The sequence below is a fragment of the Colias eurytheme genome, chromosome 21 (genome assembly GCF_061535395.1).
Source record: "Colias eurytheme isolate Ceu_HAF_F1 chromosome 21, ilColEury1 Martin Lab GWU primary, whole genome shotgun sequence".
Classification (NCBI taxonomy): Eukaryota; Metazoa; Arthropoda; class Insecta; order Lepidoptera; family Pieridae; genus Colias; species Colias eurytheme.
The window spans coordinates 1351015-1574116 of NC_143000.1; the positions used below are offsets into that span (position 1 = coordinate 1351015).

Below are 223102 nucleotides of genomic sequence, written 5' to 3' on the forward strand. Positions count from 1 at the left end.
CTTTTTGCACGAGAAAGATAAAAAGCAGAACTTAGTAAAATATAATTAGTATTTCAAACAAAATGTTGCCTCCTCCTATACCTCCAATAATTAATTAGTGCTTTTTGTTGTGTTAATTTAACGTAGGTAATTAGTAATTACATACATATACTTAATATAATTAAGAAATAAGTAATAATATTTGATATAATACACGAATGCTAATTCTTGTTTAGCTATGCCAAAATAAAGTCACAAAAGAGAAGAAATGGGGATTATGAGAGCGAAAGCTAGGAATTCTTTATAGATTGATGAACTACAGTCACAATGCATTTGATACCACATACATACAGACAACCAGACAAAACAACAGACAAAGATAAATAGAATTCAAAACATCTTCGTTAGGGGTTAAAATAAGAAGTAAAATCTAAAACTGGAACGTAATCCTTATGGGTGGTGCGACGTTGCCGCACCGCTTTCGCATTCATCGCAGTACGCTGAGCCATTCACCGCACTAATATTTACCCGAGAGCTTGAATCGCCGGGGAAAGCGACATTGTGCGCGACCACTTTTGGATGGGTATGGTTGTGCTTTTCGCATTTTAGAATAATGTGACTAGATAAGCATAATACGAGCTTTGGTACAAGAGACTAGACATTTAGTAATTGAAGACTTAAATCTTAAAAGAATAAAATCGCGTTTAAATCCATTAAATCTTTAATTTCTAAATGTGGGTACCTACTTATAATACTCGCGTAAAATCAAACACGAGAAAATGCTATGATAAGACATTTGATATACTTAATAATTCGAAAAAGTTGCGGGCGAAAGTTAGTCTATCCAAATATAAGAAATGCAGGTGTTTATACGGTGTAAGTATATAATATGGATGTTTGTATGTGTAAAGTCGTAAAGTCGCAAGCAATGCAAGAGCGGAAAACTAGTTCAAAAAACTTTTGGCCCTATATCCATTACTTATGTTTAATGGATTCGTGATGTTTGAAAGAAAGAAAGAAAAAACATTTATATGTTTGGTGATATTTCATGCAAAAACTACTGCACGATTTGTCTCTATATAAATGTAGATAGTCTGGCATATCAAATAGGTCTTTTTCAGTTTTTATCACGTTTCTTTCTGTGCTTTCGATGAAATCATGTGAACGCATATGTACTTATTTTAATTTTTAACAAATACAATTATTACAATGTATTTCAAATTTCATAAATGTTAACATGTAAGTATAGGTATTGTATATTAGTAGAACTTTCAACAATTATTATGAAGTAAAAAAGTAAAGTCTTAAAAAGTTTGTCGAAAGTTGCTACCTTGAGAATTGACATATTGATCTCAGGGTAGCAACAAAGAGCCAAAATAAAATCGTCCAGGCAAAGTAGACGTGCTAGGTACATACTTTAAATTTCTGAACCTGAAACTGAGCTACAGCTAGAGACAATAATATAATCTATCTGGGAATAGTATAGAAAATACTAAATCTAATCTAATATATTATATTATAAAGGCGAAAGTTTGTAAGGATGTATGGATGTATGGATGTTTGTTACTCTTTCACGTAAAAACTACTGAACCGATTACAATGAAATTTAGCACACATATAGAGGGTAACTTGGATTAACACATAGGATAGTTTTTATCCCGGAAATCCCACGGGAACGGGAACTATGCGGGTTTTCCTTTGCAAACGCGGGCGAAGCCGCGGGCGGAAATCTAGTACTAAATACAACAATATTGGCATTATAAAGAGGGAAGGATCTTGTTTGTTACGATTCAACACAAAAACGACTCGATTTTTTATCGATTTTAGAAAGCCACGCTAAGTTATCTATACCAAATAACATAGTTACATAGATTGTTCTGTGAAGCAAAGCTGGGGTAAGCGGCTAGTATAACTCATCCAAAACGATTCAAGCGTGAATGTTTGTCAAATATCCACATACTAGTAAAAGGAAATGCGACTTCTGGAGGTGTGGAAGGAAATAATGAAAGAAAATCGTGGATGAAAAATTAATCCTATTAATATTATAAATGTGAAAGTTTGTATGGATGTATGGACGTATGGATGTATGGATGTATGGATGTATGGATGTTTGTTACTCTTTCAAGTAAAAACTACTGAACCGATTACAATGAAATTTAGCACACATATAGAGGGTAACTTGGATTAACACATAGGATAGGTTTTATCCCGGAAATCCCACGGGAACGGGAACTGTGCGGGTTTATCTTTGAAAATGCGGACGAAGCCGCGGGCGGAAAGCTAGTCTATAAATAGATGAGGAATGTAGTAAGCTAATAGTAGCTTACTTGATTTTATATTTATTCAATTCAATTTACCTACATTCCTAAATACAGATAATTTTTTGAAAAGTGAAAGACAGACGATGAGTGCATCCAGAGAAAGACAACGAAAAACGAATTCAAGATGAGATTAACAGAGTTTGATGTTGTTTTACATCTGTGTAATAAAAAATATTGTTTTGTCTACTTGTGTGCTTGTGTTAGACACTGAACTCCTTTTAAACGACTTTCTATGTGTTAGTTCATAGAAACACACAGAAAATCGTTATAAAATAAATATATCCCTGGGAAAATAAACATACATCGCACTCTTAGTTTTGAAACAAAACAATACTTAAGTACATAAAACATATGAAAATGATACAAAATTTTCTTCATCTAAATAATGGAAAAGAAACGAGCTTTTACTATTTAGAATATTTTACTGACAACGCCTAACTTACAATAAACAAAACACCCCCTAGATGGTCACTAAACAAAAACTAGCTCTAAAAAGCAAGCTAAAAATCCCGAAATGAACAAAAATGCTTTACATCACACGGGAGGGGTCGACCTTCAGGGCTACAGAGGTAATTAGATCGCCCTCTCGCCTCCCGACCCATCCCCAACCACCCTGTATAGTACAGTTTCCTGTAGTATATGACTGGTTAGGTATATACTGGTGTAGTATGTATTTCTGTGGAGAAAAATTCATGTTTTTTTTTTATTTGATATAAAAGTTTCTCTCACGAATTGTGAGTGTTAGTATAGAGTTATGCTAATGCTAGTAGAATTGTCGCCACTAACATTAGCATAACTCTGTTCACGAAATTACTTTTACATTACAAGTGGAAAAATCAAATAAATAAAAATCAAAATCCGCTTAGCCATTCTAGCGTTACAAGTTGTGTGTCTGTCACGCCTGAAACCAGAAATGCGGCTACGCCTATTTCTAGTCGGACTTGACTAGGTACACGGTAGCCATTACATCAATGTAGGTAGGTAACATAACATTATTGTTACAATGTTATAGGTTTAATGATGCCAGTCTACGTTTGTATGCTGTATAGCTTTCAACTACATATAAGTTGTCCTTTACACGTTTTTACGCTGTAAAAAATTACTTTACACGGATAATACTAAACTATTTTGATAAGACGTAGATAATATGGAACTTCTACCTTGTACATAATAATTAATAATATGAAACTACAGATTATGTATATACTACCTATATACCTAACTAGTGTGTAACAGGCCGATTCAATAAAGCCTTCAGAAGCATTTGTTCAGTCGCTTCACTTACAGACATTTACGTAAGAATAATATACCTACTACGTCAATGCTCACAGCATTTAAGCCTTTAAGTCGCAGGCTACAGCTTACAGCATCGATTTTGTTACAGATTTGTTCTTTGAAGATAAAACAATAATTCAACCGAGAGAACAGAACATAGCAATTTAAATCAATAAACACACAAATCTATAAAGACTGTATTTCCAACAATAGTTACAACAATACAATGTAAGTCTAGTATAGACTATATAAAACATAATATGGGCTAGGACTTCGCTAGTAGGATTCGTAACGCGACCGTGCGGTCCGGCAACGCCGCGCGACCGACGACCTCAGCTATCACCCGCCGCGTCTCGAAAGGTCATCTCTATTCCTGCATTACCAAATTGAAAGTGTTTTGTACGTGATTCTGGAATTTAGATTAATTGGATAGTGGATTTGTGGCATATATTTGCTTGCTTGCGTAATTAAATGCTTGATTGAAGACCTGAATGATCAGTTGCCTTTTCAAGTTTATCATGGTTATTTTACTAGTACCGAGTCCTGACTCCTGTTCTATTATATCCTAATCTACAGACTATATCTATACCTACTAATAATAATATAAATCTATAATTGAACCAGCTTATCACTGAAACTTTTTCATACCACGGTAGTTACGTGATTCTTAACTTAAGTTTGATTCATACCACGGGCGAAGCCGGGCGAACCGCTAGACCACAGACGCTAGGTAGTAAATTTATAAACTTGAAAGTTGGTGGTTTTCTATGTATATGTTTATTGTTTGTACTCTTTCTTTCAATTTGAATCAGGGATGAAGACGCAAATACACACCATTAACGTAGTACGAGGGCAGTCCCAAAAGTAGGCGACCTAACCAAGAAAAAACAAAAAATATGGAATAAATTATATTTATTTCTCTACATAGCTTCCTTGTAGCCCTTTACACTTTTCCCAGCGGTGCTCTATAGCTTCAATGCCGCGTCTGTAGTAGGAACCGTCGAGCTCTTCAAAATAGGCATTAACCGTAGACTCAACATCTTCATTGCTTGCAAATCTTTTCCCACCGAGCCATTTTTTTAAGTTTGGGAACAGAAAATAATCAGATGGGGCCAAATCTGGTGAATAAGGTGCATGAGGTAGCAATTCAAACTTTAATTCTTCGATTTTAGCCATCGCAATGCCGGAGGTGTGGACTGGCGCGTTGTCCCGATGAAACAAAACTTTTTTCTTTGCTAGATGAGGCCGTTTTATCTTTATTTCTTCACTTAGACGCTGCAACAAGTTTGCGTAATACTCGCCGTTGATGGTTTTTCCTCTTGGTAGATAATCTATGAAGATTATACCACGAGCGTCCCAGAAAACCGATGCCATGACTTTTCCTGCCGATGGAACCGTTTTTGCCTTCTTTGGGGCCGATTCTCCCCTTGCAGTCCATTGCTTTGACTGTTCTTTCGTCTCCGGTGTGAAATAATGAACCCACGTTTCATCCATGGTAATAAATCGACGCAAAAACTCTGCACTATTGCTTCGAAATTTTGCCAAACACTCGACTGAAACATCCTCACGACGCTGTTTTTGCTCTAGTGTGAGTAATCGCGGCACCCACCTTGCGCACAGCTTCCTCATGTTCAAGTTTTCAGTTAAGATACGATGTACTGCACTTTTTGAAATGCCTACCATATCTGCTAGCTCGCGCACTTTTAGTCGACGATCATCCAATACAATTTTGTGGATTTTTTTTACCATTTCTGGCGAAGTCACCTCATTTGGTCGCCCACTGCGAGGTTCATCTTGGCAGTTCGTTCGGCCACGTTTGAACTCGGCCACCCAATATTTTACCGTTGTAAACGAAGGAGAAGACTCCCCCAATGTAGAATCTAGCTCTTCTTTAATGTTAGTTGGGCTAAGGCCTTTCAAATGAAAGTATTGAATGACGTATCGTAGACCAATTTTTTCCATATTAGAAAATTCTCTGACAGCGTTCACTTTCAACGACTACAAAACAAATGACAAATGACCTAGCGTGTTCGAATTCCAAATTTAAAATCCGCATTGATCAGACTTTTTAAAAAGAGTATTTAATCGAATAAAACTGCCAGTACGTAAGTCAGGTCGGGTAATTTTGGGACCGCCTACGTATATTATTATTATTTATTAGTCTGTGCCATTACATACTATAGCACATTTGAAAAGTACTAGGACAATATATAATACTAGTGGTCCGACCCGGCTTCGCCCGTGGTACATATTTCGCAATAAAAGGTAGCCTATGTCCTTTCTTGGGTATCAAAATATCTCCATACCAAATTTCATGCAAATTGGTTCAGTATTTTAGGCGTGATTGAGTAACAGACAGACAGAGAGAGTTACTTTCGCATTTATAATATTAGTATGGATTATAATACTAAACATATATATGTACTATGTATGCAGCACAAAGATTAAATAAATTAACTTATTGGTACGTGGTTTTAGGATGGAATTATTAAAAACTAGATTTCCACCCGCGGCTTCGCCCGCGTTTTCAAAGGAAAACCCGCATAGTTCCCGTTCCCGTGGGATTTCTGGGATAAAACCTATCCTATGTGTTAATCCAAGTTACCCTCTATATGTGTGCTAAATTTCATTGTAATCGGTTCAGTAGTTTTTACGTGAAAGAGTAACAAACATCCATACATCCATACATCCATACATCCTTACAAACTTTCGCCTTTATAATACATAGTATTGAGATTAAAATGGTACACTTTTCATTGATAATGTACCGTACCTATAGTTAGATTAAATAAACCATGGACTAATAGAATATATTCTATATATATATATATAACTTTAGATTCTATTAGTCCATGAATAAACTAAAGCTAAATTAAATTACTTTATTTAAATTCACCAGAAAATAAATTAGTAACCAAAGATTGTTGGAAATATTCAAATTTCGCATTATAATTTTGTTTATTACGAGAATTCTGAAGGACGCCTAAGTTACCAGACAACCTCTGAAAAATATATTATAAATGTTTTATCTTTGAGTTCTAATTTCATGTAGTCGTCCAATTTGCTTTTTATTTTCATAATTTTTATGCTCATTATTCAAATTATTATTTATGATTTTGCATAAAAGAGATTTCTCCTCTCCACCTACTACCCGTTCGCTTCGAGTTGGCCGTCGGTGACCGTTACAAAATGATGTCACAGGCTCATCGACTGGTACCGTTGACAAAAAAAATAATAACACTCCGAAAAATAAAATAACAAAAACAGTTTGTATAATTACTTACTTCAGCGATTTCCTCGCTAATAGCAGTAAAAAAATATACTTACCTATAAAACTTAACAATAATAAACTTAACAAAACGATGTATTTATTTTTTGGGGAGTGGTTGGTGGTGGTTAATAACAATTAGGTAAGTATATTAATTAAGTACCAACCTATATGTATGTGCCAAACTGAAGCTTAAAATACCTATATTACTTTCAGCAGAGATGACCACTGAATTAAAGGGTCCGTCGCGTTACTCGTAATAAATGCCTATAGCCCATGTACTACTTATAACATACCTACTTATTAAAGGAAATAAATATAGCCATTATATTAATTATCTGTGTTAATTCTAACCGCCTATGTCTTTTCTGGGTCTTCAGCTACCTTCATACCAAATTTCATTGTAATCGGTTCAGACTTCAGTACCTAGTATTTGCGTGAAAGAATAACGAACATCCATCTAACCATCCGTCTATCCAACCTCACAAACTTCTTATCCCGGAAATCCCACAGGAACGGGAACTATGCGGGTTTTTCTTTGAAAATGCGAGCGATGCCGCGGATGGAAACCTTGTATTATAGGTATATTAAATTATCAATAATCATTATCTAATAATTGTCGCCGCCTCTTTGGTACAGAGCGTAGAACGTGGTAGAACTGAGAGGTCCTGGGTTCGGTTCCCGGTGGACACGAAGAAAAAAATGTCTCGTTCTGACAGAAAGCAAAATGCTGTCCTCAAAGAATATCGATCAGTGAAACAGATGTATGAATAATGCATAATGCATCTGCATTCTGCCCCATACTATAGAATATATACTCAAATGCCCATACCCCAATAAAGGGACACGGGATACTAATAAACCCCATTTTAAATTAAATATAATCAATATCATAAGTACCTAACAAAAATGTAATCATAATAAATGTTAAGAGTAAAGACAGTGCTTTGTTTCGTGGTTGTAACTGTTACTTTTTAGTCAGGCGTACAACAATTCCTAGATACCTATAATAAAAGTAAAACTAGAGTATCAGCTATTGAGAAACGGGTATTTTAGTTTCTTGGCAAATTAAATTATTTAAGTAAATATGTACCTATTCTGTAAAATATACTTAATACTTAAATCATTCATGTTTTAACAACATGGATTAATAATGTTGAAAATATAACCTCAATCTTTCTGTATCGTTTACAAAATTACATGCAAGTTATGTAAATTACATTTCCAAAACGTGTCTACAATTTAAGCTTAGGTAAAACACATTTAATCCACCTTTTATCAATACAATCACTACCGAGTACCGACCACGTGCAGGCCTGGCGACTTGGGATTCTCGAGACAAGAGCTCGAGCGGTCTCCATTCTCCGCCGCTCGACCCGTCGAACGCCTTTCGCGCTTTCCCAACTCGGCGGTTGCGGCGTTCATCGATGACACACATTCAAGTGTCGCAGGTCTCCCGGTCCTCAGTCCTTGCCATCTGAACAATTGTTTTCACATAGAAATCCCATAAGTACACCGTGATAAAACATTTCGTACAACGTGGCGTAACATACCAAATACCAATCTATCTGTCTCGCTTGCGCGCCCGCGTCCCTCTCGGCTCCGCCCCCCTCCGACCGGCGCGCCGCCTGGCGGCCGAACCGCGAAACAAACTATACACCGTTGCCACTCCGTACTTATAATTTCGCTAGACGTAAATTTCATCGGAAACAGTTCAATGGACTTTGTAAATCCCGAAACGTATCAAGTAACGTGTAACACGTGGTAATCTAAGAAAGTGGTGTTTCAAAATCTGTTATTTATCAATATATGTGTATTAAAAAGTGATAATATAGCATCCGCGCGTGTGAGAATCGTGACTAAGTCCCGTTGGAAGATTCTGCGTCCGTTTTAGGTTTAAAGGTAAGTGCGATAAGCTTATGACGTTAGGGAAAGTAGGAGAAATCAGAAATGTGTCTAAAAGTGATATACGTGAATAAAAGTGCGTTAGCAAGTCGATGTACTTTTGGTGTTTCGTCATAGTAGCAGAGTAGGTAACTGCGTAAAATGATGTCAGTTGTCTCGAATCAGCTACGATAGAATAGATTTCGTGGTCAGTTTGACTGTTGGCTGCACGTGCAAAGTTATGTAAGACGATAAACTAATCAAGAAGTGTACGCGTTATTTTTGTCCCGATGCTCTTTGGTGGCTAAAATAACTGCAATCGACACCAATGAGATGTGTTTCTGGTGAACGGGCAAGCTGGTCCGCTCACAGAATGGGCCTACAAGGCTACAGCCGCCTCTCACTAACATAAATCAAGTTATAACATATTCACCAGCTATTTGTCGTGAATCTTCAGATTTCTGCTGAAAACTTTATAAAATACCTAATTATTGATGTATGAATTATAAAAATCAAGCAAGACGAAACACCAAAACTCAACTCGAATAAATATATAAAAAAATACGAGGCATGTTATCATAGCAAATCTCCGAATAATGTTTAATTACAAAAATGGGGATTATACCTACATAATTAATAATTATTATCTTAATACCTAGAGAAATGTTAATTTAATCACTAATTAACTTTAAACATTTGCAATAATGACGTAAAGTAAAGTCATTAATTAGTTGAGTATTTTATGTACAAAATTCGAATTTCAAAAAATACATAACTTAATCGCTATTATCAAATTCCGCAGTAGAGTACGCACATATTGTAATCAAGTTGAGAAAGATTAATAAAATCGTACATATTTTTCTTGTCTTTCAAATAGATTCGTCATAATTGTTGCGTCACTTCCTGTTTACAAATTTATTACAAAAAATCTGTGTAAAAAAACAAAATACCTATTTAATCAAGTTCTTTATAACCTAAGAAACATAGTTAGGTATACACCTACTTATACATATGAAACAACTTACTTATATATAAAAAAAACCTACCTATATGCATTGAGATAATATTAATAGGAGACGACACCGCCTACATCACTTATGTTCCACTCAACATACGTCATGTGACGTATGTTGAGCGGTATTTTTTAATGGTTTTAAAGTGAAACGCATCAAACATGCCTTCGTGTATGTTACGATATTGCACAAATAATACAAATAATACGGAAAAGTGTAAAGGAATAACTTTCATCGTTAAGTACCTAACTAAATAATAATTTTTAAAACTTAGTTAGAGCAAAAAAATGGCGCACAGATTTTGTTCGTGGTGTCTCCTCCATACGTAGTAATATTATCTCAATGCCTATATGTTCATTAATTTTACATATCACTTAGTTCGTGGATGTATAGATAATCTTATCAGTCAGTAAAGATCTATCATGAAAAATAAAATAAATGTCCAATAAAAACAAGATTTAGGATGTTTTTTTCGACTTTTGATTTTACACCTCATTTAGAATTGCAAAAATTATCCCACTTGGTCCAGCCGTTTTCATTTTCAATACCTCCAACTATATACCTATTCATATTTTTTATATTTCCAATACTAAAAGATCTTTAAAAAATACGTAACTTGGTACATGGTATGACGAGCACAATACGTATTATTCATCCCACATTGGCGTTGTTCCAAACGAACAGAATATCAACAAAAATCCGAGTAATGCTTTCAATTATTTACTGTGATAAATTTAATGTGTGTGTTGGTGTAAATAAAGCTTAGAAGCTATTTTTGTTGTACTGGATAGTGGATACTAGCACTGCGCTCCGACTTCGTCCGTGTCGCGTATTTTTGGTATCATGCAAATACTGCTACTTATATAAAAATAATGTTCATAATAATAAATCAAGAATATTTCAACTAGGTAGGTATCAAAAAATATTCCAAATTCCATCAATATTGGTTCAATGGTTTAGACATACAGATAGATAGACGGAAAGACAGAGTTATTTCACACAATGTATGTTATACATGGACAATCGTAGTAGGTACTATTTGTGTGAAATAACTCTGTCTTTCCGTCTATCTATCTGTATGTCTAAACCATTGAACCAATATTGATGAAATTCGGAATATTTTTTGTTACCTACCTAGTTGAAATATTCTTAATTTATTTCGAAAGCTACGACCGACTATTTCAACAATTTCTCGAGGAAATTTAAGAAACTTGTTTGCAGATAAAATTATAAATGAAAAAAATGTCACGTCATCATTTTCAACTCCGTTAGTACAATGGTTAGTAAGTGAGCGTTACAACTCAGAGATTTGATACCAGATGAAGGTAAAAATAGTTTCAGTGATATCAAAAATGTTTATCATGTGCTTGTCAATAAATAAATCCTTAGAAAAGATGTAATAATTATTTACGCACAAATTGCATTTTTATTCTACTAGCCCTTCGCCCTGGATCAGTTCGAGCAGAAATACTAAAAATGTAGTCACTTAAAAATAATGTAGATTACAACTGCATCCCTTTTAAAAATTCTGTCACTATTAGAAAAGTACGTTCCTGAGTGAATTAGATTTTTAACCGACTTACAACAAAAAGGAAGTTCTCAAGACTACGAACAAGAATTGTTTAAAGGTCGACGAAGCATTTTTTTTATAATTTTAATTAATACATAGACATATTGTTTAAACTAATAGAAAATATTATAAGGAAGATGATTTTATAACATTAGGAGGCTATATTTTGTTATACTGGATTACTGGATCCTCGCGAGTAAAGCCGGGACAAGAGGCTAGTTATACTAAAAGATACACTGTGCTATAAGAAAAGGGAGGTGCGTTATCTTTTACGTTGTTGCTACATGAGGGTGGTTTGGGGTAGGTATTTACAGCTTACTGCTTATCTTCACAAGAAAAATTGTTCCCTGGTCCTTTTTTTAAGATACATAAATTAAGAATAAAACTAATAAATTGCATTTTTTTCGTAACAAAAGGATAGTAAAATGCTGACCCAAAGTGTTGTATTCCTTGCAATCCTTTCTATCAGATAGAACATTCACAAAACCAAAAACAAGTTTCGAGAACGCATGCAAACCGATGCATATGTATAGAAAATGTAATGCTACAGAAAGAAACACAAATACACATGTTAAACTTATAAGTTATAACATACGGCATACCTTCTTGTACAAGGGTTGAAGGTATCATCTGATCGCAAGCAACGCTGCAGCCAGCGACTAGTATTAGCAACAAGTCTAGAACTAATTGGAAGTAAAATTAGCTTAAAGTCAAAAATAGATCGTGTCATTAGAAAAATACTATACGTAGTGATTCAGAAACACATTTGTTTGTGGCTTCCTCCGCAATGTACTAAGTTGTTATCCAATTAAAGTATTAGCTGGATATAAACAGGTGACGCGGTTTTTTTAATTATACGTGTTAAGTGACGTCACATAGCCTGATTCTTGGGAACGTATTAGCTGAATGGTTATAATTGTTTTATGGGTTAGAAATCATAGTGCTTTGGACTTTGACCTCGTTAGTAATCCCGAGAGGTATTGTTTCTTAATTGACAATACAGTAGAGGGATGTAATTAGTAGTATAGGACTGGGGAATTTACAAAACTTAATCATATTGATAGAAGATTCATCGGGATGTAGAACTACAAACTGTAACTGTTTATACGTAGTTTATTTTTACTGCTCAAGAGCTACAAAATATTAGTGTATATCTCTATCGAAATAAGAAATATAAAAGTCATCCACATCTAAAAAGAGATCAAACAGATGAAAAGCCTACTTTTTAAAACGCATGAACAGAGTATTATTCAAATTAGAAATCGCATTGCTAGTACTGGGCAAAGCTAAAGGTAACAGTTCAATTAGGTGGTCGTCACTATTGAAATTTCTACTAATGGGCTTACATACTACCACTAGTCAAGACATTTTGGTCGTTGGACCATCTGGGTTTTCAGATATTCTTTCAATTGTCAATTTCAAAGACATCACATTAATATCCCCCTTTGTTACAGGTTGCGTGCAGTGTGTTACGGTGCAGTGTTGTGAGTGTGTGTGTGAGGATGGCTAGCTAGCGGCGGTATGCGCGCCCGCTAGCCATGCCGGCGGCGGTGTCATGGCGCAATATTCACGGACACAGCCGATGCACAGGTAATATGGTAGTAGCTGCAGACTTAAATGTTAAGCGAGAAGTCCCCTAGTGTAGGACAGATGCATTATGCAATATGCATACATCTGTTTCAATGATCGATTTTTTCTTTAGGAACAAGGGGAACTTGATAGACATTTTCTTCACCAGGAATCGAACCTAAGATCCACTCGGTTCTACGCTCACGCGTTAATCACTGGACCAAGGAGGCGGTCAATGTCAAATTAAGTCTATAGGACGGTGGAATGGTAGGAATTATGGCTAGTCTGTACAATACGATAGAATCGCAACTCAAGGATAGAATTAAATGGTAGGATTTGTGGTCAATTATCTAGTACATTTGGAAATGTACTTAATGAAGCTATTGTCAAGCTAATATAGTAGTAATGTTTTTCTCGGTGGTGTCGTTTGTCGCCAGTCAGTCGTCAGTAATGACTGAATCGCTTAGACTGTTTTATGGCGTCTTTAGGCAAGGTACATGAGAGTATTAATACTGAATACTTACTAAACTATTGTTTTAAATAGATTATTTACTCCACTTTTCCACTCAATATTCTCTGATGAAAACGTTTTTTTTACTTGGACAAACTGGCAAGTGCAAAGATTTGCCTATGTACAAACATTATGACCTCATAGTATTTAATAATAAAATAGGTGCGCCGGCGTCGCGTGGGTAGCTGGCGATTTATCTGTGTAATATATTATGTATTTCTTTATTATTATCATTACGTTGAGACGACCATGAATTCCTAGTAATTCAAACCTACATGAATTGCTGTGAGCTAATTTTATTTTGGATCTAAAAACTTTATAGACACGTCTTTCAACATGTATTCCACGCTTCCAAACAAACAAGAAATACTCAACAGTCTATTCTAGATCGGATCTTACTAAAGTTTAATGCAAGAACATCTTATATCTACGTCTGTACTTTCTCAGCTCTAGCATTCAGATACATCTCATTCCTATGCTAATAACTTTACAAATATCATCGTTTTTCTCACCTCAAAAAGTTTCCACCAATTCGTAAATAGTGACGTGCAATTTTTAGGTAACTGTTATCATTATCATAATGACATAATATAAAACAAAGTCGCTTTCTCTGTCTGTATCCCAACATCCTTATACAAATCTTTAAAAATACGCAATAGATTTTAATGCGTGATTTTTTAATAGAGTGATTGAAGAGAAAGGTTTATATGTATAGTTTTAGACACAGCGGGTGAAGCCGCAGGCGAAAAGCTACTTTACAATCATATCATTGACTTCGACATTTCCTATTATCCCTTTCTACCATACCTGAGTCATATGCCACGCGAGCGTGTCACTCATTAACAAATAACCCTGATGAAGTCACGCCGTGCTGCGTGACCTTGCTACGTTCCAATAAGTTGTACAAACGAGCGGTCGTCGCTCCTTTTATCTTTCGTAAATAATCCTTTTATGGCACAATAGTCTCGCTGTTTTCTTGTTAATAGTGACATTCGATAACCTCATTATTCGTGGTTGCTGGGGACGGGATTATGTAACATTGTAACATCATCAGTAACTGCTATGTTCAGAAGGTTTTGAAATACAGGAGCTGTGACATTTTTTCACACACGTTCGCTCGGCCAATTTACTTCGCTTAAATAAATTGAATTATTAATTGTATGTGTAAATATTAAAAGGCTTGAGCAAAAATATCATCAATATAATATAGAGTAGGCATGTGCGCCGATCGGCGTGGCGCACGCCGCCGGCCGTTTCAGTCACGCCGACGCCGCCGATTTTTTTTCCGGCGTCATCGGCGTATATAGTTTAAATAAAGCATTAGTATTTTTAAATATATAATAATAAGAAATTAATATATTGCTGCACAATCGTGAGATATGCAAACTCAGAGACTGTTTCCTCGCAATGTTGGTTATGCAATCCATGCTGAAGTCATAGAATGTGACAAAGGACTCACTCCCCTGTCCCTGGCCAAACATTACTGGCAAAAGCCGGCAGTGCTCAGCATTTCCGACAGGGAGGCCATATGGAAAGAGAAAGAGCTACACGGTAGGTTTCACAGGATTCTGCATGAACCTCATGTAGATATCTTGTCCTCTGTTCACTGGCTGCGTTTCGGTGACCTCTTTGGGGAAACCGAGGGTTTTGTCTGTGCGATACAGGATCAGGTGGTTAAAACGAATAATTATCGGAAGTACATCATAAAGGACGGGACCCAGGACTTATGTCGTATGTGTCACCGTCCTGGAGAAACTCTCCGACATGTTACTTCCGGTTGTTCCATGCTCGCCAACACTGAGTACTTGCACAGGCACAACCTAGCAGCTAGGATTATCCACCAAGAGCTCGCTCTGAAGTATGGCCTTCTTGACGGAAAAGTGCCTTATTACAAGTACGCGCCGGAGCCGGTCCTGGAAAATAACCGTGCCAAATGGTACTAGGATCGGACCATCATCACAGACAGGACTATTCTAGCGAATAGACCTGATATTGTGGTGATGGACCGAGCAACTTCCAGGATTTTCTTGGTAGACATCACTATCCCACATGACGACAATCTTGTTAAGGCCGATTCAGATGACATGTGCAAGAAACAAGTACAAAAGGTAAAATAATTTGCATATTATTTGTACTTGTCATTTATATTTTGCTCGTACTTCCCTATTTTATAATTCCTTGTTTTTTTTCTGATTTTGATTGTCGCCAATGGTATAAATAAGAAATTTAATGGAGATTTAGGCGTATTTTACTCATTTTCCCCATCCACGCCGATTACGCCGATGACGCCGCCGCCGCCGGCAAATAAGATGCTAGACGCCGCCGCCGGTCAAAAGAGCATCGGCGCACATGTCTAATATAGAGGCCATTATCATATGGATCAATTCTTATCGATTCATATTATACTATTTCTATGAAATTTTAGCTAGGTAGTAAGGCTTAATGAATAATGATAGTCTAATAAGGTCGTCAACCTGACTGAAACCTACCTATGCTGACGGCACTAATGGACCTGTTCGATTGACAAACTCCATAAAATTTCAGTAAATTGCGGCTAAATTGACCTATATTTGTGCGTCCTCTAATCAATTTGTTACTTATTCGAAATACAAAAAACAACCCGTACTGACACACTCCTCAAAGATTTTGACATGACTTTAAGCCGTTTCCTTTCCAAATATTTAAATGCTCAGAAATCTAAAATTTAAATCGAGTTTAAATTACAATCCAAGAAGATATCAGCTCAACAAGCCTGGCCCACTTTGGGCCACGCATCACCAACCTCATCACGACACCTCGCGCACCGAAACGTGACATATTAAACTGTTTATCTTAATTAAATTTCCATGAGAACTGATTGCGGTAACCAATAATATACAAAGCTGGCTGAGGAGCGTGGGCAGTTGTGATTAGATTGTTCTGGCCAATTACGACTCTAACTTTGATCATATTATTCGTCCAGTGTACATATTAAACTTTGCAGGATTTCGATTTGATAGAAATAAATGGAAAATATAATATATGTATACATACATTGTATTATGCCTGATCGTCTACTTGTAATGAAATCTATCAGTGAAACATGATCTGGTACATGCCCCACAAGTAGAACGTGGTTTTGTATACTTTAACTTCTCATTTCATATTTTAAACTTGAAACTTTGTCAGCGAAACACGCATCTTCACTTACAAAGTTAGATTTCGTTTCGTTGCATTTCAACGTCTGAATAAATTTGGAAGATGTGGTTGGCAAATTTTGCCCTGTAATGACAAAATGGGCTACTTTCATCCGGTTATCATACGTGATTAACTGCAGGCTAAATCTACTATCACTTTAAATGTCAACAGATTTTAGATGAAATTGACCCAGACCGTCTTCTGGATAAACGCAGGATGCGACGTCAGCACAGGGGGGTCACCATGATGTCTTGTAGCAGTAGTATTATATATATAGATCTGTCGTCTTTCCACACTGGAAATAATACTTTAAAACATTATCGTACAGGTACAGGGAGACGTATAGCATATGTGTGTCGAATCAAATGTTCAGAAACGAGGGGTATCTGGTCTCCTTCAAACACCCTTGCAGGGCAGGTGCATTGACCACCTGGCTGATGATGATAATCGATTTAGGTTTAGAACCGTGTCGTAGTATTATGTAGTATTTCGTTTGATACAGATAATGACTTTGTTTAGAATAGTGTAATTCGTGTTTTGTTTTATACTTTTGGAAGTGTTAAGAATTAAGAAATGGGATATTTTTTTGGTTCCTGGCCAACATTTGAAGGAACATAGCAAAAGAAAGCCGCAGACTTTTTATTAGAGAATGCGATTGTTGTGGTCATTGTTTTGAAAACTTATAAATCCGTAATAATAACCTGAAATAATAATTATGCTATCGTAATGATTGTATAATTTCAACTGAAGTATTTCCCTCGGCAACCTCACGCGATGCCGGTTCAATACAACGCAGGTCATAATTATTTTTATTGCTCGACTCGGCTTGACAAAAAGTTAAGATAAAAGATATGAAGTAAAATTTTTTCAAGATTATGCAGCATATCATGAAAAAATATTTGTTTAACAAAACTCGTTTGTATAGAACTAACTAGTTTGCAAGCAGCAAGTTTAGTTTGGAACTACATATATATTAATATTATGTGTAGTAAATAAATATCCTGGAATATTATAATCTAGTTTCACCCCGCAACTTCGCTCGAGTGTTCGCTGATGAATGTACATATGTAGCTTATGTAACCTCACCTAGTACACCTTTTATAGCGTAAATGGGCGTCAAATTTCAATCCTCTCAAAATTTCTCTTTACAATATTAGAAGGATTATAATTTATACCCTAAAAGGTCGCATATTAAAAGGAAAGGTCCCATTTTCATACAAAAACCGATGACGTAACAGCTATGCCATACAAGGCTCGCCTATCAAGGTTTGCTTACCAATTAAAAAGTGGCCGAAATAAACAATTCCTTTTATATTGAATTCGGTCACAATTAACTGGTCAATATAATTGATATTTTGTCGGATTATTAATTACCTGCTCATTTTGGTAACTAGTTTTATTACATGTTTTTATTCGTTCAAGAATTAAGAATTTTTTTTGTTCAATAATTCACTGAACATTCTTTATATTTATTTGTGATATCAACCCGAACTCCCACCATTTATTATACGAGAAAAAGACTCCCCAAAGATTCGAAACTACGTCGAAATCAGAAAATCATTGACATTATAATATTTACTAGGTTATTGTCATTTGTAAAACTTTGCGTGGTGTAGAATTCCAAATCAGTGGCTTCTAAAAATACCCTATTGATTATAAACCTATAATCGTAACTTGGTATTCATTTCGTATATTCTGAAGGTAATACAAGGAAACGTTTTTACCTCAATAAACTAAAATGGACACCGGGACTTCACTTGTATGTGATATGATTACAAATAACCTATTAATAATACATATTTATAGGAATTTTATAGATGAGTTTTCTGCTAAACCCTGTAATGTGACATGGGGCATGGCCCATGGCCCATGGGGCTTCAATTTTCGTTTGTATTAGTCGACTGCACAACTAAAAATAATGATTATTCAGTTATAGAAATAATTACCTATAATTATTTAACATGAATTATATTTACGACAATGTGTGACAATGGCTACGATAAGACCTCTAAACTTTCATCACTAAATCTAATAATATGAATCGAATTTTTGATTCAGGACTCAGGTATGTGTTCACAAGTTGCCTTATAACAAATGAAAGAAAAAATATTTTATAACCTCCTTTCAAACGCACCTGCCCCATCTTGTACATTCTAGTAATAAAACACTGACCTTGGAGACAAACAAATTGCATACAGCAGACATAAACTAGGTAATTTAGTGCTTTCAGACGTATGCCTAGTTATTCCCAGATTCCTGCCGTGATCTGTTGACTGCAAAAATAGATTGCAGAGGGCCTGCTATTTCTAGATTTTATATGAATGCGTTACAGGTTGTAAAAGTTAAACGTTGTTTACACAATTTTTGATTTTATTCTGAACTAGCTTTCCGCCCGCGGCTTCGTCCGCGTTTTCAGAGAAAAACCCGGTCCCGTAGGATTTCCGGGATAAAACCTATCCTATGTCCTTTCTCGAGTATCAAAATATCTCTATACCAAATTTCATGCCAATTGGTTCAGTAGTTAAGGCGTGATTGAGTAACAGACAGACAGAGTTACTTTCGCATTTATAATATTAGTATGGATTGGTAAGCGTGTCATTCCAGAAACTAGATGTTCTCTCATCCGTTTTGTGTTTCCTATTTATTAAGGCAAAACCATTATTAAGTATTAAAATAAGTCGTGGTTAACCGATACGTCATTTTAGGAGTTATCTCCACTAGCTAAAGACCACAGATCACAGAATAGATCTCTATGCTAAAGACTATCTAATTTTCAATTTTAAGTTAATCACTTGCAAACAAAAATTTATCCTACCTCTGTTAAATAAGAGTATTGCAAAGAAACAGGTCAGAACCACTAATAATAACAATAATTTAAACCACCAGTAATAGCTGCTATCATTTCGTTACAAAGTAGAATTTTAACCAGTGTGAACCAGATATAACCGGTCTAGACGGGTCAAAGTATTCTGGAATTAGACCGCGGTTCAGTAAATCGATTGTCTCCAGAATAGCTGATGCACTAATTGTGGTTGCTATGGGAAACCTCATTTCAATCGCTTAATCAAGGATGGTGACAATCGATCTGTCCATTGCGCTTTTCAATGGTAGATGACGATGTTATTGTAGACAGCGTTCAATGGATATGGAATTGATGTAAGGAATTTTATGTTCTGTGCTGGATTATTTTCGGTAAAATCTGAGTGAAACTTATTAACAGCTGTCGATTTTTGCTTCAACTTCTAGAAATCTAATTGGATTAGTTTCATCGACATATTTTTAGCTTATATCTTTGTATTCTGGTAAATCCGTGTGTATTGAATTGATGACGCTTCCTTCTAAAAAATCTGACGCTAATAATTCGTGATTCCGAATGATGGATTATTAGCAAATTCCATGCAGTGCCCGGTATTATCATTCCATTAAAAACGTTTTTTTCCTACAGAGCCCCTCGCTTACGTGCAAATGATAGTGACATGAAAAAAAGCAATTTTACATCGTAATTGCAAGCTCCATAAAAACTATGACACGCTTGCTGGGACACGTAATAATACAAATAATGAGTAAAACGCATTAAGGTTTAGGAAGTTTAAACCCACGAACTTGATAACGAGGCAAGTCCAATCGCCAGTTACGTAATGATTGTATTCACGCCTACACATCAATTGTATAACAAAGGGAACGAACTAAATATATCAAGCATCAAGCAACCTACATACGTATAGCTAGCCGACAGCCGTGAGTCGCGATACAGCTGATCACGAAACTGTATCACGCGAGACGGCGCGCGACGTTGCCGCTCTGCCCTCACGTACACGGCGCGCGGTTGCCGCACCGTCTTTACTCTTGACTTGTTTGCGGTGCGAAATGCGAATGGAAGCAACGAGTGGCGCTAACTTTTTTTTTCGTTCGAATTTGTTCAAAATAACATATTGCTTTCGTACTGATGAGGTTTTTATTTAAGTGCTTTTTAAAATTCGAACTTTGCATAGAAATTATGAATTACTTTTTGTTTTATTGTTTTTATTTATTAAGTGCATGTTCCATTTCGTAATCATTATGACTAACAATAAGTATGCATTGTTAGCGATTTTATAGGTACCAAAGTTACGAAACTACGACATTAACTTTAACTTATATTAAAATTTCAGTTATTTCATACAAATAGGTACTTGGCACAATATAAATAGGTAATTTAGAGGTTTATTAAATTATGTGGGTGTTTTTGTAATTTAAAAAGCTACGAAACAATCGTGCTATTGTTTTTGTCACATTATTACATGTAAATAATAAACATAAAAAAAGCGTACACGTTGTAGGATTTAGGTAACAATTACAATAAATTTTTATTCAAATAATAATTTAGATAACTGTAGGTAAATAATTATACTTAGTCAATAGTTTAATCGTATTCTAATGTCTTATGTACACAATCAAGGACATAGGTACAATACAATGTTTAACAAGAACAACAATATTGTATAAAATTAAACCAGTTATAATATGTATTAGAATACTGTTAAAGTTATAAGTTATAATATAATATTATTGTGAAAAAGGTCATTGGTGAAGTTTTGGTATTGTATCACATAGGCGTAGTATTGTATAGCTGTAGGTAGGTATAACGCGCACCTTATAAAAGAAAGTACTAGAATGCATTGGACGTTATTCACCAATAACGGGCGTATCGAAATTGGCCGAAACGTGTCTTCGTTAAGCCTCAATAACGGTATTTAGCCAATTAAATATGGCGAAACGGGTTCCCGTAATTCTGATTTGCCATTTAATTGGCGGTTACGATGTAGAATATGCGATCTTTAGCCGTTTTTGCGTTTTACTGTAATGTGTGGTGAATTCTGTGAAGTATGGACCTTTTTTTGATAAAGTAACTGTTATTATCCCTTTTTCCTCTATTGTATGTAACCCTCACCTTGTTAGTTTTTACCTGTTCGCGTACAATACCGGCAGGTGAACTATTGCGATTTTATCTCGTCTAGAACAAAATTTATGTAAGGAAGTATTATTGGCAATGTTATTTTGTTAGATGTGTTCGTCTAGTAGTTTAAAAAAACTATTAGCTTTAGAATGCTGCTTTGTGTGATTTAAAATTTAAATAATTTGGAAAATCCAAAAGTGCACGCCTCATAATTTTTTTTTAATAAATATTTATTAATTATTATTTTTGTTTATTTAATAACAATTAAACCACATCGAATCAGACCCTGAAAAATGAAAGGGTTCTATTCCTGAGCATACTCAAGCGTAAGAGAAAAAAAAAGACTCGATTAGTAAAGTATTTCGGTCGCTATCGTGTTAACAAGAAAAAGGATCCGCACATACAGACACACGGACGTCCAAGACAGAACTTTTTTAAACTGTTTTTTAACTAGTTTAAATAACAAAAATGACATCAAAAATATCATGAACGTTAAAAATAGTGTTTTTTCTTAATATGTGTGTGTATGTATTATCTTACAAGTGCAATGTATGATACATAAAGACATTTTAAGTTTGAAAAATCAGATGTTTTGCGCGAAGTGACAGTAGTACCCACCTCAACGCTCCGCTTATGAGGCGTGCAATAGTAGATTACGTCATTTTCCTAAGTATTCATTAATTAATTATGCTAAAATCGCCCCTAAATAACAAACTAGTAAACACACCTTTGCGTTACTACCATGAATTTATTACTTATTTAAAATTATGAGATAACAAAGATCATTTACTTATTTATATTTTGGTCCAGTGCTTTGAAGCATGAAGTTACACATAATTAGAAAACAAATGAATAATTTAATGCCATTCTGGAAATTACTTTGTAGTAAACAATGCATGAGGAAACTAAATAATCTGTTCCAAGAAGTACAAATTCTATATCACAATAACTCAAGTTTGTGTACAAGTAAATAATCTTATATATAAAAAATGAATCGCAAAATGTGTTGGTAAGCGCATAACTCGAGAACGGCTGAACCGATTTCGATAATTCTTTTTTTATTATATTCCTTGAAGTACGAGGATGGTTCTTATGTAGAGAAATCGTAAACATGTACCACGGGCGAAGCCGGGGCGGACCGCTAGTTCCTAATAATAAATCGATTGGCTTATCTACGACGATAATGTAACCACTATAAACATCACACGAAAGCATTCACAACTTAATTGAGCCACCTCCGACCCTATATTTAGTGTTCGCTTGTACGTTTCATAAACAACTTTTCTCAGCTCGAATGATAACCTGTATCGATCCGCGCGTTGCCGGTCCGCTGCGCGAGGTTGCCGCACCGCACGCACCATCCTATTATTTATAAGGCCGCCTGAGGCTGGCTTTACGTTTGACTATATACTATAGAAAATATTTTTACATTGCCTAGGATTTTTTAATAAAGTAACGTGGGTTATGTAAGGGAATATAGCTTATTTGTTTTTACTTTATCAGTAATAAGTAGGTATAAAAATAACAAACATTTGTGTATCTCATAAATATTTAAAGATAGTGAAAATCTCAATGATAATAAATACTACAACTGAATCAACATTCAACACTATTTTATCTCAAACGATCAATATGAGCTTTGCGTAGTTGTACCTAGTTCTATTATTTACTAGCGGTCCGCCCCGGCTTCGCCCGTGGTACATAATATTTACGTTTTCTCTACATAAGAACCATCCTCGTACTTCAAGGAATACAATAAAAAAAGAATTATCGAAATCGGTTCAGCCGTTCTCGAGTTATGCGCTTACCAACACATTTTGCGATTCATTTTTATATATATATAAAGACTAGCGGTCCGCCCCGGCTTCGCCCGTGGTACATGTTTACATTTTCTCTACATAAGAACCATCCTCGTACTTCCAGGAATATAATAAAAAAAAGAATTATCGAAATCGGTTCAGCCGTTCTCGAGTTATGCGCTTAGCAACACATTTTGCGATTCATTTTTATATATAAGATTTACTAAGTTTCTCTTATTATGGGTAGTCATTATAAATAAAATCAACTATTCTAAAATCTTAGTACCACATAAGTACTTTTGTAATTGTTCTTTTGTTGTAGGACCTAGATAATACACCTATTCTCATAGGCGTCTCATCCATACTTAATACTTAATACTTAATACTTAATATTATATAAATGCGAAAGTAACTCTGTCTGTCTGTCTGTCTGTTACTCAATCACGCCTTAACTACTGAACCAATTTGCATGAAATTTGGTATAGAGATATTTTGATACCCGAGAAAGGACATAGGATAGGTTTTATCCCGGAAATCCCACGGGAACGGGAACTATGCGGGTTTTTCTTTGACTGCGCGGGCGATGCCGCGGGTGGAAAGCTAGTATGTATATAATATCTCATACATTAATTTAATAAAGAGTCAATAAACAAACAATTTGATTTATTTATGTTCGAATTATAATAATAATTATTACGTCTGTATACATATTACGTATTGTTGTTTAGTATTTATTACATAAATTAATTTATATGTAATATGTATGTATAAGTTATAATACTCAAATATACATTAAGTATACACCTCATGCTAAATTGCAATATTTTTAGAAGATATCCCAAGACTTGGTATCAAATATCGTATATTTTTGCCTACTACTGTATAATTTTAAACTGAATTCATAAGAAATAGCTAAATTATAGCTTGACCGCAACCGCTGTACCGCGCCTGAGGTATGTGCGCGGCGAGGCGGGGGAGAGTAGAGCGAGAGCCAGTCGGCCGCCAATGCTTACGGCGGTAGGTAGTGTTAATTGTAGCTGACTCTGTGTGCACAACTGTGAGCACAAGAGATCAATATTGCAAAATGGGTCGGCTGTTATCTCGTGATGTGAAGAATATAATTTTTAAGGTAGCCGAGTATTTTAAGAAAAGAAAAGCAGACAAAGAAAGTTATGAATTTAAAAGTGATGCAAATATTGCTAAAATTGTGGCGGATGCTACAGGATATTGCGAAAAAACCGTAAGAAATATAGTAAAAGCGGGTAATTCATCAACTGAAAAGTTGGGCCGATTAAAATTTAATCCTCCAAAAAAACCAAAGTTTATAAAAAAAAAATATGTTGTTGATAATTTTGATTTAGGAGTTATCAGAAGAAAAATTCATCAGTTTTACGAATTCGAAAAACAAGTTCCAAGTATCCGTAAATTACTATCGAGTTTGAGAAAAGATGGCATATTGGATTGTGGACGAGAATATTTTAGAAAGCTTTTACGCACAATGGGTTACAGTTTTAAAAAATGTAAATCAAAGAGACATCTCCTTATAGAGCAGCCTAATATCACAGTGTGGCGGAAAAAATACCTTACCCAAATCCGAAGTTTCAGAATGCAAAACCGCAACATATATTTTCTCGGTGAAACTTATATTAACGACACTCATAATGTGAGTAAATGTTGGAAATCATCGTCTGAACCTGGAAATTCTGGAATTCACGCTGATATTGGAAAAGGACGGCGATTGGTAATTCTTCATGCTGGGTGTCCAAATGGCTTGGTTGATGGTGCATTAACGATATTTAAATCATGTGCTAAGACCGGTGAACATCACGGAGATATGAACGGGTCTACTTTTTACAAGTGGTTGGAAGAAAAATTAAAAGATAAGTTGCTGCCGAATTCTGTTGTGGTAATGGATAACGCGTCACACCACAGCGTTCAGGTCGAGAAGAAGCCAACCATAGCAAGCCTCAAAACTGAAATGCAGGACTGGTTACGGCGCCACAATGTTGAATTTTCAGAAACTATGAGTAAAGCTCAACTGCAACTTCTTATCAAGGATACAAAAAAAGAACCTGTGTACAGAATTGACGAACTGCTGAAAGCCCATGGCCATACTGTTCTCCGTTTACCGCCGTACTATCCCGATTTAAATCCCATTGAGTTGGTTTGGGCTGATATTAAAAACAACATAGCTCAAAACCATATTAATTCTTCACTAGATGAAAAAATAAGCATATTGACCAAATTGTTTTCGGAGTTCACTGCAGAAAAATGGCAGAGATGTGATGATCATGTCCAAAAAATTGAAAATACTTACTGGGATCGTGATAGTAGATTCGATGATATTATCGAACCTTTCATAATATATTTGCAGAACGACTCCGACTCCAGTTCCGATGGCGAAACGGTTGATGAAACAGAATCTATGTCAGAATAACTTTAAATATATACATTTCTTTTTTTTTAATAAAATGTTATTTAAATTATCGGTTTAGTTTTCATTCGCACCCATTGTAAGCACACCGCCAACACCTCAATCGTGTTGTACCCATATCACTGGTCGCCCAGTTCGCTTCAATGTTATTCAATTTCAAAATGTTGTTATACTACTACTGTTATTTATCTATCGTCGTGCACAGGTTTCGTAGTACTATGAAAGAAATTAATTAAATAAAATTATTTACATATAGGTACTTCTATAATATAAAAATGAATCCCAAAATGTGTTGGTAAGCGCATAACTTGAGAACGGCTGAACCGATTTCGTTAATTCTTTTTTTATTATATTCCTTGAAGTACGAGGATGGTTCTTACGTAGAGAAAACGTAAATATGTACCACGGGCGAAGCCGGGGCGGACTGCTAGTATTTAATAAATATCCGATTAAATTTAATACGTACGAGTGGCGTATGAAGCCAAAAATGTTAAGCAGGGATTTTTTATAATTTTAGGCTTTACACAGCAGTTGTACATTAAAACTGTCAAATGTATCGTAAGACCCGTCCAACAATGTGAATCTCGTGTGAACTCGTGCTCTTACCCGGCCCCGCCTCACCGCACATATCTAAGGCGCGGTACAGCGGATGCGGTCGAGCTATAAATAATAATGTTTGTTATCTTATCTGCTATACGAATTAACATTCCATTCAAAGAAATGTGATAAGTTTGGTATTGTGGTATCTGAGCTATACTGTATCTACCGTTAACTAAAACTCATTGTTAAGTAATGCAATTCCAAGTGAAACCCTTTTATGATACTTAGAACAATATCAAGAGCATTATTATTGGCATTTTTATAATATGATACCTGATAACAAAGTTTAGAAAAAATAAGTATCAGGTATGTACGGAGATTTTTTATAGAATTTTTTATCAGAAATCTGAATCCAGATAGTAACTAGTCATAGTGACATAATGTTGTTCTTTTGGGGTTATTGGATACGTATTTTTTTAACGTAATTTCTAAACTTGTTTCTATACATACATACGATAAATAACATGAAGCTGTTTCTTGGTAAAGACATTTTTACAAGTCTGCAAGAACACATATTTCACCAACCGCCATACATTTGTACATTTGATACGTGCTATGCTTAGGTGCTATGGTGCAAACATTATTTTGAAACAGATAAGAATGCAGAATCTAATACACAAATGTAATAATATGGTAACGAAACATCAAGTTTTAAATAAAATAACCCTTTTTATGGGATTATTTTAATCTTATTTATAGTTATAATATACGTTATAATTGTTTAAGTATTAGAGCAATCCATATGTTACAAATTATTCATAACTAGCTTACCGCCCGCGGCTTCGCCCGCTTTGTCTAAAACCCAATAAATTATATACTAAAACAAGACTAAAACCTTCCTCTTAAATCACTCTATCTATTAAAAAAAAAGACGGGTTGCACTCCGCTTGTTTTATAAGTACTATGTCTGCTTACGATTGGCACAACTGAAAGATGTGACACCCGCCCTCTATAGTTTACTACTCTGAGGTTTTGACGGACAGTTTCAATAATTTTTACCGAAAATTCACCTGTATTCTTAAATCAATCCCTATGAAAAGTATTGTAAAAAAATAATTTCTGAGCAGATAAAATATATAAAATGAACCATTGACACGAAAAAGTCAATGAATGAATTGTAATTGTGAATTTATTTATTTTTTAATCAATTTTATTAATATGTAGTTTAGTAAACCACACAATTGAAATAAAAAATGTATTTATTTTCAAACCATAATATATTATAATTATACTTATAATACCTACAGGATAACTATAAATTACTCACACTAAAATATTTATGTCGATATGACTTATCCTTGAAAGATCTTTTATAAATCGTATTGCACGCCTCATAAGCGAAGCGTTGAGGTGGGTACTACTGTCACTTCGCGCAAAACATCTGATTTTTCAAACTTAAAATGTCTTTATGTATCATACATTGCACTTGTAAGATAATACATACACACACATATTAAGAAAAAACACTATTTTTAACGTTCATGATATTTTTGATGTCATTTTTGTTATTTAAACTAGTTAAAAAACAGTTTAAAAAAGTTCTGTCTTGGACGTCCGTGTGTCTGTATGTGCGGATCCTTTTTCTTGTTAACACGATAGCGACCGAAATACTTTACTAATCGAGTCTTTTTTTTTCTCTTACGCTTGAGTATGCTCAGGAATAGAACCCTTTCATTTTTCAGGGTCTGATTCGATGTGGTTTAATTGTTATTAAATAAACAAAAATAATAATTAATAAATATTTATTAAAAAAAAATTATGAGGCGTGCACTTTTGGATTTTCCAAATTATTTAGTATTTACGTATTGTTGACAAAACGAAATCTTTCGTTTTAGTTTGCGTTGCAAACCTAGTAAGTTTATTATGTTACATAAAGGTTACATAATTACTAAATATTTTTTAGTTGCACAAGTTTTACGAGTCGTCATTTTGACCAGAAGTTACACACTCCAACTGATTTTCAAAAACTTTCCGCTTTTTGCATTGTTTTCGTAAGTCTTTTTGTAACTTCATTTTTCGAGAATTTTTGCTAAGTAAATGTTTTTTGTTTGTTTGGGTACTTTTTTCAGCATGTGAAATACGCGAAATTTTCGAATCTGTCTGTGTGGAAGCTTCGTTGGTTTCTTTTTCTTCGGTTTGGATGGATTTTTCTGGATTTTTTGCTCCAGACAAATCTGGCAAATTAAATGATGGGACTGCGCTCCTTTTTAATTTTTTAATATTTAGGTCTGTAGATTTAAAATGCAGATCGCACACATAATAACTTTTGGAAAGTGTTGCGATGGGTTTTTCTGCCAAATCCCAGCGACCAACAACTCGTAGCCACAGCAAACACCTGGAAAATATTTGGCAAATGTAAATTATTGAAGTAGATTACATAAACAGTTCAAATCTATGCTTAATACGTAGATATATTGTACCTTAGAAATTAAGTGAGATATTAAGTAATTGACTTACATTGCCTCGTCACTTGGAAAAGTAAAAAATCTTCTGTTTGCATCATATTTGTCTGCTGTAAAACACCCGTAAACAGCACAAAATCTAACCATTTTCTTGCAATTATTTTTTTTACAAACGAAAATCGATTTTCACTAATCAAAAATAATAAGTATACAATTTGATTAATGTTGTCAAGCGTAAACTTCGCACGTGTCTTCCCTGCGGTAAGAGCAAGCCAACTGACGTGTGATCGTGCGCGGTGCGGGCAGCGGGATGAGGTGTTTACTTTTAGAGGGAGGGGGTGAGTGGCCGTGACGTTAGCACAGAATACATAATACAGTAGCTAAACGCTACAGAACGGATACGCTCCGCCTCCCGCCAAAATTAAACACTTACCTCACCCCACACGATCAGGCTATAAATGGTCCGCATTTTTCTACAAGGACGATACGCAACGAAGATTGACAACATTAATCAAATTGACTTAAAGTAATTTTATTATTTTGGATTTGCGAATATCGTTTTTCGTAGAAAATGGTTAGATATTGTGCTGTTTACGGGTGTATTTCATCAGAAAAACGCGATTTTCTTTACGCTAGTCACAATTATAGTAGAGTCATTTTAATAGGCAACATTTGACAGTTCAACAAAATTCAACAACGTAACTTAGTAACGACAACATAGAATAACATGATATTTCTTTCTGTTAGATCTGCACATTTGCTTAACTTTTTTCAATAACGATTACATATTTATAATAATAATGACCGATACAAGTAATTTTAAGATTTCATTTTACTGATGAACCATTCTAAACATAATAAACAATTTCTGAATTGAAGAACTGACGTCGCTACAATTTTGTGTCAATAAACCTTTTTTCTTTTTAAATACCAGAGATGTTACTCTAAAAATCGAGATCTGACATCTAGAATCAAATGCATTGATTACTTGTGAACAAAAATCATCATAAATTAATAAATTCGATTAACAAATGTTTCAAATCCGTATCGATTAATTCACTTTAATCGATGTTTTTAAGCTGGTTACCTCTCTTCGAAGATAAAATTGATAGACGTCAAATGTTGCCTATTAAATTGGCTCGACTATAATGTGCGAACCCTAAAGCGTTAACACACACATTTGCACACTCTACAGTGTGACTGTCAAAACGATAATTTTGTATGGAGTGTGCGGGGTGTGGCGTTAGTTAATATGTAATATGTATTCAGTCGTCAGTGGTCTAGTAGTATAAACTATAAACATACCTTCTATACATGAAAAATAATTCCATTAATTTACTTAGTTGTATCTAATCTTTTATATATAAAAATGAATCGCAAAATGTGTTGGTAAGCGCATAACTCGAGAACGGCTGAACCAATTTCGATAATTCTTTTTTTATTATATTCCTTGAAGTACGAGGATGGTTCTTATGTAGAGAAAACGTAAACATGTACCACGGGCGAAGCCGGGGCGGACCGCTAGTCTTCTTATATATAAAAATGAATCGCAAAATGTGTTGGTAAGCGCATAACTCGAGAACGGCTGAACCGATTTCGATAATTCTTTTTTTATTATATTCCTTGAAGTACGAGGATGGTTCTTATGTAGAGTAAACGTAAATATTATGTACCACGGGCGAAGCCGGGGCGGACCGTTAGTATTCTAATATATTTAAACAATATGAGTGTAATACTTAGGTATATATAAAACAAAGAAATTGTTGAATATTCGTACAATACATATTATATACTCGCATTTATATGTCACAACACCACGTAGCTCCGGTTCACATCCCCAAGCTATCCATCACAAAAGTTTCGAGCTCGGGAAATTCAAAGTTGAAACTTCAATTTCTTGCTATCGCACCCTTTTTACTGACGGCACTTTCTTTTATGGTCACGAACACTCCAATTTCCCATTTCAGTTCGCAAACGGAGTTTTCTTAAACTTCTTTATATAATTAAAAGTTTATGTTGCCCTTACTCTAATTAACTTACGTGGCGAATCCAATTTTCATGCTGTTGTGTGAACGTTTATGCTTTATAATATTATGAAGGTCAATTTTATATTTATAAAATAACGTCACGTTCGTTTGATGGTAATTTACTATATTTATTTGATGGAATCCAAACACGAACGATAGTTCTGATATATAGTGAACTACAAATTACATAGTACAGGGATTGATCGGAATTTTTTGAACATTTAATATAAAAATTATTTATACTTTATAAATAATATAATAGTCCTACGACCTACATACAATTTCTTTCAAGTTTTTGACTATTGTTTACTTCATATTTAAAAAGTTACGCCGAGTTAGAAAGTTAAAACCGAGTTTAAACCCTATAAATAGTTAACCTAAGTGGAAAATTTTCTTCTTATAGACACAGTTTGATTGATACGCTAAGTGCCTCGCTCCTCCATTTCACATCAACTCGATATTTTACGAGAATCAAGTTTTACTAGAATCATAAAACTCTGTACGGGAGATATAATGTGCTTATAATTATCGTTAGTTACTGCCTGACGATACCTCTATACGGTATTCTTTAGTCTTTTTAACTTTTTCCTTACTGTTTAAATCTCTTCTTATCTGTTTAATTGAAAAAGTGTAATGTAACTAGAGACGATGGGGTAAATGAAGATACTTTATACAAAAACTTAATCTATATCTTTCTCTGTTTTCTTATACTGTGTAAGTAATCTATTTGTAGAATTTAAACACTCATTTTAATTCACAACATCACCTAATTTATAAACCCTTCAACAATCAATATCAAGTAACATGTGCAAATATATTAGCGCGGATTTATTATAAACACAAAAACGTACATTTCTGTTTACATCGTCTATATTAAGTAGGTTTTGACTTTTGATCCACATTCCTAGACTTGCTCTCGGCTGCCGTCCGCGCGGTATCGACCGGCCCACGTGGCACGCCTCAAGGTTACAGATCGCTTTTCGTTATATTTAGTCCATTCATTTAGATTACTTTTAATGCATACGCTATTATTATTCACGATTTATCTGAGCATCATTACCATACCTTTATTATTATTTATTATCATACCTTGCTATCAACTTGCCTATTTCTAATTAATGACCTGTTTTCATATTTCGCAAACAAATATTTATCTTGCTGAAAAGTTATAGCGTAAACATGTCTATTTAAAAATTTATGAAAAATTTATATCTCAGTTTGTTGCTCGATGTTTACGATCACAACTATTAGACATTTCTAATTTCTTTATCGTTAAAGTTGTATTTTCTTTGTAGAAATGTTATTGATGATTAATATTACCTAGTGTTGCTGTTACGAACAAAGCGTAAGCTGTTTTGTGTTGTACTTGTACTTCGTTGTTGTAGAAACTATTGTTTTATTTCATAACGATTGGTATATCAATTCTTATTTTATTTTATTTCACCTTGAAAATTAGTGGACTATTGCTCAGCCGATAATTTTATACATGATATTTTCATTCTCGATTTAATAGTTTCGTAGTGTGATATCGAGTAAATTGCTTTTATAATAATCTTTTTTATGTATGTTAAAGTAATTTACACAATAAAGAAAAAAATATCATATACCTACGTCCAACTCGACAATAGAAAGCATATATATTATATACCCCATACGCTGGCCATACTAAAAGTTATGAGTCCACTATTATCATTAACCGCAAGATCTCGGGACCAGTTCCACAGGTTATACATTCAGGGTTACAGACCGGGCTTTCTAGACTGAAAAACTGTGTAGGTGGCCTGGCTTTCGCAACGTTTTGTAATGGGTTTCTAACAGGTTCTCGATTGTGTTTTTGGTGTTTTTGTATAGTTGGGGACTTTTAATCTATGCGACAGTGTTTTAAAATGATTATAATATAATCATACACTACGAATTATACAATATACATACATGTTCCTATACATAAGTAACAAATCAATGATATTAGGCACGTCAATCTAACCAATTTCATATCATTTCTAGATGGTTCTGAAACTCGTGTTTCTTTCAAGATTAAATGCGTATGTACTGCGTATGATTCATAGAATTTGTCTAACTATATACACGAGGAAAAGCGTGTGTAAATAATATTCATTTCAGTTCAATAGGTACGCTTAATCTACTCGATCTATTGGAAATATTTCAACAATTCTTCCTTTAAACGTGTACAACTATGTCACAAATGGCAGAACATTTCTTTACAGAGCCTGACCTAGAAATAACTCTCCGACAATATATTGCACAATGTCCATTAAAATATTTAACCCACATTCTCGGAATGTCGCGATGCGCCACGTGCGTGGATATAGCACAAAATATAGATATAAAATAATTTGGAAAATCCAAAAGTGCACGCCTCATAATTTTTTTTTAATAAATATTTATTAATTATTATTTTTGTTTATTTAATAACAATTAAACCACATCGAATCAGACCCTGAAAAATGAAAGGGTTCTATTCCTGAGCATACTCAAGCGTAAGAGAAAAAAAAAGACTCGATTAGTAAAGTATTTCGGTCGCTATCGTGTTAACAAGAAAAAGGATCCGCACATACAGACACACGGACGTCCAAGACAGAACTTTTTTAAACTGTTTTTTAACTAGTTTAAATAACAAAAATGACATCAAAAATATCATGAACGTTAAAAATAGTGTTTTTTCTTAATATGTGTGTGTATGTATTATCTTACAAGTGCAATGTATGATACATAAAGACATTTTAAGTTTGAAAGATCAGATGTTTTGCGCGAAGTGACAGTAGTACCCACCTCAACGCTTCGCTTATGAGGCGTGCAATATATCACTACATAGTATAAAACAAAGTCGCTTTCTCTGTCCCTGTGTCCCTATGTATGCTTAAATTTTTAAAACTACGCAACGGATTTTAATGCGATTTTTTTAAAAGATAAGAGTGATTCAAGAGGAAGGTTTTAGTATACGCGGTCGGGTCACTAGTTATACTATATAGCTTAGGTCGCGTCTATCTGGATGGTTTGCGGTCCTATTCACTTTAGTCTATAAACCTTTTAGTTACGAAAATATCGAGGCATTTTGTTTTTGATACGAATCTTTATTGTACTTATATTGAAAGTTTTTAAAAACAATATAATGAAACGGATACATTCTTAATTTCACATATATATAAACTATTGACAATTAGCATTTACTAAAAAAAAACACAAAGACTGTAGTGTTATTTAAACTTATTTTACTCTTTATTACTTTCCCAGGGGAACAAAAACATCATTCTATTCAAGGAAATCTATTCATAAATAAGACGCATTACTTCAATTAAGTATTTGTTTTGCCTTTTCCTAATAATAAATGACTTCATAATTACTGTTATAATTGTCTTATCAGCGCATGTTTCGAGATAATTTATAGATTGTTTTTATTTCAACTGCGTTGTACATACTTTGATTTAGTAGGTATGTCGACGAATGACGATACTTTTTAGTTTTTACTCTAATAAGGAATGCATGAAATGTATACGTACGTTATTATCTTTCAATTTTTAATACTAACTTGCATTTAGTTTTGAATTTTAATGTAAGAAAACATTATCAAATTCCTAAAATAAATATCTTATCAAATATATGACCCAACCGAAAATCAAAGAACGAAATCATTCAAGTGAATTTGTAGGTAAAATGTATAAAATAAATTCTCTGGTATCGGAAGGGTCAGGCGGGCGAGCGACCCAGCTGTATCGATCGCGACGTTGCCGCACCGACTCGACTTTCCCCGCGTTGCCGCACCGCGCTTTATTATGACTTGTTGCTGTCTGTCGTTCTGCGTACAGCGCTGATGTAGGTTGCGAGTTGCGTAGATAATTGAGCGTCAGATGTTTTCGTCGACCTGGTGTTTTTAAGTACATACTGCTACAAATATATCGTATATGGATTGTTAACATTGTCGAACATCTGCCTTGTAATTTAAAACGTGCCATATAGGTTGAACCTTGACTATTTATAGGTTATATGCTAATGAAAAGTATTATCAATGAGTTAGGTGAACTTAAGATTTATTATCATAATAAAAATTAAAAAGCAAATACATATATTCAACAATTATTTAATCAGATATAAAAACAATACTGTTTTTAATAATCACTTGACTTTATCGACGATTACATTTCCATGCGTGTTTATCGACATATCTTTTGCGATATTATTTCGTTGCGTTTTTTGCTTTACATCTATTATTATACCGAATAGGGTTTCACAATGAAAATATTAAAAGTATATTCATCTATTTATTATAATGGATTAGAACGTATTTTTTTTAATAAATGCAAAATTTGCGTGCGAAATTCTAATTTTTGATCTAGATTAAATTCGTGCACTACCGGTAAAAGAGAGTCAAAGAATAATTTGTCCTCATCCGGAACATTGGTTGACGTAACCCGGACTTCCTCTTCTTTCGGTATTTCTAAAAACTCGACGCGATTTTCCTTCACTCTTCTCTTTCGTTTAAAATTTTCAATAATAGATGGATCATCATCTTCACTAGATGATTCCGCTTTAATCATTATAGTATCGGCACCTAGATTGCTTGAACTCGATTCATCAAGTCTGTCTTCAATCGTAGTTGATGGGCCTTGCTCGTCGTTCGACGAAGAATCCTCTTTTACATTAATACGGTTCATTCTGCGTTTCTGAGAACGATTCCTGTCCATGCTTCTCGTTGGTCGGTCCTGGTACACCACGTCGAGGAAGGACATCCTTTCAGTGTGTGCGTATCGTGAGTCTTTTTTTCGCAACGAACGCACATAGTTGTCACGTAGGTTTCTCCATTTGCCTTGTAATTTTCGAACTGAAACAATTTAGTACATTGATATACATACAGTGTCTGGATGACATTATCTTTGAAGATAACATAATAAATAATTAGTAATGTAAAAAGTGTTAAATTGTGATATCCATAAACCGTTCAAACATTATATCAATGTAAACCGTAACAAAAAAAGTACAATATTGTATAATAATGAAAGACAAATATTTATATAACTAAATAATCTTTTTAAATACTTACAAATATCTAACTGCTTAGAATCTGGCAATTCATCAAAGTTAATTATGAATTCTCTTGCGATTTCCGTCCATGCTTTATCCTTGTACCTTCTCAGCTTGTTTTCATCGCTAGTCAAATCCCATATAGCTGGCTGTTTTGATACTTCAGCGATGAATAATTCAGCGTCTATCGAATTTGTCGACATTTCGGAATTAATAATAATAAAGCGCTTGTATTTACGAAGACTTCGTTTGTAAAACGCGCGTCGATCGCACACGAACCGCTGACTTGAAATGAACGCAGCGCGAGCGGTACGACTCCGCATTCCAGTTAGCCGGGCTGGCAACGTCGCTTCAGCGGTCTGCGTTTTGCGGACTGCGTTTCAGTATTCAAATTCAATAGAACAAGTAGTAACATTTACTTAATAATAATTATTAATATTTAGTTTATAACTTTAAGAAATTGCAAATCACAAAGTAATTTAATTCAATATTTTAATTTATGGCAGTAGGCTACTTCTATCTCTTCTATGTAAAATTAAAAGATAAAATTGTAATCTGAATCTCAAAAACGCAAAGTTGCTCCGTTTTAGTGTAAAAGACCGGAATTTAACAAACATTGTTTTACTTTTGTTATTTTTATCCAGATGTTTGATTAAATTATATAAACCTGTGATATAAACACAAAAACAATATCAAGTCTTCACATGTTTTAAACGAAACTCATTTAGAGAATATTCCAAAGTATAAAAATGCACTTAATCCTCGTTCAGGTAGAAGTTTAAAATAATAGAGAAAGTTTATAAAAGGGGTTTATTCCTTGAATAGAATAGGCGTTCAGGCTTTGTTAAGTTTCCAACTATTTTGTATAATTCTATTTTGATGAATGAGTCTTAAATATTATATTATTTAACATTATACATTGTAATATTTTTCTGTTGTTTGTTTTATTATTCTGTGGAAGATTTAAATTAACTATTGTTCGTCGAAATACTTATAAGTACGCCTATAGGTACTAAGTTTACAAAATTTAGTTTTTGTCTGATGTAATAAATAATGTAATATGATTATCCATATTAAATATTTCGTTTGTTTCAGGTATATAAAGGCGACAGGTAAACGAATTAGTTAAATATTTCTCATAATTTCCATTTATATTATAATAGCAAATACTTTAAAGTTTAATCTTTATGAATTCTATGAATTGGACACGAATTTAGTCATAAAAATACGTATACATAATAGGTAGGTACGACATGGGTACGAATGTAAGTAACCATGAGGTTAAGTATATCCTAACTAGGCTTCCGCCCGCGGCTTCGCCCGCGCATTCATAGAAAAACCCGCATAGTTACCGTTCCCGTGGTATTTCCGGGATTGCGTCATTTTCCCGGGATAAAAAGTAGCCTATGTCCTTTCTCGGGTATCAAAATATTTCCATACCAAATTTGATGAAAATTGGTTCAGTAGTTTAGGCGTGATTGAGTAACAGACAGACAGACAGAGTTACTTTCGCATTTATAATATTAGTATGGATTTCACAAACGTAACGAAATAATATTATGTAAGGTAAGTAAAATTTCAAACTAGATCTGTTAAGAACCTAAAATGTAATCTTATATAGGTAAATGATGAATTAATCCACATATTATAAGGATAGTCAAAAATAATACACCAAGTATAAAAAACAACTTTATTAAACCTTACACCCTAATCAACAACTTAGACTAGTCAAAACTATCTCTATTCTGTCTTTTGACCTGGAACCGCCTGTCATGCGAGGTCCCAGCTTCGAGTTTATTAAAATGCGTAGTCACAGCCTCCTGCATAATGTTAGCAATCTGTGCTCTGACCCACATCTTAATGTCTAGAGGGAATTGTTTCATCTCTGGCAAAAACGATAATAAAAATAACCTATCGCTGTCACCGTCTTCTGACATTTCTAGAGGAAATATGGGCATTTCTACTTCTTCTGTAGGCGCGAATTCTGAGCTAGGCTTTTTCACGCGGCGCCGTTTGCGCGTTTTTGGGGTTGGTATCACTACTGGGGTGTCCGCTGGCTCTATTTTGGGCGTGTCTTCGTCTGCGTCGTCCATGATGATTTCTTCTCGTGTTATGTCTTCTGGCTCGCTGTGATAATAATAAGGTATTATTAGTTAAGGTTATGTTACAATTTATAATGGCTGTATAATATAATTTCAGTTTAATTAAGATTCAAGAAAATGATTATTTATTACGAACGATAATTTAATCTAATGAGAAATATTCTGATCCCATCATTTGCGAATAATATTTAATTAAGTAATTAACTAATATATATATTTACCTACTGATATCTCAGAGACTATAATAATTTATCCGCGAATTAAGTAACAACTAAGTTAATTTACTCTCCGCTTAAGTTAGACGTCTAAACACGTTTAGTGTAATTAGCTAGAAATAATGGTACTCATTACTAATTAGTACCTATGCTTTCCCTGTTAACTTAATATACAATCTACTCTGATATGCAGGTAAGTCACGACTATCTGCCCTAGAACGGCTGAATCGATTTCGTTAATTTTTTTATAATACATATTCCTTGAAGTATGAGGATTGTTCTTATTTAGATAAAACGTAATCATGTACCACGGGCGTACATGCATCGCTAGTACATAATAAATAAAAATCCAAGTTAACAATTTATATTTTTCTCTGAAAATATCATCAATGATACTCACTCAGTCTCATCACTCACATCTCCGTCGAAGCCTCCCAGGAAACTCATACGTTTGAAGTACATATACACCCGCCGGTGGATTCGAACCCCCGACCTCCTTGAGCGCAGTTCCCGGTTGTAAGCGTCGCGCAGTGACCTCCATTTCTTTTGTAACTGCAGTACTGTTGGCAATATAAATAACTCAGTGGAATACAATTAATGATGCGTAAAAGTATCGGCTAGGAGATATAAGTGCCTTTAAATTCAATGAAAGGCTATTAAATTATGTTAAAGTTGTTATTATAGTCCGGGATACATCGCCCATTTTTGCAAGTGATTACTATCAAGCTAATTTTTCGTGAGTAGCTTTATTTTGATGAGATGCCCAATAATTTCATGTACAAAACTCTCGATTGTGGTAGCTACCAGAGGAAACAAGGATAAAATATTTTGATTTGATGGTTCTCAAATATTAATTACTAACTGAATGTTTTTTTTTGTTCAATCTCAAGATAATTATCTAAATTCTTCGAAAAAATATTTGTCCTACAAAATCTATGGTTTGATCAAAGAGTCCCCTTTTCTAATGTGTATCGATAACGAAGTCATCATAAATGATTACTAACCAGCTGATTTTTTTATTTTCACTTATTTAATACTTATATAATTCAACAGACATATTGTCCTACAAATTGCGTAATAAATATTTGAGAACCGTCAAATCAAAAATTTTTATCCTTGTTACCTCTGTAAGCTACCACAATCGAGAGTTTCGTACATGAAATTATTGGGCATCTCATCAAAATAAAGCTACTCACGAAAAATTAGCTTGATAGTAATCACTTGCAAAAATGGGCGATGTATCCCGGACTATTACAAGTAATAAGTCTTTTTAATATATTATCTATCAGGTAATATTGAACCTGTTTCAAGTAAAAATGTTTAAAATACCTACTCATATTATTGAAAAAGATACTAATGCAAAGCTAATGCATTACCCAAACAACTTACACAGTATTACAAAATAGCATAGGGTTTATAGGAATTAGGACGCGTTAATCAACAAAACAACACAAGGTGTCGTAATGCGTTCAATCTACGTCATAAAAAACGCACCTCGGTCGTACGCGGTGGCCTTGTCGAAGGAGTCCCAATTGGGGAATAGCGCCGCACCTATCTCCTTCCAAAGCACCAGCTTCTCGTCCCGGTCGAGTGTGTGGTGGCTCTGGTACAACCCCGGCCGCTTCTTCACCTCTTCAATGAGCCGCACCGGGTTGAAAGAGTACTCGCCGTTCATGATATGCGACTCTGCGACGAAAAGACGCGCGCCCAGCGCTACAGTCGCGGTCGGACTGACGCGCGCCCCGTCGCGCGCCTGTCGCTGATTGGCGGGCGCTGCGACTGTCGCGTCGGTATTATGTCAGCTGATTATTATTGAATTGTTTTCACTGTTGCAACGATGTTTCCCTGCTTATTTTACGTCGCGTCGCACTGTCGACACGTATCCGTGATGTTGTCAATTGCAACGTTCCATGTTTGAGTTTTTGTTTTTTATTCCATAGACATTTGTATCGTGTAAAAAGGTTGCATTAATGATTATTTATTTATAAAGCATCATAGTGAATAACACTACAGTTTATCTCATGTAATTAGTCAAGAATATTTTACTGCACTCGTTAGCGTTATCTAAACAAATGTTAGTTATCCATTTTATCTAATAATTATAATACAGGTTTAGGGCTAGACTAGCAGACTACTAATAGCTTAACCGGTTCGGTTACTAAATTGATACCCGCTCGATAAAAGGTCGTCTGTATTCTGATATAATTAGGTAGCCTAGATTTCAAAGTGTCTCAACTCTCGATATTATTTATTTTGGTATTTTCTAATTTATTCGGTTATTTTCGAGTTTATGTCCTATTTTAGGACGCGGATAAAGATATTATATCTCGCGGTAAGGAATGTATTATCGTAGATACTTAACTTAGAGAAATATTTTAAAAGTTAAATATTTGATAAATTTCTTGTTTTTATAATTTATTTATTACCTACTATAAAACTTGGAATAGCCTGAAATTACGTTTAATTAAACAATTTTGGACCTATAGGTATATGTATTTCGATTTTCAAGTATTTATGCTGTATGTACCTATACCTACCAAGAATAATTTTAATTGTAATGTCGCGACTAAGAATCGAATCCGGAACATTGAATTCATCGTTAGCAGACTGATCAAAGCGTTTTGACAGTGGATATCTGGTATACATGGTATATCCTAATTTCTAAACATTTGGCTAGTAATACATGAAAAAATAATTATCGAACGTCGGTACTCGGTACCACGCACACGCGTGATTTGTAGTCGCATAAATCAAAATATTCGTAGACATGTAATTACTTTAATAATTATGGGTTCTAGCATCGAGATATATTACTAGAGGGGTTATTCCAAACAAAAACATTGCGCGCGGCCGATGTGGTGGGGTACGTGTGGAACGAGCGAGGCGTGGCTTCAAGTTCAAAGATTAAGCAATGCGTGCAGATGCGACACATTGTGCAATCTGTTTACTCGGTACTATCTGGTGGTACTGATACTAGGGAATTAATAAAACGAGGATTTTATATTAAACTATGTATTTTAATTTCCTTTAAATAATATCAATTTATTAAGCTTTTGTCGTTTTGTGTAGTAATCAATAGTTTTATCAGTTTTTGCTTCATGATGTAATTTAAATGGATACGATGATTCAATGTTGATGGCGTTTACGTATAAGAAACTCACATTTTGAAAAATCTCACGCGAGATTCGAGGATGGGGGAGGGGTTGAATAAATTCTCACGACTTCTCACCAGGGGGGGAGGGAGGTGCAGAAAATTTTAAAAAACACCTCACGTAATTTATGGACGCCCCCTTACTCGATCACAATTTTTGTAACTTTACTATAAACGGAACTACATTTAAAAATATACTTTATTTATTGAGTTATAAGGTTGCTTCCATTCTGTTTATTTACATTCTCAAAAACATCAATCGCTGCAGAGGTGGCTTGCGACAAAGGCGGCTTGTGTCAAAGGCCTCGGCGATATCATTTAAGAACATAATATTATGTACTTTAGGCAAACTTGTTATAAGATCTATTTTACTTTCTTATTAGTCCATTTGACAAGGATATTGGGTAAGATACCTATTGGAATAATTTTATTATTATGTATGTACTTATTAAATCCGCGAATAAAAAAAATTTTTAGTCGTGAATATAGAAATTGGGTCGCATTTTTTTAATCCGCGAATAGTGAAAACACGAATAAAGGAAGCGCGATTAAGGAACTTTTACTGTATTAGTTTCTGTGAATGTTGTGTTTATTTGTAATTGTTGTGCATAATAATTTATAAATCCTATTGGAACAACTATTGATTAGGCTTTTTTTAATAAATAAAAATAGGTAAATAAATAAATATTACTTAATATAACCTACCGTTTTACTTTGCGTAGTCGGGTAAAAGTATAAATATTTAGGTACTACACCACGGTAATCTTTCCTAGTAGATATTGTATATACATAGTTAAAAAAATCCAGTTACATTTTTTTAACAGACTCATCGATAGTGTCACGTCTGTGCTGTTAGTCTATGAAAAATGGCGCGAAACGCAGAACGCGTGGTGATTTTTCGCAAAATGATAACAATATTAGTAAAATGCATGACTTACTCATAATAAGGAAACTTACTGGTGAAAAGTCACTCCTCGGGCTTTGTTTGTATTATGGGAACTGTTAAAACAATATCTAAGCAAACACGAAGGCATTTTGAACAGAGCAATAACACGTGTTGACGCGGCAAGCGGGGGGCACAGTCCGACACAGACTAAAGAGACTTGTGATTCTTACCTCTAGCTCGTGTTAAAGAGAGTGTAGTAGCGATCGCCTCTCTAGTACGTAGTACATTCTATCTCGATGGGTTCTAGTGTTATTTATTGCGTGTGTGTGCGTGAGATTTCGTCGTGTGGGTGATGAATTGCAGTTAGGTTCAAAAAGGTTGAACATCAATTATTTATACGGGGATATAAGAAGGAAAAATACGATGCACGATGAAATAACAATTTTTTGTGGTACCTCTAAAAACTTTTAAAGATCGATGTAAAACAACTGGCGATTTGAGTTATCAAAAATTGCATGACAACGGATCGCTCGAATATCATTTCTCAAGACCGAAACAATAATTATTTGTTCGGAAAGTTTAGTCTCAAGTCAAAAACATAACTTTTGTATGTATGTAATCATTCCGTGCGGTATGTAATCCCAAAATACATCGCGTGGGTACAAGATATTGATGTGGGGCGGTGCGGCAACGTCGCGTCGCACTTTTGCCACACCGACCGGCCGGTACCGCTATGCGAGGTTGCCGCGCCGCCGGCCGGCACGGTGCGGCAACGTCGCGCCTTCACTTTGCTAAATTGCGCGAGTTTGTTTATTATAGGCTAATTGCGGGCGATTTTTAGATATGAACGGGTCGAGCCGTCCTTCCTGCACGTAATCGCAGCAATCTGTACTACACTCTACAGCTCAATTGCGTTTTTGTTGTTCGTCTGGGGCACGTGTGTCGTGCCCTACTCAACAATCAAGGTTAAATCTATATTCAGAATTGTCTTTTCATATTCGATTCGTTTTTTTGGAGTTCAACTGGCTTATGGGGACTTATGTTTTGTGCTTTGAGATATCCTAGCTATATTGTTTTATACGACTAGAACTTTTTACTTGGGATTTATGATTGTGACAGAGTCGAGATATAAATCTGAACGAATTATTATTTGTTATCGCGAATCGGGGAACTATTTACGTGATAACGATAACTGATAATGGTTTATCGTTGGCCGACCCCAGCGATACGTAATATAACTATTTTTATTTATTTACTAGCCTAGGTACAAAGTTCAGATTTGTTCTAAAATACGAGTAGGAGTATTACTAACTGATAAACAATAGGTATTAATTAATTTTACAGATTTGCTAAAAGAGTTCTAACTTATAAGTTATAAGGTATCTACTAATATCTACATATAGGTATATATATATAAAGTAAAAACTTTAATTCAAAGTAGGTTCACATACCTACGTTATTTAATACTAGCAGTCCGCCCCGGCTTCGCCCGTGGTACGTATTTCGCAATAAAAGGTAGCCTATGTTCTTCCTCAGGGTCTAAAGATTATTTTTGCCAAATTACATCAAAATCGGTCCAGTAGTTTATGCGTGAAAACCATACATACATACATACACACAAACCTTTCCTCTTTATAACTAATATTAGTATAGATTGAGTACGTAATAAATAAACTTTAATTTATTTTACTTTTAAATGTTGATTACACATTAAAGTCATCTTCGAAATCTAAAAGAAAATATTTAGGTGTGGTACCTATAGGGCATGCAGAACCGAGTCCGGTTCCAAGTTTCTGAAACCCGGTTCCAAATCGAGCTCAGAACCGGGTAGAACCGGGTTACCCGGTTCTTTTATAATACCTCGGAAAAAAATACGAAATTAAACAAAAGTAACCGTAAAAGTACCTAATGGGCTTTTTATTTTACGCGGCTTGTGTCTTATTTTATTAAATTAATAAAGAAACAAAATTTCAATACTTCTCTTTATTTATCAGTCTTATAAAAGTACCTTGTTAATTGTTATCATAATATCACATATAAACTTAAACCTTATTCATTAACTGCAAACTGTAAAGCAAAAAACCGGCAAAGTGCGAGTCGGACTCGCGCTCCGAGGGCTCCGAACAAACCTATTTTTTATAATGTTGTAACTTTAAAATTTATGTTTCTAGCAATTTTTCCTTTATCTGTGTTATAAGACGTTACTTTTACCTAATTTAAAGGTTCTGTGTTCATGAAAAGTACCCAGCTGTAGGTTTTGAGACCCATGCGAATGTCGAAATTCGCGAAATTTTTCAGCATTTACGACTGTATCTTTTGATGCGTTGGCTTGTGAGTTTGACTTCTTCACATAAAAGGGACCGAAGACTTGAGTATTCGATATAAATTTCAGCTTGATACCAAAAACAAAAACATTATTTGGTGAGAAAAAAAAAATTGCAGATTTTCGGCGGTATGGCGACAATTTGGAATCGTCCGAAAAGTATGGCATGACGATTTTCGTAAATGGCTGCACGACGATGGTTACCTGTGCAAAAGTTATCCTGGTACAAATGGTTGAATTGTTTTTTTTTTAAATTAACGCATTCACGTCGGTATGCCGGGCTGTAAGTCACAACGGAAAAGTATGGCATGACACTACTGCCTACATCTTTTTTATGGGCTATCGGTAAATTCTAAAATTTTTGTGTTACAAATCGTTTGATTTTCGCTATTTATCCGACGAGTTCTACTAACGCCCACGCGACTAGTCTGCCGGTACCAGCGTTCTGACCATCATTTTTGTTTTTGTCATGGCATACTAAGACCCCTGTAGAACCGCCATTCTGTTACAAATGACCCGAAATTTTGTGTCAGTATCTCCCGGCCTATTAGACCACCAATCAGAGCCACGCTTGAGGCGTGGCACGAAAATTCGCGATGCACGTGAGTCTGACGTTGCCAGATACAATAAATTTGTTAAAATAATGCAGCAAAATATAAATAATACTTAATATTTTAATATTTTTGTGGAACCGGGAGAACCGGGTTTCACACTTTTCAGACCCGGTTCTCAAGATCATCAAAAAACCCGGGTTTACCCGGGTTTTTCGGAACCGGGTAAACCCGGGTGCATGCCCTAGGTACCTATAAGATTGTATAAAAATATTTAAGTATTGTAAGAACCGCGGTAGATACGAAGACATAACACTCGATTTTTCTTTTCATCATTATTTATGGGCATTAAACTATACTCAACTCGCTGGCTATTTCCATTTCATATTTAATGATCTTCATTAAAAATAGCTCAGTAGTTTTTGGGTGACGCAGTACAAAACAAGATATAATAATTACGTTGTAGGTAATAGAATTATAATTGCATTAAAAAAGGTAAGATTAAAATATAGTACATAGATGATATAATATAACGAAAGAACTACAGACTATGCTTACTGCATTTGTATGTTCGTTACTGCTGAACACATTTGGATAATGATTGTCGTTCAAATCAGCCATGAGCATGACTCAGGTATAAAATTCTACGTAGCGCGGTCATGTACAGTTTTTAGAAGTATATTTTTGTTGAAAATAATATTATTGTTTTAAAAACCATTAGAATAAGTAATTATTAACATAATACAGATTAGCCTTTCGAAGTAAATGAGAAAAACGATAAAAATAATGTATTTATGTAGGCAGTAGCATTAATCGTTAGACCGGTTTTAAACCCGAGTGAGATTTTTATTACAGCCATAAAGAGATGCGATTAAATGCTCTTATATTTAAATAAACATATAGTCATATATGGGTATGTTTGAAATTTTCTTTCAATACTCTAAAGAAATTTTATTACTTCGTACGTGTATCCAAATTAGTTGGTTTTGTAAATGCAGTATTTCAATGTAGGTACATAGAAGTTTAGCAGAATGAAACGAAAATATACACACGCTACGAATTGAGAACCTTCTGACGTTTTTAAAGAAAAATGCAGTTAAAACGTACTTATTCTCTGAATAGGAAAAAATATTAGCAGATGTTACTGAATACTAGTTTTTCAGACTAATTTCTACAGATCCGTTTAACCAATCTCATGTCATGATACACAAACTATAAAAGTATGCTTTATATGTTAGACCGCCTCCTCGGTACAGCTGTGGTTGACGCGTGAGCGTAAAACCGAGGGGTCCTGGGTTCGATTCCCGGTGGAGACGAAAAAAAAAATGTCTCGGTCTGGCAGGACACAGAAGGCTGATCACCTACTTGTCCCTAAAGAAAAATCGATCAGTGAAACAGATGTATGAATAATGCATCTGCCCCCTACCCCACTACGGGGACACGGGACTTCACTTTTATGTGTTAGATATCTTCAAAAAAGCTAAGCATTGACGGAGAGAAATGACTCATCATATTCAGGCAACGGAAGTCATTATATAATAGTTTTAACTTTTTATACAGTAATGTAGCTGTCTGTCTTTCTGTCTGCTACCTTTACAACGTAAAAGATAGATCAATGTTAATGATATTTACTTGATGACTAGACTAGATAACTGAAATGACGTGAGGAATCATTATGTAAGTTTTAAAAAGTAAATAATATTTGACGTGTTCAATTTAACTTATTTTAGAACTTGTGTTTTCTGTTCTTTAAAACGTTTTCTGTGTTTACACATTAGGTATTTAAGTTCCAAACTTTAATCTATACTATATAATGGAGTTCGCTCGCGCGCGTCTTACAGCCGAAAGGAGTTCGCTCGCGCGCGTCTTACAGCCCGGTTGTGATCTATGTCACTCCTATAAAATAATTGATTTACAGTTAAAAATAGTGATTTACTGGTGTTGAATGTTCATTATAAGTTTTAATACGGACCACAAAGAATAAAACATTTAACTTTTTAACTCAATAGTGTATAATTAATAATTATAAAATAAAAAACATTTAACTACTAAACTCAAAGTGGTGTTCGTGTGTTAAAGCTCGATGTAGGTGATTTGAACATAAAAGTATTCACTATACCGACAATCATCGCTTCGCAACTAAGTCTCTCCCATCTGTTCGTATAATTCACCTATAAGCGTAAGCTCACAAATAGCGCTTATAGAGTAGTGCGGACTGCAAGTTCGGAGAACCCAAGTTCGATCCGCATCAAGCACAGAGAACATTTTTATTTTTATTTTTTTTTATTTTTATTTTTTGTTTTATTCTGCCAATCATGATGCAATGTGGTGCATGTCTTCAAAGTATGAGAGAGAGTAAAAATAAAATTTTACGTTGCTCCAAATGTCTTGAAACTTTCCACGCTCTTTGTGTAGTTCAAAAAATGGAAGAATTTAACAAATTATCTGCCGAATTTAAATCTAATTGGATATGTACTGGGTGCAACGTCAAGCAAAAGAGGAGTGGGAATAATTCTGAAACTCCTATCCGATCGCCGCTTTCTACACCTACCACAAGCAACGTTACTCAGCGCGCGAAGCCTAGCTCCAACGCGAACCTTTTAGCATCTGCCTCATCGCCAGAATCCGCGAATATATCAACTGATGCTCTCAGGATTCTAATTCGTGAAGAACTTAAGTATGTTCTGCATAATTATATAGAAGAAAAAATAGGTTACCAATTAAGTGAGATCAGAAAGGATATAGAGGAGTTTAGAACCTCACTTTCATTCATAAATCAGCAGTATGAAGATATAAAGACGGAATATCAGACAAAATTTAACACATTAGAAAGTTTGGTTGCAGCTAATACCTCACTTCGCTCCTCTGTCCAAGATTTGAGTTCCCGTCTAAACCAATTTGACCAGCTTAGTCGGGCCAGCAATCTAGAAATTCAATGTGTTCCTGAATATAAAAATGAAAATATTCCAAACATGATTTCGCAACTTGCTCGCACAGTCCAATATTCGTTAGATGATAATGATATCCATTACTGTGCCCGTATTGCTAAGATGCATAAGGAAAGCCAACGCCCTCGATCCATACTTGTTAAACTAAACAGTCCTCGTACGCGCGACAACTTTCTCCGCTCAATCATCAAATACAACAGGGAATCGAAAATAAAACTACAAAGCAGGGACCTTGGCATCGGCAACGACCAATCCTCACCGATATATGTAATGGAGCACCTTTCTCATGAAAATAAACTTCTTCATGCCGAAGCAAGAAAGAAGGCTAAGCAACTAGACTATAAGTACGTTTGGATTAAAGGTGGTAAGATTTTCATGAGAAAGGCCCCTAATTCAAACGCCATATTAGTTAAGGATATTCACGTTCTTAAAAATCTTAACGAATAAATGTTACATAAAAAAGTTCATATTAACCTGGCGTATTGTACAACCCAACCACTTTTCTTTTATTATTACCATTTTTACCATTTTTACCAATTGTTTCCTGTAATCTTGACAAATTGTTGCAAGATCTTACTTTTATTATTATGTAAAACTTCCATATTTATTTGTAATTGTTTATCCATAATAATCACATTCATTTGGTCTGCGTTTTCATTAATTATCTGTGAATCAATTATTTTTAGTGATAGAATTACCTGTGCTTGTGATGTAAATGAAATTGTCAGTCTTCTTACATATTTTATTGTTGAATATATATCTGTATTGATGGCGTTGATTTTGCATTTAATTATTTATTATCTTCAATCGATTACCCTACACACTACACAACTTATACAAAAAACTTTATCATGATTGACATGTCTCTGATTCGTGATATAGATGGTCCAGATTTATCAAGTTGCCACTATACTGACACACCCGAGGAATGCCAAAAACATATCACTAAAGCACACAATATTAAAATTGTTACTTTTAATATTCGCAGTTTACAACGTAATTTTAACAGCTTTTTAATAACCTTATCTCGTTTTAACATAGAATTTGATGTCATTATCCTTACGGAATGTTGGTTGAACGAAAATTCTGTAATTTATCCAATCGATGGGTACGTCTCGTATAATACTACAAAATATGTGTGTGGTGTAGTCCTATATATAAAAAGAACCCTGAATCACGAAGTTTCTGAACCAACACTACACGACGCGAATTGCCTTTTGGCCAAAGTGGACAACTTATTTAATCTCATCGGAATATACCGTTCACCTTCATTTAGAAACTGCACAAATTTTTTGCAATCCTTAGAAAGTCTTCTACAAAATATTAACTTGACTCCTTCTTGTACAATTCTGGCGGGTGATATAAATATTAATACGTTGATGTCTAATATAAACAACGACTGTAACGAATACCTTTGCTTAATCGCAGAGCAAGGACTAAGCCCAGCAATAAATATTCCCACCCGAGAAACAGCGTGTTTAGATCATATTATGGTGTCCGCCAATACTCGCGTGAACACTGTAGTTTGTAGGACTACTATAACTGATCATTACATCGTTATGGCTGGTATAAACACAACAAATAAACCCAATCGCTTAAGGGTTGACAAGTTTATGACCAAGTTGGATTTCCCTGCCATTGTTGAGGATGTTAAAAACACTGATTGGACTAACTTGCTAATGAATGAAGACGTTAATGCAGCAGTTGATGATTTTTCCAATATGCTGTCTAATATTATCACAAACAATTCACAACGCTTAAGACTAAATCGCTCTAAAAACATTCTGAAACCTTGGATGTCCCCTGGTCTCGTTAGATGTTCAATGGTAAGAGATATGCTACATCTAGAAGCTAAACGTAACCCTAATAGCGAAATAGCACAATTTACATTTAAACGCTACAGGAATTTTTATCATAATCTAATTAAGAGATTGCGAGATAGTTACAATGAGAAAATGCTCACAGAAAATCAAAATAACCCAAGTAAGCTTTGGAGTACTATAAAAGATATTGCATATTTACAGTCTCCTAAAGAGAACCCATCCATATCTGCTATTAAAGGTAATATCCAGGATTCTTTGAATTACTTCAATAATCACTTTTGCGCAATAGGTCAAAATTTGGCTAATGATATTCTAACCGGTATTGGAGAAACTCAGGAATCTCTTGCTTCCAACGTTTCCATTGAGAACTTTCCAGACTCATTCTTCATAGTACCTACGGACAAAACTGAAATCGAGAAAATAATCACTGATCTCAAAACAAACAGTGCAACGGGTATAGATGGTATTTCCAACCACCTATTAAAATACATTAAGCCGTACATCTCAGCTCCTCTTGCTTATATTTGTAATTTAAGTATATCACATGGTTTATTTCCGGATAGGTGGAAGGTAGCTGCCGTATCTCCTATACATAAAAGCGGTGATAAAAAAGATTTAAATAATTATAGACCTATCTCTCTTCTCAGTGCAATCTCGAAAGTCTTAGAAAAAATTATGAATAGCAGAATGGTTGATTTCCTGGAAAAAAACAATATCTTATCAAATCGTCAATATGGATTTCGTGCAGGAAGATCTACCGTTGATGCCGTATCTGAACTTATTCATATTGTGTCCTCTTCCCTAGATAAGGGCTTGGCCTGTGTCGGAGTATTTTTGGATTTAGCCAAGGCTTTTGACACAGTGTCAATACCAATTCTTTTGAAGAAATTGGAGAGGTATGGCATTAGAGGTATAGCTTTGGAGTGGTTCAGAAGTTATCTTTCGAACAGAAAGCAATGTACCAAATATCGCGATACTTTTAGCTCTCTTTCACCAGTAATTTTCGGCGTGCCACAGGGGAGTATTTTAGGTCCTACCCTCTTCTTAGTATATCTTAATAATATCGCCAACGTTGGGTTGAGAAATGCTGATATTATCTGCTACGCGGATGATACAGCTATTATTTTTCAAGATACTTCTTGGGATAATGTCTTTGACGTAACAAAAGAGGGAATGTCAAAGATTGCTTACTGGTTAAACAACAATTTACTTACTCTCAATGCCGCTAAAACCAAATATCTTTGTTTTCACAAAACTGCAGCCTCACAACCTTCATCACTTCCGGATCTGTCTTTTCATTCGTGCAATATTTCTTCCTTGTCTCATCCAGTTCCTCCATGCCATTGTAATAACACAATCAGTAACGCGCATTCCATTAAATATCTGGGCGTAATATTGGATGATAAGTTAAACTTTGAAGGCCACATACATGCAACAACTGCAAGAGTTCGTAGACTAATATACCCCATGAAACACCTACGCTCCGTCGCTAAATACGAGTTACTCAGGAGAATATATATAGCTTTATGTGAACCTATAATTAGTTATTGTATCTGTGTTTGGGGTGGTTGTGGATCCTCCAAATTATTGGTACTGGAAAGAGCACAAAGAGCTGTGTTAAAGGTTATGCTGCATCTCCCTATCCGCTACCCAACTGACTTGCTTTACAAGGAGACTGGATTGTTGAGCGTCAGAAAATTATTTATTCTTAATGTAGCATTACTAACCCATAAAAATATTCTCTCTTCAAGTGATCACGCTAACTTACTCAGCAATAGAATTTATAAAATTCCTTTACCTCAGGTTACTACCTCCTTTGCCAAACGATTTAGTCAATTCCTACACCCGCTTATATATAACCGCGTCAACCAGGCATTGCATTCTATTAGGCAGAGTGGTGTCGCAAAGGCCAAGAAAATTATTAAAAAATGGCTACTCTCTTTGTCTTTTCAACAAACGGAAAATTTGATTAGGTCTTTAATCTAACGCTCTTGCTCACAAGTTTTACCCCCAAGCATTTCTTATTCAGCACACATATAAAAAGTATCTATTTATTTATATTTTTTATTTTGATATTTATTTATTTTTTGTTCATTTAAGTTTCATCTAATAGTATAAATCATAAAGAATAATATATCAATGGCAATTTATTCCTAAAACATTAATAAATCGACATTTCATTTACATCCATGTCTAGTTTTGTTTGTTTCTTTATATTTTGTATTGATGCTCACAATACAGGCCACGAGTCTAGTGTGGGCATCTTGGTTCAAATGATGTATAGAGTATACTACATATTTACTGTGCTAACAGCTTTATTGTAATAAGTTCAACGAGATTGTATGCTTGATTTCTGAATAAATATTTTTTACTTTTTTTTTTTATAATATTATAAAGCTGAAGAGTTTGTTTGTTTGAACGCGCTAATCTCAGGAATTACTGGTCCGATTTGACAAATTCTTTCGGTGTTAGATATCCCATTTACCGAGGAAGGCTAGATCATCACGCTAAGACCAACAGGAGCGGAGCAATGCGGGTGAAACCGCGGGAAATAGCTAGTATAACCTAAACTTTAACCTTAAATTATCTTAAGGCGTGGGAATAAAATATACAATCGGTTATTACGCTAATAATCTACAAGGTGTCCATTATGTAATGGCGGTAAATAAGTAGCTAGGCTGCAATTATTTGTAGGTGTTGGATTATAGGTCGAGCTAGGCATAACGTGTTTAATATTAATATCATAATAACCAGTTGGTTCATGAAGTACAGAATGGATACTTATTGTTAACTAGCGGTCCGCCCCGGCTTCGCCCGTGGTACATGTTTACGTTTTCTCTACATAAGAACCATACTCGTACTTCAAGGAATATATATAATAAAAAAAGAATTATCGAAATCGGTTCAGCCGTTCTCGAGTTATGCGCTTACCAACACATTTTGCGATTCATTTTTATATATAAGAGGATATGTGAAATTATTAGGAGTTTAAGTTTGAATAAATGTATGTAAGGTTTTGTATGGTATAACATCACAAGTAGGTAGATATCTCTTGATCAAAATAAATCATTATAATTTACATTTTAATAATTATTCAAGTACTTGCTCATGATTTACGACTTCTATCGAAGAGTTATACGTTCGTATATGAAATAATATTTATCTAGCAAACGAAGCTTCCTAGTCTCGTATCATGATGTCTTACAGTATTATTAAATCCAGTGTGGAAAAGTGACAGCGCTATATAGGTCGTCTAGCGCCATCACTTTCCCACACTGGAAATAAAACTGCTAAGCCATCATGGTAACCGCCCTGGAAGCTATTATTATAATCTGTGGCGATGCCTCATCTCACAGAACAGCACTTGAGACGAGTTTCTCAGAAGAGAGCAGAAATAAATGCGTTTCCAAGAACCGCGGCTGGCAGCATTCCTGCACAGGAAACGATGGACATATCACATACTGGCTTTTATATTGCATTTATGTGTATCGAGTTCTGTCGGTTTGTTTTTCGATTACTCATGAACAAGCTAGCCATCGATTATGAACCTACATTTTGCCCCTTCGTGCTTCTGAATACTGTTTTATAACTTTGACTTAATTACTATGAGGATTGAGTTGTTTTTGAGGATTAGTTATTTGCTGAATATTGCAGAATATATTACAGAATACTGGAATGAATGCATTTATTATCTGCTGCAGAAATGACCGTCCAAGTCCCATCTGGGTCATACAAGTAACAACCATGACGTGCATTATACTACAGAATTGTTCTCAATAATTATATTAATAACAATATTAACAAAGAATACATTGCACTTTTTGCACAATGCACATCCGTTCTATTGTCGGCAGATCTTCATGCTCCCTTGCATGTGCGTTATGCATGCGGAAACCACCTCTATCTACTGTACATTCGGTTCATTTCGGCGTATCGTACTCGCATAATAGACCATACAATGTGCACTGTTAAACTTAACATTATTGTCAATAGTGAACGCCTGCGACTATTTCAAATAATTCTATGGACGTGGGCTGAAGGTACTCTGTTTCAAAGATAACATCCTAATGTAAGTTTTGATAGGATGAAAGTCCTTTTACCTGTTAATGCAAGATAAATAACAGATGTATTGAATCTTCTCTTTAACTTTAATTTATTTCGGTTAATAATATAATTTAAATACTGTTTATCTAACTTAAATGATAAATCATTATTCATTACCTCTGTATTTAATGCCGTTTGTAAAAACTTCGTTTCCTAGTTCCTGTTGAAGAATGTACAAGAGATAAATTATGAGTCTGCCGACATCCGACAACTATATATCAAGAAAATAGCTCCATTATAGTGCTGGTCCAAGCACAGACTGCACACTGCACAGCCCCTCGACTGCTTTGTCCACACCGATGTAGGTTACCTTCAAACGTTCCTAGTTAACTTTAACAGCCGGATACGTCAAGTTACGCTCCTTCAATTAAACTCGCTCCTTACATTAATTTATTCTTGTACAGTGCGCTTTTTATAAGCAAGCCAGTGCCGTTTAGCCCTGTTGAATATGCAATGTAGTCTACAACATTATTGCAGGTTTTTTTCCTTCTGTCAGTGTGTATATTATTTATCAAAGGAAGGATACATAGATGCAAGTAAAGTGAGAGCTTTTTTTGCTCTCTGTACCTGGAAAGGTCATGATATTTTTATGACTTGTGCTTGTTCTTTAAATAGATACAAGTTTCATTTGTCGTGATGTTAAATTATGTCTATGCAGTAAAAATATTAAAGATTTATCTGTCAACGTGTCCAAATAACATCTTCAAGCATAATTGTAGTTGACTCATATATAGAAGTACATAGTAGCATACAGTGAATATTAGATTTTGTAGTACCTACTGTAATTTAAAAACTGATGATTATCAAATTTTGTAGATTGAAATCATGAAAATTGATTAAGATGATCGGATTTTAAACGCGATTTATTCATAAACCAAATAACAAAATCTGTTAAGAAGTCTATAATTTTCCAAATTTAATAGGATAGCATAAATAAAACAATAAAATACCATTGTATTTTTTATTAATTTAACATGTTATTAATAATTAAGTAATACACGGATATAATAATCGCAATTCTAGAGAAGTTTAAGTCGTTTAGGTAGTACAGTTACAAATACGCAGGTAAATAGTTTATTAGAAGTACAAGTATATGTTTTTCTCCAATCTGTCAAAATTCTTCATTAGATTTTAAATTTTTAATAACAATGATAGCTATCTATCTACTATACTCTAATCATATTCGAAAAACAAAAAAACAGTAGCAAATAAAATATCAAATTTATTTGCGCCTTACTCTAAATTCCTTATTATGAAAACTTAAAGTTGAAAAAATTTTGAAATTAACAAATAATTTCAATAAATAATCTTTTGGAAAGCATGGGCATGGAAAATTAAATGGTACCTTATGTAATATTTCGTATAATTTGCTGCCCGGACGTTCCATTTTGGGTTTAAAATGTTCCAAGAAAGCGGCTTCTAAATTCATTACGTAAATATTGAAAGTATCTGGTGGTACTTTTAACGCATCGTAAAAAGAAGCACCTTTGTTGTATTCTTTAAAGTGGATGAACATTGAAGAGGTATTAAGGTCTGGTATTTTTTCCAATTCACTGGCTAGTGTTGGGCAACTGTGTTTTTTCGCACACTTACATAGTAGAAATCCAGAAACATAAGTTAAAGCGCCTTCTTTGGGAACATCAAAACGATAATCAGTATCAATTATTGATACCAAAGATGTTGGAATATCAGTTTCTGTTTGATTCGTTTCTTCATGAAAAGTGTTTCCCTTTTGCAGAAAGTCACATATTATATCCTCTTGACAGGCACGTGAATTCTTAAGCATATCACTAAGAAATAACTTGGAAAAAGATTTCTGGAACTCGATAGGTGTAGGATTTCTACAGGTTTCTCCTTGCCGTCTAATCGCGTTAAAGAATTTTACAAAACAATCTTGATTCAAACGTCTGGTATGTAAACTTTTGAAACCTTCATTTTTTAAGTCAGTTGCTAGCATAAGAATGGATTGAATCGATATTGTCATGTTCTTAAACGTTTCAATTTCACTTGTGTTGTTTCCTGTAGTTTCAATAATTTTATTGAATGTTTTTAGAGCCTCGTTCAATGCGTCTACTTGATAGTTTTTAAAAGAGAAGGAATTTTTATATTTGTATTTTGCTTGTTTTTTACTTGAGTTTAAAACATCAAATACATCGTTCAACTGCTTAATAAAATCAGCTGTAGCTCTCGCACATTCAGGCAAAATTCTGTCCAAAATTAATTTGTTGAAAGCTGCATACACAGATAAGCTAAATATTTGTACAGCGTATTTAACGCGCCTTTTCTCAACGTTACTTGGATGTAAATGTTTTTCCGTTACCTTCGGAATCATTTGCAGTTCCATTTCTTTATCTTGACAATATAGATACTGTACATACTTCCACGAAATTGTTTTGTCATCTACTTTTAAATCGTTGACCAGTAGGTTATTACGAATGCTTTTCATTAAATGAGGAACATCAAAAATACAATATATTTTCTTATCGTTTATGAAGTAATACGGTATTTCCGAGGTAATTTGTTTGATATATTCAGCATATCTATTGAAATTAGAGTCTTTATGAGAGATTATAGCTCTGATATCTATTCCAATGTTGAAAAGTTTTGAAATCACTTGTTCTAACCAAGATTCAAAGTCTTTATAATTGTTTGCACTGGTGACGAAAGAGTAAGCTATAGGTTGATTCCAGTTAACAAAAATTCCACGGAGCATCAAAATACAGGCGTGTGAAGCAACTTCTTCGTTCACTTGTCCATTTATGTTACGCAGGCCAATAATTTCATCTCGTTTTGAATCGTAATGAAGATGACGCTTAAGATCCATTTCATATATAGATAAAGTGCAATATTTAGCAGGTTTCGGTAACGATTTTAATTTAGCCGACAGAAAATTTATAACGCGATCATTAAACTTTGGAGAGATAGTAATTTTAAATCGAGCTAAAGTAGTTTCACTGGGCAGATGTAGGAATGTTTTCAAACATCGATATGTTTGCGGGCTAGCATAATGCAAATTTAGTGCGAATAACTTAAATTCAATGTCAAATCTGTTTCCGTTTGCATGTTTCTTCATTTTATTTTGCCATTCAATCAGTTTACAAAATCTTTTTGTAACTTCATCTTCAGTTTTAATTATAAACCGCTTCTCTTTGTTGGAATCTTTCCTCGGAACTCCTTTTTTGTATTTACTAAAGTCAGACTGAATCTTCAACTTTTTTAAGCGCATTTCTTCTAACTGTTGAGTTAGTTTTCTTTTCGAGGGCGTGTTTAATGTATCAGCAAGAGCCACTGTAGTTTGAGTACTTTTACACAGATCTCCGTAAATCTCTTTTTGTGTAAATTCTCTTTGTATACAGCTGGAATAATAATAATCAGGCTCAACTTTTGGTGTGATCAATGTATGCGTAGAAGGATTTGGAGTTTGTGTATATTGGTCACAAGTTTGGACTCCCTGAGCAGATCTTGATGGGATTGCATCCGCCTTTAGCTTGGGTACGAACACGATTGAAGATGGTTCAAAATGTCTAGAGCAGATTGCGTAACTTCTTGGTTTTATATCTGGTCTGTCAAGGTCGGGTCTGTTGATGATTCCCAACCATAGCTTTCGTCTGAAATATGAAAAGACAGTTTTCTTTAAAAGTATACTTATCTGTATTTAAAAATTAATCAAATTACTATAAAGTGTTCTGCTGCGTAGCTGAACTTCGATTTCATAGTTTCACGTTAAAGTTTAAACAATTTTTATTTTTACTAGTTATTAAAAATCTAAGTAATACCACGTGTTCCACGGGCCAAATGACTAGTAATGTATCTATATACTTATTACATCTACTCCTATGAGTAGGTACTGGTAATTAGTGACCGATATATAAACACGTTGTTGTACACATCGTCACAAAAATTTACCCAATAAACTTTTTAAATGTTTGCATTTATGACCTTTTTTGCAGTAGTTTTACAAAAAACTTCATTGTTTACTAACTTCTAACTAAATTATTATCTTAAAAAATATGGCTTTTCAACACACAGTAGGTATACAATTACTATATTGTACATTATACATAAAATAAACAGATAGCGAAACCAAAACATCTAAAAATCTTAATAACCTATCACCAAGGCCAAATAATATATAAAGGCCAAGGTCGATTTATATAATTAGGGTTCAAGTTGAATGTTCAAATGAGTATGTACAGTACCTTTTCTCATCTACAGGTAATGAAAAGAAAGACAAATTATCCAATCCTTGTTTCGCTAAACATCCGTCATACGCGCAATGCTTCAAACCAGCCATCGTTGCACCATACGAAAGTTATTCAAAATAGTACGTGCGGGCTCTCCACTCGAGCTCTGACCGCCGACTGCCGGAATGGCGACGGCGCCACTGTGTAGGCAATAAGCTATTATCCGTTATCGAATCGCATGGCCGAGCTGAGGCGGGAGGCCTGCCTTCTATTCCCTGCTTGCTCGCTTTGCGCTCAAGATATTGAATTTTACATCTCAATGGAATTTTTTATCATCCCGAAGTGTTGAGGCTAGTTTAATATTTATTATATACGGTTTAAATCAAGGCGAATGTAACAAATTCAATATGAACTTCATAATATTATATCTCCTTTGCATCAGGTAAACCGTAAACGTTTTATATGTAGTTTCAGAGTAGGTACATGTTTGATACGAAACTAACAGAAATTGAAAGCCAGTTTAGAAAGTACCTAACCTACCAGTTTAGAAACCACCTAATTTATTTAAAAATCAGTATGCCTTAAAATTATGTATCTTTATTCTTTAGTAGTAATGGCAATGGCATTAATTTTTGCTTCAATGTTTTAAAATTTAAATGTATGTATTTAAGTTATTACTGACAATCATTAAAAACGTTTATTCAACATTCAATGTATTCGTTACTACGATAAACCATTACGGCCATAAAAATAACAAATAGTAAAAAATATTCGCCATCACGTCCTATGTAATCACGTAACTGCTGAATCAGTTTAGCGACGTTGCCGCGCCGCCTCCTGCACTGACAGTGGCGGCTGGCGCCACGTTGCCGCACCGCTCGGGCGCCACGTTGCCGCACTTCCACGCTGTTGAAAACGATTCATTCAGTATTGGCTTTGTAAAATATGCTTCTGAATTTTACTTTGTTACGTGCGTTGATAAACGTACCGTAATTTTATCAGATAAGAATGCAATGATGATTACAAAGAATTTTAAAACAAAGGCACAACATTATTTTTTGTTTTTGAATTTGATAGCAAGCATAATTATTTAAATATTAATTAGGTACATGGAATTAAAGAGTCGTCGTGGATTAATTCGTTTTAAGAATCTTTAAATTCACTATTGCTAACTTTTAATACTTCTCAATTAAATGTACCTAGTAAATCGTAACCAGGTGTTTTATTAGCCTAATAATATATTATTAGGTACAAGTAAATAAAGCCAGTCCTATCTGACCCATAAGTACCTACGTTAATTAGATTATATTATAGCATTATGATTCCATAGACAAATCCTAAATTGGTATGGTGATTGGTGATTAAATTGTTTAGTACTGTTATTAGTGTGTGACGTCACGCCATTACAAGTAATAATTAAATAAACATAATACCGTAAAAAAGTATCTACTCAATAATTTTCCCAAAAAAGGTTATTTATCACAAAGGTACTTAAAATTAAGATAAGTTTTATCATAAATATTCAGCGACCAAAACGGTCATAGAACTGTTAAATTACCTGAGATATACCTATTCGTATCGCGCAAAATAAATGTAATATGTATGCCGTGGCGCCTTAAAAAGTGGCAATTTTTCCCAGAATTTCTACAACGCGTTGTTATGCTTGTCTTTGTTATTTACGTGAGAAAGATCGAGAAGTTTTATTCGGTCTATTGTCTCGGAAAACTAGTTTCGACACGCGGCGGTGTGTACATCTTCTAGAGACCGGTTTAGGTGTTTTGGTGTTTTTAATAACGGAATCTGATACACATGTGCTGTACATTGCTGGGCATGTTTCAAGATCGGTGAACAGAAGCGATGTTTCTCGTATGTACGAGGCGATGGATTGACATATTGCTATTTTAGATATGGTAGCGTCTTTGAATTCATGAATGCATGAATGATATTATGTATTAGAAATTTTACGATAACCTGCTATGTAAAATGAGTAAAATAATGAACGAAGATTTATATTTTGTCCAAATTAAATTACTTAAATAAATAAGGAACTTCGGTCCAATATTAAATAGTTTAATTTAAAAAAACCAATGACTTTTGCAAACCTTAACTACCTACAAGTTTTAAAATTATGCCATAAAATATAGCTATGCACCATTCAACGGCTCAATAGTAAAATGAGTCATTTTTATACGTCACAACGATCGCATAATACAAGCCATAAGCATTTTGGTATTCGCAGCAACGTAGTCTTGTACGCATTAGGCATTCCTGGCACATGGCCATTCATCGGCTTACTGTCTGTTTTAGCAGGAGACTTCCTTTCGGATTGCACTAGTAAGTATTGTTTTAGATTTACCCCGTTGGGCTTCGGTGCTGGTTTTATCTTTTATCCCGGTGAATCTGCCTATTTCAATTTCATTTGGAGAGGATGATTTTTATGTGCTGGTGATTTGTATTTGAATGAATTGTCCCCGATTTGCTATTTCCATACATCGTAATAAGTAATAACTAATAAGCAATAATTCTTAAAAATATTAGATAAATATTGGATTAGAAATTTGTGGAGCTTCAGCATCTGGCTAAATATTTTGATTACTAGTTAATTATTATTACAAGTACGTCATATATAAATGCAATAACATTTAATTGGCAACCACCAACGTGATCTTCGACCTTAAAGCGGTAGGCAATTCACTAAATAATCCTAAATCATTACCTAATGACCAATCTAATGTTGTTTCATGCAACGTAATAAGCAAATATGCACAGAAGAATCGTCGTCGCCGGGACCTAGGCTCAAAGGTCACGCGTACCCACGACGTTATTTACAACGTCCAAAGAGTTATCGTGGACAACTGTATACGTTGACCCCTAGTGGCTTCCAGTATATGTGAAGCAATTTATCTCGGCTTGCAGTTGCAACAATGTAGTTGTGAAAGTGAATACGTCCGGTGTAAGCTGAGCCGACCACACGAGTGTGTACGGATCGAGGCACTACGGGGCCCTAGATAGGGGTTGCACATAAGTGCTTAATGGCATAGAAAACAGGCCACGTAGAGAGGTGTAGGAGGTTTAAATGTAGAAAATATATACCTACTATACTCAAACTCAACTCAAACTCAAACATTCATTTATTCAATTAGACTACTATTTAGTAGCACTTTCGAATCGTCATTACATAGTATTTTAACATTTACCACCGATTCGGAAAGCAGTATCTATGGAGAAGAATCGGCAAGAAACTCCATAGTTGCTCTTTTAAATAATGTCAATAAATTTACATAATATGTAACTTATATCTACCTAACTACATAATATGCCAAAGAACTGTCCTGTGGTTTTTACGCGACAACCCTCCATGGGTCTTTATCGTCCATATATTCCTGAATACTGTAGTACGCTCTCTGAACTAGTACATTTTTTATGTAAGTTTTAAATTTAGTACTACTAAACTCTTTAATATTATGAGGAATTCTATTGTATAAGCGTATACCTTGACCCATAAATGAATTTTTAACTTTAGCTAATCGGAAAAATGGCATTTCAATTCTATTCTTGTTCCTTGTGCCATAATCGTGTCTATCTCCTACTCTTGTGTGTAAGTCAGAGCTTTTGTGTACATGCAAAATATTATTAAATATATACTGTGATGGTACAGTAAGGATACCAGTATTCTTAAAATGATCTCTTAGTGAGTCCCGAGCACGTAAATTATATATAGAGCGAATGGCTCTTTTCTGTAAGATAAATATAGTTTCTATATCTGCAGCCCTGCCCCACAGTAGAATTCCATAGGACATAATGCTATGAAAGTAGCTGAAATAAACCAATCTGGCCGTATCTTCATCGGTGAGATGCCTTATTTTTCGGACTGCATATGCAGCAGAACTGAGCTTACCTGCAGCGGTGTTGACATGGGCTCCCCACTGTAGTTTCTCGTCCAATGTTAACCCTAGAAATACAGTAGACTCAGTAGGATGCAATACCTCCCCGTTCAAGGTAATATCTCTGTTCAACTTTTTTACATTAGGAAGTAAAAATTCAACACAAGTGGTTTTTTTGGCATTTAATAATAAATGATTGGCAGTAAACCATTCAGATATGTGTAAAAGAGCACTGTTCACTTCGTCAACATTTGGGTCATGCCTATCCACATTAAAAATTAATGAGGTATCATCTGCAAACAGAACTATTTCACACCTATCCTGCAAATAATAGGGAAGATCATTGATATATACCAAGAACAAGAAGGGACCTAAAATTGACCCCTGTGGAACACCAATGTTAATTGACGCACCGCTAGAACGTTCTCCATTAACAACTACAGTCTGTATCCTATCATGCAGGTATGACGCTATGAGGTTCTGGGCTTTTCCTTTAATTCCATAGTGATTAAGTTTACGTAACAAAGTACAATGTTCAACGCAGTCAAATGCCTTGGAGAGGTCACAAAATATCCCTAGAGCATTTTTTGAGTTTTCCCATGCCTTATATATTATATGTGTTAGAAGTGCAACTCCAGCATCTGTGGTTGAGCGCCCCTTTGTGAAACCAAACTGTTTGGTGTGCAGTAAATTATTATTTGCAAAATGACTACTCAATTGGTTTAATATTAACTTCTCGAATACCTTACTTAATGTTGGTAAAATAGAGATAGGTCTATAATTGTTACAGTCTTCTTGATCGCCCTTCTTAAATAAAGGTATAACTTTACTAAGCTTTAGTAAATTAGGAAATGTACCATAGTCACAACACTTATTAAATATGGAAGCTAAATTTTTCGCAATATTTTCTATTATATTATTAACTAAATTTACGGACATTCCCCAAAGATCACAAGTATTTTTAAGATTAAGCGTCTTAAAGGCAGTAACAATATCATTAGCAGTTACGTGTCGTAATTCAAATAATGTACTGCACTCCGCAACATGGTCCCTCAAAAAGGTCTCTGCGAGTGCTGAAGACGAATTTAAACTATTAGTAATAGTAGCAGGGACACTACTGAAGAATTCTTCAAAAGCAAGCGCAACATCAGCACTTTTGTCAATAACCCTGTCATTATTTACAAGTTTTATGGTATTACTTGATTTGCTTTTACCCATTTCACCATTAATAATTGACCAAACTGTTTTAACTTTATTATCAGAGTCGCGTATTTTTTCTTTGATATACAAACGCTTTGCAGTGAAACAAACTTTTTTAAAAATTTTTGAGTAATTTCTAACATAACTAAGAAAAGATGGGTCTTTATTATATTGCTTCATACCATATAATTCATAAAGAATGTTCCTGCACCTATGTATACTAGCTGTCGCCCATTTACTAAATGGTAAATCCTTGGTAATATTTAAAGATTTAACTTTAAATATTTTTTCAAATTCTTTATGTACTAAATTAAAAAGATTTTTAAACATTTCACAAGGACTATTAGGATAGGATTGATCATTTAGTACGGGCAGGTTTTATTAATATTATTCCTAAATTTATTAATGCCTTTTTTAGTTATAGGCCTAACATTAATCCTTTTAAATGTAGGTATGCAATCCCATTCAAAAACTACTTTCTGGCCACAGTATACATAGGATATGTTTGTTTGAAGCTTCAAGCATTTAATTCGACGTTTTATTGTTACCTACTAAAATATATCTGTAAATTCAAATTATTCTTATTAAAATATAAGTTTGGTTCAAATTTCAGATTTCATTATCCTACAGTACTGAATTGCTCGTAGATAATTCACTCAATATAAAAACACATAAGTAAGTACATTTTCCTATCCATTTAAAATTCCTGCAACTAAAATTGTCTAAGGAAAAACTGTGGGTAAAACCAATTAGGAATACTTAACTCTATTCTTAAATGGTATGCCATAATAATGCTGGGTTGTTTTATAGTGTTTTGCCTGGCTCTAACTTATATATCAGTATACCACCTAGTTCTATCTTTTTTTCGATTCCATTACAAGTTTATGGTTTCACATTTGCCTACAGAGTATATTCCTTATTCATGTACCTTGGAATGTGGCTCTTGCATGATTAAAATCACGCTCGCACCATAAAATTGACGACAGCGAGTTAGAATATTGTATCTCAGTTTTTTTTTAATCTTATCATTAAAATTTAAAACATATTTGACCTTGGTGAAATAATTTTTAATGGACTTGAAATAGGTTACGGAAATAAGTGTAGTGCACAAATTCACATGAGGAAATCTAGAAAATTATAAGCGTCCTATAATCTTAGTTAGGCTTCTATTAAAGATAGTAACAAATAATATGTTTATGGACATGATGAAATGCCCGTATTCTGGGGCCTCTAATTACTGAAATCCCTGCAAAGAATTCTGCAAAGTATATTTTTACTGCACTCTCATAATCTGTGGGTGCAGCTACCGGACGCAGTGTGCGTTTATTTATATATTATACGTATGTATATAGAGACATCTGCATAGCGGTTTTTTATTCTTTGCGAAATGCGGCAAAAATATTTTATTTTATACTTGTATCTTGTTTAATAAATTATGCCTTAGCAGATTTAGTCGTTAATCGAATTAAAAATATCTGAAAATTTAGTGTAAATCTTCAGCTTTATGTTTTAGAATAGGGTATAGGAAAACTAGACTTTATTATGGCTATAACTGTCTATTGAAAACTGAAAACTGATTTTCTACACATATTGCCATATTGCCATTGCAATCGATATACAGCTTCGAATGAGGCAAATGAAAATATTGCCACCGATTTCATATAATGATAAATATATTCTAAATACGCCGTCAAACCAGTTTTGAACAAAAAAACTAACGTTATGACTCAATCGAGATAGGTGTTTTTCTTAGAAAGCAACTGGAATTTTATTTAATCAACTCAGAATCTCATTTATGATTCATGCATATAAAATCGTCGCGCAATAACTTTCACGCGAAAGTGGGGTATTAATTTATATAGGTACATATTTTATATTTAGAGCTACTATTTCGCTTTGTATTAAAAAATGCGAAATTATGGGAAACCTACGTGCAAACACGTCAACAAATCTGCCTTTTTAGAAAATAGTGCACATGAATCATGATTAAACACAATATAAATTCAAAGAAGTAGTAAGAAATAAAAATTTCAACTTTTAAGCGCGTCACACACGGTGAAGATACTATAATATTTTATCTTAAGATACTGTAATATTTTATATTATAGTATCTTAAGGTATCCGGTATTAGCGTTCTGACCATCATTTTTCTTTTTGCCATTGCGTACTAAGACCCCTGTAAAACCGCCATCCTGTTACAAATGACCCACAAAATTTCGGGTCATTTGTAACAGGATATTGGATTAATGATATTAAGTGTGAATAAACTATACATAGTTTCATTTCAGTATGTATAATTTACATATCCATATTTTAATTCTTCACCAGAGACCTTAATTCAAAATTAAAACACTCAATGGGTTCGTTGAAATGCGTTCATATATTTATTGTTATCTACACGGACTATATTTTATGAAGGAAAACTCGTCTAGCATAAATTACCAAGAAATGAATGAAAATACTCATGAGTCCTCGTTCAAATACACATAGTAATAATTCTTATTGTTTTAGACGTTAATTAGTTCATATCAAATGTAAACGTCCTTACAAGTTCGTGTGTACAAAACGCATTGAGGTATGACCGATTATATTAGCAACACTTATTATCAGCTCGCAATTTATAAGTAAAAACATTGTTTTTATTTTGAGACCGTGTGGCGTAACCGCGCGCCGACAGAATTTGTAATGGCGGTCAGAGGACTGGCAACGTCGCTCGGCGCACCGAGCCACGTTGCATGCGTAATTTTATCAGTCTTGAATCTGTTGAATTTATCTTTTTATCAACGTCCCGCTCCGCTGGTGTCTGTTTTCTTGGCTAGGTTAGAATGTTTTCAGTGAACAGCGTAGGGGCGGGATTTGGCAATGTAAGGGTTGGATTGCGTACGTCGTTATTCAGGGTAAATAGAATTTAGGCAGCGAAATTTTGGATTTAGAAATGTAAAATATCTCGTGAGCTGTGTTCTATTATTTAATTTGTAATTTATACCTAGTGTACAAAACTTTTGCCAGCTTTTTATTAAACAGTCTAAATACCTGAGATATATGTATAACTGTGACCTACATTCGGTAATCTAGCTATGATTCAATTTTATCTAATCTCGTATTGATAACGAACGAGAGTTGCGATTTGTTTTTCGTTACACAATAACTGTGCCAGAAAATAAACGTTGCTAGTTTCTAGTTGAATTTTAAGAGAAAACAAGCGACTCATACCATGTCTCTGATACTATTGTTTTTATTTATTTCAATGGCTTAAAATAGTGACTAAAAATCGATACTGGCTGGCTCACACAGAGTATGATTTGCTCCGACAAATGAATAAAACATATTTGCAAATTTAAAATATCTTTCACCCTTTGTTCATTTTTCGAAATAACGCAGTATCGACCCTAAAGTTTCGGGGAGGCGAGGGGCGCAGGGATGGGCGGGGGGTTGGGACCTTGAGCCTGGGAATGTGGGATCAGCTGTTCTGGAATATTCTAGAATATTGCTGATAAGCCGTTGTTCGACGTGATGGATGCGTTAATGTAAGATAAAGTTTTGCGTATATAAAAGTTTATGGCCTACTATTTGGTACGGAAAAGTAGCATAAAATAACGTTTTTGTGTCCAGATATACTGTTTTGCTGTAATAAATGTTAAGATACCTAGAATAAAATTAACAGTTTTGATTTTTAGGTTGGTTTATCGACAACACAACCACTGCGGTTCTGTTGTCGGTGGGTTCGTTAATGTAATTTTATTTTTGCGTGAAAGAAACAACCAGAGATTTTTTTCGAAGTAAGGACGTTTTGAATCGTCACATAAAAGCGTTGAGGTGTAAATAATTGTTATTTCGGTAATATCGTGGCTTATACAATAACAAAACTTCACCTTATTTGTATTGTTTATATTTGTTTGGAGACTTCATATATTTTTAATTTTATAAGATAAAATTAGTTTACGGAGTGTGCTGTGTGTAAGAACGTTATCAGCTGCTGTACATTAGTCGGTCATTTTATGATTTATTAGCCTTTTATATATGTAAAATACGTAGATATATAATTATAGCACACTTAATGTTACATTGTGTTTTCAATCGACTTTCGTCTTTATTAATGCGTACCAAAGTGCCTTTTTAGAGGACAAATTTAATCGATAATTTGGTCCAGTCACCTTTTATGCGGACGGATCATATCAATATTTATTTTGGGCTGAATTTCGTTCTGGTTGACCTGTACTGAATCGGTTCTGTTGCTTAGCAACCAGTGACCTCCGTCTGACCTCTGCGATTGATTTCGGATAAATTGATTTTAAATAATAGATAGGTACATTTATATCGTGTTAGCTTCACTTATTTACACATAATTACAGTTACAATTTATGTCTACGAAAATTAAGAAATTTTTAAATAAGATCGACAAAATCAAACGTTTTTAATTTCTGAATAAAATGTTATGCGATATGAACAGATTTTCATATTTTTCTCTTTCAGGGCTTTAAACAATTTAAATGTATAAAATAGCAGTATATTTCATATTATTGCACATACACTTTCCCGTGTAGTTGATAAAATTAAATATGAAATGATAAAATATTACATTGTTCTTATCATAATATCCTATTGGTGATATCAAGTAATGTAATGTACTGCTACGTGAATGATATCGATCGAGGAATATGGGGCATTATTCATTTCACATCTGTTTTACTTAGTAAAAGTACGAAAAAACTACTACCTTCTTCTTCTACTAGAAAATTAACCTTTTATAACTTACTATTACTTTTTATAATTCGCTTCCGTGCTCCACCTAGGAGCCCTGTGTGCCTGTAGTGGAAATAAAATACATAAGGTAGTTATAGTTATAGGAGCGCTGAAGTTGATGATTTTCCAAATTTTATTGATAAATTCGATCATTTCCATAACCATGTCGGCTTAGTATCGATCGGGACCTTATTATTGGATAGACTTATTAATAAATTGACCTCTTTTTTCGAAATAGAGCGACGAGGGCGTGGCGCTACTGTCCTATTCATGAATCACTTTGACTATTTCTACAATATAGTTTCCACGAAGCAAATATACCATTATTTAAGCATTATACGTCTAAAAGCGGAATTAGTCATAGTCGTATACGCCACGCGATTTATTCGCAAATCTCGACTGTCATGTAAATTAAGATGAATGATGGGCTGTTTAAATGGAAATCTTGGACACATACTATGTTTTATTGTTGAGATATACTATTATATATATTCCCCTTCCCCTTGGATATTCATTCGAAGTGGACGTCTTTTTTGTTTAGATTTAAATTTAAAAATAATTTATATCAAAGTAATTCAGTGTGAAATAATAGGAGTGCATAAAATAAAAGCAGTGTTGCTCAAGTGACGCGTGATCAACTCGCATAAGTAAGTTAATCTAGCAGAGGTCTCGCTTAACTGGACGGAATGGTTATTTGTATGAAATCACCGATCGACGACCATTATACAAGACCTCTCCGCTTGTAATGCATAAACGATAACTGTTCGATACTTCTGCTTTCCTAGTACATTTGTTTCCTACTTGGAGTGTTATTTTAAATGAAGATAAGTTTGGAACTAAATAAATTTGTAATTAAAAACACCACCTACTATTTTATGATATCCTGGTATATGAGTGCATATATTTTTATAAAATAAAAATGCCGCTTAAACGAACTCCTCCAAAAACTAAACAAATGATTAATATTACTTCCGAGAACATTTCATCTGCTGCGACAGATACCGAGACGGAGGGCGCCACTTGTATTATGAAGCAAAGAACCCGTACACGGAAAAGACAGCATGATGACGAATTGTCCTTATTTATGACAGAAATGAAGAAAACTTTTGATGAATTTAAAGAAACTGTTATGTCGGATCTCCATCGGTGCCTGAATGAATTCAAAGAAGAACAAGAAAAAAAGTTTTCTGAACTAAATAGCACTGTGTGTGAAATTAAATGTCAAAATAGTTCTATTATGGAGACTGTCGCTTTCATTTCTAAGCAATATGATGATATGAAAATAAAATTGGATTTATTTGACAAGGAAAAGAAAGAATACCAACACCGTATTAACTTACTAGAAAGTAAAATTGAACATTTGGAAAGAAATCAATTTTTATCAACTATAGAAATTAGAAATATACCTCCACAAAAAAAGGAGAATACGCATGATCTCTTAGGAATTGTATCAAAAGCCACGAAACTAATTGGTGTTCCGCTTAATCCGAATGATATTTCTAACATCTTTCGCATAGGTTCGAAACCAGAATCAAAACCAATAGTGGTTAAGTTCTCAAACGTTTTTATAAAGGAAAAGGTTTTGTCAGGTTTCAAGAAGTATAACAAAGATCAACAGGAAAACAAACTATGCACAGCCGATCTAGATATTGTTGGTAATAGCAATAAAATATATATGTCGGAATATCTCACTCCTAAAACAAAAAGACTATTTTTTCTTGCTAGAGATTTTGCTAACACATCTGGCTATAAATTCTGCTGGACTGCGAGTGGAAAAGTGTTTCTACGCAGGAAAGAAGGTTTACCACCAATTAGAATCGAAAGAGAGGAGGTTTTGGATCAACTTAAAGCCCATCATAAACAGGATTAATATATACATTTTAGACATAACTTCTCTTCATTCTGTAATTTATGTTATATTAGTAATTTTTTTCTATTATTGTTTAATTAACTGCAAAATCTACTTGAGCATGTATAACGCTAATATATATTTAATACACTCATATTACAACACAAAAAACACACCTAAAGACTCACACAAACACGTTAACATATCATCTGTTTTACGTATAATCTCATCATGTATCGTAATATTTATATCGGGTTTTATAGTATGGCATTTATTTTTCAACTCTTTATGTGGTCTAATCATGAACTCTTTCAGACTATCTATTTACAATAGTTGCTTTATTACTGTTCTTTATATTATAAAACTTAAAAATGGCTTCGTTAAATGATATTCAAGTAGATCTTGATATGGTGACGATAGCTGACTCAAGGGTTTGCGATCCTGACCAGTGTATCACTTTTATGGACTGTGTAAATGATAAACTAAAAATAATGACGCATAATATTCGTAGTATATACAAAAACATGGATCAATTGGAGCTCCTATTAGACAGTATGGGGTTAGATTTAGATGTACTGGTCCTTACGGAATGTTGGTTGTCCGAGGAAAAAGATCCTCCGAATCTTAAAGGCTATAATCATCATTTCTCATCCCATAATATTAACCAAAATGACGGTCTTACTTTATATATCAAAAGCGATCTTAAATATCATGTAAGGGAACCGAAATTTGATGAAGCGAATTGTCTAATTCTAACTGTTAATGACTGCGCTATTATTGCTGTCTATAGGCCTCCATCATTTCGTTCCACTGACACATTTTTAAACGGCTTGGAAACTGTTGTGAAGAGTGTGAAACATGTTAAAAATATAGTTTTAATCGGTGATATGAATATAGACATCAAAACAGATTCTAGAGACAAAAATTCGGGTTCCTATCTAACACTAACCTCTCAGCTAGGTTTATTGCCAGCTCATACCATACCTACAAGAGAATTAAATTGTTTGGATCATGTTCTTTTAGGCTCTCATTGTAATGCTCAAGTATTTATTATAAATTCTTTCATAACTGATCATAAACCGATTGTGCTCACAATGGACACCGATGCACGTGCTGTCAAACCTATGATCTCTGAAAATTCTGTAAATAGGACTGATTGGGAAGAGGTTTCTCGTGATCTAGATAAAATCGATTATACTACTGTCTTACAGGCTACGAACGCAAACACTGCTGCAAACATATTAGTTGACACCATTAAGGAAATTATCCAAGCTCACACTAAAAAAATTATTAGATCTAAGCGCAAAAAAATTCTTAAGCCCTGGATAACCCCGGGTATACTAAAATGTATCAAAAACCGCGATAAATTGCACATTAAATCTAAAAAACAGCCTAACAACGAAATTTTAAAGTTAACTTATACTAGATACAGATCATTTTGTAATAAATTGCTGAAAAATGTCAAAAAAACTTATGAGAAGTCTAAATTGCAAACATCCCTTCATAATCCAAAACTTTTGTGGCGGTCCATAAAAGAAATCGCTCAAATGAATATTAATAAAAATTCCCCAACACCTTTAATAAGCGGTAAAGATTCTCCAATAAATACATTAAATAATATTAATAGGTATTTTTCAAACATAGGCCGGAAATTAGCTGAAAAAATTACTGATTGCTCTAGTTCCCAGTCACAACATAAAAACGTAAATTTTCATCCACCCTGTAATTCATTTGTACTGCTACCTACTAGTGAATCCGAAATTTTATCAATAATAAATAATTTAAAAAATGATTCTGCTACTGGCTGGGATGGTATACCTACCCATTTAATCAAAATGAACAAAAATATTTTGGCTAAGCCACTAACTAAAATTTTCAACCTATCCATTGAAACTGGTAGTTTCCCTAACTATTTTAAGAAATCTCTCATAACCCCGGTATTTAAGGGCGGTGACAGGAACAGTGTCGAAAACTATAGACCTATATCAGTTTTACCAGTTTTCAGTAAAATTTTCGAGAAAATTATAAATAAGAGATTAATGAACTTTTTTACTATTAACAAGCTTATAGCTCAAAATCAATTTGGTTTTCAGGCGGATAAATCTACAGAGGGAGCAGTATTGGACTTAACTAATTATATAACCAATAGGCTAGATAAAAGAGAAAAATGTATAGGCATTTTCCTCGACTTAACCAAGGCTTTCGACACTGTTTCTGTTCCCATCCTTTTGTCTAAATTGGAAAGTTTTGGAATACGCGGGGTTGCACTTAATCTTTTTACTGATTATTTAACTGCCAGAACTCAAAGAATTAAAATAAATAATCTTGTGAGCACCGATATGCCTGTATTTTATGGCGTTCCGCAAGGCAGTGTGCTCGGACCTAGTCTATTCTTAGCCTACATCAACGATCTGTGTCTTCTAAATTTAGACTGTTGTAAAATAATTACATTCGCGGATGACACAGTCCTGCTTTTTAATGGTACAAGTTGGAGGCATGTTTTTCACAACGCGCAAAGTGGTTTTCAAATCATACTGGACTGGCTTCGTTGTAATAAGCTCACAATAAACCTTAAAAAAACTAAGTGTATTAACTTCAGTTTAAAAAATGATGTTTTGCCAATCGACCTCTCAATCAAAGCTCATACTTGTAATTATAACAACATAAGTTTGTGTTCTTGTCATACAATTGAGATTGCTAATAATATTAAGTACCTAGGGGTTATTCTAGACTCCCGTCTGACGTGGCAATTGCATATCAATAATTTGTGTTCTCGTACTCGTAAACTGATCTGGACCTTTAAAAAACTACGACAGGTAGCTGAACTTAACCTACTTAAAACTGTTTATCTTTCTCTCTGTCAGAGTATACTTAGGTATTGTATTGTAGCTTGGGGTGGCACTCATAAAACTATTCTTCTACCTTTAGAGAGATGCCAGAGGTCAATACTTAAGGTGTCAGCTTTTAAGCCAGTTCGTTTTCCCACAAAGGATATATATAATTTATTCAATGTATTATCTATAAGACAACTCTATATATTAGACACTGTCCTTAAATTCCATAATCTAATAAACATTAATGTAAGTTTCTCTAACATAAACTTAACTCAGCGTTCAACTAGAGATGTAGTAAAACATCAAACTTTCAATACGACCTTTTTCCGTAGGCAATTTCTATATTTGGGACCACACTTATATAATGTAATAAATAAAGAGTTGAAAATATTTAATTTATCACGATATAAAAGTAAAAAAACTATAACTAAATGGCTGCTCTCAAAGGATTACTACTACACAGAAAATGTAATTATCTCTAAAACCCGCTGTTAACGTGAGAGTCTATATAAGTTATTCAAACGTAAACACATTCTACTCATGCTCTTCTACCATTACATGAACCCACACTCCTCCAATCATGCACACACGTAAGACATGTCACACACACACACACTCACACTCACACACTCATACACTCACAAACACACCCACAGACACAACTTTTACATTATATACTTATATATATATTTTTTTTTTCTCTTCATTCTCTGTTTAAATTACGTCAATATATTTCTCAACTGTAACATGGAAGGACATCGGTACCCGTAATACAGACTATAGTCTAGTACGGGACCATCGTTTTTGTATATTTTGTAATTGTGGTTGTGAAATAAAGATATTTTTATTTATTTATTTTTTTATTATTATGGTATTTTGTATGAGATATATGAACGTATAGACTTAGGTACTACTTGAGTATTAAATTTATGAATTGGCTCTTGAAATGATAGTTTTACTGTACAATGATATAAAAATATGTAAAATGAAAATATGAAGGATCGATTAGTAAAAATTTTCGTTCAATTTTATCCATGTAATTTCATCGTCAAATAAAATACCTACCCACAGCAGCCTTTAGCAGATCTTAAAAATATCTAACTACTGAAAAAAATATGTATGGTACGCAATACGAATAGTTTTCTACACGTGTTCTTTATTTAGGACGAGGTAGTGTTGTGTTATGTGTAGTGATGTTCCAGATTATTAATAAAATACGTTTTTTAGTTTCTATTAAAATGTGAATTCGTAGCATAAAACATCATAAAAATTTAATCGTGTTTTCTAATACATATTTCGCTCATTATCCCATTTCTTAAGACTGAATATCGAATTGAATAATCAATAAAGATGTTTCACAGTGCGCATAATAACTCAAACAAACGAACTCATATAATTAACTGAATGAAGTGCTTTGCGTTTATTTATAAAGGTCAAACATTTGAAGGTCACTGTATCTGAACCGGATCTCTAGGCCTTATACATTTCCTCTGTAATCATCTTCATGCAATGGTATTACTCATTCAAGAACAACGTATTATAATTTGTTATCTTAATGTCCTTTTTTAAAGAAATAACAATAATTAATTGGTACGTCGCTGACAGAACATGCGCCGGCGCATTACCATGACGCATGCTAAAGCGCTGGCTGCTGACGCCTACACTCGTGGCGTTCGGTGCTCGTGGGCGAACTGCTTTTAAATTTTTTATCTATGGTTTTGATCGTATGTTATAGCAGCAGTTCATAATTATGATATGTATTAAAATTAAAAAGGTGTTTTAAAAGTTATGGATGAATGCGTGCTTCATAAAATAGGTAAAGAATTTTCTGTAACATATAAACAAATTAAAATAGCGTAGTAGTAGTCCATATTTTATGATTCAGATTTAGAGCCTTTAAATCGAGTTCTAGTAATATGTCATTATATCAAATGAAAAATAGGTAATATTTAATAACAATTTAAATTAAATAATGAAGATTTACGATAACATCAAATGACGTAAATTTCAGATTTCACTTGTGTAAATAATATTGTGTCTGTGTGTGATAGAACGAGTATAAAATATGTACATATTTCTATATTTACGATACTTTAATATATTTTGGCAGTTATTTATTTTGAAGATGAAATTTCATCAACTAACTTCCGACTAAAAGGTTTCAAGAGACACGTCCATTTTTAAGGTCGCGCTATTTTCGATCACTTTAGAGTTTAGAAAGTAAACAAAATCTTGGCAGACTGAAGTCGTTCGGAAATAAGCTATTAATTATTTATAATATGGCGTCTGATTTCTAGTCGTTCGTTTTTGTGCATATCATTCATGTCATGTAATTTTTTGTCGCCTTTGTATTTTTAAATGTCGTTCCCACACGACGACTGAAGTTCTCATTTTTGCACGCCTCATAAGCGAAGCGTTGAGGTGGGTACTACTGTCACTTCGCGCAAAACATCTGATTTTTATTATTACACAGAAAGACATTATTTCACTGCAGAAAATAATCACAATTTTGTAGATATACAAGATAATTTAATGGAAAGGAAGCGATAGTACAACGATATAATATTAGATAACAGACATTAAAAAATATTATATTAAATACCTAGTTACTTTTATTTCTCAGAGTTAAAAGTTAAAGAATTGACCACTACTTAGTGAAGAAATATCACTATTTTTTTCACATTTCCGAATTATTTCGTGTTTTGATAGTAATGGAAGGAAATTGAAAACAAAATATCACACTGATTACTAAAAACATTTTTTTATTATGAGAACTTCTGGAAATTCTATGCTTATAGGTATTTTCGGGAAGTGGTTTAATTATATTTTTTATCTTTACAGGTAAACAATTTGGACAAAGAAGAGTTAAATAACGACAATACGAGTTTAAAGGCACGTACACGAAATTCCATCTTCACTTACTTTCACTTCCCTAAGTCGTGATTTTATACAAACTTGTTAATTTTTTTATATTTTAATCCTATATTTTTTATACTTATCACAGTTGGTCGCGGTTGTTTACGAAAAAGCAGTGGTTTAGAACACAACACTGCCTGTTAGCATTCTTGTTTGCATTATTGTAAGTCGGTATAATACGTGTTACTCGCTGAACGTCGGCGACACGACTGGCACACGGTTCATTCAACAGGCGGAAATTGAGTGGGCGGGGCGTGCGGGGAGCAACGTCATTGGGCAAGCGGGTGGCGCGCAGCGATGGCCGCCGTCACACTTGGCCAATGAGCTGTACGCGGACTGAACGCGCGTCCGTCCGGCTTCGATGCGACGTTGCCAGCTTTCCAGAAAAAAATACCAGATTCGACCTTCTTAGGACCCCCGGTTTTTTTTTGTTTGGCCGCGTTATCATTCGGGAACGCGGTACGTTATCCATGTGATGGTGCTGCCCAGGTGGATTGGGTGTTGTGTAGTGATTTAGTGTATTATGGTGTGGTCGGCGCCATCGGGGGAGGTCTTGATAGACATCATTTCAAGGTACCTAATCTGGATCTTTGCTTGTGGGCCTATTGACGTGGCCAACATGGACAAACGCTGAATTGCCACACTTTAATCTAACTTCCTGTATGGTGCTCTCGTTTGTTGAGAACTGAGATACACTGTCATCTGAGTAAAACTCATTACAATATATCGGTAAGTCTTGGAGGACATTTGAGCACATTTCATTCGTGTAAAATGTTGCAACGTTGCACCTTAATCGTGTTGGAATGTCGAGGCTAAGTTACAAAGTGCAGCAAAGTGTCACATTCAGTTCTCTGTACCATTTGTTTCGTACTTTACTAAGTATTTCATTATATTTTAGTATTAATTTAGATCGCTTTTATGTCAGGCTTATCCACATTCATCACATGACACACATAACAGTATCAAAATATATTTTTCACTATGACGTTCGTTTATTATGTTGTTACGTCATATGATAATAATCACGATCATTACATAGTATAAAACAAAGTCTATATCTTTGTCCCAATATCCCTATAAAAATTAAATCTTAATTAATTAATTAAATCTTTAAAACGCAACGGATTTTGATGCGGTTGTTTTTATTAGGTAGTGTCTAGTGATATCATTGTAATTTGTAATAGGTTTGATGTCGTTGCCAAGCGAATGTAAAACTTAGTAGGAGTTTTGATTTCTTAATGCCCGGTTTACACTGGCTTAGTACTAACACTAAGTACTTAGTGCTTGGCACCGTCCTCAAACCTATTTGGTAAATAGCACATCTAAATAATATTATGCTTAATACTTATACTTATACTTTATTTTGAAGTCGGTTTAATACTTTTTAGTGTTTTTTTAACACGAATCAAACGAGCCTCGAGAACTCGATAAAGTTGAGTCAATTAATTACCGAGTTCCTATGACCACCTTTCGATTCCACCATCAAATCAGCTCGTCATTATAATTTTTCATCGCTATCAAGTCGCTATCCAATTTACATGTACGTATACAAAATTTCAGCTCAATCGGTAACCAGCAAGTGAATCAAAGTTACTTGCTAGATTTCCATGCTCATAAAATAAAAACTATTGGGACTATCCGAATCAAATTTTTATGGTACCAATACGAAACTACTCTGCACTGATTAAAAAATCTAAAATGAAACATTACATCTTGTAACGACAATTTCTCCTAGGTACACATATGTACTTAAGTTTTACTTACACCCAAATTAACAATAAACATTGAATTGTACTTCTGCACTTTATATAATTTTCATTCATTCAACAACACTCACAACTTGTTTTAGAACGTTAATTTTCCTACTTCAATATCAATCTACGCGGTTTTTTACCCTCGGCCTCGTTACCATAGCGACCGGGATTATCGAACATTAGATATAGCTATTTTCGCCAAGGTCAAATATTGAAAGATAATAATTTTAATCTGGCAAGATACGGCAGACCTTGACCGAAAGTTACACAGGTTGGTTTTATGTCTATCCTATTCATTAATCATTATAAATTAATTGATTTAATACCTTTTTGAAGCGAATTTTATATACCTATTTGAGCGAAAAAGTTACGTGTTAAATTTATAATTTATATACTTAATATCTACATTGACCGTTTTTACCCGCTGTGCTCCGCTCCTTTTCGTCTTAGCGTAAAATAAAAACTATTGGGGATTGGGCCTATCCGAATCAAATTTTTATGGTACCAATACGAAACTACTCTGCATCAATCACGTAAATTGGTTCAGAAACCTCGGCGTAATCGATGTACATAAAGAAAAAAAATATACCAGCCGAATTGATAACATCCTTTTTTTTGAAGTCGGTTAAAAAATAAAAAGAGTGAAGTATCTTCCAACAAAGGTACATCGCGCCGCGCCGTTGCGTTTGTATGTACGCGGAGCGCTTGGCCTCGTCCTGCGTTCATGTACCTACGTACGCACGCACACTACGCTCCACTGTGTTTCATTAGATCAAAAAAATTTCCCTGTGCTGTTTATTGTATTTATCGATCAAGGGATGTATTTATAATGTAAGAGTAGAACACCCACGTGTCAATTTCTTATACTTTATTTAAAAAAAAATGACAAACTTTAGGTGAATTTATCATGAAAAATATTGAAATGTATTCTGAAATCGTAACTGTCTAAGATATTTATTTTAAGTAAATATAGACTTATAAAGCATCTTTGGGCGCATATTATCCAGTTTTTATTTTTTTGAAAACTACCTCGAGATTACTAGAATTATTGCTCGTAATAAGACCTATCACTCATAAAAAAAACCACGCCGCTTCTATGCTAGTGACAAGCCGCACTTTTGCGTTTTTAGGGAGAAAAAACGAAAATCTGAAAAAAATATATTTCTCGGTATTCGGAGGTAGTTTTCAAAAAATAAAAACTGGATAATATGCGCCCAAAGATGCTTTATAAGTCTATATTTATTTAAAATAAATATCTTAGACAGTTACGATTTCAGAATACATTTCAATATTTTTCATGAAAAATTCACCTAAAGTTTGTCATTTTTTTTTAAATAAACTATAAGAAATTGACACGTGGGTGTTCTACTCTTACATTATAAATACATCCCTTGATCGATAAATACAATAAACAGCACAGGGAATTTTTTTTTTGATTTAATGAAACACAGTGCGCTCGGGTATCCACTCGATTGCCAGTCAGTGGGGCAGTGCGGGCCGCGCCATTGCTACGAGCGGTCGGTGTTTGTTTACACGATTAGGTAGGGTTAAGGGCTGCACTGCAAAATGTCTAAGCGAACCAGAAGAATTTATTGTCAAGTTAACGGTTGTTCAAACGACTCTGTTTCAAAACCAGAAATGTCGTTCTTTACGATACCCTCTGACCCGGAAAGGTGAGTGAATAAAATACTGTGACGCAAATGAATGTGTGTTGTGTTACTCAATGCTTTTTTCTTTTCTAGACGTTTAAAATGGCTTCATCTCATCGACCGCAAGGAATTGATAGGAAAAAATATACAATGTCATCGTCTATGTGAAGTTCATTTTAGCAAAGATGTGATAAAAACTTATCCATTTCGCAAATTATTGGCGAAAGATAGTTTACCAAGTTTGTTCCTACCTGTAACAAAAAGGGACAACCAAACACAAACTAGTGAAACTTATTCATCTATCTCAAAATTAGCAATTCCCAAAATAGAAAAAATTGATTTACCTGCGAATTCTTCAGAGGAGACTTTAACAGAAAATAATAAGGCAAAACGAAGAAAATATTGTACTGTCACTAAATTGTAATTATTGTAAAAATTAATGTTATGTTATGAAATATTATACTTATTTTTCTGAAATAAATGATTTGGTTTAAAAAAAATGCGTTTGTTTAATTTGATTTTATAAATTGTATTCTAAACGTGCTCTAACCGGGAGTTGGCCTACTCTCTTTTACAATGGAGGTTATATCACTATATTATATACTACGTATAAAACAAAGTCACTTTCTCTGTCCCTATATCCCTATGTATGCTTAAATCTTTAGAACTACGCAACGGATTTTGATGCGGTTTTTTATTAGATAGATTGATTAGAAGTTTTATACAAAGCGGGGGGAAACCTAGTAGGTATAACTATAAGATTCAGTTCATAATAACACATACGTAAGGAAATCTACATATCTATGGATAGAATATGTCTAACTTTGTCGTTCTTCATACCTAACTAGTCTGTGGTGCAATGGTAGTACCTTAGTATTCTCCAACATTTTAATTTAATTACACAGTCAATTAAAATTGTGTTAGCAATGTTATTGAACACGTAATTAGTAGTCCTAAAAATTTAAAAATCTAAAACGAAACATTACATCTTGTAACGACAATTTCTCCTTTCAGAAGTAGGGTGAAAATTAAAACTAGGTATACACTATACATACTTAAGTTTTACTTACACCCAAATCTTATATATAAAAATGAATCGCAAAATGTGTTGGTAAGCGCATAACTCGAGAACGGCTGAACCGATTTCGATAATTCTTTTTTGATTATATTCCTTGAAGTACGAGGATGGTTTTTATGTAGAGAAAACGTAAATATGTACCACGAGCGAAGCCGGGGCGGACCGCTAGTCTATACATCTATACATCTATACAAATATTATAAAGAGGAAAGGTTTGATTTTTTGTTTGTTTGTTTGTTTGTATGAATTGAATAGGCTCCGAAACTACTTGGCAGATTTGAAAAATTCTTTCACTGTTGGAAAGCTACATCATTTCTGAGTGACATAGGCTAGGTTTTATCCCGGAAATCCCACGGGAACGGGAACTATGCGGGTTCTTTTTTGAAAACGCGGGCGAAGCCGCAGGCGGAAAGCTAGTTAACAATAATTTAGTTTGTATTTTCAGTTTAAAAATTAGATAACCACATGTATGTACAATATAAATCCATACTAATATTATAAATGCGAAAGTAACTCTGTCTGTCTGTCTGTTACTCAATCACGCCTAAACTACTGAACCAATTTGCATGAAATTTGGTATGGAGATATTTTGATACCCGAGAAAGGACATAGGCTACTTTTTATTGCGAAATATGTACCACGGGCGAAGCCGGGGCGGATCGCTAGTTATTGATAAGATTGATTTTGTAGAATTTTCAAACATTTGACACTGAGTTGTACTTCTGGACTTTATGTGATTTTCATTCATTCAACAACACTCAGAACTTGTTTTAGAAGTTAGAACGTTAATTTTCCTACTTCAATATCAATCTACGCGGTTTTTTACCCGCGTTACCATAGCGACCGGGATTATCGAACATTAGATATAGCTATTTTCGCCAAGGTCAAATATTGAAAGATAATTTTAATCTGGCAAGATACGGCAGACCGCAGACCTTGACCGAAAGTAACACAGGTTGTTGGTTTTATGTTTATATCTTATTCACTATAAATTAATTGATTTAATACATTTTTGGTGGTAAATGTTAAAAATATGTACCTAATGACGTTTCAAAAGTGCTTCTAGAAGAAGTCTAATTGAATAAATAAATGTTTGAGTTTGAGTTTGAGTGAAAAAGTTACATTTTTAATTAATATATTGTTATTAATGACATATTAAGATATCTATACTTGTTTGTTTGAACGAGCTAACTTCAGGAACTACTGGGCCGATTTGAAAAATTATTTCGGTTTTGATAGCCCATTTATCTATGAATATATAGGCTATATATCATCACGTGAAGACCAACAGAAGCCGAGCCACGCGGGTAAAACCACGGGGAACAGCTAGTATAGAAATATAGGCAATTCCGGAAATCCTCGATGTATGTTTAAATCTTGGTGTTATAAACATCAGGTTATACCTACTGTCCAAAACTAGTTTTATCGGATGTATCCGACAAATGCTTATTTACTACTTACTACCTGTTTTCATCCGGTCCATCGGGATAGAAAGTATGTAATTGATTTATTAATTCAGTAGTTTTTATCAGCGTCAAATTTAATCAAGATTTTGATCTTTTTTATGCGGGACACTAAAATACAACTTTCATATCTGAATGTAATGATGAGGGATTATTCTTTAAATTTCTCTGTAGAATTCGTATGGGCAGGTGCTTAAAAAAGTATATAAGTTTATGAATTAACTAGATTTCCGCCCGCGGCTTCGCCCGCGTTTTCAAAGGAAAACCCGCATAGTTCCCGTTCCCGTGGGAATTGGGATTTCCGGGATAAAACCTATCCTATGTGTTAATCCAAGTTACCCTCTATATGTGTGCTAAATTTCATTGTAATCGGTTCAGTAGTTTTTACGTGAAAGAGTAACAAACATCCATACATCCATACATCCATACAAACTTTCGCCTTTATAATAGTAATTAAGATTATTTTCAATTACAAATCTTTGTTCTATCATACCAACATTATTACCTAAGTTACGTCATCATTTAAAATATGTACATAGGTAGTACCTAGCTTGTATCCAATATAGCCTGGGCAAAGCCGGGACAAACCATTATATTCAATAAACATTTTTACAATCAGTTATATTAGCGTGATGCATTACTTACTCATATATCGTGACAAACAGACAGTAATAACTAACAATATTGTTTACCAATTACACACGAACAATCAAGCTGATTATATTTTTATCTAATGACGTAGCATATTTGTATTTTATCTGTTACTTTCATATTTCACAATAAAAATAAAAATATTAAATAATGTAGTGTAGAAATTTACTGCATCGTTATGTTAAACATACAAACCACGTGTTTTAAATACTAAAAAAAATTCGTAAAGATTTTAAGAAGACCTATGTATTGGAAGAGGTCTTCGAAAAAATACCCTCACGTGATCTTGTTTAAACTTTTAGTATCGATATATAACAGACAACATCACTTAAAATTTTCGTAGTAAACAATTATTTGTCTTATGTATTATTTTATGGACATATTTGATTTTAACTGCGGATAAAGTTGTTCTATAATAATCCAAAATATATCTGTATCAGTTAGAAATTGTGCTAAAATAAATATCAATGCTGCTAATACTGCAATTTAAACTGGAGACATCACGTAAACATCACGTGAAGCCGTTCAAAGTTAGTGAGTCAGTGCGATCTAAGTTCGCGTAAACACGATCGATTTAAAGAAATCCAAGTAAATAGCACAAATAATTGCACAATTGGTATTTGTGAGTTGTGACCTGTAAGTCATCGGGGTCAGTGACCCTCGCGTGCACGGCTGTCGATTCTCGATGCATTTTATATTTTTATTTTTTAAATTATAGGTCAATAGGTGTTATTTTTTTTTAATAGAAGCATCGTAAGACTCATTTGTTTAAAATTTCACATGGATCGATATATGATAATTTATGTAGGTATGTATTGGACTTCCAAAATCATAAATTGCAATCAAGTTGTCGTCTAGCAGAACTAATTTTCGACAGGGATGTTATTACAGTTACATAAAATTATAGGTCTGAATGTATTATGTACTAGCGGTCCGCCCCGGCTTCGCCCGTGGTATATATTTACGTTTTCTCTACATAAAAACCATCCTCGTACTTCAAGGAATATAATAAAAAAAAGAATTATCGAAATCGGTTCAGCCGTTCTCGAGTTATGCGCTTACTGGCAACACATTTTGCGATTCATTTTTATATATAAAGAAGATATCTACACAGTTCGGTGATTTTTGAAGAAATTAGACGAATATATCTTCCATATCTTCGATTCAATTAGTCTTTATAACGGTTCTTCACGGACGTTTATACATTCATGTAATCCTACGTGTCCAACTTTTACTTTGCTCCATTTCATTATTATGTTCACTGATTACAAGTTTCCCATACAAGGCTGACAGTTAAATCCCCATAGCAACAAAGCGTGGGTGGTAGAACCTGTTTACGTAGCGATCCACGGTCAAAATGAATTGAGCTTACAAGTAAATTACAATTAAATTGTTTAAATTGTTTAAAGCTAAAAGGGGTGGTATGTTAGTCATAAAATAATCATCGATCGATTTTGTTGTGATTTAAGAAATAATTATTAAACATTAAAATCAGTCGTTGATCATGATAATATATTTAAATAATTTGGAAAATCCAAAAGTGCACGCCTCATAATTTTTTTTTAATAAATATTTATTAATTATTATTTTTGTATATTTAATAACAATTAAACCACATCGAATCAGACCCTGAAAAATGAAAGGGTTCTATTCCTGAGCATACTCAAGCGTAAGAGAAAAAAAAAGACTCGATTAGTAAAGTATTTCGGTCGCTATCGTGTTAACAAGAATAACCGGCCAAGTGCGAGTCGGGCTCGCGCACAAAGGGTTCCGTAGCAGCAAATATAATAAATTACAGTTAAATCAACCTATCTCAAAAACTATAAGAGATACTTTGATCAAACCAAAAATCGTTGAAAGAGTTAATTAGCATGCATCACCTCTATTTTTTTTAGAATTTTATACCCCGTAGTTATAAAAATAGAGGGGGGGGGACATACTTTTTACGACTTTGAGAGCTGATATCTCAAAAACCGTTCACTTTAAGAAAAATGTTTTTTAGAAAACTTTATATCATTTTAAAAGACCTTTCCATTGATACCCCACACGGGTATGTACATCGAAAAAAAAAATTTCATCCCTCAGTTACATGTATGGGGGGCCCCACCCCCAATTCTTTTTTTTACTATTTAGTGTCATATTTTTGTAGCGGTTCATACAACACATATTCCCATCAAATTTCATCACTGTAGTACTTATAGTTTCCGAGTAAATCGGCTGTGACAGACGGACAGACGGACAGACGGACAGACGGACATGACGAAACTATAAGGGTTCCGTTTTTGCCATTTTGGCTACGGAACCCTAAAAAGGATCCGCACATACAGACACACGGACGTCCAAGACAGAACTTTTTTAAACTGTTTTTTAACTAGTTTAAATAACAAAAATGACATCAAAAATATCATGAACGTTAAAAATAGTGTTTTTTCTTAATATGTGTGTGTATGTATTATCTTACAAGTGCAATGTATGATACATAAAGACATTTTAAGTTTGAAAAATCAGATGTTTTGCGCAAAGTGACAGTGGTGACAGTAGTACCCACCTCAACGCTTCGCTTATGAGGCGTGCAATAAAGTGAAGAATATTAATAAATTAGGACAGTCTTCAATTAGCCACAAAATACAATTACGTAACGAAGTTGAAATAGAGCGAAATTATAAAATTTATTGTCGTTTCATTAATTTAAGCTTATATAAAAATGGATATTACAATAAGGAAAAATGAGTCATTAAGGTTTCGTAGTTCAATGATGCCTCCAACAAACAATGGCCGGTTGGTTGGGAAATATTAAATTTCGCCGTTCGCGTTATGCCGTCTGAACACCCACAAGTGCAAGGAATTCTTTGGTACTTATACATATAAAGGAATAGCTATAGGCTGTGCTATAAGTATACGAAGGCTGAGATGCGGTAAATGTGGATGTGGTATTAATATTTTTGAATTTTTACGTTGTTTCAATATTGAGACCTTGAATATTGGTTCAATATTAGTTCAGATAAGATTTTATTTTTGTATTCATTAAAGTCCACTATCACAATGATGTTTCAGAGTAATTTCTATTAATGCTGTTTGTTGTTGTATGAGTTTACGACATCAAAAAGCAGATAAGGGATACATCAAAATATTTATAACAGTCCATTTAGATGTCAATGATGATTACAAACGACATAATATCAATGTAGATTTTATCAACACAGCTTCGTTTATAGGCGCAGTAAGACCTGAAGTATCATAACAGTGCGTTGAATAACACATTACCTACAAGATATATAGATAATATCTCCCAGCGCTATGCCATCTGTAACTTAGGAGCCATTAAACCGGGATTTATTACCACTGGCGGGGGTCCAAAGAAAACACGGCGATAATTCTTTTTTCACTCATTTCCTATCTAATGTCTATGACCTAATTCTCGATGGTTAGACGTGACAATGTGACCATAAACAAAATTACCATGCGTTTAGTTAAGCTTCGTTGACACTGTTAATGTCTTAATGTTGGTGTGAAACACGTTAGATCTCAATTCAGAATAATTATATAGGTATTTATTCTTATTGTAATAGGAGGATAACATATACGTTAAGTCTGTCAATTGAGGTGCAGATACTAGAAAGTAGAAACTATTCCACTAGTTATATTAGTAAAATTTTAAACGAAATAACATACAAAGTCCAATCGATTATTTAGTCTGTGTAACACGTAGCAAGGTTAACGAACTATACTTCTGATATATATTTAATGACATGGTTAATCTATAATTATCCAATCGGTGCCTTTTAATAATTTTCTAATCACTTGATAATAGCACTTACAATTAAAAGTAATTCTATGTACTATGAGAGATCTTTTAATTATTAGATACTAGGTTTCCGCCCGCGGCTTCGCCCGCGCTGTCAAAGAAAAACCCGCATAGTTCCCGTTCCCGTGGGATTTCCAGGATTGGGTCATTTTCCCGGGATAAAAAGTAGCCTATGTCCTTTCTCGGGTATCAAAATATCTCCATACCAAATTTCATGTAAATTGGTTCAGTAGTTTAGGACGAAGTAACTATTCTCTAATCTGTGGTTTAGGCGTGATTGAGTAACAGACAGACAGACAGAGTAACTTTCGCATTTATAATATTAGTATGGATTTCCTTTTGTGACGTAGGCTTGTATTATTATCATTGTATCACGCTTGAGATTTACCTGTGTGTTTGTATGTAACCGATTCCTTCAGACTCGATTTTGATCCACTTTGAACGGACAGATAATTCTTATGTGTTTAATCGCGTTTTCATTATTTGTATACCTCATCTTTATTATTTATCACTAGTTCTGCCCTATTAAGCCCCATTTACGTTTTTTTTCTCCATAAAACCATCTTTGTGCCAACACAAACGTAAAAAAAGAATGAGCCGAATTGGTCGAGTCGTTCTCGAGTTTTGCGCTAAGCAACACATTTGGTGACTAAGTTATTTATATTTATATAGATTCTCCTCATCTAGTCGTTAGGTGTGTTACAAGACACCTGTTGTTGTGAATAGCTCAGGGTTCAATGACTAAGACTCGGCTGACATTTCAACATACAAGTGTTGTAATGGTTACAAGTATTTAAAATGCATTTAGACTGTATCGATCTAATAAAACGAAACGAAATTTAGAAGATAACGAAAGAAAACGAAACGAAAAAAAAACAAAACGATAAATAATCTGGATGTTATTCTTTTTGCGTACGACATCTTTATTGTTATTTGCTTACAAAAAAGGAGGAGGTCTGATAGCCAAATTTGACTGAATCCTAATTTTAAAACTTTTTATATTTTTACGCGAATTATAGTTTAATGATAGTTTCATGCGTCACTTCTGCCTATGTAGATAAACACATTAGTCTCATGTCCAAAATAAACAGACTAAATCTCATCTAATGGTATCTGATGAATCTAAATATTTATCAGATTTAGTAGGTATGTATATACGCTTCAAAGCGATAAGGCTGCCAATTTGTACGGTGAAGATTCATTTTGTATATTATTGTATTTTATATCTGTGCATTGTACAATAAAGTGTTTTTTATTATTATTTATTTATATACGTATATAGAAATACAACGGAAATAGTAGTAAAATATCTTAAAAGTAATAAATAACGTAGGTTATGTATTTCTTTATATTCTTGTTGAATACAAGTAATTTATTATTAAGAAACATCCTCAATAAATCACACGAAACAAATCTCTCACTCACTTAGTTTTAAGTATGGTTTTAACTGATAAATCAGCAATAGAAAGCTTCATTTCGGCTCGATGCAAGAATAATTCCCACAGGAGGCAGATCTCAAAATAAAAGAGAACAAGTGACAGATCGAGCCAAGGTCGCTATGTGTGGGTGCAGCCACGTGCTTGTATTTGCTCACGTAGTTTTTTGTCATTCGAAATACCCATGATGGGATTTTTAGACATAAATAAAGTTTATTTAGCACCACAGTACAGTAAAATCAAAATATCTAATACTGATATTAATCGAAAATTTGAATAGACATACTGATAATATAGAAATAAACTGACACATGTCGAATAAACTTTTTTAAGTTTAACAAATACAATTCTACAATAATTATAGCTGCATAATATGTATTAGCCTCCTCATGAAAATATTTGTTGTACTGAGTACTGACAGATATTAGTATTTACTGGATAATGGACAAAAATTAGGCACGCTAAATGTATTTAAGCTTAAGGTAATGTCCAAGAATGTCATGTAAGTAATTAGAAGTTTTCATACTACTTAAATGCATAATACTATAATGTATTTACGAGACATACTTTCGAATCATCAAAAATGTATTAGGAAAAATATTCAATATTTTTTGTTTGTTATTGTTTTCCTCCAGCACCAATTTGGAATATACACTACACATTATACTTCATAATTGTATAATGCATCCACTAATTTACTTAATTACGAATTGATTACTACTTAATAACCGTTCATATCCGTGACGCCTACTATTTATTCACATCAATGAAGTTAATATACCTACAAAAATAATATAGAAAATGACGAATGTCACGTCGTACCTTTCGTAAAATATTTGAGCACGTTATTATGAAAGTGGTGCGTCACTGTATGTGTGTGTGATGATAAGATACGCCCACACACACTACGACACTCGCTTGTTTGGTCAATAAATACGGTAGGAGCACGTAGGAGATTGTGTGTTTGTAAGGGGAATGGTTTGATTTTTTAATGTTAATATCGTAGGAATAGTGTTAGATAGACAGGTAATTTGATCGTAGTTTAACAATATTGCTTGAGTAAATATTCACGATGAAAATCTTATTAAGTTTTAAAAACTCGTCTAAAGAGTAATTTATAAAATACGTACCTAATACATAATAATGAATAATTACGTTAATATATGTATAATAATGTTTATCAATAACGCTCCTTTTAACTTCCACGCATACCTAAACGAACTTGACGTTAACAAATTTTCCTGTTTACATGCAACATTGAAATGGGGCATAAAATTGCTTCATTGATTCCCATATCTGACTAGAAGTCTTTATTCCTTCATAGATTAATGTTCAAAATGAAAATAAAAAAAACAAATGCTATTAAAACTTGTTTTGCAATGAATAAAGATGTATCGATCAAGTTTTCTGTTAAGGTTGGTATAATTAATTACGAATTTGCACTTAATTTATAGCGTGCATAAACGGCACGTGTAAAACAATGTAATGTTATCAATGTCGAGTCAATGAAATAAGATAGATACCTACATCTATACACTACTACGTATTATATATTTTATTTTGTATTATATCTACTACTAGCGGTCCGCCCCGGCTTCGCCCGTGGTACATATTTACGTTTTCTCTACATAAGAACCATCCTCGTACTTCAAGGAATATAATAAAAAAAGAATTATAGAAATCGGTTCAGCCGTTCTCGAGTTATGCGCTTACCAACCTACATCTATACACTACTACGTATTATATATTTTATTTTGTATTATATCTACTACTAGCGGTCCGCCCCGGCTTCGCCCGTGGTACATATTTACGTTTTCTCTACATAAGAAGTAAGAACCATCCTCGTACTTCAAGGAATATAATAAAAAAAGAATTATCGAAATCGGTTCAGCCGTTCTCAAGTTATGCGCTTACCAACACATTTTGGGATTCATTTTTATATTATAGATTACGAATATATAGGAATTATTGTAGTAAATGGTATCTTTAACGAATATTTCTGGGATCACGAAGTAATTCTGAATCTTTGTGGCGTATAACAAATATTAAATCTGAAAGTAGCAGTAGATAATCTTCCATAATTTTTCTATTTGTAGAGTAGAAAATAAATATTTATTCCATACATTTGTAATGGAAAGGAATAATTGAAGTACTTTGTTGAGTATTGGCCCTAAAATTAGTAAAAATCCAGTATATGTAGAGCCTGGCCACTTGCCAACTGCTGCTGTGGTCTTGTAATGCCTTTTTCTACTTTTCTATTACGAATTAGCAGAACAAAACTTAGCACATTTGAGCCGATTTTCTATTCTTAAATTATGATTGTAATTAATTAGGATTATACATTTCATATTTTGCTTTATATTTTGCTTGATAACGAGAAACGTAATAAAGATATTGGAAGACATTATTTGTCACCACTGAGGATTACTGGTGACTCACCAGTCACCAGTAATCATTTTCGAAGCTTTTTATTACATTCATTTTAAACTAACGAATTTTAGTTAGTGGCGCTTTTTTATTATTTATTCCTTTTCTTAACAGCTTCGTAAACAAAGACCAAGTCTGGCACCGAAAAACGCAAGCTGTAATTTGTTGTATATGTGGGTACTTTGAGATACCTCTAGATAATAGACGACCTATGGACTAACACGTATCCTATGTCTATCGTAATTGGAGACTGCGAGGTTTCCTCTTGAACTAAACTATGGTTGTTTCATATTGTATGTATTTTATTATCTAGTCGAACGCCTGGGAACTAGAAAACATTCTGACAATATAATTTTAAACTTTATTTGGTAGTATATAATGTATTAGCACAGACTAATAATAATATACTACGTATAGTATTAGTTAATTGTAACTGTCGAAAGAATTTTCAAAATCATCTAAGTTATTTTTTTTGAACTCGAAAACTTTACGAACCAAATATGCAAATATCAAATCTTTCCTTTTTAACATAAGTGTAGATTAAAATTAATATATTTTATGACTAAGCATTTTTATACCATGTCGTTTTACTGCACAAAAATAGAATATACATCCCGATTCACATAGTCTACATATGAATTCTTACATTTCATATTTTCATGTGACAATAGAAAACAGTTAAATTATACCCGGATATACGTCATGTTTATGCCAAAAGCTGCCTATTTTCTCCGCAGTAAACAGCAATTGACCCGTTTTGCGGAACATTTAAAACTATCCTATTCAAGTTTTGTTCGCGTTAACCCAGATTTAGGGATGCTGTGTGTCTGCCAAATTGACGGAATATGAGGAAATTTAAACGCCTCTTTTATTGTTTGGCAGGTCATTGTTCTCTATATGACTAAAATATTTAATACTGCCATCTAAGCTCATTTTAAAATTTATGACAATTATTACCCTAGTGCATCGGAGATAAAACCAGCTTACCAAAAATTATTATAAGTACTCAGTTTAGCCATTATTGACACAACTTATCTTAATCTTGTAATTCTTAATCTGGTATTAACTAAAATAAGATAATTATAGTAGTCATAAAACCTCATCCAAAAACAGAATAGTTCGTAATATAAAACGAAGTTTAGCAAAATTGTTTATCTTCAATGATGAGCCAAGGTTACATTCGTATTATGTAAAGTTTTTAAGACTAATTCTTTAGTGTGATAATTCGTGTTATTGCGCAGCAGGATGCAATCAAGTACCTTATAGATGCCAAGAACTCTAGGTCATGTACCATTAGAAGAAATCTAACAAAAATTATTTCAATAAAAGGTTTCATGTGGCCTAAAACAATGTTAATATTAACTATTTGGGATAAAAATTTTATTGTTGCTAATAAAAGCAGACTCCATGACTCATTCGTTTCTATATCAAGTTCATCAAAGGCCAAGCATAAAACCTTCATTGTGAAATCAGTCATAAAAATATAAAATAGCCACAGAATAGCTATGTTCTAGACGTAAAAGCCAAAACACTAGAAAGCGTATCCAATCGATAACACGGGCCTCGCTAGTAACTCTCCAAGTATGTACTATATTACTAACTTCTTATTCTTGTTTCTTTACTATTTTCTTTCGGTTTCCTCGATATAGCCAGTTCGTGTTCTCGGTTTTTATAGAGTTGCTTTTTAATGTTTCCTGCACGTTTCCTGTTAAACTGTTAATACATTTTCGTTTAAAAGGTACTTTCTAAAATTTAACTCGCAGCCTGCACATTTGCTTCTTTTTATTGAAATTGCATCTTGGTTGCATAAAATATGATATGAATAATGAACTAACAAAGATTTGAATAATCTAAGTATATCATTATAAGTCTAAACAGACATTACGTTTTAAACACCCCAACAAGTAACACTGACATAAATAGAAGCGAACGAAATCCAAGGAAAGATCGAATAAACCACATAAAAAGAAGTAGAACGCAAAATAAACACCCTAACATAAATATTGTACAAATCGAGAAACACATCGTCGCGAGAATTACGAAATTAAACCAGACTTCAACAACGCTCCTCAAATATGTATATGTATAGCTATCTATCGCGTAGAGTGAGTGACCTTCGACGCGCTGGCAACAGAGTAAAAACATCTACATACATACCGCGTATAGACGGGATCAACAAAGTCGCTATACTATGCGACGTAGCTTAGCACGATGACCTGTTCCGCCATTCTGTGACGCATCGCGCGCGATTACAAAATGGCGTAACTTTAATAGCCCGCGTTCGAACTTCGCCTCTATGCCATTAGAATACAACTCGCTTTCTAATGAACTCGCGATTCGAGCCGGGTGTACTCAAAGTATGGGAAAGTGTTGATTGTATTTATTTTGCTGCGCAGTCGGACACAAGTGCACTGTTCCGAGAAGTAACGAGCAGATGTATTATGGTCTCTGCACATATGCTAGGTGTATTCACTCTTCATTGTGGACGAAATATTAAAATTGATAGTGCTTTTATTGATTCATGTATAACAAAAATTGGCAAGGGCATTAGGGGACATCGGACGTTTAAATTACAAGTGTCAAAATGCTTTAACCGATGTAGGTATAATGTTAAAGATGTCAGACGAGTGTTATTGTGGTTATTTGAGACTTTGAAAGCGTATTATATTGCAGTAGAGAGACGTCGTGATTGGTCGAACAAAAGCTGATCCAGACCAAAATATTATGTATCATATCGATGTTATTAACGGAACTTGACACAAGGTTTTAAAATTTATAAGTATTTTATCCGAGCAGAAGTCTTTTATGGATACGTAAGTCAATTAATTATGAAGTTAATTCATATTATGTTTTAAAAAATATTTAATTATTCTGATAAGTACAACACAAAACAAACGAAATACAGTAGGTTATGCTTGTTATGCATTCATTGCATATTTACCACACGAATTTAATTTTTGTAAGCGGTTCATGATAATAATTTTGAACTTTGAAGCGTTTGTTTATTCGATGCTTGGTTTCCTGTACAGTTAGCGGTTCATAAATTTGTATAGATTAAAGAATTTGGAACAAAACGCCGTTTTGGCGAGCTCATTTGCGTGTTTACTGTACATCCTGAAAATGACGCCGTTTCAAATTAAATAGTTTTTCGTTTTGGGGTCGGTAACGGTATTGCTCGTGCAGGCGAGAAACATTTTATTTACATGCGTTTAAAAGTAAAATATACGATTGTTTAGAGACTGTCCTCGGGTCGGATAGCAACAGACTTCGAAAACAAACGTTTCATTTTCATTTATACGACGATAAAAGCCCAGAATTGTATAGGTAAATAATTGTGGTACACTCAATAGAAATAAATAATATATTTTTCAAGGATCATAAATAAAATGTTCCAACTGCTGACGAGTCAAGATGATCGATCACTCCGGCGTCAGCGCACAATCGTTTGCATCATTATTATGTATATTTTAATTAATATGCACATAGTTGCTAGGTGTCGTCGACCGCACGCTTACTCATGCAATGATGTTAATGTGATCTGTTCGCTTTCCATGTATAATTGGAAATTTCGTTTCCTGAACTCTTCTACCAAGTTTAAGATTATTTCATCTTGGATATTATTCGTTGGAAACAATTGAAGACTGTTCTCTTCCTTAAACTGCGTTTGCTTGAAAGTGTCGTGTTTTACAATGACCATTAAAATGCCTTGGATGATGTCAATTTGAGCGGTTTCTGCGTGAAAGTCGGAAGTGGCAGGTGTGGGTGTTGAAGAAATTGTTGTAGTTGCATCATGGTTATTTGCTGCTTGATGAGATTTTGAGATAATGGAGTAATTTATTCCTAAAAGATGCCAGCGTGATGATTTTTTTCTAGACCCTGCCAGATGAACTTCTGGTACCCAGTAAATGAAAATATACATGCTTTTAAATAAATAGATACATTTATAAGCTTCGAAATAACTTGGAAATGCACAGACAACAGTTCCAGTGTGACACTAATTGAAACGCCTGTCAGTCGGACTTCACGGGCTTCAGGGGATAAAAGTAATCAGTGTAAAAATAATACGAGGTTGCAACTCGTACACTTTCTAGCGAACGTTTATTTTTTCACAAGTAATACTTGTAAAGATTAATGTCATAAATGCTGACGAGGGATAAATGAAATCGCAGGTGTAATGGTAAACTGTGTTCGCCTATGTCTATGTTTGCGATTGTATTTTCCTAGAATATCCATTTAAATTCCTACCTTTTGCGGATGCGTGGCTTGACAACAATCTCTTGATATACAACGGCGCACTGTATAGTTATGAGAGGTTCGAATGAATTATTGATGACGGAGTCTAATACCGTGATCGCCAATTTAGTTTTTGCGTTGAGTGAAATTATTCGACGCACGTGTACGCGTTTATAATTCTCTTCCGATCGAATCTACGAAGGTGATTCGTTTTATTTGACACACGTAGATATAGAAATAAACAGAAGTTACTGTGAGCGATGAATGTATCTTAATTGCACAGTCTAGTTGTATCAAGGTTTAATATTAGATTTACAACAAAAAAACCATTGAATCAAGTGCAAATGATTACAAATCGCCTCTATCCGGCGAGGGCGCTGAAAGTCATCTGATAAGAGCATAGTAGAAACAAGAACGTATTTATATATGTACAGTAGATATATGTAAGTATGTATATGTTACGATGTATTTATACATTGGAGGTCGGGCAGGTCGATTACTCACTGGATATGATCGATAAACTTCATTTCAATGTCAGAGGGACCTCGTCCGATGTAATTGCGTTTCATAAAAAGATAACGATTCGTTCATGTTTTTGGCATGTTTTGCAGGTTTTTCGTAACAGAATAACTAACTTGTTGTTTCATAAAATTTCTGATAGATATCGTAAATTTTAATTTACGACTACGTACATCATATTAGTAAACTCTCGCAAATTTACGATCTTTGTAAACTCAGGTTCAACATAACATTTCTTTTTCCTGTAATAAGATCGTATTTTCGACATAACTGCAAGTAGCAGAAGTATGTATATTCGAACAACATTATACAGTGTAATATGAGAGTTGTTTATTGCAATAGTATCGAGTGGCTGGGAACGACGCAGGCGGCTCTGATTCTTGCAATTAGTACTGTTACCACCTGCGATTCTCGGTGTATAATTTATGTTACGGGGTTGGCAAGTTTTCTCAAGAGAATCTGACTTATGTTTGAGAACGAAAAACATATGTTATCCGCCACCAAATGGTTTACACCTTCAGTTGATAGTCTTCTTTTTGTTCATTCTTCAGCTTCAATTTTAGAATTTAATGTCTTCAGAATAATTATAAATACGTATTTTCTGTTCTTCTTCATACAAACCTTATGTATATGTTGGTTTAATGCTCTAAGTATATTTTTATTGGACGAATCTTTACTTTTTCTTTTTATAAGCTCGCTCTGAATAGTCATTTGTCACTTCAATTTATTATCGACTCGAGATTCTTGGAATTTCCATTAGGAAATGTGGAAGCTTTGGTTCTGAATACCATTGTACGGTTTTTATTAATGATAGATAAGAATAAAATTGTCAATAGGATTTGGGAAATTATTCCTGGAAAACCATCGATGCGTACAAATAGGACAAATGATAAATTAGTACCTTCAAATTTGAAGCCAATATTTGGCATCAATATTCTAATAACGTAACAAAGCCAAATTGGGGACACACAAGGCGACGATTGTTACTGTAACAATGATTTATTACCAAAGGCAGCAGCCCTAGTCAGTAGCTGACGCGAAGAAAGTGGGACACATGCTTGTAAAAATAGATACCGGTTATCGATAGTTTAAAATACTGGGAAATATTTATAATTCAAGCATTCAACTGCAGCTGTAGTTTTAATTTCCATTGCGTTGTCTGTCTGTGACAATTTCCTATATAAATAGGACGAGGAAAACTCATTACGACATGTGTCATCGTAAATTCAGGACAAACAGACGTGAGCAATGCGTGTACGATATAATTGATTGTAAAATAAATCGTAATAAACGTCTGCAGAGCGTCTGTTGTTATCTTTCATATCTTATCAAGTTTCATTTTGAAGCATGTGAACTTTATTCGGATATTTTTAGTGGAGTCATTGCTTTTCTCTCCTGCCATCTGTTCTTGATCGTGTGATTATATAAATCAGATCAGAAACTGGTTAAGCCAATCGTAGTAAGGTCTTGAATTACTTCTGCTTGATTTGACAACGCAAGTTTAGTCGAATAGGTAGATAACGTAGTTTGAAATACATGTTTATGAAATATATTGAGATCTAGGTTCCAAAGTCAACCATTTCATTACTTTATTTCTAATTATCTTCATATTCATTAAGAATGCAATTTTAAACAGATATTATCTTTTAATAAACTTAATAATAAAGATATCACAAAAAGCAAAATAGCTGTGTCATCTCGTGTTGGTTTCTTTTTGCTAAAAGGCATTTGTTATTGTGCATGTGAACGTACATATTCCAAAGAATTCTAATTGGCACTGGAGAATTTCTAAATTAAGCTGTGTTAATTATAAAGTGGAAACAATGCGAAGCTTGTAAGGATAATTTGTAGAATTATCTCCTTGATCTCAGAGTGCAGATCCCGTTGGTAGATTTATTTATATCCAATGGATTCAGCGCACAAGATCAAACGCTCGAATCCATCAGATCTTTAGGTATATCGTGTATGGTATTACTGGCGTCGAAAGATGCTATGTTTGTCTTGTTATTTGTAGTTCAAGCTGGTTAGGATTCCTTTTGAATACGATTGGAGACAGGCATTCGAGATGGCGCCTAGATATTTTAGGAGCTATTGTGAATTTTGTGTTTTTAACTCTTTTGGAACATGAAAGCTAAACTTTTGAGTATGATAAATTGTCAAAGCTGAAGTAAATAAAAACGTGAGATTATGATGGTAGGTCTTATCTAAACACAAATCTCCAATCTATGAGAAATATATAACAGGCAAATATTTTCTTCGTTATGCTGGTTTAATAATTAATTCCTTTTTACTTGATGTAATTTCTTCGTTGAAAATAGAACATGGTAACCCTATGATATCTATTTATATCAGATCGCCTCGTCCGGTTGTTCACACCGTGTTTACAATTTGGTCCAGCGTGTTTAACTACGTGACGTCTCGCTTATTTTTAATTTTCACCGGATTCATCATTCTTCACACCTTTTTTCATTACAAACATTTATTGCTTCATAATAGTAGCTCCAATGTTATCTTTGAGATGCTTTTTCGTTTTAGAAATTCTAGAAAGTTTTGGAGTATTGTCCCTGAATCTTCTGTACAAATATCGATTCTTAGATGGATTGTTTTTTTATTATGTTTGATCTCCTTTTTATGATGATATAAGAACTTCGTATTCGTATATGGATATTGTACTAAATTAGGATTAGTGAATCACCTTCCCAGAATTCGATGTGTAGAAAAATATTCGGTCATGCTATTACAGATTGTCCACTTAGTTAAATGACTGCCAACAATCACTTAGTATGTATTGCAAATTGCATTTTGTTTATCTGATAGCGTACACCGGAAATTGCTGTGTCTCGAGTGTCAGTTCGAAGAATTTATGAGAGATGAATGTTTATATTTGCATGATGATTTCATGGGATGCACAACGTTTTGTATTGTCAAAAGGTTTTCTGACTTTACGCGAAATTAACATGTGGTACCTAATTAATTTGTTTAGTGCATATTACTATTTCATAAACATTATAAAGTTCTTGCATGCTTGCTTCGAATTATTCTTTAAGAATTTTGGTATTTCCCGCGAAATCGCAATCATACGATGTTTTGGGTATAAGATCAAAAAGTGTTTCGCTTTTTATGATATCACGTCGGGAAAACCGAGAGTCACGTTTAACCGTTAATAAATAAAGAATGTTTGAACGAAATCGTGAAACCTTGTCCAAATATCTTCTAAGGTAAATCTCGAAATATATTTTGGAAGCTTTTTATTGATGTGTTACAAAAACTTATGTACGAATAAGAATTAAGAAGCCTATAATGTGTTTTACGAAAAAACCATAGTGAGCCTTGAAAACAAAAATCTACTCATGTTCTCTAAACTTTTTACAACACGTAATTAAAAAAAAGTGGCAAAATAACTCCGTCTCAAAATCTAAACAATATAATACCTACCGAACTGTGTATAGATTTTTTAGTGAATAGATTTTTTGTTCGCATCTGACAAATTAGAAAAACATTGTCTTAGTACTAAGCTATTTATCAGCAGCTGTGACCTTGAAAATCTGAACCACGTTAGAGACGACATAATTGGTGGCGATTTTTCAAGCACAGAACTAATTATTCTGAGTCAGTATCCGGTTTGAACAATGGTTGAGTCATGGGTACTGTAATAGCTTGGTGTAAACAATACCCTATACGAATCGAAGGGATGCGGCAGGTGATCTACCTCTGATTTTGCAAGTTTCTATTGAGTTTGGTAAAAGGTGTGGGGACCAGAAGATGTTGATCTTTTGTTATCTGTTATTTAGAAGAAGTTTTGTTATGACTGGGTATTTTCTGAACAAGTTGGTAATTCGTGAGGTATGTTTTTGTATTCGATTGACTGGACGGATTGTAATTATTGTACGACTAGCAATGCGTCGTTGCTTTACTTAGAATTAGCTACAATTAGCGTTATTGTTTACTTTGTCTTTCCCTGATATAAATATTCACACACTGGACTATGAAATGCAGGAATAACGGCTCTTTAACCTATTACAATTAAAAAAGATACCATCAACAATTTCATTAGATTAACATAGCAACACGTAAGTACGTTATATTGAACTTATTTACATAGCGTCGTTTCTTATACAGCTGTCACAACAGATGCGTCGACGTGACGGTTAAGTTCGTATGTATGTGTGTCTGTACACCTTACATAATTCATAACATTGGTACGTTGTGAGGAGGAATAAAGGGTATGTCGCTTTGTTGAGTCTTTTCTATTTAAGAAGTTTTTCAAGGTTAAGGAAATTTAATTTTTTGAATGTAACTAGACTAGTCGGACTATATTTTTTTTCTGTAATTTGTCAGATAGTAGGATTACATAAATGGTCCCTATTATTGTATAATTATTCACTGACTATATAGAAATACAATATTAGAGACAATTTATTATGAAAAAAAAATATCACAAAAATATAATAGACATAAGTGTTAAGCACAGGTGTTAAGATAGTCGAGTGTGCTTGACCGGATTATCTTTTTCATTTCATAATGAAGATTTATTTCTTCAATGAGACTCGTTATCAAATGTGTTTGCAGTTTCTTTCTTTATATTTTTATGACCTACAATCATTCGTGATTCTATTTGACCGAAGTTTTGTTTATATTTATTCGTTTTATTATATTTTGTTTTCTACCTCTCGATATAAATACATGATTTAACTGATTGATCACATGATATGTTATGTAATCTTTTTCAATATACAGTAATTACTTTTAAATACAAACCCAATGGACTTTAATAAACATACATTATGAATCATGTATCATAACAAGTCGTGGAAATATTTCAATGCGGTATTTATTTAAGGATTTAACTTTATTTCCTTGTTTTGAGTAGAACTAGTTAGCTGATCTGACTTCTACCGGGTTTAATGATTAACTGTGATGAGTTTAGACGTATCGTTCAATACTTTTAAATAAACTTAGTGAAATTTCTTTAGGCGCGTTGAGAGTAAAATTTCAAGGTCGCGTCATGGCAATACCGTCACGTTATGGAGTAAGGCGACGATTTTATCTTTGAATCGTGCCCAAGAAGTTTAACTTCTGACTAGTGTGTTTTGAAATTGAGTGAGAGATAAAATAGTTTGCAGAGTTAACCGAGTAAAATTAAAACCTGGAAATATCTGCTCTCATATTGACGCAATTATTCCCTAGCTACGTATCCACATACATACAACCCATACACCCACACACCCACTTTCCTCGATACTGTAGTGCTATCATCGACTACAAAATGCGTCGTCGATCCAATTAAAACTACATGTATTCATCATGTATTGAACATCGATGTCGGAAAACAGAGAAGGCTTTTAACATGGAGACATAGAAACTTTCACACTTACAAGTGGGTTGATTGTTTATTTAAGCAGAGGTTTTCCATTTTACATACATAATGTGGTTACGTAATTCGAGTAAGAATTCTCGAGTTAATTAGCAATGGTGTGTTTGGAATTCAATGGGGTTTAAAGAAAACTTTCTTTGAAGGCAATTTAAAGTTTCTGATTTTATTATTTATTTGTTACTAGCTTTCCGCCCGCGGCCGCGGCTTCGCCCGCGCAGTCAAAGAAAAACCCGCATAGTTCCCGTTCCTGTGGGATTTCCGGGATTGCGTCATTTTCCCGGGATAAAAAGTAGCCTATGTCCGTTCTCGGGTATCAAAATATCTCCATACCAAATTTCATGAAAATTGGTTCAGTAGTTTAGGCGTGATTGAGTAACAGACAGACAGACAGAGTTACTTTCGCATATTTTATAATATTAGTATGGATTATATACATATTTATATTTACTTACACTTAATCGACATTAAGTGTAAGTTTACATTTGACAATCTATTTGATATAATATGGTCTTTGTAGCCTATAGTTACATTTTAAATCATTGTTACTCATTACAAATTTGCATTTCCAAAATTTCCACGTTGATTGTTTATGCAAAAACGTTCTTTCACGAATAACGAACGAATAGACGAAGTAGAACTTCTTTTTATTGACAAAATCCTAAACTCTTTTTTTCGAACTTACGCGAAACGTCCTGTCCTTATTCAAGTTATCCCTATAGGTACATCTTATATGTAGTTGGATAGCTACAAATACGAAACGAATCGACAATACAATTCGTTTTTACGAAGCAAAGTTCTAAACTAGTTTGCAGTGTCAGGACGAGCTATTGTGAGCTAGCTGCTAATGATGGCCATTGTCTGGATCCTTGGCCATGATGGCCAAGTTTTATTGCTTAGTGGTTGTGTTATGTGGATTGCTTCGATGGTGGAATGGTGGTTGATGGGGGTTATTGTTTTAAGTAACTAAGAAGGGTTTGAATGAATTATGTATTGAGGGATCTACAGACCTAGCTAATTAGGGTTTCATTGATGATTTTAAATATAAGTAGGATAGACGAAAGTGAAGATGGAATAAAATTTAAAGTGTACTGTGGTCATTTCTACTTCTATTCACTTTGGTATATTTGCAAAAGCAACAACATACATTGATATATCATTTGACTTATCAATTTTATGGCTACTACGTTAACTAATACATGTGTCCAACTACCACTAAACAGCTGTCCGCTGTTCGCAGAGAGCCTGCTCCGGACGCGAGCCGCTTGGAGTGCACCCACCCATCATGCACTCAATTTGTTAAATAAGTTCTTAACGTGCTAAATCTGAAGTGGACCTGTTTAATGTTAATAATATTGTATCGTTTGTCTCTAATTGTACCTTATTTTTAAGTCAAACTTTGTAATAATTGTTATCTTTGTGCGTGTTGGTATGTTTTGTACTATAAGTCAAAGATGAATAAATAAATAAAATCAATAAATGTGCATTTGCCTGCAATGTGTTATGTGTCACATCTGAAACCGTCATGTTCTTCATGTGCATTTGAATGTGTTGAGTGCTGACCATAGTCTCGTAAGCCTTAAGTTTTCCGTGTTTTGGCCCTATTAACGTTCCATGTTGATTGTCCCCAGGCCCGGGCAGTCGGAGCACGGGCACGGTGCGCTGGCGTACGGCGGCAAGCAGGTCGGCGTGGCGCAGGCGCGGCCGGCGGCCCCCTACGCGCCCAACTACCCGCCCACGCCGCTGCGACTGCACCAGACCGGCTATGGCTCCGCACCTTTATACAGGTAACTATTAATAACTGTAGTAACGTTATTAAGCATAGTATTCAGCACGCGGCTTCGCCCGAAGATCGGAATGAGATGTTTCACCGCGCTATGAAGTAGCCTAGATGTCAAAAATCGTATAAAATCGCTCCGACGCGACGTGAGAGGTAGACAAACGAATACACTTTAGCATTTGTAAATCTGTAATATTAGTTAGGAAATAATGTATTATATGAACCTACTAGTAACCTCATCTATAATTATCAGCTTGAACTATGTAAATAATGTAATTTTTGGTAGTTAGGTCCAATATATTCATTATTCAGTCATTCTTCCTGTTACCATTGAAGACGTAACTTGATATATAGTAATTAGGAATAGAATTAATAAGCGGTAATAAGAAAAAGATTCGCGACCTATTGAAGGTTCAATCTGTTCTATCGTAAGCTACGAACGATCTAACCTAGGTTATTTGCATTTGTAGCACACTTCAGAGCGATCAAGTCGTTGAGAGATACAAGTATCTACTTAAACATTGAGTGGGAAAGTTCCATGTTTGTTCATCAATCATGTCGAATATATTTTATCAAGATTAAGCAAAAATGTTGTCACTGCAAAAACGGATACCGAAAAGTCAGGCCATATATATTAATAATCGTCCTTTACAATATTATAAGCGACGGCTGTGACGTAACGCGATCTTTTCATAATAGTCTGGCAATCAGCCAATGGGTAAACTGCACTGGCACTGCGCAGACCGCTGGCACACGTCTGGCACTCTCTCACCGCTACAGGAATAACTGAGATTACCTTTGTAGAGTGCCATAACCTCATAACATGATTGTAGGAGTGATTTACTAATGGGAGTTGTTAATTAGGTCACGGTTAGGATTTTTAAGGAAAAAGTAAGAAATGAAATTCGTTTAGACACTATCGTAGTGGAATGTAGGGGATATATCATATATGTAGTATAATCTTACGCTTTTATTAAGATCATATTAAGATTCCATCAAAGCAAAGCACGAAGTTATTCGAGATTTTTAATAGGAGATATTATGATGTCGTTAAACTTATTTACATGCGTATAGGTAAGCAAACGTACATGATAATATATTAAACTAGATATAAATGACCATGTTGTTTAAACCAGATCAATATTTTTCACCCGATAAATTTATTCTTATGTTAATTCTTCAATAATACAATAATATATGCTTGACCATGACAGTTAACCATGGTTTAAGGCTCCGCCTATAAAGTAGAAATATTTTTAAGCATTACGTCATATTTCTGCGAAGTTACATCACTATAAGTTATAACTAGCATAGTATATCTCAGACATATCGAATTTAAACAGAACCACTCGAATTACGTTTACTTTGTCATATTTATGTCGATTAAGTAACAACAGGATAGGTTTACAACGCAAAATGTATTTGTTAGTATGGCAAATTTATTTTTTGCGAACGTGTTAGTAAATGGAGGTAAATGGTGATTCTTTTTAATTCAATCATTTATTAAGTATGTACTAGCTTTTTTTACATCTTTCTTGATTTCGAATTCGGTTATTAAAAATTGTGAGTCGTGGTTTATAGCTAAAAATAAGCAAATAGATAGTACGTACTTAATGTATAGAAGAATGAATGAAATGAAAATTTTGAAATTCGTTGCTTGATTAATTAAGCTTCGTAATTTTATTTTTAAGGATACGCGTACCATTTGTAATTGTTATACAAATAATAATTGGAATACGATAGTGAATTGCGACTGTAACTTAATTTAGAATCTCATAAATAAATATGAATATTTGCAATAGCTATAGCATGGCTCTAACGATGAGTTATCTCAGCAATTTGGCCGATTCCGATCTTAATGACTGGCGTTGGGTAATTAAAGTACAATGCCACTTTAATGATATTACAAGATATTATCTTGACTGACACCAAAGTTATTAGATACTAGCTTTCCGCCCGCTTTGCCTTATACCTAATAAAAAGTAAAAACTTCCCCTTGAATCACTCTATGTATTAAAAAAAACTGCATCAAAATCTGTTGCGCAGTTTCAAAGATCTAAGCATACGTACATTAGGAGTTAGGGCAGACGAGGCAAGCGACAGCTTTAAACTAGTAATGCTTGCTAGTAATGCTGCTTCATAAAAGTGATTACTAAAATGTCGAGTAAAGTCTGGCATAAAAAGTAGGTGGATAAAGTTAGTAATCTGGGACGCGTTCCGCGCCACGTCAGCGAACTGTCTGTGTGTAGCGCACGAAAGCATAACTGCAATGCGTATCGCGAATCGAGAGCAGCACGCTGGCGACCACGTGTCCGCGACGCTCGATGAATAATAATAAAAAATAAACAGCCGCTACAGTTATCCGCCGCCCGCCCCGCGCCGCGCGCCGCAACCTTGGCCTTCCCCGTCCCCGCGTCGTCGCCGGCCGATTTCTCGAACGCAAGGTTGTCAGCTTTCCAACTTTATTTTATTGTCTTTGAACGTTACAACATTTCAATTTCACGGGAAGTGAGAATTACCTAGTTTTGGTGGTCGAGGGTTGAATGAAATATGCAAGAATACGCTTACAATCGTGTGACGTAAATCTATAAATTGCCAAGTAATAAAATAAACATAATTTATTTATAGATGAGTATGCACTCGTGTTGTGTAATCGTGACGCTTGCAATTTTAATGAATACTTGTGAAATATGTAAATTTAGGTACTAAGAATATTATTTTTAGTTCCTTATAAACTTCTTTTGATATTTTTATGAACACTAATACTGCGCCATTATTTTCTTTTATATTTCCTGCCAACAAACTAGATTCCTTTTTTCAACCAGGTCACAGATTCTATTCAATTTTTTTTACTTGTTTATTGAAATAATTATGGCAAGATCGAATAACAAACACATAATTTGCTCAAGAACGTTCTTGAAAATGTTTACCAAAAATTAAATCTTGTTAATTTTGTTCAGTTGTTTTATACACTGCATAAAAATTTAATTTGCAACCCTATGCGATTAATTCGCGTGCAAATTGTAATGGAATCAACGCGACGTGCCGCGGGACAATGATCTCAAAATCTTAAAATGGATGTCACGTGGCGACACGTGGTGGGCTTGTAGCAGCCCTGTGGCCTGTTCTATATCCACATGTGGCGACTGGCAACCCTGGAAGCGAGATCCGCGCGCGAAAAGCACGTGGTTATTGATTTTTCTATGTGCTATTAATAAATGAATGTAATGGGTAGATATTTTCAACGAAAGTTTACTTAGATGTTGAATGAAGTCGTATTTAGATATGAAAAAGGTTTGGCCACGTTTGGCTATGTTTTAAAATTACAAGGTTAGGTAATAAATAATAATGCATAAATCGTGTTTCATTACGATGATAATTACGTCCAAATACATATTTGCATTTTGCATTGAATAAAACATGAGAATGGACTATATTTACAGGGTTTTTTCGTCCTATAGATAGGTTAACTAAACTGAGTCATGTACGAGGTCACTGACCCGATTCAATTTGCAGTGTGCTTCTGCAATTAGCATTGTTTTGAGATTGCTATCTGCTCCGTCGATTTTGTTTCGTGGTTAATGTGTTAATTTAGTAGATTGTGTATTCATGAAATGCGAATGGATTATAAGGGAAAAACTTGGTTTATTTGTAAGAAATAGAAAAGTAGGCTTGCAGATATACGGATTTGTACCAATATGTTGGAAAAAAGCTCTCGAAAGTTGATTTTAATTTTGTCGCTATTGTAGAGTATCTATAAGTTAGTAATGATTGCAGCAAAACCGATGTTAAACATGTGTTATATTTTATCTCATAGGCAGACATTGGATATGTTATTTAACTTACTACGTAATACCACGCAACAATTATTATAAACATGATAATTTAAATAAAGTACCTAATTTAATCCTTGACTTGTGTTTTGGAGACTTTTTTTAAACATATTATCTTTCAACAAATGTCGTACCTATCAGTATTTAATATTTATACAGTCAACAGTAATTACAATAAAAGAGTTTAATTTCAACCTCACAATTTATCCGAAACTTATTTGCATAAATATTAAATTTGTGAAATAATATTATGTATGAAAAATCGTATAATTACCGCGCAAATAATTCGGTCGTTCAACTCATTTGATGACCCTCGATCGTTTTGGGACTTACGCCTAACTTCGTACAGGGGAGCAGAATTAATGAAATTGGGATCGTATATTTGGGAGAAGGTAACAGGAATTTATATAAGGAACCCTATTATATTCGCATGAAATATTCGTAGAATTATTGAATTGGATGGAATTTGATTTTATAATTCAGGATAAGTTTAAAATTTATTAATTATTGGTGTGTCTTGTAAGCTGTTGTAATTTATACTTATTCTTTCATTATTATAATATTTGCGCAAAATGGAGGAGTAAAGCTTGAGTAAAGTTATAATAAAGTTGTAAGTCTTTTTTCCTAATGGCATTTTTCATGGGATACTTCATACGCATGTACTTGTACATGTTAAAACAAAATGATTACGTATAGAATTTCGAAAACTTAAAATTGATGGTGCTTATTTTCATTAAATTACAACTTAATATTCCTAACATTAATTTTATTGTAATGTACTTCAAGTAACAATGTATCGCATAGACAATAATTTAAATTAATAACTCAGGCCCCGGAACCACAGACACAATAGAAAATCTATTGTGTCTGGGACCGATCGGGCCGCTTGGGGCTCAATGGGTTATGAATAATTTCCACGAAGGTACGATCAGGTACCAACCCTCATATTACGTATCTGAAGTATTTACTCATTATAATTATTGTTTTCCAGCTATGGGCGCAGCGGCAACACGGTGGGCGAGTACCGGTCGGGCGCGCGGATGTCGCTGCTCGGCTCCGCGTACCTGCCGCCGCCGCCCGGCCCGCCGGCCCACCACCCGCCGCCCGCGGACCCGCCGCCCTTCAAGAAGATCCGGCTGTCTGCTGAGCGGCCGCACCAGTCGCACCAGCAGCACCAGCCGCTCAGGGTCGATACCAGAGTAAGTTCGTGGTGGTGTAGACCTATAACTATACACACACACAAGAAGTTTGTTGTGGTGCAGACCCAGCATACATTATTCATCATCATCATCACCATCAGCCCATATCTGAGAAACGGGTCTCCTATGGTCATAATCAATTGGTGGATTATACCTATAACATTGCAGTTAGAAAGTTACTATCTTCGTATATATAAAAACTAGCGACCCGCCCCGGCTTCGCACGGGTGCAATGCTGATACTAAATACACTACAGAAAAATTGTGAACGTTGTATAGGTATAAAAATATAGCGGCCCGCTCCGGCCTCCGGCATCGCACGGGTATAAAAAACATAGCCGGGCGGCCGCAAACGCTACGTCCTGCAATTTTTAAATCTGTAATATCTTCGAAAATATTCACTTAAATCATACGGTGTAAAGGGCCATATAGATCTATATTAAATGAACAATGTATCCATGGTATTTAATTGGTTAAGGATTAATGCTGTATTGGTTAAAATCGCTTCGAAAATTAGCCATTATTTGTCGTAAAAAGTAAATGACAAAAAAAAGTTATTGTGGGTTATCCATAAGAGATAGACATATACCATCGCGGACTTTTCTGTAGACCTTTTCAATGTGTATAATACTTAGTACATTATTTTGATAAAACTCGTAGGGTTTTGCCTGCGTTTGCAATGTAAGCGGAATAAATGTAATTTTTTACGACATCACATTAGAAACCTCAAAAATAACAGTACTTCTCCACTACTTAATGGATCTTATTATACATATAAACCTTCCTCTTGAATCACTCTATCTATTAAAAAAAACCGCATCAAAATCCGTTGCGTAGTTTCAAAGATTTAAGCGTACAAAGGGACATAGGGACATAGGGACATAGGGACATAGGGACATAGGGACAGGGAAAGCGACTTTGTTTTATACTATGTAGTGATGAATCGCAAAATGTGTTGGTAAGCGCATAACTCGAGAACGGCTGAACCGATTTCGATAATTATTTTTTTATTATATTCCTTGAAGTACGAGGATGGTTCTTATGTAGAGAAAACGTAAACATGTACCACGGGCGAAGCCGGGGCGGACCGCTAGTTGAAAATAAAATAGTAAAAAAACATTTAAACATTTCAAAATTATTAATACCATTTAATAATTTCTATTGTCTATTGTCATTTAAGTATCCCTATTTATGTAGAGGTATAATGAACAAGAACAAATACACTTCTTGAATCTTGTAAAATGGTTATTAGTTATAACTTATAAGCATTAAATAACTGGTACAATTGACTACCATTAATATTGAACAAAACTTTAATTACAATATATTATTATCCCATACCTTCCAACTATTTTATAATTAATTGAGTAATTGAGTGACAGTATAATTAGCAAGCAGGATTCTGTTTATTAGTTTGGTAACTTGCAAGTTTTGATATTTCACACGAATGAGCTCAGGGTATTTATTAGGGTTAGATTTATATTATTTATGACATAGTTTTACATAAGTTGTGAATTTATAATAATGAACAAGAATATCGTACAAATAGTGCAAAATATAAGAAGAATAAATATTTTAATCAAAAAGTATGAACTAAATAATACTATACCTACTATTATAATAGTCTACACTCTACATTAAGTTTATATTTCTTAAAAAAGGTAGGAGTTAATAAATTGTTAACTGATAGATAGATTTTGTTGGATTTGTTTCCAATCCAAGACCCGGAATAACTACTACAAATATATGAACTACTAGCTTCCGCCCGCGGCTTCGCCCGCGTGGTGTTTTAATAAAAGGTAGCCTATGTTCTTTCTCAGGGTGTAAAGATTGTCTGTGCCAAATTTCATCAAAATCGGTTGAGAGGTTTAAGCGGGAAAGCGTAACAGACAGACGGGCAGACAGAGTTACTTTCGCGTTTATAATATTAGTAGAGATTGACATTACATTATATTTTGAGACATACTTATAAAAATGATTATTCTATAATTCCAGGAGCCCGTTATGAACTCGTATAACACGGTGGAGGTGCTTTCACCGAACCCGCCCTCAGAGCCGACGATCGAAGACCAGAACTTTCGCACCACCAAAGATGATCTGTTACAGCAAATATCTAAGGTAGTTATTGTTTAAGTTGGTTATAGTGTGTAGAAATATAGGATGATGATGCTATTAACATTTATTTGTAACTAGCGGTCCGCCCCGGCTTCGCCCGTGGTACATATTTACGTTTTCTCTACATAAAAACCATCCTCGTACTTCAAGGAATATAATAAAAAAAGAATTATCGAAATCGGTTCAGCCGTTCTCGAGTTATGCGCTTACCAACACATTTTGCGATTCATTTTTATATATAAGAAGATGCAGAAGTATTATCATCGGCATATTACGAAGCTGTTGGTTCTTTATTATGTTAAATGAATAAATACTTTAATTTACTTCAATTCCTTGATATACTTGAGGATTTACAATGACTAGGGCTTTTTGGATATGTCTCGACTAAAATAATATGTATTTTATTTTAAATAATCATCAAAACTACAAAACTAGTATTTAAAAATGCAGTGAAGTAGTAATAATAATTAATTATTACATGTAAGCAAAGCTATTTAATATTTATTAATGTTCTGATAATCTTTTGTGCATAGTTTGCGTTCAATTTATTAATTATTATTTTTTTAGAACTAATTTTGATTTTAATTAACAAGAGTTGCATTCTTGTATTGCTGTGATATCAATAACATTTATTATCATTGTTTTAAGATACAAGATATTGTTTATGACCATTTCTTAGATATTATTTTAACTATCTTCTAACATATGCATACAGATATGATATCCCATGATTTTCTAAATAAATAAAAATAACCAATATACCCCATTTTGCCTTCCAGGTGGATAGAGAGATGGCGCTGTCGGAGGCCACGTTAGCCAAGTTAAAGAAAAAGCAAGAGGAACTAGAGCAGACGGCCTCCAAGCCGGCAGCCGCAGCGGAGCCCGAGGAGGCTCCGCCCCGACACAGGAGTCTGCCGCAGTGTATATATGCTGATAATAGGAAACGGGTTAGTGATTATTGGAAATTAATATATATAAAAAATCCGTGAAACTTTAAATCAAGTTAGTGTTAGTTAAACATCGCTTTAAACACACTCAAAATCAAACAAGAATTTGACTCAAACTATAATGAAAACTCACTCACGTATATCTAAAACAAGTATCATTAAATTAGAATTGATTAGAAGATTGAAAGAATAGAAGAAATAATATTTTGAGGAATGGTTGGTTAACATTTAACTTTGGAAACTAAACTAAAGTGCTGGCTATAACATGTTATACTGGAAGAATATGTATAATTAATCTATGACGACTACTTTGCAATACTTTTAAATCATAATACATTTTTATTTTATTATTGTTCTACCAATATTTAATGTGTTAATGTGTAAAGGGTTTCTGAAATTCGAAGTATTATAAATATAAAGCAATTTGAATTTGAAGATTGTATTTGTACTTTATCTAACTAAAAAGATTATAATAATTATATTCCTCTATTCCAGGCGGCAGCAGGGCACGCAGCGCTCGCGCACCTCGGGCCGGAAGTGACGTACCCGCTGTACAACCAACCGCAAGACACGCTCATATACCACGAGAACATCCGCAAACACAAGAGCTTCCGGAAACGGTTAGCAGACCATTTGCGGGCTGTGAGGCTAGAGGCGGAAAAGGTTGGTTTGAAAATGTGAAAAACTATGTTACAATAGGAGATTATAGGTTGGTGTTAGGCAAAAAATTGGTGTAACTACCAATGGGTTGGTGTAATTACTAAGGTTATCTAAAGATTTTTGTAAAATACAATCTTTTTTATTACTGTAGGTATGTTGTCCATGAAAAAGGATTTGTGTTTCACTACAAACTGATTTTTATGCACTGCTTAGCTTCTAACTATCTGTATGATGGTAAAAACATGATATAATTTACCCTTTAAGCATGATTGCCATACAATACTGAAAACAGGATCCTACAACTTTATATATATTTTACTAGCTGTGCCCCGCGGTTTCACCCGCATTGCTCCGCTCCTGTTGGTCCTAGGGTGATGATATATAGCCTATAACCCTTCCTCGATAAATGGGCTATCTAACACGGAAAGAATTTTTCAAATCAGACCCGCAGTTCCTGTAATTATTTATTTATTTATTTTACAAAGGATAGCCAACAATTGTTAACACTAATTATAGACATACAAGGAAAATGCAATTTAACAAATCAAGTGCAACAATTAATTATAGGCTAACACCACATGCCTTTAAAAACGGTTATGATTTAAGAACAAAAAAAAAACTGATAGCTACACAAAATAACGTTTAACAATTTTCAATAAAATATCTATTTAAAAAATAAAGTCAGTCATATTAAAATTATCGCTTTCAAACAAACAAATAAACTCTTCAGCTTTATAATACTAGTATAGATGCAGCCGCTTAATAAGTTTGAGCATACTACAAAGAATAACACAATTATTAACTAAATAATTGTCTTAATTTCCAGAAAGAAGACGCATTAGCGGAAGCATACAGTCGGCGAGCAGCCGAATGGATGCGTCGTGTAGAGAGACTGGAACAAGGACAGAAGAGGAAAGCCAAGGATGCAAGAAATAGGGAGTTCTTTGAGAAGGTATAATTTTAATTATTGGTTATGTTGTACTAAATGATATAAAAACATATTTGGCTTTAAGTGTAGGTAGATAAATAGGCAATATAACAGTGTCGATAGAATGAAAATTAAATAAGACACTGATTCCTTAGACGGAGTAATTATAAAGTTTTATTTTAGCATATAAATCTGTAGCATATAAATCATATCAAGTTTTTCTGGAACACTTAAGGTCTACAAACTGTTAATAACAAAAAATAAAACATTTCTCCGACGGCCGCGGCGTAGGTTCCTCCTTAATTATGATTAACTTCTAATTAACTACCTATTCGTTAATAGCTATATCGTTTACTAATTTCACCAAGAATATACACTAACAACATAAATTATAACTATCTAAAGATCAAACAAACTGAACTCATAAAAATCTTCCAGGTATTCCCTGAACTCCGGAAACAAAGAGAAGAGAGGGAACGTTTCAACCGACTCGGAGCCCGGGTCAAATCTGAAGCGGAACTGGAGGAGATAGCTGATGGTCTACATGAACAGGAGCATGAGGACAAGAAGATGCGGTCCCTTACTGTAGTGCCACCGTTGCTCAGGGATCCTAAGGAGCCCAGACCTCTGCATCTGGATGTTAATAGTGAGTATTGTTTACCATTAAAATTACTATTTATTTATTTAACACTTTATTATGCAAGAAAACAATTTTATAAAGGTAACAATATTATATTAAATAAGAAATCCCAAAATATATCAAAAATGTTATATCTCATCTACAAAACCTATCAAGCCACGTTCAAACTCCCGTACTTGCCTACTACTCAAAAAATAAAAATAGAGCAACGCCTGGCAGATATGAAAAATTTACATTATTTTGTAAAAGTTATATACAGTTCATCATATAGCGTGGCTACAGCATGCGTCGCCTCGCTAAAAATCGATTTTACGTGTGTTTATAGATGTTTCACATCAACATAATAACTTTAGAAAATATTTCTAATAATAATTCATTGTCCACAGAGCGCTGTATAGACATGGAGACGGAGCACAAGGAGCTGCAGCTACGCAACACGTGGTCCCCGGGCGAGCGGGAGCTGTTCCGAGAGAAGTATCTGCAGCATCCCAAGAACTTCGGACAGATCGCCTCCTTCCTGCCGCGCAAGAGCGTGCGGGACTGCGTCAGGTATACCATCAGCTAGTACCACACGACCATCAGAACTTTACAGAAATATGTCGAATCACGCGTGGTAGGGATAAGAAAAAGATGGCGCGTAACGGAAAAATGTCACGCGTAACGAAAAAATGTTACACAAATTTTTTTTCCAACCCCAATAAAGAAGTTTCACTTCAGTAATTTATTTCGTTTTAAATTTTACACAAAAGGAGCAGTATTGAAGTGAAATTTCTTTATCGGGGTTGGAAAAAAAATTCAGTGTAACATTTTTTCGTTACGCGTGACATTTTTCCGTTACGCGCCATCTTTTTCTTATCCCTACCACGCGTGATTCGACATATTTCTGTAAAGTTGCATATAGTAAATTATTTTTGAAAAATAAGGTCATAAAGAAGTTTCACTTCTTACGTGTGTACACGCACACATTTTTTTTGTTCTCCTACTAAGTTAAAGACAAACAAAAGACGCTCTGTCTTAACTAACTATTGAATATATTTATAACTAGCTTCCGCCCATGACTTTGTACGTGCATCCCCGTTTTTCCCCGTTCCCGCAAGAATTTCGGAAAATTCTTTCTTAGCGGATGCCTACGTCCTAACATCTACCTGCATGCCAAAGTTGAGCCCGATACGTTCAGTGGTTTGGGCTGTGTGTTGATAGATCACTATATCAGTCACCTTTGAGTTTTATATCCATACTAATATTATAAATGCGAAAGTAACTCTGTCTGTCTGTCTGTTACTCAATCACACCTAAACTACTGAACCAATTTGCATGAAATTTGGTATGGAGATATTTTGATACCCGAGAAAGGACATAGGCTACCTTTTATTGCGAAATATGTACCACGGGCGAAGCCGGGGCGGACCTCTAGTAATATATAAGTTTTATATAATAATATATATAGATTTCTCTACAATATTATAACTTGTAAAAACTTACAAGAACAAGTATCCTTTCCATAATCTAACTCCACCCCGCAGGTTCTACTACCTATCGAAAAAGGCGGAGAACTACAAGCAGCTGCTGCGGAAGCCCCGCCCGCGGCGCCACGCGCGGCCCCGACCGCCGCCGGAGCCCGAGATGGCGCCCGGGGGCTCCACGGGCGTCACTACGAGGTTACAGCGGTCGCAGGGTATGTTGTTTTGTTAATAGATGATTTTAATGCATTTTTTCTAAAAATGGTGGTCGTTGATCAACCGACTTTGAGGAGATTCTCAATTTTGACTGTGTTTTTTAGATTGAAGATAATTATATTGACTGTATGTATGTAGAATCTTAGTGTGGAATGTACTAAGAACATCTTAATTATCAAAGCCAGACTATTAAATATATTATGTCACATATGTCAAACTATTAAACAAATATAACCGGTGAGTGTTGCATAATACATTCATTAAAATTAGCCATATTTTCCTGAAAGAAATGTTCAAAGTCAGCTGTATCGCTCATTAGAAAACTCTGCATAGAAATACACGCATAAGTAGAGTTTTGTTTCAGACGAATTTAAATCAAATTAAATTATAGCATGATCAGGAGTCTAATTTTACGTTATTAAAATATTATACAAACTAAAGTGTAAGTGTAGGTGTTATGTGTTTAAATGTGATGTGAATAGTAAAGTGATATTTTAAATAATAATATCTATTTGTTCAGGATCTCGCGCAGTGGACAAAGAATCGTCAGAAGAAGTTGGTGTGGGTGGTGTCGGGGGTGTGGGAGTGGGGGGAGTGGGGGATATCAATGGTATCCCCATGCCACCACACGCACCGCCCTCTGCGCATCCCTCCAGGTACGATATGTTATTTTACAAGCCTTTTATTAAGTTGCAGTGTATGTATGTTCGGGTCAAATCTTGGAACTCAATTTTTACCCGACTATGACGAAGCAAAAGGAGGAGTTATTTTGGCCTGCATTTTGTGGGTATGGATGTTCATCTGTTCCCTCATAACTTCTAAACTAGTAATCATCGTTAGAAGTCTCTTCGTTGACCGCTGGTGGCATGACGTCACGATAAAATAAAAACAAGCAGTTTTTTAATTTATGTCTTCTAAATGTTGTCAGCTTTGTGTGTTCATTAGCATTTTGTATACCGCACCAGGATATAATGTGATTTAGGCTTATACTTAATACATCTATTGATGATGAAATGTTTTATTTTATAAGTTTAAAGCATTTTTCTTGTCCATAACCTATTGAAAAAATAGAAATTACATGTTATAATATGGGAATGATACATTAAATCTAAGATTTTGATTCAAATTAATGAATTCAATTCACGATACAAAGTTTAAATACTGAAAATATATAGAGATAAGTTTAATAATATTTCCTGAAAGATTACATACACACATATTGTATTCCAAACTATAATAAATGAACATAAACCTGAAATTTGATATTAGCGCCATCTACTGGTTAGTTAAAATCAAAACTACTTTTCTTTCGCAAACAATTATAATTCGCATGCAGTGCCATCTCTCGCAATAACTTTGAACTAAGTAACTTTACTATTGCCTAATAGTTTCTGTAGGTTTCATTTAAATCACGAGAGTGAGTTAAAATCGAAGCTCAGTTTCAATTTTAGTTATTTGAAACATGTATTGATAATAATCATAATTGAAGCAGGCACAAATTCTAAATATGTAGTTTCATGAGTTGTTGTTCTATTGACTATTCTCTAGAATCCAATTCGAACCTTTTTATTTAAATCACGACAACGATTCATAAAATCCTTTATTAAACTATTCAAAAATAAAAGTATCTAATGAATCAACGATTCATTGTTTTTGTAGGTATCCAGAACAATTTGTTTTTGGAAAACAAGAAAAGAACATTAAACTGTTTCTTCAGTTGAAAAAACAATATCTAACAAGAATTATTTTAAACAGATATATACTGTTATCTAAACTAATATTATAAAGAGGAAAGGTTTGTATGTATGTATGTATGGTTTTCACGCATATTACTGGACCGATTTTGATGAAATTTGGCACAGACAATCTTTAGACCCTGAGAAAGAACATAGGCTACCTTTTATTGCGAAATATGTACCACGAGCGAAGCCGGGGCGGACCGCTAGTATTTTATACAGCTGTTCTAACAGTTCATTTAATAAATAGGTAAAATAATTTGGAAAATCCAAAAGTGCACGCCTCATGATTTTTTTTTAATAAATATTTATTAATTATTATTTTTGTTTATTTAATAACAATTAAACCACATCGAATCAGACCCTGAAAAATGAAAGGGTTCTATTCCTGAGCATACTCAAGCGTAAGAGAAAAAAAAAGACTCGATTAGTAAAGCATTTCGGTCGCTATCGTGTTAACAAGAAAAAGGATCCGCACATACAGACACACGGACGTCCAAGACAGAACTTTTTTAAACTGTTTTTTAACTAGTTTAAATAACAAAAATGACATCAAAAATATCATGAACGTTAAAAATAGTGTTTTTTCTTAATATGTGTGTGTATGTATTATCTTACAAGTGCAATGTATGATACATAAAGACATTTTAAGTTTGAAAAATCAGATGTTTTGCGCGAAGTGACAGTAGTACCCACCTCAACGCTTCGCTTATGAGGCGTGCAAAAATATTATAAAATTTATTTACAAACAGGTGACATAGCTATCAACCCGAAATTTGCTAAATTATAATCTAAATCCTCACGGGAGTTCCTTGTGTAGAGAACAAATGTGGCCATCAGACCATTCAAATTTTATTAAATTATCTTCATCAGATCATTTTTAATACAATTACATGGAAAATTATCCGAAAAAAATTATGTATAGTGTAGTACACACCAATCCTATCTAGTATAATAAATGCGAAAGTATGTTTGTGTGTTTGTTTGCCTCTCTTTCACGTCACAATTGATAGAATGATATGCTTCTTGTATCTGGAGATAGTTAGGAGTCGAGATCGTTACATCTAGCCGCGGTGAAATATTACATTTCCTTAGAAATTTCCTGTAAATACGCGAACGAAGCCGCGAGCCGCAAGCTAGTTCACCATACAATGAAATATAATCCAGCCCATCATTAATTCAGTTCTCGCAAACAAAAAGCAAAATAAATACCGCCAATACACAATCCAATCACTTGAACAAACAACTGATGTTGTGTGGGCAAAACGTCGATAGCTCTGCTTTATTCGTATTTACCATGCGAGCTGAGCTTTTCTGTTCTATGGAAATATTTAATTTTCTTTAAAATATAATTGGTTCTGTTATAGACTACAGGCCCATGTTAAAAAATTATGGGTCATTTGAACTGTCCACCTAATTCTGACTTTGTGGACCACCATTTTTGTACGGCATCTGTGTCATACTATTTCAATACTGCTTTTAATCCATTATTCCGCAACGCCGTACAAAAATCATGGAGATAAGGGGAACAAAATCTCAACCTGTACTTTCGAATTCTCATCTGCACTCAGGTGGACAGCTTACAAGTGACGGCATAGTGCTGAATCTTATTATTTTATGCTCTTATATCGTTCTATATACGTCACTGTAGTGGTTCAAATGACCCATAATTTTTTCAACATGGGCCTGTAGTCTATTAACCCTGAAAGGTAATATTTGGGTGCTTCTTAAAACGAGTTCATATCAAACACTAAAGTACTTACTTCTCTTTATTGCCTACCTACATTTAAAATAACTATTGCCGATATTAAGTTTTTACGACAAAATTATCTGCTTTGAATTTTACCTTCTAGTTCTACCGAAATAAAGCCTCCTAAATAAAACTTATACGAACAAAAAAGTAGGAAGAAGGAGCGCTTTTCCTGGCGATTTCGATAAAGTCATGCGAATCTGATGTACAATGATGTGTGAACAGTTTACAAATCCTTTACATATGTGGGTAGTTACGTATATTGTAAATCTCCATATAAAAGATACCTATACTCTTGCACGATGTTAACAAACTAATTATACAATCAAAGACCACTTTACGACGCTCAGTTTTTCCCATCAAATCTTACACCAAGCGAAAAAAAATTCAAGCGGCGAATCTTGGAACCGCAAGGAACCTCGAGCGCATCAAATTTATTTCTAACAAAAATGTAATTTGAATAAAACGTTAAAAGCCATGTTTAACACACGCAAAGTGGCTCGTTTGTTTGCCCACCACTCGCGTTATGAGATCGAGGATTTCTCATTTCATTAATCGTTTAAAATTCATATTTTTCTAGCAATCCACTCTGTTCACTTTTTTCTTCAATTTGCAGTCTGCAAGTTTTGTTTCTCTTTAATTTCGCTTATAGCATTCGATATTATGTTTTTGTTTGAACGGTTGGAATATTATTATTGGTGATTGGTGATAATATATTAAAAATTATGTATGTTGGATTTAGTTCAGCTTAGTGATCGTGATTTTAAACTTTTTGGACCTTTTCCTAAAGATTGTACATTCGCCAACTTGCATATTTTATTAGGCGTATATCATGGCACAAAATTTATGTGTGTTGTAGTAAATAATAAGGTATGTTAAAAAGCGCTAAAACTAAAGAAAGCATTAGGTATTCTTATATATAACATTCTCTGTACAAATTCATCTTTTCACTGTTCCTTATTTCATCATCAAACAAAATAACAATATATTCCCCTTACAATATGTTCAATAAAATATCTCCAACTTCAATTAAAATAATATTCTTCAATTCACAAATTCGCCGTGGTCCCGCGGGACGGTCCCGAAGACGGGGCGTGATCGCGATATTCGTGCGTGTGTTGACAATCACTCCAGCTATTATTTGTCCAAATGTCCCCGGGGACATACGCCTTGCTCTAGTGTTGCGATCGTGTCGATGGTTAAGATTTATAGATATATGTCCATAATATCCATATGTTTTTTTTAAATATGGTTTTGTATATGGGTATTTTTTACTTTTATGTGTATAGCTTTTAGTGTAGGTAGTCCCGTGTCCCCAAGTGGGGTAAGGGGCAGATTCATACATTTGTTTCACTGATCAATTTTATTTAGGGACAAGTAGGTGATCAGCCTTCTGTGCCCTGTGTGTATAGCTTTAGCATCATGTTAATTCTCGTTTTAACCAAAATTTATTTCGCGTGTATTGGAATTAGTTTTAAAATAAACTATTGCCACCAACAAACTATACTTTTCTCTCAATTGATAACGAAAATTCTCCAAAAACCAAACAATTTTCGATCAGCTATATTACTTATAATATTTTGAATTATAAATACAGGCAGAATTTTAAACTCGCCCGTTACGTCTTGCTGTTCGCATCCCTACCGCTTGGTTTGTTTAGATTTTTACGCAAACACGCGGCAGCCCATCTTTCTAATTGCCTTAATTAAAGCGCCCAGTGCCGAGGGGGGGACGCTCTCACGAAAAAATACTTTTTTACAAGCCAGTATTGATATTTCATATCGGTGTCTTTTTTATCGTATTGTATGGGTTTTCGATTTTTTTGTTTGGTTTGGTTGGTTGTAAATATATGTGTGAATTGGTAACTGTTATTACTTAGCTTGTAACATATTGTTATAGAAGCTTATAGGTAGGTGTGAGAAGTTTTTATTGCTCGAATTTCCAATGCGTAAAAATGCACTTGCATAAAATATTAAGAATACTAATATTCGTAATTTTGTAACCTAGCAAGAATTTTAGTAAAAATTTCAAAGAGGAAGAAAGGCAATTTATTAATTTTAGAATGTATTTATTGGCATGTATTATAATGTAGAAAATATAATTTATCGAAGCAAATCGGTTGCGATTTGCTACTCATACTGACACAATTAGTAATTAGTCATTACTAATTACACAAGTTATCACTTGAAAATAGTTCAATTCAATAAGCAGCATCCACAAAAAGTCCATAAAATAAAATAAACGTTTAAAAACGTACTACATATAATCCGAATTATGATCGCAAACAGTACCAAGATTAATTGAATAGCGGGTTACAGTCGGGAGTTAATTACCACCCTGTCTATTAATTGGCAACGGTTTAATTGCGTTCAAATATGCCGCAGCTAGCTCTGTTTTGTTATTCACCGACTGCGGAATTGGGGGTTCTGTTGGTTTAGTTTTTTGGTAAAAGTTGATAGGTTTGAACGTTGATAAAATTGTCGGAGATATGTTGGACGATCGTTCTAGATTTTATTTAATTATCATAATCATAATCATTTATTCACCATACATACAAAATTAAATACATAGAAATCATTATCTTAATTAATACACCTACATTAAGACAGCTTGTATTGTAGGCCTGCAACTCTTCCTGATTGCAAATAATTATTTGTTATAAAATCAACCCTCTTTTTCGATTTACATTAAGACATCGTTGGTTTAAGATATATGTATTTAATTATAACATCAGTTTCTAGTACACATTCATCTTCATTCATCTTATACAAATTCTAGTACTCAATATATATTTTTTCCTAATTTAAGCTTTTCCCAGTCATAAGTAATTACCCAATAACTAATTTAACTATCCTACCCACCTGATAATCAAAAATTAAACTATTAAAACGACAACATGAGATTAACAACGCGCGGCGCACGGTACGCCGTACAAACATAATTATCTCAATTCTCTTTACATTACCATCTGCCCTCCGGCCCCGCAATCACCGCTTCATAAACACGATTGTTTCAATTACTCTTTTTTTAATTATAAACTGTTTTATTAACTTGCCGGTTTAATTCGGCGTGGTGGAGTGTTGATTGCAGGTTAATGTAATGTGATTATAAGATAGTGGTTGATTGGTTTAGTAGTAGACAAAAATATAATGTAACGATGGGATGAACTTAATAACTGGTGAATTAAATGTTTATGAAGGAATAATTCATGAAAGCAGTTCTTAAGTTTACATTCTTTATTTTTGAGATGGATAGATGATAGGTCTAATATCTTGATTCTCTAAATCTATAGGTAGATATAATATTGCTTTTGCATTTGACATTTCGTTCACAATGCAATTATCACTACAGTGACATTCTTCAAAATTGATCATGCAATTTGAACCAAAACCAGTGATTCTACTAACCACAAGCAGTTTACCTTACTCTGCCCCCTATATTCAAACTAACATATTCCCGTAGGTCGGAACTAAGCACACCACCACTACCACCGTCCCCACCACCGGCGTCCTCCGCCCCGCCGGCCCCCGTGGCGGGCGCGCCGGGCGGCGGGCTGACCCCCGCCCTGACCGCGCCCGCGCTGGCCGAGCCCGCAGCTCTGCCACCCGCACAGCCCGCCAGCGGCGCGCCCGCACAGCCCGCCAGCGGCGCGCCCGATATTACGAGAGGTTAGTGTGATGATGGATGATGATTTTTGTTGAAAACTTTTTAATTCAATATAATTTGTGTATTGTTTATTAAGAAAAGTAGCACTGTTTTTAAGTTATTTTAATTTAAATTGAAAAAGTACAATGAAAAATTAAAATTATAATAATATGTTGTACCTAACCTACCTAAAACTTGACATAATCGAAAAGTGCGATCAAACGAATAATTTTATTAATCTCGAATATTGACAAGAAATGTATCAAAACTGCTAATTTTTTTATGTTTTGTATAAAATAGAATATAACCTAATATGTAACATGTTTGTGCCCTAGATCCGCCCGTATCATCGAGCGCGAGTATAACAATAACGAGCACAGCGTGTCCTACGGTCACGAGCGCAACGAGCGCGATCACGACCGCTGCGAGTCCCACGCCCACGAGCGGCAGTACGACCGCCCCGAGTACTGGCGCGAGTACTGGCGTGAGTACTGGCGCGAGTGCGGGTACTGGCGTGTGTCTCAGTGCTATAAGCTTGCCGCCTGGAAGTCCTGCTGCCGCGCCAGCTCCTCGCACGCCGCCGCCGGACACGGCGAGGGATCTCGTGGAAGCGACAAGTGCTACATCTGTTATTACTGTGAGTTCGTATGAATTATTCTAATTTGCTTTGTAAGTCAAGTAACTAAGATATAAAGTTTTTTATTACATTAAATAATTTATTTTAAATTTATACGTAATTTATTTATTGAAATAAGTAATTTCGAAAATATATAAGTAACAGTTCTAGAAATATTACCCTTTCTATTTTATATGTCCGTGTACAAGTTAGATCACGATATCTCTAAAAACTATAGTTTGGTCGGCTAAGATCGGACGCATTTGCCGAAAATTTTATACGTACTGTATTTTTTATTTTATTTCTCATGATTCGATGTCGTTTTTCTGTTGCGGTCAACTGTAAATTAATGACAAAAAAATATTGTTTAACCCCTAATTTTTTGGTTTGCGTAGATGTTATCTATCTAAGCAAATTAAGAGCCTAAAATGTAGACATTTTTCGACTTACCATAGTGAAGAAAATAACAGTTCGGCCGAAGATCGGACTATGTAGTATCTTCACTTCTATGAGTTCAATAATAAAGTTCACATTAGGAAAACATCTGGACTTACGTCCATACATTGAGCATCAATGATTGGGTCAGGAAATTCCTCAAAAATTTGACAAAGAAGTTTTGCCTGGCCGGCCGCAAAGTGAAGAGAGGGGCAGAACAAAATGGCGGATCTAGTAGTGTTGGCAGCAGTAGAGAATATTGCCTAGTTTGCAAGTTATTCCATGCATCCGATCTTATGTCACATCCGATCTTAGGCGACCCAACCTTATTTTACTTTTACATCTACAGATTCTACATTACTTTTACATCTTCAGTTCTTTATTCATATCTTGTAAGATTTTTATTATGAAATAACCTTAAAAATTGTATTTTATCACGATTAAAAATAAAAAGTAAAACTTCTTACTACACTACTTTTCACTGATTTTTTTTACTTTTATTTACTTAAATATCTGTACGTTATCTTTAAATACCTGTAAATGTACACGTATCATAAAGTAACTTTACACGAACACGTCTAAACATGTCCATGTGTACAGACGGCAGCGAGCGGCTGCAGCAGCCCGTCGGGGGGCCGGGCCAGCGCGCCGCACACGCCGCAGCCCGCGCACCCGCCCACGCCCACGCACCCGCCGCCCACGCCCGAGACCGGTTAGTGTTGTGTGTTGTGTTGTTGGATGTTGTGTGTTGTGTGTTGGATGTTGTGTGTTGTGTTGGTTAAGTGACATTATTAACGTTACTTACTTTCACAGTAGGTCTAAAGTCTTATATGTTTCATTAGCCAATATTATTTTTCTAATTTAAATTACCATCATCCTTTAACTGTTTTCTTTCTTAGAAGATTCAATAAATACCTAAAACGGTGAAATAATTTTTGACATCGACCCAGTAGTTCCTGAGATTATCGCAAATAAAACTTTTATGGTTGAGCGTGGTGGCTACAGCATGGATCAAAAATTACTCTATAAGTGGTCTTTGAAATATATTTTTTTCCTATTTTAGGTATTTGTTAAATATATTATTCCAATAAGATTCTTCATACCTAATTGATTTAACTTTTGTGTGATATTTGATAACAACGTAACTACCATTAAATAAAATATTTCTGTATCTTTTTGTAAAATATCGTAATCGATAAAACTGAAATAATTCTGGATTTGCTTCCATTTTGCAAATGAAAATAAAATATGATATTAATGCCTTCTCTGCTTTTAGATATACAATTTTCTTTAATGAAATAAATCTACACGTTACTCATTTCATTTTTAATAATTAATTTCACACATGATACTCAAAGACAAATTATTGCAATTCAACCTACACTTAAAAATCAAAACGTCCTTTATATTTTTTATTAAACAAAATATACCTAATCTTAATTGTATTCTCTACCTACACTTATTGAGATATTTTGGAGAGTATAGTATCTATTTATAAATTTATAACGACCTTATATAGGGATAGGTTATACCTAGAATAGCTAAATTTCATTAAAATCTAATGGAAGGTATTTCTGGGTAACATGATTCGTTTATTCAATTTGAGTCAAAGTTAACATTATTCGCCAAAACATTAATATCGTAAATTGTTATAATATATGGGTAATTATAATTAAATCAGTTATGCATTTCATAATTTAATTATAGTAAATCAACAATAACGTAAATCTTAATTATCTTACTGCAATAATGCGTAGGTACTAAATGCAAGTAAAAAGTATATTATATTATTTTTTGTATGTTTAAGTGCACGTATCTTTCGTATATTTCAAAAATAAAACACACTTATTTCCATAACTTTATTTTATTTTCATATATTAAGATTATTTGTTAAAATTTAACTTTGGTTTTTAAGCTAATTAAAATTACATTAAACATACATGATTTAACACTATCCTATCCGTGAAACGAAACGAATCCGTCGTATTCAATGTGACGTTTACATTATTTTGCACTGTTGCACTAATAATTTGGCCACTCACGAATTAAATTTAAATAACTAATAAAACATAATGATCTACGCGCTCGAGGTCGAAGGTTCGGGGGAGTCTTGCGTGCTTTCTTCCGCGTGACACCGCTTTCGGTGCTTGTGCACAAAGTAGTAGGAAGGGAACTTGGAGCCGCACGTCTTGCACGGGTAGTAGTGTATGGTGGTGCGAGCTGACTTGCGGTGCCGGCACGACCAGTCCCTCTCTGGGGTAGTCTCTCGCCACGCCACGTTCAGAACTCTGCTGAAACGAACTGGCCCATCGCAAGAGGCTATGTCCAAAACGGCCGTTTGTCTCTTCGGTGGATCGGGCGCTTCTATACGCTCGACGTCTAGTTCGCTCGAAGTGGTCGATGATGGTGAAGGCGGTGGTGGGGTAGCGGGGGGCGATGGGGCTTTGGCCCGGCGTGGGACGGGTCTGTGGGCCCCCGGCGGCGGCACCGGCCGCGCCACGCAGGGACTCGGCCCGAGCCACGCGCGGTACAGGGACAACATCGCGCGAGGGCTGCTGCGAGCAGACTGAGCGCGAAAATCTTCTCCCGCCACTTATATAGCCGCGGCTTCCCGCCAATTAGGGATGCTCCCTGTGTCAATGTTTCTTTATGTTTTAATTAATCTTTGGTTCGACTAGATTAACTTTATGCTGATGTTTAGCGGGATTCATTCTATTAGCTCTGTAATTATAACTGATTATAATGAAAGCCATAAAAGTACGGGCAAGATCATTGTTTATCTGCAACAAAAAATGAGGTAGGACAATTTAATTTGACAATAGATAAGCTTTTTTTACATTTTGCTTAAATTTGTAAATTACCTAAAACTGTCTAGTCTATTGCCATATTGTAATATTGTGAAAAATTCCAATATTAAATAATTCAAGTTCGTCCCGTACACCACCAGGGATCCGCGCCATCCATTATTTAATTAAAGTTGACACAAATCGTACCGTCACATCTCGACCGCGGTCTTTCCAGATCATTAATAAAACATGAAGCTTGACAATTTTTCAAAAGATCTCAAACGGTATGAAATATTCCACTCTATACAGTTGGAGTCTCGGCAAACACTTAATTCACTTAGAGGTCCCTTGCCGCGGGCCGGGGGCCTCCGGGACGTCCATTGTGACTGTGGTTTTTGCATTTTGAATCGCGACTCTATTTGACGACAGGGAAGATACTATTGTTCGTAATTAATGTCTTGGACGCGCTTTCATAATGATAGGTTCTCATAAATTAAATAGATATTTATCCCAGATAAAGAGGATGCCGTTAATTACCACAAAAGCTACAATATAGCTATTATCTTTCATAATTAACGTGATATTCTTATAGCTTCGATCAACAGGAAAATATCCTATACTTTAACCCGGATAATATAATCTACACTAATCTATAGAACCCCTTTTCTCGGTTTAAAAATTTGTCGATTTCCAGTCACGGACACCATTCATATAAATATCGGAACAAACTAATAATAGACAAATTTTCAAACTAATTTTTCCTCACATCGTGTAAAGCTTTCACTTCCTAAAAGGATAGAAGATCCCAAAAGAATACCACCAAAAAAACAGCACTACACCACCAAAACAAAGCCATCATCCACTCACACAACGGATTGTTAAGCTCAAAACGGTGCATTACAATCAATTCAATTACAATCGGGCGGTTGAGTGCTGATTTGGTATTCCGTGTGAGAGTGTCACGGCTTAGCGTGACGGCCCTTTGTGCACCTGTCCTTGTGTACAGGATAGATCATGTGGGATATTCTTTTGGTGTGTGTGACATTGTGACACTTTAAGATGTGTTTATGGTGGGATTTGGCTTGGTAAATAGGTGGATACGTTTTATACAGGGCAGACAAAAGATAACGGACAAAAATTATAAGAAAGAGTACCAAAAGCCGAACTAAATGAGGCGAAATTGGCAGTTTTGACAAGAATAGAATCCTTAATTTTACAATGTTTTCATAGCCTTGTGTTCGGTACCTTCCGTTATGTGTGTATTCTTTAATACTACAATTATGAAAGATCATCCACATAAGTATAACTCTGACTAGCTGACCCGTCCTTACTCAGGTTTAAAGGATCACGATTCTAAGCGTGACATGAGATATGATGCCTTGTATATTCTTTTGACGTCGAGATTAGGGACTTTAGAGATCGTGGAATATACTAATGCATTTTATGCTATCTTTTCTACGAGGACAGACCTTTTGGAAATCCAAAATTATTATTGTCAATATAATTAAACTTATTAGGAAAATTTATTAGCTTTTTTAAATGATTCTTAATTTCTCAATTATTCAAATAATTACTAACAATTAGCAAAACATTAGTCCACATTAAATATAACTCAAAAGGTCCCAAGTACGTCTCTAGCAAAGGGAAAAACACAAACAAACAATTCATACAATATTCAAGCACACAAATCATTGAATTGGACGGCGTTTAATCTGCAAAATGTCTCTGCTGTTTGCATACAGAATAAACAGGATCTGTCGGCAGCTCGTTAAATTGACACGCTTCACGGCTTAAGCAAATACACGACGATACTGTCAAATATGGAGCTCATTTTTAATCGAGGAATTGGATATTGACTATTCATATGGAGTGAGGTTTGCACAGGGAATTGGATTCCTCGACATGTTACGTTACGGTTCTGGGAAAGATTTTTCAGGAATAAGATGTTAGGTTTTGGTTCTTTAAATACTATTTTTCTTAGTATTTCGTGTTTTATTTTGTGGAAAAAATCTTTTTTACAGATACCTGTTTATTTGTAAGAAACTGATGGTTAAAATGTTGCACAGTAAACCTAAAAATTAAAGAAGATTCAAAATAATCCTGAAATTTATATGACCATATTAACTTTAGCAATGAAAGTCATTTTTTTGTTTTAATTTTACTATAAAAACGAGCTTAAGACAGCCATAATTTCTTTCAAACTTTAAATTATCCAGATAAATACGTCAAGTTATTCAAACAGGCGTGTAATAAGTGCTGATTTACAGCAAGTTGAGTGAAGCCAAAGAGATGGATCCAATTAGTGCTCGTTCAAACATCGGTAATTGGGGGATTAATTGCTCCAGGATTTATATAGCTGGATGTGGCCTTCGCTTTATACATATTTTAGTGATTTCAACATTAATGAGAGGCTGATGAAATTATTAATATAGATTAAAGGATTTAAATTTTATATGAGATTATAAGCCTGCTAGTTGATTATAGGTTGACAATAAGACGAAATTATATATACATAGTTATGGATGGACAAGCCTTATTATTTTTTTGGTAACTTGGATTCCTTGTTGAATTTAAAAACTAAAAATAGCAAGCAATTCAGACAAGCTAGATAAAACAAACCAGATAGAAATGTGCAGATGATTATAACGGACATTCTAACAACGACCATAGTTATTGCAATAAAATTTATTCACATTATAAATTCTTCCCTTTTATGTCAAAACACTAGAAACTATTCGCCTACCAAAGAAAATACCTCTTGGTAATTTCTAATTTTATAATAACAATCGATATTCCAAATTGAGCTTTCCATTCTCCTTCAAAAATCAACATCGTCTTGTAATTTTAACTTGGAAAGTCTTAGTTCAAGTGGAATGTTAAGGGAGAGTCTAGCGTTTAAGATAAACTGTGTTTGCGGAACCTCGTCGCTAATTAGCTGAATATACTGTGGTATTACTACACTTGCATTTAGTTTTGGTGGGTGAATCGCTTTCGAATTAGGGTTTAACGAATTAGTAAGTAGTATTGCATTATAAAGACTATCCATTGTAATTAAAATTCTTTATACATTCTGAAAGCTATTTTTCTGTAATTGGTGTTCTATTAATTCAATTTTTTAACCATCGTACCATTAAGCTACGGAAATTCTGAATTCGTAGCGTTATTCAGACATACATATATTATACTTATATTTCATTGATTTGTCTGTATTATTCCATCTATGTTAGTATTTCAATTTGAGGATATTTTTCCCTAGTTTACAACGCAATAATAGTGAAATAAATTAGAAATACATTCAAATTACACAGTATGAAAGCACGAGTATTCCAGAATAATTATTGAATAAATTTGCAATGCTGTTAGAACAAGCTGGCTACAATTTAGCATTGCTGAGCCAACAGAACCGTTAAATAGTTAGAACTGCAAGAGAACTAACACTGCCTTTATTTATTCTACTCTACATTTCACCTGCTATTTTTCGATCTATTTAGATATAGTATTGTGATTTTCTAAGCTATTAATATCATTAAATATGAATTGTATCAGTTTTAATCATTGTTCTTGGAAGTTAGACTGAAAAGGACAATGTTTAAAAAATTATACATTCTGGGCATTAGACATTTTTAAAGGTAAAAAATATTTAATGCCCTTATATTTTGCATAATTCCTTAATTATATCGCTAATATTAAATATGAATATTTTTCTATTCATCATGGATTGTGATTTATTTCTAAACTTCTCTCACATAAAAGAATTTGGTTAAGAAGCTACCCTTCCCAAAATCGTGTATGATTATGCCACACCCTTTTACAATCAAAACAACAAGGTATTACAATAGAATTATGTCTGAATAATTAACAGCAATGCACCGTCAGTTTTAAGTGAATCGTTTGGCCCATCGGGATGTTAATATTGTACGTCTGTCTGGTATAGTGGGATAGGGATATTAGTACTTTGATGTTTGGCTGGGTAATATGGATTGGGATTTGGGAATCGTAATTGCTGATGGTGCAGTTTACACATATTATACGAAAACATTTGTGAACAGGTGTAACTAAATAATATGACCAAGGCTCAAAACTTTGTTGATCTTTAGATTTTTGTAGTGTTTATCTTTAGATTTTAAATTGAATTATTGGTAAATTGAAGTAACGAATATCTTAGGCCATAGGAACAGAAATGAGATATTGACAGATTATTTGTGACCCTTATAGAAGTATAAGTACTTATCCCAGTGTCGCAGATATCTAGGAATAAATAACACAATATAAACCTATATTCTTAAATTATATTATTGTATTCCAACAGCAGTGACAGAACGCACGAGTACCCCATCATCAACAACAACAGCAACAAGCATCAGCACGGTGCCCGCGGGCGAGTGTGCGATATGCTGCACGGCGAACGCGACGCGAAGCGTGACCGCGACCAACGCGAAGCAATACGGGTTGGACGCGAACACTGTGGGCGAGAAGGTTAGTTACTGATATGTTACAATAAATGCTGGTTTGAACACTTGCTGATAAGCCCCCCTATGCAAGTGGCTTTCTGTTAGCGTAGCGTTCAATAGAATAGACTACGTATGTATGAGATTGACGTAAGCTGTAGATACGTTTATCTAACAGAAAGCCCCTTGCATAGGGGGGCTGGTCCCTAATAGCCTGTATGACACATTTCGATGTAAATTTTCAGGTAAGACTAAATTAACTTCACCAAATTTTGTGAAACTGGTTGTAGATACATTTTATACTTACTAAGAATTGAGCGATATATTGGTCTTTCGAGTTATCCCATATTTATGTTTAATTAAACAGCAGTAACAGAAGTTAAATTTAACTTCTGCAGTACTTTTCCCACTTTAACTCAGCTTTTGCAATACTTTTCCCACTTTAACTCAACTTCTGCAATACTTTTCCCACTTTAACTCAACTTTTAAAGTACTTTTCCCAAGTTAAATCTGTCGTGATATCGGGTGCAGGTGTGCGAGGGCTGCCACTGCCAGTTCGTGCGCGCGCGGCGCGTGCGGTGCGGCGTGCGGTCCTGTGCGGGCCCGCGCGCCAAGCGGCTGCGGCACCTGCCGCCGCGCTGGCACGACCTGCCCCTGGAGGACAAGCGGCCCATTATGGATGAGTTTCGTTAGTATTTATTTGTTTGTTTGTTGTTTAGGAAAATTATTTTTTTATTATGATGGAGTATGTTAGTATTTACTGTCTAATTAATGAATTTTTATTTGAATAGATGTGACTGTTTTGAGCTTTTTTTAAAGGTAGTTAAAAATTAAAATGAATTGATTCGATTAACATATTTTTTATTTAATCTTTGATAGATAGGTGTCAAATTGGTCAAGATAGTTTTTGTTTTGAACTTTGGTTTATTCATTCAACATTTAAAACAGAGATGATTTTACTACTATTTTGTTCATATGTTGTGGGTTATGATTTAACATTGTTATAGTAGTTCTAAGTAATAATTAGATTTAAAGAATAGGGTGGTTATATAAGAACGATGAATGTTTCAGTTCACAATCTACTTTTAGTCTCAACTAATATAACAAGTATATTAACATAATATTCTCTATGTACAGAAATACCAAGCACGCTAAGCAAGTGCTGCCTAACCTGCTTCAAGCGGATAACACGTCGTCTAGAAGCACTAGGGGGCGCGGTTTCTGAACCAAGCGAGGAAGAAACCGCTCGTTTTCGAGCCTTATTACGGGAACACGGGCCCGCGTGGGACCGCATGGCGGCCGCTAGCGGGCGCTCTGCAGCCAGCCTTAAAGCGTTCTATTTCACATACCGGCGCCGGTTGCAGCTGGACGGGGCCCCCGGGAGCAGCTCCCCGGGGTCCGACACGGCGTCCGCGGGGTCCCCCCGGGCCCCGGGGCCCCGGACGGACGCCGCGGCCCCCAGGCGCCGCGCCCGAAGGGACGAGTACGACTCGTCTGCGACGGAGACGGCGGATGAGGAGAACGATGCGCCGAGTGCTAAGGTGTGTTATAAGCGATTTAAATAAAAAAAGACGTGTGGCACTCGGGGACTGCCGCGGTAAAGCTATTGCATGCTATGCCTTCAAGCCACACCTCCGTGCCCGTCGGAGTGGGGAGCGTGAGGTTTTTCGTTACGCAATTTCTGGATTCGGTCCCCGCGCTCAAGGCCCGCGATAGAAGCTATGCAATAGCTTAAAAAAAATTTGAAATTTATGATTAAGAGTGTGATCAATTTTAAAGAAAGCTTTAGGCAAAGGAGTTGCTGAAAAGTTTGGAATGAAATTTATTAAAAAAGTAACAGGAATGCATGTATGTCAAAACGAGTAAAGATTACCTATACACCAAATAAATTAACAAAAATTACATAAATTTGGTTTACATACTATTAAATCTCATCGCATAGGTAGCTACAGATATTCGTTTACAATGGATTTATCTTAAAAATGCCGTTCAATTATTAAATGTAATATAAACCTAAAATTTTTAATACATATTAAAACTCAAAATATTAAAGCTCACTTCTTTCTTACACAGACGGCAACGAGCGACGTAGCGACATCTCTAAACCAATCCTGTGCGGTAACATCCGCAACAATCAGCACGGCCACGAGCATGGGCGCGAGCGTGGGCGCCAGCGTGAGCACGAGCGTGGGCGTGGGCGCCAGCGTGAGCGGGAGCGGGCCCTGCGTGAGCGCGGGCACACCGCTCACGGTCAGGGATGTGGTGTTGAACATGATTGAGGTCAGCCTTATGAAGAATCCAAGGCCCCCGCCACAGCCGTTGCCACCTAAGGTATTTATTTTATGTTATTTTACATATTTGTGGTATTATTTGTTAAAATTAAGGATAGAACAATTAGTGATCTTTCGTTTGTTGTTGGATAATACTGTTTCATTAGCTTGGATAGATATGATTTTATGTCAGAAACCGTTTTTTGTTTTTCATATTATTTTGTGCTTGTAAATTATTGTACAAATACCTATAGCCTATTGACTTGTATAATTTTGAATAAATAAATTGTGCAATATTTTTTACATTTAATCACAGAATTAAAAAATCTTCACAAATCTGCAACAGGAAGACGAAATTTATAAAACTTTCTGTCAATAACATGAAAAAACGGTATATAATAATATGTTTGTTTGTTCAGCCGAACCACGAGCTGGCTACGCTAACGGTAGTGAGCAGCGCCCACCACAGCGGCAGTTCCCCCGCACGGCCCCCCACTTCCACTGCGGATGCACCGGATTTGGTGCTGTTGCAGGTATGTGATAGTTATTTAACTTGGTGATAAAATAACGTGGAAGGGACTGATTTAGAAAAAATAGTACAATTTAAAAAAAATAAACTGATTTAAGAAAAAATAGTACAATTTGAGTGCTTAGAAAATTTGTTTGTGATATTTATATCATTTTCTTAACTACAGTATCATTATTTGTTCTCTCGTCTGATCGATGATTTTCATTTAAAAATTTGAGAACTAGTTGCATGTCATTTAATTAAAAAAAAAATTGCAAATGAAATAGTCGAAGTGAAATTTTCAGAAGTAGAAAATAAAAAATATTTATTTTTATATTTATTAATAGTATGTCTGCAAATTATTTTTTTACTTTACATAATATAATGTGTATGTTTGTCTGCAGGTGGACCGTCCCCCCACAGCAGGAGCCCCGGGGTCAGGAGGGGCGGATTCCCTTCTTGACCTCACCGTCAAAAGGCCGCGCCTTGACAGACATCCTCCGCCCTCTGTTAGTATATTATATATTATATTATGAGCTACTATATTCAAAATACTATAATTATGGTTTTGAAAATATTTATCATGGCTACTATTTGGGTATTCCCAATAGAGAGAAAATACACTTTTTATAATACACTAGCCGCTCCGCGCGGTTTCACCACCGTGGCTCTTCTCCTGTTGGTCGTCTCGTGATGGTTAATAGCCTATAGCCTTCCTCGATAAATGAGCTATCTAACATCGAAATAATTTTTCAAATCGGACCAGTAGTTCCCGAGATTAGCGCGTTCAAACAAACAAACTCTTCAGCTTTATAATATTAGTATAGATAGTATGTAGTAATAATATGGATTATAGGGTACTTCAGCATTGTTATAAATCATCCGTCTCTGCTTGAGCTATTATTGTGCTATAAATTTTCATGTTTTAAAAAAGCGTCACCCAAAAATAATACATAACAGATATGACACATAGTTAAATCGTATATTATCATAATAACTACCTCTCATAAAACAAAAATTAAAAATCAACTAATTTCCACAGCCATACCGCAACGCGGAGTACCAAACCCCCTACCGGCAACCCGAACGCGAGTCCCCCAACCAATACGCAACAAAACCCAAACCCGTTGCCTCCCCGCGGCCCACAATCAAGCTCCCCAACCCCAAGGGGTCCATAACCCTCGGGACCCCAGTGGAGAGCCGCTTCGAGGCCCAGCGGACCCCGCCGGACCCCAAGACGGGGTCCATAACGGCGGGCACCCCTGTACACAACCCCCACCACTTGCAGGATAAGAGATACTTCGATAGCAGGAGGCGGAGTCCCGGGGGAGCGTACTATGGCACGAATCAACCAAGGCCGCAGTCACCATCGTTTTCTACGGTGAGAATAAATTATTAATGGTTAAAAAACATGATAAAATACTATTTTGTGTGAAATTAATTTGGAACAACAAACATTGTGTTAGAAATATTAATATTAGTGTCATAAAAGTTTACAAATATTTTTAATACAAAGAACGTCTAACGTTTTTTCTATTCTTTATATATTTATATTTATAAAACATTTGCATGCCATAAAACCAAATATATCATATTCTACAAAGAACGTCGCTTAAAAGATTATATTTCGCAAAAATAATGTAACTGTTGGTAATTTACATTTAACCTAGTATCATGTCAGTTTAAACAACACAATTTTTTACCTATTGGCATTTATTTGCTCGCATACTAACCAAGAAAACAAATATTTAGTAAAACTATTTATAAAAAATAATACCGCAAACGAGCAAACACTATCATAAATAAAAAGACGGGTTGCACTGGGGTAGTGCCGGCAGAAGTGAAAACTTGATTATTAACGTTGAGAATGTTTGATATTTTGGAATGGTATCCGTCTTACGCTTTTTCGATCAGGTCACGTGTCCTGACGCGAGTTTAAGATTTTATACCCAACGTCGCTAAAGAAGTTTTCACTTCAAAAATATTCTATAATAGTGCAAAATTGTGACGTCTAATAAGTGTCTATTTTCCAGGCACCAAACGCAGCAGTAGCTCGAGGTCCCTACGGGTTGGAACGGCGGCAGATCATGCTCACAGACTTCATCACCTCCCAGCAGATGCACAGTGGGGCCAGAAGGGAGCGGGAACCCCACCCCCACCCCCAACCCCATCCCCATCCCCAACCCCATCCCCACCACCCCCACCACCTGCAGCAGCAGCATCAAATACACCAGATAAGGAGGGATAGAGATACAGTGTCGGTGATACAAAGGCACTCCCATGCGTACTCCCATCCACATCCTCCGCCTGGTACGTATAAATAGCAAATAGATCAAAAATAATAAAAAACATTAATACTTAACATATTCATAATGTATAGATAGACAGACAGAAGAATTAAAATGATTACGTATTACAATTTTAAGACTTAAAGTTGCAATGTTAGTTAGGTATATAAGAATTTGTAGACACGCAAATACGTATTCATACGCACTTACTTACGCACGTGCTAAAAGTAACAGCAAGGAAACACAAAAATGAAGTATACTGACTATATACACATAGATAGACAGAACAATTAAAAATTATTAAGTAACTACACTAAAGAACTTAAGTTGCAACGTACATGTTATTGGCACGCAAATGCGTACGCACATACGCACGCACTTACGTATATGCCTCTAATCTAAATACAACAAAAATTGTCATAATACAACTATTTTTGAAGTGAAAACTTCTTTAGCGGCGTTGAGCACTTTTTCTGTAATGGGTATAAAATCTTAAACTCGCGTCCAGGACACGTGACCTGATCGAAAAAGCGTAAGACGGATACCATTCCAAAATATCAAACATGCTCAACGTTAATAATCCAGTTTTCACTTCTGCCGGCACTCCCGGAGTGCAACCCGTCTTTTTTTTTTCAATTAAGCCCATCCTTCCATTTATTATCTTTTTTTTCATAATATATATTATTTTCCACAGGTCACGAAGCCTTCACCCAATTAGTAAACGCGGCATCCGCGGCCGCAGCCCTACCTGTCCCTCGGGCAAGGGAACCGGAGCCCGAGATGCACCACCACCACCAGCAACACCAGCAACACCACCAGCAGCAACACCAGCAGCATCAGCAACATCAGCAACATCATCAGCAACACCCGCAGCATCCGCAACATCATGATATTAGGTAAGATAATCGAGATCAGCGACGTGTTACACGCATATCGTGTGAAGCATTCTTTTTCGTGTTCATCCATCATCATGGGTGTCTAGAACATTATGACGTCAAGTTATATTCTATTTCGTATGTTAGTCTCCTTCAATTAAGACATTTCCAACATTTGAAAATTTAAGTGGGTTTTGTATTTTGGTGTCCAAATTAGCGTAGAAATTTAACAATTTTATAAATTAACTAGCTTTCCACCCGCGGCATCGCCCGCGCAGTTAAAGTAAAACCCGAATAGTTCCCGTTCCCGTGGGATTTCCGGGATAAAACTTATCCTATGTCCTTTCTCGTGTATCAAAATATCTCTATACCAAATTTCATGCAAATTGTTTCAGTAGTTAAGGCGTGATTGAGTAACAGACAGACAGACAGAGTTACTTTCGCATTTATAATATTAGTATGGATTTACTTTATTTAATAGTAGGATTGCGATTCTAACGTTTTCAACCTTATCCATATAATTTGAACGTCTCTTAACCTTTTAAATAAGTTTATAACCTTAAATTATATTTCCAGGGGCAGTCGAGAATTCCCCATGGGGCAGAAGTACGCTCCGGGCTATTCAGCCGACATGGAGCGGCGACCTTACGAAAGGGACCGGCCTGCACCTAATAATAGAGATAGGTAAATATAAAGAGAAATTAAAATGAATATAAAGAGCCTATTATATTTAGGTGTAACCTGATACACGTAATAATCAGGAAAAATGTCCAAAGATTTTATTCATTGGTAAGGAAAACACTTTTAAACAACATTTGTAAATGCATTTTTATTCCGTTTTGTATGCAAAAAATTTATCCTAAAATTTATTTATATAATTAAATTTAGGAAACCTATTATTACTTTCGAATTAATTATTAATAATTTTCGTATCCGTCAGTCATCCGACTGCATAAAACTCCATAGTCTTAAAACAATTAGTTTTCATTTAAAACTAGTATTTCACATGAAAACTAAGCTAATAAAACATATACTTACAGCAGAAACGACAGACTGGTAGCGCTGGGCTCGCGGAGGTACGTGGTGGACGTCGACCATCACCATCCTCACACGCAGGTATGTATTATCACTACATAGTATAAAACAAAGTCGCTTTCTCTGTCCCTATTTCCTTATGTCCTTTTGTATGCTTAAATCTTTAAAACTACGCAACGGATTTTGATGCGGTTTTTTTTTCATAGATAGAGTGATTCAAGAGGAAGGTTTTAGTATATAATTTATTAGGTTTTAGACAAAGCGGGCGAAGCCGCAGGCGGTAAGCTAGTTTATTACTATAAGGTACATATTTATTTAAATGTAATATTCATTTTATAGTGTAGAATCTTCAAATATTGAGATAAGTTTGTGTTTGATGATTTGTCATCATAATATTCTCCGAAAAATAACGACGCAGAAATAAATAAATTCGCAAATAGACAAATTTTATAAAAAAAGATAAATTTACACCACGTTCATTAATTATTATTTTCCTTTTTGTAGCAGGTAGTAACAAGTCAAGAAGACAAGCGGTTTAGCGGTAACGCCGCGTACAGTGTGGCGAAACCGCGGCCGCCCATTGAGAGGAAAGACGGGTATGTACTTGTATTTAATATAGAATAGTTGTATTAGTTAGATTTGGTTGCAATAGATGTAGATTAAATTATATTTAGATACTTTTATGAAAAAAAAAAAAAAGATAAAGATAAATAAATAGGTTCGACTCCCAAGTGGGCATTAACAAAAAATATCTCATTCTGGTAAACTTTCTTGTCCTTAAAACAAATAAACAGTGAAAAAGATGTATTGTATTGTTCTGCGTTATTTTAGATAAAATTTAACAATCTCATCTTTATAATACTTGCAGTCGGCCACCCTCAACATGCGCGTCTACCGTGAGCAGCTCTAGCGCGAGCGTGTCCGCAAGTGGTGCGGGCGTGAGCGCGAGCGTGAACGCGGGCGTGGGCGCTGGCGTGGGCGTGGGCACCAGCGTGGGCGTGGGCGGCGAGCGGCGGGCCACGGACGGCACGCTCACGGCCGCGTCGCTCATCAACGCGATCATCACGCACCAGATCAGCCAGACGTCGGACCAGCGGTTTCCGGTGATGAGCCTTTTTGATTTAAATGATTAAACTTTTGATTCGATATATCGGTTATTAATTGAAAGTGACGTTAATCAGCATTTTGACCTAATATTGCTTTTTTTTGAGAATAATTTTTAATATTTCACTAAGTATATAGATAGATCTCCAATTTTAGGCCTTCTAAAGTGCTACTTAGCAAACTCTTCCCATATCTTTTTTTAATGTAAATTCAAAATCAATGTTTATTATCAGCTATATTCCATTGTTCCTATTTATCAAAATATTTATTTATATTCCAATAATAATTCTTAAAAAACGTCCCATTTCACGCCTTATTGTCGTTGGTTTCAGAAGATCATCCGCGAGGGTGAACAGAACCCGCAACCTGACCGCGGTCAGCCCGGGCCCGGCTGCGAGCGTGAGCGTGACCGCGAGCGTGAGCGTGAGCGTGAGCGTGTGAGGGAGGAGCCCATCACTAGCGCGGCGCACACCACTAGCATAAAGCTCGGGGATCTTGCGTCGAATATTATCGTTCGGGACTTTAGTAGTCCGAACACGACGACGTTAATGCATCCCAAGTAAGTTTGTGTTTTTATTTTTTAAATGATATGCAATACTCTTGGTTTTTATATGATAATTTAGCTTGTGACTTAATAGATATGTATGTATCTTATTTTATTCAAATTGAGTAAACTTAAAGTGATTTAGACAACCAATATTGATGTTTCTGCTGCTGTAAGTCTTTAATGAGTCAGAATAACCCAAATATACTATTATTAATAAAATAATTAATTTACATGCAAAAATTTGCTCATCACAGTGAACTATCAGCAATACAGTCCATAACTTCACTATAATTTCACCATAATTTTAAGTTAAATTCTTAAACACCAAAATGTAATGTTACCTTCCATTTCAGCAATAGGATACTACCCCCCACGGATAGCTACCCCCCTAACAGCGTGAGCAGTGTCTCTACAAGCGGTGCGAGTGGGGCAACGTCGGGGGCAAGTGGGGCAGGGGGCAGTGGGGCAAGTGGGGCACAGGGGCAGGAGGAGTGGAGGCGGGAGAAACACTCGTACTTCGAGCCCGTGTCGCCCACGGATACTCAGCCCGCTAGGTGACTTGCTATTTGAGTATTTGTGCGAAAGAAAATAGTCTTGTAATAAAATTATTGTTATAGACTATAATAGTCTGTTAATTTGGGTTGTCAAATTATACGGTAGAAAGGAATTTACCTACTATAATAAAATTTGTAAAAAATTTGAAATAAGGGAATTTTATATACAACAAGCAAACCGGGCGAACTCCGTTTCGCCACCAGAACCACCTTTTCTTTGCTATAAACCTCACGGAGCCCGAGACCTTTCCAACGAATGAAAAACCGTGGAAATTGGTTCATGCGTTCTGGAGTTATAGCGTCAGGAAGGAAAACCCGACTTATTTTTATATATGTATGTAGTAAAAGTGTAGTTAAAGTGAAGTCCCATGTCCCCTAGTGGGGTAAGGGGCAGATGCATTATACATCTGTTTCACTGATCGATTTTGTGTCGGGACAAGTAGGTGATCAGCCTTCTGTGTCCTACCAGACCAAGACATTTTTTTTTTCTTCGTCTCCACCGGGAATCGAACCCAGGACCCCTCGGTGTTACGCTCACGCGTCAACCACTGTACCGAGGAGGCGGTCATATATGTAGTAGATAAGTCTTTTTTTTTACAATAGAGACAAGAATTTAGGTCTATTTACACATTCATTTACGCGTTTATTATTGTATTATTCATTTAATATTTCCAAAAATCTTGATATCGATAACTAATAAAGCCCTCTCTATTTCAGCCGAAGCACCGACACCCGACACTTCACTAGTGCGAGTAGCGCTACAAGCGGAACTAGTAGTAGTGGAGTCAGCGGGGTCAGTGGGGTCAGCGGGGTTAGTGGGGTCGGTGGGGTCAGCGGGGTTCGTTGTGGAGTGCTGACCGCGTACGACTACGTGACAGCGCGGATCGTGGATGTAATGCGGAATGATGCTGACAAGCTGCCGTTCAGCGCTGACAAGCTGCCGTTCAGCGCTGACAAGCTGCCGTTCAACACGCCCTACACCTACCCGTACTCCGCGCTTAATGTCGCCACGCCGAGCGATCGTTAGTATTTTTAACATTTATTTACAGATATGTGTCAATTGTAAGGATTTATATACATAATTATCATAATAGATACATAATTTTTTAAGAAATTTTGTTACTTTGTTTTCTTTTCTCAGTGGCATTTCACATCTCAAATATAAGTTACAATTACTTATACCTTTTTTTATTAACTTTATTTCGTTAATGAAATTGCATTGTCATGTTTTAATTGTATTTCATCAAACAAAAGTTTCTTACTTCTTTATTTAAAATCATTATACCGTGTTTATATCATTTAATTAATAAATGTATATATTTATTTACAGCAAGTTCAGGCGCACCCCCAACCGGCGTGGTAGCCGCGCCCCCACTAACACGTGGTACTGCAGCAGAACCAGCACCACTCATGTCGGCACAGTACGAACCGCTGTCCGACGAGGACTGACCCCCCGCCCCCGGACGTGACCCCCGGGACACGAGAAACCCCCGGGATAATAGAATCCCCCGGGATAATAGAAACCCCCGGGATAATAGGAACCCCCGGGACACAAGGGACACTTGCAACCAGGATACGCGAAACTCTGGAAATACAAGAGCCCCTCAAGAGCCTCAGCATCCCCGGAACCCCCGGGACACAAGAGTCTCTCAAGTGCCCCGGGACACACGCAACACAAGGGACACTCGGGACCCCCCGGACCCCCGGGACCCCGGGAACCCACTCTAGCGACCCACCGTCATACGCACCGCCGTTCACAGGCACTAGACACACATACATACAAAAAAATGTTTTAATGAAAATCAGGCAAAATGTCAAAGAGTACAGCACGCTATTCTTTGATATTGTTTCATAGTTATGAACAATATTTTACTTGATTTTACTTGAAACAGTCGTGAAAAGTAAAAAGATGGAAATTTATCTCAATGATGGAAATAAAGATTTGTTGTTCTCGTGGTGTTGAAAAATATGAAAATTGTAATAGTTTATAATAATTAAATGATGCTGTGTCTAGTTTGTGTGTTTTGACTGTATGCTAGGCGTTACCGCAATACTGTTATAGATGTATTTTAATTATTTATATTGTATGAAATTGACCTTATATTTATTTATCAATTTTAATTATAATTATAAATAAAAATCACAATTTTTTATCTTTACAAGGTTTAAATGAAATGATTCACTGTTTAATTTGAATTTCTGTAATCTAAAATGACTTTTAATTTTATAAATATATGCGGTTAAAACTAGATTAAGTCAGCGGTCGGTAACTGCGTATGACGGCGGTCAGCGAACATTCTGGAAGCGAAGATTTCTTGCACGCGGCATATTAATAAAATCATAATTATTACGGAAGTGACATGTGTATTGGCCTTTAATATTGCTGTGTATATTTTTATCGATCAACTTTTAAATATTTTATTGTAAAACTATGTTTATCTGTATAACAATGACTTACTTATACAGAAGCTAACATTTGTATGACCCAGCCTAAAAGCGGAAAAAGTGGGCGAAAAATTGTGCGGTTATGTATAAGCGTGCAAGAAATCTAACAGTTGAAGAAATAAAGAAGGTGTATCTCAACGAATTTCTACTATAAGACTATACGAAGTGATAAATTGTTCCGTAGTTAACACTTAGTGGTTTGTGTCGCGGACGGACTTGTATATTTTAGTTTAGTGGATCGGACACACAGTGTCACTTGCGTACCGTTTATTATCTTGTGACGTCATCGTACAATATTCGACCGATGTTCGAATGACTATGAAAATTGAGCTTGACCGATGAATTCACTTTTGTTTCGATTAGTTTTAGGCGACGTTCGTTCGTAACGGGTAATAAAGAGTACGCAAACAGAGGAATCTGCCTTTAGTGATATAATGATGTAACCCGAATGCGCTTGCATTGTGATGTATTTAGTAATGTCCCGGGAGGTGGGCCCCGGGAACGCGTCTTCCATCACTCGACCACATCGCAACTTCGTCCATTGTCTACGCCCGAGTGCTTGTATATTTTGTATAGTGAAGCCCCGCAGATTCCTCGGGCTCGTCCGGGGAAGCCCCGCGCCCTCGGGCTTCGCCCTCCGCCGACGTAGTATTCGCGTAGCTTTTTCGTTTCCACGTTTCTTGTAAATAGCGCATTGTTTTTTTATTTGTGATGACGACGGCGAGGCCCGGCGGCGCGATATAAGTACTGTATACATCGTGTACGGATACAGCGCTAAATTATATACATATTGTAAAAGTGTATGGTTATTATGTATACATACTGTGCATTTGTAATTATACAGGTTAGCGATAAGTACGATAGAGATTTTTTTTTCAGTTCTAGTTAGGTTCGGTCCCGGCCGTGGATGGTATGCGTGTGTGCGTGCGTGTGTGCGCGTGTGTGCGCGTGTGTGCGTGCATGTGTACGTGTGTGCATGTGTGTGTGCGTGCGTGTGTACGGGTGTGTGTGTGCGGCCCCCGCGACGGCCCCTCGCCCCGAATGTTTCACTTATTGTTAAACGCAAAAACACGTCACTGCCATTGAATCCTTTATTACATAACGCGGAAATTTGTTTTGTTTCGTAGTCGGCATCGCTGTAGCGCGCAGGGCGGGGCCGGGGGGCGGGGGCAAGGGGCGGGGGCGAAGGGGCCGGACGCGGGGCGAAGGCCGACATTGTGATTTCTTATAAACTTGTAATGTAATGTAAGTAGACGAAAGAAAAGATAATCCATGTATGTCCGATCTCGAGCCGAACTTCGGAGAGGACGATCAATAAATAAGATTCAGAGTATGTTGTGTTTTATTTACTGGTTTCCTATGAATTGATTTGTAGCTGAAATGAATTATTGATTATGATTATATTTTAATAATAAGAATATACAAATTTATTTTTCAATGCTTTTTATTTTGAGATTCCGTAAAATTATTTAACTTGGTGTTTATCTATACTTATTAACTTTTTTCAACCCTATTAAAATATGACCGATAATAGCTTCCAAAAAAAGAATAGACAACGAAATATGATCAAAAAAGGATTAATTATTTTTTACCCAAAATAAAAAATCAAATGCACTCATTCAGTCTTTTAAAGAGTAAAAGTTTTGAGCAAGCGAAAGTGCAAATATCATTAAAATATCAAAGTCAACTGATTTTATAATTTATAGTACACTATGTGAATTTACTGAGAAACCATGATATAATCACGCTCTACTGCCTTCGGCTTAAATATAGCGCCATCTATCAGAGTTACGAAGTGTTTCAAATGCTTATAACGGATCTTTCCAAGAAAATAATATATTTCCCACCGATAAAAAGTAGCTTATGGCTGAATGAAAGTGGCATGGTGCGGCTGAATTGTAAAAATTCTGTGGCTATTAATGCGCATCTCACACTGTCGGCACGCCTAGCGCTGACGGCCGGATAGCCTTTCAAAAACAGCGAGATAACCATGAAAGGTTTGTTTCTTTAAGCGCAATAATGTCAGGAACTACTAAACAAATTTCAAAAATTATTTCTCGATTGAAAATATACTCCGTTACTTCTTAGTTACTAATGTATGACATTCAGTCAGAGATAGAAGAAATAGGTAGCAGGGTAAATTCAGTACGTTAAAAATATTTGGTAACCATTTTACATTTTGAGAGGCACTTTATACATGCATTTGCATCGTTTACGTACCTACATATAGATTTTTTGATAAAATTTTGGGTGTAGACTGACCGCTGGCTCATGGCTGTTGTGCGCCCGCATTCCTTTGGTTTTAATACGTGCTAACTAACTCCAATTACTTATGTACTTACTTTGACCAATTCAAAAAATAATGTTGTGATAATACACTATTATCGAGATAGTATGTAAATAGATATAGATTATTATTTAGTCGTATTGGTGAGATAACTTATTTTTCTCATTTTACTGTAAGTACATATTAATATGCCTACACTTGAACCATGCACATGATGCTTAATAAATAATAGGGGAGGTGGTGACATGCGCTCCTCACTGGAGTTTCACCTTGAGCTATCCAAATCCCAAATTATACGATAGTCGAAGAAGAATATTAAAAGTTAAAAATCTATGAAACAATATCTTTGAAACTATTTACATTCATTTTAATTTCATTTTTAAATTCAAATTTTGAGTAAAATATGCAACAACACGTGATCATTGGCATTACATGACACGCTGCAAATAAAATGGCATGCATCCAAGAACAAACTAATTACCTACTACATCAGTTACATATTATAAAAAATGGAAAGCAGTCCTAGAATAAGTTACAGTAATCCTAATAACCGAACTTGGACTGGCATAACTGTGTTCTCAGCATATTTAGTGTTATTGATGGTCGAGATTTATATTGAGTTCTATGAAAATCAATCGCATTTGAGAATATATCGAAGAATGTGCGACATTGTTGCTTCGCTGAGTACATAATTTGCAGTGAGCATCGAGCATGAATATTTATTATTTTCTTTTCATAAACGAGTTCCGTGATGGAATAAAAACCAGTGCATCAGTTACATTAATTATCCAACAGATTGTATACCTTGTTTGTTCATAATATGTAGATTATACGGATGGAGATGTGATTAATTTATGAATTACAACGATGGCATATATAATTTATAAACGTATTTCCTCTGTAACTTTTGTCACCTGTGAATACACCACTAGAATTTATATATTCGGTAAAAACAAGTGAAATTTTAGTAGTTATGTTGTGAAAAATAATGGTCTTTTCCAAAAATATTATAATTTATTTTTTCTAATGAAATTCTATCATAGTTTTAGATTTATGTTTTTGATAAGTTCATCTGATGATAATCAAAATGGTATTAAAGGAAGTGCGAAACAATATAATATATAAGTAGGTGTATAAGCGAAAATAAAACAAAACATTCTATAATAAAAAAGTGTTTATTGACACATCACACTGAACCAAGCAGCCTATATACAGACGACACCCCACCCGCCACTTTGTGCCGAGCGAGGACATCAAATAAATAACTGAAAAAATGATTTAACAAAATGCACATACAAAAATGGGGATAAAAATTTCGATCGGCTTTATACAAATCATACATTGAGTACATCATCTACACTTGAATTAGAGCTATTTGATGAGACCTTGGATAAATTACATAGTTTATTGAAAAAGTATGTTTTTTTATCACGACAATGAGGTCTTATCTTATTTTCTTTATAATATCTACTTCTTGGCGAAGTCTTCTCCGGTTTTGATGTTCTTGAGGAGTTCAGGGAGGGCGTCCTTGAGGAGTTGTTGTTCGTATGCGTTAAGTTTTCCGTAGCCGAGGTTCTTTTCGAGACCATTTTTGCCGAGCAACACCGGGTTCGCGAAGTAGGCAGCTTCTGTGAGGTCAGATTTGACGTACGCGCATTCTACTACGTTGGCTTCGCCCTGTAGAGAGAAAATTATTAGTGATTTTGGATATAAATTAGTTTTTTTTATATTGATTGCAAATAAATGAATTATTGTAATTTTTCTATTTTGTTGTAGAATCGAACAAGTGTAGATGAATTGTATATAAAATTTGAATTGTAATAAATATATGTTATCAATGTCTTGGTTGTTTTATTTGAGTTAATCTATACTTATAAAATAAATCTTTTGTACACTGTTCACAACTAAAGAATGCTTGGATTGATTTATATGAATTTTTATTTGTAGTTTTTCTCCCTTATTTAAATAGAATGGGTTTTTAAATGTTTTCAATTTTAAATAAATTTAATAAATACACATACACATTTCTTACATATTCCATAATTATTGAAATAATGCCACTTTTAAGTAAAACTATAAGAAATAGTGTCATTTATTCACACTAGGTATTGTTAGTTCACCACATTCTTATGTGATAAAGTATAAATTCTTTTTATAATTTTTTTAACATTGTGTCAACAACATGGGGCAATAAGACCAAGATGATATGTAATGAATAATGATAATGAAAAATATTTCTATATATATAAAAGAAAGTCGTGTTAGTCGCCACTTATAACGAGAACGGCTGAACCGATTTAGCTGAAAATTGGCAGGGAGGTAGTTCAGAGCCAGGAGAAGGACATAGAATACTTAATATGTACCACGGGCGAAGCCGGGGCGGACCACTAGTTTAAAAATAAATAAAATACATACCTTAAGTCCCCTAAGCAGTGAGTTAGTGAGCCTGGCCCCAGCGTACGCCATGGAGAGTGTGGCCGAACCACCACCAGCCTTCGCCGTCACTACCTGTACATAAAGAAATTAATAAGTATATTTTCATAATTCATTAAAGAATACACCGAACTGTAACATGAGCTTTGCTAGGGCATGATGAACATAAAAATTTAAATTTTCTTTAAAACGCGGTCGAAGCCGCGGGTGGAAAGCTTGTATAATATGTGTCACTTTAAGAAACTAAAGTTGATTGATACTATTGTATGATGTATATATAAATATAGTATAAGTAATATTTCAAAGTTTACCCTGTACTTATACAAATAATTGAAATAAGTTTTTATCAGAGTGCATCATTGTGCGTCACTTCGCGTCACACTGCATCATCCCACATCACTCACCTCAGTACCGGCCTCTTGTATCCTCTTAGTCAGCGCGTCAATCTTGGCCTGGTCAGTGAGCTTGACAGGGGGCTGACTCTGACTGAGCAGGGGAATGATGGTCACACCCGAGTGTCCACCGATCACGGGGATGGTGACTGAGCGAGGGTCTACACCGTTGATCTCTCCGATGAAAGCGGCGGCGCGGACAACGTCCAGGGTAGTGACGCCGAACACGCGCTTCGGGTCGTACACACCCGCCTGGGGACACAAAACTATTTGATTAAGTGGAAAAAATAGCTTTAGGAATAAATATAATTAATGAGAATAAAGATAATGATGATGATGAATTTAATAAATAATAATTTTTTTAAAACATCTATACTTATAATAAATCTGTAGAGAGGCCAATTCTGTACATGAAATATATTTAAAAAAAAAACTATGAAGGGGTGATAAGGGATCGCTACTGATGCCAAAAATGCAATCAGTAAAATTTTTGTCTGTCTGTCTGTCTGTCTGTCTGTCTGTCTGTATATTCGTTATAGAAACAAAAACTACACGACGGATTTTAACGAAATTTGGCACAATTATTCTTCATACTCCTGGGCAGGTTATAGTAAAAGAATCATGTAAATCGGTGTAGAAACACCAAAGTTATACATGAAATACGCTATAAGTCATCGCGCGTGAATTACATGCCATAAGGATTATTTTTGTGTATCAGTTGACGCGTTCGACGCGCTTCGCGGCGGGAGCTATAAAAAAGCGGCGGGTCCGCACCCGTTTCGCGTTGTCACGGCATCACGTGTGAACGGCTGAACCGATTTCGATAATTCTTTTCTAATATTCCTTGAAGTACGAGGATGGTTCTTATGTAGAGAAAACGTAAATATGTACCACGGGCGAAGCCGGGGCGGACCGCTAGTACTACATAAATTGTTAACGATGTTTTTTTTAGCATTAGTGGCGCAAAAAATTCTGTCAACTGATTCAACTCAAATAATTACAAAATCGGTAGGTATATGAGCAAGATAAAGGTTTGTAAACAAACGATTATAGATAGATAGTCATAGTAATTATTTATAATCACATAAATAATAAACATTGTTAATTATATTATATTCTAGATTTAAGCCCACGTGTACTTCGTATTATCGTACAAACCCACTTTCTCATATTAATTTTCATTCTATGTATATTTCTATACTTTAAAGTTTTTGCGACAAATTCGTGTTTTTGTCCTTGTCTAAAGTGCAAAGTTTTTATACAGGTGTACACAATGCAAATGAACATGTAAAATATTTATTGTTTATTTTGATAAAATATCAAAACCTATGCAATCTATGTCTTTATCTTCATTTAAAACACTAACAAATTTAAAGAATTAAATTTATTTTAAGTTCCACAATCAGAAGAATGTTATCAAAGAAACAAATAACAAAGGAGAAATCTTTCAAAAACTTTCCTTAAATAGTCCATTTACCACCTACCTTCTTCAAAACCTCAGAAGCAATGGGCACCATCGAGTTAACAGGGTTGGTGATGATGGCCAGCATTGCTTTGGGTGCCTTCGCAGCCACACATGCTGCGAGGTCCCTGACAATAGAGGCATTGGTGTTGAACAGGTCGTCGCGTGTCATGCCCGGCTTGCGGGGGACTCCGGCTGGGATCACCACCACATCGGCAGCTGCAAGATTGTATTAACCTTAGAAGATTAATAGTGTTTTCTGGATATTTTATGCTTATATTAAAGACTTGTTTGAATAGTGTTTTGGTTAGTTGATGCAAGGTATTAATGTGTGTAGCGTTTATTGAATCCTAGGGTTGAATGTTATTTAATGATGTACCTATCAATAAAATTAGAATTCAATCAAGTAAAATTGAATCAGAACGTCTTTTAGAGTAATAAATGTTTCAGTCACCTCAAACAGTGTGGTGTGGAGTTTTAAATATTCGAACTATTATTATAGGTATGTAAATTATGTTAGAAGAGAATCTCTGTATGTCTGAATGTCTGTTAATTTACTTTTATTTTTCGGGACAATGATTATATAAACATATTCATTAAATACTGTCATTAATATTATTATAACTACTTGTTTAAATAGGCCTCAAGTCTAATCAATAACAAATAACCAAACAATTTATGACCTAGATTAAAAATTGATTGTAATTTTTTACACATGTTTAGATAATTTAAACCTAATTAATAGCTTGTTAAGCATTATAACGCAATAAATAGGGTAATATATTGAGAATATAAATAATTGTTTACTTATTTCTATAAGTGATATTATCACATCTTTTATAGTCTGATATTATTATCAATCAACATTATCTTATCACAGAATAGACGTTTTCCATTATGTCATAGAAGATGACTTATTCAATATTAAAAAAAATTTCATAAGAATATATTTTATACATTGAGATAATATTAATAATGGAGCAGACACCACGAACAAAATCTGTGCGCCAAGATGGCGGCGCGGGGCGCGCGAATGACGGCTAGACAGTCATAGATTATGCGATGTCACTGACTCACCGCTATAGAGGCGACACTTTGTTTCTTTCTGTCTATTTTATTGGGTGCCACTCCTTACATGCACGTTGACTTGAAATTTTCTTTGTACTTACTTAATATTTATTTTAGATATAAACTGACTTTACTACGCGGGGCTAACAATATCTGGCATATAATATAGGATGAGGAGGTTCAATATGGGCTATGGGAAGTTTCATTCCTTACAAATTCAGCCTTTTTTAGAAAAAAAAAATAAAAGCCGTGTAAAAATTGTGTTTATTTATATTTAGTTCATCATCCTCAGAACATGTTCCCGGCTCAGAAATTGCTTGTATTGTTCCAGTACTATTGTAGCACACCTTCGGCTAAAATAAATATAATAATAATAATGTCTAAAATAATAATAATGTCTAAAATAATGTCTAAAATGATGGCTAAAATAATATTTTATTTGTTATACAAATCCGTAAAATTTTATTATTATTACTAACATCAATACAAGGAACAGCAGACTTCTTTAGAATACGCCTTCCCGCTTTTGTGATATATTTATCCTCATCGCGAAAATGCAATGAACAGATGCTAGTTCTATCGGATGGTAACCAGGTTTCTTCACTGCGGTTGTTTTGGACAAATTTTACCCATTTTTCCCTTTCTTCACGACCCAGACATGGAAACCTTGAATAGAAAAAATATTAATCTCTGAACTAGCGGTCCGCCCCGGCTCCGCCCGTGGTACATATTTCGCAATAAAAAGTAGCCTATGTTTTTTCTCAGGGTCTAAAGATTGTCTGTGCCAAATTTCATCAAAATCGGTCTAATAGTTTATGAGCCTATTTATTACAATCAAACAAACAAACAAAATTTTTCCTCTTTATAATATTAGTGCAGATAAATAAATAATAATTCAATTATACGTTCAAGTCAGTAGCTTATATACAATATCAATTAAAATTGATTAAAATCAATTAACAAAAAAAAAATTGGTGATTAAGTAATTGATTTTCATATTTCATGATTTCACCTTTTTTCAATTAACAACCAGTCTATGCTTTTCTAAATATGTAAAATTATTATTTTATACTATAAAAATATACGCCAGCAAATATTACTAACAACACTTATTTCATGCCCAATGTCATATCTTAAATTTTTAATCTATGACAAATGACGCAAAATGTCGCCCGCCAAAAATTTTGTTCTAACTAAGTTTTAAAAATTATTATCTAATTACTTACTGATTGAAAAGTTATTCCTTTGCACTTTTCCGTATTATTTGTATTATTTGTGCAATATCGTAACACACACGTAGGCATATTTGATGCGTTTCACTTTAAAACAAATAAAAAATGAGCGTGACGTTCGCGCCAATGAGCGAGCAAGCGACTGAGTGCAGTTACGCCACATGACGTATGTTGAGTGGAACATAAGTGGTGTAGGCGGTATCGACTCCATATTAATATTATCTCAATGATTTTATATAAGTTATTTCCTTCACAACAAAAATTAATTGCTATTAATAAGATGTTATAATAACATTATAAATATATGATAACTATTTTAACCCATTGACCACCGAGCGGCCAGATCTGGCCGAGACACAATAGATTTTCTATTGTATCTGTGATCCGAAGACTGACGGATTAAAGGAGGAATACATATACATACATATTATCCTAAAGTTTTGTAGGTATGTACCATTTCATTTAGAAAGGAAATTATATTCATATGGGAAAATAACTTTTCAATGCCAATCTATTTCAATGCATTATTATTAATTACTCAGTATAGGACATACTAACTTAAAAAACAAACATTTTAGATATATAGTTTTGTATCTGTTCTATATGTAATAATTCAAATCAAGAATCTGCTCTATGCTCTACAGAGCCTCTAAAAAAAGTAAATAAAATATCAATACTAAGGCTGCCTGTCCACCGGAGCGGAGCGAGGCAGCGGAACGGAGAAACGGAGAAATATTAACCAATAGGACTGCACAAAATCTCCGCACCTCTTTAGTGGACAGGGAGTTGCGAACTGTTTGTGCAGTCCTATTGGTTAATATTTCTCCGTTTCTCCGCTCCGCTGCCTCACTCCGCTCCGGTGGACAGGCAGCCTAACTCCATGTCATCAAGATTTTGCTGGTTAGTATTGTCATAGCTTATTTATTTATTCAATGCAATCTAGAAATATAAAAAGTATTAAGACAAAAGACATTTGTAAGATAGACACTCTTGTAAGCACAGGTCATGTGATTACCTCTCAGTGTATGCCCATACACTTGTAGTAGTAGTTCAAAAGAATCAATTCAGTAGTTATTAAGTTGATCATTATTTAACAAATACATTTTAAAGCTTTCCTTTACACTTTAATAATTCTTATATGTATATTATATGATCTTACCAATTAGGAATATGTATATAAATATTGTTATATATAAATCTGATCAAAATTAAAAGAGTCCATTAGGTGCTGTTGGTTTGTAACATAAAACACAATCATGTTGTTTTCAATTTCAGCATCTATAAAAGTTTCCATGAAAACTGACATTGACATAACATGGCCTTCACTAAATATAGGTTATGACTATTATGTAACAGCAACATAACCTAAATTAAATTAAAAATCTAATTGGATGCTTACATTCAATAGCGGCGCCGAGTTCTTCAGGTCCCTTGTGGGCCGTGACCTTGGCTGGGGTGTCCATGTGCGAAAGGTCGACTGCTACGCCAGGGGTCACCGGCGCGATGTCATAGCAAGCCAAGTGGCTCACCAAGGGGTTCTGTTTCAGCAGCAGGGCCAAGGGCTGGCCGATACCACCAGCCGCACCAGCCACCACAACTTTGTAGTTGCTCTGAAATACATTTTTGATTATAGAACATGATTAAAAACTTTCGACTTACCTTCAAATATTGAGTTATAACAAAACCGAAACATTCTTTTTTGTCGGGAATTTAAATCCTCATTACTGAGCCTAATTAGCCTTCAGATCAAATAGCACTTTTTACCTGAGGTGAGGTGGAGAAGCTCTTGGCTCCATTTTGCACGGCCACGGAGGCTACGGGTTTTAGTACGCGTGAGAACATTATTGTGCGTATATTATGAATGAAATTACTTAATAACTTCGGGTATACGATTTTAGAGTAATCAGCACGACCCGGCCGACCTTTGCAAGATAACTAGCCTATATATATAAAAGTACTCTGTGATAACTAGTGATGTAACTTCACTGTCATAAATGTCAGCCACAGAGCAATTAATATAGATGTCAGCAAAAGCGATTACTGATAACACGTCATGTGCGCAGTGCGGCAAAAAAGTCGCGACATTCATGGAAATGTTTTCCTTGTTCCATTCGCGTTTTATATATTTTCTAGAAATTATTATTAGACTACAGGCCGGTATATAAAAAAAATGTTGTGTGGTTTTATGAAACCACGGTAAAAGTGAAACTGTTCGAACGGTTCCGAACACTGCTTTGTGTAGCGCATGTCGCGTGACGGTCGGCTGCCAAGTAGGTATACCTACTCGGCAGCCGCGATACACGCGACATGCGCTACACAGACCAAAAAGTTTGAGACGATGTAATAAAAGTTTCACTTTAAAATATGGGTCATTTGATCTACTAGATGACCTATCTAGAAAGATAGAAGAGCATAAAATAATAAGATTCAGCACTATGCCGTCACTTGTAAGCTGTCCAACTTTGGTCCAACCTTAGATCATTAATGATCTAAGGGTCCAACTGATGAACTGAGTGTAGATGAGAATTCGAAAGTACAGGTAGACTCGGTAAATTTTGGTCATATATTTTTGTACGGCATTCTTAACCACCGATAGATCCATTAAAATAATAAGAAAACGCACAGTGCCGTACAAAAATGGTGGTCCACAAAGTCGGAATTTTTTACTTATTTTCCGAGAATTTCAGGTATTCCGCAACGCCGTACAAAAATCATGGGGACAAGGGAAAAAAAATTGAGAAAATTAGTACCTACCTATAATTTGTATTATTTTTTCGAGTAGTTGTTTGCTTCTATTAACTGCTTCTTTTATAGGTACCTATACCTGCATATAAATTTATTTTTTCTACGTTACGTACTTTGTAAATCTACATTCTGCAAATAAAGAAATTTGAATTTGAATTTGAATTTTTCTAAGATGGTCTGCATCTTTTATTTGCACACATATGTACATAATTTTTAAAGATCCCTTATGCACATTACAATATGTTAAAGATGTTATTTACATAGCTAAAGTTTAATATTCTTATTATACAAGTTGTGTAATATAATGTAAATATTATTTCAACGTTAAATAAATAAAATCTAAGGTCTCGGTCGATGTGTTATACTATCTACGATACGTTTATCCCTCAGACCAATAAAAAAGTAATAAAACCATACACTTTACTTGTCAGATGGTTGTCAAATGAAGTGTTATTTTGTCAACAGTCAAAGTCAAATTTTGTGAAGAAAAACATCAATATCAATATTTATTGAAATCAATCAATTTTATTTCACAAAAACAAATACATTATAATAGACGAGCGAAAAATAAATTAATTTTAATTATTTAAATCCATACAAAGCAGTCATCATGAACGTGATACAGGCGGTAAAAATGTATATTACAAAAATGACTGAGGAAAGTGGGCCTGGAATGAAAGTCATTTTAATGGATAAAGAGACTGTGAGTTATAATTATATCATAAGAACACCCAATAAACATCTTTCGTGCAGACCTAAGTATTTATACTAATATTATAAAGCTGAAGAGTTTGTTTGTTTGTTTGTTGGAACGCGCTAATCTCGGGAACTACTGGTCCGATTTGAAAAATTCTTTCGGTGTTAGATAGCCCATTTATCGAGGAAGGTTATAGGCTATATATCATCACGCTACGACCAACAGGAGTGGAGCCACGGGGGTGAAACCGCGCGGAGCAGCTAGTCACCAATAAAATTCAAACAACACTTTATAGAAGTGGGCAGCTTTATTCGTTATGCTCATTTCCTTTGCCTGTATCGTAATAAATGTAATTACTTTAATAGTGTGTTGCTTATTAGACTGGAACTGAAATAGATAAAATATTCATGCTTTATGACATTTAAAACTATAACCATGAAAAAATATCCAAAATGATATAGCTATACTTAGCATCAAAATAAACAGATACATAAACTCAGATTTATTATATCAATGTCTGTTGCTGTTGTATTCATTATATCCACTTTCTAATGTACCTTATTTTGTGTTTTTCAGACTAGTATAGTAAGTATGGTATTTAGTCAGTCAGAGATCCTTCAAAAAGAAGTCTATCTATTTGAGAGGATTGATAGTCAAACAAAATGGGATAATATGAAGCATATGAAATGCATTGTATTCCTGCGACCTACATCTGAAAATATAGCCCTGTTGTCACGAGAACTGAGGTGTCCTAAATATGGAGTATACTTTATTTGTAAGTGGAAATAGTTTGTTTTTTTAGATTGTAATATTTTAATGTTTATGTATGAAGGGCAATTAATTATTTTATTGTTGTTTGTATGCTGTTATACCTTATAAATTGGGAAACAGATTGTTTATAAAACATTGTCTATGATTTTTTTTCAAAATCAAGCATTTATTTATACAATTAAATCTATAGAACACTTCTGAATTATCAGTTTTATCATTTAACACTGTCCTATATTTACTTGATATTGAGAACTCCAAATTTCTTCAGTCACTTCTGTAGTTAAAGATATATTTATGGTATATGCATTTTCTATCGATTTTTTTTTATGTATGTGTAAATGCAATCTGTTCATAGAACATTCAGCACTTGGTTATGAATGTATTGAGACTTGTAGGGCGGGCGATCCAGTGATGCCAGCCATTATTATTATTTGTTTATTTTATTTATTTAAAATTTATTTTATTTTTTACAGATTTCAGCAATGTAATATCAAAAGCGGATGTGAAGACGCTAGCGGAGTGTGATGAGCAGGAAGCTGTGAGGGAGGTGCAGGAAGTGTTTGCTGATTATCTGGCTGTGGATAGACATCTGTTCTCGTTTAACATTGTGGGCTGTTTGCATGGTATGGATAATAAATGTTTACATTTGTTTATATTAATAGCTTTGTATAGTTCAATTAAACAATAAATTGCTAATAGCTAGGCTTTTAATTGAGCAGCTGATTTAACCAGTGGACTGCTTCACACAAATGGATAATGTTAATTTATTTACTCTTTTTTCGATAAGAACAAAATTAGCCGTAATTTTTTTTATAGTAATTAAAAGTCGGGAATTCACATGTAAACAGGCATATACTTACACCAGTTATCAAATTCTTACACTTTACAAATATTGTTTATTATTTATAGGTCGATCTTGGAACCAACAGCACTTACAGCGATGTTCGCAAGGCCTCCTTGCCTTACTCCTTTCACTGAAGAAGCGACCCATAATCCGATACCAGGCTGGTTCGGAGCCCTGCTCCCGACTCGCTGAAAGAGTCAAGGAGCTGATGAGGAGGGAGTCAGTCCTCATGGATAATAATATACCGTTCAATGGGGATGTGCCTAACCCTCAATTGTTGATATTGGATAGACGCGATGACCCTGTTACGCCATTATTGCACCAGGTATGGACGGAAGACGATTGGCCTGTTAATTTAAGACTTAGCTCACTGTTAAGTGTTCAAAACGTTGCGATAAATAATATGACAAATAAATCGCGTTTATATCCGTTAAAAAGTCTAATTATTGAAATATATTATAATGTGTAAAATTGAACAAGAAAATATCTATGGCTTGAAACTATTGAAATATTATTATGTATGTAGTATGTTAAAAAATGAATTGGATCAGTGAATGAGATGTGTTTGAGTAAAGTATCAAGTGTTGCACAAGTAAAACAGCTGTTCAGTAAAGCATTAACAACTTATACATATAAGCACTTACAATACTTTACTACTACTGTACCGCCTCCTTGGTACAGTGTTTGACGCGTGAGCGTAGCACCGATGGTTCCTGGGTTCGATTCCCGGTGGAGACGAAGAAAAAAAAATGTCTCGGTCTGGTAGGACATAGCAGGCTGATCACCTACTTGTCCCTATAGTAGAGCCATTTTAATAGGCAACATTTGACAGTTCAACAAAATTCAACAACGTAACCTAGTAACGACGAAATAGAATAATATGATATTTCGTTTTGTTAGAACTGCACATTTGCTTAACTTTTTTCAATTACGATAACATATTTATAATAATAATGACCGATACAAGTAATTTTAGGATTTGATTTTACTGATAAACCATTCTAAACATAATAAACTATTTCTGATTTAAAGAACTGACGTTGCTACAATTTTGTGTCAATAACCCTTTTTTCTTTTTAAATACCAGAGACGTTACTCTAAAAATCGAAATCTGACATCTAGATTCGAATGCATTGATTACTTGGGAATAAAAATCATCACCAATTATTCACATGTGTTTCAAGTTCGATTGACAAATGTTTCAAGTCCGTATCGATTAATTCACTTTAATCGATGTTTTTAAGCAGGTTACCACCCTATGAAGATAAAATTGATAGACGTCAAATGTTGCCTATTAAATTGGCTCGACAATAAAGAAAATCGATCAGTGAAACAGAAACATGTATAATGCATCTGCCCCTTACCCCACTAGGGGTAGTTCCCTCATGGGGACATGGGACTTCACCTTTACATTACTTTAAGCTTACATTTGAGTTTAAGTACTACTATATCACCGCAGTGGACGTACCAAGCGATGGTGCATGAACTAATCGGCATCCACAATCATCGAGTATCGCTGGCACATGCTGAGGTGCCCAAAGAGCTCAAGGAGATTGTATTGGCGCCAGAGCAAGATGACTTCTATACTAAAGTGAGATTTACTTTGCATTCTAATTTAGTTTTCAGACCTATTAAAGCAAAATTTTCCAGATTTTCTTTCAGAGCTCTTTAAATTGGTTGTATTACAAAATAATATTATTCCTTCTTTAGCATATTCTTAAAACAATATTATGTCAATTGTTGATTACCATAAAGAAAAAATGGTTAAATTAATTTCTGCATTTTGAATGTTATTTGCATGGACCGCCGTATATAAGAGGATTGAATATTTTCTTTAATTTCCCTTTATTTTATAAATATTAATTCAAAATTTTGAAATTATTCATAAGGTACCTACTCTGATTCTTCTGCATATGTTATTAATATAATTTTTTTTGTTTGTTTGTAAAATTATGAACAAAAACTCGAATATTTAAATATTCTAACAGAATCGCTACGCCAACTTCGGCGAGATCGGTCAAACCATAAAGTCGTTGATGGATGAGTTCCAGAAGAAGGCCAAGAGCCATCAAAAGGTCGAGAGCATTGCTGACATGAAGAACTTTGTGGAAACTTACCCGCTTTTCAAGGTTAGTTACGAATTTATAAAAAAATTAATAAAAATGATGAAGAAAATAATTCTTTCCTACAATTGTGACCAACAAAATGTCTCGTATTGTCAGTAAGTACTGTGTATCTGTGTATTTGTTACTTTACCTTGATGCTTGCGCAAAAATGTTACAGTGCGACACAAAAGAGATGAAAATAAATGAGGGCGCCACCGTCGCTCATATAGCAACACTGATACTGCGACGCAAGCGATCTTGATACTATAGAATAAAAATCCAAAAATCTATATATATAATCTAAAATAAATACCGCGATTTAAACCGTTATAATTGTTTCATTGTAGCAATAGTGTAAATTTAAGACAAAAATACATTAGTATTTTAATTGACCTACCTAGGTCAAATTTTACAAATGTATCCAAATGTATTTGGAATTAGTTATTTTATAAAAATCGGTCAAGTGCTTAGACTGCAGAGGCGCACATAGAATCAAACATACAAACAAACAAGCATACATGCAGCTCAAACACATTACCCTCTTTCTGGGTCCGTCGGGTAGGAAAAAACAAGGCGATTTGAAAACCACATATTTTTATTTTTTTTGTAGATAAATTTTGTACATTAATATAAGTAATTCATCAAAATCTAAATATTCTACTCCTTCAAAGGACAGATCATCACTCTGTTTCGAAGTACTGGCAAGAGGGTACGGGGCATCTTCAGTATCTGTAAATATGATACAGTAAATATGATTTTTTTTCTTATGGTTTGATTGATTAATAGATAGATAGCTGTATGAAAACAGTTATCACTATACTATGTAGTAAAATCTAAACTAGGTACTTTATTTGAGGCTGGTTGGATTGGATATAACTTCTTGACTCAAATTGTGCTGGTCGCACTATAAAAACTAGTTTTTGTTTACATACAAATAACCTCAAATTAAATTGCGAAAACGTAATAATCGCCATACATACATACATTAAACACTCGTCACTAATGGAATATTCTATTTTACGTAGTACTGAGCAAAAATAAATGGAATCTCACCGGTATATTCTGCTGTACGTTTGTAAACGTTTTCCAAATCAGTCAATAAATTTCCAGCTTGAAATTCGGACAAACACCGAATAAAAACTTTATACACCACATCACGGACACCGCTACGTTTAACCTTTTTCATGATGTCTCCTTTTTTATTTAAATTTCTTGTTCTAAATAACAATTTTATCTCAATAATTCTCCACTTCACGAAAAAAACAACAAATTTTTATTCAACTTGACAGCTACATTGCCAATTCAGGGTTGCCAGGTAATGAAAAACGAATTAGTTCCAAAATAATTAATTTCATCTCTTTTATGTCGTACTATATTATACACTGTAGGGACACACATATGCAATTCGCTGATCGAGCTTTTTGTATATGTGTGCGTCCACATTGTTTCCCCGACGCTTTCTACATTTTATTAGAATTATTATTTGGTAGTGCTTGACGGCTAGTTTTAACAACACATATATTGTGAAGAGTAATAAAGTGATTAAAGGAAAGGCATTATTATTTGGGCAACCTTAGGAGGCAGAAGCACTACTCAACATACACTTTAAATTCCATTTATTTTATTATTTACCTGCCACTAACTATTTATTAAAAATTATGTTTGGATCAGAAAATGTGCGGCACAGTGACCAAACACGTGACGGTGGTGGGGGAGCTGTCCAGTTGTGTGGCCAAGCGCGAGCTGCTGCTGGTCTCCGAGCTCGAGCAGGAGCTCGTCTGCCAGGCTGATCATCAGAAGCATCTGCAGGTATGGGGTGTAAAAGTGAAGTCCCATGTCCCCAAGTGGGGTAAGGGGCAGATGCATTATACATCTGTTTCACTGATCGATTTTTTTAGGGACAAGTAGGTGATCAGCCTTCCATGTCCTACCAGACCAAGACATTTCTTTTTCTTCGTCTCCACCGGGAATCGAACCCAGGACCCCTCGGTGTTACGCTCACGCGTCAACCACTGTACCGAGGAGGCAGGTATGGGGTGGATGCTGGATATACTGATCAGAATAGAAGTCAGTCAATTGTTTCTTTAATGATTCAAATTATTGATTCGATTCTATAGTCGTATAGTGCCTATTCGATTCTATTGTTTCGAATAGGGAATAATCAATGATTGACTTCTATGGGATAGGATTTTATCTTGGGCTATTTGTGTGTGTTGCAAATTTCATTTTATATTAATATTTTGCAAAAAATATGAAGAATTATTAAATTGTAATTTGTATACTATTTTGCACTATTCTGGTAAATAATGTCACTTCTTTTTGTATTTTGTAAAGTACGTTACAAAAATGTCAAAAATATGTTATTTCATCTGACTTAATTCTAGAATAAAATCGAAAATAAGTAGATCTCAAAGTAAATGTACCTGTAATGTTGAACTTTTTCCAGCGCATAAAAGCCCTATTCACAAACGACAAGGTATCCGACTCGGACCTCATAAAGCTAGTCTCGATCTACGCGTTGCGATACGAGAAACACGCGAGCAATGCGCTGGCGAGTCTGTTGGAAATGTTGCGCACGCGCAGCACGAGTGGGGATGTCACTATACCAGTACTGGGGTTGGAGTATGGGGGGGCGCATGCAAGGCAAAGCGATTTGTTTGGCTTGCAGGACGCTACTAAGATCACCAAGCGGCTTTTTAAGGTAAATAATAAGACTTCTTTTTGACAGACTTCCAAAAAGGGGTTCTCAATTAAACAGCTATATTTTTCTGTATGTCTGTGTGTACATACATAAAAAATATAGCAGCAATGCTCTAGCGAGTCTGTTGGAAATGTTGCGCACGCGCAGCACGAGTGGGGATGTCACTATACCAGTACTGGGGTTGGAGTATGGGGGGGCGCATGCAAGGCAAAGCGATTTGTTTGGCTTGCAGGACGCTACTAAGATCACCAAGCGGCTTTTTAAGGTAAATAATAAGACTTCTTTTTGACAGACTTCCAAAAAGGGGTTCTCAATTAAACAGCTATATTTTTCTGTATGTCTGTGTGTACATACATAAAAAATATAGCAGCAATGCTCTAGCGAGTCTGTTGGAAATGTTGCGCACGCGCAGCACGAGTGGGGATGTCACTATACCAGTACTGGGGTTGGAGTATGGGGGGGCGCATGCAAGGCAAAGCGATTTGTTTGGCTTGCAGGACGCTACTAAGATCACCAAGCGGCTTTTTAAGGTAAATAATAAGACTTCTTTTTGACAGACTTCCAAAAAGGGGTTCTCAATTAAACAGCTATATTTTTCTGTATGTCTGTGTGTACATACATAAAAAATATAGCAGCAATGCTCTAGCGAGTCTGTTGGAAATGTTGCGCACGCGCAGCACGAGTGGGGATGTCACTATACCAGTACTGGGGTTGGAGTATGGGGGGGCGCATGCAAGGCAAAGCGATTTGTTTGGCTTGCAGGACGCTACTAAGATCACCAAGCGGCTTTTTAAGGTAAATAATAAGACTTCTTTTTGACAGACTTCCAAAAAGGGGTTCTCAATTAAACAGCTATATTTTTCTGTATGTCTGTGTGTACATACATAAAAAATATAGCAGCAATGCTCTAGCGAGTCTGTTGGAAATGTTGCGCACGCGCAGCACAAGTGGGGATGTGACTATACCAGTACTGGGGTTGGAGTATGGGGGGGCGCATGCAAGGCAAACTGATTTGTTTGGGCTGCACGACGCTACTAAGATCACTAAGCGGCTTTTTAAGGTAAATTTTAACCAATAGGTACCCTAGAAATGGTTTTGTAAATGGCTAATTTGTAGAAATAAGTCGTAGGTAGCGTCCTCAATCTTAATTACATTGTTCGTTACTATTATAAATTAGTATCTCTGGTTATTTTTCTGCTTTTCATATTTGTTCAAAAAGAAAAAATAATTAAAATTTAACCAACACTTTATAAAAAAAATGCTAATATAATAAATCTGAACTCAAAGAGCAATAAACAGTGACATTTTTATTCTCTAAAAATATATTACAAAAAGAAACCAAAAATTAAAACCTGTAATGAAAATAAATACATAACTTATCTATCAACTGATTACGCATTCATACCAAAACTTACATATTCATTGTTTTATTCCAGGGCCTCAGCGGAGTCGAAAACATCTACACACAACACACGCCGCTCCTTAAGGACACATTAGAAGACCTAATCAAAGGGAAGCTTCGAGAGAACCTCTACCCCTTAGTAGGGGGCGAAGACCTATCCACGAGTAGACGGCCACAAGAAATAATCGTATTCATTGTAGGTGGAGCCACATATGAAGAGGCTCTATGCGTTCATCAGATAAACCAAGCGTATCCGGGTGTCAGAGTTGTATTGGGAGGGACTACGGTGCATAATTCGACGTCGTTTATGGAAGAAATTAAGTTCGCTATGCAAGGCGTGGCTAGGACGCATACAAGGCATATACGGAATGTGTAATTTTGGTCCTTATTGTGTTAGTGGGAAAGTCGAGTTTTGTATTAAATGATCAAGTGATTGTAGTGAACTTTGGTCAGTAATAATGGTCCATTGAAAAGTTACATTTGGGGTCGCATTTTTTAGAGGACGCAATTTTATTTTTTTTATGTGTAGGGGGGGTCAGTGTGAAGCTATCACCAAGTTTGTGGGGTCGCCACCTTAGATCATTAAGTAATGGATAACACACGCAGGCGTTTCCCCTTTTGCCGAGGTATAAGATTATTCGAATCGAAAAATCTTATGCTTTCATAAAAACTATTTGCGTAATCGATTACGAACACTCTGCGTATTCGTAAAACATCGAAAGGACGTCTGCGAGTGCTCCGCTAAAAAAGCCGTTTTGCACTGTCAAGTCTTGCAGAAGCAATTCAAACATGTCGAATATTAAAAAAGATGGAATAACCTTTCATTTGTGTATATTTTTTTATTTTTTTAACGTACATTTCTAATTAAATGCAATTTCTAATAATCGTCGATGTATCGTTTAGCGATATGATCAAGACAAATAATCGAGTCATGTGTGTACTCGATCATTGATGCGGCCTCACGAGACTATCATGGAAAGAAAATATACAAATTTAATCTTTATGAACTAAGAGATAAAGTTGAATTTAAAACGCGATATTAAACCGCACTCCCCACGAGACTATAAAGTGATGTAGCGAGACTATCTTGAAGAGAAAATATACAAATTTAATCTTTATGAACGAAGCGATAAAGTTGAATTTAGAACGCGATATTGAACCGCACTCCCCACGAGACTATAAAGTGATGTAGCGAGACTATCTTGAAGAGAAAATATACAAATTTAATCTTTATGAACGAAGCGATAAAGTTGAATTTAGAACGCGATATTGAACCGCACTCCCCACGAGACTATAAAGTGATGTAGCGAGACTATCTTGAAGAGAAATTCAAATTTAATCTTTATGAACTTAGTGATAGAGTTGAATTTAAAAACTCGTCGCTTAAAAGGTCGTAAATTTTTACGACTTTCTTAGTGACGGACTGCTTTTAACTTGAACGTCGATAAAAAAATATTTTTCTAAGTATAATTTGAAATGAGATGAGAATTAATCTTTATTATATTATAATTTTACACAACTGCATAAAAAGGAGTATAATGTTTATTTTGTAAGTCTTGTATATATTTATTAAAATTTACGCTCGGTTACTTTTAACTGGCAGAACATTTTAATGATACGGAACCCTTCGTTCGCGAGTCCGACTCGCACTTAGCCGTTTTTTTGTAATGTTAATCTTGTAACCTTTCTATTATGTAATCTATACTAATATTATAAAGCTGAAGAGTTTGTTTGTTTGTTTGTTTGAACGCGCTATTCTCGGGAACTACTGGTCCGATTTGAAAAATTCTTTCGGTGTTAGATAGCCCATTTATCGAGGAAGGTATATAATATCATCACGCTACGACCAACAGGAGTGGAGCCACGGGGGTGAAACCGCGCGGAGCAGCTACTTTGTTTATATGTATGTACGAATATTGCGTATATTTCAGATTTACAAAAAATCCTGCTTTAAGGCTAAGGTGGATTGAATGCTGTGGGAGAAAATCAGAATGGACACCTCGGTACAGAAATAATAAAAATTTCTGGACCGATATTTATTTTATTGAATATAATATGTGATGTGTTGAATAAATACATATTCAAATACAAATAAAATGTCGTTTTATTGTTTTTTCGTATGCATATAATAATGATGAAAACGTTACAAATGACCTGTGTAGTATTTTTATGAATATAATATTAATGTTATTTCTAATTTCAACAAAATTATTATTTTTGTAATATCGATATGGTTACATCCCTTTAGAGCGATTTTATTATTACGTATATGTACAGAGATTTTTCTGTGTAATCGATGTATGTGTGCAAAAACATGCTAGTCTGTCCATTTTGTAATAGTTTGAGTTTGTAAAGACACAAATTATTTTTGTGAATGTGTGATTGTGTTTCAAAGTGTGAGTTACCCTCCCCGCACCAAAATCGGCAGAAAGTTTAGTTAGAACATTTGCCAGCGTGCTCCATCCATTACTTAATGATCTAAGGTCGCCACCCTTGTCCCACGGCCGCCATCTTGAAAATAGCGGTTGAAATGGTTTTTACGATATATCTCTTAAACTATTTATCTGATAATAAAACAATGTTAACATTATTCGTTGCAAACTAAATTCTCTACAACTTAGGTTCAGTAACTTTTTGTCGTAGAACTATAAACAATAAAGTTATAAGCGAAAATGTTCAGAAATTAGAGATGTTTATATTTTTCAATAAAACTTTTTTTTATAAGTTTACGAAGAAATTATATCAGACCATTTTTGTAGATTGTTTTTCGTAGAACAACTTTTATTTACAACATTTTTTCATTAAGTAAATAGCTAAGGTTTTACAGCCATCCGAAGTGAGTACTATTTTAAGTACTCTTTACTATACAGAATACGATATATTATGTGTGTACTAATAATAATTTGTCACCAGTAATTATTTTATTTTTGTTATAATAATATTTTTAATAATTAATTTTACAATATTATTAATAATTAATTATTGAATCTTTTCCCCACAACCCAGGAGGTAGAGTCTGGAAGTGCGTTTTTTTTACGTCGAAAAGCAGGGCTGAAATGTTCTGCAGTGTGCTTCCATTGTTGTGGAGTCTGGGAAAAGAGCCAATAGCCAATTTATTATGTATAGTTACTACTGAAAAATAGTACTCAATTCTGAGCGCTGTAAAACCTTAGCTATTGACGTAATGAAAAAATGTTGTATATAAAAGTTGTTCCTCGAAAAACAATCTACAAAAATAGTCTTATATCATTTCTTCGTAAAATGATAAAAAAAAGTTTTATTGAAAAATATAAATAGCTCTAATTTCTGAACATTTTCGCTTATAACTTATTTATTTATAGTTCAACGACAAAAAGTTACTGAATCAAAGTTGTAGAGAATTTAATTTGCAACAAATAATGTTAACATTGTTTTATTATCAGATAAATAGTTTAAGAGATATATAGTTAAAACCATTTCAACCGCTATTTTCAAGATGGCGGCCATGGGACAAGGGTGGCGACCCCACAAACTTGGTTTTAGCTTCACACTGACCCCCCCTACACATCAAAAAAATAAAATTGCGTCCTCTAAAAAACTCAAGGTCAGGCCTAAAAAATGTAACATTTCAATGGATCATAAATAATGATGATTGGTGATGAAAAAGATGTTTAACATTCCGTTTATGCGTTTTTTTTATCTTGATTCTGTGCAACTATTTGTGGCAATAATGATATACATGTAATATGGAATAATACTTTCATTGCTTGAATTAAAACCTTCTTAGATAAATGTTATAATTTTATTTGCATTATTTAAGCAATTATAGCCTCTTGCAAGTATAATTTAAATAATTAAGATACTATTTTAGAGTTAATAAATATTAGTTTATTACACATATCTGATGTATCATTACTACAAAATTTATTGTGTGTTTTGTACATAATGTACAAGTCTTGTTTTAAATATTGTGTCATATATTAAGTGATCGATAACAATTGGGATATCTTTTATTCTTTCGAGGAAATCAACTAAGATTTCAAAATCAATTAACCTTGCTTCTAGTCTTATCTTAAACAAGTTATTGTATTCTTTATTGTTATGGTCAGAAATATTATTATAAGAATAATCTACTGTTATTTATATGAATTATTAAGAAATAAATTATCCATATTTAACTCTTATTAGTATTTGTTTCTTACTTTTTCCCATTTTTATAAATAGAAAGTATCAAAACAATGACTTATAATTTGCCAATCTTACTTTGATATCTTTATTGCAGAAGTCTAAAACATTTTCAAAGTTGCAATAATTGTTTCTATTATCTACTTAACAAAGGGTCAAATAAAAACACAATATTGTTGTGTTCAAAACACATTTTTTTACGTTTTTTATTGAAAAATATCCGACGCAGCTGTACGCGTCGGCCAACAACACGTGTCCGCCGGCGACACGGGAGCTCCCTTACAAAACAAGCGAACACTCAAGCCGTGTCTAAGCATACGTTACATTTCCCATCGCTTCATATAAAACCTCGCACACCCGACATTTCAGTCTTTAAACCCCGGCCGCAGAACCTGCTCGTTCCTACTTTTCAGATCTGACAAAACAAATTTAAATAATATTGTTGTTCGCTTCGAGAAGGTTCTTCGTCGAGGACGTGGACAGTTGGTAACACCTCTGCCCCGCGGGGCGACAAGTTATAAGGCATTAACTAATACAGTTCGGCGTCTGACGCGTATTTTCAGTTCAATTAAAGAAAATCGCGTGAAACGACACGAACTGGGCCGCTGGCCGCAGCCCGTTACCTACGTTCGCAAAATATAGTGCCATATCAGGTACAAAAATAAAAAAAAGCTGTACAACTCGCAATCCGTGGATCGCTTCATTGCGATAGTGCTGTGGTGTTTACGTTTCAAATGAAATGACTTTACAACGTTGACATTTCAAGGCACAAGATTATTTTTCGTTCAAAAGATAAATTATAATTAATTCATGTAATGGCGCAGTGACATAGCGCGCGTTTGGCACCGGGTCGTCATGACCGTTCAAAAATCATTACGAAATCAATTTGCGAAAATAATGGTTTCAACTTTCACCACAAAACAATTTAAACACAGTCTAACTTTAAACCAAGGATCTGTCACTTTAATAGTTGTCAATGTGAAATACGACAAAACCAGATTAAAGAGAACCCGCGCTTAAAGTTAAACCCTGTCTAAAGTTGTGGTAAGACAGTAATTGTCGCGCCCTGTCACTGCGGCATTACCCTCGAGTGTTTTATATAGTATATCAAAACTGTATTGGGAATGCTTCGTTTGCATTCAGTTCTGCGAATAAATGTCACAATAAAATAGTAGCAAACTCTTTCGCTGCTGATGTTCGAAAATATATAGAATAATAAATATATTTTTATATCTCCAGTTCCGATCAAGATAGATAATTATTTGGAAGCAAGCTTGCTACTAAATGTTTCTATTTAATCGCAATGTTTACAATTATGCACATATCCTTGCATATACAATTTACATTAGGGGATAAATATTATCCATTCGATTCTTCAAAACAGTAGCTTAATGTAAATAATTGGTTTCGTCTAACATTATCATCGACTCGGCTATAGTATGCAAGACCTTAACATAACCACTTCACCTGATTTCGTTTCACTTTAAATCATACATTACATTTTTATATTTCTTCCAAGTTACATTGTCTCCTTATCGATTAATTCACAAGATACATTTCGTTTTCGCTCGTACACATAGTTTCGAATAGGCTATTATTTTTTATTATTAACAAAAATACAGTAGAAATTCCCCTAACAACCTATCATAGTGTCACAAATACAATCCGCATAAAACGTACACAATATAATGACGGGACATACAATATTCAGTTCCGTTTCAATTGACGTTAGACAGGTGAAGTGAGCAAACTCAAATGTTAGCCAGAAGGCACCGAATCGTTGCCTTCGCCCCCCTCCCCCCCTACAATATATAAGAGACCCGGCGACAAGCGCAAAATGCTTCGTCTTGAGTATATTTCTCGATAATCAATCACTCGTACACAACCGCATTCGTCTACACAACGGTCAGACACAACAACCGCCCCGCACTCGCGGACCGCTCTTATCGACATCGATAAAATATAATCCATACAATCGCGTAACAGACAACACTACACGTAGAATATCTCACACACAACAAACACGCGGTGGACGCACGCACGCTTCAATAAAATTCTTAAAAGAAAAAACAAAAAGTTTGACAAAATAAAAAAAAAACTGAAAAAATTAAACAACACCGGCCGCAGCGCGTTGGCGACGCTTCGCGAACGTGCTGGCGGCCGTTTAGGCCCTTCCCGACATCTTTTTTTGGGATTTTTTTTGAATGTTCATTTTTATACATCACAAATTATACACGAATAAGCCGTTGAGGAAAGGTCTCTCGAATATTCCACTACTCGTATCCCTATATACATATTTACACCTAACTTAGAGGACTTAGGAGTTTTTTTATACAGTAAACAAACGCGCGTATTCATGGGTTTTATATATTACTTCGCTATAATGAAAGGTAAATGGATCGATGTTTATCGGAACGTGGACTGATCAATTCCAAAACCTATCTACGTGTAAATTTATAACACTTAGCTAGACAGCTCTGTTGAGACTTACTTTAGATTGAAGACTATTGCGTTTGGGAAATCAATTTTACCTAGCACCGTTCGAGTTTAATGCTACTTAAATTCAGCGTGATGTATTTATTATGTATACATCAAAACATGTACGCACATAAATAAAAATTAGCCAATATAATATTTTGTCTTTTCAAATTCATGTACTTGGCCAAGTTTTCAATTATTTTAGAAAAAAAAACCTCACAACATCCAAAACAAAAACAAAAAAGTGATCAATAGAATTTAATGTTCTTGGAATCTCATATTACAAGAACATCTTCATGTTAACTGAAAACATTCAAAAAAGGTTGTAAAAAAAAAGTGATATTTAAAATGTTGATTTCATTAACGATTGAAACATGCCTAAACAAATTTTTAACTTCCCAGTACTATTTTGCAATTAATCACTACATAGTATTAAACATAGTCGCTTTCTCTGTCCCTATGTATGTTTAAATCTTTTAAACTACGCAACGGATTTTGATGCGGTTTTTTTTAACAGATAGAGTGATTCAAGAGGAAGGTTTTAACTTTTAGTATATTATTTATTATGTTTTAGACAAAGCGGGCGAAGCCGCGGGCGGTAAGCTAGTTATTAATATCACGTATCTAATTAACGATTTTACACGCGTACACGTTTTAGTCAACACAAATATTGCGTTAAATACAAAACGAAGCATAAAATAGCGCGCATAGATGTGAATTGAGTCCACAATTGGCGCTACCCAGGGAGCACCGCGCGGAGGTCATGGACTATGCCCCCCTTCATACAACAGACAGACTTACACTTTCGACGCGTATTCATAAACCGATTTTACCTCCGTACTTCATTTAAATCTCATTATAAACTTGTTTTTATTTATATAAATTTATAAAGAATAGAAAAAAAAAATGTTGCTTTTATTTCTTTATATTTTTTTTTGAATTATCAAACTTGCTTTTTATGTTTATATTTTTTTGACCAACTTTTTTCAAGTACATTATTTTCGATCTCTATTCGTGATTTATTTCCCGCTTATAACTACTCTAAAACGTTTTTACTCCGCATCACAATTCATTTTTCCCACCCAAAAATATCATATTACCGATTTTTAACACATTATTAAAAAAAAACTTTTTACCGATTTTTTTTCCTCTCAATCGATAAAACCGGTTCATCATTACGCTGTACCAACCACACTCGCCATGTGACCCTACATCTACGTAACGGCTCGACTGGAAACGGTCCGACGTACGAATTATCATTATATACCTATAGGAAAGTAACGGGTTGTGAAAACACTTTATATTATAATATTATGTTTACGACTGTTGCGATAAGAATGGATTACTGGGAGATTAGAAATTGAACCGATTTTTAGTAAAATCGACGTTACGTTGAATACTACTTTAAAATTAAAGGATTAAGTAGTAGAAATTTACTGAAATATGAGTTTTAAAATCACTAAAAATATAAATAAGTTTTATAATTTTCCTGATGATTGATATTTAATGTGATAAAAAGACTTCTAGAACATAATAAATTACAATAGGACAGCTATATTTCGTTGTTTTTATTAATTTTAAATCACATTTCATCATAAACTTCTTACCTAAAATTTACCACTCCATCACGCAAAAACAACTGCGTCGATTTCGATAAAAACGCGCACAAAAACAGACCACAACCTGGTCCCGAAACTCACGCAACGTCCCATGCGGGAGCTAGTAAACATATCACCCGTTCTTATCACAACAGCATCATTAATTATAACGCCCTTACATATATTTCACTTGTTCGAGCGCAGTACACACTACATATTAAATTTCGTTTATTGTCACATCTAAATCCCTTAATATATAGTTTTTTTAATCCAAATTAATTCAGATGAAAAAAACCGTTATATTATTCACTGTGATACACATACATACACTCCAGCACAACTCATTAAGGCAGTAATCGTAAATATATTTATATATAATACATCTATGTTATATAATATAGGCTTATTTTAAACATCTGATATATACATCGGATGTAAACAGCAATGTACGAACAGACAAAAAAAAAGCACCTAATTTTTAAATTACCAATGTTCACAAGACTGATTTTAGAAAACAATAAAACAGAAAATATATCTTAAAATAAATAAGTATCAATAAATATGTGTGTAACGATAACTTGGATATATAGACAGAACAATCTCTCGACGAAATCTTGGCATTTAAAAATGGTAGTAATTTTTTGTCCGTCCGTACACATAAGCTAACATTCCCCCAAACAAAGCGACATGAAACTCCGAAGGGTAATACAATTGACTCAAATTGGAATTCGCGGGTTAACACTAAATAATAAATATATAACGCGGCACCGCGCGTTAAAAATGTGGCTGGTAGCTTTTGGTAGAATTCGGTGAGAGAAACCAAACAATGGTAGAAAATGTATACATATATTATTTATTATATATTACATACTCGAAGCTGCCACTCGACATGTAACCTTAATCTTTTAAAATCTTCTAGCAAGGGTTTTTATAGAAAAATAAGTCGGGTTTTCCTTCCTGACGCTATAACTCCAGAACGTACGAACCGATTTCCATGGTTTTGCATTCGTTGGAAAGGTCTCGGGCTCCGTGAGGTTTATAGCAAAGAAAAGGTGTCTCTGATGGCGAAACGGAGTTCGCCCGGTTTGCTAGTATTGTAATATTATTTAAATTGACATGTTCCAAGGTACGACACGAGCTGCCTACATGTAAATAGTTTTTCTTTTTTCATATGCTTAAAATATAAAAACTGTGAGCGCAAAGTCTACCAAATTCTACCATCCGAAGAATTATCTACCTATAATACAAATCACGACGTAGCAGTCGTTTTGATACATTCTTCCACAGAATGTATATACATTTGTACCACCCAGCTATTCTTTGTGATATAAAATTATTCGATTAGCCTCCTCCTTCGATAAGCTAACGTTTTATAGCATTCAATTTGTGTGCCTGTTTGATAAAGTGTTGCCAATTGTAAAAGTTTCTTTTAATAAATAGAAACAAAATATACATTTAATAAGTTAAAAATTCATTTTTAACCGTATAAACTCGTATATTTTGATAGTAAATAAATAAATCATATAAAAATAAGAGGAATTTGATTTTAAGTTTTTTCTAATGCATTTTTATAATAGTGTGATGAAAGTATTTGTGATTACGAGATAAATAATTGTTCAGTAATTATCATTTTAAAAGTTGTTATCATAGATCATATAGATTTCACTATATAATTGTAATGATAGTGTAAAAAATTCATTAGAATGAATATTTCTTTGCCGAATACCTAAATCATCAAGTATTATCTAACTTTAGTTCCCTACTATAATCAGGGAATATTTTGTAGTATTCAACTCAATGTATACCAAACCGACTCACAAATTGAACGTAACTAATTAACCAATCACTTAAACCAATGTGTGTTTCCCTAACCGATACGCGAATCACTGCGTTGCTATGGTTACCATAGTATCTCGGCGAAGCCCCAACGTGACGCGGGGGCTCGCTCGGCCCCTAGCGGAGCCCCCCGTGGGGCTTGGGACAAACGCACAAGGCCCATATGGCCCCGCTATAGTCTAGCTCGCACATAACCCCGACACATATATGACGAACGCATATTGCGTGAGACTGTCATTACGCAGGCGCACTTGCTTCTGCGTGAAATTTTATCACTATGAAGGTGCCTCGTTTTAAGTAGAACTATCACTGAACAGGAGCACACAATTTTACGTGAACTTTATCACTATATAGGCGCACCGACTTTCTTTAGAAACTATCACTGAACAGGAGAACGCACATGCTGTGAAATTTTATCACTACACAGGCGCATCCGCTTTTGCTTGAGACCACTAAACAGGATGTTGCACACGCTTTTGTGTGAAATTTTTCACTACGCCTTTTAGATTATACTGAGCAGGAGCACACACTCTGTAATGTGCGATTTTATTTGTTGAACTCGTTACACACGCCTTTATAGAGCAACTTCAGTTGTAGTTATTCTTCCGCCTCAAGAAGGGCATGATCACGCACGCAGCAGCGCTTATTCTCACTGCTAGAAACAGTACTATGTAGCGAGCTTATATCCAAACAGTTGAGTCTGGTTTCCTCTGCGGTTATGCTGTAGTACAGTGCGAGCGTCTTCATTCGAGTCACATCTTTCATTTCAGCATGTGCCTAGTTTCCACCTTAGTGCACGACCATATCTATAGTGTAGTTGAATCAAAGTTCACACTAAACACAGTGGTATAATGCACACTCATGTATGTTCAGATCCACATATATTAGCACGTGCGCCCATATGTATAGTCCAGTCTAGTTTCCACTATGGTGCACATCTATAGTCCAGTCGAGTTCACACATCTTCAGGGCCAAGCGAGCAGGCAGGCGCGGCGGGGCGGCATGCGGCGGGGCGCGGGGGCGCGGGGCGCTAGGGCGCGGGGCGCGGGGGCGCGGGGCGGGGCGCGGCGCCCGCGGGCCCGGACCGCGCCCTACGGGTGGGACGAGTGCACGCCTGGTGTGCTCGAGCCACCGGACGGCTGCTGCGGCGGGAGCAGCACTTGCTAGAACACGGATAGCGGCAAATTTAGTATTGAACGACACACAATTGAATACGAGTTAGACATATGTGCATGTTTGCTAATGCAGTTTTGTTTTCAATTAATAAGTAAAACATATAATGTTATAATGGAATATCTATTTGTTATCTTATATATAAAATTCTTGTGTCACAATGTTAGTCTGCATACTCCTCCGAAACGGGTGGACCGACTCTCATGAAATTTTCTGTGCATATCGGGTAAGTCTGAGAATCGGCCAACATCTATTTTTCATATGTACCTACCACGGGCGAAGCCGGGGCGGACCGCTAGTAGTTCTATAAAAAATATGAAAAATAATTCAAATACTGGAGCGAAACATCTAAAAAAGCAATCAGATTCCAATTGATATTGTAATAACAATATTTATTTATGCTTTATTGCTCAAAATAAATTACAAATTGAGACTTAACCTAGGATACATTGTAACAAACGGCGGCCTTATCGCTAAATAGCGATTTCTTCCAGAATATTATATTACAACATATTTCAACGTCTAATCCAAGTATAACTATGTATAGCTGACCTGTACATGTTGCGGGTGGTGCGGGTGGTGCGGCGGCGAGGCGGTGGGCGGCGCGTGGTTGAGGTACGCCACGTGGTGGTGGTGGTGGTGGTGCGCGCCCCCGCCCGGCCCCATCAGCGGGCACAGCACCTGTTCAGGGGAAAATTATTGTTTATTTATATTCGTACAAGCGGTTCGCCCCGGCTTCGCCCGTGGTACATATTTACGGTAAAAAAGAATTATCGAAATCGGTCCACACGTTCACGCGTGATGCCGTGACTAAGGAAAACGGGTTTCATTTTTTTATATTTTTTATATGTATATAGAAGATTAATTTCATATTATTTAATATTTTAGTCTTTTTTTTAAATTAGGTCCACCAAACTGAACATAGCACTATATAAAAAAGATAGTGATCTTAGTACAAAATATCCACATACGGAGATAAAGTTTGACATAAAATAGAGTTAAGTATCATAAACAATGCAATGGCGTCACTGATCAATTATTTTTTCTTAAGGTTGATGTTCCGACCGTCCCTCCATACATTTTTGATTACCTCTAAACACTTAACACAGACACTATTTCTTTAAAACTAATCATTTTATCACTTCTCTATAATGAAATGTGTGCGCGTTCGACCTTTTTAATCAATAATTTACAATATTTACTTAGAAAAACAACAGTAAAATACCGGAAAAATTTGACACTTCTACAGTAGTGTGCGTGACTTTTGCCAAGCGGAACACGACATAAAGCACGACATCTAGCGCATAGACTATATACTTATTACAGATCTAGCGCGTCAATGTCTAAACGAAAGGCGATGTTTAGACATTGACGCGCTAGATGTCGTGCATTCGCGTTCGTTATCTTATGCATAATGAGCATAATTCTAATAAATCAAAGTTCTGTGTAAAAATTGAGTAATTTCATTTCCAATCGTTCAAAGAAAATAACAATAAAATAAAATAAAACTAATGACCTTAGAAACTATGTTTTTTTTTATTTATTACTCATTATTGTTCGTCCGTCGTAGGTCTGTAAACTGTATTGTACACTGAAGGTAAATGGTACTGTAGGTACTTTAGTTCGGCGTCGTCGCTCGTCGGCTTGATATAAAATTACATTCTTGATTTCATTGACACGCGCTATGATTTGCGCGCGGAATTTCTTGTGTTGTGAATTTATTTTTGTATGCTATGCATTTTAATTGATTCAAATTGCAATGTTTCTCTAGTATGCATTTGAGACTATATTGTAAATTGTAATAATTGATCGTGGGTATAGTAATTAATTATTCTAATAACGCAATTAGTAATATGTATATGTGATTAGTATTGTGGCTAACATTGACTCATCAGTTCATCACTGAAACCAGTGATAAATCAGTACCTATATCATATTGTGTTTGAATATTTTTAAACAATGATATAAGTATACAATTATTATAAATCGGTAAACTATCAAAGTAATCACAAACTTGCAAACATTGGTAAAATGTCCAGTAGTTTATGAGCCTATTCATTACAATCAAACAAACAAACAAAGTTTTCCTCTTTATAATATTAGTGTAGACAAACACTATGAATACGATCACGAATGCAAATTCGGGGATTTTCTAATTATTGCTAAATAATAATTGAATTCGTTTTGAAATACTCTATAATTTTTAGTGTATAAATAGACATTTATAATGTGGTGCTCATTTTTTTTGTACTGCTAACGCTATTGTAGGTACCTATTTTCGTTGTTTTATTTCAAGTGAACACGGCCATACAATTTTGTCACGAGCCGCCTATGATTGTAGGTACTTTTGTTAGGCTCCTTCGTCGTCCGCGTCGGCTCGAAAGTTCTTGATTTCATTGTCACGCGCTATGATTTGCGCGCGGATTTTCTTGTGTTGTGAATTTATTTTTGTATTATTATTATTTTTTATTTTTTTTTTATTTTATTGATTCAAATAAAATATTTCACTAGTATACATTTGAGACTATATTGTATTATGTATAATTTATCGTAGGTATAGTTATTCTTATAACGCAGTTATATTTTCGGTGGGACAATTTGACCCGTGATTTTTCTGAAATATCACCACGTTGCAAATCACATCAATCATACACACGTATGACGAAAGTATAGTGGCTATAATTGACTCATCAGTTCATCACTGAAACCAGTGATAAATCAGTATATCATATTTTATTGTGTTTGAATATTTTTTAAACAACGATATATACAATATTATTATAAATCGGTAAACTACCAAAGTACTTCCGAATTTTCAGACAGACAAACAAGTAGTTTGAACACGCAGTTTTCTTATACTAGTACATAGCAAAAATCAAAACCATAATATTATGTTTACCTACTATATTTTACTAAAAGTCGAGTGCGTCGAAATCGTAAATAATAATATGTTTTTCACCTTCCTGGTTATTTTCCCATAGTAAATAGTGTTTTAGGTTTGTTGTTGTAGGTAGGAATAATAATAATTATTCTTACATGTTGGTTATGAAATGTATATTGAAATAATTTACTTTTACAAATCATTAGTGATATAAGTTTTGAGTGAAAATGCTTGGATCAGCATAATATTATATGGTACTTCAAATACATGTTTTGATAAAAAAAACAATAGTGTAATAAAATAAAACTGCGTTTTATTGTAATCAATGTTGACAATTTTAAATTCCAAAATTATTGATCAATAAAATAGTTTACACCAACAAATATAACTTTTATTTTTATAACAATCGTTCATAATATAAACCGTAGCAGGTGGCGTTTTGAAGTTCTGTCTACTCATACAGAAAAATGGAAAACTTGTTTTTTTTGTAAACAATTTATTACTCATGTTGTTTGGCAACTCGAAGCGTGGTCGTCCGTCGTAGGTACTTTTGTTCGGCGTCGCGTCGTCGTCCGCGTCGGCTTGATATAAAACATTCTTGATTTCATTGACACGCGCTATGATTTGCGCGCGGAATTTCTTGTGTTGTGAATTTATTTTTGTATGCTATGCATTTTAATTGAATCAAATTGCAATATTTCTCTAGTATGCATTTGAGACTATATTGTAATAATTGATCGTGGGTAGGTATAGTAATTAATTATTCTAATAACGCAATTATATTTTCGGTGGGATTCAAAACAAAAAATTGGCCCGTGATTTTTATGAAATTTCACCACATTACAAATTATATATTATACAATTACAATTACAATTATTATAAATCGGTAAACTATCAAAGTAATTACAAACTTGCAAAATATGCTTTTCCGAATTTTCAGACAGACACACAATTTTATTAGTTTGTTTTAGCAAAGTAGGTACCTATACCTATACGCTTACGTCGCGCGTCGCGTCGTCGAAAACGGTGCGCCCAGAAACAAACATACCTAATTCAGTTACAATCCTTTTTTTGTTCCGTAATTTATTGTATTTATTCTAATACGATTTTTTTTATTCGTCGGCCAGTTCTACTAGGTATAAAAAGATAAAATTGAAATATAATTATTGTAGCGACAGCCATATTATGTTACTATGTTTTCGTAAATATGTTTTTCACCTTCCTGGTTATTTTCACATAATCTTATCTCTTATATATAAAAATGAATCGCAAAATGTGTTGGTAAGCGCATAACTCGAGAACGGCTGAACCGATTTCGATCATTCTTTTTTTATTATATTCCTTGAAGTACGAGGATGGTTTTTATGTAGAGAAAACGTAAATATTATGTACCACGGGCGAAGCCGGGGCGGACCGCTAGTATATATATATAAATGAATCGCAAAATGTGTTGCAGTAAGCGCATAACTCGAGAACGGCTGAACCGATTTCGATAATTCTTTTTTTATTATATTCCTTGAAGTACGAGGATGGTTCTTATGTAGAGAAAACGTAAACATGTACCACGGGCGAAGCCGGGGCGGACCGCTAGTCTAATATAAAAATGAATCGCAAAATGTGTTGGTAAGCGCATAACTCGAGAACGGCTGAACCGATTTCGATAATTCTTTTTTTATTATATCCCTTGAAGTACGAGGATGGTTCTTATAGCTAGAGAGCTAGTTAGTTTAGTTTTAGTGCAGTGGCAGTGTAAATGTTGTTGTTGAGGTTATGTAAATTTAACACTTTAGTTAACTACCAAGATATAAAGAAATGAGGATAGGACACAATAACTATTGGTTGAGGTATTTATAAACTCATAATATACTTTTAAAAAAATCACGTTTTAATAAATTTCTAGAATTAAATTAGAACAGCTGATTCAAAATAGCCTAAAAAATCTTAATAATAATAATTACGCTTCACAGCAAGAAGAAATGTACCATATGTACCCGCACAAAGTCGATATTGTGTTGCCTACCGTTCGACTCAATGGCTAGGGTTGTAACTACCTTTAATAATTATTACCAAACTAATAAACCGAGTGATGCGAAATAACCATAATTCTTTTAGAGTTTGATAAAATGATCAGGCAGGTATTTTCTTTAATCCTCTGAATTCTCGGTTACTAAATTGTATCGTTGAAATTATTCTTAATCGCGTAAATTTAATAAATAATCATATGGAAAACACTTTTCATTTGTTTTTTTACTTTCACGCCCAACTACTATACAATAATTACGTTGTTTCGGTATTTTGACGAGAAAACGCAGGATACATCCGTTGTATCATTTTAGATAGATTGTATATTTTGTATCTGTAGAATTGAAATCAAAGCTATGTATATGTTGTCTCCATTCTTTTCTTATCGGATTGTTGATCCCAATGCGAATGCGTCACTTAAATTTTATAAAAGACAATTAAGAACATCAAAAATAAAGTGATACGTAAATATTTCACAGTGCAATATATTATGTAATTAATAATAATTATATATTTATGAAAAAATAATTACATCAGATTTAATAATAGCAATTGTTTTGAATGTACATAATATGAATAAATGATTACATCATAATAGTAATAATCACAATTGTTTTATTTCCCATTTGTTGCAACCCTAGCATATTTTCATGTAGCAGCAGAATTACCTACACTGGCGGCGCGGCGGCATCGTGCGACATCAAAGGCATTGCCTTACTAGGTAAGTTTATAATGACTCATTTCTTTTATTATATAATTTACGTTTTACTTTTACAGAATCCGATTCAATGGATTATGAAGACGAGTCACACAACGCCATACGATAGTGATGATGAATGAACATTTCAATAAATGCATGCGTGTTTTTTTATGTTGTTTTGTAATTGTTAATTGTTTCTTAAATAAAGAAATAAACTAAATATTTAAATGATGATTTGTTATTTGCAACACAACTTTATATTTGAGATTCTTTACAAATGTATATTTAGTTTTGTATCATCAAATTTATAAATTTTATTCCATAGTTTTCAAAATTAAATGTAAATGACCATAAAAACATTAATAAAGTAAATCATTGATGTAAGGTCAGGGAACGTAATACATATATACATCTGACCATGTAGAAGCTAAGTCTTGTTGACTGCTGAAGTCTGTAAAGTTTTGTTGTCTGCTGAAGTCTGTACGCAATGAAAATGTCTGCCGTTTCGAAAATAAGTTTTTAAGACCCTAATAAATAAAATATATGAATGGCAGATCTGGTCAAATACTTTCAAAATTGTATTTTTTTCAGCACTTTCAAAAGTGTCTGCCAGAATGTTATCCGCGTGATAATGGTCTGCCATTGTTATTTTCCGATAGTAATAATAATCTATTTTCAAATATCAAAATGGCAGACGTGGTCAAATGGTTTCAAAGTTCGCCAAAAATTTCCACCTGTCTTACCTAAGCGCGCGCCCCGTCCACCACTCTGGGCTTAGTGACTCCTCATCTCATGTATAGTAGGTATAGGGGAATCAACACACAAAAATCCAGGTCTGGTCAAATACATACAGGTAGCTTTGCGCTAGCTCTCTAGCTATTACTTCTTATGGAGAGAAAACGTAAACATGTACCACGGGCGAAGCCGGGGCGGACCGCTAGTAAATAATAAAATAATAAATAGTGTATTAGATTTGTTATTGTATCTTGTATACCTACGAATAATTATTCTTACGTCTTGTTGGGAAATGTTCAAATACCTACCTATTGAAATAATTTACTGTTACAAATCATTAGTGTTATTAGTTTTGAGTGAATAGGCATGGATCAGAAATTCAGAATATAATATGCTACTAACTACTCAAATACATACATGTTTACACAACAAACACCACTGACCTCTATAACTATAAGTTATAGAGGTCAGTGACCGTCAGTGACAAACACTATGGATACCTACGCTCGCGAATGCAAATTCGGTGATTTACTAATTATTGATACCTAGTCATTGAATTCGTTTTGAAATAGCCTGTACTTTGTAATTTTTAGTGTTATAGACATTTATAAAATGTGGTGCTCATTTTTTTTTGTAATAAATTATCCTGCTACGCTATTGTATTTTCGTTGTTTTATTTCAAGTGAACACCCATACAATTTTGTCACGAGCCGCCTCTGGCCTCTGGGTGAAATCAACCAGTCAAATGATTTTTGTTCTAATTGTATTTTGGTAGTAGTTTGTTTAGAATTTACATTACCATTGTTTAATTTTTATTTTGTATTTGCAGTAAAATAAAAAGATGAAAAACTTCATTAGGTATATTGTACGACACCTCACTCTGAATCGCGCTAGCGAAATTTTTTCGTTACAGAGCACATATACAACTTTCGGACAATCTTCATAGAGGCCGGCCGGCAAATCGAGTATGTCGAGAAACTTCACTTATTCGATGGAGGTATTCTACCTTCCTTCCTCCACAGTTGTGGGACCCCGACGTGCATTGAACACGCAGCTTTCTGATACTAGTAGCTAAAATCAAAACCACAGATATGTCTGTGATCAAAACCATAATAATATTTTTACCTATTATTTTACTAAAAGTCGAGTGCAGCGAAATCGTAAATATGTTTTTCACCTTCCTGGTTTTTTTTCCATAGTAAATAGTGTTTTTGATTTGTTGTTGTATGAATAATTATTCTTACTTGTTGGTTATGAAATGTATATTGAAATAATTTACTTTTACAAATCATTAGTGATATTAGTTTTGAGTGAAAATGCTTGGATCAGCATAATATCATATTTGCTACTTCAAATACATGTTTTTATAAAAAAAAACAATAGTGTAATGTAGGTAATAAAATAAAACTGCGTTTTATTGTAGGTAATCAATTTTGACATTATTTATTTCCCAAAATTACAATAAAATAGTTTACGCCAACAAATATAACTTTTATTTTTATAACAATCCTACTTCCTACTAATGCGAAAGTTTGTGAGGATGTGTATGTGTGTGTTTCACGCAAATACTACTGAACCGATTACAATGAAATTTAGCACACATATAGAACGTAACTTGGACACATTGAATAGGTTTTATCCCGGAAACCCCACGGGAACGGGAACTATACGGGTTTTTTTTTGAAAATGCGGGCGGAAAGCTAATCGTTCATAATAATATAAACCGTAGCAGGTGGCGTTTTGAAGTTTTGTCTACCCATACAGAAAAATGAAAACCACAGGAGATTGCCCAAGTGACTATGGCACTTGGTATCGCAATCAAACTTATTGTGTCAAGATGAAATATAGCTCAATTTAAAGCTTGATGTTAGTACTTTTAGATATGATTAAAGTTTTTATGTAAATAAGCCGCAGTTCGCGACAATAACAATAAAACAATAGTTTTATTCAACACTTCAAAAAACTACTTAATCGAGTTTAAACTAACGATGAACGTTAAGTTTTACATTTATTACATAGGTAATATTTTAATTTACAAGACAAATGTGAAAAGTAAATCGTAATTTAAACATTATTTCAAAATAACATCGAACAATGCGTCGAACACATTCATTTGACATTTCAAATAGAAACTATGACATATGACGTTTGCAAGAGAGATAGATATAGGTATGTGTCAAAACAAAACTTTTACTTTTATTTCTATTTATTCGGTATAATTACAACTTAATAGTGATAAATATGATCATTATAAATACAAATAGGAATTAACAATATCACGAACACGTGACACAACTAGTATTTTACCGATTCCATACGTAGTCATACATGTTTCAAAAGAAAAACTTTTACTTTTACTATTATTTCAATTTATCCGGTTTAATTAAGACTTAATATTGATACATATGATCATTATAAATACAAATAGGAATTAACAATATAACGAATACGTGGCACAACTAAAATTTTACCGATACCACCCGTGGTCATTCTCCTTTGTGGGTCATTTGTAACAGGATGGCGGTTCTACAGCGAAAAAAGAAAAATGATGGTCAGAACGCTGATACCGGATACCTTAAGATACTGTAATATAAAATATTACTAGATTAGATAAAATATTATAGGTAGTATCTTCACCGTGTGTGACGCGCTTTACATTCACGCCATCTAGAGTTAAATCTTTATCATTTTTGTATACGTCTGTGTGTGTAAACGACCCTGTATGCAATGACAGATGTTAAAACGCATAATTTTACCGAATTGGGTGGATTTTAAGGCAATGATATAACATATTTCAATAAAATATAATATTCAGTAACCGCCATGACTATTCCTAGGTTTGATGACTATTCCAATTACGCAAAAACTCAAATAAACTAGAAATGTAGAATTCAGCGCCATCTAGCGGGATATTGGCTGGGAACAGATCGTTGCAATCACCTTAATATTTATTTTGCTTTTTGTACCTCCACACACACTACAGTAAAAATTAAAGTAGTATAGGAAATTTACACAACCGTTTGTATTTGTCACATCAACTTGTATGTAGACGTTCATGTTCATCATCATTAGTGGTGAGGCTTACCAGATCAGCATGTGTATAGACAAGTTCTGTTGTCTATCAGATTAGCTAGTATCTACGTCGATTTAAGCCAGTGTTAACGCTGCTAGGAGTATCTAGAACAGTAGCTGGTAGTGGTTGCGTGCGTTGTACGTATACTGCACAGTGTCGTTAGTGTTACCTATTAGTTAAGTGTGCGTGTTACCTGGAAGGGCGGCTGTTGCTGGTGGTGGTATACACTAGTATTTAGTTAGTGTAAATGATGGTATACACTTAGTTTTTAGTTTAGTGTCAGTATCACAACTGTAAGTGTTACCTGGAACGGCGGCTGTTGCTGGTGGTGGTACACTTAGTATTTAGTTAGTGTAAGTGTCACTAGTGTTAGTGTCGGTGTTACCTGGAAGGGCGGCTGCTGGTAGTGGTGGTGCGGCGGGTGGTGCGCGTGCGCGTGCGGGTGCGGGTGCGGCGTGTGCGCGGGCGAGGGCGGCGGGTACAGCGCGGGGGACGCGGCCGCGGGGCTGGCGGCCGGCGCGTAGCCCTCGCCCGCGCCGCCGCCCACGCCCACGCCGCCGCCCACGCCCACGCCGCCGCCGTGGTACATGCGCACCTGGGATAACAACGTGTCTCGTTAGTAACAATCTTAATATCTTAATACTATTATAAAGGCGAATGTTTGTAAGTATGGATGTTACTCTTTCACGTAAAACTACTGAACCGATTACAATGAAATTTAGCACACATATAGAGGGTAACTTGGATTAACACATAGGATAGGTTTTATCCCGGGAATCCCACGGAAACGGGAACTATGCGGGTTTTCTTTGAAAACGCGGGCGAAGCCGCGGGTGGAAAGCTAGTGTCCTATAATATTTATTTATATATACACACCATGTGCGGGTACTGCAGCGCGGGTTGCGGCGGCGCGGGGTGCGGGTGCGGGTGCGGGTACGGCACGAACTGCTGCATCGGCGCCGGGGCGAGTAGAGGTTGCCCCGTCGCTGTTGCTACTTGCATGCCTACAACAAATTATAATAGTATATTACAACACATTATAAACACATAATACGTTTCAACACGTCATTATTAAGGTTCCGACTTCCGTACACTAACGGTCTCGTTCTTGACCAATTTTTATTATTACATCACTAGGTGCAGGACGGCTTTACGGCAAAATGAGATATTACTGGGTGAAAAAATAGCCCATATCACTGTCTCTCAATTTGCAGAAACAAAATGACAAATAGATGACACATTCAAATATTTAATAATTAAGTGCAGACTCAGCATATACAGCGAACTGTTCTGTCAGAAATTATGTAAAAAAATATAACAATATTTTGTTATGTATTCTGCATCTATGCAGCTCAGCATATAAGTACAGTGAATTTATTCTGCCGAAGTTTATGCCAAAATTAACTATATTTCTTCATATATGCTGCAAATAGGTGCCGACTCAAAATATTATATAATCTGTTCTGCCAGAATGTATGTAAAAATAAAAAAAGATTCATTATTCATACCCTTTCTAAAGTTCCTCTGTGGCTGTGTAGGTATGGGCGCGTGTTGTCCAGCCCCGCCCGCTACTGCGGCGCCGCCACCCATCGCAGCACCGTATATCTGAAAATTTATTTACACCATATTACTTTTTATATTTTTTATGGCCATATAATATCTTCTATTCTTAGTGGTTTTAGGTTTCTCAGAAATCAATCCTTTAGTTGTTATGTCAAACAAAAGAACTCCACCTGTTATTATTTGCCACACAAAAACAAAACAAATCTATGACAAATTATTTTTAACGCACTCATTTAGTTAGTGTCAGTGTAAAAACTTAAAACCTTATCAAGTAGGTAGTAGGAATTTATTCAAAAAATTATTGGATGATATGAAAATTAAAGTTTTTTAAATATTCTAATCTTATCCGTCCATCTTACTATTATGACATAATCATAATTATCTTAAGTCATTTTTTTTAATAAAAAAAATTAAAAAAATATACGGATATAACCATGCGCTAATTAAGTGATAAGTGACACTTGACCGATAAGTTTGTTTATTTTACAGAATTAATTACTGATAGTGACATGATATTATGATTTATAGTTAATTATATGCAGATCGAATCATATTGTAAGTTATTTCAGTAATTTATAAAGCCTTTTCGGTACATATTTCATGAATTAAAAAAATGGGTTTTAGAATAGACAATTTTTACGACAGAGATAGTAGAATAATGCAACTTCGTTAAATTACTACCACGATAAGAACTCGAGTACCAAATATAGACGTAAAAAAACTAGATCGAACAGCCTTGACTTAATTTATAAATATGTATAGCATGTATTTGGTCGCACGTCAAAATTAGCACCCCGAGCACACTGCCGCGTTACAACATATCTATGTAAATGTTTCGTTTTTTGTTTAGCAATAGATCCAGTGACGACGTGACCTTACAACCAAGAGGATGTGCTTTACGATAGCAGAGTTATCACATAACAATATTAAAGCCATTATATAAAAATCACATTCCTAATCAGAGCTGGATATATTTTTATCACAATCTTATCGATACATTATTGAGACTTGAAGGTTACCAATGTTTTCATTACTAAAAAGATGTGGCTGGTGTGGATCGTGTTAGCCATTCTCGGGATAAAAGTGTTCAATAAATTGACATCTGGAAAATGTTATGATGACACCGTTATGAGCGGTAAAGTGGTGGTAGTGACGGGCGCTAGTGGTGGTATAGGATTCGAAACAGCCTTGGAACTGGCTAAGCGAGGAGCCAAAGTTATAATAGCCTGCCGAAATGACAAGAAGGGCGAACGTGCAGTGAGAATCATAACAAAACTGACCAAAAACAAAAGAGTCCGCTACATACACTTGGATTTAACCTCTCTATCATCAGTGAGACAGTTTTGCCGCGAATTGAGTTCAACAGAAGCGAAACTAGACGTTTTGGTAAACAACGCGGGAGCTATATGCACTACGCGCGAACGTACCAACGATGGTCTTTTGAAAGACATGCAGATAAATTACTTTGGCCCGTTCTTATTGACCAATCTTCTGATACCGATGTTGAAAGCGGGAGCGCCTAGTAGAATAGTAGTTGTTTCATCAGCCTGGCACAAGTTTGGGACAATCGACGGAATAGATGACGAAAGAACTGGCTATATTCAGTCATATGCCAACAGTAAGTTATGCAATATCCTCTTTACTAAGGAGTTGGCTAGGCGATTAAAGGACACCAGCATAGTTGTCAACTGCTTGAATCCGGGGCAAGTGAACACGTCACTATACAGAAGTTCCACGATATTAGAGAAATTAAGGAGCGTTTTATTGTATTTCTTCTTCAAAACCCCAGCGGAGGGCGCTCAGACATCCGTGTATGTGGCTGTATCAGATGACTGTGATGTAGTAACTGGTGCTTATTTCGAAGACTGCAAAGAGGTAAGGCCTAGTGCAAAGGCAGAAGACGAAAACTTAGCTAGGCAATTGTGGACAATTAGTGAGAAGCTTGTCAATTTGAAACCGAATGAAATGAGCGAGGTTTCAACGTAGTTTATAAAATTGTATTGTGTAGTTATTATCCTGTGGATATATAATTATGAAGTTCCTAAATTAAACGTAGTTAAATTAAGGATATTATGATAGTTTAAAAATTTACTTGTGAAAAGAAATATTATATTCTATTTTCTTTGATATTATATACTATTATCTCTTATTATATTATATAAAGTACAATAAATTATTTAATATTATTTTTTGTTTTATTAACCTCTGGAAAAATCGTATTAGTAAAAAAACACACACTGCAAACTGATTAAAAACACTTCAATTTTATATGTATTATTAGATTAGAAGTTCAATAAAAGTTTTAGGGCGGTAACACACGCGAAAACAACACGAAATGGGGTGACCAATGACTTCCAAACATTATAGTAGAAAACAATTTCAAAGCCTTCAATCCTTTTTAATATTACAAGGGACAGACTGTAAACTCAAAATGGTTATTATTTTCAATATCCAAAAGATTCCAAATATTAGTTCTTCATTATTTTACAGTACTTCTGAATCAATATCCAGAAGTGCTATAAAACATCAAGACCGGAGCCTTTTGTTTTGACTATACATAATGGGTTGAAAATAAAAAATTGGAATTTCTCAAAGTTCATCGTAGTTAATTTGATAGCAGACAAAAGATATTATCATATTATATTACATTATGTTGCTCAAAATACCATGCCCTAACAAAAAAGGTCAGTTTCCAAAATATTAGGTAATTTCACATTTTGATCTCTAAAATATTAAAAATGAAATGAATTTATACGCAAAAACAATGGTTATACAGTGGTGTTATTTCAAAAACTTTTTTGACGTGACAACGTCTTATAATTCGATAGAGCCGGCTGCACGCACGAAAAAACATGACTCATGCGGCGTTACCTCGCTCTGAGGCGTTCCATGTAAGGCTTGAAGTGCAAGCGAGAGCGCGGAACGAGCGACAAAGAAGCACAATCGGACGTTGTCACGTTCAACTATCGTCAGTAAACCGACTTTACAGACAAGCAATGTTTTTAGTTATAAAGGCCACCCCACACGCTCACCGCGTCGTGTCGGTCGCGCTTGTCGGCCAGCAGCAGTATGGGCGGGCCGTACTGCCGGCACTCGCAACCCATCTCCATGTGCCCGTTGGTCGGCTACACATACATCATCTTACTATTTTTTTATGTCAGAGAAAGCAAAGGGGAAGGTGAGCCACCTGATGTTAAGTGGACATCACCGCCCATAAACACAAGTAAGTAACAGATGTATGCATAATGCATCTGCCCCTTACCCCACTAGGGGACACGGGACTTTACTATATTGCTGCGGTTTATGCAATTATTTTCACTCAAGATAAATTTAAAATGCATCAGGGACTTTTACTGTCACTCGCGTCCATCAGATGCATCTCCAAAGGTCCATAGCGATGCATGGAGATATGTTTTTCAATAATTTTTCCCATTTGAAAATTTGTCATATTAATTATAATTTTATCTAGTATTTTGAATGAAAAACAAATTCAGTTGGCCATAACACGTCAGCTGGATGTTTGAACATGAAATATAATGCCCAGAACTGCGGGTGAACCAAGAAATATCACATAGAAAAAAATAATATAATATCTGACCTAAATTTTGCTGTCAAATTGAACATTTTTCTATTTTTATTTATGGTCCCTTCTAATCGGTTATAAAATGTAGCCGTTGAGGATGAACGGACTGCCCACTATAAAAATAAATCTATTAATATTTACCAGAAATCATTTCGATTAAACAAACACTTTAGCATTAAAGTATATATAATATACTTATTTATTTATTATTTGTTTCATACCGCAACGAAACAAATTAGATTGAGCAATCTTACACGACCGTAAGAAAGCGAACATCACATCATATGAGAAGTTTCACTTCTGACACGTATGCTCGGCACACCCACTATTATATACTATATTTTCATATAAATATATTAAAATGTAACTCACGGGATGCGGGTGCGGCAAATAAGCCGGCGGTTGTTGTGAAGCTGCTGCTGCTGCAGCCATCATGGCGTACGGCACTGCTGCCATTTGGAAGTGCGGCTGCCGGAACGAGTATCACGTTAATACGAGTATTCGAATTTTTATAGAGCCACGAGTATATAAAAGGGTATAATGTGAGAAAATAAAGTGCACTATCCCATGAAGTTCTTACTTTTCCTTTCATGCCAGGTTTCCAAGTAGAGATTGCTGTTCAGCAATAAGGCAAATTATGATACCTTTTGTGCAAATTATGCTCTATGCAAATTACGATTACAGTTTATTTTATGTTGAATTAAAATATAAAAAATAAATTAGTAACGTGGTGATAAATCAAAGTCGGTGGTCAATACAATATGCTTTTATGATATGTATTATTCATATTATAATATGTTGATGTATGTAATAAACTGCTATCGCTCACGATCACGCTTAACATTGCTTTAAACAGAACTCTACCTACTTATTAGGCTGAGTAATAGAAGTATACAGTATACACTATAAACTCACCATATGCGGTCCCGGTGGTGGTGCGGGCACGTAGCTCACGCCGGCGCCGACTACGCCCACGCCACCTAGCCCCACGCCCACGCCGACGCCGCCCACGCCCACGCCACCGACGCCCATCGGCGTGCTTGGTGTGTGCGGTCTGGGAAATGCAAGTTTTGTTAGATTCTATTTTGTTGTATATTTAAGGCTCTAAAATAAAAAGGCAATATTAAAATGCTAGCTAATAAAATAAAATTCTAACTCAAACATTTCGCCAAAAATGACTTTAATAACTAGCCTTGTTATAAATTTAATACGATGTGATAACTTAGTTTAAACACTCTAGCCGAGAGTATATTGATTGATCTTATAATAGTAATTCTTTGATTCGAACCAAACTGAACGATTGAAATGAACTACTGTATAAACCTCCAAAATTGAAGTAACCGCTTCTCATATATTTAATTATGTGTGCTGGGTACTATTCTATTTGGTAGGTCTATACATAAAAAATATAATCAGATTACAATTTATTTCATCGTGTTTCATTGTGTGTTCCGCGGATTTTATTCTTGCGATTTAAATTCCGTAATAAAAATTCGCGGAATTTTTGTCAGTTGAATTCAGTTCTCAACGAAATATACGAAACGAATATATTGACGTGTACCTGCTGTGCGACGGTGTGGTGGGACTGCGGGGGGTGAAGGGCTTCGCGCTCGGGTTGAACTCCTTCGCGTTGGGGTTGAGGGTGGACTTCTTGAGGGTAGCTGTGGCTCGCTCCACGCTGGGGGATGCTGCTTCCCGCGGGGAAGTGCTGTGGGCACTGCGCTCTTCGGGTTCTTCCGGTTTTGGTACTGGGGGTGGCTGGGGGTTAAAAATATATATATAATAGGTAATAAGAAAGACGATAATTATATTTTATATGGTTATTAACAAAATTGAAATAACGTGAAATCAATAGTGTGTTTTCATGTCGGTTAAATACATTTTTTTTAGAAATGTGGGTAAAACCGCAGGGCATAACTAGTATAAAATAAATGTAAACTGAATCAGTAAATATGTTAATAAGATAGCATGTTTACTATTCAGACCACATATCAATAAGAACCTGAAACGAGAATAATATAATATCTAAACAAAAAACAATATTTTTATAAACTTCGAAAATCAACAGGCTAAATTCAAACTTTCAATACATATTTATTTAGTATTTTCACAGTATCCATAATCCAGAGAAGGTTGATAGCATGGCTAAAATGGATAAATAATTTTTTTATAAAAAATAACATACCTTGTGATGTTCCGGCGCTCTGGCTGGCCGTTTGTGTGGTTCTGACGGTGGGCCCACATTGGCAGACACTTCTGGTGGACTCGCTGCCACGGGACATGGCTGTGTCTGCAATGTAGAAGCATATATATTTTAATATATTAGTGTGCAATGTACTAGAAGCTATAGATCCTACTAATCCTATCCTACTAATATTATAAATGCGAAAGTTTGTGAGGATGTGTGGGTGTTTGTTACTCTTTCACGCAAATTCTACTGAACCGATTACAATGAATTTTAGCACACATATAGAGGGTAACTTGGATTAACACATAGGATAGGTTTTATCCCGGAAATCCCACGGGAACGGAAACTATGCGAGTTTTCCTTTGAAAACGCGGGCGAAGCCGCGGGCGGAAATCTAGTAAGAAAAATAGTAGTTTGAAGAGGAACTACATAATATGTATTTATAGGAGTAAGTAATTATGTTGTATCTTCTCTAAAATGTCGTTAAATCCGTAATACCAGATTAACACAGTACAAAATGCTATTCGATAGCTCTTTTAACTTGTAAAATTTGATATAAGCAGAGATCAACTTGCCCCAGTAATCAGTAAAAACAATAGTAGGTTTTTCTAAAATAAAAAAGGTGAACTATCGAATTGAAAAGCAAATTCATAAAGTCACTCAGCTTCTGTAACATTATTTTATATTATCTAAGTATATACAAAGCTTTAAATAAATTATTTGAAGCTTTTCAACTTGAAGTGTTATTTTTATTACTGTTTATTATCCACCTATAATCAATTAAAATTGCAGAATCCGTATCAGGATGTTTCTAAGGTTCTTTAAGTGACGTAACTTACTGGTGGTTGAGGATTATGCGGCGCCGCTTGCATCACCTGCGCGGGCGGCACCACGGGTTGTGTGGGCGCGGCGCCCACGCCCACGACCACGGGCACGCCCACGCCTACGTTCACTGCCACGCTCGCCGCGCCCACGGGCACGCCCACCGCGCCAGATACGAGTTTGAACTCTTGACCGAACTTGCGCAGCTCCTATAAAAGTGTTATTGTATGATGGCAACTTGATGACAGCTTGACAGTTTTAGAAGAAATGCAAAGTAAAAGAAGAAATATTTCTTTTTATCAGAAGGTACACATAATGTGACCGAAAATGAACAACTTATTTTGAGAAATAATCATAACAATTTGTAATAATTTATAATACTAATTCTGGTAAACAAAAATTCAGTCAAGTCAGATAGATTGATCAATAATGTTTTATTTTTGTCAATATTATAATTTGAAGTTTATAAAAGAGTAGAGGCTTTAAAACAAATATGTACCTGTAATTCATCTTGTCTTCTCGGTTCCCTAGGTTCTCTAGGATCTCTCGGTTCCCTAATTTCCCTTTGTTCTCTGGGATCCCGTTGTTCCCTCGGATCCCTTTGTTCCCTCGGGTCTCTTTGTTCTCTGGGGTCCCTTTGTTCTCTGATTTCACGTTGGTCCCGCGGGTCCCTTTGTTCTCTGATGTCGCGTTGTTCCCGTGGGTCTCTAGGTTCCCTGAGATCGCGTTGGTCTCTGGGATCCCGTTGGTCTCTCGGATCCCGTGAGTCTCTTGGGTCCCGTTGGTCTCTCGGATCCCGTGAGTCTCTAGGGTCCCGTTGGTCTCTCGGGTCCCGTTGGTCTCTCGGGTCCCGCTGGTCTCTAGGATCCCGCGGTTCCCGAGGATCTTGTGGTGCGTGCCCACGACCGCCTCGACTTGGTGGTTCTGACGCTCCGCTCTGTTTAGAAATTGTCTATTAACATGCAAGTATATAGTTTCCGATTTCATTGATTACCTATTAAAATTGTTTACATGTTGACTTACTATTTATTTTTTATATTACTGTAGAATACATTTAATTAATTTTTCATAGACTTATTTTTCACATGTTTCTGTTGCCATAACATTAGGGTTTTTTATTAATATGTAGTTAAATTCCAATTTAATATTAAAAAGAGTTGTTTACAATGCTATTTATAACTTTTTTGGGATGTTTAAGCAGGTTGGGAACAAACTTAAATACTAAAATTCAAGGAAAATTATTTATTTCATCCAATATTTTGTACAATATGCGTATATGCGTATGTACGCGTCAAAATGGCAATCACAATTATTATTGCAACTATGAGATGTCATTATGTCACTATGAAAATAATAAATTACAATACTTTTTAATTAACAAAAATTAGCAACAAAATTACCCAGAAATAAATCTTGTCCATTTAAACACTATTTTCAAATGCACTTTTGAGTCACTATTTTTTTAATATTCATCCCAATACCTACCTCTACCCCTCCCTCTATAAGGTCTATAATACGATTGATAAGAACGATTCGTCTGATATCGATGTTGATAAGAGTTATTTCGATAGGGGTGGTACTGATAACGGTGGGGTGTGGTACTAACGTGGTGGTGGTGCGGCGGGAAGCCCTGCCGCGCAGGGACCGGGGTTCGAGGCTCGCCGTTCATTTTGTTGTTTGACGGCCTACAAATAACATTAAGATGGTTTAAAATATTTGTATTGATAACTTTTAGTACAGATCTTTTTTTCGATTTTTCAAAGGCTGGATGAAGTTTTAACCTACTTCGTAGTACTAGTCCGATTTGTCTTAAATCATAAAACAAGTACTTTTTTTTCACGTCGTAAACAACGCTAAAGTAGCTGTTTAAATGTGTGGTTTAAACAAGTATTTGTTTAGCTTATTTACTGGAATAACTTTTAATGTGATGGTAGCTATATCAATATATCATCAGAATTCGTTCAGTAGTTTTGCTAAAGACATAACTAACATCCATACACTTTTACACACTTTCGCATTTATTAATTTGTCGAGACGGGTTGCACTCCGGGAGTGCCGGCAGAAGTGAAAACTTGATTATTAACGTTGAGCATGTTTGATATTTTGGAATGGTATCCGTCTTACGCTTTTTCGATCAGGTCACGTGTCCTGACGCGAGTTAAGATTTGTGTGTAAGTGCTCAACGCCGCTAAAGAAGTTTTCACTTCAATAATGATTTAACAGTAAATAACACTAACGCGTGCGCATGGTGCGGGAAGGGCGGCGCGTGGTGGCCGGCCGCCTGCGCCGCGTAGCTCTTGGTGCCCGCGCTCACGCCGCCCACGCCCACCGCCGCTGGACTTGTCACCTGTGGATATTGTCATATGTTAATGTTTTTGTTTAAGCAAGGTTTGCAATCCATACATACATTATAAATGCGAAAGTAACTCTGTCTGTCTGTCTGTTACTCAATCACGCCTTAACTACTGAACCAATTTGCATGAAATTTGGTATGGAGATATTTTGATACTCGAGAAAGGACATCGGCTACCTTTTATTGCGAAATATGTACCACGGGCGAAGCCAGGGCGGACCTCTAGTAGTATTTATAAAAAAAATTGGTTGTTTGTAAAGTAAGTTTACGTGATAACATAATGCAGTGGCAGCGCTCGAGATGAGACGGGAGATCGGTCCGTCTCTCTCTCGTTATACCTGCGATCGCGCTCGTGAGGTTTTGGTGTGACACAAGTTTCTGAACATGTCACCCGACTAAAACGATTTTAAAAACGTTATCACGTCAAAAGAACAAGAAACAGACTTAAATAATTAAAATTTGTATCATCTTTTTTGTATTCTTCGTGGTTTTTGAAGTGAAACTTTTTAAGGCGCGTTCAGAGTGAAATTTCAAGGTCGCATTATGGAAATTACATCACGTCATTGAGGAAGGCGACGATTTTGGTATCTTTGAATCTTGCCAAAGAAGTTTCACTTCTGACACGTGTGCTCGGCAAATAAGCTCTTTTTTTTCTTGACTAGCGAGTGGCTATCATAACGTCTCAAGAGATACGTACCGCGTGGTCAGCTGGCGGCATGATGTATTTTTATGGTATATACGCATTTTTTTTATTCTACATAAGGTGCCAGGCTACCACCATAATGTGACATGAGATGCACATAACACATGTTTGGCTGGATGAGATTTGAACGTTAAAACGTTAACAATTTTTTTTAATTATTCAAGGTACCAGGCTACCATAAACTGTCAAGAGCGTGAGATGGTGTCTGGGCGGGCGCCCGGCGACCCAGTTATTTTACCCCTTCACTATTTATGTACCAGGCTGACATAAATAGTGAGGGGGGTTATGTGTTCAACGGACGAGACCTACCACATTTTTTTCTAGACCATATTTTTTTTACTTTATATAATATGGAGTACCAGGCTACCATAAACTACCAAGAGTTACATACCACATGGTCAGCGGGCGGCGTGAGATGGTGTCTGGGCGGTCGCGGCTCTTTGTCACGTTTGGCGCCCGGCGACCCACTGCCGCCCTTCACCGGCTTGCCGGCTTGCTGCTGCTGCTGCGGAATTTACATACAAAATCAATTATTTTAATCTATATATATAAAACTCAAAGATGACTGATATAGTGATCTATCAACGCACAGCCCAAACCACTGGACGTAGCGGGCTGAAATTTGGCATGCATGTAGATGTCATAACGTAGGCGTCCCCTAAGAAAGGATTTTAGAAAATTCATCCCCTAAAGGGGTCAAATAGGGGATGAAAACTTATACCATGAAAATTTATCTTTTCCACGCAAGCGAAGCTGCGGGCAACAGCTAGTTATGCACTAAATCACTTTATGGGCACTTTAAGCCTATTGTTCGCATAATACGCACCTACACGTGCACGAATTTTTTGAAATTGAAAATTGCTGGCAATGCTTGTATCTTGCATAGAAACATTCAAAGTTTTGTTCACACCAACACGATATGACGCGCAGTTGACGCGACGTTGCCGCACCGTCATTTGGCGAAAGCGTGTGCGTGATACGCGTATTACGTTAAGACTGGACAATAGGCCTTTCTAACTATAATGTATTTTAAAACAGTAATGATAGTTTATAAGCCGCGCTCTTTTACTGACATACAGACACCTCTCTCACTCGCTTACTCGTCTGGAGAACCTGACTTTCATTTTGCCATTTGAAGCGTGAGCAACCTATCATTTTAAAAACATCTAAGATATAAACAATAAATAATAATAAATGTAGAAAGGACAACAAGCAGGTTTTAATCCCGATTTTTTTCTTATTCATGAAAAATTTCCCATAAACATTATCCTCACCTGTCCATTCTTCCTCTTATTAGGTATCACATATTTAGGCTGTTCTTGCGCAGGGCGGAGTACAGCAGCGAACCGTTCCTCCTCATCGCCGTTCTCAAGTTCAATGCGAGCTTTATACGTCGCCGCACCTTCTATTTCCGCTGCTATCTCTTCCGCTTTGGCTTCTGCTTCCCTGGTTATTAATTAGGACAATTTTTATACATATTACTGTGGGTGGTTTACAAATTAGGACAATTTATATAGGGCATAGGTCTTTATCAAAATGGTAAAAATGAAATTCGCAGAATACTGTAAATTTACTTGTATACTTAGTATAAATATAATATAAGCAATAAAATTTACACACTTGACTTCATTTTTTTTCCAACTGATCCTTTGTCTAAAACCTCACTATAAAACTCATAATATTCCATCTTCAAACTATTATCAAGTTTTATCGTCATTTATTTACCTTTAACATCACTGCAGCGAATCTTTTCTCTGCAGTATGTACTGGTTGTTTATATTTCAGTATCTACACTTGCCAAGCCACTATCACCCCTATAGCCCTACACTTACCTATAGTCCTGCGTGTCTTTCCTCTGCAGTTGTAGCGTGTATCCAGCTAGCGAGTGGTCGTACGTGCTGTGCACACCATACACTTCTTCGTTCTTGCGGAACATGTCGTTCGCGTCCCAGTCGCTAGCTCGACATATTGCCAAGCGACTATCACCCCTATCGCCCAGTACCTACTCACCTATAGTCCTGCGTGTCTTTCCTCTGCAGTTGCAGTTACACCACCTATCTGCTAAATTTGCCAAGCCACTATCACCCCTATAGCCCAGTACTCACCTATAGTCCTGCGTGTCTTTCCTCTGCAGTTGTAGCGTGTATCCAGCTAACGAATGGTCGTACGTGCTGTGCACACCATACACTTCTTCGTTCTTGCGGAACATGTCGTTAGCGTCCCAGCCGTTTGCTCTATCCAAGTCTAGGTCATCGAGCCGAGCGTCGCCGTTGAGTGAAGGCGAGTCGCCTGTGTCACCGTCGCAGCCGTCCCACGGCTCTAGTTGCCGCTCTTCTGCTGAACGGCCGTTGCCTGCAATGTGTCATTTGAGTATGAAATTCGTGTGCAGATTGACGTGACAACGTCTTATAATTCGATAGCGCCGGCTGCACGCACGAAAAAACATGACTCATGCGGCGTTACCTCGCTCTGAGGCGTTCCATGTAAGGCTTGAAGTGCAAGCGAGAGCGCGGAACGAGCGACAAAGAAGCACAATCGGACGTTGTCACGTTCAACAGCTATCGTCAGTAAACCGACTTTACAGACAACCAATTTTTTTGTTTACACCGTAAGCGATAGCTGGAAATTGCTTCAGCACACATTAATCTCAGTACTACTAATTTTTTATTTAGGAATCCTACAGGTTATAAAAGATGACGATACAGAGTTTCAATGAATATGTTTGCATTTTATACGAAAAAAAAATGTCTCATCAACTTCCAATTCATGGATACAGCTTGTGTCATATAACCATATCGCATAAACAAATATTTCACCAATATTTTTATATTTTACTAGCGGTCCGCCCCGGCTTCGCCCGTGGTACATGTTTATGTTTTCTCTACATAAGAACCATCCTCGTACTTCAAGGAATATAATAAAAAAAGAATTATCGAAATCGGTTCAGCCGTTCTCGAGTTATGCGCTTACCAACACATTTTGCGATTCATTTTTATATATAAGATGTAATTCTATTCAATTAGTTTACCGCATGTTGAAACCAACATCTTTCCATTCTTCCATCCTTCTTAGAAATTGGAATTTATATAGTAAGCTATTAGCAAAAAGCTTTTGGGAGGATTAACGCGGTTAATCACTCACCATTAAATTTGCTAGATATAGCGCTATCTGTCTGGAACACGTCGTGCGTCGCATACTCGAGGTCCGAGTCTTTGGCGCGGATCGACACCACATCCTGCGGTTTGAAGATCAGCTTCTCCACCACCGAGTCCACGGCCACCACGCCCTCTTGGTCCACGCGGTGGGCTACTTCTAGTACCACCTGGAAATTTATTAAAATCGATATTAAAACTTGTAAAGAGACTTCTAGACCTACCCAAACTAAGTATGTAGAAGTGTTGAATTTATTATATTACTAGCTTTCCCACCGCGGCTTCGCCCGCTTAATCTAAAACCTAAGTCTAATATACTAAAACCTTCCTCTTGAATCAATCTATTAAAAAGCCCGCATCAAAATCCGTTGCGTAGTTTTAAAGACTTAAGCATACGTAGGGACAGAGAAAGCGACTTTGTATTATACATACTATGTAGTGACATAAGTGTTGAATTTATTATATTATGAAAGGGGATATACATAAAGATTTTTAATACACTGTAACGACAATTATTATTCGGTTATCTATGACAATAAAAAATGGTACTAAAGTTCACTAACATTAGTGTGATAGCAGGCGAATTTCCGGAATATACTACACTGCTATGAATTAAATCCTGTTCTCCGAAGTTATTGTTAATATTGTTTCTTATTTCTCTTAGCATTATCTTTCTCTAGTTATATTATGTAGCTATGGTTTGAACAATTGTTCATATCTATTATTTCTATAAATCTTACACTGTCTATAGTAAGTTCCATACTTATCCATCAGATATATTCGTAAAGTCGACGAACCAAAGAGGCCCCTAGCAACTGACCACCATTGTACTATTTAACATTCAGTCTTTGTTTAGGCGTAGGTACCTAAATTTTCTAGGTCTCAGGTAACTTGACACTTAGCCGGCCGAATGATATATTAAGGTCACTTATTAAGTGTAGGCCCACTTTAAGATTCGGTGAATTATACGCAAGATATGAACTGTGTGATTAAAATTTGAATAATTTGAATTAAAATTCGTCTATATGATAATTGCAAGACCCTAGTGGTAACTTAAATAAGCCTTTTTTACGTATTGCAGAATCATGATTGTAAAATAATTTTTCTTACATGGATATTAATTATTACTATAATACTTTGTAGGACTTCAAAATGTTCATTGAAATTTTAATAAAACGAGTTTTAGAATCGAAAAAATCGATATAATTAATTCTTCAATAGAACAGAATAGATACCCTACTTGATATGTATAATCCACGGCATGTACTTGCGATAAGGGAACAATCAGACACTACTACTGTTGCCAATGCATATGATTATAATGTTGTTATGATTACAATAAAACTATTATTTTATGACTTTTTCACAATTACAAATCAGTCCTTATATTACAAACCGGTTATTATTTATTACGAACATCATAAATTAATTTCTTATTATTGTTAACGTGAATATCATTGCAATTAACATATTTCAATAATAATCATGTTTGATCGGATGAAGCAATCAACAAAAGAGACCATAACCAGAGAAAAGAACCATAGTGTTGATCATATCATAAAAATGCCATTAAACCAAGAACTGCCCCTAAAAACACTTTGTCCTTACACTCATGTCCATTTGTTTCTCAAAACCTTCAGAGCATTTAGGTCATTGGCCATTGCCCCTTATTCCTTTTTAACAATATTCCACACTATCCGTGGCACATAAAGCGACATCTACACAAAACTAGGAAGTTCGAAAGATAAGCGGCGTGATTCATCACCGGATCACATCACACGCCGTGTTAGATTACTGCGTTGAAATGTCCTCCGCCCGTATTTCTATACGTTGTGTACGGTGCCTTTTGAGAGGATTCATTTAAATCTTGTGAAAAAGTATATTTTGTTGAAGTGAAATTTGTCAAGGCGCGTTAAGAGTAAAATTTCTAGGTCACGGCAATACCGTCACGTCATGGAGTAAGGCGACGATTGTGGTATATTTGAATCTTGCCAAAGAATATTCCCTTCTGACACGTGTGCTCGGCACACACGCTTCTTTTTTTTTGGAAATTAATATAATATGTCCTATACAGTCGAGTACATTTTAAGTGTATTTTACATTGTGATAAGCCTTGAGTAGTTGATAAGTCTTCAGACACATTTTTATTACGACAAAGGGTCAAACCCATATGTATATTGTGTGTTTTAATTTTACTAGTTATACGAAACTAGCTGTGCTCTGCGGTTTTACCCGCATTGCTCCGCTCCTGTTGGTCTTAGTGTGATGATATATTATAGCCTATAGCCTTCCTCGATAAATGGGCTATCTATCACCGAAATAATTTTTCGATTCGGACCAGCAGTTCCTGAGATTAGCGCGTTCAAACAAACAAACAAACTCTTCAGCTTTATTTATTAGTATAGATAAATATTTACTTTTGAATGCCACACCATTTAAAGATAGTTTTACCAATAGTTATTTATTACGGAAAGAATTTACTGTAAATGGGTCTAAATAGAAGGTAATCAACGGCAAAGCGATACCGAGTACCCTGCTATTCATCACCCACATTAGCACCCCATTATATCCCCGGCAATAAACGTGAAAGTGAATACATTTGTTGTCTTTATTTAGGTAGGAATAACGTATTGACACTGGGTACTTTTAACCGACTTAAAAAAAGAAGGTTCCATGTTACAATATATCTACATAGTAGATACCTATATAACTAAGTCCCTTTTCGCCGTCTGCGTGTGTTTGTATGTGTTACGGCTAAAGGTAGGTGAGAACATAAACTTAAGATTAGCCGGCTAAACTTAGGTTTATTTTCGACGAGGTGTTAATGTTAGTTTGTTCTATCTTTAGCCGGCTAAACTTAAGTGTAACAGCAGGCCCGTGGCTAAAAATGTCGGGGTGGGTAGATTTGGTTACTATAATACATGTAAGGAACAGGGCGAGTGTTTTCCGGCACTTCGCCGGCTGCTGCCGCAGCACGCTCGCTGCGCTCGCTCGGCTCGTGCGGGTCTTAAGAGTTCTAACCTAACCTAACCTAGCCACCAGCTTTCTGCCCTGAGTCGGGGTGGGTAGATTTGGTTACTATAATACATGTAAGGAACAGGGCGAGTGTTTTCTGGCACTGTGCGGGCCCCTCAAGCCCTCCACCGGCCCGGCGCTAACCAAATCTACCCACCCCGACATTTTTAGCCACGGGCCTGCGGTTACATTTAAGTTTAGCCGGCTAAAGATAGAACAAACTAACATTAACACCTCGTCGAAAATAAACCTAAGTTTAGCCGGCTAATCTTAAGTTTATGTTCTCACCTACCTTTAGCCGTGACATATGCATAGAATATAGATCTTTAAAATCTAGCAACAGATTTTGATGGGATTTTTTGTAAAGATAGAGTGATTCAAGAGGAAGGTTTTAGTATATAATTTATTAGATTCAGTCAAAGCTGGCGAAGCCGCGGGCGAAAATACAAAATTTTTATAAATTTTATATACCTACTAGCTTTCCGCCCACGGCTTCGCCCGCGTTTTCAGAGAAAAACCCGTTCCCGTAGGATTTCCGGGATAAAACCTATCCTATGTCCTTTCTCGGGTATCAAAATATATCTATAGGTACCAAATTTCATGCAAATTGGATCAGTAGTTCAGGCGTGATGGAGTAACAGACAGACAGACAGAGTTACTTTCGCATTTATAATATTAGTATGGATTTGTAGTGGTTGATTGCTGAAACCAATTCGTCCGAGCATGGTTAAGTCTAAAAAACTACATTAGTCTTTTAAATAACAAATTCCTCTTGTTTCCAAAATAACTGCGACATCTATTATTATACAAAGTAGTTGCCAATTAGTTGTGTTAACCTATGACGGGTCTTTTCGTTTGCCTCTTTTTATAACCATCTTGAATTTGGCGATATTTTGAAAAGTGTCTTTTGCACGCCTCATAAGCGAAGCGTTGAGGTGGGTACTACTGTCACTTCGCGCAAAACATCTGATTTTTCAAACTTAAAATGTCTTTATGTATCATACATTGCACTTGTAAGATAATACATACACACACATATTAAGAAAAAACACTATTTTTAACGTTCATGATATTTTTGATGTCATTTTTGTTATTTAAACTAGTTAAAAAACAGTTTAAAAAAGTTCTGTCTTGGACGTCCGTGTGTCTGTATGTGCGGATCCTTTTTCTTGTTAACACGATAGCGACCGAAATACTTTACTAATCGAGTCTTTTTTTTTCTCTTACGCTTGAGTATGCTCAGGAATAGAACCCTTTCATTTTTCAGGGTCTGATTCGATGTGGTTTAATTGTTATTAAATAAACAAAAATAATAATTAATAAATATTTATTAAAAAAAAATTATGAGGCGTGCACTTTTGGATTTTCCAAATTATTTTTGTATAATTTTGTTTCTTTAATTAAAACAAAGCGTGTGTGCCGAGCACACGTGTCAGAAGTGAAACTTCTTTGGCAAGATTCAAAGATAACATGAAGTCGGTTAAAAATCGTCGCCTTACTCTATGATGTGACGGTCTTTCTATGATGCGACCTTGAAATTTTACTCTCAACGCGCCTGAAGAAGTTTAAATTCAAAAGAAATTCATTATGTTACATTATGTGCCAACCCCAGGTGATATTTCTTACTTCTTATCATCTTAAGTTTGTATTTGCGTTTCAAATCTGATATATTATTTAAACTTCTCAAGTTTCACCATAGTGACTGAATTCGAGTCGATTAGAATCGGGTCACTCATAAATATGTCATAAAACTATTTCACATTACGACACAATGCGTAACAAAGTTGCTTTATTAGATCGTATACTTACACATAAAAATATTCTTTATTGCCCGAGCACTTAAAGCTAATTTCCGATACATGTAAATATTTTTCCATTTCGTATCGATTGGAGAATTTATCGGCATTTGTTTTAAAGTTTGTGTACGCGACGCACATAGGTAGATTTCAACTAATTAGGCGGCCAAAACTCGCCACCTCAAAAAAATACTAAAGATAAGATAACCATTTACTCAGGTAGTAAACAGTTCCGGGAATACCATAGGCACCCCCTACCCACCCTTCGTAGACGCACAATTGTTTCCCTAGGGTAGTAGGGTAGTCGATAGTCGCTTAAGGTGTACGTGTCTGTTCTCGGCACTCCTAAACTTACAACTTTTGTAAAATTCATATTTGTTTTCTAACTACTTCTTTTCGAGTGACAGTGGTGGATTGCAGTAATTCAGGTAAGAACCTATGTTTTTCAACAGTAACATTAATAGTTTCTACTTCCCCTGATAAACTTTTTATTTTTTAAAGATAGCTCTATCAAAAAATCCGTTTTTTTTGTGTTTCTCACAGTTAAATATGTCTTTTGACGAACTTAAGGGTCCGTCCGAGCAATGTTTTCTTTATTTTACAATACTTTACTTATTTTTCTATTATACCAGTAAAAAATTGGCCGCGGAAACCCGCGCGTTTTGAAAATAAGAGCATTTGAATCTAAGGGGTCGAAATTGAGAAAAATACCAAGTTAGTGCTAAATTGTATTAAATCGAATTATTTTTTATTTTAGGTCCGTCTGGTGCCTCGGGTACTAAAATAGTGACTCGGAAGTACCTGTTTGAACAGGTAAAAAGACAAAATTTACCAAGTTTAAGGGAAAAACTCGATTCGTATGAAAATTTTCTTTTGATACGTTATGGACACACTGAAAATGCTAAAAAGCATTTGAAGCATAGATATTCTTGTATCAAAACCTAATTCATGAAAAGATGGATGAAAGCCAGTAAATACGAAGAAGTTTTCCTAGTAAACAACCGAGATTGGTTAGAAGGAACTTTCGAGATTCCGATACAATCGGCTTCTCCTCAAGGTATCTCCTCCTCAAATCTTTCGAAGATTTAAGTGTGCGAAGCAAAAGAAGAAAAACTGAAAAATTTGCGCGAATTTGGAGCATGACGTCATCATCCATGCCGCACAATCCGTTTTACAAAACACTGGGCAAAGGAATGCTTCAAAATTCTCAAAGAAATTACTAATTCGCCGACACAAGCTAGCAAATATAGATCTATAAGATCTATAAGAATATTTAAGATGTAGTTAAATGATATTTAAACATGTTTTGGCTTATAACTAATAATTCATGAGACGTTTTTTTTTTATTTCTTTGGTAATTTTTAAATAATATTTATTTTTGGTATTTTATTGACGTAAGTATATTGTATAATCAATAAATATATTTTTTCGGATCAAAAACGGTTTATTTTAATTTCCTATTGTACATATAGATATTTTCCAGAAAAAAATATTTTTGGCCGCCTAAATAATTGAAATCTACGTATGTGCGACGTGAGAAGTGGGCAATTGTTGAAATTTATAGTTTCAAGAGTACCCTTTTTGTTAGTCAACATATTGGCATTTAGAATATTTATTTTGTACTTAAATAAATAAAAACCTTTAATTTTGAACTAGTTTAAACTTTGATAGTTCGAATAGGTCCAATTGAAAGTCCGGGGTAAAAAGAAAACCAAGCTTTCGTAAGTATACCTATACTTACGAAAGCTTTATTAAGTTTGATTAGGGATCATAAAACCTTAAGTAAGACTGGAATATCAATGTTATAGTAAGCATACCTAGTATTTAGTATACGACATCTTTTATACAAAAAAAAAAAAACAAATGACTCGGTCTAAAAGACTCCGTAGGTCATTTGCTTTAGCAATCATAACCGCTCAAGAGCATTCACGAAGCTCCTTTATAAAAATAAAGTGGAACCCATTGAGATAATATTACTATACGTATGGAGGAAACACCACGAACAAAATCTGTGCACCATTTTTTTGCTCTAACTAAGTTTTAAAAATTATTATCTAGTTAGGTTCTTACCGATGAAAGTTATTCCTTTGCACATTTCCGTATTATTTGTATTATTTGTGCAATATCGTAACACACACGAAGGCATATTTGATGCGTTTCACTTTAAAACCAAAAAACCGCTCAACATACGCCATAATATGGCGTATGTTGGGCGGAACATAAGTGATGTAGGCGGTGTCGTCTCCATATATGTATATCTCAATGGGGGAACCGATTATAACGCTAACTATAGTATAGTTCGAAGTCCTTTTTCCAAAGGCACTGAACCAAAATCAAGGCACGACACACAAAGACAGATCAAGTCACTAGTGCTTCATATAGAACCCATTTGCATATATTGTACAAAAACAGTTACGACAACACCCATTCTATGTTCTGTCTAGACATTTTTAGACAAAAAGTGAAAGCACGAACCGCCACGGCACATAAAGACTTGTTAATATTGGAAAATCATTATGGAGCTTATAAAATGTGCGATGCGATTTCTGTTTTTACGACTACATATGTCGATTAATGTGTTTATTTATATGTAGATTGTAGTAAAAGGATTGGACGCTAATTTCTAGATTTCGAATTCAATTAAATATTTGACGAATGAAATATAAAAAATAATTGATAAAAATGTATGTAGTTCGATCATTTCTAATTACATATGTATTTGATAATTGCCAATGTTTTTTGACTTTATTAATTGCGATACAAGTCAACGCAACGTTATAATAATTACACTTATAGACTACCTTAGATACAATATCGGATAGATTAAAAATAATTTGGAAAATCCAAAAGTGCACGCCTCATAATTTTTTTTTAATAAATATTTATTAATTATTATATTTGTTTATTTAATAACAATTAAACCACATCGAATCAGACCCTGAAAAATGAAAGGGTTCTATTCCTGAGCATACTCAAGCGTAAGAGAAAAAAAAAGACTGGATTAGTAAAGTATTTCGGTCGCTATCGTGTTAACAAGAAAAAGGATCCGCACATACAGACACACGGACGTCCAAGACAGAACTTTTTTAAACTGTTTTTTAACTAGTTTAAATAACAAAAATGACATCAAAAATATCATGAACGTTAAAAATAGTGTTTTTTCTTAATATGTGTGTGTATGTATTATCTTACAAGTGCAATGCATGATACATAAAGACATTTTAAGTTTGAAAAATCAGATGTTTTGCGCGAAGTGACAGTAGTACCCACCTCAACGCTTCGCTTATGAGGCGTGCAAAATGAATATTTGAACAGTGACGTATCCAAATACGTACTTATACAAAAAAATCGGTATACATATAAATCTCACAGTTTATTTCATTATTTACATTGTTTATTTATTTTATACGAAATTTGACAATATAGGAAATAGGAATCGACAATTCCTCACTACATTTTTTTCAAGCGAGACGTACATTGGCCGTACAAATTAATAATAAAAAAAGCTATCATCAACTACTTAATTATGTTAATAGAGAGAGTGACGCTAAAAATTGATAAATATTCATAAGAGAGCGATAAAACAACATTGTACTTGAATAAGACCTATCATTACTATTTTGATAATGGTCCGGGAGCCAGCAGCAGATTTTATGACCAAGTTCCTCTCAAGCGGTAATTAGTAAAATGCATCAAAGTATAGTATTATGAAGCCTCGTGAACGTCAGCTGGAGCTCGGTTGGGGGGAAGAGCGGTTGTAGCCTCCCGTATCAGCTGACGGTTTTTCCACCAAGATACAGCCAGCTGACATATATATTTATCCACAGTTACATATAAGCTATCATCAGGTAAATTTTTGTTTGAGAGGAAATAACGGAAAATAAATTTTTCTTTAAATTTAACTTTCATGTTCGAGACACCAGCTGACGTATACTACACCATGTTGTAACCAGCTGACTATTTTTTTCGTTGAGATATTGGGTTAGCTACAATTTGACAAATTTTTAGCTGAGAGGAAATGAATGAATGAATGTATTTTTTTCCTATGTGCGTGGGAGGCTACAACCGCTCACCCCCCCAACCGAGCGCCAGCTGACGTTCACGAGGTTTTATAATACTATACTCTCATGCGTCTGACGAATTATCTCTTGAGAGGAAATAATGAACCAAATTTGCACCTGGCTCCCTAACCATAAATAGCTGTCCCGGCAGACGTTCTGCTGTACTCTTATCACTTGGGTGTATGAAAAATATATGCCGTTTTGTGTTTCGAGTTTGATACTCAGATCTTCTCAATAGGCATACAAAATTTCATGAGAATCGGTCAAGCCGTTACGGAGGAGTTAAACTATACAAACACGGCGACACGAGAATTTTTTATATTGGAAAGATTTCTGTAAACGGTAACAGTATTAGAAAATTGATTTATTCTAACCTTTCGTCTGTAACACTTAAAATTACACTCAGAGTTATTTCAAAGTAACTAGGGAATGAATTGGTTTAAATGTATAAGGCCCTAAAGGATTACCTATAAACATTAGTCTGGCCCTTCGGGAGTTCATTGATTTAAATGTAAACATACTAGATATATAATCAAGAATTAAAATTCTTGGTTTGCAGTCATTTTTGAAGAAAAAAGCGGACGTTTCTCATCTATCTTTAGTATCTATCACAAGTATTTAATGATCATTGTGATTTTAGTGCAATCTATACTAATATTTTGTTTGTTTGTGTGAACGCGCTAATCACAGGAACTACTGGTGCGATTTGAAAAATTCTTTCGGTGTTAGATAGCCCATTTATCGAGGAAGGCTATAGGCTATATATCATCACGCTAAGAGCAACAGGAGTGGAGCACTACGGGTAAAACCGCAGGGCACAGCTATTAAGCGTATTCCATACAATTGAATTAAAACAATTCGAATTGGAATTTTATTGTGCTTATATTTCGATACATTATTAATTGTGATGCTCCATAAATTCTATATCCTTCAAGGCTCTTTAATGATAGTAATTTGGGGTATTACACAATTTCTGTTCTATTTTTCAGATGATATAACGTAAGATAAAACAAGATTGATGGTACAAAAAATAAGTTTACATGACGGCGTTATACTAACAAACTTCATACATAAAAATAACTATCACAAATGCCAGACAAGTCACATATTTATCAGTATAAATATACCCGTTTATTATATGAGACTAGCTCCACCCCGCGGTTTTACCCGCATTACTCCTATTGGTCTTATCCTCGATAAATGGACGAATGGACAGGACAGATAGCTCATTTATCGACGAGGCTATATACTATAAGTCTATAAGGCTATATTATATCATCAAACAAAGACCAACAGGAGCGGAGCAATGCGGGTAAAACCATCAACGTAAACGCCAGGCACCGACAACTATTTTAAAATCCCTTTATAACAGCATAATTTTTTCTTAATAAATAAAATTCGAAATTATCTTATATATGTAACACTGCAGATTATAAAGGCGGCTGCATAATTATAAATTATAATGATACTATCATTTATAATATCGAATGCCTTGCAAATTATCTGCACTACACAACGTAGACATACGGCATACATAAACATTATCAAGCATAGTTTATCAATACCTTATAAAACATTACCTTGACTTACTTCCTGACTTAAACCAATATAGCTTAATAACTTTAATGTAACTTATTCACTTAGTACTTTAAAATGAATCTATGGAATGCATCGCGATTTATGTCAATTTAAATTTTAAACAATAACAATTTGGCTCTAAGAGCGGGGGCACACGATGCGTTGCGGCGGCGGTGCGGCGCCGGAGCGGTGTCGCTGCGTCGTCTTACATAGAAATATCTGTGGCATGTCACACGATGCGCTCCGGCGCCGCACCGGACTTGTAACCACCAAGACGAGGCGGGGAGGGGTGAATGCGGTGCGACGTCGGAGCGGCACCGCTCAGTTGTTTTGCATCACAAGGAAGGACACGCTGTGCAACGCTGCTACGACGCCGCTGCGATATAACAACGTTACGGCGCCGCACCGCTCGTGTGCCCACTGACACGGTGAAATCTTTGCGGTGCGGCGCCGCAACGCATCGTGTGCCCGCGCCCTAATTCAATTAATCAATATCTCCAACTTTCACAGGATTTTTTATTACTTACCCCCCTAGTACTAAATGGATACATTTATGGCATGCATCGCTGTTTTGGTTTAAACTTAAAACAATTACAATAATCAGATGTACCAAATATGTTACATCGAGATGAAAAATATCCTATTATTCATCTCGATTCAAATCGCAGTCAATCCGCGCGTAAATACTATACGTACCCACCATAAATATTGCAAGTAACGTTTTGTAAAAAGCCGAGATCACAATGCGTATATCGATTCGACCCACTTTACAGTTTCGTGGTAGATAACAGCTTTGCGGGGCTACATTGCTACAAGTCTATTTTGTGTGAATAAAAATAATTCATCTAGGTATATGTTGTGTCACATTTTAAATGTAAATTTCGTAGGATATACCTGTTCTGTTTCAATCTTATGAAGAGATTAACTTACTGCTTTGTCTAAAACCTAATCACTATCACTACATAGTATAAAACAAAGTCGCTTTCTCTGTCCCTATGTCCCTTTGTATGCTTAAATCTTTAAAATTACGCAATGGAATTTGATGCGGTTTTTTTTAAATAGATAGAGTGATTCAAGAGGAAGGTTTTAGTATATAATTTATTAGGTTTTAGACAAAGCGGGCGAAGCCGCGGGCGGTAAGCTAGTATAGTATAAAACACAGTCGCTTTCACTGTCGGATTTTGATTTTAAGATCTAAGCATACATACACATAGACGGCGACTCAGAGTAAGTCCACACGGCGCGTCGCGTCAGCGTTGCGTCGTCGTAGCGCTGTCGCTGCGTCGTTTTACATACAAATAACCAAGGTGTTCACACGGCGCGCTGCGGCGCGCAACGCACACGTGACGGACAGCAGCCCCCGAGACGAAGCGGGAGGGGGTGTCAGCGCTCAGTTGTAGTAGTAGTAACGCTGCGATGGCGCAGCGCCCGTGTGGCCGGCTATGCGTCAAATATTTGCGTTGCGACGACGCAACGCTGACGCGACGCGCCGTGTGGACTTACTCTAACCTAGCGACTGTTTTATACTATGTATTGATAAGTAAACACCAAAAGCTTTAAATCCAGACTCCAGTGAAGGTATTATATCCCTTTCAGATATTTATTCCTTTTTAAAGCTTACTTATTTGTAACTTGAGTCAAGTGGCAAGGCACTCATTCGTCACTTATATGTACATATATGGTATCGATTGTATAATAAAAAGAGCGTATGTACCGAGAACAGGTGTCAGAAGTCAAACTTCTTTGGCAAGATTCTAAGATACCAAAATCGTCGTTACTCCATGACGTGACGGTATTGCCATGACGCGAAATTTAAATTTTACTCTCAACGCGCCTAAAGAAGTTTCACTTCTAGACGATTATTACAAAAATAAGGGAATACAATTAGAAAACCAATTAATGTTATTAGGACCGCCTAGTGCGCCTAATCGAGATGAGGCACCAAGATCACCCTTTTCTGCAACACCTTATTTTTATTATTTTGAGGAGAAAATGTTACCTTACAAGTCTTACTAATATGATAAACGGGATACTTTGTTAGGACGGATGAAGGTTTGTTTGTAAATTGTAATTCTATTACGCGAAAACCACTGAATGGATTTTGATTTTTGATGATACTTGGCAGTGATATAGATTATGTACCATATGCTATAGAAACACTTTTGCTCGCGCGGCACAGCAAAAGTTATTAATATAAAACCGGCCAAGTGCGAGTCGGGCTCGCGCACAAAGGGTTCCGTAGCAGCAAATATAATAAATTACAGTTAAATCAACCTATCTCAAAAACTATAAGAGATACTTTGATCAAACCAAAAATCGTTGAAAGAGTTAATTAGCATGCATCACCTCTATTTTTTTTAGAATTTTATACCCCGTAGTTATAAAAATAGAGGGGGGGGGACATACTTTTTACGACTTTGAGAGCTGATATCTCAAAAACCGTTCACTTTAAGAAAAATGTTTTTTTAGATAACTTATATCATTTTAAAAGACCTTTCCATTGATACCCCACACGGGTATGTACATCGAAAAAAAAAATTTCATCCCTCAGTTACATGTATGGGGGGCCCCACCCCCAATTCTTTTTTTTACTATTTAGTGTCATATTTTTGTAGCGGTTCATACAACACATATTCCCATCAAATTTCATCACTGTAGTACTTATAGTTTCCGAGTAAATCGGCTGTGACAGACGGACAGACGGACAGACGGACATGACGAAACTATAAGGGTTCCGTTTTTGCCATTTTGGCTACGGAACCCTAAAAATTCACCAAGTTTGTGAGATGCCAGTAGCGAACAATTATTTATGCGGAACATGATTTTTAATTGTTTTGTTTGACCACAATTCTAGCATTTCTCAATTGTGAAAACCTCTGTAACCGGAAGATATTATACGATAATACGACACAAGTGCGTGCGTGCGCTAGAAAATGCTATAAAAATAATAAATAAGACGCTCCGTTGATAATTGAAATAGCGTATTATGTTGGCTGATAGATGTTCTTGCATATTTTGATAAGTAGCGTCGAGTTTTTTTAAGTTTAAATTGTTATACAGAGATAAATAAACAAAAAGAGTAGGCGACTGCAATCAATAACAATAAGCGGTCAAAGGCATTCCTATACCCGTAAGACCCGTAAGACCATAATTAAATAATTCTTATTCTTTTAATAATATTCTTTTAATAACAATAACAAGTATCCTAATTTTAAGAAATAGCTCTGTATAATTGGCGCATGCTGTGTCAACCTCTAAGGCGCGGGTCAAACACAAGCGGCGCGGGCGCGGGCGTGCCATAAGCGCACCTCTTGAATCTGTTTTGCACCACGTCCTTCTTATACATTTTGTATGAAAGAATTTTGGAAAGGCGACGAGGCGGCACGCCACGGTTGCGCCGCGGGCGTACCGCAGGCGTACCGCAGGCGCGCTTCCCCCATCGCATCCAAATAGAGGTCAATTCACGGTCATACACAATCAAAAACAAATCGGGTGGTAGGAGACGGTAGCCTGTCAGTCAAAAATGTGTTCTCTCTGTGTGGAATTATATAGAGCTGCTATTACATACCCTTCTTCGTTTTGTTTTTAAAGGTGAATTGAATTAATCGATGAAATGATTTACACAGGTGATGGCAGTAGGGAAAGTGAAAATGAAGAAGAGCATAATGAAAGTTCCCATGTATTTACAATGTCAGAAATAAAGATAATCCTGATTTTGATTGTGTTTTTTATTTATTTGTAATTGTAATAATATTGTGGAATGATCAGTACTGTAAATACTTTTGAACTGAGATTTTAATGATAAGATTTATATGGTTTAAATGTAAACCTGTGTTTGAAAACCATATTTCATCTATACTAATATTATAAAGAGGAAAGGTTTGTATGTATGTATGTATGTATGTATGTATGGTTTTCACGCATAAACTAGGTACTGGACCGATTTTGATGAAATTTGGCACAGATAATCTTTAGACCCTGAGAAAGAACATAGGCTACCTTTTATTGCGAAATATGTACCACGGGCGAAGCCGGGGCGGACCGCTAGTACAATATAAATTTTGTGTTATTTTAACCTTCTTTTCTTCCATCATTACACCAGTACTACTTTAAAATTACTTTAAAAGTACTATAAAATTTTCCAAGTAAATTCCAACATTTCCAACAAAGATTATCAAAACAAAATCGTTACTTTCAAATTAATGTTAATCTCTTTTAGCACAAAAAACATAATTTTACTAAATTATGCATGAAGAAAATGCATTTAACCACTCTATATAAATATCATTTTCGGACGCCAACAGCGCGCCCGATGCGCGCCGGCAGCGCGCCGGCAGCGCGCCGGCAGCGCGCCCGAGGCTTGTATATGTCCCGCGCCTAATTATTTGTTACTTTATCGCAAGAACTACATGTTATGTAAAATTTATATTTAAGAATCATTGTAAACAAATGTTGGTTGACCAAATAAAAAAAATAAAAAAAATAAGACCATAAAATGAAAACTATTCAAGCGGGTTAACATTTAACACCCCCTCCCCCCATGTAACGACACCTCGCTCTGAATCGCGCAACCGAAATGTTTTCGCTAAAGAGGATAACAACATCATTAATCGAGGCCTTAACGGACGGCCAGTTGAGTACTGGTCTAGGATTCCACCTTCCTCCATACGCACTCACCTCAAACTGTGCACTGAAAGTTTTGAACACGCCCTCCCACAGGCTGCCCGACTGCGTGAGCACCTGCACGATGTCGCCGACGTGCGACGTGGCCGCGTGCATGAAATGTGCGTTGTTGTACACCCCCTCGGCCACCACGCGGCCCCGCGGCGATCTGCAACAACAAAAACAACCGTAAACAACAAGAAATAACCATATTGCGGGGTGCACTTGTTGTAGGCCATGAAAGCCTATTTGACATGTATTTTCATTTTTTTTGTGGCTTATTTCAATACATTGTCAGAAGTATAAAATAAATAAGAGACACAGCCACAAGTCTACTAATGATGGTAGTAAGATGAGGTTCTTATTTCAGTCCGTTAGTGCTTCATAGCAATTGATTTTCAATATTCATCGACAATTAGATAAAGCTCTTCGTGTAATTTGTATCCATACTAATATTATAAAGCTGAAGAGTATGTTTGTTTGTTTGAACGCGCTAATCTCAAGAACAACTGGTCCGATTTGAAATTTTTTTTCGGTTTTGGATAGCCCATTTATCAAGAAAGGCTAGGCTATATATCATCACGCTAAGACCAACAGAAGCGGAGCCGTGCAGGTGGAACCGCGGAGCGCAGCTAGTAATGTATATGCAACCAGTTGAGGTAGTTAGATTCATAAAAATTCATTCAGTAGGTATAATTACGTAAACTATGCAATGTTCGATTTACAGACAACTTCCTTCCTCATTTCAGAAAGCAATTTTTTTAAGATTTTGCAGTACAATAAATTAAAAATCGTTAACAAACTTGTATATTCTCGTAATTAGAAAAAAAAATTGTACATTCTCGTCTCGTAAATTGGAAAAAAAAATTAATGTTTTTTTTTCTCAGCAAGCAATTTTTTACTAGATTGCTAAAAAATACGACTCTGGTTCGTTATGATAATTCATTTCAATAAAAAGCTATACATATAAAATAAAAAATTAAAACTGCGATGCTACGGGTGACGGTACCACAGTAAATCCTATAATAGCAGAGGTAGTTTTTGCATCGCTGCGCTACACTACACTAAGTGTAAAATCCGTTTATCCGTTTGTAAAAGCATATTGTCATCTCTACTATACCTCACATGCAAAAAATGCCCTTTATTTCTTTTATATGTACATTTTGTATTTGCATACTAATTTTTCATCTTCTCCTCCCATCCCTAGGGTAAGAATTTTACGTCTTTCTCCAATAGTTCGAGTGTAAATTAAAGTTGACTACTCTATTCGATCATTTTATTGAGAATATAAAAATAAAAGGGAAAAAGATAAATAAATACTATACTTATATATTTTTCCTTATTATATGGCAGTTTTTGTGCCACAATTCATATTTTGTAGTAAAAATATTATTTTTATATTTAGCTCACAGTGTTGATATATAGGAGAAAAGATATTGGGTGGTTTTGGATGATAAATTTACTGCCTTCTATTCAGAAATTTGATTAAATCCATTTAAGGATTTAAGTTGATTACATAACAAGCGTCAAAACATTTTAGCTTTTATAAAAAAGTTCAAGAGTTCATAATAATAGTATGCCGCCAGATTCCTATCTCTATATACAGATTGTATCTTTAAAAATTTCAATCTGCGACCACTAAAACTAAAAACGACATTTATCAGAAAGCCACAAACATCTTTCTAACTTCCTCTCTAATCCTAATCAGATATTGATCTTCAAATAACCTATCTTCCAAGTTAACTTCCCACAATATAACGAACAGACAACCACTAATCAATTTAAATTTATGTACCACTAGCTTTCCGCCCGCGTTTTCAAAGAAAAACCCACATAGTTCCCGTTCCCGTGGAATTTCCAGGATAAAACCTAACCTATGTGTTAATCCAAGTTACCCTCTGTATGTATGCTTAATTTCATTGTAATTGGTTCAGTAGTATTTGCGTGAAGGAGTAACAAACACACACATACAAATCCACACAAACTTTTGCATTTAAAATATTAGTAGGATAGTAGGAAGTAGGATAATTAGTATTAATTATAAATTTATAGTTAATTATTCAATGAAAAACTGTCAAGTTCATAGGACCAGGTATAGCTGTGCAATCAAGAGTTTTCTTCACCTTGACCTAGTGGAGACTACACAAATCAAAGCATGGCACACTATGCATAAATAATTTATTTAAATATGTTTCATGGTGATATTGTATCTTATTTATATTTAAAAATTCTAACTTTCATACTTCCCTACATCACTGTATTAACTAAATTCTTATCTACGTGTTTTAAATAATTTTTAAATCAAAACTTTCTTTCTTCGCTACATATCATATTACATACATATCTTCATTGAATATGCATTTAAAATGCGAACCCATAAACATTTTTGTCACATAAATCCTGATTTAATTCTTATTGGTTAGTCAAGATTTGGTTTGAAGTTACTATATATCTCAATTATAAGTATATAACAGAATCCAGAATATAGCTATACTAATATTATAAAGCTGAAGAGTTTGTTTGTTTGTTTGAACGCGCTAATCTCAAGAACTACTTACTGGACCGATTTGAAAAATTGTTTCAGTGTTGGATAGTCCATTTACCGAGGAAGGCTATAGGCTATCATCATGCTAAGACCAACAGAAGCGGAGCCACGCGGGTGAAACCGCGGAGAGCAGCTAGTACAAAATAATACAAGAACTCGAACAGCTATTCATAAATTCTACTTTGTAACACATAACCATGAAAGTAATAGAACACGATAAGCAATAGGAAGTACTAATCAAAACTAGTACAAAGAAATTACAGTTATTTCAAGAAGACACTTCATTTGCAATTAAAATTATTTCTCCGAGGGGAAACACCATGTATCATATGAGTACTGTTACTATTGACTTGCTAATGGTAATTAATTTTTAATTTAAACAATTACCGGTGCGGTATTTTTCATGCTTGTTTGTGCTTCTTTGTTTCAATTAATATGCAAATAAAAAGAAATGTATGTTAGAAGACACAGCAATTACTAGCTGTGCCCCGCAGTTTTATCCGCAGTGCTCCGCTCTTGTTGGTGCTAGCGTGATGGTACATAGCCTTTTTCGATAAATGGGCTATCTAACACTGAAAGAATTTTTCAAATTGGACCAGTAGTTCCTGAGATTAGCGCATTCAAACAAATAAACAAATTCTTCAGCTGTATAATCTTCTTATATATAAAATTCTCGTGTCACAATGTTAGTCTGCATACTCCTCCGAAACGGGTGGACCGATTCTCATGAAATTTTCTGTGCATATCGGGTAAGTCTGAGAATCGGCCAACATCTATTTTTCATATGTACCACGGGCGAAGCCGGGGCGGACCGCTAGTATCAGTATAGATTTAGTAAAAAAACATCTAACAAAATAAAAATTCAAATAAGTAATTTTTAAGCCTTTGCAAGACTTATGAATAACAAGTAATTTAATTTACAGATTGTTTAAACCGTAACAAAATAGAATAAAGAATCAAAGATACTATAAAACATTCCAATTTACATGATAATTGCTATTGCAATAATTTTATTAATACAACTTCCTTAAAAACATCAATCGAACGCAATATAGATATTTCTTTCCATGTTTGTCGATCAAAACCTTTTAAAGTCCTTAGAATGTTAATAGATATAATAAACAAATATTTTACAATGTATAACTATAAAAAAAAAATTAGATTTACTGGTAATGGAATCTTTAAAACTAACCTAATTGGAATTTAGTTTGGATATTATAAACGCTAAAGGGTGTTAGTTTTTCCTTCTTACTCGTCACAACAAAGCAATTTTATAGTAAGTACTAGCTTACCGCCCGCGGCTTCTCCCGCTTTGTCTAAAACCTAATAAATTATATACTAAAACCTTCCTCTTGAATCACTCTATCTATTAAAAAAACCGCATCAAAATCCGTTGCGTAGTTTTAAAGATTTAAGCATACAAAGGGACATAGGGACATAGAAAGCGACTTTGTTTTATACTATGTAGTGATGATTTTCATATCTGGAGATAGAAAGCTCAAGAGTACGATTCCACAATTAAACATATCATTCCTATGAGAATCATCTTTGATGCGAGGAACCATGGGCGTAAATCTACTTAGTATATAATATGCTCATATTATTATAGTGACAGTAGACAATATTATAGTGCATACTAAGTTAAGTTAAATATTATCATGAAATATGAACTATTCTTTATAAACATTGATTTAAATACTAATAAAAAGTATTAAAATAGAATTAACCGTTGTATTTATATCCTACGCAACTATTGAAGAATGAAAATTATATTTTCTTATTCAATAAAGTCTTAATTTTGGTAATTTGTTGAACATAAGTACTGATCCTATATGTAGCCATCAAAATAATCACAAGCAGATAACACAAACAATTGCAAAGGCCCCAATTTTTAAGTTTTGGTGATGATGAAATATTTTTAAGTTATTACTTCATGTTTTATGTTATTTGTCATTTCATACAGGTAAACAAATGTAACACTTAAGTAAAAGACAAAACAATTTAAACATAGTCCAACTTTATACCAGGGATCTGTCACTTTAATAGTTGTATTAAGTGAAATACGACAAAACCAGATTAAAGAGAACACGCGCTTAAAGTTAAACCCTGTCTAAAGTTTTTTTGTGGTAAGACCGACTATGTTTATTAGAAACCACATACAAATCAAAACAATTTGAGAATGAATCTATTTGTTTGTTCTGAATAATACCTTGATGTTCCAAAATTTTCTATCTCATTAAGGACATTGGATGCTTGCCAGAATTGCACTATTTATTTCCCGATGTAAAACTTGAAAATGTACATAGGAATATAAAATTTTTGCACCAACAACTGCACTATTACTTTATGAACAGACAAATTATCTTTACTGGGCGTTTAAGAGTTATTTGCGATACGAGGAGGGATCAGCTGTTCGCACAGGGCTATATTAATCGTGGTCAGAGCACGATAAAAGTAGGACAAATATCTATAGCGATACGGCAGGCGGCCGCCGCTCCTAGACTAGTGCCGCGCCGAATACCTTTTTATTATATAGTTTTGTTTACAAGCTGCATTTGCGAAATAACCACGCTCACATCAGAAAATCTGTCAATGTGACAATACCGACGTCTATTTTACGTGTCTCGAGATTATTGCCCCAAATAACAAAGACATGTCATCCCAATGCTGGTAGTTGGTGTACATAAACTAGCATTACCTCGGTGGCCCTTGGCGATTTTTTCGTTTATTGTTCATATCTCCTTCGCCTGACTGCCCCGGCGGGTAGGCACCTTCTCGTCTACGCGTAGGGACCGGAATTTTGGCTAATTATCACTTCTTTCTTTTACAACACAGTCCTTTCAACTTTCGCGGATGCACAAAACTGCAGTTGAAATTAGGAGTTAACACTCAAAATGCGACAACAGGGATGCATCGAATAAACTAAAGTCTATAACATTTGCCAACAAATATAAATTGAAATATATTTGAGTACAAAATCGCAGTTCGATTTATTCTCGGGAACTAATCCCAAAAAATAAACGGGTTGGCAGATTTCTCGTGCCTGCAATCAGCGCAGGAATACAACATGGCGCTGTGACGTATTCGTCAAAAGACTTGCAAAAAAACTTTTATGCAATTTTTTATTCACACAATTTTACTGTTAAATCTTAAAAAATGCAATTATTTTTTTAAATATTACAAAACTATGAAAATGATAGTAGTAAACACAAAAATTATTAATGAGGTCAACTTTTGACTGATTTCCACTTATACACTTTCAATATGGCGGATTGAGGTACTTGACTTTCAGTATTGCTATTTTTTCTTCTTTTTTCATTTAAATATTAATAAGCTAAAAAGGAAAATAAAAATAAAATTGATTTGGTAAGTATTGTTTAATATCTAAGCTTAATATATTCATTTAAAATAGAACTTTTTTTTAAATATCAACAGCCTTTTAACAGATGGACATAATATTAAATTTCATAAGATAAGTTAAACAATAACGTGTACTAGAATAACAAAAACGTCTATTATAAAAAAATTACGCATAACAATTACATATATTTACCTATTAGATTTTAACAAGGATTTTAATAAAACTTACAGACAGATTACCACAGACATTATCTGACCATATAATTTTTTTATCTGTGGTCGTTACATTGAACGACAGGAAAAGAAATGCAACGCGCGCGCGCGAATTCAATTCTGTGACACGAATACGAAACCACACCAAGTTATTATTGATCGTTAAGTAATTTATAGGTCACCATGAAAACGAACACGAAAAATTCGGAAAATATGTCTCAACGCGAGAAATTCCAATTGCTTAATTCGGAAGTGCGTTCTTTTTATGAATATTGTAAAGAAGTGGGTATGAGTGACGATGAAATAGATATTATTTGTCGTCCTTTGATGAGTGCGGTGAGAAGGGCGACGATTAAGAGATGGCGAAGGATTATCATTTTGATGATGTTGTTTCTGGCGACTGGGTATATTGTGAGCCAAACCGATTCATTCCAATGGCATGTTGCCGCAGTAGCTCGATTGACGCTGATCAAGCTGCTGCCTTTGATAAATTGGACACCGATGTATTACAATCAATGTGTACTGGGGCGATTACCACTACAGAATTTTGAAGCTGAACCTGTTTCTACCAGTGACTGTATTGCTTGTGAAGCTATACGTAAGTTGTAAAAATAAATTCTTGCAGTTGAGCGAAATTTTTTGTCCTACCTACATAGTTACCTACTTACCAAGTTTCATCCTAATCTTTGTATTAAGTTTTTTGGCAGGTAAACTACCCTTATCTCTTTAGGTTCAAGAAAAATAAAATTATGGTCTAAACAAGCTACACTCTTAAAATAATTTATTATTTTAAGAGTGTAGCTTGTTTAGACCATAATTTTATTTATTAATATTTAAATTAAGTCAAGGTAAACTTTTTTGGTTTGACGTGGCATAATATTGTAAACATACTTTAGACTAGACTACTTTAACAATTTATCTCTATGGTTAAATAACATTCTTTGTTTATAAGTAAAGCTGCTTTAAAATTAAATGTAAGAAAGAACAAAGAAATTAATCAATCAGAAACTGTTACTGTATATTACCTGTAGTTTATTAGGCGGCCTTATCACTTAGAAGTGATCTCTTCCAGGCAACCTATGCAAAAGATAACAAGCTTACTGAAATTACGATGTTAGGTAGAAAAAAAAATGTTAGAAGTTAAAAAAGTTAATATGAATACGAAATTTTAAATACATACGTCTTAAAAGTGAAGATAAAACTTTGTTTATAATATGGGATGGAGTAAAAAGTAAAACAATCGCATTTTGAATCAGTCGTAAAGTTTTTAATTTCTTAATTTGCTTACAAGAAGGTTTCTGTAGTCTTAGCTCTATAATTTCAACATACGTATATTTTCGAATTACATTATACAATTAAAAATCAAAATTACATATTTATTTTTGTGAGTGTACCAGTATGTCTGTATGTTAATAGTATAGTATTATATTATTTGTACTGAACATTCAAAATCTTTATTTCCAGAGAACATCGCTCGCATAGCGAACACAGACCACAACGAAGTACTAAACCACCACCTCCTCAGAGGTGCGCCTGTTATAGTAACAGATGCGTATACAGACTGGTCTTCCGGCGAATATAACTTCACAGGCCTCGTGAATAACGACGACAGGCTCCGAGAATCGGTGCCCTGTAGGATCCTAACCAATATACGTATTGGGAAACAACCCATGGACCTACAGGAAATCGTTTCGCGTATTACTGAGAGCAATATACCATCCTGGTTCATACATTTCCAGAACTGCGATATTCGCGCCGTAAAAACCTTCAGAGTACTCGCTCCTAGACCATACTTCCTGTCCCCAGAAATCCCCCCTTCCCATTTCAACTGGCTCCTTCTATCAAAGAATTATGAAACGAATCGTTATAAGTACTTGGAATTTGATATTGGCCTGATCATCATGTCCCAGCTTAAAGGGCAAACTTCTATTCAGTTGAAACCAAGAATGCCATGTGAAAATATCTGCGGTCCGGTTAAAATTGATTTGCAGGAAACTGAGACATTGGTTTTGAGCAATTCGTTGTGGGAATTTGAATATTTGCCCGGGAAAGGGGAGAATCTTGCTATGATCACTGAAACCGATTGGGTTGAAACCTAAATTATAATATCGAGTAATAGTGTAGTTAAATGTATCGGTGGATTCATAATTTCATAATACCCGTAGCTAAAATCTAAATATACGTGTGTATCGTAGGCCTCCTGTTTTATTTAATAAAACCGGCCAAGTGCGAGTCGGGCTCGCGCACAAAGGGTTCCGTAGCAGCAAATATAATAAATTACAGTTAAATCAACCTATCTCAAAAACTATAAGAGATACTTTGATCAAACCAAAAATCGTTGAAAGAGTTAATTAGCATGCATCACCTCTATTTTTTTTAGAATTTTATACCCCGTAGTTATAAAAATAGAGGGGGGGGGACATACTTTTTACGACTTTGAGAGCTGATATCTCAAAAACCGTTCACTTTAAGAAAAATGTTTTTTAGAAAACTTTATATCATTTTAAAAGACCTTTCCATTGATACCCCACACGGGTATGTACATCGAAAAAAAAAATTTCATCCCTCAGTTACATGTATGGGGGGCCCCACCCCCAATTCTTTTTTTTACTATTTAGTGTCATATTTTTGTAGCGGTTCATACAACACATATTCCCATCAAATTTCATCACTGTAGTACTTATAGTTTCCGAGTAAATCGGCTGTGACAGACGGACAGACGGACAGACGGACAGACGGACATGACGAAACTATAAGGGTTCCGTTTTTGCCATTTTGGCTACGGAACCCTAAAAATGGTATACGATTCATTTTACGTACTTAATATGGAAAATCACGTCTTTACAATTTATTTTATAAGAAATACTAATTTATTTACGTAACAGTATTATTTGTATTTAATGATATTAGCTATATGTTAGTAGTATATAGTGGATAAGAGTTTACAAATATCATGTTTTATAAATATACCCACAAATCAACTGTTTCATTATGTAGATCATCAATTTGCTATAATATTATGCTTTATACAGGGTGTCCCACTGTTGGTATACTAAGCTCAAAGGAGGTTATAGTTTTGCATGTACGCCGAGTACGTAAAAAATACTTATAAAATTACATACGTAGTTTTTATTCAAATAGATGGATTTTTAAAACTCTATGTATACATATAACAAGCAACCCGCCCAGCATTGCTACCAGCACGTGAGCTATCGTTTAAGATTATTTTTTTTTAGATTTTAGACAAAATGCTCACATTAGTCAAGCGGTATATGCCGGCTGCGCGAGGCTAGAGAAGAAAACATGGATTTTCAGGAAAAATTTAGCAAAAAATGTTTGATGTAATTTTGTTGTTTTAGTATTTTTTACGTGATCAGTGTATGTAAAACTACAAGTCCCTTCACGCTAAGTATACCAATAGTGGGACACCCTGTATACTTTAACTATGTGTACTTAGATAACTCCTTACCTATCCAATAAGTTTCCTATATATTATATTCTTGTGCCAAACTAAACCTCATATTATTCACAAGGTAGTCACACTTCTGTTTTCAGTAGCAGTCTCACATCGCACCTAAACAACGCATAAGTAAGATATCATTGTATTAAGATTGTAAAAGATAGAATAAATTAAAAGCTGCAGTATATTTTATCTTGATTGTATTAAGTTTAATGATTAATCATTATTATTAAAGCGATTAAGTCATGATTATAAACCATACCTAGATGAAAAAAAAAAAAGGGTTCCGTAGCAGCAAATATAATAAATTACAGTTAAATCAACCTATCTCAAAAACTATAAGAGATACTTTGATCAAACCAAAAATCGTTGAAAGAGTTAATTAGCATGCATCACCTCTATTTTTTTTAGAATTTTATACCCCGTAGTTATAAAAATAGAGGGGGGGGGACATACTTTTTACGACTTTGAGAGCTGATATCTCAAAAACCGTTCACTTTAAGAAAAATGTTTTTTAGAAAACTTTATATCATTTTAAAAGACCTTTCCATTGATACCCCACACGGGTATGTACATCGAAAAAAAAAATTTCATCCCTCAGTTACATGTATGGGGGGCCCCACCCCCAATTCTTTTTTTTACTATTTAGTGTCATATTTTTGTAGCGGTTCATACAACACATATTCCCATCAAATTTCATCACTGTAGTACTTATAGTTTCCGAGTAAATCGGCTGTGACAGACGGACAGACGGACAGACGGACAGACGGACATGACGAAACTATAAGGGTTCCGTTTTTGCCATTTTGGCTACGGAACCCTAAAAAATGAAGAAAAAGTAAGCTCATGTTTATTGCCTACGTGTACCTAGTACCTACCCATTTATTTTTTGTTTTCATATTTAAAAATAGTACTATGAAATTGTCTTTTTCCATACAAAATATTATAGGTAAGTATACAGGGTGTCCCAAGAAGTAGTGATATACTGAAGCCAGGAGGTAGAGGATCTAGAGGGCTATCCGATTCACCCCCATGTATGTTATGCAATTTTTTGTATTTTCAGAGATTTTTTTTTATTTTCAGCTATTGCCGAGTACGATGAGATTTTTATTTTTTGTGACGTGAATTATTGCGGTAGATGCTTTATGGGCCCTTGAAGTTATGAACATATCGGGTAATTTTATATTTCTTGGCATTTAATTCTTTTTTTATTCCATTCAAGGATCTAACGATAGTAAATTTTACCATACAGAATTGGCCTATCTTTCAGCTTAGCACACAAAAACAATCAAGCATCTACCGCAATAATTCACGTCACCATAAATAAAAATTTCATCGTACTCGGCAATAGGTGAAAAATTAAAAAAAACGTCATAACTCCGAAAATACGAAAAATCGCATAACAAACATGGGGGTGATTCGGATAGCCCTCTAGGTCCTCTACATCCTGGCTTCAGTTTATCACTACTTCTTGGGCCACCCTGTATAATTATATTGTATGTATTACTTACTTTGATTCGCAGAGTTGTGTGTTCTCTTATTTTATTGAATAGAAATATAATATATCGTATTCTATGTTTAATATTACCTATGTACCTATATTAAAAAAAAAAAACTGTTTGCGTAGAATGGTCGCCAAGTAAGATATAAAATAAATAAAATTATAAAAAGTCTCACATATCAATGTTAATAAATCGGTAAATGGAATTTATTTAACTCAACTTAATTTTAATATATTCATATATAATAAAATCTTAATTATTTGTATAATTTTGTAACGAATGTTTTTTTAATAGAGCTTGAAAACTTTAACTAATCTCTATTGAATAATGAAAATAAATTTAAAAGAGTGTCTACATAATATGTATTTCGATGTTTATTTGAAAATTAGACAAGTTATGTTTCCACATTCCACAATATATAAAAATGCACAAAGAATATACTAATTGATATCGTATATTCTTTTTTTAGTTATAAAATAGGTAACTAGCTAACTAACCGGAATTTTTTAAACACTAAATACTGCCTAAATATATTCTTGTATAATTTTAATAAAGTAATAAACACTGCCTAGTTATTTTAACTTAATATTACATTCCAAGAAATATTTTAAGAAGCCAGTGTTTTTGAAAATGGCCTATTTGTATTATTTTTTTGATATTTTGCTGATGTTACGATACCCAAAATATACCTATACGATGTCATGTATTTTATGGTTAGCCTAAGATAAATGTTTGATTGTAAAAAATACCTCGATATCAATAAATTGTGAATGCAATGAATTATTGTTGTTTTATTATCGTGTTACCCTTATATACCCTGATCTATAATAATTTTTGAAACTAAAAAATTCTTTCAACTTAATATAAAAAGCACCCTATATTCCAATACAAAATTCTCACGTCAAAATATCAGCTTTGTCCAAAAAGTTGGGAGGCCTTTTGATCGTTGAAATCTCTACTTTCTGATGGTGTAAATAAAAATATACATTACCATAGTACATGTTCTCAGAAAATGCATAAGTACAA

At 34.9% G+C, this 223102-nt stretch overlaps 10 protein-coding genes across 13 annotated transcripts; 5 read left to right on the plus strand and 5 right to left on the minus strand.

Moving 5' to 3' along the window:
• The first annotated feature begins 8162 nt into the window (after positions 1-8162).
• Positions 8163-140495, plus strand: Smr (nuclear receptor corepressor smrter). 4 transcript variants are annotated; one of them, XM_090114718.1, is made up of 32 exons: positions 8163-8745; positions 12765-12900; positions 101533-101688; positions 106506-106713; positions 108708-108830; positions 109607-109774; positions 110270-110437; positions 111261-111386; positions 111801-112008; positions 112389-112551; positions 113526-113677; positions 114199-114334; positions 120627-120832; positions 121145-121446; positions 122461-122572; positions 128956-129122; positions 129626-129782; positions 130232-130635; positions 131168-131425; positions 131784-131897; positions 132277-132381; positions 132915-133253; positions 133906-134182; positions 134855-135056; positions 135612-135719; positions 136076-136151; positions 136575-136666; positions 136939-137173; positions 137507-137733; positions 138075-138275; positions 138993-139297; positions 139606-140495. In XM_090114718.1, exons 2-32 carry the CDS (start codon positions 12866-12868, stop codon positions 139722-139724), a joined length of 5649 nt encoding a protein of 1882 aa, XP_089970844.1. In that variant the 5' UTR covers positions 8163-8745; positions 12765-12865; the 3' UTR covers positions 139725-140495. The 4 variants fall into 4 exon arrangements, with proteins under 4 accessions (XP_089970844.1, XP_089970843.1, XP_089970841.1 ...); XM_090114717.1 differs by lacking the exons at positions 8163-8745; positions 12765-12900 and adding an exon at positions 75790-76088 and having other exon boundaries at positions 136578-136666; XM_090114715.1 differs by lacking the exons at positions 8163-8745; positions 12765-12900 and adding an exon at positions 75791-76088.
• LOC149898906 (uncharacterized) lies at positions 34848-36088 on the minus strand. Its single transcript, XM_090114507.1, has 2 exons — positions 35822-36088; positions 34848-35602 (listed from the first exon to the last, which is right to left on the minus strand). Exons 1-2 carry the CDS (start codon positions 36003-36005, stop codon positions 35046-35048), a joined length of 741 nt encoding a protein of 246 aa, XP_089970633.1. The 5' UTR covers positions 36006-36088; the 3' UTR covers positions 34848-35045.
• Positions 37479-39960, minus strand: LOC149898907 (uncharacterized). The gene is made up of 3 exons (XM_090114464.1): positions 39614-39960; positions 38520-38679; positions 37479-37929 (listed from the first exon to the last, which is right to left on the minus strand). The coding sequence occupies exons 1-3, from the start codon at positions 39792-39794 to the stop codon at positions 37527-37529; spliced, it is 744 nt and encodes a 247-aa protein (XP_089970590.1). The 5' UTR covers positions 39795-39960; the 3' UTR covers positions 37479-37526.
• On the plus strand, positions 78321-79828 carry LOC149898908 (uncharacterized). Its single transcript, XM_090114660.1, has 2 exons — positions 78321-78942; positions 79012-79828. The coding sequence occupies exons 1-2, from the start codon at positions 78836-78838 to the stop codon at positions 79340-79342; spliced, it is 438 nt and encodes a 145-aa protein (XP_089970786.1). The 5' UTR covers positions 78321-78835; the 3' UTR covers positions 79343-79828.
• Positions 123856-124402, minus strand: LOC149898909 (uncharacterized). The gene has a single exon (XM_090114719.1). The coding sequence runs from the start codon at positions 124400-124402 to the stop codon at positions 123938-123940; it is 465 nt and encodes a 154-aa protein (XP_089970845.1). The 3' UTR covers positions 123856-123937.
• Positions 140496-144163: 3668 nt separating the features above from the next.
• Mdh2 (malate dehydrogenase 2) lies at positions 144164-151527 on the minus strand. Its single transcript, XM_090114310.1, has 6 exons — positions 151359-151527; positions 150994-151204; positions 147317-147513; positions 145845-146084; positions 145423-145515; positions 144164-144684 (listed from the first exon to the last, which is right to left on the minus strand). Exons 1-6 carry the CDS (start codon positions 151434-151436, stop codon positions 144475-144477), a joined length of 1029 nt encoding a protein of 342 aa, XP_089970436.1. The 5' UTR covers positions 151437-151527; the 3' UTR covers positions 144164-144474.
• A 1264-nt stretch (positions 151528-152791) lies between these two features.
• Vps45 (vacuolar protein sorting 45) lies at positions 152792-161314 on the plus strand. Its single transcript, XM_090114400.1, has 9 exons — positions 152792-153042; positions 153613-153811; positions 154281-154430; positions 154717-154976; positions 156111-156242; positions 156640-156780; positions 158428-158565; positions 159203-159457; positions 160894-161314. The coding sequence occupies exons 1-9, from the start codon at positions 152950-152952 to the stop codon at positions 161233-161235; spliced, it is 1710 nt and encodes a 569-aa protein (XP_089970526.1). The 5' UTR covers positions 152792-152949; the 3' UTR covers positions 161236-161314.
• Positions 161315-171988: 10674 nt separating this feature from the next.
• On the minus strand, positions 171989-216789 carry LOC149898912 (uncharacterized). Its single transcript, XM_090114691.1, has 19 exons — positions 216240-216789; positions 211012-211165; positions 195874-196054; positions 194838-195084; positions 194007-194178; positions 193124-193237; positions 191914-192023; positions 191283-191361; positions 190176-190613; positions 189694-189885; positions 188852-188956; positions 188228-188424; positions 187582-187720; positions 187039-187134; positions 183029-183125; positions 182397-182524; positions 181906-182115; positions 172661-172789; positions 171989-172098 (listed from the first exon to the last, which is right to left on the minus strand). Exons 1-19 carry the CDS (start codon positions 216275-216277, stop codon positions 172027-172029), a joined length of 2898 nt encoding a protein of 965 aa, XP_089970817.1. The 5' UTR covers positions 216278-216789; the 3' UTR covers positions 171989-172026.
• Positions 183958-185172, plus strand: LOC149898913 (retinol dehydrogenase 14-like). Its single transcript, XM_090114663.1, has one exon. The coding sequence runs from the start codon at positions 184125-184127 to the stop codon at positions 185067-185069; it is 945 nt and encodes a 314-aa protein (XP_089970789.1). The 5' UTR covers positions 183958-184124; the 3' UTR covers positions 185070-185172.
• Positions 216790-217261: 472 nt separating the features above from the next.
• Positions 217262-219324, plus strand: LOC149898914 (uncharacterized). Its single transcript, XM_090114664.1, has 2 exons — positions 217262-217712; positions 218579-219324. Exons 1-2 carry the CDS (start codon positions 217298-217300, stop codon positions 219211-219213), a joined length of 1050 nt encoding a protein of 349 aa, XP_089970790.1. The 5' UTR covers positions 217262-217297; the 3' UTR covers positions 219214-219324.
• Positions 219325-223102: the final 3778 nt, after the last annotated feature.

What these genes read in the sequence shown, in the direction of transcription:
- LOC149898906 (XM_090114507.1), bottom strand. Translation starts at nt 36,005, where the DNA reads ATGTCGACAAATTCGATAGACGCTGAATTATTCATCGCTGAAGTATCA. An exon ending in TTCTAAGCAGTTAGATATTT is followed by an intron (nt 35,603 to 35,821) that starts GTAAGTATTTAA and finishes AAATTGTTTCAG; the next exon opens with TTCGAAAATTACAAGGCAAA.
- LOC149898907 (XM_090114464.1), bottom strand. Translation starts at nt 39,794, where the DNA reads ATGAACGGCGAGTACTCTTTCAACCCGGTGCGGCTCATTGAAGAGGTG. An exon ending in GGCCACCGCGTACGACCGAG is followed by an intron (nt 38,680 to 39,613) that starts GTGCGTTTTTTA and finishes TATTGCCAACAG; the next exon opens with TACTGCAGTTACAAAAGAAA. An exon ending in GATGTGAGTGATGAGACTGA is followed by an intron (nt 37,930 to 38,519) that starts GTGAGTATCATT and finishes TTATTATCACAG; the next exon opens with CGAGCCAGAAGACATAACAC.
- Smr (XM_090114715.1), top strand. Translation starts at nt 76,039, where the DNA reads ATGGTGTGGTCGGCGCCATCGGGGGAGGTCTTGATAGACATCATTTCA. An exon ending in ATGCTGATAATAGGAAACGG is followed by an intron (nt 109,775 to 110,269) that starts GTTAGTGATTAT and finishes CCTCTATTCCAG; the next exon opens with GCGGCAGCAGGGCACGCAGC. An exon ending in CACAGCCGTTGCCACCTAAG is followed by an intron (nt 131,426 to 131,783) that starts GTATTTATTTTA and finishes TTGTTTGTTCAG; the next exon opens with CCGAACCACGAGCTGGCTAC.
- LOC149898908 (XM_090114660.1), top strand. Translation starts at nt 78,836, where the DNA reads ATGTCTAAGCGAACCAGAAGAATTTATTGTCAAGTTAACGGTTGTTCA. An exon ending in ATACCCTCTGACCCGGAAAG is followed by an intron (nt 78,943 to 79,011) that starts GTGAGTGAATAA and finishes TTTCTTTTCTAG; the next exon opens with ACGTTTAAAATGGCTTCATC.
- LOC149898909 (XM_090114719.1), bottom strand. Translation starts at nt 124,402, where the DNA reads ATGTTGTCCCTGTACCGCGCGTGGCTCGGGCCGAGTCCCTGCGTGGCG.
- Mdh2 (XM_090114310.1), bottom strand. Translation starts at nt 151,436, where the DNA reads ATGTTCTCACGCGTACTAAAACCCGTAGCCTCCGTGGCCGTGCAAAAT. An exon ending in TACAAGAGGCCGGTACTGAG is followed by an intron (nt 145,516 to 145,844) that starts GTGAGTGATGTG and finishes CTTTATGTACAG; the next exon opens with GTAGTGACGGCGAAGGCTGG. An exon ending in CACTGCTTAGGGGACTTAAG is followed by an intron (nt 144,685 to 145,422) that starts GTATGTATTTTA and finishes TTCTCTCTACAG; the next exon opens with GGCGAAGCCAACGTAGTAGA.
- Vps45 (XM_090114400.1), top strand. Translation starts at nt 152,950, where the DNA reads ATGAACGTGATACAGGCGGTAAAAATGTATATTACAAAAATGACTGAG. An exon ending in ATCATCAGAAGCATCTGCAG is followed by an intron (nt 158,566 to 159,202) that starts GTATGGGGTGTA and finishes AACTTTTTCCAG; the next exon opens with CGCATAAAAGCCCTATTCAC. An exon ending in TCACCAAGCGGCTTTTTAAG is followed by an intron (nt 159,458 to 160,893) that starts GTAAATAATAAG and finishes GTTTTATTCCAG; the next exon opens with GGCCTCAGCGGAGTCGAAAA.
- LOC149898913 (XM_090114663.1), top strand. Translation starts at nt 184,125, where the DNA reads ATGTGGCTGGTGTGGATCGTGTTAGCCATTCTCGGGATAAAAGTGTTC.
- LOC149898912 (XM_090114691.1), bottom strand. Translation starts at nt 216,277, where the DNA reads ATGAACAATAAACGAAAAAATCGCCAAGGGCCACCGAG. An exon ending in TCCCGCCGCACCACCACCAC is followed by an intron (nt 190,614 to 191,282) that starts GTTAGTACCACA and finishes ATTTCTAAACAG; the next exon opens with AGCGGAGCGTCAGAACCACC. An exon ending in ATTTGCCGCACCCGCATCCC is followed by an intron (nt 183,126 to 187,038) that starts GTGAGTTACATT and finishes ATAAATTTTCAG; the next exon opens with ATATACGGTGCTGCGATGGG.
- LOC149898914 (XM_090114664.1), top strand. Translation starts at nt 217,298, where the DNA reads ATGAAAACGAACACGAAAAATTCGGAAAATATGTCTCAACGCGAGAAA. An exon ending in TATTGCTTGTGAAGCTATAC is followed by an intron (nt 217,713 to 218,578) that starts GTAAGTTGTAAA and finishes CTTTATTTCCAG; the next exon opens with AGAACATCGCTCGCATAGCG.